The following is a 238,196-nucleotide window of genomic DNA, read 5'->3' on the forward strand; positions in this document are numbered from 1 at the left end:
ATTATCCATATAAAAGAGGATGTGTGACAAGGTGAGAGTAGGGATATTATCAATCTTGTCAATCAAGTGATAGCCAATTATGTAGCTCGGACCAGAAGCTGTTGGACACGGGGCAATAGAAGAAGGTGTTCCAGATTCTCATCAGCCACCTCACAAAATACACAAAATTTCAATCTCTTTCTAAGAAAGTCAGCGACTGGATATATCTTATAAATTATTTTAAAGTGAGTCTCTTTGACTTTTGAGAGCACCAGAGTCTTTATGGTACTTTATCCCCAAAAACATACTACAATATTACAAGATTGCCGTTAAAACTATCCAAATTTTATCAACAAGCTCTTTTGGCCTGGAAGCTGTGCAGCATCTCATAACGTTTCTCCACACAAGTCTGTCTTATAGAATAATGTATGCATCACTGAAGGGAACAAGTCACTCTTTTAGCAAAAATGGATGGATAGAGATATTATCTTCTTTGGGTAGTGGGAGGCGAGAGGACCAAGAGCGGCCTGCATCTTCCACCAATTAGAGCCTACATGGACGACATGACCATCATGACAACAACAAAACCATGCACTAGACGCTTGCTTCAGAAACTCCAGGAAAACATCCAGTGGGCAAGAATGGAGATTAAGCCAAGCAAGTCACGCAGCATTTCCATCGTCAAAGGCCAACTAACAGGCGAGCGGTTCTATGTCAGTGATGAACCAATTCCAACAGTACTAGAGAAGCCCATCAAGAGCCTTGGTCGATGGTATAATGCAGACCTCAAAGACACCCAGCGACTTGAGCAACTCCGGCAGGATACGATTAACAGCCTTAAGCAAATCAACAACACTGCACTACCAGGAAAACTGAAGCTCTGGTGTTACCAGTTTGGACTGCTACCCAGACTCTTGTGGCCATTAACCATGTACGAGGTCTCGCTCAGCCATGCCAATCGACTGGAAAGGCTAGTGAACTCTCACGTGAGGAAGTGGCTCAGACTTCCCAAGTGTCTCAGCAGTGTTGGACTCTACAGCGACGGAGCCTTGACACTGCCAATTTCTAGCTTGGTTGAGGACTTCAAATGTGCCAAGGTGAGGCTGGACATGTCCCTCACTGACTCCCGGGACCCTGTGGTGAGAGGCGCCGCTCCTACCCTAGCAACAGGGAGGAAGTGGACCCCAGCCACAGCTGTGGTAAAGGCCAAAGCCGCCCTCCTCCATCGTGACGTGGTGGGCCATGTCCAACAAGGCAGAGGAGGCTTTGGCCTTGGAGCTGTAACACCTCTCTGGCAAAAGGCATCTGCAACCGAACGTCGAAGCATGGTGGTAGAGGAGGTGCGCCGACAGGAGGAAGCAGCCAGATGCTCCAAAGCTGTAGCACAAGCCAAACAGGGTTGCTGGACGACGTGGGAGGGTGTCGAGAAGAGAAAACTCACATGGAGCAAACTCTGGAGCATGGAATCCAACAGGCTGAGCTTTATCGTCCGAGCTACGTATGATGTACGGCCCTCTTCCATAAATCTGCAGCTATGGTTTGGAAACCATAGGACCCATCCTGCCCCCTGTGTACAACCCCTGCAACACTCAAGCACATCCTGGCTGGCTGTAGGACCAGCCTCACTCAAGCCAGATACACGTGGAGACACAACCAGGTCCTCAGGTGTCTAGCCGACAAACTTGAGTGCAAGAGGGTATTCATCAACACCCAACCCTTCAACAACCAGGAGGTGCGCCGACGGCCACCATCGTTCGTTCGGGAGGGGGACAAGCTGAGGGCTAGCCCCTCAAACCCTGATGTGACCCCACTGAATGCAGGCAGGGACTGGCAGATGCGAGTCGATCTGGACCAGAGGCTAATTTTTCCACCGGAGATTGCAACAACCACCCTGCGATCAGACCTCGTTCTCTGGTCTAACTCCTGCCAGCTGGCCTAAATCATAGAATTGACAGTTCCCTGGGAGGACGCCATCGAAGAAGCGTATGAGCGCAAGAAGCTGCGTTACTCCAACTTAGCAGCTGAGGCAGAGGACAGAAGCTGGAAGATTAGGGTGCGTCCGGTGGAGGTGGGGTGTAGGGGCTTTGTGGCCAGCACAACAGCGAAGCTCCTTAGGGAGGTCGGAATCAGGGGACAGGTTCACAGACAAGCCATTAAAGAGCTGGCCAACACCGCCAAGAGGACGAGCCATTGGCTGTGGCTGAAGAGGAGTGATACAACCTGGGCTGCAAAGGCGAACAGCTAATCGTGGGACACACACCCAGGATTGATCAACCTGTGGTGGGCCTGCCTCAGTAGAGAGTGTATTGTGATAATTGGCCGAAACACCCTGTGATGCTGTGGTACACAACTGACGATGTGTCCCGCTGCTTAAGCCTTATAGCAGCAATCCTTAAAAAACTCCCGAATCTGAAGTGGGGCAAATGCTAGGGATTCCAACATCTAGTCCTTTCAACGAACATAAAAGACCTTTTTGATTGTAATAGCCAATTTCTTAATTATGAATCCTTTCTCAGAGAGAAGGCCTTCCTGATAACGTTCAAAGAATATAACTCAGTTTTCAAATCTATACCTAATGCCATATTAGAATTAATGAAAAGTTATAAAAAAAATAAATTAAAAAAATGAAGTTCCTGGTCTTCATTTTACTCTTTATATAAATGGTATTGATATTTTGAGCAGCAAATGTACTAATAAGCACATTAGAAAATGCTTTCTAAATTTAAAGAAAATAACACCTCGTGGGAAATCTTTCTGGAATTCTCATTTTTCTGATATTAACTGATTAATAGGGCGTGGCTTGTTCCTTTTAGATATTGTATCACAAACGTTAGGGATTTGAAAATATTGCACAATATATATCCTACAAACCTGTTTGTCTCGAAATTCATGCCTGTTGATAACTATTGTAGTGTTTGTAAGACAGAACAAGAATGGTCGTTAACCCATCTTGTCCACGATGGTGGATGTTAGTGATATGAGGACGGATAAGGTATCTACATATCTGATGGACTGTGAAAAAATGTGGAAATGAAAATACATTTAGTCGGGACTCAATATCATCTCCCGACGTAAACTCTCTGTGAAGTAATACAGCTTTTTCATCAACGGGATCGTCGACAAAAGGACATGACATGTTTGAGTCAAAAACGTTTCATGCTTAATGCTTATTTCTTTGAACTGCTTTAATTTATCATTTTATTTCATCTATTAATTTTATTCTAAAGGTGAAATAAGGTTAGGGTTGCAAGATGTTTACAAAGTCAGTGAAAAGACCTTCCTTTCCACTCCATTTTGCTCTTTCAAGGATACTTTTGCCACCTGCCACCTGACCACGCCCACCTCACCTGTTGCCTATAAATTGATTGTGAAGCCTTTGGCTCATTCTTTGCGCTCTTTGCCGGCACTCCAATGCGTCCTGTGTGCGTCTTCATGAGTTAACGTCAGTCAATTTATCATTTTGACTGTGTTTTATGCCATGAGTTACTGTCACTTTGCTAACATGTGCACTGCTGACTGAATTCTTTCGTTTGCCAGACATGTGCCATGAGCCATGTCGAAATATTGTTTGTATTATGTTAAAGCCTGTGCAGTTGTGAGTGGTAACCTCTTATATCCTTTGTTCATTTGTATAATCGAAGCATTGAAGGAACTGTAGGGTGGTGATGGGAATGGTTCAGGTGGAGTGAGGGTTTGGGGAACAAACAGAGTCTCGGTCAGAGGACGTCAGGTGATATGGAGTGATGAATGAAGCAGGGAGAAGGCAGGGTTTGATGCAACACCAGTGTGTCTTTATTGTATCATTCAGGTTGAATTTGATTCATTGCATTGTCTGTGTGCTGCAGAAAGGGATAACAAAGACCTAATGTAATTGAAGTATGGGTTAATTGACCACTTTCACTAATTGTATTATGTCTTTGTTATCCCTTTCTAGTTAGAAAATTCCTGTGCAGTTGTTAATTAACTGATTCATTTTTGTATCGACAAATCATTGCAGCTCTACATGTTCTGTTTCACTCTGTGTACAATAATGCAACTATAAAAAATTAATTAAAAAAAATGGTGACATTGAGGAAAAATGAGATTTGACTTTGGGGCTTCTCAACTGATGATTCCAATCTTCTGGGGCAGCCCTACTAATTAGTTATTGATTAATGGTAATTGATCGCATATGGGTATTACAGTTGCAGTAGTCAAAAACTGAGATTATTTTTATATTGATTTATATGTAACTCCCTTTTTTTTGTACATGTGTTGTCTTCAGCCACTAGAACTTTCGGTGTGGGGGAAGCGAACAAGCCAGAGGGGGCATCTGAAGAAGAAATGAGGATGGCAGAACTGAAGGCCAGAAATGATGCTCTCCCTCCTCATCTGAAGAGCAGTTACGCTGTAGAGCCATATGTTGCTAAAGAGGGACACATGCACGCACACTGAACATGACAGACAGTCACACATACACATTAAAGATACCTAATTAGTAATCAAAACAGTGAATATAGAGGTATAATGCACAGGGGGTGTTGTGGCACCCCACCAAAAATATATACAAACCTTGACACACACGGACACACGCAGCCATTAGACATATTTCTATTGTTTGCTAGCAGATGGAGTAAAGAGGAGGAAACCTTCACACAATAGTCAACGATGATGTCATGTAATGTGGGTTCAGAGGAAGAGGAGCACAGGAAGGACCAAGACGAGCAGAGGTGCTAGAAGGCGGCTAGCAGAGCTGCTAACTTTGGGAAGATGTTCGATGATGACCCCTCCCCTGTGATGGACAACCCTGAAGACAGTCAGTACACATCAGTAGTATCAGAATGATCTTTTACAGGGTGTCCGCGGGGCACACTGAACATGACAGACAGTCACACATACACATTAAAGATACCTAAATACCAAAACAGTGACAAATATGGAGGTGTAATGCACAGGGGGTGTTGTGGCACCCCACTAAAAATATATACAAACATTGATTTAGACATTAATCACAACTGTAAATCTGACTTAAAACCATACGGTTGACTAGAGCATTAACTAGTAGTTGACCACTTGAGTAGGTGAGTAGTTTGAACATGGCAAATGGACTGCATTAATGTAGTGCTTTTATCTAAAGAACTTAATTTGTCACTTATTTACCACTATTACACACACACACACACCACACAAGGTCCTGTCCTAACAATCGTGTTCAGTATCTTGCCCGATGCTGAAATCGTATGACTCCAGCCTTAAAAGATGGTTTGACTGTTACAATTTGTTGCACTTTTCTGCACTTCATTCTCTTCCCACTAGTTTTCTGAAATCTCTCTGTCTGTTCTAGAATGGCTGTGGCCTTGTCACCCAGCCAGAGCTCCCCAAACATCACCTGAGGTTGGTTTGCATCAGTATGCTCCTCAATAGTTGTCACATCTTGTTCTGCTTAATGTTAGAGCCTGGCTGAAGCCCAGCTGATAAATGTTTTCATAGGCTTTTTTTCCAACTTTAATGTTTTCCTTTGATTTCTTTAATTCATATTTAGCATTTATAATGTAAGTTTTTTAAATGTACTATTACCATTGACATCTTTGACAATCAACTGTAAAGTATCCTGTCATAGTACATGTCTTTGTCACTACCCTAAATACCAAATTTGAGTGATCCTTGTTAAAAATCTTTGTTAATAGTACGTAAAGACTCGCGGCTGACAACACTTTTTAGCATCATTCTCCAATAATGGTGGTCAGGCATTTGTGTTGGTTGCTTATTTCATTATTTATTGGTAATCTGAAAGCTTACTCTTTACATGACCTGAAATTTAACTTTTCTTTGTCTTTTTACTTGTTTTTCCTTATCTCCATCTGACAGAAAAAGGTGAGGGCCAGCTGCCTGCCCCTGTCCACTCACTGTGTGTGTGTGTGTGTGTGTGTACACAAAGATTTTAACTGACACTGGGAAAGTCTGCTGGTTGAGCTCAAAACAAAAATGAAGTGAAATGTAACGCTCATGGATGGTCCAGGTAGTTCTGAAAGAGAGCTTCACCTAATGTTTATGGACAAGCTCAGATTATAAATCACTTGGTTCCACTAGTCAAACACTTGCCAAAACAATTTCAACAACTGATTTCTGAGAAATCATGTTAACCGTTTCCTTTTTAGTTTAACCTTTTAACAGGGAGATTTATACTGTGATAAAGGCTGATGTGAAAAAAATGCTGTGAAAAGTGTTAATCCAAAAATAATTCTGTCCAAAGACTAAAAAAACAATTTGGTTATAAATTGAAAAGTGAAGGCACAGTCTGATCCAAGAACATGCCAGTCCAGATGTATCAATAAGTCATACAGTTGTATAACCTTGGTTTATAGAACAGTGCAGTATGTTTTAACTTATACTGTGTACACCCATGCTCTTTCAGCACATGAAGAGGTCACTTGAGTTCTGGACTCGCAACTAAGTTCTAAGTTCTTCTTGCAGTGTCCAAAACCTTCAGAATAAAAACTAAATATTTGGAACTTTTGTTTTTGTTATTTTTTATACTCAGCAAAAAAAGAAACACCCCTCTTTTTTAGGACCCTGTAATTTAAAGATACTTTTGTAAAAATAACTTTAGAGATCTTCATTGTAAAGGGTTTAAACAATGTTTTCCATGCTTGTTCAATGAACCAAACAATTAGCGTGCACCTGTTGAACGGTTACAAGACAATAACTACGGTGGCCGACGGGCAAACGCCCTGCAACTTAAGAAAACGCATGCAAATAGACAAAACACAAGCAAATTAAGAAAACATCTTCATTAATTTGACAACACACGTGCAGCATTCAGCAAACGCTCTGCAAATGCACACAACACAACCAAATACATAAAGGCGCTGCAAATAAAAAACGATGCAAAAAGAAAAGCACACAAACCCCAAAAACAAATGCAACAAAAAATTGCTGCATCCAGATTACACAACGGAAGTTCTCCAGACCTCTAGAGGGAGCAGCTAAGTGGAACAGCTTGATTTTCGAGAGAGAGAGAGAGCCGGCGAGACTGTGGTCCCAGCTCTCTTCAGGTCATTGACCTAGTAGTTCTGGGCTGATCCCTCACCTTCCTCATGATCATTGACGCCCCACGAGGTGAGATCTTGCATGGAGCCCCAGACCGAGGGAGATTGACCGTCATCTTGAACTTCTTCCATTTTCTAATAATTGCACCAACAGTTGTTGCCTTCTCACCAAGCTGCTTGCCTATTGTCCTGTAGCCCATCCCAGCCTTGTGCAGGTCTAAAATGTTATCCCTGATGTCCTTACACAGCTCTCTGGTCTCTGGCCATTGTGGAGAGGTTGGAGTCTGTTTGATTGAGTGAGTGTGTGGACCGGTGTCTTTTATACAGGTAACAAGTTCAAACAGGTGCAGTTAATACAGGTAATGAGTGGAGAACAGGAGGGCTTCTTAAAGAAAAACTAACAGGTCTGTGAGAGCCGGAATTCTTACTGGTTGGTAGGTGATCAAATACTTATGTCATGCAATAAAATGCAAATTAATTATTTAAAAATCATACAATGAGATTTTCTGGATTTTTGTTTTAGATTCCGTCTCTCACAGTTGAAGTGTACCTATGATAAAAATGACAGACCTCTACATGCTTTGTAAGTGGGAAAACCTGCAAAATCGGCAGTGTATCAAAAAGTTGTTCTCCCCACTGTATGTATGTGTGTGTATATATATATATATATATATATATATATATATATATATATATATATATATATATATATATATATATATTTATTAATTTAATATACAGTCTATGGACGGGAGGCATGTGACGGGAGTTCTCCAGTAGTGATGGGTGGATCGATCCAAATATCGATAATATCGATACCAATGTTGGTATTGATATTGATCAATACCAGTGTAATGAGATCGATACTTTAGTTTTAGTTTCTCTCCAGTATGCACTGCGACCTGACTGTCTGTGTCTGTGTAAGTGCTGCTGCTTTCAAGTGCCACTCCTGTCACAGCGCAGAGCAGACACACTTTGCTCCTCCTCCCCCCTCTTGTGATTTGATGTTGTACCGTCAGGTGACTTAGCGGCGCCAGGCAAACAAGCAAGAAAGCACACACACACAAGCAGGATAGAGATGGAGCAGAAGACACGGGACGCAATACCCGCTCGCCCGGGTGAAAGTCCAACCTCCCTACACGGATTTTCGGCTTTTTATATTACTCCCTACCATTTTCGTGCTGTGGCCACGAAATATGCTTCCCATTGAAATACATTACTTCACATTTTCGTGCTGGCCACCACGTAAAAACCGACAAAAACGTCTCCGTGAACACGTATCAATAGATTAAAATAACACATTTTAGTCACATTTACACAAACTGCCGTGAGACCGGGCTGAAATAATACTATTAATAATATTTGAAATTCTGTACATCATTTCAAGTGGAAGCTAAATGTAATGACAATGTAGCAGTAATTAGTGTGCACAAACTATATGCACAATCCTGACCTAACCTGTTTCCGCACGCTGTCGGAAAAGACATGGTGTCTTAAAGTTGGCCAGATAGTATGATGTAACTTTAAATGTAGTGGGTCTACAACGGTAACATTAGTCACAACAATTTGGCTGACTTTGAGGGCCTACAGTTTAATTTTAAAATCCTATATAAGAATGCTCTGATATTACCTAGTGACAGTCTGGGATGTGTATACTATCACCCTGAAGTGAAATGAGTCTGGCTAAACAGGAGGTTTCGTTTTTAGAGCAGCCTGAAAAAGAGGTAAAATATAGCTTTAATTAGCAGCCAAAATATAGCTTTAATTGGAAATTTAAGCCTTTAATTTTAAAATCCTATATCAGAATGGTCCGATATTACCTTAATGTTACGGCCGAGGCTATGACCCAAAACAGAGTATCACAACAACGGACACAGAGAAAATATTTTAAATGTCTTTTAATGATGAGACAGGACAGCAGCGGGCGCAGGCAGAGTGTGGTGTGTCCAAAAACTCTCTCAGGAATCCGAGCTGGGAGGTGGCACGACAGAAAGGTGATGGCAGAAGCCTTTGATACAATTGACTTTGATATTTTATTGTACAAATTGCATCACTATGGTATCAGAGGTCTACCACTTAAATGGTTCTGAAGTTATTTATACGAGAGGAAATAGTATGTCCATGTCAGTGATCATAACTCTACTTGTCAGCCCATGATCTTTGGGGTCCCCCAGGGTTCCATTTTAGGGCCACTCTTATTCATTCTATATATAAAATATTTCATAAAATTATTTTTGCTGACAAATTTGTTTACATCACACAGGAAACCACTTATTCTACAAGATATAATAAACTCAGAGTTAACCAAAGTGGACTCCTGGTTTAAATGTAATAAACTGTCATTAAATGTCAGCAAAACAAATTTCATTTTATTCAAATCGAGCAGAAAATTTAAAAACACTGATCACTGCCTGATTAAAATTAATGGGCAGGAGATAAAAAGAGTGCATTCCATTAAATTCCTGGGGGTCCTCATTGACGACTCACTCAACTTTAAATGTCATATCGACTATCTTGTAAACAAACTGTCCAAGTATGTTGGCTTGTTCTATAAGATCAGACATTTCCTTCCTTTGTCTGCCCTTCTCACGTTGTATAAAACTCTCTTTGAACCACACCTTAACTATTGTAATGTGATATGGTGTAACACTTTCACCAGCCATCTTAAAAAAACTTATATCCTTGTAAAAGAAAGTCATACGGGCTCTGTCCTGGTCAGAGATAAATTCCCCCACCCACCCTCTATTCTACCACTTTGAGTTACTAAGACTGACTGAGTTAAATGAATACCATAATGCCTGCCTAATGTTTCAGATTGTCAACAGGCTGAACTATAGATTGAGTAGTCTTGTTCCCAAACGAGAATCAAACCACTTATATCAGGAAAATGTCGCCAACATGCGCGTGTGTGTGTGTATGTAATGTTATGTATGTACTGGTGCGCTTTTTGAGTGCATTTACTCATCATCATCTGGTTACAGGTGGTAACTGTGTATACCATCGTCTGTACCACTACCTATAAGCTTTCCTAGCTTCAGAAAAAATATGGCTTTAATTAGCAGCCAAAATATAGCTTTAATTTAAAGCCTTTAAATTTAAATCCTATATCAGAATGGTCCGATATTACCCAGTGATAGTCTGGGATGTGTATAGTATCACTCTGAGGTGATATTAGTCTGGCTAAACAGGAGATTTCGCTTTTAGAGCAGCCTGAAAAAGAGTTAAAATATGGCTTTAATTAGCAGCCCAAAAAAAAGTTAAACTATAGCTTTAATTGGACATTTAAGCCTTTAATTTTAAAATCCTGTGTCAAAATGGTCCGATATTACCTAGTGACAGTCTGGGATGTGTATACTATCACCCTGAGGTGAAATGATTCTGGCTAAACAGGAGGTTTTGTTTTTAGATCGGTGACTCATTCACCCGGCGCATACGTTTTTTTAATGCTGTTGCACACTGTCTTCCTGGAGCCAAGGTTGCAGACATACATGCCAAAGTTCTGGACCTGATACTCTCATTTCCTACATCCATCAAACTCATCGTGGTCCATTGTTGACACAATGACACATCGTACCACGAAAGTGAACGCACAAAGCAAGATTTTAACATTCTTATCGACACTTTAAAGAGCACTGGAAAGTCAGGTCACTCCCCTCTCTAGGTCACGGAAAAGACCTTTTTAGCAGACTACTCCAACTAAACACCTGACTCCAGTCTACATGCAGCAATCACAATATAGGTTTTATTGACAATTTTAATCTGTTTTGGGAGCATGGCTCGCTGTTTGGCAGGGATGGTATTCATCCCAGTGCACGGGGCAACCAAATGCTCTGTGGGAACCTGCAGCATTCCCTGCAAACAGACTCATGATTGACTGTTTACCACCGGTAGACATGTGCACACGCGCACTCCTACAAACCAGCTCCATCATTCCAGTCAGAATCAGTAACAGACAAAACAAATTGGTGAAGACACTATGTAAGAACGACGACTTCACTGCTAAGACAGTGAATTTAGTATCCATCCCTTGTCAGCCACAGTCTATCACAAAAAATGAGACAGCTAATACATTTAACAAACTGACACTTGCCCTACTAAACATCAGGTCCTTGGCAGGAAAATCCTTTTTAATCAATGATTTTATTATTAAGCACAACCTTGATTTTATGTTTTTAACTGAAACTTGGTTGGAAATAATAACGAATAACTGAATTTTAACTTTATGAGTGAGAATAGAGTTAATAAGAAAGGAGGTGGAGTCGCCATTTTGTTTAATGACTCATTTAAATGTACGAAATTATCTTATGGAAATTTTGCTAGTTATGAATATGTGGCTCTTCAGCTGAGGTCCTCTCCTCGAGCTATATTTCTTAATATCTACAGACCACCTAAATACTGTGCAGCCTTTTTCGAAGATTGTGCTGAACTGCTGTCTGCGATCTGTATAATTTTGACTGTGTGGTTATTGCTGGGGATTTTAACATTCATGTTGACAATCCCCAGGACAGAGGAATTAAAGAACTATGTTGTGTTTTTGAGAACTATGGACTGACTCAGCATGTGACACAGGCCACACACAATAAGGGACACACCTTAGACTTGATTATCTCCAAGGGTCTGAACATTTCCAATGTCGAAGTGACTGATGTTGCTCTATCTGATCATTCCTGTCTTTTCTTTAATGGCATTTTCTCTTTACAAAAAAGTGTTCAAACAAAGTTAATCAAAAAACGGTACATCACTGAGAACACCAGTGAATCATTCGTTGAGCTTTTCTCCTCCACACCTGCCCTTTCCGGAGTCTCAGTCACTGAGCTTGTAGATAATTTCAATTGTAAAATTACAAACATTATTGATGCAATTGCTCCCATTAAAGTCAAAACTGTATCTGATAAAAAAAAGATCTCTATGGAGAAATGCCACACTGGTAAGAACAGAAAAAAGGGAGTGTCGAAAAGCTGAACGTAGGTGGCGAAAAACTACTCTCCAAGTCCATTATGACTCCTATAAAGAGAGACTTCGCATTTATAACTTTGAACTAAGGAATGCAAGGGAGTCCTTCTTTTCTGACATTGTTGCCAGAAACAATACGTACTTTGTTTGCTACTATCGATAGACTAACAAACCCTCCAGTACCAGTAATATCGGAATTTTTATCCACTAAGGCCTGTAACGAATTTGCCATCTTCTTCACAGATAAAATTCAGAAAATTAGACAAACAGGTCCGTATCAAGTACAGGACCTGTATTGTCACAGCAAAATAAATTCCATTATGACACAATTTCAGGTGATCATCTACAACAACCTGGAGGAGATTATACAACAATTGAAAACCTCCTCCTGCTGCCTCGATATCCTACCAACAAACGTTTTCAAAAATGTTTTAAGTTGTTTGGCTTCAAATCTCCTACAAATTATAAACACATCTCTTCTTACAGGTATCTTCCCAGAGGCCCTAAAAACTGCAGTCATCAAGCCACTCTTAAAAAAGAACAATCTCAATACGTCACTAATGGACAACTATAGGCCAATATCAAACCTTCCATTCTTAAGTAAAATCATTGAAAAAGTTATTTTTCGACAACTCACCCTTTTCTTGTCTCTAAACAACAGTTTTGATGCCTTCCAGTCAGGTTTCCGACCACACCACAGCACTGAGACAGCTCTTGTTAAAGTCTTTAATGACATTCACTCTAACACAGATGGTGGCAAAACCTCAATCTTGGTGTTACTTGATCTTAGTGTGGAATTTGACACGGTCAACCATGAGATATTACTAGATCGATTGAAAAACTGGGTTGGCCTTTCTGGATCAGTCCTAAACTGGTTTGAATCCTATCTAAAAACTAGAGACTACTTTGTGTCTATAGGCGATTATGTATCTGAGCGTAAAATTATGACGTGTGGAGTTCCCCAAGGCTCAATTCTGGGACCTCTCCTGTTCTTCATGCTTCCATTGGCTCAGATTATGGAAAACAACAAGATAAGTCACCATAGCTATGCGGACGACACACAACTTTATATAACTTTAACGCCAGGAGACTATAGTCCAATACAAAAACTGACTAAGTGCATTGAACAAATCAATGACTGGATGTGTCAAAATTTTCTTAAGTTAAATGAAGACAAAACTGAGGTAGTTTTTGAGGCAAAAGAAGAGCAATTGAAAGTCAGCGCTCAGCTTCAAACGGCACTGTTAAAAACAACAGACAAAGCAAAAAATCTTGGTGTAGTGTTGGACTCAGACCTGAATTTCAACAGCCACATTAAGACAATAACAAAGTCAGCCTATTACCATCTTAAGAATATATCAAGGATTAGAGGACTTATGTCTCAGCAGGATTTGGAAAAACTTGTCCATGCTTTTATCTTTAGTAGACTTGACTATTGTAATGGCGTCCTTACAGGTCTCCCTAAAAAAAATCAATTAGACAGCTGCAGCTGAGTTCTCACTAGGACCAAAAAAGTGGATCACATCACTCCAGTTTTAAAGTCTTTACATTGGTTTCCTGTGCCTCAAAAAAATAATTTCAAAAAACTTAGGCTGGTTTATAAATCCCTAAATGGTTTAGGACCAAACTATATTTCAGATCTGTTGGTGAACCACCCAGACCTCTCAGGTCTTCTGGGTCAGGTCTGCTTGTGGTCCCCAGAGTCAGAACTAAACAAGGGGAAGCAGCATTCAGTTATTATGCTCCACATATCTGGAACAAACTACCAGAAAACTGCAGGTCCGCCCCAACTCTCAGCTCTTTTAAATCAAGGCTGAAGACCTTCCTTTTTGATGTTGCTTTTCCTTAATATTTTTTTTTTCTCTTTATACTGAACAGTGAATTTTATTCTTGTATTTTTTTTCGCTTTAAATTTTAATACGGAACTGTGAATTTTACTCTTTTTTTATCTTCGATGGTATTAAACTTGTATTCGATAATATTTTTAATTATGAATCACTATTTTGCTCTTTGCTTTTCAATGTTTAATGTTTTATGTAAAGCACTTTGAGTTGCTTTGTGCTGAAATGTGCTATATAAATAAAATTGCCTTGCCTTGCCTTTAGAGCAGGCTGAAAAAGTACGCTAATAGCGTAAGTTACGTAAAAAATCCCCGAGATCGCATCGTGTTTCTTTTCATTACGGCGATTGCCTGTTCAGAAGTCAGAGACGATGTAAGTTTGTACTGTTTCTATTTAGCCATTGTTGCAGCAGATTAAGCTATTCCTGAGTTGTTTCAGTCTGAAATGAGTACTGAATGTTTTCACCCTGTGATATGAAGCTGCTAGTTTATCTGTGTTTTGCTAGCTTGCTAACTTTCCACTACATAACACATTTTATTTCAGTATTTGTTAATAAGTGATTAATAACCATAGACAGTATATAAGAATGGACCAACAGATCCCGTTGCTCTGGACGGAGACCAGTGAAGGCCGTTAGAAGCACTTTTCCAGTGATGGCTGAGCGTTACAGCGCAGCCTCCAACTGAGAGAGACACGTAAATGTGCCGTGAGCAACCTGTCTGAAAGTTGGAAGTCTTCTGGTAGCTGTGCCAAGAGAAATCTCAATCATTGCCAATCTTGCAGAGACGGAGAGCGTAGGTATATGTAAGGAGATAACATAGGCACAGGCTAATTATTGCTAACTAAAATGCTAGTTAACATTAGTAATTACATTTAAACAGCTAAACTGCCTGCACGCTGCTCCTGTACCGTACGGTAATTTCTCTACTGTGTGACAGTAAGTCGCGTGGTTATGACACAATCATTAGCCTATTTTTATAAAAAGCCATAACGTGAGGTACAAGGTAATGGAGCCTTTTATACATTGTCGTGTTTCTTTAGAAATAAACAATGGACAAATAGAGTCTTTAAACGCTTCAGATGTAAAGTTATTCGCTGTCAAAGTGGCGCCAAAATGAATGGCAGTCAATGGAATGCTAACGGGAGGTGATGGCTTGTTAGCATCAAAATGGCGCCATAGGAGGTTTGCAGTCTGAGGAGAAGCTTACCCCCTTGTTAATAACCCACTGTTGTATCAGATAATAGTAGTTATAACAGCTGTGACATTAATGTACCTTTTTGGGTTTATTTCAGAAACTTCCTTCATATATCCAGCAATGTACAGCCAGAGTCGGCGTCAGAGCAGATCTATTGGAGGGGCATTGGGTCATCAGCAGGGGGGTACTGCCATTTCAGAAATATTTGAACGCAGTGGCGACATAGTGCAACACAGCAGAAATGTTGATCAAAAACGAAATAGGCTACGTTTTTCTTTATTATTATTATTATTAATTATGATTTCATTCACGAATTTCGTTATTCATTTCCATATCATGCCACCACAGATCTATCTAACTTTCCTTAGGCTACTCCACTTAATTGGGAACGCACCGCGCGCAGGAGATTGACAAAGAGAGTGTTAGATTTCAGCTGGCTTGTCATTGTGTATCTCCTTTTTAATATAAGAAACCTTTAAAAGGAAGTCGCTTTGGATAAAAGCGTCAGCTAAATGACACGTAATGTAATGTAAATCATGAAAGCAACAAAGACGAGGCTATAGGAGTTTGCGATTCTCCGGGTTCCACTACTGACCATTTTTAAACTTGGTGAGAGGGCTCTTTAGGCTGCAATCAGTGTGATTTGGAACATAGACAAGAATATAAAGACTAGTCTCCTACTTTGCCTTTGTAGAATGGAATCAGTAAGTCTTCAATAATTCGTTTTAAGCTACGTGAAGGCGAAGGGCCAGGTCGGCTCTCAGAGACCGTGGCTGTAGGCTACTGGTGGTGGTGGCCGGATTCTCAGAGTCTACTGCTGGAAGAGGCTGAAGAGGAGGAGGTATAAGCCATTTTCGTTAATCCATTTTTTGTCAATAATTAGGCTAACTGCCTATGAGGACGGACAGACTGTTAGTTTTATTCTTTTCGATTTCAACCAAGAACTTGAAATGGATTCTGGGCGGTGCAGCTCAACCAGTGTCGGCGCTATGGTGGAGCATTTCAGGGCCGCTGAGTAAACTTGAGCATTCACCAAGCCTAGTAACATGCTACGCTGTGCATGCACAACTAAAATGATGCGTTCTCTCCGTTAATTTCATTTTATTTAATTTAAGTTCCAGTTTGCACATTTAATATTAAAATAATAACTAAAAGGGATATTTTTTTCCACACCATGGCCTGTGGTAGGAGGGGCATCAATGACCGCTAGGGGGGGGCACGGCCCTCGAATGCCCCACCATAGCGCCGACACTGTGTACAGCTTGTGACTGCCTGTAATGCACCGTCTAAATACCAAGTAAAAAGTTGAACTCCAAAAATATGATATTCAAAATTTGACTGCTTTCTTTAATAACTACATAACACAATACTTACTAGTAATAGTACTTTTAGTACTTGAGTAGTAATTTTTTTTAAATAAACTACTTGCAATACTTAAGTACAAAAAAATGCTGAATACTTTAGTACTTCCACTTAAGTGTGGTGCTTAAAGAGCACTTCAACTTCTACTAAAGTCACTTTTTTGATAAAGCACTTGTACTTTTACTCAAGTCTGGGTCTCTAGTACTTTATACACCTCTGACCAAATCAATGGGGGAAGGAGGAGGTTTTAATCTGGATGACAAGCTTCTCACAATTCACAGCTAATAATCAGTCCATGTTATTACACCTGGTCAGAACGTCTCTTCCTAAAGAACACAATGAAGCTTTTACTGTAAGGAATCATCAAGGTATCAGGAGAGTTTCAACTTCCTGATAACAAATTCAAGACTTTTACAAGGTTTCACTTTACAGGTTTTCCAAATCAAATCCAGTTAAAATCTGCAGAGCTCCATCTCAGTGCTTCTTCTCTGGATGGAAAGTGTTGATTGATTAATCAGTTAAGGACAAACTAAATAATTACACTTATATACGGTAAAATATAAAATAAAGTGTTTAATTAGCATACAGATCAGCTATGAAGTTATAAATGTGCCCACACTATTGAGGTTTTTACATTTTTGATAAATATTGAAACATTGAGCAGTTCATTCAGAGTATTGAAGCTGTCTCCAGAGCTTTGACTTGAGCGGCGAAAACCAGAACTCTTTTCTCTTTTTTTCGTTCTGAAACCCAAAACTCAGAGTTTCCCATCTCAGGGTAAATCAACTCAGAGTTCAGGGTTAGACTCAGAGTTTGTTAAACCTCCTTCCTGAAACGGACCCCAGCTGAAATGATTAGACCATTAAACACACAACGGTTTGGATCCTTTGCACTTTCTAAAAGGTTTTAATACTTTAACTACATTTTTTCTGATGATACTTACAGACTTTTACTGAAGTAAAATTGTCAATGCAGGACTTTAACTGTAACAGAGTGTATTTACAGTGTGGCATTAGTACTTTTACTGCAGTACAGGATCTGAATACTTCTTCCAGCGCTGTTGACAACAATTAAAGCAGACATAGTGTTGACCATGGTAGATGATAGGGGCTGGCTGCCGTTCAGTAAACAGTTTACTATGAGTTGAAGATTATAGAATATGTGATTAATTCCTAGGAAACATATTATCTTCATTAATAAAATCTTCTGCCATATTATGAATCAGAAAAAAAAAGTCTGGAGAATGTCTCAGAGACACAAAGTCATCTTTGTGTTGACGGTAGTTAAACTTTTGACTAAAAGATACAAAAACATGCCCTCAACTGGATGCAAAAGTAACATTTTAACGATAGTAATAATAGTAATCATTAGACATGTTCCTGCAGCTGGGAGAGCCAACTTTGTTCATGTGTTTAGCTTGGTAAACTTCTCTTAAATACAAATGCATATTTAGCTTTGAAAAGGTCAATAATCTGAACTGGATTTAATGGAACTGGCAGTGTTTCCCTCTCCACTCTCCTGCATGATAATATTACAGTTCATTTACAAAACTCTGTTAAGAGTATATGCTCACGTCAAAGTGTCTCATCTTGTTTCATTGAATATTTCTGGCCTCTTTTTCCGTTTTATTTTTGTCTCCTTTTTGTCGCTTTGTTTTAGAACATGCTGTGACAGACCCTAACCCACTCTAACCCTAACCCAACATCTGGATGTCCAAGTGAACTCCAGTTTGCTCCAAACTCTGTTAAGAGTACTTTTAAAATAAACAACACATGTGACTTATTGTCGAGTGTCTCATTTTGTTTCACAGAAGATTTTGATCCCAGGATTCTTGTCAACTTGTGATTCCATTGAAACATTTTGGAGTTTGCATATGAGGAGACCTGGGCCCCATTTCAGGAAGGAGGTTTAACAAACTCTGAGTCTAACCCTGATCTCTGAGTTGATTTACCCTGAGATGGGAAACTCTGAGTTTTCGGTTCCAGATCAGCTGACATGAGTTGGTTCAATCAACTCAGAGTAGGTTCACGCTCGTGCACCACCACAATAAAAGGACAGCATGAATGGAGCCATGATACTACGATTCACCATGGTAACAACCACAAACAAAATGGTCGGCGGAAATACTAATGCGCACATACAGCGAGTTAAAAAAACAACACAGCGGCTGCTGCAAAAGAGAGAGAATTTGCATGGGAGAAAATTGCTGCTAGAGTAAATGCGTATATTCCAATTTAGTGTATATCATATTTAATCATAAGTATAATATTACTGGTGAAATGGTATTGAACCTATAATCTATTTCATTTAGGTGAAATACTGCGAGCGAAAAAGTCCTAGGCCTACTAATCCCATTCTGAGGCTGCAGCACCATCATTAACAGAATTCTAATTCATCATCTTTTATCTTAAAGGGTTTACCTCATTCACCTGCAATACTGTGGGACTCCTTTTTAATGTCTCTTACTGGTTTGTGGCCAGGGAACACTACAAAAACGTTTAAAAAACATTTCAGAGCGAGTCACACTCTTCTGACAGAGCTTTGCTATACAGTGGCTTTACTAAAATGCTCCGCTTTACCAATGTTGCAAAAAAACGTAATGCGACACAAATAATCTGCTGGGATGTAAGAGCATAAGATGGGTGATGTTAGTGATATGAGGACGGATAATGTTATGCAGCAGACTGGGAAGAAAAACCTCTCAAATAGGAAGTTATCTGGAAATTAAAATGTCAGGGCTTCAATATCATCTCCCGACATATAACAGCCTGCGAAGTAAAGCAGAAGTAATACAGCTTCTTCATCAACGGGATCGTCGACAAAAGGAAATACCATGTTTTTAGAAGAAAAATGTTTTATAATGTGCTTAACATAAACCAACACAATTTTTTTTATTCATGCCGATAACAAACTGCGCTAAAATGCACCTTATACAGACTAAATGAATGAATGAATGAGGAAATGAAAGAGCGCTGTGTCAGAGGGAGGAGACTGAGAGAAACTCTAGGTTTATTCAAGAAAACCTGCTCCCGACCAGGTTAGGTTCACAGACTCAGTTACCATAGTAACTGAGTCTGAGGTTAAGTCACCTCTCTTTCTGAAACAGAAAACCCAGAGTTTCCCTCATCTCAGGGTTAACAAACTCAGAGATTTCACTAACCCTGCTTTCTGAAATGGGGCCCTGAAGAGAGAACCTTCCTGCATTCAGTTAGCTTGAACATGACGGTGGGTTATCCTTGGTGAACAGTGACATCTAGTGGTTGCATCGCAGGAAAGCAGGTTCACTTTCTACAGCCTTTAAAAATAAGACTATTTTACAAGATAACGGACAGATTTCAATGATTCAACATCCCATTTTGATTCGGATTTGTAAAGCAGTTGTGCTGTTCCATCTCCAAAAGGCCTGTGCTCCTTAAAGGGGATGGTTTTCTTTTTCAACAGCCCCACAGTCCTCAGGTTTGGGCTGTAGAGGCTCCTGATTTGGTTTCAGGTGTCTCCTTTATGAAGTGTTAGTACTGGAAACATAGCAAGCAGTTAATTATTCTCATCGTGACAAACTTCTGCGTTGTGTTGGAGTTTCTTCTGCCTTTTTATTAGAGTCTGGTATGGCTGCAGCCTGGATAACTCCATAGACTGTATATTAAATTCATATTACAATAATAATATGAATTTAATATACAGTCTATGGAGTTATCCAGGCTAAAAAGGCAGAGCGCTCTCTCCCCGTGGGGTCGAAAATCAAGCTGTTCCACTAGCTGCTCCCTCTAGAGGTCTGGAGAACTTCCGTTGTGTAATCTGGATGCTGCGTTTTTTTATTTATTTGGTTGTGTTGTGTGTATTTGCAGTGCGTTTATGTATTTGGTTGTGTTGTGTGCGTTTGCTGAATGCTGCGCATGTGTTGTCAAATTAATGAAGTAGTTTTCTTAATTTGCTTGTGTTTTGTCTATTTGCGTGTGTTTTCTTAAGTTGCAGGGCGTTCAATAAATGAATAAATACATAAATTAATTAATAAATACATATATACATGAATAAATAAATAAATATGCCTTTGAAATACATCATGAAATAAATAAGTGAGGTAAGAAATACATAAATAAATGTAAATATTCATATACATATGAATCAATTAGTTAAATAAATGTATTAAAAGGTTTCACTTTTAATTATTTCATGGTACTTTTATTTCATACGTCCACATTTATTTATTTCAAGAGACTTTTATTTCATAAGTCCACATTTATTTATTTCCATGGACTTTTATTTCCTAATGCCACATTTATTTATTTCCCTCTCTATTTATTTCCAGTTCTTATATGCAAATCAGGGGGCGCAAATCGCTATCTCTCACATTCAGAACGGAGCACCACGACCGGCAGTTCGCAGTGCTCTGTACCCAGCCCACAGTCACCTATTCTGCAGTAACTGAACCGACTGCTCCAATTCACATTAAACTGAACATTTCCGTTGATAGTGAAGTGAGACAAGGTGAATGGGACTTATATGGGACTATTTATGTGGACATTGGTGGAGTGGGATCAAAAAAATCTACCGGGAAATTTCGTAGGGGGGTGGGGGGCAGGGTGGGTTTCGGATGGTCCGGTGTATGAATGAACACACAGCACAGCAAGCAACACGTTCCCTTTTTTCCTTTTGAGTCTGACCATCTCAGTGCCACCTTTCCCTTTAATTTTTTGGCTTTTCTTCATTAGACTCTCACTGATCCCCTATATTTCTGAAAATCCTAGACATGGTTGTGAACATGAATGGGAGATCATTAAATTGACGGAAATACCTCGATATACCTCAAATACCTTGATATCGATACCGCATCGATATTGTAGTGTTGACTATTGGTGCTTTAACTAAATATTTAAACAATGAGATTTTTGATAATCATCAGTAATGTGGATATAATGACTAAGTGAGTAAAGGCAAATAATAGAACAGTTACAACAGTCTGGTAAGTTCCAAAAATGACGTCACTTTACTGTAATGCAGCCTTTAAAACCTGGAAAAGACCACACTTATGCCATATTACGATATTACGATATCCAAAATCTAAGACGATATCTAGTCTCATATCACGATATTGATACATTATCGATATATTGCCCAGTTGCCTAGCAGCCGGTGATCTGTTGCGGTCTTGCTTGTTGCACCGCGAACTGCCGGTCGTGGTGCTCCGTTCTGAATGTGAGAGATAGCCACGCCCCCTGACTTGCATATAAGAACTGGAAATGTGGCATTAGGAAATAAAGGTCCACGGAAATAAATAAATGTGCACTTATGTAATCAAAGTCTATAAATAAATAAATGTGGACTTATGAAATAAAGGTCCACGGAAATAAATAAATGTGCACTTATGTAATCAAAGTCTCTATAAATAAATAAATGTGCACTTATGAAATAAAAGTCTCTTGAAATAAATGAATGTAAAAGTACGATGAAATAATTAAAAAAAACCTTTTAATATATTTATTTAACTAATTGATTAATTTGTATATTAATATTTAATTATGTATGTATTTATTGCCTCATTTATTTATTTCATGATGTATTTCAAAGGCATATTTATTTATTTATTCATGTATTTATGTAGTTATTCATTTATTTAATATTGAATAAAACGGCATTCCATACAATTTGCCAATACCAAAACCACTAAGCAAACCTGGGGCCAGATAGCAGCTTATGTCATGAAAGTCATATATTAGAATTATAAAATAAACGTTTAATCTTATCACTGCTAACTTTTTATACATGTATTTATTTGCCTCCACACAGTAAAGTCGAGTGCAAAAAGGTGTTTTGAAATATCTGTTGAACTGAGTCTGAAAAAAATGCTAAGAACGAGATGTTGCTGCAGCAATCTGTGCGACCCGCCCAAACATTGAAGCATGGGCGCGCTCACGTACTTTATCGTGAGCGTGCCTCGCCCACCACTGTACTTTTTTGCTGCGTTCATGTATATTTGAAAAAACTTATTTTGACGCACATTAGCAACGCCTTGTAACCACGAATGTGACCATAGACTTGTATACAATCTATGCATGTGCCAGACAAAAATAGGCTAATTTGAACCTCGTTCGAATTGTTTTTTACTTGATATGCAAAACACACATAGTTTTTTTAACGTTTTATGCATAAACCACATATCAAAATTTCAAGAAGGAGTAGCTCTGTATTTTTGTTCAGACCTTTTGGTTATATGTGGAGTTAAGACACATTGCTATTTTACACGTTATTTGTGTATGAGTGCGACCTCAATTTAATTTATTGGAGAAATCAAAGTAGGCCTATTTTGTTTAAAAACATTGCCCAGTTCTCACGCAACATATTCCCTGAGATTAACATTATTATTATTATTTTACAATTACATTTAGATTAGCTACAGTTCAGTATTTACACTTTTAATTTCGATGGTTAAACCACACTGGTGAAAGTTATATTAAAGTGGATTCCTACGACACGTGAACGCAGCAGCGGACTGGGGTGAGCTCAGCCCTCCTCGCTGTCTGTATCGATGAAGTTGTTTCAAAGATGGCGGATTTCCTGCCGTCCCGCTCCGTTTTATCTGTATGTTTCCCTAACTGTCTCCTCACAAGCGGCGAGGTAGAACAGTTGCGGAAATCTAAAGAGATAGATAAGTGTATTAATCGAGATAAGACGTATGTCAAAAGGTTAGTTAAGATCCTATTACTTGGGGCAGGCGAGAGCGGCAAGTCCACTTTCCTCAAGCAGATGCGCATTATCCATGGGCAGGACTTCGATCAGAAGGCCAAAGAAGAATTCAGAGCCACGATTTTTAGTAATGTTATAAAAGGTAAGGCTACACTGAGCACCCGTTGTATTTAATATGTTGAAGCGGGGCTGGTTTTGACCTCTGTATTGGCCGTTTACTTTTGGGTGTAGGGAGTAAAGAGTGGGAAGTTGGTGGCCATGCTAGCTGCAGCTGAACCGATCGGTGAGGCACTTTTCTGTGTTCGACAAAGCTAGTGTGGTTAGCTGGTTAGCGACCAAGAAACGCCCATGTTATTTGTGTTGGTCTACATGGTGGGACTGAAGGGGACGGTGGCGCGTGCAGTGGGGTCATTGTTTGTGTTTATTCAGAGCTTCCCAGATATATCTTTTTTGTAATGTTCAGTCACACACAACGTGCACAATGGTTTGACATCCAAGTGTTTGCCCCAATGGCTGCTGTTATCACCGAGACATATCGCTGTGGTGTATGGAGAGAACATGACACTGAAATCATTTGAAAAAAATGTCCCTGTTTACTGTAAACATGCCTATCATTTAAGACCATGGGCAGCCCTATCTAACTGAACTAACGTTGACTGAAACACTTGACCTTTTCTGTAGCCATGCTTCATCTTACAAGTCCTCTTACATATTATGACACTGTGTTTGCAGGTTGTTGGCTGTAACTGCTGCAATGTTAAATATCATCGCTTTTTTTCAAAAGATGTCTGGTTTCTGTAAACGGTTTAAATCCACCTATTTGTGCTGAGGTTATGAAAAGTGACTGTTGTGTTACAGTACAGATGGACAGGTTGGTCAGTAGTTTCAGCTGCCCTCTACACTATCCCTTCACTGAACTTGTAGCCTTGCTACAACTTTCTAGTCTACAGTAATACTTAGCTAGCAGTCTGCTGTGTGTGTTGTCTGCTAACTGACTTCATTAATGAGCCGGTAAAGTTGTGCACTGCTTTGAGATGTACCCACAACAATGTCCAGGTTGCATTTAGGGACAGTTGACTTTTGGTATTAACCTGGGGCATTGTGGTGGGAAATCCCATACAGACATGCTGCTGACTTAAAGTGAGTCAGAGTAACCAAAGTAGCAAACCTACTTGGTGAATCACACCACTACTCTGGTAATTTTTGAATTGGGTATTGTTTCAAAACATTTCGATACCAATACTGTGACTTCGATACTAGTTTCTGAACAATTACTCAACATTACAGCACAAATCTTTGTTTTTATTTTCCAGCTCCTACTACGTGAGCCGTCTCTGTGTAATGTCAAGTTTTTCCTGCTTGTCTCTACAACGTGTAACGTTAGACAGCCAATCACAGACATTATTAGATCTTGGTAGAAGGATGCTGCGTACTTATTGGCTCACTGACGCTGATGAGATTCACTCCTTAGGTATTGAAATTGGGTATTGAATGACGAGGCATTTTTAGATACACGATACAAAGGAGGCAATTTGGTTTGGTCCTTAAAAAGTATTGAATTCGGTACCCAGCCCTACTGTTCACAGACGGCTCCGTTGTCAGTGTGTTTGAGAGAGAGAGAGAGAGAGAGGGAAAGCGGGGCAAGGAGGGGCTGAGTGAATCCAGGCGCCGCTCTACAGTGAAACAAGTGTTTACCCATTTTAAATAGTCACAAATAAATCAGACATGAGTTGAGTCTCGCAACATTCGATGGGGAGAAAGGGGATCGTCAAGGGTTTGCCGAGTTCGACGAGATGTCACCGCAGCCCATTCGGAGGCGGGTCCGCCAAGTTTTGGACCCACTCCGAAAAGGTCCATCACGGGTGGGCTCAGTGCGCTAAAACTAGTAATAATTGAAATGCAAATCAGCACGGCATGGTCTGGCTCAGCGCAGCCAAAAGGGCCAGTAGAAAAACCCCATTAGGAACAGCTTCCTGTGGCTACTTGGCATAAATGGTAAGCTTCCATTACAGTGTTTCCCACAGGTTCAGAATTTACTTGTGGTGGTGGGCAGTGCAGGATGTAAGGGCGCGGCATGTGATGGCTGGGCTCAGTAATAAACTAGTCAAACAAAGGTTTATGAACTATTTATTGAAAAAAAAGACTACATAACAAGATAATTTAGAAAGAAATAGCCTAACTATTTACATTAGCCTGACGTCGTCATACTCAGATTCTAGTCAGAACATGAGTCTGATACTGCTCCATTGGGCTGTGATTATGGGGGCGTGTTTCAATCGAACCAGGAGCGAAAATGCCTCCGCACTTCTATTGGATAGACCTACAACCAATCAGAGCAACGGAGACAGACGTCACAGAAGCTGCAAGTCAAATGCAGGCTTCGACAGAGCAAAGGCAGAGGCGACAGTTTCCGTGTCGTGTGGCCAGGTGTGGCAATGTGTATACATATGTGATCACGGTTCTCTGTTCCTCTTTTAAAATTAATGCACTGTCGATATCTTCTATAACAGACGCAATGGCGGAATCTACACATCTCAAACGGATTCAACCCAAGCGCTCTTTGGTGACGTGGTTGATTACGTTACTGTTGATCATCTGTCCATCATCGTATGCAGCCCGCCCTGACAATTTGATTGGTCCGAACAGCTCTGGTTCGAGCATAGTTGCTCCACAACGGATCAAGTCCAGACCGAACTCCGAAAATGTTGTGGGCGGGGCTAAGTTCGGCTGGCATCCAGGCTATATTTACATATTGAACACCAGACTAGAAGGTGATACAGATGTGTAGCTGTGCTTTGTCAACTAAATCTGGTTGGTTTGTCAAATAAAATGTATGGTTCAGCAGAAGAAAAAAAGACTGATTAACATTACCCAGAGCTGAAATGTTGTGTTAACGACTTAACCTATGATCCATACAGAAAGTTACATGTTATTATAAAATCTCAGCCCTGTGTGCACCTCCTAACCCCTGTTAAATCATATTACACTAAGGCGATCCAAAGTTAATTCATGTTCATTTTGGTTGTTTTAATCAGTGTTTTGGTAATCCTAATAACTTTAAACACGCTGTTTTGTACTATACATGTCCGCGTTGAAATCGTTAAGATCTCATCGAGACAGATTTCTGTCATTCAAACAACTTTGAGTTGTTTTATTCGGGCTCGAGTGCATAAATAACGTTACTGTTAATGGGCAGGGGCGCGAAGAGAACGTTAATTGATGGCTCGGTTAGCTCCGGTCAACTCCAAATATAGATCAGCTCAAGCGAACACACTGCCGTGGAGAGGGTGAACAACCAGACTCTACACAGCGGTGTGGCCGTGGCGTTTCTACCGTTTATCAGTACAATTAATCCCATGGGAAGCCACAACACCACAAGCAGCACGCTACTACTAAAGCCTGATTTATGGTCCTGCGGAGGCTCCACGCACAGCTTTCTCCGTAGCCTATGTAAGTGGCCTGAAGTTTATACTTGTGCGTTGGTGTGTGCGTCGATCTCTTTAAAAAAATAGCAGGGCCAGCGTGTGTGTGTGTGTGTGTGTGTGTGGGGAGTAGGGGTGTCCCGATTCTCCAAATCCTTGATTCGATTAAAATTTTTCGTTTCTAACTTCACGGTTCGATTCTCGATTTTTACATTTCTTGTTTTTAAAGCACAGGTTGCTATGCCATTTTTAGACTAGACTTTTATGCAATATAATGTCTGACCTTTTGTTTGCAATGTACCACACTACAAATTACAAATAATGTAACAATTACTTGTATCTTCAGTCAATTGGAAACTTAAACAAAATAGCCTGCCATCTAGTTTCTCTTTTGTAACTGCAGTCTTCTTCACAGAAGATGACATTCAGGTTCACAACCAAACAAACAAAAAAACAACAAAACAGCCATGTCCATAGTCTTCTCGGAACAATCAAGTGTCTTAACAAATTATTTCCGAACAGTTGAACATAAACTACTCCCTGTGTCCTTCTCCATTTCTACATCAGAAGGGGCACAGAGGCAAGCCTGTCAGAATTGTAGCGAGCACTGCTTTTTGGTCCTACACGTCCTGCGTCACAGACACACCCCCAGTCCGCCTCCATAAGTACGCCGGCAATTGCAAACTAAAATTTGTTTAGGAGAAGGAGAACCAGGAAATGAGTCGGGGTGGTAGCTGACCCGGGGTGTGGGGTGCACGCGCGGAAGGAGGTGCAGACTCCTTATGGCCCTTGTGTTGTCTTCCCATCGACAATGCAACTTAAAATTTGTGACGTTTTTGTCACTTTTTTCGACTTTTTGGTCACTTTTTCCCAAAAAAAAGTGTTGTCACAAATTTCCGATGTTATTGTCGATGTTTTGGTAGATGTCTTTTTTTTTTTTTTTTTTGACGTTTTTGTGTTTTTTTCCCCCAACGTTTCTTTGTCACTTTTTTCCAACGTTCTTTGGTCATTTTTTTTTCAAACGCTATAAAATTGAATAAAACACCCAAATTCAATGAAAGTAGTGAACTGATCATTTATTTTACTTAGTAATGGTTGTATGGAACCATCCACGTTATGTTTTTTGACAATTTGGTTGAAAGAAACCCAAATTTCTGGTGTAGAAACTTTTTGAAAATGGGTCAAATTTGACCCGAGGACAACAGGAGGGATATTTATTGTACTGCAAATATTTTTATACAAAATTCTGCAGGTAACAATTCAACATTTTTAATTTAATGGTATAATGCAGTAAGGGAGGGGGGTCTTTCGCATTTGACAACAAAGTCCAGTTCATTTGATTAGTATGAACACAGCATAACCGTATGGGGCATGTTTTACTCCTCAGTTGAAAAATGTAGGAGTGACTTACTTATAAGGTAGGCTAACTGCTATTACTGTTGTAGCTAATGTGTACAATAATACAATAGTGTTAATGAATACACAACATTATGAAGTGTATTTTTTTTTCTATTTTGAAATATTGATAAATAAATTATCCGTGATGTAGAGTAACAAACTGCCCCTACGGTTCGGCAGGCATGTGAACCGCAGGTTGTTGCAAATGTAACCATCATAGTGTGAAATACAGTCTCTGCATATTCATGGAGTCGGGGCAATGCCGCTAAAGCACTCAAAACTGTGACTTTCATGCGTAGGCTACTCCCATATGGCTTGCATCAGGTGTTAAAATGAACTGTACCAAAACACGGAGAAAAGTAACGCGACATACGAGACATTTAGAGTTTTTACAGGTTATGAAATCGTCTCAATTTTAATACTGATCCGATAGCAGTCGGAGCTCCGGCGGACGGAGAGCTCTGCGTCCAACAGCAGCGGTTTCTCGCTCCGCTGCCGGTCCCTAGAGCAGCATGGTCACCGGTCACAGTCTGACTCTGCAAACGCTGGCAACTGAAAATCAGACGTTTTGGCAGTATAAACCCTGAATAAATACCGGTTAGAGCTGGGCGATATGGACAAAATCAAATATCACAATATTTTTGACCAAATACTACATTGTGAACAACAAATATGTATTGTGAATGTCATATCACTCTTCTCAACTTCCTGTTACTGTTTTGGTGTGGAGGGGTTTGAGTAGAGGGGGCAAGCCAAGCGTGGTTTACATGTGATCAGGAGAAAACCTCAGTCTTCCTGACCCACAGCCCGCGGCTCTGAAGCCCGGCGTCACCACCGACCAGCGCACGGTACCATCTTCCATGAGTTCAACCCGTAACTCCCAGACAGCAAGTATGTTGAGTTAGTCTGTTTCTCTCTGCCGTTGTTGTCTTTCACATAGAACCGGGCTGGTTAAAGTTAGTTTAAACAGAGACGTTTAGAACCGAGACGGCCCAACTCAGAGTAGTTTCCTGTCTCTGTGTCACATGGGTTTTTCCACGGCCACGCCTCTTTAGGAGACTAGCGGCAGGTCCTGAGTGTGTTGATTCCGACAGGAGAAGTGAACATGAACACAGATTATGAGCGATTCTTTTGCCCCGTAGCTAGGGTTGGGTACCGAACTCTGTACTTTTTTGGGTAACGACCGAATTACGTCGGTATTACAGAGGACCGATTCACTTTAAATCAAACAGTACCAAATTTTGGTACCTGAGAGCAAGTAAGCACAAGCTTATCTGTCTTCTCTGGATAGGTGCGGACGGAGTAAACTCGAGCAAACTACGTCACCTCTAAAGTTTTGTTGAAGTCACAGCGAGTCACGGAAATGCCGGTAAAGCGGTTGCAAGTGTGGTTACAGTTTTTCTAAACTTCAAGCAGAAACCATTCACTGATATTAAAGTGGCCATATTATGCTCATTTTCAGGTTCATAATTGTATTTTGAGGTTGTACCAGAATAGGTTTACATGGTTTAATTTTCAAAAAACACCATATTTTTGTTGTACTGCGCATTGCTGCAGCTCCTCTTTTCACCCTGTGTTCTGGTCTCTGTTTTAGCTACAGAGTGAGACCTCTCGCTGCTGTAACATCTTTGTTGGCAGTCGCACATGCGCAGTAGCTTGGTAAGGATCACATCAGCTAGCTAGCTGTTTAAACAACTTCGGTCAGTTACAAGGCAGGATTAGCCGGGAGACTTCTTCTAAACGAGGGCGCACTTCCAACTTTGCGTGGAATACCTGCAGACGAGGGACATGTAAGTTGTTCTTTTGTCGATTATGGTGAACTAGTGTGTGTTATAACAGTGTTTTGCCATTGAGAACAAGCTAGCATGCTACTGTTAGCCCCTTCGTTTCGTCTAGTGACGTAGATAGCCGTGCCGATTTTGACTGACTGAGGTCGTAAGGCAAAGCAGCTTTATTTCTACAGCACCTTTCAGCAACAAGGCAATTCAAAGTGCTTTACATGAAACATTAAAGAGCAGTTAAAAACGGTCATGATGAAAATAAAACAGGCTAAAAAAGAATAATATACAAATACAAGAATAAAAGTTACAGTGAGTAAGAAATTAATAATTATTCAATTTAATAGGTTGTAGGGATGGCTTTGGGAGGAGAGAGGGAGGGGTTTTATTTTTATTTTTGTTTTAATTTCTTTTAGAGTGTAATTTATTCTAAATAAATAACAATGTTCTAAGTAAATAGGAACAATAGCTTTGGAATTATTTTTACAACTGAAATAATTTGTACCGAAAAAAGTACTGTTGGGTACTGGAACCGAATTTCAGGTACCCAGGGTAGTGGCAAGTGTCTTTTGTCAGTGTTTTTGACAAGGGCCCGGCGGTGGCCAGTCACAGACTGATGGCAGCATTAATGTAGAGCCCAATACTTTCAGTGATAACCGAATCATAGACGGAATCGCAAAATTGAGAATTTAAAAAAGCTATAAGACAGATTCCATAGGGCTCTACATTAAGTCAGCGCTCAAAGCTAACTGGAGATTAAAAAATAAGACTACGTCTAAGTTTCCAACCAAGTTGCCCACTCTAACTAGTTTTAAAAAAATAGTTGTTAATAGTGTAGTTAAAAATACATTGAAATAATTTCCACCAGTGGCTCAAGCCTGGTGGGGAACAACTTAGGCCTGGTGGGCCGCCAGGCTTGCAATACACTGGGGGAAGCCCTGTATGTGGTCTGCATTTCCGAATACAGCCAGTGTGATTGGCTTCCATGACGTCGCAGGGGTTGTAGGGGGCAGTTAAATGTTAACTCCCTTTTCAAGTGCAAACAGGGAAGTGGGAGAGGCTCGCTCAGCCTCAGTCAGGGGGAAGTGACTGACGCATGACGTGGTTGAACTGAAAAGGAAACCGTTAGTGTCTGTGTCATTTCAGAATTAAAATTAAATCAGCCAGGGTTCGGGGGAGTTTTGTAGTAGAGTCTCTCTTTGACGTTTTTTTTTTTTTTTTTTTTATAAATTAGTGTGTAATGATTTAGCTTGCCTGGATTATTACCTCTTCTGGCTTGTATCTCTCAACATTGGGTCAAATCAGTAATTGTGTAGTCTTGTAGTTATTTTGTAAACGTGTGCCAATTGACAATAATGATAAGAGGTAATCACCAATATCTGATGCCCTGCCAATGTTAAGATAATAAAAATAAAAAAAATACTTTATTTATTCTTCTGGACATTGAGTCAAAACGTATCTCTGAACTGTATACAAATTCCAATCTGTCTGTCGGGGCGTGGCGCTCTCAGCCTCCTGTCGGAGCCCCGACTGCAGGTCGAAGGCGCCAGTGCGTCTGGGTCTGTCCGTGTTGGGCTGCGCTGCTGTCTTATATAGTGGCATCAGTGTTTAATGGAGACAGTTTCATAACCGGTTTAAAAGTCCTCATAGTTGGGTAAAATACAAGTCCACTTCACGTGTTTTGGTACAGTTGATTTTCACACCTGATGTGAACCGCACCGAAGTACACATGAACTGTAATAAAGACCATGGAGAGAGAGAGAGGGGTGGGGGGGGATAGAGAGAGGCAGCAGGCGGAGAAGGGTGAAGCCGCTGCTGCTTGGGAGTTTGCTGGTGATCCTGTGGGTGCTGTGCACGATGCTGTGCCCAAAGAGGGAGAATGCCTTTTGTTGTCAGGAATGGGACCTGTCGCTGCCTGATATCGGTGGTCTCGATGTGTCCACTACACAACGCTGTGTCACCACGTCGGAGGATTTCCCCCCCCTCTAAACAACATTTTTATGTGACATGAGCTTCTTTTTTTATTTTCTAAAAGATCCACATATCTACCATGTATGCAAGTGTAGCCTGTATTGGAAAAATGGACAATCTTGACTACGATACATTTCCGACATGTTTCCCTCCGGCTTCAGGTATTCGAGTGTTGGTGGATGCTCGAGAGAAGCTACACATCCCATGGGGCAACCTGTCCAACCAGCGGCACGGAGACATCATGATGGCGTTTGACACCCGGTCGGTAATGGCCAACGGTCACGGCATGGTGGAGCACAAAGTTTTTCAGCACTACCTGCCGTCCATTCGGGCCCTGTGGGCCGACCAGGGCATCCAGAACGCCTACGACCGCCGCAGAGAATTCCAGCTGGTGAGTAAGCACGTTGACCAGCGCCAACATTGCGAGGTGTTGATGTATCAGTCTGGAACCGAATGTCCTTATTGCATTTCTGGCGCAGTGCTTTGAGGCTATAGACACGTCTAAAGGGTTGAGGGCAGAGGTGGGTCACATAGAATTTGGTTCTGGTGTATTGATTTAGCCATATCTCCGACCCAGGGTTCAACAATAAGGGTTGCCCAATGGTCCCGGGCAAGTAAAACTCCACGTCGGGCAATATAACAACCCCACTTTCCCATTCTGGCGTCATCCTATCATAAATGACGTCATTGTTCTCTTGTCCCTGTCGTAGAATGCTTGTCGACGATTTGAATGTGCCGCTTTTAACTTTTTTACATTTTTGACACCTTTGTAAAGGTTCCATTTTCGACATTTGATGCTTTTTGGTGGCGCTTTTTTCAATGCTTTTGGCGTTTTTTTAAAGCTGTTTTTTTTCCTTCGGAGTTTGCATCGAACAGACAAGTGAAAAAAAACAACCTTAAAGGCCCCATATTGTAAAAATTGAGATTTTCATGTCTTTTTTTTTTGCAATGCACACAGCTCCTGTTCAGAAACTGTGCCTTTAAACGAGCCGTCAGGACTTCCGGTACAGTTGTGATCACAACAACTATATGATATTTTGGTAGAAAGTGCCGCTACAATGACGTTACAGTTATTTCCCAGCTGCAGTAACGGCGCAGAGACTCAGAGAGCACAGACCCGGAAACACTGACCAATCAGAGCAGACTGGGCAGTTTCGGGAGGGAGGCTTAAAGAGATAGGCACTAAAAATTTTCAGACAAAAGGTGAATACAGGTATATTCAGACACAGTATGAGAAAAATGAAAAAAAAATTTTTTTTACATTAAAGCATGTAAAAATGTACTAGCAAAAGCACAAAATACAAGTTTTGAGTGTACAGACGAGCATTGACAGCAACAGAATAAAGACTCGTCCTCACGGGATGGAGCAGGCCTGCAGCTGCTGAGCGCACACAGACGGACACAGACAAGCTAATGAAGGGTTGCTTCTCTCTCTTCTCTCTGTCCCTCCGCCTCCCTACGCCCTTCCTTCCTCCATCTCTCCCTCACTGCTCTCCACAAGTTTACATTGTGGGCTCACAGGATAATGATCTTTAACTGTCCTGCAGGGAGTCTAGCTAGCCAAGCATCTGTTTGGAGCAGCGGAGATTTAAAGAGCAGTTAGCTCACTGTGCCTTGGTGTTTCTAATGTTACCCTGTTGGTGCACGTATTATCATTTTGTTACGCCTCTACATGCTTCAACTACTGATTTCCTGTTTCCTACAACAACTTATCCTTTAAAACAATAATGTGATGGTCTGTAGAAGGAATGCTACTAAAGACACAGCCTAACTTAGCTTACCGGTAATGTTAGTATGCAACTAAAGACACAGTCTAACTTAGCTTACTGGTAATGTTATAAAGACATAGCCTAACTGGTAATGTTAGCATGCAACTAAAGACACAGTCTAACTTAGCTTACTGGTAATGTTATAAAGACATAGCCTAACTGGTAATGTTAGCATGCAACTAAAGACACAGTCTAACTTAGCTTACTAGTAATGTTAGCATGCAGCTAAAGACACAGCCTAACTTAGCTTACTGGTAATGTTAGCATGCAGCTAAAGGCACAGCCTAACTTAGCTTACCGGTAATGTTAGCATGCAGCTAAAGACACAGCCTAACTTGGCTTACTGGTAATGTTAGCATGCAACTAAAGACACAACCTAACTTAGCTTACCGGTAATGTTAGCATGCAGCTAAAGGCACAGCCTAACGTTGCTTACTGGTAACGTTAGCATCCAGCTAAAGACACAGCCTAGCTTAGCTTTCTGGTAACGTTATATATATATATATATATATATACTATTAATCAAGTATTCTACCAACTGTTCCATAATAATAGATAAGAAATACTTTTGCTTTAGAGAAAATAGCAATAGTAAATATACAGACGTTTGTATTGCATAAATACAATACAATAACAAGGATAGACACTAATATTTTTAAGCACTGGCCACATGGGCCACCAAGCCCCTAAATTTGGCGACCAGTACATTTTGGGTGGCCCAAATGTAAAACTATCTAACTACTAGGGCTGGGACATAATGCTTTTGTCCCGATTCAATTATTTCCCGATACATGAGTGCCGATTAGATTTGTATTGCGATTTTCATTTGTTGTGATTCTAGAAATATTGTGATTTGATAGTATTTATTTTATTTTTTATTTTAAGATTTTGGACATTTCCATCTTTAATGATAGGAAAGCAATGAAAGGGGGGAGAGAGGGGGAAGACATGCAGGAAATCGTCCCAGGTCGGACTCGAACCCTGGACCTTCTGTTTCGAGGCATAACCTCTGTATATGTGCGCCTGCTCTATCGACTGAGTCATCCTGGCCACAGTGATTTAATAGTATTGAGTATTGCGATTGTCTTTTCCTTCCTTAACAAAAACAAAAGTTGAATATTACACTTCTAGAGACAATATATCATGATACATTTCTAAAAACTGTTTTCTAAGAAGAATGCACATCACATGTCAGTCAGTCAGTCTGACATTTATTTACTTTGTAAAGAACTAAACATGGATTTCAGGTTTAAGGTTTCATGGATCAGCTTTTTCAGTTTTGCTGGAAACTGATATGATGTAGTCGCCGTCGGCAGTACCGTAGAAACCGAAAATATTTAGGGGAATTCTTAGGCAAAAAATGATACATACGCTAAATCGATTTTTTTCCCCACCCCTACTAATTAAGTCTATCCTTTTCGCCCCCTTCATGCCTCTGGCTCTTTACTGTTCACTAATCAATATGTACTCATGTAATCAATACATGGGCCGGTATGAGATTCTAACGGTGTGATAACCTTCAGGAAAAATATCACGATTTCACGGTATTGCGGTTTTGCAATTACAGCTTTAAAATGTTTTTTTTTTCTTAAATGTCTGTGTAAAAAAACAACACTGTGCCAGTCAAACAACACAATGTATTTTATTTTTAACACACTGGCAGGAAGACAGATTTCTAAACTGCACTTTCTGTCCTTGAAGACTCATAAATACCTAATAATAAAATACCTAAAGTTTAGTGGTTTTGAAAACGGGACTTTTTCAAACCGCGGTATACCCTGAAACTGGTAACCGGCTCACGCCTAATATCAATATGGAAGAGAGTGCTATGTGAAATTAGTGCTGGGAGCCGTAATCCAGTTAAAAATTAGAACGGAATCCAAAATGCCAAGAACCAGGTATCCGTCAAACAACATGTATTTTGGTTCTGCTCATATTTGTGTTAATACATTATCTGGGTCACATGACAGTGATATATAAGCAAAAGATGTCTCCTGGAATTCATTTAAAAATGTAATTTGTTTATAAAGTAATACATAAATAAATATTTTTAAATTTGACTAAAAGGGACAATAAGGGCTGCACAATTAATCGCAATTTAATCGAAATCGCAATATGGACTAGTGCAATATCCAAATCGCAGGGGGGGTGCAATGTTTGTTGAAGAACCAATATGTGTCAAACCATTCTGAATGAAGTATCGTGGTGCTGCAGAGACGTCCCGGGCCTACACATCGTCTCCTACAGACTAAAGAAAACATCTTTGTTTGGTACAGAGCCTCGTGAAAATCACACTATAATCATTTAAAAAGAACTGTAATTTTAATATTTTTCAATGAAAATGAGAATAATGATGAACAAAAATGATCATTCCCTACAATATCGTGAATCATATCGCTATATCAGTCAAAAATAATCGCAATTAGATATTTTCCTCATATCGTGCAGCGCTAGTGACAATTATATTGTTAATTGCAATGAATTGTTACAGCTCTACATCCTGCCTGTGTCAGGCTCTGTGCAGCGTGCTGAGAGACACGGGCAGAGTGGAGAGAAGTCTCAGAGAAAAGAGCACTGGCCCGATCGGGCAGCTGGCTGATTGGATATGGCCTGACGTACAGTGTGTTGGACACTGTGTCATTTCAGTCGGGTACAGTAACAGTACAGTGAAAAAAGAATTGAATCTTTGTTTAATACCAGCAACCAAATTCAACTGTATGAAATCAATTTACGGGTTTCATAAACTGTATGAAGTGAATATGAAAATGAATGAATATGAGTTGTGTAAACTTTTTTTTTATTTTTTGTTTTTTTTTGTGTGTGAAATAAGCATGTGATCTGTTTTCACCCCTCAACGAATCGGAATCAAGAATGGTTAAACGGAATCGAGCGGAATCACAATCGTTAAAATCCAAACAATACCTAACCTTATGTGAAATATGACATGGGCTATGTCCAATATTCCATACTAATATGCTATTTAGTAGATAAAACAATATGTGAGATTTTCAGTGTGTCCAAAACCTTAGTATGAAACCAATAGTATGTGAATTGCATACCATTTCTGGTAAAATACTACAGTATGCAATACTGGACACTACGCCGCCATAAATATCCCACAATGCAACGTCTTCAACGGCAAGGAGGCTCTCAGGAAGTGATGTTAAAAATTACAGCTTAGTGCGTCCGAAAAGATGCACACTACTGTTTATTTACACAAAAGTATGTTGAACAATAGTATACGTATTGAGTGTGTAGGGCAGAGTATGAGATTTAGGTCGTGACAATTAAGTCAGAATTTTGAGGGAAAAAAGCCACTAAAAAGTCTTTCTCTCTCTCTTTCATTCAGGGTGAGTCAGTCAAGTATTTCCTGGACAATTTGGAAAAGCTCGGACAGACGGTAAGTCCCACCCATTCTTCAGAAGCTCCTCTAATCACAGATCCCCAGCAGGCAGGGCGGCTGATGCAGCAGATTGGTGGCTAGTTTGTTGAAAAGAGAAGTGAAAGCGGTGTCTTCCTGTCCTCGGTCATGTCTCCACACGGGGCTGTTCCTCCATGTAGCCGCCTGCTAGCACAGCTCACTGACACCGCACGCTGACACGCTGAGGTCAACACTGTAGGTACTGCTACGAAAGACAAACACTGTGACAACATTTGTCAGTAAAACAGCAATTTTGGCATTGGTTTGGCCAATCCAGGATGTATACACACTGTGTATCTTTTGTCCTTTTTATTGTAATATCTACCTGATGAATGGACTACAGATGGAAATTAGCCCTTGGGCTACGATCTGGCACTTTTACGTGTACCTCTGTACATGTTCATCAAATGTGCATTGTCCTGAAATAATAAATAAATTAAAAAAAATAATTCAAAAGCCTGCTGAAATCAGCCAACAGAAGAAGGAACAGGAAATGATACATAGCCAGACTGCTAATAGTTTCACCCATCCATTTAGCCAATTACAAATGACTCAAAGTCAATCCCTATAACACTATTCATCTGTTGGGGAATATTCAGTGCTTTCTGGCACAGTCTTTAATGACTTGGGTTGGCTAAAACTAAAAGTTTGTTTGGCATTGTAAGGAGGACATTAAATCACTCACAGCTACAAAAAATGAGTCCATGTGACCATGCATTCTACCAACAAACCACTAAAATATATCTCCCTCCATATAGATATTATTGTTCATAAATACGGTATATGAATGAGTTTATATTCAATTATAAAAACTGTAATGTAACTATAATGATGGGCTTGTGCTTCAAAGTGTCTAGGAAACAATTGTACCTTCTTTTGAAATTGTGGTGGGGCTGATTTCTTTATGTGACATCGGAACTTAATTCATTTCTGACACCAGAGAATGTAAAGTAACGAGTATCCGTGTGGCAGGGTTTCCGCGGGGTCTTAAAAGGTCTTAATAAGGCTAAAAGTTCAAAATGTTGGGCCTTAAAATGTCTTAAATTCACTGAAGTATTGTGTTCTAGGTCTTAAATAATTTTAAACAGGTCTTAATTTTTCCTCCGTCCATGTAACGCTACCTCTAATGCTATTTTCTATTTAAGTTCTGTGGTGTTGTAGTTCTTTCTTCCGCTAGTCCAAATATAATTTCGCTGTATTAGGACTACAAATGAGACCAACATGCTACTTATATTGCAGCCAATCAGCTTTCGTGTTATTGGCGCGAGTCTCTTCCGGATTGTACCACAGACATGAAACAGGTTTTATTCTTCAGCTTTGGGGAAGTGGAAGTTTAGTGATACTTGGCTTGAAAAAACTGAATTGAAGGCTCAGTTGATGTTGTGAAAAATGTCTTAAATTGAACTCATAATGGTCTTAAAAAGGTCTCAAAGTTGACTTGGTGAAACCTGCAGAACCCCTGGTGTTGGTTTTATCTCCCTGCAAGCACTAGTGAGCAGCACCGGCTCCAGTCTGGCGGGCATGGGTTCCCCTGATCACACCTAACCTGTGTGGTGCAGTTCAAACAAACTCTGCCGCGCTTTGGTTCCGTTTGTTTAGGCTGGTGTGTTTTCGGCCGCCCATTTTCAGCTTCATTTTTGGCTCTTCACAAACCTGTCGTCAAGGAGACTGTCCATATTTTATAGAGTCTATGGTTTCCCCCCTATATCCTCCATGCTAAAATCAAATGTAAATCCAGATTTTTAAGCTAACACACAGTACCAGTCAAAGGGTTGGACACACTTTTCCATTTACTTGATTGAGAAAGTGTGTCCAAACCTTTGACTGGTACATGCCCCTTCCTTTGGTAGTTGTAGCCTACAACTGGAGCCTTCATGAGCAACCACCCAAGCTGTTGAAGTCGCTGTGCATGAACACCTTTCTGATGAACTTGAACACGAAAGATCTGTAATTTGTTTGTGTTTTTCCTAGACCTTTTAAGCCGTATCCGTTATTCGTGAGCGCGTTTGTGTACGTGCGCGCTAGCATGGTCTGTGTCACCGTTAAGCGACGATGAGTCAGCACCTCTGGAATGTTATGAATTTGTATCTGGTGTAGCCAGAGCCTAGTCACACGCACACACAATGTGATTTTACATAATGTTACATCATATTTGCACAAAGACGGACTCTCTCCTTGAAGCCCCACATGTGTTTATGCACTCTGGTATTTCAGGAATGCGGTGTTAAATAGGGATGTCCCCAAAGCAGCAGCATGAGAATGGGTTTGCACTGTTTCAATCTGCAACACAAAGATCACAGTTTTTAGATAGATTCAAACACTTCTTGCAGTTTTCCTCCCAATATCTGTCAAAATAATATAATACAATCTTGATAATGTGCTTGCAGGACTACCTCCCCAGCCAACAGGACATCCTCCTGGCCAGAAAGCCCACCAAGGGCATCCACGAGTACAACTTTGAGATAAAGAACGTGCCCTTCAAGATGGTGGACGTGGGCGGCCAGCGCTCGGAAAGGCGGCGCTGGTTCGAATGCTTTGACTCGGTCACGTCCATCCTCTTTCTCGTCTCGTCCTCTGAATACGACCAGGTGAGTCAGCTGGAAGCCACACAAACCCTGGGCGTACAACTCCTGAATGTTTTAGAATTGACGTAGCCATGCATTCCACTCAAATAGGCCCACAGTTAATTCAAGGGCAGGACATCACACATCCAGAAAAAAATTCCACATCATAACTCTTCTGGATGAAATGGCTCACATTACAGTGAGAAGAGCTGCAGGTACCAGAACTTGTTTTCAGGTACCAGACGTTTTCTCCTAATAATGACCTCAGCGTTCCTCAACATACCAGCGATGTATAGTCACGATACCAGACACACACCATCACGGTCACCTTTAACCTCAGCACATAAATCTCATTCTCAACCCCCCCCCCCCCCACCCCCAGGTGCTGATGGAGGACCGGCAGACCAACCGGCTGAGCGAGTCGCTCAACATCTTCGAGACTATCGTCAACAACCGCGTGTTCAGCAACGTCTCCATCATCCTGTTCCTGAACAAGACGGACCTGCTGGAGGAGAAGGTGAAGCAGGTGTCCATCAGAGACTACTTCCCCGAGTTTTCGGGCGAGCCCGCCAGCCTGGCCGACGTCCAGCGCTTCCTGGTGGAGTGCTTTCGCAAAAAGCGCCGCGAGCAGCAGCAGAAGCCGCTGTACCACCACTTCACCACGGCCATCAACACGGAGAACATCCGGCTGGTGTTTCGCGACGTCAAGGACACCATCCTGCACGACAACCTCAAGCAGCTGATGCTGCAGTGAGAGGACTGCCGGGGAGACGGAGGTGGGATGGGTCGAGGCAGGCGCACCGCCTTTTTCCCCTCAACCGTAAGGGGGAGCCGGCGGTGTCCCTCTACCCATTCGGCCTCCCTCCTTGACTTTGACTGGCTCCTCACTTTTGAACTTGGACTGTGTGTTAAAGCCACCACTACTACCGCCATCCCCCCCCCACCCACGCTTGTTCTCTGCCTTACTGAGCGTGTTCACTATGACTTATGAAAGCCCCTGTTGGCTAAGAGCCCCAACCACCCTTCAAACCACTGTAAACCACTGTAAATGACCCCCCCCCCCCGCCCATATTTCCTCACTGTGTTGCTCTAATTCACATCCACACACCTTTTTTTTCCTATGCTGCTCTGACCATTGTTGCTAGTGAAGGAGAGGTGGGAGGGGCTTGTTTTAAACTGGTGTTACTGAGTAACCGTCTCCAGCGACTGTTGCCAGGTGTTGCCTTCCTCTTCCGAGCTCCTTTTGTTTTGTCTCTGGTTTTACATCGGCTCTCCACTGGCGCTTGGTAATGACATCACTGTGGGCATTTCCTCTGAGGGCAGTGGAACCAAAAGCTTTAAAAGCACACCGCCGCCGCAGCCGCCACGCGTCATACGACGGGCCGTCCCTAGCACCAAACAGGTAGCGTTACGCTGCAGCGCGGCAACACTTTTCATTACTACTTTGACCATTTCTTCCACCTCCGCCTTTAGCTGAAAATCATTAAGCTTGAACCCATAACTTAAACTTGGCTCCTGCCAGACATTTTTTTTTTTTTTTTTTTTTTTTTTCTCTGCTGTTGTCTCCATAATGACGGGATTGCGGGTTGTGAGGCTCAGGATATGCCTCGACCTCAACGACTATCTCTCCTCGTCCGTTCTTTGCCAGCGGCAGCAAGAGGTGAGGAGAGGAAGTCCAGCTGCCATGGGAGCCGGGATGTACAAGCGTGGGCAAGAAATATGTTTTTTTTTTTTTTTTTTTTATTAGGGGCGGCGAGGCTGGAAATAGGACAGTGGTGTGAAGTGTTGCGGGGCGCCCACGAGTTCTGACGCGTGCCTATCTGCTGCTGGTGTGGGGGTTGTACATTGAAAATAATGGGCGGCTGTTTTGATATGCGGCGTTGAGCGGCGGTGTGTTTTGGCCTGAACACAGATATATATATATATATATATATATATATATAGCATCATCTCCTGTTCCAAAGTCCGCCTAATTCTAGTTTTCTAATAATTTTGTTTCTTTTTCTAATATATGAACATACTGTATGTAGCTATGCATTTTTCTTTAACTTATATTTTACACTTTGTTGATTTGCCGATGGACTCTGTTACACTTAACTGGATACATGACCACTTGTAAAATGAAACGCCGCGCTATGAGGGTAGCTACTGCCGGGTTAATCTAGCGACCTGTTGTATTTTGCTGTTTCTCAGGGCACACTGTGAACCCCTACTCCTCTGTGATCTGAAAATTAAGGTCAAATTAAGATTTCATGGTGTCTTTTCTATGTCTGCGTCAGCAGAGAAGACTCCTCGCGCTTTGAAAAAAGCAGAACTGCGGCCCATCTTCAACCAGGGCCGACGAGCCGAACAAAATGATGACCCCCCTCCATCCACCTGGTACTAACATATGATCTGTATCTACGTCTGGATAACTACATCTGCATTTGACTTGTTCCAAATGCGCACTGAAAGAAGAAAAAAAAAAAGCCCCTGTTGGCTCGGATGCTCGATGTAGTCCCACGTCCTCGGACAGACAATTAATTTGTCCCTATCTAAATGAAATAATCTAGATACCACATGTTGATACCAAACTGGATGTTGTGGTCCTGGTTGAAAATGGACAAATTTATACTGAAGCCCTGTGGAACTTCCACATCCCGGTCTGACGGTTTCTTCTCACCAGAGATCGAGGAAGAAGGGAAAACTGTTTTTCTTTCTTCTTCCTCCCAGTAGGAAGACCACCTTAAGTGTTTGTGACATTTTTTATTTTTTATTTTTATTTTCTAAAAGGTACCCGTTACTGCTTTCTGTCTGTCTCTCCCATCCATGCATCCTATGTTCAAAACAAAAAGGGATATAGCCAGCCTGTATGTCACTAAGGAGCAGTTGGTGTCTGCTGTCTACTGGTTCTGTACAGTTCACATGGTCCTCTATCACACCTCCTCTCATGTCTAATGTGTCAGTATGTAACTCTCACAACCAAGCGCACTCTCATTTCTAACAGCTGATGTAACCTCCCGCCCAGATTTGTATGTATGTATGACATTGACCATGAGTGTTTTTTTTTTATTTTAACTTTTTTCGACGGTGTTCATTTCAAAACGGAAGCAGGCGTCTGGTGGCCTGGTTTAAGTCCCATCACTCAGCTTCCTCCAGATGAGTTGAGACCATAAACACCAAAGTCCCTCCACGCGCCCCAGCAGATAACTGGCTCCACTGGTTCATTAAACCAGATTCACAGGAACAGTTTTTATTGTTTTCAGTCTTAACAAAAAGGGCAGAGTCTTTTGTTTGTGTGGGGGAACACATTCTAAATACATCAGCATAGATATATTACGTTACATTTTTACCTGGGTCTTTTATAGTTGTGTTGTAATCGCTAATGGCAGCTCATTACTTCAAAAGACTGAATTAACACCCTGCTTTAGCTCGAACATGGCCCGCCCGGTGTCCCTCTGTCTTACCTGTTGTCCACACTGGATGCGTTTTTAAGCCTCGCTTTTTGGTCTTCTGTCCCAGTTTTTAATCAGCTGTCTACACAGGCGCTGCAACAGCTTGAGTTTTACTCACACGCAGCCTACGTAGCCTCTAAGGAAACCCAGGTGAAAACTACAAACTATCTGGTGACCATCAGAACCTGGGGGAAGAGAGGATCTCAGTAACGACCCCACTACTGTCCGTCCCACGTGCATCGATCACTTTTCAAATGACTGAACAAGAGTTAAGGTGCTGACACACTAGGCAGGCGGCAAAAGGCCGACTTCGACGTCGCCCCTTACGCGACGTTACGATGTCTTGTACGAAAAAGTCGCACTTGGAACACACCGCAAAGAGAACAATGGGCCAACTAGCATGTCCGTTCTGTACCTGCGTGAGAGGAAATGACTCCACGCCGAGGCCTTCTGCGCGCGCCCTCTTGACTCTAATCGTTTGCTTGCTTTCTTTTCTTCTGTTTTTTTGTCTCGTGCCCTAATTGGCTTAAACTGAACAGCCAATCGGAGTGATTTCTCTCACCGACAGCTCCGGCGCTGATTCAACATGTCGGAACGGCCCGGAGAAAAAAAAGCTGAGGGTGTTCGACTAGCACCGACGATCATCTGTTCCAAATTTAACGCAACTAAGTTTTGGTTTCCGTAGCGACCACCGTACGTCCAGGCGCTTGCGGCGCTCTGAAGTCTGGCTTTAATTTTACGTCGAAAAAAAGCGGTAAAACTGTAAATCACAATTGAATCAAAACGTTCCTCTCATCTATTAAATAAGCATGTGACCCGTTTCAACTCCACCCCTTAAAGAATCGGAATCGAAAGGAAGATTCCGATTTGTTAAAATCCAAACGATGCCCACCCTAGCGACTCTCGCTCATTGTTGGCCCAACTTTAACCGACGGCCGTCCGTCTCTGGTGTGTCAGCACCTTTAGAAATGTAACTATGGTTCTATAAATTCTGGATGGCCATTTTTCAGACGTCCATTGGTTTCCATCGATTTCTGTATATGAAATAATGATCTGGCGGACTCTTAAAACTTGCTTGTTGTGTAATTCAACAGTTATTTATAGTCATTGTTCACATTACGTGCCATTTGAAAAGTCTGCATTGCATGGCCTCGTAACTAAAGTGTTACTTTGAAAAAAAAAAAAAAAAAAAAGAGTGCAGATGCCATGGTCACCTTAATGGATTACACAATTAAAGGCATTTTTCAAATGTCTGTTAATGCATTTTCATATTGTGGGAAATTGAATGGAAGCCAATGGAAGGAAAAAAAAAAGCATGCGTGTTTCCAAAACACACGGATGTTTTGCACAATGGTAAGATAATTTTTCTACAGCTCTTCACGTAGGCATCAAGGAACATAGTCATACTTGAGAGACAAATGGGAGCACCTGTGTCCCCCGAGCTGCATCGGTGTAGTCCTTCCTGTCCGCCAAACTCACAAGTAGCCAATCGGAGACGGTTTAGACCCGAGACGCCCCAACTCGGAGTAGTTTCCTGTATCTGTGTATCGTGGGCTCCGCCACGGCCACGCCTCTTTAGGAGACTAGCAGCAGGTCCTGAGTGTGTTGATTCCAACGGGAGAAGTGAACGTGAACACAGATTATGAGCGATTCTTTCGCCCCGTAGTCACCAAAGTAAATATTGGAGCCATTTCTCACAAGCCACATATCCTCCAGAACATTCTGACACTAACATGGCATTTTTCAGATGGACACATCAGGAGAAAATGAACTTTTTTTGAGACCAGTTTCTGTCTCAGGACCAAACTCTCACCAGATCTGGCAACACAGAGAAGCTAACGTCAGCTAACGTCCGTGAACGCCCTAGCAAAACTCATCTCTGTGATGCTAAATATGTCTTTTAGCTGTGTAAATATCTAACGTTAGCAAAAGCAAATATGACTAAATTATTCAAATATAGTTTTTCATCCATCCACACGACGTTCACTACACGTTCAAACCAGGCCACGCCCCTTTAGGAGACAGGAAGTGTGGACCGTTTCATACCATTGGTACCATCTTTAGTGTAGAGGATCTTTAGCCTACTGTCACTCAGTGTGCGTTAGCATGGAGCTGCGAAGTCACATGGCTAGTTTTGTTGTGTGCACGTTCAACTCTCAAAGAGGAAGTTGACCGACGACTCTGTCAAAAGCTTGGTGATTTCTTCACACGGTGTGTTTTTTTTTTTCTTTTTTTTTCGGCCTCTTCCAGACCCTTGTGTCATGTAATGACTTCAGGCCAGAAGAAAAAGCCTGTTGTTCCACAAACAAACGCGCGCCATGAAGTCATAGCAGAAACAGGCCCGGACCCTGACATGGCCTTTGCAAACTGAACAAACATGGTTTGGATTGTTCAGCGCACAGACAGTATACTGTCACACAGGAGCGTGAGCAGATGGGTGAGCGACGATGTCCCACATGCTGTTGGGACTGTCGCAGCTCTTTAATGGAGACTCTGTGATGTCACATTTCCCATGTCATTAAAGATCAGGGCTCCACAGTCTCGCAGGCTTTCAGAGTTTTGAGTTGTAGCCTGCCGCAAAAAGGAGCCACATCCTTCCAAAAGCACTTGGCTTAACTGTTTTTATTTTAATGTAGCCCAAACTGTCTTGCAAAGACAGACCAGTGGTGGCTCTGCTGGCTTCGGCTGTCCACTGCTACTTTTTAACTCCTAAAGTGTTCCTTCCCCATTGGAAGGCAGGGTGAGAAGCCTGTCTCCATAGCCTTCTCCAGACTCAATCACACTAACCTTCGCCCGCTCTCTCCAAGAACCCTCTCTCTTTTCCATGTCTTTACAGTCTTGAAACCATGAATCATAGAATTGGGGCGGTAGGAATGAAAAAAAGAGACCCGGGAGCCCTGGTTAGCTTCACGCTTCCACACACACCTGACCAATTACTAAGTCAAATGGACTTAATAGTCCTTTTTTTTTTTTTTTTTTTGGAAAGTTACAAATCGCTTAGCCTCTCATTGCCAGACCTTCCTCCACAGCGCTGCTGTATGTCATGTGAATCTGACATTACTGTCACTAATGTGTTTTTCTGGTGGAAAATTGAGAAAACGAAATGCCTTTTTCTTACGTGTCGGTTGTAAATACCTGTGCGAGTACACCAGTGTCACCTTTACATAGTCCAAACTATGCAATAGCACTGCTCCACAGCCATGATGTGGTATTATTGTTAAAAAAAAAAAAAAAAAAAATCATGATCTGACTGACTGATTCTCTTAATGCCAGTGTCTTATAGAAATGTTTGTGTAATCGTGTCAGGAATAATTCTGCAATTTGTCTGCCAAATATACTGATGTTTAGTGCCTCCTTTTTCCAAGATCTGCCTCTACTGTCCAATCATGTTAACAAAGGTTTTATACTGTGTTTTTAAACAATGCCACACAAGCAGTTTGATGTCCTCATATCAAGTAATTCAGATCCCAGTTTGCTATTTTCAGATAGACAAGCTTTCAATGTACAGTCTAACTTATGCTGTCTTACCCTTCTACTCTCCTGAATAAATCAAACAAACAGTTAAAAAAAAAAACCGTCTGGCTGTCTGTCAGTGTCGCTGCTGTTATTGGATTTTCGAAGAAGACATGGCTATTTTGTACAAACTTGTTGAACATCTGTTTTTGATATATGATGCTAATTCGCTTAGCAAATTAGCTTTAGAGCTGCAACGAGTAGTGGGTAAATCAACGAGTCGATCGGCATTCTATTTTGCAAAACTTTTGATAATTAATACTTTAAAGTGCTCATATTATACTCATTTTCAGGTTGATAATTGTATTTAGAGGTTGTACCAGAATAGGTTTACACGGTTTAATTTTCAAAAAAACATATTTTTGTTGTACTGCACATTGCTGCAGCTGCTCTTTTCACCCTGTGAAAGATATATAACATAATAAAGGAAAGGGAAAAAAACAAAAAGCATAATATGAGCACTTGAACTCTGTTTTTTTTAAGCCAAAAATAAACAGCTGGCAAATTTTAGCCAGACAAAACAAGAACATTGATGATGTCACCTTTGACTCATGGGGAAAAAAATTGACATTTTTCTCTTTTGTTTTTAGAGACCAATAGGCGGCTGCATATATGAAGAAAAAAAAATTCTAACAAAAGGTTTCTCAGCTGGTTTTTGTAGTATTAGGTGTCCTTAATAACATACTAAAAGTTTACCAAAGTTTGACCACTAGAAAGGTGTAATTTTCAAGATGCCGTCCAAGATGGGCAGGACACCCTTAAAAAATCCTAAATCCTTCAATATTTGACCTAGCCAAGTAATCTTGGTGTCTAACCCCATGTTGTCTGGGTCTATGAATCCATTGGACTTGTCTAATTTGCGCTGACATGATTACATACTTATGGAATACATGATTTTGTGAGATTACTGTAAGGTTGTTTGGGTTGAACCAGAGATGTAAACGGTTTAGCCTATGTCATGTAACTCCTACTCAGTAGACTATGTGTTTTTGGACATACCCTTTTTTTGCTTAAAAACAGACTTGACATTAAATGTAAAAGTTATTTAACCAGTACTGAGCAGGCCTTAGCTCTGACCTTGTCATCGAGCAGACATTGATGCGATCCTTGAAAAGCAGTGGAGGCTTGACCCATGGAAGTGGAATGACTGAAGAAATGCGAGCATTGTGGACCATGTCTACACCCATCACATCTGAATACAACAACGCCATGCAGGAATTCAATGACCTCACCTACTATCTAGAAAAGATCAAGGAAAAGCTTAGCATTTGCACACCATTCTCTCCAGACCCATCTCTGAGAAACATTGTAAATGGTGTTGCCAAAGAGGAGGTGAATGTGCGTGAGTTTGAGACTGTTGGCAATGAGATCATTGAAAAGATGATTGGAAAACCCGTTTTGGAATATCCTTCAAACGGAAAGACCGGGCAAAAACCCTTGCAGATGACCACCATCAAAGTTGCCCAAGATCGAACCATTGATCCTGCTTTGTTGTTCCAACGGTTCCTGATCATGTCGAAAACTGGACAGTTTTCCCTGGAAGATGTAATGAGCTATGAAGGAAATCTTCTGTAAAGCCAACAAGCCCCAACTAGCACAGGCAGTCACTAAGTTCTTAAGCAAGAAATCTAACAAAACCATCCTGGACTGGAAGAGGTAATGAGCTATGAGCTCTGCTCATTTCCTGCAGCCCAGTTCGTAGGCAAGGAAATCTTCTGTAAAGCCAACAAGCCCCAACTAGCACAGACAGTCATTGAGTTCTCAAGCAAGAAATCTAACAAAACTGTCCTGGATTCCATCCCACCAACTGAGTATTATGTTCTTGACGGTGGCTCCCTGGTTCACCGCTTGGCATGGAAAAAGGGTGACAGTTACGGTGTCATATGCAGACTTTACCATACGCCATTATGGTAAAGCAACAGTGGTTTTTGATGGTTATAGCCAGTGGTGGAATGTAACGAAGTACAAATACTTTGTACCTAAGTACATTTTTCAGGTATCTGTACTTAAGTAGAATAGTGCATACATTTTGCAGCAATTATCTATACTTTCTACTCCACTACATTTCTACAACGTTCCGTTACATTTTCTGATCAGTTTTTCCACCTGCCAAAACGTCTTCCTGACCGTCACACGTTTGTCTCACCAGTGAAGTTTGGTTGCTATAGATATATATATGGAGCACCGCCGATCCTTCATCAGCTTCCAAGCCGGTTTCGGTGCTCCAGAGCCCGGGCGCAGCGCTGCTGACCCTCGGTAATGGTAAAATGTTTGTTTTTTATTATTCACGTTTTTAAATCATAGGTGCCATCTATTTCTCTCCACAGCGTCGTTTACTCCTCCGCCAGGCAGCGTAATCATATCTTATTTATTTGGCTGGACCTCTTCACATCTCCTCCCCATGTTCGCTGCTTCACACACTTTATTTGCTTACGCTCCCATGGTTGTAGAAAATAAAACTGTCTTAAAATACACCCGTGAATAAAACCAACCGCATTTAGATTCTAACAACATATTTCCGTTTTATGCTGGTTAGGATAAGGACTTTTTTTAAAAGCCAGGCCTTGTTTGTGGTAGTGGACAGTATGGATACTGTCGAAGCTCAGCATCAAAGTAACTGAACCAGCCCTTTGTAAGTCACGGGTCGCTAGACACAGCGCCCTCACTGACCAAGGTACAAACTGTCTCTGGTTATTTGTACTTTTACTTAAGTACTGAGATTCAGTACTCCCTCCACCACTGGTTATAGCGAAGGTCCTTCCATCAAAGACAATACGCATCAGAGACGTGGTGAAAACACTCACCCCGTCGTTAACTTCAATGCAGAGACTGAGTTTGTGGGAAGAAAGGATGATTTCCTTTCCAGATCTTGCAACAAACAAGGACTTATCAATCTTATGACCGCATCAGGTGATGCAGACGTGGACATTGTCAAAGCTGCAGTCAAGGCCTCAGAACATCAGCCCAAAACCTTGATAGGGGAGGGTACAGACTTACTCATTCTTCTCCTCTACTGTGCTGGGACGAACAATAGAGGCCTCTGTTTTCGTTCAAAGCTACTAAGCTACTAAAGTGTACAACATCAGTGAGATGAAACAAGTCCTGGGTAGTGACTTGTGTTCCCAGTTGCTGTTTATTCATGCCTTCACAGGATGTGATACAACTTCTAGTGTTGGCAAACAGACAGCATTCCAGAAACTTGTGAATGGTGAATCAACCATCCAGTCCTGTGCAGATGTGTTTCTGCTCCCACATCAAGCAAGGGATGTGATAGAGGACCATGGGACCAAGGCAATGGCAGTGTTGTTTGGCGGAAAGAGTACCGATTCACTTGCCTCTTTGCGCTACAACCTTTTTAGCAAGAAAATTGTTACCGCCAAATCATTTGTTACCCCATAACGTCTGCCTCCAATTGAGTCCTCAACCAAATACCACTGACTGCCAAAGAGTTTACTTCCAGATCATGGTGTGGATTGGAAAGGAAGGTGACATGAACACAGTGGATTGGGGATGGAAACTGGTGGACAACCGGTTCCTGCCAGTTATGACCAGTAAGACTGCTGCCCCAGAAAGCCTCATGCAGATGATCCACTGTAATTGCACAACTGCCTGCCGAACACAACAGCAGTTGCAGGGCATATGGACTAGAGCTGAAGATCTCTGAGCGAACCCGACGGGAACCGACGGGTTCGGTCGGGTTTGGTCTTAATTTCTATCATTTTACACAAGCTTGGGCCGGGCTCGGGCTTGCGCCGCAGTCACTTTTTTCTTTCTCTCCCCTTTCTGCCGAGTGGCATGCGTGCCCGCTCGCTGTGTGAAGCGCGTGTCCGCGCTATTCTCCGACATGTAGCCTACTCTAATCACTGCTGATAGACGGCCTTTTGTTCAGTCGGGCTGTAAACGGGTTCGAGCTTTTAAAAAGCTGTCAATCAAAATGTACTTGTCAGGCTCGGGCCGAATTCTGTCGGGCTCGGTCCTTTTCGGGCCAAACTTTTAAGGCCCGATTACAGCTCTAATATGGACTACCATGCATGCCTGCTTGTGGACCATGTCAAGTTGGGAATTGTGAGAATCACTATAATCAACCTCTATGGGAGGAAGAGTGTGACGACTAATGGTAAATCTAGTGAAGGTCACAGTGCAAAAAAGTATAAAAAATAAACCAGAATAAGAGGAAACAACTGAAGAAAATAGAAAAAGATATGTATAAATAAGAAAAGTATTTAAAAAGTATAAAAAACAAAAGGCAAAAAAAAAAACCGCATTATTAAAAAATATTTAAAAATCTGTAAAAAAAATAAAACACAAAAAATAAAAGGGCTTAGCGGTACTGAGCCTTCACGTGGAAGCCCTGTTTTGACTAATTTTACAGTACCACACAGTTCTAAGGAATTTATTCAAACGATATGAGGAGGAGGAGAAATATGGGATGGTATATTATAAGGGAAATTGTATTATTAAATTGTATGTAATTGTATTCACCCTTATTTTTCACATACATATGTTTGTAACCAATTGCTTTAATATAAAATTGTACTTTTAATCACTTATCTATCATGCAAATATGCTAATTAGAATATTAGATGGCCAAAACATGTAATAGGCACCAGTATTCATGGTCTAGGAGGAATACAAAGGAGTAATGGTCATTTTAAGGACCTGACATCCACCATTTTGAAAATGGGGCCTTTCTTGGAGTCAAACTTTGGTAAACTTTTAGTATGTTTTTAAGTACATCTGATACTACTGTAAACCACTGAGAAATATTTTGTTAGAATTTTTTTGTCAAGCCATATTTGCAGCTGACTACAAAGATAAATCAAAAAAGTAATTGCAGATTATTTGGTAATGATATAGTTTCAGTTTTTTTGTGTGTGTATAGAGCCACAGGGCAGATATATTGTTATGCTGATCCATTAGACTGCACTGCACTACACAGAATCTGCTTAGTGTCCATTTCTGGGATAATGCTGTTTTCTGGGCAGATGGAGTGTACTACAGGCATTAATCATGCCATCCAAATACTCTTATCAATCTACTGTACATTCAGTAATGCTGCTCGCAGGGCAGGAAGTGGGCACTGGAGGCGGGGCTTATCTAAGCATCTGACAAAAAGCAGAGCACACAGCAAAAGTATGCTGTCCTGCTGCGCGCAATCTCCACTTCTTTTACAATCCTCTTGTCAAAAATGTTTTTCTGCCACAAACACAACCGTTGCCACGGTTGAATGTGGTCTGAGGCCCCACTTTGCCCTGGTATTAAAATCCGATCTGACACCCCGTTTTCACCTGGTGGTTAAGATCTGACCTGAGTGATCGGATCACAAGTGGACAGCTCTAAGTACAGGTGAAAACGCTCTCACATTTGGAGGTGGTCTGGGCCGCATGTGGCCACATTCTTACAGCAGTGTGTACGGGAGTGTGTCCTGGTCCACATTAAGGACCACCTACTCAACTGTGAGCAGAACTACGTAATCATTCAAAGTATTTCTCATGTCACAGAAACCACCGAGTGAATCGTCAGTTTTGGATGTTATCATCATACTGTCGATGATGTGTCAGTGTTTTTGTTCCGGTGATGCCTGCTCTTAAATCCCCGGCTGTCGAAGCAGAGAGGAAAAAGTGTCACCCGGTTAAATGGCGCTGGCACTACAGGATCCAGCCTCAGCAAAAGGACACCCAGCTCACCTTCTGATGCCTGGAAGTGAAGTATATATATATATATATATATATATATATATATATATATATGTACAAGTTACGTATTTACTTTTGGCCTAGGTGGCTTCTCATAGAGACAGGCCTACTACTCAGTTCAGTTCAGCTAAGATAAGCTTTACATTGTTAAATATCTTTTCGGGAATTCTGACGTTCTGATGCTAAAACATGACTTATTGAGGTATAATGTCAACTTTTGACTTACTGAAGTAGGATTAGAAGAGCTTGCGAATGTGTTTGATGTGTTTATTATTACACTTTATTGCCAAAAGTAAGTAGACTCTCCTGTCTTCAGTACTTCTGGTAATAGGCCCATGGTTTTGGATTCACAAATTATGGTGTCAACATACTTTGAGCCAATATATCCCTTTTTGATCATTGTTTTAGATACCGAACATTATTCAGACGAATGTGCTTGTGAATATATGAACATAATATGTGTTGCTGATAGAGAGACTGGCCCTGTGTGTCAGAGACACGTTCAGCCAGCAGAGAACGCTGTTCCACTACTTTTAATGGCATTGAGTGAACGGCTGGGATAGCTTCCATTTACTCAGCAGGGGCCTCATTACAGAAAACCAGCGGTGGAAGAAGTATTCCGATCCTTTACTTGAGTAAAAGTACTAATACCACACTGTAAAAATACTCTGCTACAAGTAAAAGTCCTGCATTGAAAATGTTACTTAAGTAAAAGTATGTAAGTATCTTCAGGGAAATGTTATTAGTATTAAAGATCCAAACAGTTGTGTGTTTAATGGTCTAATCATTTCAGCTGGACTTGTAGGCCGTTATATTGTTGGCTAGTTTCATTTATGATAAAACATCAGATTTTATAAACTACATGTGTTTTGTGTGCAGAAATCTTAATGTGTAAAGTAACTAGTAACTAAAGCTGTCAGATGAATGTAGTGGAGTAAAAAGTTTGTACTTTTTACATTTCTCTCTGAAATGTAGCGGAGTAGAAGTAGAAAGTGGCATGAAAAGAAAAGACAAGTAGGTACAAGTACCCCAACATTTGGACTTAATTACAGTACTGGAGTAAATGTACTTAGTTACATTCCACCACTGGTCAGCATGCATGACCAATAATACTCTTCACACTCAGGTTATGCATTATCATCACCATCAGCAGTTCTGAGTAAGTAAGTACAGTACTGGAGTAATGTACTTAGTTACATTCCACCACTGCAGAAAACTATCCTAACTGCTTAAGTCTTAAGTAATCGTAAATCTTTATGTTAAAGGTCCAATATGTAATATATTTACTGTAATAAATCCCAAAATGACACCAATGCGTCATCAGACATTAAGGAAACATGCTAAGTTGAAATACTATTTTTTTCTGACAACAATGCTAATGCCAGTATTTTCTCCTTTTGAAATTCCCGTTCCATAACGGAACTTCTGTTTGTGTTTTGGCCTGTGTGTTGGTATCAACTGCCCAGTTTGACAGCCAGGCCGGGTTGCCAGATATACCTGTAAAAACGTAGACCCAGCGCGCTACAGCTGTAACATTAGTACAGCCATGAAAGCAGCAAACAAACAGGATTAACGGAGATAGATTCTACCGGACCTAAAAAAAAACGGCATGTTTCTCACAGTTGCGTGACCAGAGACGTAACAACCTGGGTAAATATTGAAGATGTATTTGAAAGATGGAGACAGCTTAGAGCCCAAAAGGACGCCGAATTGGCTAATTACCTCCTGAACAGGTAAGCATTAGCTTCAGGCTAATTGATCACGGCTACAAGGGACGGGCATTTGATGTCATTTCAACATTCGTGTACTCACATTGAATTATATAGTATAGTGAGTACCCGAGTTGGTTACTCGCAAAAACAATTGATACACAGCCAGTAAAGTGAGCCTGACTGGTCCTGGCTAACGCCAGCAAAGTATCCCTTAAAGTGTGTTTTGTCAGTAATGCTACTGTAAATACATTGGGTACAAATCATTTTGACAGTGTGTCAGCTAAGTAGTAGTCAAATGTATTCAAGGTAAATTGGTGTGTGGAAGCAACACACCGTTCATCTGCACACACTGCCCACTTTAAACACTACACCAGACACACAAAAAAATATTTCAGTTTGGAGATTTTATTTAAAAAAAAAAAAAAAAAATACATAATGAAAGCAGTACAGAACAGACAGGGGCCCGCCTGGCACTCAGTTCAATAAAAAAAACTGAGGTTATATCAAAAAAAGTTGCATCATATTTTCATTATCAGTTTAAATAAAGGTTATGCAGTGATCAAGCAAAGGTTTGTGAAGTAAACTTCAAGTTGTGTTGTGGGTGTGGAGACGATCTGAGGCTGCAGGGGGGGTAGTTTCTCTCCTGTTAAATCTGTCCTTCACACCTTTGCATACACACATACTTCGAGGCAACTGGTCATATGGGTCAAGTGGCAGCAGAAAAAAGTGTGGTTGAAGTAGTACTGATAATTTAGAAATGAATATAATTCTGAATTAATGCATGACATAAAAAAATCTGTGGTTGCTGCTGGTATGTACATAAGTTTAAAAATGGTGGTAAAAGTGTTTGGCTCGAGAGGCCACTATGTGGGGATAGCCCCACGCTCACAGTGTCATGTGCCCAGAGTGCAGGAAAACAGAATTACACACACAAAGCCTTTGGCAATGAAAGTGGATCAGCACAGATGTAACGCCAAGTGAGACTGATTGCCCGTTGCCCCGCTGCAATTTAATTGGCTATTTGCCAAGTACTGTTGTGGTCATTTGTTTGTAGTTGGCAGAAGTCGGTATTTCTTTTAAAGATAGAAATTGCGGCCACCTTGAACGGTGTGGATTAGCTTCTACAGCATACATTTGATAGTCTACCTTTTGAAGAAACCCTTGGGATTGAGCACCTCGGCGCCCAGCAGCAGTGATATTGTCATAAACCAAACCACTGGTAAAAAAAATAATCAAACGTAACGTGGAGTGATTCTCTAGGAAAAAAATGGCTAACTGGTAGCTTGTCAGAGAAGATGTTTTTTGGCTTCCCAGTGTGTGTTCGTCGGAGGGGGTGGTACCTGGTCAGGACCAGGCTTTCAGGATCTCAAGCATCTTTCTGAGAGGATTACAGAACATGAAAGCAGCAGGACACACTGGTAAAATTGGGCTTGCTCTGCAGAGAAAACACCGGTACTACATGTTGTAGTCAGTTTCATATTACAGAGGCGTTGTCCTGATCCACAGCATGTCTGACCGGACTGTACTCCAGGGCCAAGTCCACCTCCAAAAAGTCAGCCTGGCCGCTGTCCTGAGACATTTTCTCCTCTTCCTCTTCGCTCCTGCCTGTCTCTTTGTTTCTGCTCTGTCTTTGGCACATGCCAGACTTGGCGGGGCCGACCAGAGCCAGGCAAACGGCGCTGAGGCCCATGCCCGCCGCACAGGAGTAGAAGGCAGCACCGTAGTTCTTGGTGACGTCCACCAACACACCTGGAAGATCAAGACAGCTGTTAGGAAGGTACCACAGAGAGGCTCAAGGATGAGTGCAATCAGAGAGAAGGCAAACCGTAAAAGTAGCAGATAGGGAGGAGGAAATGAGATTTGTGATAACGTTGAATATCCCGAGATAACGATATTACAACTAACACAAATAATCTCTGCCTTTTCAATGTGTCTCAGCCTTCTGCGATGTGTTTATATCTGATCAGTTGATATCTGATGACGATTAAAAAAAAAAAAAAAAAAAAAAGATCTATTGTGCAGCCCTAGTAGCAGAGATATTTTACCTCCAAGGGGTGGCCCTGCCAGCCCAGCAAAGCTCTGGATGAAGACATACACTCCCACAGATGAAGCCATCTTCTGGATGCCCACCACGTCCTCCTCCGCCAGCATGGGGATGTGAGTGGAGCCTACGGTGCCCATGAAGTAGCCATAGAGGGCGCAGCAGACCACCAGGCCCCAGAACTCCCACACTAGAGTGAAGGCCACCAGCACCAGGCACAGCAGAACCACACAGCCCAGCAGCACCGAGATCTTCCTGCACTGGACTCTGTTCAACACCAGCCCGATGGACAAGCGGCCGAAGATCTCGGCCACAGCCATCACAGAGAGCATGTAGGAGGCCATGCTGGGCTCCACGCCCCGGCTCTTGCTCAGCTCGATGATGTAGAGCTGCGGGGCGAAGAAGCCCAGTGTGGCAAACAAGCCGAACAGGGAGTAACAGATAAAGGCCCTGTCTTTAAGCACAGAGAAGTCCAGAAGTTTGGTTCTGGAAGGATGGAGAGGACCTGCCTCATCCATCTCCTTGCCTGGGGTGGGAGGTGTGGACAGAGACGGCTCCCTGCCCTCTTTGTCCTGCACCTCCCACTCCTTCAGAGCCTTGCTTTCAGCTCCTGCAGTCCTTAGATCTCCGTCTGAGGTAGAGAGGGAGGTGACACCCGAGTCCCCTGAACCCTGGGAGACCCCTGAACTGATGGAGGTCCTGGTTTGCTCGTTCTCCAGCTCGTAAGCAGTCTGCAGCTGCTTCAGAGAGAGAGACTCTTTGTCTGATTCACTGTCCTCCTGTGCAGGCTCTGGCTCAATAATGATTGGACGGAGGAGAAGCCCACAGCCAATCACAGAAGCCTGTACGGTGCCGAGGATGACCAGACAGTAGCGCCAGCCAATGTGTTCCTTCAGTATAGTGAAAGCTGTGGACAGAGGACAGCATGGGTTATTATTGTACTACATACTCAAGGTCCACTTACTACTTTGCTCTGGAGTTTTTAACCGCATCTCACTGTTGTCCTCAGTAGATGGGGTTGCTCAGTTGTCATCATGCTACATGACTAGTCAAGCAGTCCGCTAAACCACTACTGGGCGCTGTGGACAGTAGTCCACTACTCTACAGTAGTTAATGTGTACCCTAACACCAAAGCCTGTATATGATGCATTCAACCAGGTGTGGCATCATTATATGTCTGTATTTACTGTGGTTAGGTATCTCTCGCTCTCTGTCTCTCTCTCTCTCTTACTTTCTTATGCAACTTGCCGGTTCAAAGTTAGGACTTACAAGTTAATTTACGGTTAAGAAATAGATTGTATAGCCTATTTACATTTGTATCATGCAAAAGACGTTTTTTTTTTAAAACTTTATACAAAAAAAATTTAAAAACGCAGTGTCCGTCATCGAATCACAAAATGTTTTCATTATCGTTAATTTATCGTTATCGAGGTAAAACGTGCAATTAATCGCGATTTTGCTATTAGGTCATATCGTGCAGCCCTACCAGAGCACGTTTTGTGCGTACGTATGTTGCGTGGACTAGCCAGACCTTCCTCCGCAGCGCTGAAGCTGAACACTCACCTGGAGCAAATGCGAATACGGCGAAGGATTCCCCCGAGGAAGCGACAGAGGTAACGAGGGCCCGGCGTCTGGAGAAGTACTGGGCGAGGATGGTGACGGTGGGAAGGAAGCTGAAGCAGTAGCCGAGGCCTGTTAACAAAGGAGAGAAAGAGGGGACATGACAGCCACTGGCCCAAAGGGTAGGAACACTGCAGTGGCCAGTGGTCTGGGTCAAAGGTCAAGGTGTCAGGTCCCTCCTGTGTCAGAGGTGGCAGGCTGCGTGAGATGACTCAGCTTTGCTACAGTTGCTGCTGAAAGACAAAAGGCCTGTATAGACAAAATAAGAGAGAGGGGAAGGGGGTTCTCCAGTTAGCCGTGGTCCATGTTAGAGGCACACATGATAATCACAGTAGGAGAGCTACTGTAACTAAAACGCATTTCATCATCAGCCTCATCCATCATCTATTACTTTCATTCAGTCCATTTATTCCTTCCTCCCCAGTCATTTCCAGTTTCGTCAATCCTCATCTGAAATGGAAGTTTTAGTGGTTTTTTTTGGGGGGGGACTATTTGAATGCACCAGTTTTTCCTGCTCTGCTCTGGGCTTTTCACGCCTTAGAGAATAAAGACAGCGGAGTAGACCCCACTGCATGGTGTTTAGAAGAGGCTGATCACCTCTCAGTCATTGGACAGTTCTGGAAGAAACAGATTGATTCAGATTTTGTTGTTGAGTCCCTTCAGTTCATTCACTACAGGCTGTTGAACAAGACAAACACGTGTGCAACAGCAATACAGTCATTCTGCATGTCACAATGATACACACAGACAGACAGACAGACAGACAGACAGAGAGACAGACAGACAATTTAATTTATTTAGTGGTTTGTGTGATGTTGCCTAATAACTTTTAGTTTTTTGTTCCCTATACAAATAGATTTATATACTGTTCTTAATATGAATCCATCCTAATATTGTGTTAATGTTCATATTGTATATGTTTATTGTGTTGTGTCTGAATATTCAGGCAAATTATAGGTTAATGCTTTGGCAACATTGTTATTGAAAAAGACAAACAAACACAGATGGATAGATAGATGGATGAATGGATAGATGGATGGATGGATTGATGGATAGACAGACAGACAGACAAGAAGACAGACAAAGATGGATAGACAGACAGACAGATACACCGTCAATCCTCATCTGAAATGGAAGTTTTGTGTTTCTTGGGGGACTATTTGAATGCACCAGTTATGGTGTTTAGAAGAGGCTGATCACCTCTCAGTCATTGGACAGTTCTGGAAGAAACAGATTGATTCCGATTTTGTTGTTGACACTGGAGTCCCCTTAGTTCATTCACTACAGGCTGTTGAACAAGACAAACAGCAACAGCAATACAGTCATTCTGCATGTCACAATGATACAAACAGACAGACAGACAGATAGATGGATAGATGTGAAGTAGGTGAGCTTATGGTGGTCTGACTGTGGTAAGTACCTGAGACAACACCGATGGTGATGTACATCTCGTTGATGGAGTTGGTGAAGGCGGAGCTGATGGTTCCCAGGCTGATGAGGAAGCCTCCCATCATCACCACGCGCCGGCAGCCGAAGCGGTTGCTCAGCATCGTGGACAGGGGGGCTGGGGTGGGGGTGAGAGACGCGACAGTCATCAGTCATAACAATCCTTTCAGGACAGAATGATTAGTGTTATTACTGTGCAGACTGGCTGCAGACTGTACATGGATGGTGTACAGTTAGTAAAACACTTTATTCCTAATTAAGTTAAGGATTATTAGTCCAGTCTTAGCTGGAACTACTGTAGACCTCACTATGTTTATGTGCACAAAATAAACCTGGTTACTCAAAGAACTCAGGTTACAAAGGTTAGTCTATATCCACGACATTCCACTTCCAGGATTGGAAATTCCTCTGGATGTCACTTTTTTCGGATGTCCCATTACCTTCCCTTTTTTTTGCGTTTCTTTGTGTGCGATTTCTGAGGACTATGGTTAACTGCTCCTCAGATCTCTGCAGGGTAAATCCAGACAGCTAGCTAGACTATCTGTCCAATCTGAGTTTTCTGTTACACGACTAAAACTACTTTGAATTGAATTAGCTTGTCGGTTAGGGGGATAAATAACGCTCCAGAGATAGGCTACATTTTTGGCTATTTTTTATTCTTTATTGTGTGTTCATTTTAAATAAAAAGTACATTAATGTAACTGCTTTGGGGTCAGTTCTTAATGTAAACACTGATACTTTTAAGAATGCGAGTTGTTACATTTTTTAAGAGGCTACGGCGTAGGGTCCGTGTCTCCACGTACATGCTTACGTAGCCACGGCGTCGATTTAACACAGATGCATAAATGATCCTTCACATTCTCCGTTTGAAGTCATTGTCGTGCACGTCTGGCACTTTGTAAAAGCCGTACAAAACAAGGAAACACACATGAGTAAAGCTTAAGTGACTTACCAGTGAAGGTAAAGATGAAGACACAGATGGAAATAACCCAGGACACTCGGCTGTTGCTCTCCCCAAACTCTTCCATCAGATCCTGGAGGAAGACCCCCAGGCTCTTGAGGGTCCCATAGGTGCAGACCTCCACGAAGAAGAAGGCCGTGGCCACAGCCCAGCCCCAGCCGCCATCGGGCACCTCTGGGTAAACTTTTGGACCCAAACAACGCTGGGAATGGGGCATCGTCATGGCTACAGCAGGCCACCTGGAGGAAGACACAGAGTTGACATGAGGTGAAGTCCTACTTGATGTTGAATTTGTTGAAGAAGCCCCTATCTAGGGGTGTAGATCGAAACATTGGTTTAATCTTCAACAATCCAATATTATATTAATATATAATATAATATAATACAAAGTGAAAATATCGATTCATGTCGTCATTTTAAGGATGCTCCTTTATTTTGAAATTCCCACTTTATATCTATTTTTTTTATCAAAAAGAGTAGTTTGTTAGTAGTTGTCTGGCTGCTCATCTCAATGATGCGATCGCTGGCAAAGGAGGTTCAATGCATCTTCAAATAGTTTGCTAGACAGTGTTTACTGTTCCTGCTTCAGCTTCCAGACCATTTCTGGAGACTCACAGGGGACTTTGTTTACTGACAACCACCTGACAACTTTACTGCTCCAATCGCCAACACCTATCTGCTCTTGACCACACACTCACTGTGCACTGAACCCTAACCCAATGCTACTCTAATAACAGCATGTTTCCATCCAATCAGTTTTGTGAAAATTATATAAGTAGAAAAACTAAATGGAAGCCACGACTGCAGCGGAACTTTCCCCAGAGCCTATAATATAACCTATAATGAAAATAACTATTAGCTGCAGACCGACACAATCTACTATAATCTGTGTTCACGTTCACTTCTCCCGTTGGAATCAACACACTCAGGACCTGCTGCTAGTCTCCTAAAGAGGCGTGGCCGTGGCGGAGCCCACGATACACAGATACAGGAAACTACTCTGAGTTGGGGCGTCTCGGTTCTAAACCGTCTCTGTTAGAGTAATGGCCAGTTTCCCTGTTTGTAGTGTATTGGGATCTCCACCAGGTGGCAGTGTAACCGGCTATATAATGGTGTCACTCTATTTTAGGCCTATGGATAAGAATCAGAAGTCAGTCTTGTTTCTTATACCCTTTTCCCACCAAAAATGTGTGCATAAATGCAAGTTTTTGAAGAGGAAAATCTGCTAATGATAGATGGACTCCTTTCCCATTTCAAGTAGACGAGTATGCGTTTGATTTAGTTTTTCTGGTGTGTTACGTTGGACGTGACAAACACGCAGGAGAACGGGTGTTAACTTTTCCTGCTACAGCTTACAGTGCACAAAACTGCTAACTCTGCTGTACCGTTCTTATTATACATCCATGTGCTGTATATTCACTTGATATCTAACTCTCCTCTGCTCCAACCGCTCGCCCTGCAAGAAACCAAGCGGGACTCACAAAAACGCGTCTGCTCCCGGATTTCAAAACAGACCATAATGGCGCATAATTTATCCTGAACAGTACAGCGCACTGGCGACTTTGAAAGTCTTGTAGTGGGAACTTAGCTTTAAAGGCTGAGAGACAGTCACCAGCTGGGACCAGGAAGAACAACAATGTGAGCTGATAACTCACACGCAAACACACAAGCTATCTCCACACACACACACACACACACACACACCTGTTTGTACCCAAACACAACACCTCAAACTCTTATCTAAAACCGGATAGGTACCCTCCTTCACCTCAGGCTATCTCCTCCATTATGAAACGATTATGTTATATCCCCCAGACAAAAGGTATAGGCGTATGGCTATAAAATACTGAACTCCGATTTCAGATAGTGATACGATATGTTTACGTCATCCTATGTAAGGAAGAGGCAAAAAAAAAAAGCATTAAAGCTGCAGTGGGTAGAAAGCAAAAAAAAATGGCAGGATTTGAAGTAGAGTGAGAAGTTCTCCCTCTCCCTTCTTTGTCACACAGGCAATGCATGCGCAGAGCAGCCATTAGGAACGCTCTCCCTCTATGAAATGACCTGGGACTATCCCAAGTCTCCCATGACGGCTAGACTTTCTAAAGCCTCTCTATGTATATAATGTATATGACATATTAAGTAACATGTATGTATTGTTTTATTTCATTTGATTCTATTCTAGTTTAAATATTTGTATGTATGTTCTTGAAGGGGCTACTACTTGCGTGTCATTGTGAAACCCTGCGTTGTAAAATGAATGACCCTTGTCACCGTTTCCTCCTAAAATGGATTAGCGCTAATGGCCACTGGCTGAGGGCCCTAAAAGTCAATAGCGCTATAAAGATCTTTCTGCCAATTTCCTTGTATGTGTACACGTACTTGGCCAATGAAGCTGATTCTGACAAGAACAGCACTAATACCAGCTTTTATGATTACATTATTTTCTTTTCTTTTTAGATATGCACCATATAGGCCTATACCACAATTACAATTACATTATTTAAAATAGATTTAGAAGATTTAAATGTTTATATAGCTTTTTTTATACAGTATATGGAAAGGTCACGGAGGAAGGAGTGGGCGTGGCTTAGCCCCTCTTCCTTTTGAAGAATGACAGGAAAGGGGAAACACAACAAAGGTCCGCAGTCGGAATCGACCGCTGCCAATGTTGATACTGTTTTTCACAGCTAGGCATATTTTCCACGGTAGTGTCACATCATCAGAAACGGTGGTGTTTAATAAACATATATGTTTATTCAGCACGTTTGTTTTGTCCATATGTTCTCGTGCTGTGTTCCCCAAGTGGTAGGCCAGGTCTCAGCTGCTACAATGAGTTTTTTATTACATTGTTTTGCCTGGCTAGAATGTCAAACTCCGCCTATGGTCTTAACATGATCTTATCTCTGTAGTAGGAGACTTTTCTTGGCATCAAATGAGTCACTGTACAGCTGAGAATTACAAACGAACAAATGAATATTTTGAACGCACTTCCTTTGCGGTTGTCTGTGTTTGAATACATGTTCTCAGCAAGTGACTTGTTTTAAGAACATTTTAGACCGCAGTGCAGTGGAGGAGGGATGATGTCATGATGGGGAACACGTAGGCAGCAAGTAGGCTGCAGCTCGGGCGCCTTTGTAGCTCACCGGTTAGAGCACGCGCCCATATAGGTCTACAGAGGCGCAGTCCTCGACGCAGCGGCCGCAGGTTCGATCCCACCGGCGGCCCTTTGCTGCATGTCATTCGTCCTCTCTCTTCCCTTTCGTGTCTAAGCTGTCTTGTCACAAATAAAGGCCTAAACATAAAAAAAAAAACCTAAACTAACACTGAACTCTTAAATTAAAAAAAAGAGTAGGCTAGGCTAACTTTGCAGCTCCACACACGGCTGGATGAACACATGAAAAGTAGCTACATTTACATAGCCCATTTGGTTGTTTTCAGGTGAAATTGTCTACGTGTCTGTCTGGCGGTAGGCTAATAGCTTACAATTGGTTGACTGATGTGTCACCGCTCGTTATTCTCAAACACCAGAAAACGACATAGCGTGGTTTTCATCTTTTCATCCGGAGTGCCGTTTCTAATAAAGAGGAACAGCTTTGGCTGCTGCCGCGGTGCTCCACGGTGAGCGGAGCGGAGCGGAGGCTCGGCAGCATCACACAGCTCGAGTTGCCAGGTTGACGTAATTACTTACCGGCAGTTGACTAGAGAGGTTGGAAAAGCAGCCTTCTCGTGTAACAAAGCCAGGTTTTTTTTTTTTTTTTTTATCTCCTCGTCATGTCATTGTCTCTCTATGATGTGACGTTATATTGCCAAGCAATACTTTACGTAGATATTCTTTCTTTTAAAAATGGTAGCCTAATATGTAAGCTAGCCTACTCCTCCTGCTAGGCTAAATAAAATAGTCAAATAGTAAAGCCGAAATTGCTTTATCTATCACGACTGCAGCAGCCGCATCTTTTGTCTGTAGTGAATCAGTTCCTGTCTGTTTTGGCAGGTCTTTACTGGCTCGAGCCGGTATTCAAACGCGGCTGCGCAACTCCCATGAACGCGCAGGGCGTCCGAACAGACTGTAAACTGTAGACTGTGACGCACACACACACACACACACACACACACACACACACACACACACACACACACACACACACACACACACACACACACAAGTGCGTTTCACTATCTTTGTGGGGACCCGTCATTGACATAATGCATTCCCTAGCCCCTTACCCTAACCTTAACCATCCCAACTAAATGCCTAACCTTAACCCTTACCCTCACCCTAACCATAACCTAATTCTAACCCTAATCCTAAAACCAAGTCTTAACCCTCAAACAGACCTTTAAACTTGTGGGGTCCAGCATTTTGGCCCCAGAAAGCTGTCCTGACCCCACAAGTATACTGGACTCCCGGTTTTTGGACCCCGCGAATATAGTTAAACAAGAACACACACACACACACACACACACACACACACACACACACACACACACACACACACAACTGGAATAAACCTGTTCATCCTCGCGCCCGGTATACACGTGCGCTTTGTAGCACTCTAAACACATTAACCACTGTGATATGCAGTAGCCTATATTAACTGTGGTAACAATATAGCATGTGATGGGAATAATATATCATGAACAACATTTTCGCATGGGAAGGCTACCTTTACGCATTTTGTTTTCGGACATGGAATGCAGCTTCAGCTGGTGCGTGCCCTTATTTTTATTTTTTTTAGAGTTCATGCGCGTGCTACAAAGTGCACGTGTATACCGGGCGCGGGGATCAACAGGTTCATTCCAGTTGAGACTTTATTCCCTGTGTGTGTGTGTGTGTGTGTTGACTTCCTCTTGTACTAGAACATAGTACAGTATGTGAAAATGTGGAAGGACTGAAGAGGGACACAGAAGAGGGAGATATTTTTTTCTCTTCATGCGTGTCAGAATTTACATGTAAGTTTAAAGGAAGTTTTGGGCCAAGACTAGTTGGGCTACCTTTGCCAAACGTTTTGACAACATGGTTGCCCTGTAAGTCACACCATTAATTAAAGGGAAATTTGAACACAACATAAGCTAAAATCACCTTTTCATAGACACACACAATAGAGCTCCCTGGTTAAGCTTTGTCCACAAACAGCTAACGTGCAGATGGGATAACTAAATGAAATGAAATGGAATTTGACCAAACGGGTGTGAGAATCTCATTCTAAAACGTCCTGACCTTTTCATTTCAATACAATCTTTCCTAAGCACATTTTTAGGAGTGTTGATAAATGTCATGACAAATTTAGCCTGCACTTATTTCTGTATAATTTATAAATGACTCACCTGTTTCTCAGCTGTGTCTGATCCTCTGCTTTATGTTGAGTGTTCAGAAGTGCCCTGACCTTAAATACTTTTCAGTTTGTGACAAGGCCAGGGGTGTGTCTAAAGGGTGGCCAGACAAGTTCCTGCCCTGAAATCTGATTGGACCACCCAGGTGCCGCCTCAAAATCAAGTGTCATTATTAGTTAAGAAGCGGTTGGCCTGCATCTTCTCCATCAGTCCTGGAGACTGACACAGCTATGAAAAAATTCATTTCAGCCTTTAAATTTCATTTCCAAATGGGTCTCTACTAATGTGAGCATTTTGCGATTTCAATTCAAAATGTAACAGTGTTTCATGTACCATTCCAACACTGACATGCTGATGTTAAAACAAATATTTTGTCATAATCTGGCTGTTTAATGTGTGATGATCATTGTAGAGAGGTGTTAAAGCTCCACGTCCTTTTCCTATGTATTCTTGATAAGGGCAGGATGTCAACTTTCATTGGTTGTTGCTGAAAGAGTAAAACGTTTAAAATAATTTCTCGTGATCTGCAGTGTGTGGACTAGAGGGTGAGTCCAGTACTGGAGTCAATTTCACTGTTGGTAACGTGATAGGGAAGGAATAAAGCATAGAAAACAACGGGAGCGGGCGGGAGCGGGACGGAGAACTGTGTGTTTTGAGTGTGAGAAGATCTCAGTTAGGAACTAGAAAATGCATTTCCTGCGGAAAATGCGTGGGAATGCTGAGTAGCTGAATTGCTAAAGCTAAACTGAGGAGAGAGGAGAGAAAGAGAGGAGAGGAAAAAGAGAGAGCCAAAATAAAACATGAATAGCTGAATTGTTGAAAAGCTAAACTGGTTGAATAGCTTAAATCAGTAAGAAGAAGTTGAAGTAGTGAGAATAGTTGAAAAAGTGGAAATCGTTTTAATATGAATTTCATTAAAAAGTTAAAAGCTTATGCTAAACTGAACTGTTGGCTTCAAAAGTTGAATAATGACAAAAGACGTAGAACATTGTGAGGTCTGAGTATATTTTCTAACCGATAATCACTCACAAATGCAGAAATATGAAACAAATAGTACGAAAAATCTTAAAGCTCAAATGCACTACACTGCTAAAAAATCAGGAAAATTGTTAGAGTTGGAAGCTAAACTGCATTACCCAAGTGAAGAGCTAAAATACATTGTTAGAAAAGCTTGAAGCTGAACTGTAATACTGTCAAAGATGAAAGTTGAAATGAATTACCTAAAACGGCGGAAAGAAGAAATACTTTGTATTATTATCAGACACTGCATAGAACGAAAAAGCATCAATCTAGCTGATATAAGATGTGAAATATATTAGGTAAAAAGAATGGGGCTGAACAAAAGGAAAGAGAGGACAGAGAGAAGGAGAGAAGAGAGGAGAGGAAAAAGAGAGAGCCAAAATAAAACATAAATAGCTGAATTGTTGAAAAGCTAAACTGGTTGAATAGCTTAAATCCGTAAGAATAAGTTGAAGTAGTGAGAATAGTTGAAAAAGTAAAGCTTTTTCACAAAAACTGTAAAAGATATCAAACTGAAAAGCCAAAGCCTAATACCTGAATATTTTGTGAACATTTTAAAGTTTGTTTGGCGTCTGTAGGTGAAAGTATGGAGGGGCTGAAAATTTTGGGAGCGGAAGAAGATTTGAAGGATTTGAAGCATGCTCTCATTGACTTCAATGTTAAAAAAAGTCATAAAAAGCTTAATATTTTAAAAAGTATAAATAGTAGAAAAAAAGTTGAAGAAGTCCCATCATTAGCTGAAAGAGCTGAACATTTTAAAAGTTGAATGGTTTTAATAGCTGAATGTATGCAGAAGTTACAGAGAGCCAAAAAACGTACGGAAGAGGGAATAAGAATAAAGAAAGAACAGAATAACAATAGTTGGAATGCTGGAGAAACAGAAACAGACAGACAGAGACAGGGAGAAACAGAGACAGAGACAGACAGAGAGAGACAGAGAGAGAGACAGACAGAGAGAGACAGAGACAGACAGACAGAGACAGACAGAGAGAGACAGAGAGAGAGAGAGAGAGAGACAGAGACAGACAGACAGAGAGAGAGACAGACAGAGAGAGAGAGACAGACAGAGAGAGACAGAGAGAGAGACAGACAGACAGAGAGACAGACAGAGAGAGACAGAGACAGACAAAGAGAGACAGAGACAGTCAGACAGAAGTGGAACACTAAAGATATAGACTAATGTTCATATTACTGCCTGTAGTATTCAATTCAACTGTCTGTGAAAGGGTTGTCATGGTAACGTATGACCAGTGAAAACACCCTTTGAAGTCTGTGATGAGATCTCTTTGATCTTTAATCAGGTTAACGACCGTGTCACCTGCTGAAACTGTCAGCTGTGCCCCACTGGAGCTATTCAAAGACACAGAGCAAGCTCTCAAATAAAGCCTCACACTGCTAAAACGATAAGGGCTATCGGTGAAATGATGTAATCGTGACCACCACAAGGCCTTTGTGAACGTATTCATGTAAAATTTATGTTGATAAACTTAAAAATGTGGGCATATCAGCGATTTAAAAAAAGTGGTTCGCTCTGCGTTTCGCTGGGAAATGTGGAGGACATTTAACATGGCCGTGAATGGAGGGAGATGTGGAACTCTTGTCATTTGGAAGCTCATCGAGCCAAAAGTATAAGGCATATCGCATAAGTGAGCACATTGGCTGAAACTAGACAAAAATACCTACGTTTTGATATATAAATTGTGTATGACAAGTAGATATTGTGGGCGTGAGAGCAATTTATAGAGAGGGGACAAAGATATTTTTTCTAAGGTGCTGCACTCTAGCGATGACATCATCCACTCTGACAGACGCCACACACACTCACTAGAAACGCAGAAAAATCCTGAAATGATCACTAAACTTAAACAGCTTTTTCACAAAAACTGTAAAAGATATCAAACTGAAAAGATATAGCCTAATACCTGAATATTTTGTGAACATTTTAAAGTTTGTTTGGCGTCTGTAGGAGAAAGTATGAAGGAGCTGAACATTTTGGGAGCAGAAGAAGATTTGAAGGATTTGAAGCATGCTCTCATTGACTTCAATGTTAAAAAAAAGTCATAAAAAGCTTAATATTTTAAAAAGTATAAATAGTAGAAAAAAGTCGAAGAAGTCCCATCATTAGCTGAAAGAGCTGAACATTTTAAAAGTTGAATGGTTTTAATAGCTGAAAGTATGCAGAAGTTACGGAGAGCCAAAAAACGTACGGAATAAGAATACATACAGATATGGAACGCACACAAAATAAAGAACAGAATAACAATAGTTGGAATGCTGCTGAACAGCATTCCCACTAATTACGTAATGAAATCGCCTAAGCCTGCAGGTAATGCATGTATAGTGTAGCCTAAATTTCCGAGGCAACCTCAGTGATTTGACCGCGATTAACCAAACGCACACACACGCGATATCAACTGGCTAGTTATCCTCCAGACAGCGACGGACAACGTCTCTTTTTCTTTCTCTCTTTTCCACCGGGTGGCGCGCTAGCCTGCTCGCGGTGTGAAGCGCGTGTCCGCGACAGAGTCTGATAACTTTAGACAACATAGGGAACGAAACGGGAGCGGGACGAGATTCGGGAGTCTTTCTCTCGGGATTATGCAGGACAGGATTTTTTTTTGGGGGGGGGGCAGTCACGTGATCGGGATGTGATGGGAGTATTTTCGTGGGCTCGGGATGGGAGCGACAATTGATTCCCGTGTCACCCTCTAGTGTGGACCCACCTTTCTTACTTTTTACTTCGTTTTTTTTTTTTCTCCTGTTCATACACTTTAATTTCAGTCCGTCCAGTTTTTTTTCACGCGAGAATCTGAAGTATCAAGACTCCTCTAACTGAAGGCCAAACCAAGTTTGTTATTTCTTGTATTGAGGTCATTGGGAGGCTTTGCCTTCCTATTTAAGATAACTATGTGTACTCTAACTATCAACTTCACAATGACATTTTGACTATCTCCTCATACTTCTTAAATTTGAAACCTCCTTAGCTCACAATATCTTTGACTTTGTGTTGAACTTGTTTCCGTGCCCATAGTGCCTTGTTTTTTGTCAGCCTTTACTTTTCAGATTCCAATAAAATAAAAAATTAAAAACTGTTTTGTCCCACAAATGACATTTCACTATATTATATGAGATTTGTCTCAGCGATCACATTTAAGTCCTTGGAGTGGCGTGTGAAAAAAATAATCAAACAACAATGTTGGACAAAATTGAAACTATCGGAGACTTGCCCAACGCCCCAGAGACCGGGGTTTCATTCTTCTACTATTTACTTTGAACTTAAGATTGTTTTCTTGTTCTCTTCTCCTCTCCACCCCTGGGATCTTTTGTCTTTGTCTTCTCTCGGCAGTACGCTGTCCCTCAGGGTGTGAGGTTCCAGCTGGTTGTTGTGTTTTCTTTCATACTCATGAGTTATGTAATAGGCAACCACAATGCTGTGCCGATAAAGGAAATACAAAGTGAGGAGGCTAGCTACAGAACAATAACCTGCGATATTTGCTGTACACCCTCTTTTGTTTTCAGGGCTAATTGAAGTAGTTTGAAGTCTGCAAAAAGCAGAAATGAAAACATGTAGGGCTGCAGTCGAATAGTAAAGTCACCTTTTATGTCTTTTCCTAACCACCTTTCCTTAACCCCAATGTAAAACGTCATGAGGTCAAAGAAAGATGTGAAAATAATGAGAAACTTTAAAATATTGACTTCGTATCTCAAAATAATGAGAATGTACAGTATCTCACAAAAGTGAGTACACCCCTCACATTTTAGTAAATATTTCATTATATCTTTTAATGGAACAACACTGAAGAAATTACACTTTGCTACAATGTAAAGTATTAAGTGTACAGCTTGTATAACAGTGTAAATGTGCTGCCCCCTCAAAATAACAACACACAGCCATTAATGTCTAAACTGCTGGCAACAAAAGTCAGTACACCCCTATGTTAAATTCCCATAGAGGCAGGCAGATTTTTATTTTTAAAGGCCATTTGTTTTTAGATTTTTATTTTTAAATCATCTCTTAATGCGAATCAAACCAGCTATTAGACTAACTGACATAAAACCATGCCAATCTCTAGGGAAATGAGAGGGGTAAACGGCAGAGCATGGGGAAAGAGAGGGGGAAACACCAGAGCAGGGGGAATGAGAGGGGGAAACGTCAGAGCAAGGGGAATGAGAGGGGGAAACGTAGCAGAATATATTAGTTTTTAAACCAAAACGTAGCAATGTAAATGTAGCCTAAGAGTAGTCTTCAAAGTTGACTCTTTTGTCTTTTACCCTAAACGAGTCAAGTGGCACGACTTTTGCTGGAGTAGAATACTGTAGCGTTGGTTTAGCCACATAACCAGGTTGGCCATTTTTGGGTTTAAATGTTATAAAAGCCACAACAAAAGCCCAGTGTGCTGTGATGTTGTAATTAGTCTGAGCCTAGAATGGTCAGAACATTGAATAGATCACTGTATCCTGACAGCAACACACACTTATGCAAAAACGCCTGTGGTTAGCGGCTGTAAATGTTGTGAAATGTTTGACTTGGGACTGACCAAACTTACATAACCATAAACACCCATCAACATGTACATCAGTCATCCAAATCTAATCTATAAGCTCCTTTATCAATCCAAAAATGAATGACATAAAATAAAAATAAAACAAGACAAATTCTTTGCTTTGCATAGGTTCATTCTTACTCCAAGTGTTCATTTCTTTGTTTCTTTCACTTGTTTTGGTCTTGTGCAATTAGTAAAATACTTTACTCTTTTACAAATGATAATAGGCACAAACATACATACAGTACATACACACCTTCTGAAATGTATCCAGGAGGCATACACAGAGACATCTAATACATGTCAATGCAGTTAAATATAATACAGAATTAAAATGAAAACAATTCAATATTTTTTATCATGGACGTGAACTAAAAATATTATTAATGACAAAAATAAACATGTTGCTACAATAATGCAACTTACTAAAAATATTTGTCAAGTAAAAAAAAGCTATGAACATTGTGGTTATAGTTCTGCTCCAGCATGCAGCTCATACTTTCATAAAACACTCCTTGAAGACAATCCTCCCTGATTCATTTTTGAAGTAGTCAACAGCATCTAGACGTTAAGAAATGTCCTTTCAGTTCACCGTTGGATGTTTGGAAACTCAACAGCAAGCTGGAAGGAAGTTCAGAGGTACTAATGTTGCTGTGACAAAATTAGAAGTGTCTTTTTAACACAATCATTATGTAACACGAGGACCAGATCGTGGCTCTCTCTAAAGGACTACATCTACTTCTTTTTCAGTGTTTAGTTTTTCCCACGTCAACTTAAATGTTAATCAATATTATTTTCTCTCTAATGGAAAAAAAAAAAAGAACTTGGCACCCTGAAAGACTTTTTTTTTTTTTATTATTATTATTTTTTAATGCTGGTTCATCCCACTTGCCAGCGCCTGTCTGTCTGTTTGGCCATCTGTCCTTCTACCCATTCACGAGCGCCTGGCCTGGCCACCTCCAGTCCCGTCTCGGCACCAATTAATCTACCAAAACACATCAACACACCAGTTAGTTTCGTCTACAGGATTTGTCAAATGCAGCTCATGTCCCAGTTCCTAGATTAGGGGAAATTCCGGTACAACAGATCAAAAACAATCCAAACCTTTCAGGACATTTGTGTAATATGTGTTTACGTCTGCTCAAGGGCGTAACTTTGGGTTCAACATTGGGGGGGGGGGTTGTTTCATCGTTGGGGGAATAAATTCTAACTGGGGGTTCTTGGGTATTCTTCTGCAACAATTTGTGCCTTTTCTGCATCAACTCATATAGTGAAAATGCCTTCGGTTATGTATAAATATTATTATTATTAATAATTAATTCATCTCTTATATTGTTCAACACTTTCTGCATAATTAAAACATCCCGCATATTTTTTAAACCGTTATATTTTTCATTCATCAGTATGATAAGATACTGTATTTGGGGGGGTTGCACTAAAGCTGAAGATCTTTGCCCAAACTTGGAAAACTTTTGACCATGTGCATAATGAGAATAATGAGCCAGTGTATAAATGACTCATTCTTGACAAAAGGCAAAAGAGCTGTGTGCGTGCACACATTTGAATAATGTCGGGATGTGAACGGGTTCAGGCAGGCTAAGGTCCGATTACAGCTCTAGGTTGCACTGGCCAGTTAAGATTAACATAAATTATGTGAAACTATGAACAATACATGTTTTGTTATTACTGCAGGGAAATATTTTGGTTAGCCGGCAACTTAATCCAAACGCAGTTAAATACAATTAGCAGTTAGCTAATAAAGGGGCTAATTTCAATATGTTTACCTCAGTTGGACTCAGAGACAAGGGGATATTTATGCACAATTTAAGTCCATTTGGAAAGCTTGTGCTACTTTTCCTGATACACTTTACTTTTTGCAGGATTCAAGGAGACGGCAAATGTAAAGTTAGCATGAGTCATAGAGAGTCCGTATCAGTGTCTCTGTGTCCCAACTGGCAGCAGCAGATGGCCGCCCACCAAGAGTCCGGGTCTGTCCGAGCCAGTTTCTGCCAAAAAACAAGTTTTTCCTCGCCACTAAATGCTTGCTCTTGGGAAATTGTTGGGTCTTTGTAAATGAGAGTGTAGTCTAGACCTCTATCTGTAAAGTGTCCTGAGATAACTCCTGTTGTGATTTGACACTATAAATAAAATGTAATATAATTGAAATTGAATTGAAAGGATGATACAAAGGTATAAGAGTGTTTTCTGTTCTGAATCTGGCTTCTTGAACCTATTTTGCTGGTAAAGCTTTAATTTTGGTGAACGCGAGGGATGCTTGCCTCCTTCTCTCACAGTGAATTCCCAAATGTATGAAGATTCCACTGCCTATTGTTAATGTACAGTGGTGTACAAGTATAGAATGAAAACATGTTACGTTTTTTTTTTTACTTAATTCCTATTTGCTTACATGTATGTTGCTGTACATTCATGTATTCATCAACGACCTTTAAAACTGACCAGGGTGCTTATTGAGACATGAGACCAACAAGTTGAATTGCCATCAGATTAACATAAAGAGGTGCATGTCTGAAAGGATGAGGAGTTGACCTTTTTTTCCGTTGTTGTGGCTTTTTCGACTATTTCTACCTATTTGGAATTGTGAGTTTCACAAGTTTAGTGTCGTTGTTCATGCCAACTCCTTAAACAGAAGACTAAATATTAGAAAACCTTTTAGTATAGCCTACAAAATTACCATACAGTGGAATAAACCCCTGTCTAAACACAAACTGAACATTAAAATCTGCATGAAGGTACAGTCGGATTTATTGCCGGACTGTTGAATTAGACTGCATTAGTTGTTTTTTTTTAGCTCGGTGTACGCTCATAAACCGGACACTGAGTTAGCAATTTATTGCTAATCTGGATTATGTTAAAACTATTTTGTCAATGTCGTCAGTTGAGTTACGTCCAATGTTTCTGACTCTGCTCTCATTTGCAGAGCGTCTTGCTGGTATTTCATAGTTTAACCATAACCTATGCCAGAGAGTCAGTTAGCCTGCAATCTCGGGTTGCATCCGAAATTCCATACTAACATGCTATTTAGTAGGCTAACGCTTTGGCCTACGTTGAATGCGTAACGTATGCGGACCGTTAGCCAAGCGCATGTACCGTGCAATGTATGTTTTAACTTGCTACGCCAGCTGCGCACACACGGCGTAGGATTGCGTGAGTCATAGGCGAGACGGAGAGCTTTTGCTTTGGGATAGTTGTCGTTTCTTTAGTTTTTTGGAGCCGGCACAGAGCTGTGAAAACGTCAATTTACTGTCAGCTGTTATCAGAGGACGCAGGGGAGGGGAACAAGAAATAAAAACAGAGACTCTCAAAATTAAACTGCCAATACGCTCACTGACAAGTCATTAAGTTGTTTCCTATATATGGGTAGTTTAATTCAAGAGAAATAAAGACACTTTATGATCCATGTCTGTGTGAAAGGGACGCACACACCTCCCATAAAAAATATAAATAGAAGACTGTCCTATTTTGACGCTTGTAGAGCGGATCTCCGCGGAGCATACGCACCACTACGTGCTGCTCTCGTGTTCGATGTCGCCAGTTTCATAGATTATATTGAAAGCGTAGTGTTGGAACGTCCGCTCCGCGTATGTTACGCGTGAAATGTAGCCATCCCGTAAAACAGTATGTGAGATTTGTTAGTATGTCCGAAATCTTAGTATGAAGCCAATAGTACATGAATTGCACACAAATATTACAGTGTGCAAACAGTGGACACTACGCCAGCATAAGTATCCCACAATGCAATGTAGTAACGACAACATTCGAAACAGACAGAAACCAAGGCAGCTCTGTAATGTCAAAAAACGCTAATTTACATTTCTACAAATACAAATCTGTGATTTTGTCATTTGCGACTGTCAGTCTAGTAACCAGAAAAGATTACTGAAAAAGGAAAGCAACTACAGCCTACTTGCTTTCCTTTTTCAGTAATTTAAGCATTATCTGGCGATGCCGGCGTGCAGGGGTTACCACGATTACGCGTCTCCAACGGCAAGGAGGCTCTCAGGAAGTGACGTTGAAAATTACAGCTCAGTGCGTCCGAAACGATGCACACTACTGTTCATATACACAAAAGTATGTTGGACGATAGTATACATATTGAGTATGTAGTGCATAGTATGCGATTTAGGATGCAACCTTGGTCTTTCTGTGTGCCTGAATGCTTTGGCAGTTGGCCTGTAAAGGAGGAGAGCTAGCAATAGCTTGACATTTAGCACTTCTGGATGCTCACAGGAGGAAACTCGTTCTCGTCGTCCAGACACACAGGGCCTGCAGCGAACTCGTGTTCTGGAATGACTTCGCCTTTCTTTGCCCCGCCATCTTCAGAGTAGCCTAGATAGAAACAGGTGAAGGAGGCAGACAAATCATGAGAGCAGCTTGATCTTTACTTGACACAGCATACTTAAAGTGGCCATATTATGCTCATTTTCAGGTTCATAATTGTATTTTGAGGTTGTACCAGAATAGGTTTACATGTTTTAATTATCAAAAAACACCATATTTTTGTTGTACTGCACATTGCTGCAGCTCCTCTTTTCATCCTGTGTTCAGGTCTCTATTTTAGCTACGGAGTGAGACATCCTACTTCTGTACCATCTTTGTTGGGATTCGCACATGCGCAGTAGCTAGGTAAGGCTCACAATTGCTAGCTAGCTGTTTCTCTAACTGCAGTCAGTACGAGGCAGGATTAGCCGGGAGACTTCTTCTAAACGAGGGCGTACTTCCAACTTTGCGTGGAATACCTGCAGAAGAGGGACATGTAAGTAGTTATTTTGTAGATTATGGTGAACTTGTGTGTGTTGTAGTAGTGTTTTGCCATTGAGAACGAGGGAGCTAACTGCTAGCATGCTAGCGCTAGCATGATTGAGCCCCCTCGTTTCGGCTAGTGATGTAGAAAACCCTGCAGATTTTGAACGTGTGGAAGCACCAGAGACACAAAATAACACCCCAAATCCCAGAAAAAGTGATTTTTTCATAATATGGGCACTTTAAGCCTTGATGCTACATGAGGTCTGCCTATGTATGCAACAAGCACTTAGCACTGAGGCCACATTTTAACAAGTTGAAGGCGGTGAATGGGCATTGGAAATGTGCTAGTATATGCCTCTTACTAACATCAATACATTGATTTGCAGGTACTGTACATCTTGAGAGATAAACACTACCGTTACCGTTACAATACTGTTGCCAAACAAGAACACCAGCCAACATTGGCAGCCTAAATGGGTGTGTTTTACATTCAGATTTGGTGGGAAATTGACTGGACTGCTTCATGGAACAAACAGGAAGAGGGTGCTGTACTGGTGTACACAGTGCTAAGGCTTTCAGAGCTTCATTTGACATAGAACAGTGAACCGATCTGAAAGGGGCCCAAACAATCCTGCATACAACATGCATTAGGCCTTGGTTTGGGAACCTATAGTTTAGTACTAGTAAGAGCAGCAGCGGTGGAAGACGTATTCAGATCCTTTACTTCAGTAAAAGTACTACTGCCACACTATAAAAATACTCTGTTACAAGAAAAAGTCCTGCATTGAAAATGTTACTTAAGTAAAAGTATGTAAGTATTATCAGGAAAATGTTAAAAGTATTAAAGGTAAAAGTACTAAATGCTGAACTCTCCTCCCATTGTAGAAAGTGTAAAGGATCCAAACAGTTGTGTGTTTAATGGTCTAATCATTTCAGCTGGACTTGTAGGCCGTTATATTGATGGCTAGTTTCATTTATAATAAAAAATCAGATTTTATAAACTACATGTGTTTTGTGTGCAGACATCTTAATGAGTAAAGTAACTAGTAACTAAAGCTGTCAGATGAATGTAGTGGAGTACTTCAACATTTGGACTTCAACATTTGGACTGAAGTACAGTACTGGAGTATATGTACTTAGTTACATTCCACCACCGAGTAAGAGTGCTAACTCTCACTGCTTCTTTCTTCAAAAAAGATATCCACCACAAACAGAGTGAAGCCGAACCCTTCCTGTTTCACATAAATGGAGAAATGTCTGTGACTACTAACCAGTGAGGGTTGCAGTGACGGGACCAGAGGCTGGTAAGGCAGCGGTCGCAGCGTAGGATGGACAAGCCTGCGCTGTCCCTGTGACCTCTGACCCTTCCGACTCTGTTCCCTCGCCCTGGTCTTCATCAATACCAAAAAGCCTGAGAGGGGACAAGAAGGAAGGAAGAACACAGGAGTAAAAGCAATTTTACATCAGACATATCAAGATTTTTTTTTTTTGGAGTCTTTTAGACTTCCAGACCCATTTAGCACTAGGGGTGTAACGATACATCGATCTACTGTAGATCGAAACATCGGTTCAATCCTCAACGATCCAATATTATCGATACAAAGTGAAAATATCGATACGTCGTCATCTTTAGGACGCGCCTTTATTTGGCATTTCCCATTTTATGTTTATTCCTTTTATTAAAAATAGTAGTTTGTTTTACAATTTCTGGAAGAGCTTAGTAATGAAATTGTCATATCATATTTTAATTGCTTTTTGTAAATATACATAAATGTAACTGATTGTGTTAAAGCAAATGTGCAGAAATAGTAGTTTCTGTCGCCCCCATGAGGAATTCAAAGTGACAACAACACTGTCGGCGCGTCCACATGATACAGGCCTTCCGAGATCGCGCACCCCACCCACACTCTTCAGAAGAGATCATTATTTTCACTCAAGTTTCTGCGCACAAAGGTCGCCGGACGCCAAAATCTTCTGAACATAGCCATACTGAGAAATACAGAGAGAGTTGTGTGGAGCTGATAGTCTTAATTAGCTTTGTAGCAACTCATTTGGCAATGGCTTGAATGTAACGGACATTCATTAATATCAAAAAGTTCCGCACTAAAGCTTTAAATGGGCTTATGGATCGTCTCGATCGCAGGCCTCTGAATTGAATCAAATCGAAATTGTATCGTGGCAGACTTTATGATATCAGTAAATACCATTGTCCAAAGAATCAATATAATATCCTATCGTGATAAAACGAGTGACTTACACTGTGAACAATGAAGCAAAGCATTGTGTTTTTAAACCTTCCAGTATCCTCCAATCACATCACACTATGCAGCTGCCAGCTACAAGTGTACTATGCAGAGGTAACAGCCTTCCAGAGAATCTGTATTGCACATTGCAGCTTTTGGATTCAGGGACTTCAAAACCCACAGGCTAAATAGTAGCCCTCTTCTACCTGGTAATGACTCTGATCGCAGGCTTTTGCATTTACACCTGGCATCAGTAAGTGATCTGGTTATTTTTAGCACTGTGATCGGATCTCAATATGAAAATTGGGTAGGCGAAGCTGGCAGACATACTGTATCAACAAACAGTGTGTCCCTGGCTGCTGTATGGCAGAGATGCTCACAAGTCTCAAGTTAAGTCTCAAGTCTTTGAGCTAGAGTCAGTCATGTCTCAAGTTTGTGAGCTAGAGTCCAATTTAAGTCTCAAGTCTCGGAGCTGGAGTCCAAGTCAAGTCTCAAACATTTATCCCGCCCTTGTGAAATATGTTGTAGCCTCACCTGTGTTTGTGGGCTAACATGCACTCTCCTCCATCCAGTGGATCCACGTTGTAGATGAACAGCTGGCCGTCAGCTGTGGCCACCAGGACCCGCGGAAGCTTTTGGATCCTGGAACATCACATTAAATATCGGTTTCAGTTGTTTTGTAACAATTATAGCATTCACTTACGTCCAACCCAACAGTGAGAAGAACAAGCAACTGAATCATTTACACTTTGTCACCCTAAAAATAGTCTGCAGACAGCTATTTCTCCACCAGTCATAGCTGGATCAGGAATGAGGACAACTAGATATACATCTTAACTCAGATAGGCTTTTTTAGGAGGTAAGGTCAAATCTCTACTCTCTTAAAGTTACATTGTGTAAGAATTTCTCCTATCTAGCGGTGAAATTGTATATGACAACCAACTGAATATTACTTTCTAGCCCTTCCTCCTACGGTGGCCGAACCCGAAATTAGTTCTTAGTATCTCCATCGTTTACACGCAGCTGTTCTAGCCACTCCAATATTAACTTTGGTCTTGTTGCTTTGCCTGTCGTGTTGTCGTTTTAATTCTCTTTTTCGCTTCCCTGGCGAGTAATCTCCCCCTTGCATTCGTCACAGTGCCAATAGGTGTAAGAGGGCGAAAGACGGAGGTATGTCCCTCTTTGGCTAATGTATTTTAAAGATGGAGGCGCTACATGGCGGCCGTCTTTCGAGCGAGTTGCTCGTATGTATTCTGAATGATTCTGAATGTCAGATTCTACGCTTACAAGAATACTTTGATTAATTGGTGGAAGTAATTACACATGAATGAGTACATATGTGTGAAAGAACAAAGGGGTTTTTGCTAAGAATCAACTCAAAAAATTACACAATGTAGGTTTAAGGTCTAAATCCCAACTTGTTCTTTAAAGTCGCCCTCCACCAGACGGCCATCCCGCCGCCTCCTGTCTGAACCCGGTGTGAGGCTCATACATGTAGACCAGAGGTGCCCAAATTCTTTCATATGAAGGGCCAAAATGTATCTGGACGGAATGTCACGGGCCAAAAATAAATGCTGATGTTGAATAAAACCGTAATTCTTGCAATTCTTCGTAGATAAAACTTATATATTTAATTAAATATGGAAGTTTACCAGCACTGTGCTTTACATAGCCATAAAACTGAGATTAAGTACTTTTTAGCTGCACAAAATGTACGTTTCGTAGTCATTACGGTTAGGAATTTTCAGCAATTTCAAAATAAGAGCCCCAAATTAACCAAAGACCATGGCTAAATCCCTCCACTGTTTCTAGCGATCTTGATGCACACTGCTCTTTCACCGGCTAACCAGATTATAGAATGTAGTCACCACATGAGCCTCAAACATAGCGCGAGCATGAGCAGCGGTGGTGGGCGGGGCCAGTCCAGATGCATAATTTCTCAATGAGGGAGAAAGAGTCGATGTGCTTCCTGCCCCCTTTTTTTTTTTTACTTTTTATGTAGAAAACCCATGTTAAACAAAATATTAATCATACCAGTAGTTTTATATACTGTCCTTGAAATGTTTATGGGTCTGGGACTTTAAAGAACATACACATAACCATAGAGTGAGCGAGTGTGATTCCACAGAGAAGCTCACATAGCTAGGGTGCAGACGTTCCTCTGGCCCGATGTGACGAGGTGAACGGTGGCAAACGCCCGGTCCTGGCTCATCATGCCAGACACCTGAGCAGGGAGGTAGCTGCTGGCTGCGGAGAACATCTTCCCCATGTAGGCTGTCCAGGTGGCAGCCTCATCCCCTCCACTGCACATAGGGTAGAACAAGTTCATCCTACAACTTCATTTAGACTTCGGTGAGTACATTATCAAAACTGATAGAACTAGTGGTCAGAGCTATAAAAAATACAAGTTGTGATAAAACATACAGTAGCTCTCCCTAAATATAGCACCCAACATGTTTAAATGAACTTGTTGTGTTTACTGTGTGTGTGTGTGTGTGTGTGTGTGTGTGTGTGTGTGTGTGTGTACCTTAGTCCCAGTTGCTCTAGTTTAAAGATATGCACAGTCTCTGTGTTGCTGGACGCACAGAGGAACTGGCCATCAGGGCTGAAGGATAAAGAGCTTATATTGACATACCTACACACACACACACACACACACACACACACACACACACACACACACACACACCCCAAGTGCAAAAAAATGAGGATTAATTAATAGTTTTAGGGAGATTATCACTTTGACCATTAGTAAGCTATTTATTAAAACCTCTGACTCAATCAGTTTACTCCGCTCCTGAGGATCTAACTCAGTCTCCAGGCATAAGCGCATGCATGCCAATGTAGCACTGTAAGAAGAATATATTATATTATATAATAATAATATACACAGAAGAATATGTGTTTGGAATCATGATCTAGTTCTTTGAGTCAGGTTTAGCGGTGTCTTTAGCTGTGCTCATACATTGGACAGTGTGTTTCTTTAAAGAAGTGCAGATGTTATATGATGTGTTTGAACTCTCACCTCTTCATGCCCCGGCGGAACTCAAACAAACGCAGGCCCTCGGGGATGGAGAAGACCCGGATGACGGTGCCCTGTAAATACAGACAGACAATGAGGGGTTATCTTTACGTTGGTTTACAAGAGCTACATATTTTCTAGAAAAAAATTGAGTTTTCTGTTAGGAACTTGGTACAGAACCTGGCAGCTGCTCTTCCCTTATGCAGAGCTTCAGTGTCCCAATTATAATCTGATATGTAACTAGAGGTGACGGGTCATTTGAGGCAAAGCCTTAGAGTTTAATATAATTCTGGATCAATGCATGACATAAACAGTTTAGGTCAGTGGCTGGATATAGTTTTAAAATGCTGTTTTAATTGCGCATGGCCCTACGCTCAAAGTCATGTGCCCAGAGTGTGGGAAAATATCAAGAACCATGCCCAAAGCCTTTGCCGATGAAAGAGGATCAGCACAGATTTAATGCCAAGTGAGACTGATTGCCTGTTGCGTCGCTGCTATTTAATTGTCTATTTGCCAAGTACTGTTGTGGTCATTTGCTATGGCGTTAGGTTTTTGTCATATCTTGCAAGCGCTATAAAACATGCTCATGAGCAAATTATATAATTTCACACGTGCAGACATTACTCTTTGCGCACCTATTCAACAATGGAGAGTTGTACAGGCAGCTGCGAGCGTGAAACAAAACATAGGGAGAGGCAAAGAATGGCACCTGCGGGTATTAAACACAGGCACAGAGCAGCCACCACACGCCACAGAGTGTCTGCGGTGCGAGCGCTGGAGGGCATACACGCTCTCGCAGGTAAACTCTGCTCTCCAAGATGATTTCTGCTCGCCAGAATGAAACTGACTTTTGACATTTTGGGAGGCACTGGTCTTAGTTTAGTGTTAGATTGGTGTAAAAATTTGCATTTTAAAATTATTTTCAAAACTAAAATAATAAATATTTTGACTTTTCCACTCTTACTGGGCCCCCTAGTGGCAGATGGTCCCTAAGCAGGTGCCTATGATGCCTAGATTTTAGCTAGCCTAGGTCTTTGGAGCTAATGTACAGTGTGTGCCTATCTCAGGGCTCTGAGCCTTCGGTCTATTTTACCCTCTCTGAGGCACTGGCAAGTTTGGTGGCCGAGGCGTTGAAGGTGAGAGCTGCCAGAGGACTGTCATGAGCCGGGATCATGGTCACTGTGTTCTGAAACAGAAAGAGAAAGAGTTATTCCACACTGATATAATGTTACTGTCACTCAGCTGCGTTTGCATCACGCTGCAGTATGTTAAGTGCCATTTAGAGGCATCCAATTAAAATAGTAAAATCCAGAAATTTTAATTCTCCCAACATTGAAATGAATTACACTCTCTTTCAAATAAACTGTTTGCTGATGAAGCAAGTATGTCAATGATGAAATGTTATCATACATATACGTATGTATATATGCTAAGTATTAATATGTAGTACGTTTATTCTATATTAGATTAATCATACTTACATTACAACATTTCATTTAATGCTCATTATGCAGGCTTCCCCAACACACAGTACTAGACTTGTATAACTTTGTGCTGTTGTTATAGTTATTATTGATACTAATTAAATTTCCACTGAAAAGTTAGGATGATATCTTACTTCAACTGTAAAATTGTTATCCTTGTCAAAATGTCTATTTATCATTATTTGTTTAGGATAAAAAAAAGCTCTCTCAACATGGCATTGGCTTCAGAAATCCGGTATCCATCGGACTCTAATTTAAAATGTAATTTTCTATTTTATATGTTGTCTCTGCATACATGTCTGTACGTATTATTGTCTTAGCAGTACCATGACGCAATGTTAAAAACAAATGGCCAGATGTGTTTTGATCCTGTTGGCCCAAACTTGCTCTGCTGTATGAAGCAACACAAAGTGTTTTCTGTCTGGCTGAGTTCAGCGAACAGCCAGCGTGTCGCAGAGATCAGTTTACATATTTCCAGGTAAAAAAGGAAGCTGAGCTATCTGAATCTGGGCAAAGTTCAAACATTTCATGTTTCACCACAGTGGAGGAACAATAAGAACTGGTTGCTGTGAGCAAACAACAAATACTGAGAAACTTTCAACTCGCGTGTAGAAAGTGATAAGAAAAACAGATTATTAAAAAGAATATATTGGATTGGAACTGTCGGTCCAAAGAAATCCCTTGCTACCTGAGTCATATCAGTAGCTCAGAGATAGCCTCCATGGTGTGTGTTCAATAGTGCCCCCAAATTCCAAATGTTCTGTCCAGCTCACTGATACGGTATATTTAAGGTCACACCGAAACTAAAGCATCAATTCAAAAAATATTAAATAAGTCTAGGGTGTCGTACAGACAAGGTGGCATCAGAGAACACATTGTCAGACAAACAAGTATCAGAACACTGAGAGAGGAAGAGATGACCTAAAAAAACACTTCAGAGAAAATGCAATCAGAAAAAACAGTGTGCCCAGTATCGTCCCCTGAGTCAACTCGTGTTCTGGAAATATATTCAGTTTCAGGTGTGTGACATTCAAGTAAAAAGTACATACAATGTTGAAAGAGTTGTGACCCACTGTGGTTTATTTTTAAAGGATGAGTCTCATTTATTACAGCTCAGGTCTTTTTTTAAAAAAAATGTATATCCACACATTAAATAACTAGATCTCTAGAACAGCTCCATTTTTCGTGACAGCATACTTCTATACTATATGTAAATTATATGTAAAACTGAAATATATGTAAACCTTAAAGGTACTCTAAGCAATGTCACACATTTTTTAGGCTACAACATGTTTTGTCACATACAGCAAACATCTCCTCACTATCCGCGAGCTGCCGGTCCCCTAAACACACTGTAAAAAAACGCGGTCTCTGTAGACAGCCTAGGGTCCACACACGGCAACAAAAACAAAGTGCAACCATGCAAACATACACAGACCGTGTTCCAGTGTTCAGCCAATAACAGACAAGAAGGATTGGGGGGGGGGGGTGTCAGTGCGCTGAAGCACAGAAGGGAGGGAACGGGATGAGGAGGAGGGAGGAGCGAGCTAGTCTTCATTTTGTTTGAAAATACTTTGAACGTCAACAAGAAGTAACGTCACCCAACATCGCTTAGAGCACCTTTAAATATGAAATGTAATCTTTAGAACCTTGAATTGAAGCTATAGCTCTCATAAAAATATCTTGTCATATTTTCTCAAACTGTCACTACATATATCCTGACAGGAGCTTCTGTTACTGCGTTGCTAAGATTTCTTTAGTTGATGAGTCATTTTGTATGCTTTTTCATGCTGAATGATTTATTTCCAAGAAACCGATCAGCACATCTCTGATAAACACACGATTTAAAGTGGAACTTTTGCATGATTATTTGTGGAGAAACTCAGTTTTACAGATCTGTGGATAAAACGATTAGTTAGACCAGTGGTTCCCAACCTTTTTTCCTTGGCGCCCCCCCTACTTATGTCTAAGAAAAGCTGAGCCCCCCCTCCGAAACCGAAGTTGAGGTAACTCTTAAGATAGAGCCTTACTTTCTTTTTTGATACAGAGGAGTTATCAGCACTTTTACGTTTCTCCGCCATGTTTCATTCATAAAATAGTGATGCTGTGGCGGGATGATAGCAGCTAGCAGCTGACCTGATGACAGCAGGGGTCCCAGGTTAAGAGGTCCCGGAGGTTTGACCTACTAAGTAGCCTGTCTACAATTTTAAGCGAGAACAAAAATACATAGTTTTTATACAGACTTTTGTATACATTATATATTCTAGTGTATTATCATAATTTGTTTAACATGTGCAAATATTTTTTTTTTACCTCAACCTCAAACCAGATAAAGACTTGCGCACCCCCTGTGGGGTCTTTGCCGCCCCCCTGAGGGGTCCCCGGACCCCAGGTTGGGAACCACTGAGTTAGACGATTAGTCGGCAAAATCGTAAGAGTGTTTGTCGACTAAGGAATTTTAATCAAGTACAGCCCTACTCGCCTCAAAATATGTCAGAAACATTTTAGTGTACTAATTCTTAAAAATGAGAACACTGACTGGCTGGGCCGACACTTGGTTTTGGCTAGACTTGGTCACTAGACTTGGTCACTAGACATGTTACAGCTAAACAGTACACTAAAATATGTGAGGCAAAAAATAGGCAATGCAGTCGTTGACACTGTGTTAGAGACTCCTCAGCTCTGATTGGTTGTTTATCTTCGGACGCTGTGGAAACTTGCAAATGCCATTAGGATCACCAGAGGGAGGAGAAACTCAAACTTACTGTATATATCTTCACATCAATTGCTGGTCTGATTTTGTTTTTGCTTTGTAAATATGCCCTGTACCTTTTATGAACGCTTGTTATATTGTAGTATTAGTATATTGTGGTGACCTTGAGTGCTTTGAAAGGCGCCTATAAATAAAATGTATTATTATTATTATTGTTATTTGCTTCAAGGACTCATGGCGCCACCCATCTGGCCCATTATGAGGGCCACCTGAACTGGACCGAGTACAAAAATGGACTCAGCCGGCAATGTGGGTGTATGTGCCAGTGCTTTTCCCCCCCTCAACCGTTATTGTGCGGCCGTTCAGTTTTATTCACAGTTCATTAATATCCAACGCTGTCCAAACTGCTCCAAATTCCAAACGCCAATTTCATTGGGTACCCAGGAAGCCAAGTGAGAAGTAGATTGGATTAACGGTTCTCGAGATATTTGAAAGACAACGGACACACAAAGCCCACATTCATACATGTGTATCTGTATTTACAGATTGTAGCATATCATTTGAGATGTTCTGTGATGACATGTTTCTTACCAAATTGTTGGCATCATACACTATGATCTCCCCAATGGTGGCACTGCCGGGGTACGCCAGGTAGGAGTTGGAATGGTTGATAGAAAGAGCGCAGAGACCTGCGACAAGGGAGAAAGAATCCTTTTGAACCAGACATAGGCACATATATGTTTTACATATGTTTTATGTTTTAACAGTGGCTTAGGGATTTAAATCTATATGATTACCAAGTAACATTCACCACTCTGCCTGTTATGTCACGCTTTACTATTGATAATAAGACCCACGTTTAAAGTGGAATTATCCTTGAAAGCCTCTGTAAACCCACACAGTTGTTTTCAGTTATTCTGGCTGATTAGACCTCTGCTCAGGCTGAAGGTGGGCCGGAGCTTTGATGGGAACTTATTACGTCACAAATTTCCAATAAGGATGATAAAGGTGTCATTTGTCCTGCCCTCACAGATGCAACAAAGCTAACAGGAGGCTCAGAAAGATGTCAATCAATCAGTCTTTACACACCCAAGCAGTCCTGGGAGCAAAACATTTTTTTTGCAGAATGGTAGGGGAAGACTCATGAATATTCATTAGGGAACTCATCCCTGAATGGTTAGTACTCGTTGCCTGCTGTGGTTGGGTTGGTTAGGTTTAGGCAAGAGGAGGGTTATGTTTAGGCAAGAGGAGTGGGATTGGTTATGGTTAGGGTAAGGATGTGAGGGCGAGCCTATCAGGGATGAGTCTTCCCCTACCATCCTGCAAAAAAAAAATTTGCGTCCTGGAAAGACTTCCGATCAGCCAGAATAACTAAAACACCTGTGTGGGTGTCCAGGGCCTTTCAAAAGTTGTTTTCAGCCAACAAACCCAGCTACCACAGCACCATAGAAAGTGTGCGTTTGTGTGTGTGTGAACCACATACTTGCAGTTGCTGTCGCTTGGTATTCATGTCTTACTGTACCTGAGGGGTTGGACGGAGTGTTGAGCAGAGTCTTGAGGAGCTTCATGTCTTTGATGTTGTGGATATAAATGGACTCTTCAAGGCACACCACAAGCCTCTGCAAGACACAGCACACCTCAGGTCATTACACTCCAGTGTAATGCGCTCAGAGTGTATGGAGGATATTTTTATTCATAATTCAAATTAAAAGTCCAAAGAGAAAATGAAAAGAGATCAAATTAAAAATATTATTTTACTACGCTACTAGAAATAATTAGGCCATAATTGAATAAAAAAAAAAGCAAAGCTGAATTGTAAAATGATTATTTGAAAATGTAAAGTGCAATAAAATAAAGAAAAAATTAAAATGCAAAGCTTAAATATATATTGAAAGATGACATTGAAAAGGGCAATGGAAATAAGAAACTTGAGTGACTTTTTACATTGTCTCTTTACATTTTGAAATTATCATTTTACATTTAAACTTTGCTTTTTCAATTTCTTTTTTTCTTTTTAAATTCAATTATGGCCTGATTATTCATAGTGAAATAATATATTCAATGTGATCTCTTTTTGATTTCTCTTTGGACTTTCAATTTGAATTATGAATAAAAAATATCCTCCATAAGGGTGGGCTTCTATTGCTCACATCGCTGAAATCCCACTCGTTATTATTTAATTGTTTCAGTCTGGTGTAATTAAAGACTTAAAGGATTTTGTGGAAAAAATATTATCATCACACCATTTTTTAAATAAATTTCGAATTCTTAGTCCAACTCTTAATCCAACTAGGTTACTTACAGAAGCTTTACTCTTGGTTAACAGTTCTTTACTAGATATGATCAATATGTCTTTATTAACAGGTTATGTACCACAGCCATTTAAAGTTGCTGTGATAAAACCTCTTCTTCAAAAAACGACTCTCGATCCTGAGGTCTTAGCCAACTATAGACCTATATCTTCACTTTATCTCCAAGATTCTTAAGAAGGTAGTCCCTAATCAGTTATGTGACTTTCTACATAGCAATAGTTTATTTGAGGACTTTCAGTCAGGATTTAGAATGCATCATAGCACAGAGACGGCACTGGTGAAAATTACAAATGACCTTCTAACTGCTTCAGACAAAGGACTTGTCTCCGTGCTTGCCTTACTAGATGTTAGTGCTGCATTCAACACTATTGGCCATAGCATCTTGTTACAGAGACTGGAGCATTTAATTGGCATTCAAGTAATCACACTAAGCTGGTTTAAGTTATATTTATCAGATCAACCTCAGTTTGTTAATGTTAATGATGAATCCTCCATGCATGCTAAAGTTAGCCATGGTGTTCCACAAGGCTCTGTGCTTGGACCAATTATATTCACCTTAAGCTTCCTCTAGACAAAACTATTAGACAACACTCCATAAACTTTACTGTTATGCTGATGATACCCGATTATATATATCGATCAAGACAAGAGTGTGTACATAACTTCCAAAATGTAATGAATTCTATGGATACACTAATATTTGAGGATTGTGGGTATGGAATGGGGAAGCTCACCTGTCTGTTGAGCTTAACAGCCAAGATGTTGTTGGGATAACTGTAGTTACAGATCTCTGTCCCCTTCTTGAAGTGGTAGATGTTCATTCGCTGCGGCATGGTGGTGCTTACCACGACTACCAGACTGCTGGAGAACAAACGCTCCACGATGTAGACATCTGGAGTCTCTGCTGGGGGAGAACAGGAAACAGACAGACAGGCAGGGACAGGGACGCTGCTTTAATGTTGACTTCTCCAAACTTTCTCCTAGACCAAAGAGGCAGAGATTAAACTACACAAACCTGGTTCAGTGGTGTTTAATCCCAACATCACAAACTATGAAGTGCAAGCCATGTCCCTATGTACTTTGTTGGCCAGGGGCATCATTTTGCAACAGTGGAAATGAGAGACCAGCCCCCCTTTTCAGCAATGGCTTAGAGAGTTAGGCAATGTACTACACATAGAAAGACTCTGCTATATGATGTCTAACAAAGAAAGAATTTTCCAAAAAATATGGGATCCTCTGCTGGTCAAATGGACAGAAGCGTGTGAGACAAATAACGGCCAGGGTGACACCCCTAGCATTTGAGTGTGCGGTTTTTCTCTTTCTTTTTACTGAATTTGTCTTGTGCACTATTGTTTTTTCTTTGAGGGGTGGGGGTGGCATAGGCTTTGCAGGGTTTGTTGTTTTGTTGCTGAAATTTACAGAAAACCCCGAGGGAAAACTCTTGTATTGTTATCCTGTATAACCCCTGTATAAACGATTCCTTCAATAAATATATTTAAAAAAAAAAAATACACAAACCTTCCCTCAAGAGAAAGGCAGCCACTTTAACAACTTGAACCCTGATTCTTTCCTCTTTAATTTCAGGACAGAAGAAATCAATTCTTAAATACAGATATATCAACATAATCTAATATCAGTTTGACTCCAATTTGTCCTATAATAATAACATAATAAATAAAAATATAATCCTCTTAAGTATTGAAGCATGCCCTGATACAAAGTCCCCTGAGGCAATTTTGTGATTCATGATATTGGGCTAGACAAATAAAATTGACTTTTACACAAATGATCAACAATGTTAAGCTCTCACAGATCATTTCCCCAGCATGTCAGGTTGACATAAAGCAGACTATGTCTTTCAGAACATCAGACTGGACCTGACACTACAGCGCAAACACACCAGTTCTGCCATGGGAGGCTGCTGATTAAAATGTCATGAGCATTGTGTAATTACAGCAAGGTCGGCCATGTCTGAGCAACCAGCCACTAAAACCCCAAAACAACCCAGTGAGCGCTTTAATGTGGAGATGCAGACTTCTTAGGCATCTCCTTTTTGAGATAATCACCACTTTTGTTTGGAGAATTCCCTTCCTCGCCCAGTTATTCCTGTAGTCTGGTTGTGTACATACTTCATCATCATAATTATGTTAAGCTCATATTCTGATGAGATCATACTCTGATTTAGCAGAAACCTGGTTAATGTCAAGTTTCCTTCTACATGAAACTGGTGACTGTAGCTGTGTTTCCATCAAAATGTTATGGAATGGAGTGTTAAAGGTCCCATATTCTGCTCATTTTCAAGTTTATACTTGTATTTTGTGTTTCTACTAGAACATGGCTACATGCTTTAATGTTCACAAAACACATAATTAATCTCATACTCTCTGTCTGAATATACCTGTATTCCCCCTCCCTCTGAAACGCTCTGTTGTAGCGCCTGTCATGTTAAGCCCCCCTGCAGAAGAAAAAGCCTAGTCTGCTCCGATTGGTCAGCGTTTCCGGGACTTTCGCATCTGCACTCACGGCGTCTCTGCACTGTCACTGCATCCGGGGAATGACTGTAACGGCACTGTGGCGAAACTTACTAACTAATTATATAGTATAGTTTGGACATCACAACCGTACAGAAGTTCCGATGGCTCGTTTAAAGGCACAGTTTCTGAATACGGGCTGTGTGCATTTCTTTGTGGATTGAGCGTTTTGATACATTCACAGTATTTATACTGGTGTCTCTCAATCAAAACAATGGATGGTAATCACGGACTTTTGATGACGTTGTGAAGTTGCATGGAATTATGGGAGTTGTAGTTTTAATTGTTAAACACAATCGCCGAATAGAATGCATCTGATCAAGGACATTTAGTAACGTTTATTCATGTCATGTCAGCTACCCGGAATTATCTCCCCTTAATTTTTTTTGTAATCCTAACTACTGGTTTTGGTGCCTAACCCCCCTTTTGTCGGGTTAATTTAGCTAACTGTAAAGACAGCTAAACGAAGGGGGGAGAAATTCCGCAGGGAGGAGATTTTTGGCACAAACACCGGTAACGTTAACGGAGACCTATCATTACAATGGCCGCTGTTCTGACTCGGGTGCCTGGGTCTGATGTGATCTGTTTCCTGACGGTTCATTAAACTGCTGTTAGCGTCGTTAGCACCCGGGTTTAGATTGCTGTAATGATAGTGGCTGGCTGCTAGCTGGCTGGGGGCTAACGTTAACTATAAGTCCCGGGGCTGTTGTCAGCTCTCATCCCGACTAAAGTCTCTTAGCGCCGCGGGAGTGAGGCAAAAAGACCGGGGCGTGCTAGCTGGCTATATTAGCATTAGATTAGCCGTCTATCTATACAGCTAACATTACTGATGAACTTATTCATGGATTAGCCCAGTGCTGTTAACCGTGGTCAAAACAATCATACTAAAAATAACTTGAGCGTGTTTGAGCGATGTCGTAACCTTATAATGTTACCCACCAGGCACTAGCATTCGCTACTCAACCAGCAGTTTTTTTTTTTTTTTTTTATGCAGAAATGTTACATATTGTACCTTTAAATATGTGGTCAGAGAGAGACCCCCACTGGGAAAAGAAGAAACATTTTGCTGGAGAGTGTGGAAAAACATGAGGGATCGTTTTGTCAAAGCTAAAAAACGGCTTCATGGACAGAATGTTCTTAACAGTGTTAGAGGCAGGCAGACAAGTCAATTTGGAGATAAACAACAGTGTTCCTTTTAGGGAAACCTGAGTCTGGGACAGATCAGTTTACACAATGCATAGTTTTGCAAATGCAAATGCACAATTCTTTTTCCTGTTTAACACGGACGCTGTAATGAATGAAACTCAATGATCCACCAGGGATACATGGATAATTCTGATGTTCATGTTTTTTATCATCTAATGGCTAAGCTGACAAATAGGACAGGTTCAAAGATAAACTCAGCAAATTCTCAATGTAACAGTTTCCAGCTTTGAATGGGCTGTGTTATATAATTAGCCAGTTTGTCAAAGAAATCAACGCACAGCTTGTGTTTAGTAACTTTACACTGAAATGTAGATCTTAACTAAATGTGGATGGATTGTTTAGCCCACATGGATGCAAAGTGCAGAGTCAGAGCTCCATACTCACCACTCTCATGGATACAGTCCAGTTTTTCCACCATGGTCAGAGAAAACAGCTTGTAGCCGGTCTCTGTTCCCAAAGCCAGTGACCTGCAACACACACACACACACACACACACACACACACACACACACACACACACACACACACACACACACACACACACACACACACACACACACACACACACACACACACACACACACACACACACCATCAGTAAAACTAGATTGCATCTACAGTGTAAAGCCCTAATTTCTTTTTATATTTTAATTACAGCCATTCTTAGCAGGGATAGAATTGACCTATGTCTAATTTAGTTGATTTGGGGTGCATTCACTTCCTCATCATCACACATCTCCCCTGGTCTTTACTATAGAGAGCCACCTAATGGTGACATTGCAATTAATCAAATCTTGCGCTTGATTTTGGCTCCTAACGATCCTAAAACAATGTAGCCGAGAAAAACATTTATTTTGCACATTACGTCTTCCATTCAATTTTATTTTGTCTTATGTTTTAAAGGGGAAATTCACAGTTTAATGAGTTTTCACTGTTGATTTGTTTAACTATTTCACTTCAAGGCAGTCAGCCATATTGAATTTATTGTGCCATTGTTTACCTTTTATTTACCAATTCATTGTTTTCACTGTTTCTTTAAGTTTAGTAAATGCAATTTTTTTTTCTAAAAGTCAATGAGTGTTTAATAATCATGATTTCAGTATTGACCCAAATAATTGTGATTATGATTTTTTCCATAGTCGAGAAACCCAAGGTGAAATGTGTAATGTACTGTATACGAGAGTGAGCTCTTCTGGGAACAAGGGGGTCAAGCTGAAGTGAACCCTCACAACAAATAAACGTGATTTGACAAAAAAGATCAACTTGGTCCACTTACTATTTTTTTCTGGAGCTTTTTAACCCTATCTGACAGTCTTCCTCAGTTGTCATGGAGATGCAGTAGTTCAGTTGTTATTAAGTGACCTACCTAAGTATGGAATTTCAGTCATGTGATAACTAGTCACGCATTGCCAGACCTACATTTGCCTATCTCCACAGTGCTGTGGAAAAAAAGCACTTTGAGTCGTTTGCATTGCATTAAACCAATCACAGTGGTCTTGGGCAGGGCTAAGCTCCGGATGCAGCGTCCGTGGCTCTGCAAAATAGTCTCGGGAAGTAGGGCTGGGCAATATGTTGATATTAAATCGACATCAATATATGAGAGAGGTTTGCTGGTCCAAGTCCCCTTACGGACCAAAGTACGGAGTGTGGACTGGTAGCCGGAGAGATGCCAAATAACCTCCTGGGCTCTGCCAAGGTGCTCTTGAGCAAGCCACCGAACCAGGCCTGTGTGTAGTGTGTTCTAACAAACAGTGTGTTAATTGTAATTTCCCCCACTGGGGATCAATTAAAAAGTATACATGACAATTGACTTAGCAGACTGTTCTAGCTGTTTTATTATTTGCCTTTACCCACTTAAATTAGTCATTGTATCCACATTATTGGTGATTATTTATCAAAACTCTCATTGTGTAAATGTTTTGTGAAAGCACCAATCGTCAACACTGCAATATCGCTCAACATCGATGTATTTGGTCAAACATTTCGTGATATTAGATTTTTCTTAATTTGGCCCCCTACGCCCCCTTTTGGGAAGGAAGCGTAGATTCTTTGACCGAGCGCAGCCGTCGAGGCTTCAGTGGCCGTGGTTTCATTTAAAGTGGGTTTGAAAAACAATAGACGCCACGGCTACTGTCCCTTCGTGCCAACGGTTACGCTCCACCCTCAAAACACATCATCACACAAAAAAAAAAAAAAAAAAGATCTATAGGTTAACATTTTCTTCTGAGGACAGAAAGTAGTTTATTTCTCACAGAATGCCCTTCTTGTCAAACAAGCGTAGCAACTCTTTCCGTCTTTTACCTGCTCGTACATGACATCTATCATTATAGATGTTATGGCGGCTCGACCCCTGGAGTCAAAACAGACAGTTCAAATGGTTTAAGACATCAGTTCGTTTTTACACCTGTCATTTTCCTAATGTCCACCTGTGCCTTCATTCCTCACCTGTACATTCCTAAACTGTCTCATCCTGTTTCTGAGCAAGAGGAAACCTGCAGAACTCTGCACAGAATACAGCACATTTTTACTGCCTGTGCAGAATAAAGTGACTGTGTGACATGTGCATCTTTTTCTCTCATAACCTCCCTTTTTTTTGTAAAGTAAAGAGTTGGTTGATATTTGGGAATTGAATGAGTTATTATATACTGGAGACAAAGCGTAAAAATAGAGTATGCATTCCTCCACTGTGTGAAAACTGTTACTGCCACATGGACTGGAGATGAATAATTAGGTGAGTGCAGTACACACCCAGACAGACAGAATACATCTGAATACACACAACACTTTAACTAATTATTCTGTGATTTGATTTCTTTGACAATATCCCCCTATCGTCTTTGGCATTGGCGAAATTTAGTTTTTGTTAATTTTCAATGTTTTTGCTGTTTTTTCCAACGTTTCTGTTGCCTTTATTCCAGGTTTTTTTTGGGGGGCAATTTTTTCAACGTTTTTGTCGCCTTTTTTAAGTTTTTTTGGATACTTTTTTAAATGTTTTTGTCACCTTTTTAATTTTTTTTTTCCATTAATAGTCTTTGCCGCTTGATTCGAAGTTTTTGTCACATTTGTCACCTTTTGCCGTTTTTGTCACTTTTTTCGACAATTTCTTCCGAGTTTTTTTTCTTCACTTTTTGTCCCAGGACCTACCTAGATAGTTGGAGATCTCAACCCACCCCCAATTTTGAACCCAAAGTTATGCCCTTGGTCTTTGGATTACTCAGCACTTTAACTAAATGAACATGTCAATGGTACTCTGGAAATCCAGAGTTCTCGCGAGACCACAATTTGAATTTGCTCAGCGAGTCACTCTGGCATTGAGTAATGATGCTCATTAACTATGCCCTTGTAGCCGAGCTGCACCAATCACATCGGTGTATTTGATATAGGCGGGCCAGAGGCGAGCTAAACAGATGACGACTGGTAGTTAAGCGTATGGGGCTCTGGATACGCCACCCCATGTATTGTTGTAGTTGCAGTGAGATTTTCAAATGCATGCTCCCCTGGAGTTGGGCCATTTTCATTACTCAATGCCAGACCCTTAATCTTTCGGATTTGGGTCTGGATTTCCAGGCTAGGTCAAAGGCAGGCCTGAATGGAAATCCTGTTTAATGCTCAATGAGTGGAGCTTACTAAACATATAGCAACTTTCTGTAATTGTATGTTTATACTATCGTTTAAGAAGAAGGCTTGTGACTTGTCGTTTGAATCCTCAACAACCTTTTGAGGAAGACTAGCACTTGGCATTTGCTTACAGTGTGATATTCTATGCAATATGAGTTACACCCTTAAATTAGAGCAACTGTTTGGCAGGCACTGCCCTTGAGCAAGGCACTGGGAAAGCCCTACTGATCCAGTAGAGCTATTACAGCCATCAACAGAACATAATGTGGTTACACTGGGCAGCATCTTATTATGGAATTAAAGTTAACGTGGTTAAAACTAGGGGAGTTGTGAGAGACCGATTTATATAATATATATATAATATAATAAGGGGCTGCACAATTTATCACAATCTTATCCAAATCGCAATATGGACTAGTGCAATATCCAAATCTTGTTAAAGGCAAAATATGTGTCAAACCATTCTGAATGAAGTGTTGTGGTGCTGCAGAGACGTCCCTGCCTACCACCAGAATAAATCCTCGCACAATCGCACTATAATCATTTGGATTTTAATGTTTCAATGAAAATGAGAATAATGATACAAAAATGATCATTCCCTCCAATATCATATATCACAATTTAAGTCAAAATAATTACAAGGCTGTAAACATGTTTATTTCTGCTGTAAAGTTGGGTTTTTATTTTTGGAGACAGCCTCAAGTGGCCACTCGAGGAACTGCAGTTTTTGGCCCTTAACATCTTGGCTTCATTCTTCAGCAATCATCCACCCACCATCCCATGCATAGGTTTGCGCTGTCTGTTGTTCTCCAAGCCCAACCCAATATGACATCATCACGGTTGTCTTCTCAAACTTTGCATCGCTTCTCCAGAGCCAGACGACATTATACAAATAGCAAATGTTTTACAGGTCGTATATGGTAGTCAACATGATAAGTAGGCTAAACTGAGCTTGATAGGCCTGTGTAAAATTGGTGGAGTGTCCCTTTAATTGTATGAAAGTAGGTAAGGGTGTATCAACTGCACAGCTCTGTTTTAAGTGATTAAAATGAATATTTCGATTTATATTGCCTATATGTGTTTAATTTCAGGGCGAAATCAAGCAGGATGGGTCTTTCATTGACTCACCCGCTTCTTGTCTGTAAATGAATTGCCTGATTGCTTACGTGGAGTCTTGGTTGAAAGAGGCGCAGCCAAACTGGAGCCCCGGTCCGTCCGGCCCGCCAGGTCCGTCCGGGCCGTCCGGCCCGCCAGGCCCGCCGGCACCCTCTCCGCTCTCCATCCCGATTCCCAGCGACCTCCTTCCCTCCCTCCGCCCTGGATTGGAGGCCTGGGATCGGCTGCACCTCTTCGCTCGATGTCGGCGGAAGACGGCTCCAATTTGGGAGAAATGTGGACCGTGGTGATGTGTAAGGGCGCTCTCGAGGCAGAGCTGGCGCGTTTCTCCGCTAGAAACGAATACAATTTCAGTTTCACTGCGTTTATTTTTTCCGGTCGGTTATCCAGACCCCGGAGGAAAAGAAGGGGAAAAAAAGAGAAGCAAAACAAGAACAGCTGACGGCACCACGTCACATCTCCGCTTCTTACCATGGGCTGGTGGTGAAACCATGTTGTCGCAGGCTTCTATTTTTGATTGGTCAGGCGTGCAACAACGTGTCATGATTGGCTGATAGCGCGGAGTGTTCTTTGTTTGTGTCCGCCCATTCATGTTAAGCGCTTCTGTGGAGAACAAAATACTTTTTAAATTTGTTTCCGTTATCGTCAAGATACAGAAAATCCCTCCTAAAACGTGATTGAATTTTGTAGTTTACAATCAGTAAGTTGCATTTTATTTAAATTCATACAGGTGTGTCAATACATTTGAACAGGCCTACATGTTAATTAACAGAATTGAATCGCTGGTTACTGATCATTTTGCCCCAAATAGACCGGGGAGGAGCATGCAAGTTTAATTTCCAACTTAGTGAATGAATGAAATTACCAAATATATCAGAAGATCCTATTGATCCCAGAAGTCTTTCGTCATGTTATTCATAACATTGTGTAAGCTATGTTATTAATAATAGTATTACAATTAGAGTAGTGGTATAATTGGTGTTTTATTTTACATTAGGCTACATTATATCATATAACAGTACACATTTATCGAGTTGCCTCAAAATGCTTTTGAGTGAATTTAGAATAAGTATGGGCTGATGTTTACTTTTGTTTGAGATCAATGGCATTTATTCAATATTTAATGAATAAATAAATGTGTGTAGAGATACATCCTAAAATAAATATATAGGCCTAAATAAATGTAAATATAAATATATAAATGAGTCAATATAGTTCAATAAATAAATAAATAGGTTTTTATTTAAAAGGTGAAGGTTTTTTTAAACGACTTGTCATAATGTCACTTTTATTTATTTCACTCTCTCTATCTAGTTTGAAGTATTCTTCAATACAGCATGATGTTCATTTAGTAATTACATAATATTTTAAAATAGAGGATAAAGCAGGAGATGCTTTAGGACCTGTCAATCAGGACAGAGGCTTAGCAATGCTAAGCATGCTAACACTGTGGACATTAAAATCATTGACATATATATAATGGACCAACAGATCCCGTTGCTCGGGACGGAGACCAGTGATGGCTGAGCATTACTGCGCAGCCTCCAACTGAGAGAGACGACGTAAATGTGCCGTGAGCAACCTGTCTGAAAGTTGGAAGTCTTCTGGTAGCTGTGCCAAGAGAAATCTCAATCATTCCCAATCTTGCAGAGCCGGAGAGCGTAGGTATATTTAAGGAGATAACATAGGCACAGGCTAATTATTGCTAACTAAAATGCTAGTTAACATTAGTAATTACACTTAAACAGCTAATGTGAGACAAAACTGCCTGCGAGCTTCTCCTGTACTATACGGTAATTCCTCTACTATGCGACAGTAAGTCGTGTGGTTATGACACAATCGCCTATTTTTACAAAAACGTCTGCTACGGAGCCATAACGTGAGGTACAAGGTAATGGAGCCTTTTATACATTGTTGTGTTTCTTTAGAAATAAACAATGGACAAACAGAGTCTTTAAACGCTTCAGATGTAAAGTTATGTGGCGCCAAAATGAATGGCAGTCAATGGAATGCTAACGGGAGGTGATGGCATAGCATCAAATTGGCGCCATAGCAGCTACGCGGTCCGAGGAGAAGCTTACCCCCTTGATTAAAATAGACCTCAACGTGTTTTTGGCTGTTGTCCGTGTTTTCATCTTAAACTTTGACCCTCTTACTGTGTGTTTTCACTTCAGCAAAGTTAACTGGAACATTTTGGTCGCCTAAAAAATGTCTTGTTCTGCCAACCAAGCTAGCTAGCTACAGCTAGCGTTAGCTGGTAACGAGAAAGTCTGAAAGTTCTGCCGTACATATGCTGATGAATGGTGGCAGTACCCAGAGGTCCGTGTTTACCTGCCGGTAAATCTTCACTGACTTGCTATAGAAGGGTTGAAAATCTGCGACTTTCCCTCTTTAGCTTAGTGCAGCGCCATTGCAATCATAAACAACACTGGCTCTTAGTGCGTTTTTAATCGGAAGTCGGATTTTCCGAGGTCAAAGTTGGAAACACGCCCCCTGACCTCGGATTTCCGAGTTTGGAACTCGAACAACCACTGTGTACCCCGAGCTAAAAATCCAACATGGCTGCTCCATGCATCAACAGCAGTGAAAGCTGTAGTAACATACAGTTATTAGCACTTCTGTCTTATTTGTGTCTCACTAAATCAGTAGTACACACAGCGCTGTCCATCTTCTATCTGTCTTGTTGTATGCACAAAAAAACAGCGTAATGCATTATTATAAACTGGTATTACTAACAGTGGCTAACCTGGCTAGAGCTAATGAAAACAATGAAAATAAGACTTGTAAATGGAACGCATTCAACTCGGGTGTGACGTTATTTCCAGTTCCGAGGTAAATGGAACGCTATAATGGCCCTGTCATCCTCCCCAGCGCCACCCTCTCGTCAAAAATCGTCACATCCGATTGCAAAAAAACAAGATGGTGACTCCCGTATCGCCAAACCGAGGCTTCAAAACGGCAGTCCACAAACCAAAGGTACAGTCTATGATTCAGACCAAAGCAACTAGCACTAGCACGGCTAGTTCCTTCCTGCTTCCCTCAGTCTCTCCCTACCAAAGTTGCCAACTGGATGACTTTCTCGCTACATTTAACGACTTTTCAGACCCTCTTAGCGACAATATTTCTAAAAAAGTGCTTGCGACAAATTCTGCAACTTCATTTTTGGGTGATTTTGGGCTATATGAAATAAACTTGACTCAAATGTCAGACTTTTTAATGATGTTTTAGACATTTTTTGTCTATCAAGGGATTGAATTTACGTAAAAACATTTCACAATAAAATGACTGCTATGGCCAGTTTAATCAAATCCATATGATTTGTTTTGTCCCGTTTTGAAGAAGTCAAGTAAACTCAAGCCCTGCTCACATCACTAACACTATTGAGCCTTTCCCCTCACCGTTGTTCTCACAAGAATCCAGAAGAGGGCAGTGGGGAGAAGTGTAGGCTAGTCTTGCATTGCCAGACCTTCCTCTACAGCGCTGCACAGGAAGGTCTGGCTAGTCCACACAGTATTCCTGGATGCAAGTTTTTTTTTTGCAGGATGGTAGGGGAAGACTCATGAATATTCATTAGGGAACTCATCCCTGATTGGCTAACCCTATCATTCTTACCCTAACCATAACCAATCCCACTCCTCTTGCCTAAACATAACCAATCCCACCAGAGCAGGCAATGAGTACTAGCCATTCAGAGGGAGAGTAGGGCGGGTTCTTCCCCTACCATCCTGCAAAAAAAAATTTGCTTCCTGTGAGTTGGATGGGAGAAAAACGTGCTCTGGTTTATTGGCATTTCTTTAAACCAATCGTCATGGGCGGCGCTAAGCGCTGGACTGAGCCACGGTGCCTCTGCAAAACAACCTCGGGAAGGAACTTGTTTTGGTGGAACATGTGTACGTTCAAAAGTAGTTTTAGTCGTGCAACATAAAACTCAGATTGGACAGATAGTCTAGCTAGCTGTCTGGATTTACCCTGCAGAGATCTGAGGAGCACTTAACCATAGTCCTCAGAAATCCACCGGAGTTTAGAACGCCAACACAAAAAAAGAGGAAGGTGACGGACATCTGGATGAAAATGAGGGACATCCAGCGGCACTGGTACTATCCCGTAAATTAAACATTGTCAATATAGACTAGGATAAGTGTGAACAGAACTTAAATCCCCAGAAGCTTATGACACCAGAGTACTGCAGTGAGACATTCCAAGGGTCAAGATTGATTTTGACAACCCTCCTATGACCCACCGTAATGGTTTTTGTACAGACTCAGTGTACTATGGAAAATTTTTAAGGCGATCTGTATTGGGGTTTTTCTGTAGTAATTGAATGCATTTAAGCATATTAAGCTTTGTATTGTTATATTAAAACATGTAAAACTGTACACATTCAAAATATTTCACAAAGGACGCTTTCTGTTCTATAAGACTAAGCTGAGACCACCCTGATCATCAGAGGTATTTTCTTAGACTTTGGAGAACTCCCTCTAAAGCCACAGACGACATAGTGTACAACAGTTTTTAATAGGCTGAGTACTCTTGATGACAAGTAATTATGATACTGATGGGCAAGGGCGTTGGTTTTGTTCAAAATTGGGGGGGGGTCTGGGTGTCCTCCACCAGAAAGTTTTGAGTGTCAAACACTTCCTTACCTGCATGTTGGTGATTTTTTTGCAACAATTTGTGCAAATGTCTTTATATAGTAAAGGAAATTATTCTCCTGTATTGTGTTTGTACATCTCAACAACAAATCTGTAATAGAATGACACCTTGTTAAAGCCAGAAGCTCCACATATCATACATATCCCCTGCATGAGTGAATTTATTGGTTGCAATTTGAAGCAGGAAGTTTTACATCCAATCACAGTAATTATGTTAACACATAAATCAGACGATACACAGGAAGTTTAGATATATGTGGTCTTGACCGGTCTTGAAGTAAAATCCCGAGTCCTCTTCATCCGAGACAAGACCGAGTACAAATGTGGTCGATTCCGAGACGAGCCCCAGACCTTCAAAAAGTGGTCTCAAGACCGGTTTTAAGGACTACAACACTGCTGAATACACAACATAAACGTGAATGTGAAGAACAAGTCATTACAGTGCACCCTCTGGCCTGTAAATATCCTCTTTATTTATTCAAATTATTTTTTTAATGACAAATATCACAAAGCACATGGGCTCACATTGGTTTCCAGTTACTCAAAAGCACATCAGTAGTTCCGTAGGTTTAGCTGGTGGCAGGGTGTGTTGGTCACTTCAGCCTCTGACACCTCAAGGACTCAATGCTGCACAATAAGAGTACAAACATGTTAGAATTGATGATACATAGTTGTATTTATATGGTATTTTGAAGGCAGATAGCAGTAGATTATGTAGCAATATGTTTGCGTTGCAGCCAAGGGTGTAACTTTTGGTTCAACATGGGGGGGGGGGGGATCTCCACTTTTGAACAATATTGAATTTTTGAGCGTCAAACACTTCATTTTCAGTATTCTGGTGAATTTGTTGTGCCTTTTCTGCATCAATTTATGGTGCAAATGGTGCAAATGTTTTTATTTATGTAAAGTAAATTATAATAGGTTTTTGGGGTGGGTTGCACTGGCCAGTTTTAATTATTGGGGGGGGGGGGTTGTAACCCCCCCATCCCCCCTGTAAATTATGTCTATGGTTGCAGCTGGTAGGCATGCAATACTGAACATTTAATCCGTGCTTCCTTCAGAATGTTAGCAGCATGAAAACGCCTCTGTAAAACAGTTTGTCTATCATGAGCTCTTGAATTACATTATTCAGGAAACACATTTCCAACCATCACTCAAAAATCGTGGGTCCAATGGAATTTTGTGTATGTAAAATCTGACTGAAGTGCTACTTCATTGATTATGTTACAGTGCACCCAAGTCACTGAATTTCCTCCAACCTCATTGTTGATGTTTTGGGGATATGGAAATCAGATAAATCAGTGTGCTCCTATAATAATTTGTTATGATTGAACTGGCACAACCATAACTATGATAAGAATGACATGACTACATTAGAGGTATAATATAGTATGTGTCAGGGAAGGTGAAATGTGTCAAAACATACTTTCTATCAGTGAGTGGGAAGCTTTATTCTTGACATAGGTGTTGACCAGTGTTTAATAACCATATGTTTCCACCTACTAGTTTTTTTTAGTTTTTTTTTTTTTTAGCTTTGAACTACATCTCATGGTCTGTATGAACAAATGGATTTTGTTCAGTTGTCAGAGTTGAGTCAATACATTTTGTTAAACTTTCCATTATATTTCCAAATTGACTCATTTCCATCAAAGGAATCAGATAACTTTATGTATGTGAATATCTGCAGAATATACACCTTCAATCACAATAAATAACTTCTAATCAAAATGCCTTAAAGGGTTAATGTTTACTCACAGTCAAGTTACTAAATCACAGTTTCACGTTTGCATGGTAAACAGAGTTTGACGTGTACCTTAAAATCCCAGATCACAATGGCTCCGTCCAGACCCACACTGCTGTACTTCTCCACTTTGGCTTTCTTCCCAGATACAACACACAGCTGCCTGCAGGACACAACGCATGCACACAAGGCTCACAAAAGCTGAACTGTAGAGGTTCTACATTGTTGTTGCAGTTTTTCTCAATCGCTTTGGCACATTTACTAAAACAAACTTACAATTGTCAAAACTCTACAATCCTCACACCACGTGGTACATTCAGCACATCACTCTATGTGACCTGAAAAAAGGTGATTACTCAATCAAAATAATTAACTCCAACGTAACTTCAAATGTAAATAAATCCAATAATGAATAAATCATTGCCACCAAAACAAATTATTCCTTTATCATTGCTTAGACCAAGACAGTCCAAATGTAAAGACATCTTGTCAAATGACAGTGGACTCTAAAAGTGTGATTGTTACCCTCTGTAATATTGTCCAGTTGCTAACATTGTATATTTAGGCAGCTGAATAGTATTCATGTCAGCCATGGCACACACTATACTTGCTCAATGTATGTACACACCAGCCAACTGTAAATACATAAAGGAAGCTTGTACAGAAAAGAAGAAAAAAAAACATTTTCAGGAACTGTTGTGCAAGATGTGCAAGAAAAAAAGAAAATATGCTGCAAATGTATCAACCTCATGGGTCATTTAACCTCTCCTCTCTGTCTGGCCACAACATTTTATCGACATCACACCTGACATCCTTCCTTGCAATGCAACGAGGGAAAAACGTTTGGCATGACGCAGTCAAACCCCCCCCCCTCCCGGCTGCCCCGTGCATCAACAGCAGTGAAAGCTGTAGTAACATACAGTTATTAGCACTTCTGTCTTATTTGTGTCTCACTAAATCAGTCGTACACACAGTCCTGTCCATCTTCTATCTGTGGACATGTTGTTATGCTGTTTGTATGCACAAAAACAGTGTAATGTAACAATGGCTAACCTGGCTAGAGCTAATGAAAACAATGTAAATCAGACTTGTAAATGGAACGCATTCAACTCGGGTGTGACAGCCTTCCCAGCTCCGGCTTCCGAATTCCGAGGTAAATAGAAGTCCATAACCTCCTTGGTATACTAGTAGAGGTATTAATGCTATTTTAAAGGGAAGCTGCAGTGGGCCTTACGTGATGCTGTTCTGGTGCAGGTTGCCCATCTCATTGCTCTCCTCATCAGTGGCTTTCTTGTCCAGGTTGCGGAAGTGTTGCATGGCTGACATGCTGGCCTTAGAGGTCTGCTTGGGGATGTCCAGCTTCTTCACAAACTCCAGAGCACCTGGACCCTTATAGGTAAACTGGTACGGGCAACAGTCATGGCCCTGACAAAACAGTTCAGTACAAAGAATCATATCAATATTCAACTGAATTATGACTGTACATGGGTCCTTGAAGCTGCATTAAACAATTTGACAACCCCAAATAATGTTAGAGTTAAACTTCGAGGCATTCATTATCTTTAAATTAAAAATATATCAGTAAAATGGTAAGAAATGATCATGCACAACAAAACAAACGTTTTGTCATTATTGTCAAATAATTCAGCAGAGGCAGGGATATGTAGACCAGAAAGGGGGAAATGCATCCCCCCCGGCAAATCGCACAGTGGATATAAACCTACACTGCATTTACTACCACTTAACAAGTAAACTGCCAATTTATTCTGTGCTCTGATTGCTGACAGCTGTCTGCTCTGAGTAAATTCACCATCACTCTCTTGCTTAACCACTAAAAGCTGCTTTCGCACTAGATCCGGACCGAGACTACCTCTTTTGGTCGGATCAAATTCCAGCTGTCTGGTCTGGGCCGTGGTCCAGGGGGAGTTTTCACACCTGTAATTAAGGTTCTTAAAAGTCTGGTAATGCAGACCAAACAAGGTAGGCATGAAAGGCCCTTAAACCTAGATTAAATCTAGAAGGAAGAAATAGAAATGACTCAAATGTGACTAAAACTAATAAGGATTTCTGCCGTATGCACAGGCTCAGGTCCCAAGTGTGAAGTAGATCAGTTGAAAGTTAAGGACACACACACACACACACACACACACACACACACACACACATACACACAGATTCCATGCTTTATAGTTATATAGATAGAAATATTCATTATTGCAGCTTTAAAATATGTATATTAAGTACAGAAGTTGATCATGTCTTCATCTTAAGAACTCATGCATGGAGTTGCTGGACATGCACACACACACACACACACACACACACACACACACACACACACACACACACACACACAGAAGGTGATAGTTACCGCAGCAACAAGCTCAGTGGGGCTGACATAGAGCACACTCAGAAGTGGCAGATGGTCGGTGGTCAGCTGGGTGACCCTGGATGGACAGAGGTTAGAAAGGTGCATGATATAATGTCCAAAGATGTCCATGACATTGAATTACTTACAGGATCACATATAAAAAAACAATAGTGTAAAACTTAAAAAGTTGTTCAGGAATTGGAGCCATGAAGGGGTCTCCATAGAGGTCTTTCAATCGACTTTTTGATTACATGGTGAAGTTGCGTGCGATCACGGATGAGCAATTATATTAAGTTTTATTCATGTTGTATAAGTTATGTTTATTCATGTAATTCTAATCCAATATCTGCAGTGTTTCCCACATAATTAGTGAGATTGAATTTGTGGTGGCATCTCACTGGTTAGCGAGCAAGCAAGCTAACATTAGCTAGCTAATTGATTTACAATTGCTCTCTAACCTATCATCTGGCTTTTCGGACGTTTCCCATGTTTTGTCTGAAGTTATAGTAGCTAGAGGGATTACAAGTGATATGATGCAGGAGAGTTATAGTCTTTTTTTCAACATTTTTATGAGAAAATATTACATATTATATGTTTAGTTCAGAGATACTTTGTCTCTTGCTGAATATTAATATCTACCTATAGTCTCGCTTTGCCAGGTCTGGCTAGTCCACACAGCATTCCCGGGATGGGAGAAAAACGTGCTCTGGTTTCTTGGCATTTCTTTAAACCAATCACAATCGTCTTGGGCGGAGCTAAGCGCCGGACGGAGCCACGGTGCTGCTGCAAAATAGCCTCCGGAAGGAACTTGTTTTGGTGGAACGTGTACGTTCAAAAGTAGTTTTAGTCGAGCAACAGTAAAGATTGGACAGATAGTCTAGCTAGCTGTCTGGATTTACTCTGCAGAGATCTGAGGAGCAGTTAACCATAGTCCTCAGAAATCCACCGGACTTAAGAATGTCAACACAAAGAAAGAGGAAGGTAATGGACACCCGGCGGAATTTCCGACAGCACCGGAACAATCCCTGAAGTGGAACATAGTGAATATTAGACTTATATTGATCATACTGATTGCATTAGTGTCTTGGCAGATGTACTCACTCCTTCCCCTGGGCGGCATCTACCACGGTGATGCTGCTGTTGTGGGCCACACAGGCCAGCTGGTCTCCCCCAGGGGAGAAGGAGACACTGTGCACCCAGCCTCCACAGTCCTTATGCTCCAGCAGCACCTCCCCAAAAGGCATTTTGGCCCCCCAGGCAGTGGGTCCGGGCTTGTCCTCGATGTCCTTAATGTAGGCTGAGAAAACCCTGATAAGCATAGAATTGATTTCTGTTATAGTTGGGAATCAATGTTGGGTTGCCTAATGTACATTTGGACTTGCTGCTTATGTATATTGATATTGTTTTAAGACCTGGGCGCTGGGGTCTGATCCTGGAGTGCTCCGACTCCAGTCAGGCTGTACCGCTTTACTGGACTCTCCCTATGGTTTTAACTATTTAAGCTCAGTTTTAACGTCCTGAGTCAGGCTGTCCAGCCGCCGCCTCCTCCCGGGTCTCCACGTAGCTAGTGGAGCAGTAGGTTGACTGCCTCCCCTCTCCCAACCACACACCCATGGGCATCATTTATGGTAGAATAGGGACGGTGGGGATATATCCCTACCCCTTTTCTGATTACCTTAAATTGCCCCCACCACTAATTGATATTAACTGCATATCTGCGCCTCCAGTTATTCTCACTTGTACAAAAGCAGGGGGGCCCCATCGTGTTGCCAGACAGGCTTAACACCTCTATTTTGATCTCCTCAAAGAGCCAGTTGCCAAGTCTACCCTGTCTCCAAAGGACCAGCCACAAAATCCCACAAAAAGACCAAAACCAACAATGTGTGTCTCAATACACATTATTACATACACCTTTTAAAAACATCTCATAAATATATTGTTTCATAAAATAAGAAAAGGCTTAGTAATTTCCTATACAGCGGGACAAGCTAGTTTTGTTATGTTGCAGATTAAACCATATTTGGTGCTTTAGTGAGTATTTGGGGCAGCAGGATGATGTGTGTGGGATTCATTCAACATAAACCAGTCCCTCCAGAAAAACGTGATTATGCAATCGCATAATTCAATGCATAATCAGCCAAAGTCTGCATATTTATGCGGGGGCCGCATTTTTTCAAATACACCGCACTTTCGCCGCATAAATTGCCGATTTCCGCGCAAAATATGCGGGGCTTGCATGATTTCATAATCCCCGCATTTTCGTTGTAAAAAAAGTCACATATATCTTAACAACATCTCAACATAACATATCTTAATCTGAACATCATCGAAAAGCTGCAAACCCCGCGATGAAGCCGTGATGAAACCGCCGTTTTTGCAAGTTCCCGCAATTTCATATTGTATAAATATCCCGCATATTCCAATAGCATTTTTTAAGAAAACGTGCCGCATAATCAAGGATTGTTGCCCGCATTTTTCTGGAAGGACTGATAAACTGCAGTGGGTTTGTTCATGTTAATGAAGGAACATGTCACCCAGTGCAACAGTGGGGTTCAGTGGTGCATTTTTAATAAACATGATTAGTGTGCTACTCAGAGCTCAGGCTACAAGTGTGGTTCTTCAAGTATCTGTGTGTAGAACTATGACACCAGTCTGCTTCCGTGCCTTTACATTGCAGTTTTGGCAGTTGTGTCACCTGCAGTGGAAGTCTGCAGACCCAGCCGCCAGAAGGATGTTGTTTGGATGCCAATCCAGACTCAGGACTGTGGAGCAAATGGGTTTCTTGATGTGCTTACTCAGCCACCTGAAAGGGAAGAAGAAGAACAAGAACAAGAACAAGAACAAGAAGACATACTTTTAATGATACCCAATGGGAAATTGCGTTTTTATATTACACACAGGCACGCATGCACAAACAGGACCTATACATGCACAAATGGAGAGATGTCAGTGCCCAGGAGGTAATGACAAGTCCCTACGGACTAAGCTACAGCTGCCCCAATGGAATGAGAATGGTAAAAACCTGCAATTGAATGTGCTTGGCAGATATCATGGTCATTTTAATTTCAGGTAAGAGGTAAGAGTCAAATTGTGTGAAAATTAGTTTGTGTTTTTTGTAGGCCTATTTGCAGTTCATGTTTTTAGGTTGTGTTTTCTGTATTTGCAGCACGTTTCTGTATGCTCCTGCATGTTCCTGCATGTTACTGTAGTTTGACTTTTTAATCTCTTTGTCTGTTGACTAATTGACAGACATCACCATTCTTAGGTGACACTATTGAGTTTCAATTATCTCGCTCTTTAAAACCAATATCAAGTTAATTGTTATGTACCGTACAGGAATAGTTTTGATTTGATCACGTAATGCTCACCAGTCGTTCTCCTTCTCAAAGTAGCAGACAGAGATGAGGCGAGCTCCGCTGCCCAGGGCAAACTTGTTCTCCAGTGGTGACCACTTCACACAGGTGGCTGCCCGGTTGATGCGCACCAGCACCAGGGTGGGCTTCCAAACGCCATCCTTCAGAGTCCACACGTAGGCATTGCGGTCAGAGGCACATGTTACAATGCGGTTGGACTCTGGGGCCCAGTCAATGCCTGTGGACACAATTATGAAGCTCTATTCAAGTGTCAAAGGATGGATGAATGATGCAATGCTTTCTATTTTTGCTTTCAAATCATATATTTTACTTGAGATGTCAAAAACACTTCCATTAATTCAGACCTCCTTAAAACAGAAAGTGTGAACTAAATTGTGGATATTAATAACACCATGTGACCAAATAATTAAATTTGAGCTCAAAAGTATCATTACTAAGTGCTTTGTGGTGGGACAATCTTTAACTGGGATTACCCAAACTCTGAGGGAAAAATTCAACCATGGTGTTTTAACAGTATAAATACACTACCGGTCAAAAGTTTGGGGTCACTTAGAAATTTCCCTTCCACTCCATTACAGACAGAATGCCAGCTGAGATCAGTTGCATTGTTTTTTTAACCAGGGCAGCAGTTTTCAGATTACATTATGTGTTTACATAATTGCAAAAGGGTTCTCTAATGTTTACTAGATTGAGATTGAGATTTAGATATGTTATTTTACAGATTCTGTCTTTGGGGTAGATCTTATTCCATTTGTGTATGGGATCTCTGATTGTAAAGGTTAATGTTTCCATGTCCACTGATTTTATTTTTTCTTGTAGGTTAATACCCAAGTTATTTTTTGGGAGGGGTGAGTGCCCGTTCAGCGCTGCTTGCAGCTTAATTAGTGTTTGTTCTCTAGTGCCAAATAGTGGACAAAGGAAGTATTTTGCAATATGTAATTTCCAGTGCCTGTGTGTGGGCCCATGACAACTGAGAAAACTCTCACTGATGAAGACTGAGATGTGACTAAAAGCTCTGCAACAGGCTTCCAGGTGGACCTTTAGTTAAGCCTATTTTTTATCAAATCACTATTTCCAAGATCAAGAATGAACTTTCAGTAACAAATTATCAATTAATTCAATTACAACAACAAAAAAACAGACACAGTGAACTTGGGGCTTTCCAGGCTCCAAAGGATCAATCCTGTCAATGCATCCCTGGGGCAGTGGCCCCATTGTTTATATATCTCTTTTTGTTCTTACTCAAATGGATGTCAAAAGTCACATACCATCTATCCTTCAGTCATTGTTGGCTGATATAAGTTACAGTACCTGTGATTCGTCCACTGTGCTCAGTCAGCTCGTGGATCTTGACCCATTCTTTGCCGTTCTTTTCATAGATGTTTACCACATTGTTGTTAGGACTCACTGCAATCTCTGGAAAGAAATGTGTGTGCACAAATGTTAGGCATTGTAACCAAAAGTAATCAATATGACATGGTCTTCATCCGATGAGTTTGAATGGGAAATTGTCATGGTTGTTACAGTTTGTGTGATGAAAAGGTACAGGGTCACATAATGAATAGGGTTTATCTTTTCAATATACAGAAAAATGCCATGACAATCTCGCCATTAGTTACCATGTTTGCAAAGTTATTTGTGGAAAGATCATGTAAAGAGGTCAAAGAGATCCTCTGAGGAACATGAATGTTCGTTTAGTAAATTCCATAGTGATATACCCAGTTACATTTGATGTTATGTTGTGTGCAATTAGAAATACGGTCTGCGGGTGGCGATAGAGGAAAGGCTAGTGGGTCACCACATTTAAGTTCTTTCTCTCTCTCTCTTATCAGCAGGACAGCACTCAATACCCGCATAAGCATATTGGAGTTCAGTGTTTTCATTTGTGACCATTCAAACAACATGCTAAAATTGGAAAATTAATGTTCTCTGCAAATTAGCAGAAGTACTGCACATTAGATTTTGATATTTACTGTGTACAAGTGGAACGTTTGTCCAAATAATAATTCTAATTCTAAATTCAGGGGTCACCAAAATCCTTAGTATGAGGACCATGAATATCCATAACAGATTTAGACTAGCAGTGTGGTTGGCAATGGATGGCAATGTCTGTCAGTTGGTTGGTCCACCTCCGACTGAAATATCTCAGCAGCAATTAGATGGTTTGCCATGAAATTTTGGTTCAGATATTTATTGTCCCCAGAGGAAGAACTTCTGTGATCCTCTGACTTTCCATCTTTATCCTCATCATCAGGTCAACAAATTTGGTTCATGACCAAACTTGAAAACCAAAAACTAAAAACCTTCCCATCAACCTCAACTGTACTTTTGTGTAATGCTAATTACTTAGCAAAAAATGTCATGCTAACATACTAAACTAAGATGGCAAACATGGAAAATGTACCTGCATGTTAACATTGTCATTGGGGCCATGTTAGCATGCTGTCACGGGCATTTAACAATGCAATCCTGTGCTCAAAGTTCGGATCTTTTGAAGTGGGGTTGTATGAGGTACTTATCCAAGGTCAGTGTATTAGCTACAGTAGATGGCAGTTGGCATGCCCCAGACAGGAGTCCCGACACAGAAGCTAAGCAATGTACTGCCAGAGACTGTTTAGAACCATGGATGTATGATATTAACCATAGACTGTAAAAATAGTGGACGTAGCATCCGTGACGTCACCCATTGGTTTGTGGAATGCCTTTTTGAAGCCTCGAGTGTGGCGATACGGCCATCGCCATTATTTTTTGAAACCAGGGAAGATGACGACACAACAGTAAATGGGTATTATATTGGATTGCATGGTGGATAGTGGATGGTGGATAGTCTTGCATTGCCAGACCTTCCTCCACAGCGCTGCATAGGAGGGGCTGGCTAGCCCATCTTGGGCCTTGTCATGGATCAAAGTCCACCAACTAACTAACTGATTGACACTAAAAATAAAATTGCTTTTTGTTATCACACTGGAGTTTCAAAAAAAGTATTTATTGGCAACAGAAGCGGTAACCCTGGGGCCATTCCTGCTTGAAATGTAGAAAAGCTTGACGTAAAGTGTGTAGAACAAACCCACTGCACCGCAGCGTTTAACAATAACTGTAATGCTAAGTACAAAAACAGCAGTAGACATCCTATAACTGAAGTACAGTCAGATCCATGCAGTAAAGCTCTTTGAGTCCATTTGCTGCATTGATAATCAGATTCCCCGTGGTTCTCCAGGCAACATTGATGCAATAAGAGAAGGGAGAAAATGTATGTACATTCTGCATTGAGAATGTGGTCCCACCCTGTATTGATCCCATAAATTATGGAGAAAGAATACGGAATACTGCACATAGGTGTAAATACGTTTGTGCTACTAAATGTTTGCCTGTTTCACTTACGGGTCCTGTCTTTGTTCCAGGTGTGGCAGGAGAGTGGCTCCAGGCCAAAACTGTAGAGCGACATGTCCAAACAGAGGCAGGAGAGGCTGCTGGAATGTTGCTGCTGTGAGGGCTGATCTGTGTTGCTGCAGGTCCAGGATCAGATCAGGAAGGACAGGAAGACATGTTGTAAAGAAACTTGATTTTTTTTTAAGAGAAAGCACAGCTAGTTTCTTGTATTTGGGTTTACATAAGCGGTGACTTATAAAGTTTGTGGTATGAGAGTTTCATCCTCCGATTTAGTCAATAATCCTAACACCAGATTGGTGTTACTACTGTGATGCATACTTGGAATTTAGGTCCTAAGAAAGTGGGTACATCCACTTTAAGGACAAACTTACAGTACTATCTACTCTCCTCCTTACAACTGTTCCTTTAAGTCACTGTAAGCTAGGCGAGTAATGACTGTGAGATAAGAGTACACCTTTATCAGGTGTGGTGCACACTGTACAAACACAATTTAATTGTTACGTCTGTATTTTTCTCTGCCCTCTAACAATAACCTGATCCTGAGCGGAAGAAACAAACCTTGGTTTTTTTGAATACAGAGATGTCAGTTTGTTACAGTTAGTTCCTCACAGTTTGAAAAGCTTTGAGCCTAAGAAGATACTACCTCAGACTGGTACATACAGTAGAAGTACATTGCAAATGTTTCTTTTGGTGTCGCATTTTTCTTTGCCCAGCCTTATCAAACTAACAGACAGATTAGAATGGACCGGATGGAAATCGTAAACCAGTTTTACAAGTGATCAAAAACTGAACAAGCTGACTAGATGTGATAAAAAACAAAGAGATTAAAGCCATTACTTACCTTTTGCTGTGTATATGTGGCCAGGTGGAATTCTTGTTGGTAGCTAGAGGTGCAGGGCTGTGTTCGTGGACTCTGGGCAGTCGACACGAATGGAGCTGTGCAGTCTGACTGGGTGAAGGAAGTGACTGCTCATGGGAGTGAAAGAAAGGTGGGTGTGTCTGCTAATAGCTGTTGAGCAAGCATCTTGTCTAGAGCAAGTTTATTGTACCACCAAACACCAATGCCCAATATACGCTACTGTTCCAGACCCTATGGTAATGTCTTCAAATAGCTTTTTTCCAAAACCCAAAGATATTCAACTTAAAATAATATAAAGTTGGTTAGTTACTTTTATTTTATTTCTGTGTCATGCCAAACATTTGGCCCCATGCCATATGGGATTACTAGACACCCCTATTTAACAGACATGTCAGGTCTCGCATATACAAATCATGTGGAGAAATACATAACTAACAGACAAACAAAAATAAAGGAATGTAAAATAAAAAAATAAATAACAAAAAAGCCACAGTACATACAAACAAATATCTACAAATCATCCCGGTAAAGAGATTTTTTTCTCTTCTCCCAGGCTTTATCAAGATAACTGGCAAATTTATATGTTTCACGTGTGAACAGCCATCTCCGTCTTTGAGCATCATCCATATTTACAAAGTCAATATCTGTTTGTTATCTTACTAAACAAGGCATCACACTGTAAATAAAAGGGACAATAGAAAATAAAATATATAAAATTGAGAGAAGCTGAAAATCCTCACATTTGAGAAGCTGGAAACAGATGTTTGGTATTTTGGTAAATTATTAAAGGGATCAATTAATTATCAAAGTAGCTGACAATTAATTGTCTGTCAGTTGACTAATCAATACCCTGACTGATTTTTCAGCTCTAAAAAAGACACAAAAAAGCTAAAGCTTAACACAAAAAGTTGTAAACTTAAGTAGAAAACCTATTTTTCCCATGCAATGAGATTGTTTGCAGTTTCAATATACTATGACCAAATGTATGTACATACTAGTTTTTGAGGGGGAAATTTTATTGTGAAAAAATCCAGTTGGAAGCGGTGGTTGTCTGCTGTCAAGAAGACAAACAACCAGGACACACGTCATTTCATATTTGGTGAGGGTTTTCGTGAGAATAGTTAGTTGTCACACTTTTATGGATGCATTTACAGTATTCAAAGCTTGTTTCTTATGTTTATCTGATAGGGTGTGTTTTCCCATTGTTTTTATACTGGACTGCGGGTGCTAACAGTACTTTAAGTGGTAACATTAGGTATTCAAGATGGCTAACGTTTATTATGAGAAATCCTCAGGTGTAATAATAGCACATTTTTATTATTATTGCATTGACTAACATTTCATTTACTCAGTGAAGTACTACAGTACCATGTAATGTCAGAGGTAATGTTACTTGCTCTTTAGCTGGTTGGGTAACTAACTACTTAATTCTGTCATTTATCCAGGGTTGCCAGGTCTGTATGACAAAACCAGCCCAACGGCCAATCAATACCAGCCCTCAAAATATGTCCCTTCCAAATACATTTAAATATGTAGACTGTAGGGACCAGGGATTGAACCATCCACCTTCCGAATGGTAGACGACTGCTCTACCACCTGATCCACAGCCGCCAAGCTGTCAGGGCGTTTGAGACTGTGATCAGTATGTCCAGAAACACAACATCCATAAACAAGGATTGCATCATTCAACTGTGCATGGCCCAGTCGGTTATTGTCACTGGAGTAGTTAGTCACCTTTTACCTGTATGTTAATTCACCAGCTAATGTAATCAGTCTGACTGGCATAATATCATCTGCAATTTTAAATGATTGATCATCATTGGCATTATAGACAAGCATTAACATTAGTAGACAAATGCAGCAATCATAGGTAGTGTGTTGTCAACTTTAAGTGTGTGTGTGTGTGTGTGTGTGTGTGTGTGTGTGTGTGTGTGCGTGCGTGCGTGCGTGCGTGCGTGCGTGCGTGCGTGAGTGCGTGAGTGAGTGTGTGAGTGACCTCCTTTCTCAGTCAAGACAACCTGTAGCACTGTGTAGGTAGCCATATGGTTCATGATCCATTAGCTACTGCACATACTGGTATGTACTATGTGTCTGTAAGAAGGTGATGGAAGGAGGTGTGGTCAGTGTAATGGGTGTAATGGCCTTGAGTATGAAAATAGGAAAATTGAAATAACACAAATACAGTAGTAGTTGGGGAACAGGATTTGCAAAGTACAATTAAGCAATGTTGATCACATTTGTATTTCCCTATTCACATAAAAATCACAACATTCTTCTATCCAATAACATGCCAGTCAGACAGAAACCATACCACGGTTCAGCTGCAAAACACCAGGAAATTAAAAAAACATGTTTAGGAAATGTTGGCAAATCAAATCATTTCACCTTCTCGTCAAGGTATGCTGCTGCAGCATGACTCACAGGCAGACAACTTGAGACAAAGTTCAACAGGCAAGGGTCAAAACCAGGCAGTTTTGGAGAATTGGCTTAATTTCCGGTTTTGGTACATTTCTCCAAGCATTTGTGAAACTCAAGCACAGCGGAGCTTTCTGCTACGGTCTGAAATAACACTGCTGAGGAGCACTGACGATACCGCCAAACACGGACATGTATGTCGTGTACATGGATGTGTAAAAAATAGCATTGATGTAGTAAACTCCTGCCATGTTGAAGAAGAAGAACACATTTCAGTGGCGGTGGGAGGGGGGGAGGGACTGCTCATTTCTCCGACGCTCCATTTTTCCGACCTCTCAATAACCCGAAAAATTCCCTTTGGTCCTACAGCCCACTAGTCCGACGTCCCTTTGCTGGCGAAATTACGAATCCCACTATGGCCACGCCAAGACCCGCCTTACGAAGCAGCTTGATTGGTTGGGGTTAGGCATTTGACCTCGAAAGGTTAAGGTTAGAATAGCAGAATGGTCTGGGGATAGTAGTGGGCTGTAGGACCAAAGGGAATTTTTCAGGTTATTGAGAGGTCGGAACAATGGAGCTTCAGAGAAATGACATGGCACCGGGAGGGGGAATAGCACACTGGAATGGCGCACGTGTTTGTTTACTACAAGGTTCATGTTTTTTTAGGGGTGACAAGACAACATAAGGCAAAGTTAGTTTCAAAGAAAGCTAAATCTGTGATACCAATATGGCAACATTTTGGATTTAAAGCAGACCAAAGAGGTGAGCAGAAAAAGACGAGGCAAAGTGTAAACAGCAGTGCAAAAGAGGTGCATTACCGCCACCAAGTATATGGAGTCGCTACACTCTCCTAGTGAGTTCCATTTACCTCGGAATTCAGAAGCCGGAACTGGGAATGATGTCACACCCGAGTTGAATGTGTTCCATTTACAAGTCAGATTTTCATTGTTTTCATTAGCTCTAGCCAGGTTAGCCATTGTTAGCAATACCATTTATAACAGATGTGTACTCACTCTGTCGTTCTCTGGGACATGATTTCATGCTAATCGAATGTGTTTGTAGCTTGAAACAAGCTAGCGCGGACCGCTGATTAGCTTACAACGCTAGTATTCGCGGCACAGGGAAAGTAAAAACAAATCGCTATTTATACCACTAAAAAGGCTCAAAATATCACCACACTTGTCCATAAATGTTAACCGAAGCATTGAGAACATTGTAAGTGTACAGACAGTTTATTAAAAAGATAGATTATAAAGACAGTTTCGTTCTCGTATACAGGCGGCCGCCGTCTTGGGAGCTATTGTCTTTCCCTGTGCCCCGAATACTAGCGTTGTAAGCTAGTCAGCGGTCCGCTGATTAGCATGAAAACATGTCCCAGAGAACAACAGACTGGGTACACATCTGTTATTAACCCCTAGGTTCGTTTTGCGCCGGAATTGTCCTTTAAGATCAAAGGAACATATGTTTATGTATTATCACAGTTTTTGACCCAGGTAGACCATGAAAGTAGTGATCATCAATTTTTATTTTAGTGTTGCATGTTATTTTTGAGGCAATTTGATTGAAAGAAACCCATATTTCTGATATAAAAACGTCGAAAAAGGGGTCAAATTTGACCCGAGGACAACGTGAGGGTTAAAAAAATAACATCCAATTTGGATTAATTGCACAGTCCTAACTTCTGTGGAGTCAGACAGGCTGAGGAGCGGTGGAGTGGACAGTCGGTGTGTATCCATGCATGTGTTTGCAGACGGGCAGATGTGTTTACACGTGGACATGCGTGCGTACGTGCCTCAGCCATGTGGTAAATCACGACATGGCCAGATCCTGTGTCACAGTGGAAAGTTGTGGCTGGGAAGTGGAACAGTGACCCACGCAGTTCTGGTCAACATGAAAACTACAGTATTTTCGTCACTGTTAACCCCCAAGCTGTTGTTCATGTTTTCTGATACTTTGATGTGAATTAACTTACTCCAGACTGTGAAAAACAGAAGAAATTACTGAAAATAATTCATAATTCATTCAGTTTGTGTTTTTTTTTCATTAAAAACCACAGTGACTTTATGTAAATAAACTGGAATTGAATGGGTTCAATTTCTAAAAATGATTGATTTTTTTGTTAGTTATAATCAGGACTGATGTGGGTTAAAAGATTTAACTCAGTGAAAGTGGAAAATAATATTAATGTTTAATATTTTATAGCAGTTTTTTAGCAATGGGGACATGCTTGTCCCCTAAGGTATCAATAGGGAGTTTTTTTTTTTTTTTTTAAATCTGACAAAGTGCAAAAAATCAATATGCACAAAAATCTATGTTTTTGCTAATCTTTTACTTACCCCAGACTGTGAAAAACAGAAAAATCAATTACTGAAAATAATTTATAGTTTGTGTTCTTTTCATTAAAAACCACAGTGACTTTATGTAAATAAACTGGAATTTAAAGGGTTAAATAAAAAAATAAATAAAAAAATGTTAGTTATGAACAGGACTGATGTGGGTTAAAAGATTTAACTCAGTAAATGTGGAAAATAATATTAATATACATTTAAAGAAAATTTCACATTTGGACATTTTTGTCTTCTAATGACACCAGAGGAAATTAAAATTAATTAAAATGAGCATCTTAAAGTAGAAAATATACTGGCTGTCACATCACATAAATTATGAACAGGTAAGTGAGTGGTCTTGAGGAGGATTCTCTTTTTTCTGTCTTGGTATTGACTGTCTCTCATATGGACTCGGTCTTGACTTGGACTCAAACTTTTGTGGACTCGGTCTTGACTTGGACTTGAACCTCTTTGGACTCGGTCTCGACTAGTCCTGGTCTCGGACATGTGGACTTAACAAAGGTGGACTTGACTACAGCCCTGATAGACAGTGAGGATGCCTGATCTTAAAAACAGGAGTTGAGAAGACTGATTTCTATGCACACATTAAATGATTGATGATTGGAGTTCCCTGTTAAAAATGTATTTTTGAATACCCTGGTTTATCACATGCTAAAACCATGATGTCATGTTTACCCATGTCCCCACATCAAACCTCCTCTTTCCCTGACCTAATCTGCCCCCCCCCCCATGTTGTCCCTCTCCCACTCTAGTCCAAAGTCCAAACCTGAGGACCTGATGATCTGTCTGAATATAAAAGAGACCCTGAGTGTGACTAGCAGCACACACACACACACACACACACACACACACACACACTGAGTCATGACCCTTCCACCCATCACAGGCACAGACACAAATTCAACAAACACAGATTTTTGCAAATACTTTTAACAAATAGCCTACTACATCATATTGAAACTCTTAATGAGCAGATACACACAAGCAATACATGTACACAACATTCAAGGACATCTCAAGTCATGGGGCATCTCAGCAGACACTTTTGAGACCACTTCAATTATTAAGGACTCACTCACACATCCACACATCCACACACATACACACACACACACACACACACACACACACACACACCACTGGCTGCACTGATAAAGCTGCTGTTTATAGCTGCACCAGAGGACCGACTTGCTGTTCCCACATCCAAACTGCATTTGGCACGAAGAAGATGCACTAACTGAGATCGCATCACAAAATTCTGTAAGTATGATTATGTCTACTTACATATGTATGCTAGGTAATATTGGCATTTTACTGTGCTCATTGGATTGCTTTATCAGGGCACTGTTGCTCTGTCAGTAGCTTAACTGTGGTTTAAGGCAGGGTTCTTCAACGTTTTTTAAGCCAAGGACCCCTGAACTGAAAGAGAGATGGATTAGGGACCCCCTACTATACAGTATATATTGTATAAAAAGAAGTTGCATAATAAACTGGGTCTACAATAAAGTGTAGGGCGGCCTAAAGCCTTAATACATGCCTTTTTAGTGCATAGAATACTAAGCTATTAAAAAAAGAATGTTGGTATGTTTTTATAAATCATGTTTTAATGTCAAACATATATGTGGCACAGTGAATCCTCAGGATGAACTGTATCTGTGGATGGCTACCAGTGATTTCCTTGCCTATAGGCCAGTAATAAGCCTATTATCAATGTGTTTTTTTCACAAATACGCTGATTTATATTTGCTAATAATTTGTTTAAATACATTTTTACTTCCAAAATTTGAGAAGAAACTCCCTTTACTCATTTTGCCCGATGATGGTCTAGTACCGAAACGTTGCCTGCTTATTATACAATACATTTTTTGCAAGTTAGACAGACTGCGGGAGTTTCTTTGCAACTTTTGACTTACTTTTCCCCCTCCGACGCACCTGTCTCATGTTATAGATGTGCAAAGTATCCCCCCCAAAACCATTTACCATGTTGATGTTTTGTACAGCTATTGCCAGTTTAACAGGATTTTGTAACACTGCACACATATTTGTTACAATGTAGATGACCAGCAGATATCAACCTTCACAACTAGACACATTCCAACTTTTTTGGTGTTGACAGGAAGGTTAACACCAGATATTGTAGTGTACCGCTTCCCTGTTGCTGAGAAACATAAGATGGATATGGCAACTTACTTGCATCCGATAGTTGGTGTTAAGCCATGGTCCAGCTGAGTCTGTGCTCGTTTTGACACGGCAGCAAGTCCAGCTCACAGCTGTGTTTTAAACCGTGGCAACCTGCAGCTAAGCTAGTCAGATGCTAAGAGACACAGCAACAGCCCCTTGCACTCTGTTCTACACATGCACACATCACTTGAGGACAAACACACAATGACCTTGCTTTCTGTTTTAGAGGAATAAGTGAACACACACACACACACACACACACACACACACACACACACACACGGATAGTAGCACCTTTTTCCCCTCCTCTTGTTTTGCAGTGGTAATGGACGTGCTCCACAGCTCCGGTTTGAGCAGCACATACTACCTGCAGACCCACTTCAGCCACAGCCAGGGCTACTTCCTTTCAGTCTCCAAGGCAACAGACCTACGCAACACCTTCTTCCTGTTGTTTCCCATATGGTTTTATGTACGGAAAGCTGACGCCATCAGACTGGTGTGGGTGGCAGTGGTGGGAGACTGGCTCAACCTGATGCTGAAATGGTGAGTGGTGATGATGGTGATGTGATGGTGGTGATGGTGATGGTGATGATGATGGTGATGATGATGTGATGGTGATGGTGATGATGATGGTGATGATGGTGGTGGTGATGATGGTGATGATGATGATGATGATGATGATGATGATGGTGATGGTGGTGATGATGATGATGATAATGGTGGTGGTGGTGATGATGATGATGATGATGGTGATGGTGGTGATGATGATGATGATGATAATGGTGGTGGTGGTGATGATGATGATGATAATGGTGGTGGTGATGGTGATGGTGATGGTGATGGTGGTGGTGGTGGTGGTGGTGGTGGTGATGATGATAGTGATGGTGATGGTGATGGTGATGGTGGTGGTGGTGGTGATGATGATAGTGATGGTGATGGTGGTGGTGGTGGTGGTGATGATGATAGTGATGGTGATGGTGATGGTGATAGTGATAGTGATGGTGATGGTGATGGTGATGGTGATGGTGGTGGTGATGATGATGGTGATGGTGATGATGATGGTGATGATGATGGTGATGATGATGGTGATGGTGGTGATGATGATGGTGATGGTGATGATGATGATGATGATGATGATGATGGTGATGATGATGGTGGTGGTGGTGATGATGATGGTGATGGTGATGATGATGGTGATGATGATGGTGATGGTGGTGATGATGATGGTGATGGTGATGATGATGATGATGATGATGATGGTGGTGGTGGTGATGATGATGGTGATGGTGATGATGATGGTGATGATGATGGTGATGGTGGTGATGATGATGATGATGATAATGGTGGTGGTGGTGATGATGATGATGATAATGGTGGTGGTGATGGTGATGGTGATGGTGATGGTGGTGATGATGATGATGGTGGTGATGATGATGATGATGATAATGGTGGTGGTGATGGTGCTGATGATGATGATGATGATGATGATGTGATGGTGATGATGGTGTTGGTGATGGTGGTGGTGGTGGTGGTGATGATGATGATGATGATGATGATGATGATGATGATGGTGATGGTGATGGTGGTGATGATGATAGTGATGGTGATGGTGATGATGATGATGATGATGATGGTGATGATGATGATGGTGGTGGTGGTGATGATGATGGTGATGGTGATGATGATGGTGATGATGATGATGATGATGATGATGATGATGATGATGATGATGATGATGATGATGATGATGATGATGATGATGATGGTGGTGGTGATGATGATAATGTTGATGCAGGTTGCATTATATTTACAAAGTGATTCCATGATGATATTTTTATTAAGGCTTCTGTTTGGAGAGCGTCCCTATTGGTGGGTTCAGGAGACGGGTTACTATGGCAACACCTCCCAGCCAATGATAGAGCAGTTCCCCATGACCTGTGAGACTGGGCCAGGTAGGACCACACCTTAGGGCTATGTGTGAGTTCATTCAGTGTCAACTTTGGTCTGTCTCTTAAAAAGCTGATTTCCTCCCCCGACAGGAAGTCCGTCGGGTCATGCCATGGGGGCTGCAGCGGTCTACTACACCATGATGTCATCACTCCTCGCCACAGTGCTGAAGAAAGAAGGACATCAAATCAGGAAATGGTAAGATCAACCTCACCTGTATTCACTGTAGAGTCGCTCTGTGCAACGTCCACAGTCAGAGCAGCAACATGTGTTTCTGTCCTCCAGGTGTGTGCGTGTCTCACTGTGGACACTGTTCTGGTGCGTGCAGCTGTGCGTGTGCCTCTCCAGGGTCTTCGTCGCGGCTCACTTCCCACATCAGGTCATCACAGGTGTTTTCATAGGTACGGACAGAGCACATGCTGCGTTCAAGTCATAGTGAAAAAAACGTAAATCTTAAATTAAAATAAATCTCAAATAGATGATTAACTGCCATTGCTATTAACTCTAACTAACTGTTTGCCTCCAGCAAACATGTCAGAGCCTGCCAACATTATCACTTGTCCTGCTACGAAGCTGGAAGCTGTTTTTTTCCCCCAAAAAAGCCGCTTGTAAATCTTACAGTAAATGACGGGAATGCAGAACAAGTATTACTTTGTACATTTCTGTATCTACTAACGCTAACCTGCCCCACAATGAGAATGCTGACATGCATCATCTTAGTTTAGCATGATAACGTTTGCTAATCAGCACTACAAACAATGTACCAAACCAAACATAACATAAACCAAAGTACTGGACACGTTACAAATTGGACCTGTAATTACAATTTAAAAACTACCACAAATGTAAATGATGACATATTTAGTCAGAATTATGATAATAGTCAAAATGTTGATTTCCCAAATCAAACTTATGAGATACTAAATCTTAATTCTGATTTATGATGAGATGCTAATTACTAATGATCAGATTCTATGCTTACTTTTTAAGTCAAAATAATGGTATTGTAAGCTTCTAAGATCTACAATTATCAGATGCTAAGTCATACAATAATGTGAGATGAGATATTTAAGCAAATATGACTTCTAAAATCCAAATGAGATAAGTCAAAATGATGAGCTAATATTGACATGAGAAATAAAAATGATGGTATAGTAAATCAAAATCATGAGATACAAATTTAAAAATAGCAATCATTATTTTTTTTGTCATGGTGGCAGTATGCTATATCATGGTTTTTACTGAAATAGTCATACATTTTGACACATTTTTTTCCTGGCAGAAATGGGCTTCCATATTAAATCCTGTCTCCCCTCTCGGATTGGCTTTTAAATAAGAATTAGCCTTATTGAGTGACCATTGTTAAGCAGTGTCATCAAAACAGGTTGTACAAGGTTTAAAATTAAAGTGTAATTATGGTTACTGCACCGTAAATTACATAAAAAAAGACAAAAAGTTAAAGTTCAAAGATTGAAATAAAAAAAGGTTTTCCTCTCAGGTATCCTGGTGGCAGAAGCTCTCAGCCGGACCCAGCAGATCTACAAGGCCGGCCTGTGTTCTTACCTCCTCACTTCCCTGCTCCTCCTCTCCCTGGCTCTCCTCCTTTACCTGTGCCTCCAGCTGGTAGGCGTCGACCTCCTCTGGAGTGTGGAGAAAGCGCGGTGCTGGTGCCACCGAGCGGAGTGGGTCAGCGTGGACACCAGCCCCTTGGCCAGCTTGTTCAGAAACACTGGGACTCTGTTGGGCCTGGGCCTGGGGCTCCACTCCCCTCTGCATGCAGTGGTGGGCAGGGGGTCTGAGGGCGCCATCTACAGATCCATCTGTTTGAGTACAACGCTGGTGCTGCTGCAGTTATTTGACTCTGCTTTTAGGCTCCCTGTCCACAGTGGAGCTCTATTCTACCTGCTGTCGTTCTGTAAAAGTGCCACGGTGCCTCTGGCTACTGTGGCTGTCGTTCCCTACTGTGTCACTGCAGCCTTGGGATACAAAGGGAAGAAGCTGCTTTGAGTCGGGTGGCCTTACATAACATGTACTGTTGGCCAGTGGTTGAACGTAACTACATTTACTCAAGTACTGTACTTCAGTACAAATGTTGAGGTACTTGTACTTTACTTGAGTCTTTTCTTTTCATGCCACTTTCTACTTCTACTCCGCTACATTTCAGAGAGAAATATTGTACTTTTTACTCCACTACATTCATCTGACAGCTTTAGTTACTAGTTACTTTGCACATTAAAATATTAACACACAAAACACATGTAGTTTATAAAATCTGATGTTTTATTATAAATGAAACTAGCCAACAATATAACAAGTCCAGCTGAAATGATTAGACCATTAAACACTAAGTGGATTGATACCACTGTTTTGAATGTTTCCAGTTTCTAAAATATGAGGATTTTTCTGCATTGAGTACTTTTACTTGTAATGCTTTGTTACAGGTTTTCACTCCCATCTCGTAAAGTACGGACGCTTGTCTTTGTCGTTCTTATTGACGCTAAAAGACTCCTTTAGCGCTTTAACTAAACGTGCTTGGTCGGGACTATTGGCGTCCCTTTTGACGGTTAAGTTTAGGAAAAGGTCGTGGGTGGGCTTACCTTTTCGTGAAACGCGGGAAGAACGGGAGGGTTGGGTTTAGGAAAAGGTCGTAGGTGGGCTTACCCTTCCCTGACACGCGGGAATAACGACACGGTTAAAGAAGATAGCGACTTTAGGAAACATGACAAGCGGGACACGAACCGCCCTGCGTGGAAATTCCCCCCTTACATACTACTCGCTAAACCCCGTGTAGCTGCTGCTCTGCCCAGTACGTTATACAAACACGCTGAAGGACACCTTTTTTGTCTCTTCAGACGCTGACAGCCACTGTCCAAACGTCCGTATTTTATGAGTTCAGCATGAGAATGGGTTGTACTTTAAAGTGATGGTTCGGAGTAATTTCACCCTAGGCTGCTTTGCACATTGACCTCGAGCCAAACAACCCCCCATAAGCTTTTTTCCCTTGTTATAACGTTGGTTGAGTTAGCGTTATCAGCTGGTTAGCTTAGTGCAGGCGCTGATGGATCCACATTTGTATCTCGTAAATTACCCCACTAATAATGCTCGGAATGATACCAAACTTCTACAGTAGTACAAATAGGTTCTGTACTAATAAAACGAGGCAATAGAAAGTTTTGTAACTACACCAGAAGTATATCTAAATATCACTTGCCTGATGGATACTCCTCTCGGCTGCTACCGCGCTATTGGCGCTATCTTACAGCAGTACTTACATACTACTACTACATACTTCTGGTGTAGTTACAAACTTTCTAATGCCTCGTTTTATAAGTACAGAAACTATTTGTACTACCGTAGAAGTTTGGTATCATTCCGGGCATTATTAGTGGGGTAATTTACGAGATACAAACATGGATCCATTAGCGCCTGCACTAAGCTAACCAGCTGATAACGCTAACTTGACCAACGTTATAACAAGGGAAAAAAGCTTATGGGAGGTTGTTTGGCTCGAGGTCAAGGTGCAAAGCAGCCTAGGGTGAAATTACTCCGAACCATCGCTTTAAGTACATTTCCCTGATGATACTTACATACTTTTACTTAAGTAACATTTTCAACGCAGCAGACTTTTACTTGTAACAGAGTATTTTTACAGTGTGGTATTAGTACTTTAAAGATCTGAATACTTCTTCCACCACTGCACCTGCCCATTGCACATACTATACTGTATATTTTTTTGCACATTCTGTACTCAATCCATTCAGCCTTTATTCTTATGTTAAACAGCTATTTTGTATGTATTTGTTTCTGTATTTATTGTTTATTTCAAATAATGAATGATGTTTGTTTACAGTATACATGCACCAACCACCAGGGCAAATTCCTTGTAAGTGGTACTTATACAGTACTTGGCAATAAACCCTTTTCTGATTCAGATTTCTGATTCTCTTAAGTAGATATGCTTTGCATGGACTCATAGTAACAACATGGAAGACAGGGTAAGGGACTATCTAGGAAGGATCGAAGCCATTTGAATCCAAAAGGTGTAGCCTACACTTGAGAGCATCCCCACATTGTGCAGCATCAGTACCACCTGGTTAGAGATTTGGTGTATTGAGATATTTTTCTTGATGTTAGGTAAAATCTTCTTTTCTAATTCAGTAATTGGTTATAATGGTCTTGATAAATTATAATACTTGTGTTATTGTCTTGTGTCTGAGTAGAAAAGCAGTGACCAATGGCAGCTTCAGCTGAAGCTCTGACGTCCTTCTCAGCGCTGCACCCGCCCCCATGGCTGCACAAGCGGAAGTGTGTCGATCTTTGTTCCGGGACACATGGTGCAGGGTGGGCGTTCCCAGGACGCTGATGTAAACACAAAATACGCCTCATCCCCCGTCGGATGAGTGACAGTGGAGCGAGATTAACCCAAATAGCCGTCGTTGTTCGGGGAAAACGCTCCGTGTCCGTCGTGTGTAATATGCGTTGAAGCGCAGACAGGCGACGCCATGGACTTCTACATCAATCTGAAGGTGAATTTCAGAGGAAATTCCAAAAATTTCCTGCTGTCGGGATCCGAGACCAAGAGCTGGGAGTCGATGGAGGCCATGGTAAGCGAGGAGAGCATCACCCCGGCGGGCCCGTTCGCAAACACACCGAGCACCGCACAGCCTGCTGCCGCCTCTGCCCCGCTCTCATACACCCATTTACAGTCGCGACTGATTGGGAGCGATGATTTCATTGCTGTGCCACATCGCGGTGTTGTGTTAACCCTTGAGACGGGAAAAGCCTCACCCTAGCGAGCTCATACCAGCTCCAGATATATATGCTATTAGAGAGAAGCTATTGACATACTATAACGTTAGCTAGCATTAGCAATAGCATCATGCAGCGGGGGTCAGGGCTGAAACATTAAAGCTGTGGAAACCTCCCATCACACTGACAGCACGCACGCACACACACACACACGCACGCGCGCGCACACACACACACACACACACACACACACACACACACAGACACACAGAATAATTTTTCATCGTTTTATTGCCACTTATGTGGAATTTGGCTTGGTGAAAGGTACATACACGGACAAACATATTAAACATTAATATGAAATGAACAATACATACAGAAAACACATATATACTGACAATATAACTGTTGCATAAGAGAAAAGAGGCTGAATGGGTTGAGTGCAGAATTTGCAAACAATATACACACAGGGAGAGTACACTGCAGTGCTTACGTCATTATTGTAGTGGTTGTTGTCATGGAAACACTGTTTACTAGCTTAACAGAACTAGTGAGCAGTTTGAACCCCACATCCACCATCTGCTGGGCAGGGAAATAGAAGTCAGAGTTACTGTGATATCAGCTGTTCATTACACAGCAGCATCATAGACCTTTTTCAGGCAGACATGTTGCCATGTCAGTGGTGTATTCCAAACCATTAATGATGGCTGCATTCCACTTAGGAGAGGCCCTGGTATTGCACATGCTGACTCACTGAACTAGCTTACTGGGACACTTGATGGAATTGAGCCATCGTTAAGGTTATCAATTTCAGCTGTGCTTTTCCTACTATGACACGTCAAAATGTCTGCTGTGAAAAAGGTCCATTGCAAAGAGCTTTGCTACACATTGAACAAGCAGGGACTACATTACAAACGGTTATAATTGTTGTAGGTAGGCCTATCCCATAATGCTTTGCTCTATTTATTTAGGCTTTTATTTCATATATCTCATCACGTTTCCTGTTTTCTGACCTCTTTCTGTTTTAGTTTTCTATTGATGCACCTAAGCACTCCCTCCATGTTTACCTGGGGCACGTTCAATCTCAAAACGGCGTGCACTGTTTTGCTACAGTTTGATGGTTGAAGGACATGTTTCCTCAGAACGGTGTGCGATGGCTTTGAGATATGTTTTCTATCGCTTTGCTCGTTTATTGGCTGTGTCACAGGTGATAACCAATCAGCAGAGACGTGCCTGTAAACTCGTGGTTGCTTGCGCATACAACAGGGTGTATAAAGCCACTATAATGTACACTTTCAAAGCATTAATCCATCAGTACAGTAACAGAGTAGTGCTGTAGTGGTGTCTCTTAAACAAAAGTAAAAGTATAGTACACCAAACACACCAAAAAATACTAAAAGTCCTGCACTGAAAATGATTAACATGAATATTCATATTGATGAATGCCTTGGGGGGGGGGGGCTCTGGAACTACACAGAGATGCAAAGTGAGCAGTTTGGGTGTCTCGCTCCTTATTGGATTGTAGTTTCTGATGCATTAACTTCCAAGCTTAGTTTGACTGTTGTAGCGGGTCAAGGAGAAGCTCTTAACTGCGTTACTGTGGACTAGAGTAATTTGTAACAATGCATCACATAAGATGATTATGTCAAATCCTAATCTGAAAAGTAACTGGTAACTAAAGTTGGTGAATAAATGTAGTAAAACGTGGAAAACGCAAGTTAAGGACACCAAAACTGTGCTTTAGTACAGTACTTGACAAAATGTACTTAGTAGTAATTTCCATGGCGTTTTACAGATTGCACCTGTTGGGGGTAACAATGGTCTGATCATTAGTCAGCAGTGGTGGAATGTAACTACATTACATTTACTCCGGGTACTGTACTTAAGTCCAAATGTTGAGGTACTTGTACTTTACTTGAGTCTTTTCCTTTCATGCCACTTTCTACTTCTACTCCGCTACATTTCAGAGAGAAATATTGTACTTTTTACTACTACTACTACTACTACTACTACTACTACTACTAATAATAATAATAATACATTTTATTTAAAGTGCCTTTCATGACACCCAAGGTCACTACACTGTGTTCCAAATTATTATGCAAATTATATTTTACACTGATTTTCCTAAATAGTCAATGCAAATTATATTATATTATGTATATATATATAATATAATATAATTTATACCATATAATTTGACCAGCATGTGGTGGTAATCTATTCGTCATTCTCAAAGGAAAACCGGATACAAATATTGCTATGGTACCCACGACAAACGGCGTTTGCTCGAATCAACAGCGGCAGAACCAAACAGAGCCTGTGGTCCCTCTGCTTCACTATCTGCCGGAAAGACAGCGTATACCACGAGATGGCTAACCAGAGATGTCCCTCTCCCTGGCTGTAATCCGATCTCTCCGCAAAGAATTCTCCCTATGATGGGAGCACAGCAGAGGGGCCGTAGGGCCGTTGGATAATGTTAGTTAGCTAACAGCAGAGTTAACGTTAGCTTGCTAATTCCACCCACCTAACATGCTTTCATGCTACACAAAAAAATGAGTCGAACAAAGTTTGTCACTCTTGCGATAGCAATGTGCTTTCCTACAGTGTGACAAGAGGGAGTGAATGAAACATGAAGTTGTTACATTTTACTAATTTAGAGGCCGGCCGGCTAGTTAGCATGGTTCGTCTAGCACCAACCACGGTCCAGAGAGAGGTCTAACGTTACGGTCTTTATATTAAATTTCACGGTAGAACATTGGTTTATGTTTCGGTATATGTCGATCTTTTAAAAGACATGTTTATGTTGAAATAAATATACCTACACAAGTAGTTATGTATCTCGTACATTTGCCATCTTATGGACATAATGTGCAAAAAAAGATATTCCAATCATTCGGCCCAATCCAACTGGAACCGACGGCCGGCGGTCGCCTTGGGGTGTCAGGGCCTTAAGTAATTTATTTCCATGAACCCTTCCCTAAAGTAGACCTGTGTCATTGACTTCCCGTTACTGCAGTGGAAAGGGGCTTATAGTGTACCAGTGAGCTGGAATGAGCCTGGAGCCCCTAACAACTCTGTTTTTTAATCAATGGTATTGTAAACAGCCAGTGTCGAGAAAGAAGGTGAAATATGGGCTGGTAGCCCCGCACCTCTGGATTTATGGTCCCTATCTAAGGCCTGGGAGAGTTCATTAGTCTGAGTGCTGCCGAGTCACAGATGTCACACTTCACTTTGAGTTGTTGTTTTACAGATTCATTCAACGTGAATTGCGGAGTAAAACATGCAACATGAGCTTTTATTGGTTTGGGTCGAAGCATAACAAGCAATGTCCACTGGATGCGGAACGTCTGCGGAACGTCGACGGAGTCATTAGGTTTCCATTAAAGTCAATGTGTGTATTACTGCGTCCCAGTTCCGTCAGTCCGCAGCCGTCCGGAGCAGATACGCAGAGCTTCTATTTTTGACGGACGACGGAGAGCTCCGCAGCAATTCAGCACAATTCAGATTGTGCGGGACAGGAAGTCGAGCACAGAAACAAAATAAAACATCCGGTTACTTTTCAAAATAAAATACACCGTGCTCACGGCGGGTCATATTTCCCTGCACTACACCTTGAAAACACAGCACAGAGTTGTTTCCCCTCTACTCCTCTGGATGGAAACAAACTGTTGTTGGTTTTGTGGTTCTGTTTATAGAAACTACATCCTGTTATATCGCACGAACATACGTGAATTCGCGAGATCTCGTGGTCGGCTGGCTGCAGCCGTTACGCAACAAATCCGGACCTGGTGGGTATTGACGGACGGCGGAGCACGCAGCCGTTCCGCAGTGGAGCCGGTCCACAGACGCTCCGCATCCTGTGGAAATCCACGGTAAGAGCGGTAATTCCATAACATTGCGATAACGGTATGGATTTGATTAATCCTTGAGTCCTAGCGACAACACATCTCCGTCTGAGTCACTGAGTTCATCCTAATTGAAACTGAAGTAGGGATCACTTTATTTCTCCAATTGTCCATTTGTTTAAGCCTTAACACTTTCTGTCTCTCAGCCACCATCCTCTGTCCTTATCAGAAATCTGTGTGTGTGTGTGTGTGTGTGTGTGTGTGTGTGTGTGTGTGCGTGTGCAGGTGAAGCGTTCATTTGGCCTGAGCAGTCTTCAGCTGACCTATTTCGATGAGGAGAACGAGGAGGTGAGAGACTTGTTGGTTGTCACTCTGTCTTTGTCTTGTTTTCAGTTGTGACACTGTACAGTAAGGCTGGTCAATATCACCTCAAATCAATATCACCATTTATTGTCACATTTACCCCGATAACGATGATGATAATTGATATTAGGGATCGACCAATTATCGGCCTGGCCAATTATCGTGGCCGATATTTGGCAGTTTGCAGATTATCTGTATCTGTGTTTTGGTTGAACGATAAAGTTAATTTATTAAAAAGTGCGCTACTTTGGCTCGGCTACAGTCTGCAACACCTGCAAACAAACTGTTTGCATGTTAACACTTCAGCTATTCAGCTATTTGCTGGAAGCATTTAAACAAACTTTCGTGTTGGGAGTTTGTAACGTTCCAAAAATGATAATTTTGACTAAAAGATTTTAATTTTTGCTGAACAGCAAATGCATATCGGTTCCAAATATCGGTTTCATTAACTACTAATAATCTGTATCGGTATTAGCTTTGAAAAACCAGTATCGCTCGACCCCTAATTGATATCATAACACACTTGTGTTATTTCTTTCCAGCAGCGGGATGTTTTAGGGTATGGAGTGACATTATTTTACCAAACAGGTTGTGTAACAGACGGCTGTGTCAGAAACTACCTGCCCTATTCTCGACTTGTTTACAGCCCCCGGGCTGGAGTTGTAGCGAGCTACAGGGTGAACCTCCGTCACTATAATCAGCTGCTGGTAACTGTGAACTTGAAAAGTGAACTTAGTCTATATCCACGACATTTCATTTTCGAGATTGCTCAGGTGCCACCGGAAATTCCGCCTGAAGTCCCTCATTTTCGGCCGGATGTCCGTCCCCTTCCTCTTTCTTTGTGTTGGCGTTCTAAACTCCGGTGGATGAGGACTATGGTTAACTGCTCCTCAGATCTCTGCAGGGTAAATCCAGACAGCTAGCTAGACTATCTGTCCAATCTGAGTTTTCCATTGCACGACTAAAACAACTTTTGAACGTACACATGTTCCACCAAAACAAGGTCCTTCCAGAGGCTAATTTGCAGAGGCACTGTGGCTCCGCTCGGCGCCTAGTGTCGCCCAAGACGATTGTGATTGGTTTAAAGAAATGCCAATAAACCAGACCCAATGTGACTACAATTAGGTCGGTTATAGAATCATAATGTTGGCTCTGGTTACTTTTTGATTCATTGTCCAGCCCTACTTAAAGGTACTTGCTTTTCTGTCATTTTAAAGGGGTACTTCAGCAATTTAGTATTGCACATCCCGCAGGTTTGGGGACTTTTAAGAGACAGATTATAAAAAAAAAAAAGAATTGGTGCAACAGAGACCAAGATAACTGAGCCAAAATGCTGTATCCTACATTTCCCCTGATGCAACTCTGGAGCGTCTTTCTTTAAATCCTCCACGCCTTTAAATGCCCACGTCTTTCAAACTCCACTCATTTTACCGACTGTTAAAGATATTGCAGTAAAAACCCAGGCTAAGTTAACCTTGATGTCATCACAATGACATCATAAGGGTACTTTCTCAGACTTTACAAAGCCCCTCCAGAGCTGCAGAAGACATGACACAACTGCAGTACTTTCCCTGATGAGTAAACTCAGCTTCAAATTCCTGATGTTGGTGGAGTGCCCCTTTTAATTCCTGAAACCGCAATGACAAACTGGCAGCACTGTGGAAATGCTCACAAAGAATCTTCCCTTTTCTTCATCCAGGTGTCCATTAACAGCCAAGGTAAGCAAACAAACAGTCATAAGATACCTAAGTATGCTAAACAAAACCAAACACATCTATGAGATTCTGAGAGTTGGTATATTAATGTCATGTTAATGAACGTCTCTGCTTTTATTCCAGTGGAATACGAAGAGGCATTGAAGGTAAATTGATTGAATTGCTGTTCACATTTCTGTACTTATCTGGGAAACAAAGAAGTCGTGTATTGTACATTTTAGCTCTGCACACGTTGCCTGTATAAAATATGACGATGGTAATGTAATGACAGCGGCAACTTTGAGACTTTACTATATGCAAGAACTACATTACACAGAGGTGAAACCAGTGTCGCCAACCTAGCGACTTTGTTGCTAGATTTAGAGACTTTTCAGACCCCCTTAGCAACTTTTTTTCACAAAAGCGACTAGCGACAAATCTGGGGACTTTCTGTAGAATAGACTCCAGTACTGTCCGGCGAACATGCAACGTATTTCAGGATTTCTATTTCTTTCTATCTGCCTTGCTGACACAACCTCTAAGCTTTGTGCAAATGATTGCGTAGTTCCGTCACACATATGCAAATGAGCATATGACATCATCTAACTGACGTTGAATGTGACACACCAGGAAAACGGACAGGAATACCCGTCTACTGGCAATGGGAAAGGAGTCTATCGGCAATTTTTCGCAGGTTTACCGGTGTTCCTCCACTGAGGCTGGTGTCTCCTCTCTAGCGAAGCATTTTTTGTTGTTATCAGAAGAGAGACACAGCTGCGTTGAGAATTTGATCTAAAATATATCCAAAAAATGGCAGCGGGTGACACTAACCCATTGACTTGTTTCCCAGAGTGCAGCGAGGCAGGGGAACCGACTACACATGAATGTGTACGAGACTCGGGGCCAGCCGGCGAGGGTCTCCACCACCAAGGCCAGCGGAACAGAGCCCAAGAGGGGCTTCAGACCCCCCCAGCACTGCCCCACTCTGGCCCAGGTGGTCAGCCGCAAAATCCAGGCTGCAGTGCCAGAACAGGGCATGGTAAGACCCCAACACACAGCGGTTCATATTGGACCATGGTACCTCAGCTGCCACTGATCACAACTAGTGGTGTAACGGACCATAGTTGATCCACGGATCAATTGCAAAGTTTAACCATAACAATAGTGTGAAGTACTCTAAATGTTTACTCTTGGTGTTACTTAAAGTAGGCTGATAAATCTCTATGGAGGGTTGCCGTGAAAAGATACAGCTAGTAGCTGGATTAAATATGGTTAAAATGTTGACAGCTAAACGGTGTAAAAGTGCGACTGTATTTCACTGTAGAGGATTCCAACAGCGGGACGTACAACTGTCTGCCGCTAAAGCTATGAGCTAACAGACACAAACTAGCACTGGTCACTGCTGTTGTCTGAAAAACAACACCGACGAGACTAAATGGTGCGTTCACTTGAAACTGGTAAACCTCGTGCATTTAAAGTTACTGTAAAATACAATTTTCTCATTTGTTTTTGTCATTTAACAGCAATCTACTGGTAAAAGACGTTATTATTGTTAAAAGTTATTGGGCCTCATTCACCAACCATTCTTACGAAGAAATGTGTTCTTAAACCCCACTTACGCACTTTTTAACGAAGAGTCTGACATTCACTAATGTTTTCTTATCTTGGATTGGTTCTTAGCTAAGAACAAAATCTATGCACACTCAAGAGCACTCTTACGCACATTTGAGTGATGACCGTTTGCTCTAAATAATTGGTTACTGCATTTTATCTAATTCTACAGTCCTTTACAGTGATAGTATTTTACTGTAATGTATTTCTGATCATTTGTTGAAAAAAAAAAAAAAATCATAGTATGCAAAGAAATACTAACACTGCAATTTACATCAGCAATTAAGCTGATTAAATCCAGCGTTATTTGGTGATTGATCAGCATATGTCTCTTATGTTTGGCAATGGATTTTTTGGTCTCAGATTTTAAGTCAAACCATTTCTTTTTTACATCTTCAATTGAGCGACGTTGTCCCGAAATCTTCTAGAAATAGAAGTAGAAGTTCTTTTTTCGTTTGGTGATCGGTGGACCACCACCGTCTGTGCGTCTTTTGGACATTCTCCAACTTTTCTTGCACACGGCCCTGAAGTGTCATGTCCTTATATGGGAATTTGCGGGGCGTTGTCTTATGCTAATTAGGAACAACTGGCAAGCGCTTTCAATTACGAAGATGTGGGATTCATCAATCCTAAGAACACAGGTGCGAACAATTTTTTAAGAACATGTCATGAATCTGACGTAGACTTTTCTTAGGAAGTTTATTAAGAACAAAGAATAATAGGAAGATATTGGTGAATGAGGCCCAATGTTATTACATTTTTCATAATCATTTAAATTCCCCCATTTTTGTGCTGATCCGCAAATGTATCCGATCCGATCTGTGACTTTAAACTGTGATCCGATCCATACCGTGAGTTTTGTGATCCGTTACACCCCTAATCAGAACTTTGGACAAACTTTGGAAATTATGCATCTCACTAATGTATCTCAGATTACTTAATATTTATTTTTTGTTGGATAGAAGATGTAAAGGTTATTATTTCTGAAAGTCGACAACTTATACAGCTGTGTGATCTGACCCAGGCTTGTGTCTCTATGACCATTATCTTTATTATTTTTCATGAGGTAGTGCTAGCTAGCTAGCTATATAGGTAGATGAAGTTCCAATTTTTAATCCTGCATACCAAAGTGTGATTGGTCAACGGTTTTTCTAGCCAGTTGAAATAGCCATCAGTTGTAGAATAAATAATCAATCAAATCCTCAGAACTGCACAGACGATTGTAAATTGCTCGTTTCAGCATTATAAAAACCAGCTGTTCATCAGGTGCACGTTCTGGAGATTTGATCATGAGCATAGTCAACGCCTCTAAATTGTCATATATGGCAAACTCAGGGCTGTCAAACTCCACTTCCCTAAGGGCCAGGAATCACATCAAGGGCCAGACATATAGAGTTTATTGTCATGCTTTTGTTTAAGAGAAAAAGTCAAATATTTTTGACTGTATTATTGTCTCAAATAGCTTCCTCACTTACAGTGTGGTCCTCATAAAGCCCCCAAAACGTTGGCCAAAAAGTTCCTTAGCCTTCATAAAAAAAAAAACAGCAAAAACGTTATAAAAAAAGCAAGAAAAAGCGACAAAAACGTAAAAAAAAACACCTTCAAACTACTTTATTTATCCCAAAAAGGGCTATTCAGTTTTTAACAGTCTACAGACCCCCCCGCAATAAAACCATTTACACACAAACAACAGACAGGAGAATGTCAGAGATAATACACAAGGGCTGGGCAATGAGTGTACACAGGTCAATAGGCCTTTTTGTGAAAAATTATTTAATTTACGCATTGAAGATAATCTTACTATAGGTAAGGTAGCCACTATGATAGCCACATAGTTAAGCTTAAGGATTTACTGTGCTTCCCACATGTACGTTTAACATTAAAACACGATGTATAAACAATATCCATTTATTTTCATCCATTCGGCCTAGTTTAATATGCAACTCAGTTGCAGACAGTATATGTAGGAGGGGGTCCCTCCTCAGTCTCTCTTTCAGCTAAAGGGTCCCTGGCCTAAAAAAACGTTGAAGACCCCTGGTATAAAAGCATTGACTTGATTTGAAAAGCCATAGTAAGTCATGCTGTTGAGGAAAACGGCATATGACCGGCCTCGGTTAGCACAGAAGACTAGTTCTTGTTCAACATCAATATTAGGGCTTGACATTGTTGGCCACCGTTGGGTTCTGACCATAATGAAAGCTGTGTGGTCATTTACATTGACAGTAATGTAATAAAGATGTTGATATGCATGCCTTATCTAATGAATATATCCTGTTGATCAGGTGATCATGAAAGATGTGAAGGGGACCAAAGAAGAAGACAAGACTCCTCCAGCCTGGTTCACCTCTTACATGGAGAAGGTAAGAACAACCCAGTGGAGGTGACAGACGCTGCAGCTCACTTCCCTTAAATTGCATCAACGTTTCCTACGCTTCCTCGCGTCTTAGTCCCTCCCACCGAGGAAGCATGGGAGAGACGTGCGAGGAAGTCATGCGAGGAGAGAGGAAACAAGGACATGTTTGTAGAGAGGGATGAGACGTCCTCTCCTCTAAAGCGTCACGTGACTTGGTCAGCTGTGTGGGCGGAGTTAGCGACGGCTTTCAGCTGCACGGCTTCCCGGAAGGCTGGAACTTCTGTTTTTGCCGCTGACAGACTCAGATTATTATTCTAAGTGTCTGACAACATTATGGAAAGGATCCCTACAGAGATAGACCTTTAAAACCTATTTAAGACCTTTCTGTTTAACCAGAAACAGCTCTGAGGTCGCTAGCGCTAAACCCCCCGGACTCCATTTGAAAAAACAATACTTTTAGCGTGTATAGAGCCAGCATATTTTCACATGTAAATCGGTAAACTATGTGTTTATTTCAAACAAAACTAAAGTTGTGATGGTTGGAAAAGTGGAAAGACGACCCAAAACGGCTTTTCATAGTTTTATTTTTTTTCTGTCGACCGTGAATGAAGTGTATTTTACGATCTAAAATTACTGATTATTTACATGGAGTCTGGTGGCTTTAGCGAGCGCTATTTCGCGGATGTTTGTATTTTAAAAAAGAGGATCTTACTCTTTAACAGAAAGGTCGACCTCCTTAGTAATCCTTTCCATAATGTCGTCAGACACTTAGAACATTAATCTGAGCCTGTCAGTGGCTGTTAGTACTTTTACTGAAGTGAAGGATCTGAATACTTCCACCACTGGAATAGAGAGACAATATTACGTTATCCAATATTTAAGACCATATCTAGCCTCATATGTCAATGTCGATATAATATTGACATATTGCCTAGCCCTACTGAGCACTCTCCTCCCATATCTCCCACTGCGCCCCCCCCCCTTCTCCCTGCAGTTTAAGGACCAGGTTGTGCGTGAGGCGGTAGAGAAGATCTGCCGGGAGTTCTCTGGACAGTGCTGCATTCACAAGCCCCTCGGAGGAGGAGGAGGAGGAGCAGGAGCAGGAGGTGGGGGAGGTAGAGGGGACGCAGTAGGAGGAGCAGAGGCCCAGCAGGTCCCTGAGGTGTCCTCCTCCACCCTGCCTGGAGCTCCATCCTCCTCCACCCCCCCCTGCTCCTCCTGCCGGGGGCAGACCACCGGAGGAGGCTACCAGTGCAGGTATGTGCCGGCGACAGCTAACTGGCTGCAGTAGGGCTGCACCATATGAGGAACACTTGGGATGTGCACTAACTTTGTTAAATATCGCGATAACAATATTACGTTGCGATAAATAAAGAGATATTAAAGTGTACTCAGGTTTGCATTTCTGCTGCTTTCAGTATTCTGCAGTGTTGTAGTCAAGACCACCTAAACAGAGACCAAGTCATCACTAAGACCAGAGTGTATGGAGACTGAGACCACACCAAACAACTGAAACATACAGTATATACACAACTAGCTAATATGTATAGCTACTATTCACTAAATCCCTTTGGGTGAGGGGTGAAGAGATTTCTGGAGAGTTTTGGTACAGAGGCAGTAGCGTTCTCGTATACAGGCGGCCGCCGTCTTGGGAGCTACTGTCTTTCTAAACTATCTTTTTAATAAAATATCTGTACTCTTACAAAGTTCTCAATGCTTCGGTTAACATTTAGGGACCCTCATTATGCTACCGTTGAAGTGTGGTGATATTTTGAACCTTTTTAGTGGTATAAAATAGTGATTTGTTTTTATTTTCCAAGTGCCCCGAATACAAGCGATGCAAGCTAATCACGCTAAAGCTAGCTGAAGCTAGATACACATTCGGTTACTACGAAAACGTGTCCCAGGGAACGCTCGACACGGTAAACATATGTTATTAACCCCCAGGTTCATTTTGCGCCGGAATTGTTCTTTAACCACTCCACTATCACTGCTCAGGAGACAGTCAATGTTTACAGTCATCAGTAAATACCACACATACTGTAGCAACATCTGCTGCAGAAAGTAATGCCTTTTTAAAATGTCTAAAAAGGTTGAAAAGTGTTTGTATATGTATAATGTATATGTTATAATAATATATAACATATACTATATTGATATCTTCATTTTGCAGCGTTTAATAGAAGAAATAGCCGCGGTTTAATACAAGCATGTTTCTGTCTCTTTGTACGTGCACACGATGCTCTTCTGTTTCTCTTAAAGAGTTAGTGTTTCCTCCTACACAGTCCGTAGGCATTACACGATATAGTGTTTTTTACCTTGTCATAAAGACATTATGAATTCACAAAAATACATACAGCAAGTTATTTTAACTAAGCGTGCTGATATGATAAAATTGACTAGAAAAACAGAAGAGTTTTCAGTGCGCTACAATGGCCTAAGCTAATTTGCAATGCCAGTCCCAAGATGGGCCTTTAAAATACATAAAAGACAGAACACAAACTCAACAGAGATAGATATACATACATTAGACGCATGGCTCAACAAGAAAATACAGACTAGTACAGAATGAAAAGAAAGGGCAGAGAGGAGAGCCATTCTTTCCTTAAAATCTGAAACTTAAAAATGGGATTGGGTTTCTGTTCCAGCTGCTTTGCTTTCTCTTTCCATGTGTTTCAGCCTCATAGAAATATGTTGACTTGCACAGAAACAACCAGTCCTCAGCTTGTCTCTCCCTTTCTTTTCCATTGTGTCTCTGTCTGTGTGCGTGTGCAGTGTGTGTACGTCCTGTACTCTGTGCGAGCCCTGCAGTTTCTCCCATGATCCCAGTCACAACCTGGTGAGAGCCCGGACTCCTCTGTCCATCCCCGAGCACGGCTCCCCAGCCCCGGACCACAGCAGGTAGGACTCCGCAGGCTTGTTACCAGCAGTGGAAGAAGTATTCGATCCAGCGCAGACATCAAGGGCCAGACACGTATAGTTTGACATGCTTTTATTTCATCGAAAAAGTCAAATATCATTGACTGTATTATTGCACGTCATATAGTCTTCTCACTTAAACTTGGTCGACATAAAGCCCTGAAAAAGTCAGCAAAGAAGTTCCAAAGCCATCATAGAATTTAGGAAATCAAGCAAAACGATTACATTTTTAAAAGCAGGCTACCACACAGCTGAGTCACAACAACCGGTTTCACAGCATGAATATGCAAACTCTCCGGTACTGTGGGAATTTCTGAGTCTCAAAATCGGCAAATCTGCCAAAATTCTGCTTTGAGCGTCACGTAAAACACAGTTCCCCATCTTTTTGGTTTGGCGCACAACTAAGGAGGGCCAAAATGTATTGTGAACCTCAGTTGATTTGCCGGCCGGATCAGGGGATGCGAGGGGCCGGATTTGGCCCGTGGGCCTTGAGTTTAACACGTATAGTAGGGGGTCCCTACTCTGTATCTCTTTCATAAGGGGTCCCTGCCCTAAAAAAAACATTACAGACCCGTGTTAAAGGAATCATTGTTCTAATGGCTCAAACCGCGGTGTCCCTTTCAGATTTTACAGGCGAGGTGACCGCAGTTTCCGAAAGGCGGAGAAGCAGCGGCTGAAAGCGGAGAAGCGCCTGCTGAAGGCCGAGGTCAAAGAGATCCGGAAACAGCTGAGAATGGAGAGGCGGGGCATCCAGTGGAGCTCCTCCCACCAAGATGGAAGCTCCTCCCCTGTCCTCCTGCAGCCGCGAGCCACCCAGCACAGCAGCCCCGAGTAGGTCCCTAAACACCAACACTCACACGCTCCCAACTAGATTGGTTGGAGTACACCCTGGAGACTAAAGTAAATGAGGAGAATGATTCAATAAAAGGCCAGTGTATTTTGGGCCCTATTTTAAAGCGCAACTCTCGCCAAAATGCAACCTAGGGTCTTTTTGTGAATGTACCCGAGTCAAACTTCAGTTTAAAAGCATATTTAGGAAGGAATCACCACTTTTAAGATTTACTGTATTTCCGTTTTTCGGTCAAATGGCCTTTTGAATGGGAGTGCAAGGGGCACTTTTATGCTAGCCTCAAAATAGCTATTTTTAAAACACTAAGAAGGCTCGACACAACATGAAACTTTGCTGGAAGTATCACCAGGGTCTCTACACCTTAACGAAAGCATTGAGAACATTGTTTGTGTACCCAGTTTACTAAAAAGAAAGGTTTTGAGCAACTCACTGTAGCTGTTGTTCTTCAACAAAATAAGACAATCAGCTATAGTGTGATATGGGAGACAAGTGCTGCTCTCATGTGAATGCACAGAGCAGGGGTGTTAAAAGAGCAGCTTCGGTTACACTGAGTAGTTGGCGAATTGTGGCGTTAGCTTCACAGCAGCAAACAGCGAAACTAACAGCGGAGCTAACGGCAGAGCTAACGGCGGAGCTAAAAGTGGAGCTAACAGCGGAGCAAACAGCGGAGCAAACAGCGAAGCTAACGGCGGAGCTAACAGCTAACAGCGAAGCTAAAAGCGGAGCTAACAGCGGAGCAAACAGCTAACAGCGAAGCTAACGGCGGAGCTAACAGCTAACAGCGGAGCAAACAGCGGAGCAAACAGCGAAGCAAATGGGCCTGGAAGCCATTTGTGGTCGAGGCAAGAAGGGATACAGCTACAGTACATCCGTGTTTGGTTGTATATGGAAGGGACTAGTTTGCTTCGTGTGGACCAGAGTGATAGAGAAAGACATAGCTCTGGTCTGGACTCACTGGACCGATTTGACATGTAGGCGGAACTTGGGAGCTTCAGAGCTAAGGCGGGGCTACAGATTAGGTGTCTCTAAGAAATGCGTATGTAACAGTAGTTCCACATTACATTAAAAAATTTGCACGCAAGTTTTATTTATTTTTATACCGTGTATTCTCCGTGTAAATTCATGTACCGAACCGAGACGCCCGTACCGTTTCGGTTCAATACGAATACATGTACGTTCCACCCCTAGAGGAGAGTAAAGATGGAAGCTCCTAAAGCTTAGTTCCATATAAATGCACGGATAATTTGTTGTTTTGTCGTTAGTGAAAAACAATATTGACCTTGTAGTTGAAAAAGGAGCCTCATATAAGAATGACATTTCCTCCTATGGAGTCCGTTCATTCGCATTTGGAGATCGCCTGATTTTGACTGGGAAAATGGCGGATAGCGTAAACAACAGCTACAGTGAGTTGCTCAAAACCTTTCTTTTTAGTAAACTCTGTGTACACAAACAATGTTGTCAATGCTTTCGTTAAGGTGTAGAGTCCCTGGTGATACTTCAAGTAAAGTTTCATGTTGTGTCGAGCCTTCTTAGTGTTTTAAAAATAGCTATTTTGAGGCTAGCATAAAAGTGCCCCTAGCACTCCCATTCAAAAGGCCATTTGACCGAAAAATGAAAATACGGTAAATCTTAAAAGTGGCGAGATAGCAAGATAGCAATAAGCCCAGAATGCACCTGAACACACCTCACTGTAAGACCAGCACGCCCATGGGTGCACAGATGGGCGCAGCTGCATTTGCTATTTAAACGACGCAGGCGCTGGACGGGAAACTGACAACTGCGTCGGTCTTAAACTAGCAAAGACACTTGCGTCGGGCTTTGCGTTGCAAGATAGGGCCCTTTGTATTAGTGGAAGATTATGGAGTAGCTCAGGAAATGTGAAACAAATATGAATTTTAATAAAAATACAGTATATCTTTGTTTTGAATCAGCAATAAGTGTGTGAAAGCAAGTGAGCAAGCACGCACAGAAGTAGAAACTGTACAGAATATGGATAATGGTTAAAATAGAAATGTTTAAAGCTTAATGAAATGGATAAACATCAAAAGTAGTTATCTTAAACTATTGGATAAATAGCTCAACATAATGGATAAATAGTTTCAATAACTAGCTAAAAGTAATATGGATAAATGGGTGAAATACATAGTGGTGGGGTACTCGAGTTGACAACCAGCTTAAGAGCTTAACACCACACTGCGAAAACACTCTGTTACAAGTGAAAGTCCTGCGTTGAAAATGTTACCTAAGTAATATTATGTAAGTATCATCAGGAAAATGTAGTATTAAAGTATTGAAAGTAAAAATACTCAATGCACAACTCTCCGCCCATTGTAGAAAGTGTAAAGGATCCAAACAGTTGTGTGTTTAATGGTCTAATCATTTCAGCTGGACTTGTAGGCCGTTATATTGTTGGCTAGTTTCATTTATGATAAAACATCAGATTTTATAAACTACATGTGTTTTGTGTGCAGACATCTTCATGTGTAAAGTAACTAGTAACTAAAGCTGTCAGATGAAAGTAGTGGAGTAAAAAGTACAATAATTCTTTCTGAAATGTAGCGGAGTAGAAGTAGAAAGTGGCATTAAAATAAAGAAAAGACTCAAGTAAAGTACAAGTACCTCAACATTTGGACTTAGGTACATTACTGGAGTAAATGTACTTAGTTACATTCCATCACTGTTGACAACTGACAAAAAAGATTGGGAACCAGTGTTAAGTTTCACACATAGATTCATTTAAATCTGCTGAAATGTGCAACAAACGATCAACCCTGGTCTGAACTTTGGTAAACACATCTTTAAAGGAACACGGCGACTTATTGTGACTTTAGCTTATTCACCGTATCCCCCAGAGTTAGATAAGTCCATACATACCCTTCTCGCTAGCCTGGTTAGCACAAGTGATAAAATAACGCCAATATTTTCCTATTTACATGTTGTGATTTGTATAGTCAAAGTGTGTACAAAATAACAAGGTCACATGAGACATAGCCGTCTTCTAACCGTATACAAACTGGGAACTATATTCTCAGAAGGCGAAGCACTGCTACTTGGGCTGAGTGATTAGCACAACACCTGAAAAGCACCGTAGTTACTCTCTGCTCCTCACCACGGCGCTTCTCAGGTGCTACGAGCAAATCCCTCCGCCCAAGTAGCAGAAGTAGCCGTGCTTCGCCTTCTGAGAATATAGTTCCCAGTTTGTTTACGGTTAGAAGACGGCTGTGTCTCATGTGACCTTGTTATTTGTACACGCTGTGACTATACAAATCACAACATGTAAATAGGAAAATGTTGGCGTTATTTTGTCCCTTATTGGGAGCAGTAGGCTAGATGGAGCCGGTTACCTCCAGGATCTGTGCTAAACGAGGCTAGCGGTGGGCACGTCAGACAGAGTTACAACACGCACAGAGATGAGAAGGGTATGTATGGACTTATCTAACTCTGGGGGTTACTGTGAATAAGCTAAAGTCCCAATAAGTCGGCGTGTTCCTTTAAGAACAACTGGAGATGGATGCAGAGCAAAATGGCTGTATTTCTTGCCCAGGCGTCCAAAGCGTCCCTGTCCCCTGGTGGTTCCAGCCATGACGGCCGCATTTCTGGACGAGAACCTTCCTGATGGAACCCGACTGCGTCCCGGGACCAAGTTTATCAAGTACTGGAAGATGAGGAACACTGGAACAATCTGCTGGAGTGCTGATACTAAGGTAAAGAACTCAGCTGTTGTCCACTCCGCCCCTTCTCTCATTGCGTCATCCATCTATAAATCAAGGCATCTCTGTGAGTGTGTCCCCACGCGTGCGCAGTACAGCAGCGGAGGCAGGGAGTTGCTACATCGCTACAAGGCTCATTGATTGCGGTTCCCCGGCTACCGGTGTCATGCCAAAAACTAATCACCCAAAAACGGATTGCTGTCTTACCTACATGCACAAATGGGGAACACAAACACGTGTTAGATAAATGCCCAGGCCATCAGCCTCTCCAGCACGTTGTTTTGTCGCCAGCGGTGCGTGCTACAGCGATCGTTTCGGCGTCTCCGAGAGCTGTGTCAAGTCACGATGTGGAAGGCCACGGCACAGCCGGATACTTTTAAAAACAAATTTCAAAATAAAATACCCAGGTGTATAGTGATTTTGGCTGTCACACAGACACACACACACACACACACACACACACACACACACACACACACACACATACGTTTGTTTCACTATCTTTGTGGGAACCGTCATTGACATATTGCATTCCCTAGCCCCTTACCCTAGCCCCTCACCCTAACCATAACCTAATTCTAACCCTAATCCTAAAACCAAGTCTTAACCCTCAAACAGCCCTTTAACCTTGTGGGGTCCAGCATTTTGGCCCCACAAGGCTGTGCAGACCCCACAAGTATACTGCATTCCCCGGTTTTTGAACCCCACGAATATAGTAAAACAAGCACACACACACACACACACACACACACACACACACACACACACACACACACACACACACAGGGGAGAGAGCTGTCCTGTAGAGTGTAGCAGTGACCAGTGCGGAGAAATGCGCGTCTGGTATGAACAGCCTGGCTCGTGATCGGGCACGTGATCGGACACAAATCTACGCTTCACGGCGCTTCGCCGGCGGTGGCTCTCCAGCACGTTGTTTTGCTACCGGCGGTTGTGCACGTTTCTCCGGCCGTTTAGGGGTCACGTTGACTCTCTACACTGCCCTAACCCTAACCCTTACCCTAACCCTGATTGAACCGCACTGCAACATGTGGGTTTGAGTTTAAAAAACACATATTCACTACTAGGCGCTTTACCTATGCCGTACGGTAAAACCGCCTGTGGACACAGATTACAAGTTCTGCTGCAAATGTTTAGTTAAAGTAAAAGGAGAGGCATTATCAGCACAGTTGAGGCTACTTCAAGGTGGTCATTCTTTCAACTGTATTAAAGGCATAATGCTGGATAGTTTCAGAAAAAAAATATGCATCATATTTTATATGTGATATTTTGTGAGTAGAATCTGAATCTGCAACATTCTGTCAGGTTCAGGTTACTTTATTGGTACCCGTAGGTAAACTAGGTTTACAGTCTAAGAGGCAGGACATCCTTAAAACTTTGTAGACCACCACATAACATGCAACACACAAAACATGAAAACATATTAAACAGACAGTAGAACATGGATAAAAAAACAGTACATGACCACATTGACTTGTGCAGTTATATGCAGAAATTGTACAGCTAGTACATGACCAAAGTGCTTGTGCGTTGTGTGCAAGTCATTCTACAGTTTGTTTAACAGAGTAATTGCCACTGGGACAAAACTGTCAAGAAAATGTAGTAGTACAATGTTTTCCTCTGAATTACACAGTACACAGTAAGTCAAGACTATGCAGGTAGTTGCATATTAAGTGCTTTGGGGTCCCTCTTTAATTATTAAGTTATTTCGGGGTACAATGGTTCTGGAGAATGCTACAAGCAGCAATACAGGAGGCCAAGCAATCGGCCCGTTCTAAACAGGTATGTTTTGAAGGAACACTGCACTAGTTTAAAGGACAGTTCCGGTGCAAAATGAACCTAGGGGTTAATAACATATGTGTACCGCGTCGAACGTTCTCTGGGACATGTTTTCATGCAGTGTTAATACAGTTGATAAGTGAGCGTGATGTTTTGCCTTGTTTTGCTCCCTGCAGCTGAAGTTCATGTGGGGGAACCTGGCGGTGGGTTCAGGGGACCGTTGGAGGGAAGTGTCTGTTCCCTTCCTGCAGCCAGGACAGGTGAGAGGGCAGTTTACGTTTTCACTTAGCTTCGGAAAAGTACCCTGAACTTGTCAGCTAGTTCATCCTTCTTGTTTTCTCTTCTGACTAGGGATGTTCTTTATTAACCGTTTAACTGACAATGAGGATTCTGACCGATTAATGCTAAAAGATAAACCGTTAAAAAACAATATTATTAAAACCAAAATAAAAAAGTAATTAAAAAAGATTTGCTGGGATCCTAGGGAGAACTGTTTTGGTGTTGAGAGAAAAGACTCACTTGCTGCACTTTAAGTTAAATGTATTAAGCTTAAGACATATTTTAGTTACTTTGTTTACTTAGTTATTTTTGTAAACAAAAAAAAAACAGGAGTGCAGCTCCATTATCTGAGCAAGTATTGGATGGGGACTTGGATGGTGTCTGCAGACACATGTTCCACCAAAACAAGTTCCTTCCCAAGGTTATTTTGCAGAGGCACCTGTATTGCATCCGGCGCTTATCGCCACCCATGGCGATCGTGATTGGTTTAAAGAAATGCCAATAAACCAGAGCACGTTTTTCTCCCATCCGGGAATGCTGTGTGGACTAACCAGACCTTCTTTTGCAGCGCTGTGGAGGAAGGTCTGGCAATGCGAGACTAATAATCGGTTAGTGAGCGTCAGGTTTCGGTCAGGAAAAAAAAATAATAATCTAAATTAGCATCCCTCCTTTGTACCACTGAATCACATGGATGTGGTGTATTGTAGTTCACTGCTTTGTTCTCTGTGTGTGTCCAGGTTGGTATAGTGAGCGTAGCGCTGTGTGCTCCCACTGTGGACGGCTCCTACACCTCCCACTGGCGCCTGGCCCACGCCGGAGAGCAGTTTGGACCCAGGGTCTGGTGCAGCATCGTGGTTGATCCTCTGGCCCCAGCGCCCATGATGGCTGATGGGATACTGGTGTCACCCTGTGTCACACCGCAGGTAGAACCAATGGGTGGATGGTTGGAAACAGAAATATCATGATTGTAGCAGCCAAAAGTAGCAGTTTTTGTTTCTATTTAAAGAACAATAGTTATTATTTTAAGACTTCCCATATTTTGGTTGTAGTTCGGACCCACTGATTTTGATTGACAGCTAGGCTACTGATTGGCAAATCGGCCGCACCATAGTAATTATGGGTGTGTTATAATTTATAAAGGGAAGTTGGAAACCCGAGTGCAAAGTTTTTGGAGTTCTAGCTTTAGTCGAGACCAAACAGTTTATTTTAACCATCTAATCATCTTGTTTCATCTTATTTGATATTATTCCAGAGACCGTCAGTAATATTTATTTTCCCTGATTCACACACATACTACATTAGCTTACAACGTTTTGGTAGGATCATAAAGATTTATTTCTATAGGTGGGATATTTTAATTTAATTGTTATTTTCAAACAACAAACGCATGTTGCCTGGACAACAAAGGCACAAAGGTGCCTTAAAACCACCCTTCTATTGCCGGGGCAGTGGCTATCATTTTGAAACAGAATAGCCACTTCAATGAAGGAACATAGACAGTGTGAAAAAAATGAATGAATGAATGTGTGGATATGAATAAATAAACAGAAATACACCCTATAAATACACACACACACACACACACACACACACACACACACACACACACAGATGTGCTGTAGATATTGTCACTCCCATATTGTGTACAATATGGGAGTGAAAATATGTGACTTTGTCTGCAGGGTAAGAACCCAGTGGCAAAGGATGGGAAAGCCTGCGCAGCGAGGGAGCAGCCATTAATGTCAGTGGACCAAGAAGAGTACTACATCCCCTCTGTGGATCTGCTTACTGCACAGGTAACATCATCTGGCGTCAGCACACTGCCGTTGACTCTGCACTGAGCCTGACTACAAGGGAAGATGATCACACAGCAGCATGTGACAATGAAATGCAGTGTTCATTAGGTTTCTGAAATGAATTCCTTAAAATTCTTCAACCTCATAACCACAGACACACAATAACATTATTGTCTAATATTTAAACACACACACACAAACTGTATTCCTTAATCGTCACTTACACACAGTACAATGTAGTGAAAATCTGTTACTGCTTTTAACCCATCCTTAGTTGGGGTTCAGTGTCTTGCCACATTCTACCATTCTACCGCCGAGCCACAAGCCACCACACACACACACACACACACACACACACACACACACACACACACACACACACACACACACACACACACACACACACACACACACACACACAGATCCTTAATTACAAGTAGCAATAGCAGTGTAGAAATACTCCTTTGCAAGTTTAAGTCCTCCATTCCAAATGTTACTCAGGTAAAAGTACTCATAATGCAGAATGGCCCATTTTAGAACAATATATATTATTGGATTATAATTATTGACGCATTAAGGATCACTTTAATGTTGCAGCTGGAAAAGATGGAGCTAATTTTAACTACCTAACGTACAGATTAGGTAGATTCATCTATAATTAATTTTTTGAGTAGATTTTGCTAGACTATAGCAGCACTTTCTACAGTCAAAAAACATTATAAAATTGTAGATATTACAGAAAATACGGAAAAAGCATAATATGTCACCTTTAAGCTTTGTTAAACATAAAACAACATAAAGCATAATTTTATTATAAGATGTACTTTAACACTTGGCAAGTGGCAAATACAGCATCAGCGGTACGCTAACATGCAAATTAACGGAACATTTTGAGTTTTTTGTATCAAAATCCCTCTTCAGTTTTCAGACGTCTTCAAATGTCTTTTTTTGTCTATTCAACATTTCAAATCCCAAATATGTATGTATATGATAAAATAAAAACAGAAAAGCAGTAAATCCTCACATTGATTTACAGGTGTAATCCAGTTATTCAGTGTGCACTTTGGTAAAGACACGGATGAAAAACAGATTGGTCAAAAGCTGAGATATCCTGACTTTTAATCCCTAAACACTACCTCCTACATTTCCCATAATGCAGCTCAAAAGCATTTAAATTAGCTATCTGTTGTTGCTGATCTCTCAGGATCTTCTGTCTTTTGAGCTGTTGGACATCAACATCGTCCAAGAGTTGGAGAGTGTCCCAAACAACACCCCTGCTGGTAAGAAGTGTTCTCGTTGTTTCCATATGATATTATTGTAGCAGAGTTAAAAACAGAAGCAACAATAAAATGCTCAACTGACGCATGTTGGTTTTTTTTGGTCGCAGCTCCTATTAGGGGTGTCACAATTTTAAAATCAATCGAAATGAGCTTTTGATCTCGAAATCAAAGCACGATCGGCGATTCGCCCAGTATTTTTTCTTTCTCCACCCCCGCCTATTTGCGCATGTCCAAAGAAAAAAACAAACACAGCATAGCTTACAGGCTGGTAGCATGCAGCCAAAGACACAGAGTAACATTAGCTTATCGGCTGGTAGCATGCAGCTAAAGACACATGGTAACGTTAGCTTACTAGCATGTAGCATGCAGCTAAAGACAAAGGGTAACGTTAGCTTACCGGCTGGTAGCATGCAGCTAAAGACACAGGGTGACATTAGTTTACTGGCTGGTAGCATACAGCCAAAGACACGGTAACATTAGCTTACCGGCTGGTAGCATGCAGCTAAAGACACATGGTAACGTTAGCTTATCAGCAGGTAGCATGCAGCTAAAGACACAGGGTAACGTTAGCTAACCGGCTGGTAGCATGCAGCTAAAGACACAGGGTGATGTTAGCTAACTGGCTGGTAGCATGCAGCTAAAGACACAGGGTACGTTAGCTTTCCGGCTAGTACTATGCAGCTAAAGACACAGGATAACGTTAGCTTAGCAGCTGGTAGCATGCAGCTAAAGACACAGGGTAACATTAGCTTACTGGCTGGTAGCATGCAGCTAAAGACACAGGGTAATGTTAGCTTACCGGCTTGTAGCCTGCAGCTTAAGACACAGGGTAACGTAAGCTTACCAGTAGCATGCAGCTAAAGACACAGGGTAACGTTAGCTTACCAGTAGCCAGCAGCTTGACTTTCCCAGACACCATGGCAGCTGTCGGAGATGACGGAGAAACAACAGAACTGGAAAACCTTCCTGCTTCTCTGAAGTCACCGTGTGGCAATATTTTGCCTTCCCCGTGAGAGAGTTATGGAAACAAAAAAGTATTTGTAAAGTACCCTTTTGCCATTTCGTGACTCTTATTGTGGCATCGCCGTCCCTGCTGAAAAAGAAATGTTTAAATTGAGAACTGAATCAAATCGTGATCTTAAAATCGAAAGTCAACTCAAACAAACTAATTTGGAGAACTGTGACATCCCTAGCTCCTATTGACATTACAAATCATTAAACCTGTATCAGTGTATGGACATGACTGATAAACTGACCTGAGTTCAGTCTCTGACGTTATTTCCTCATCCAGACATGACTCCATGCATGTCCCCTCTGCCTCAACATGGACCCCTGCAGGACAAGAGCAGTCCCTCTTTGGGTCTGATCCAGGAAGAGACTGAAGTCATCAATAGCATCATGGGTAAAGCAGCTTTCTCTTCATATTTGTTTAAGGTTCTTAAGGTTTTAAGGTTCCAAAATGGAGCCTGTGAACAGGAACTGTCCGTATAAATATGAAAGTCAGTATTTATTAAATATACTGTACGTACTTAACTTAATGCAAAGAACAATGATAAATGTCAGCTGCTCGACAAGCTCGTCCACGAACAGACTTATTTATTTACATATATGGTCAACACTTCCCTATGAAAGTCCAGAACCCTTAAAGTAGGGTTAGTTGTAGGACTTTCTGTCCTCAAGACAGAAACATGCTTTATTTTGATATAAGACATCTGATTTACTGTATAGGAATGAATGGTACTGGCACATAACACTTAATTGTTAAAGCACAGAGTACCAATGTATGTCATCTCATCATCTCTGATACGGAGCCCCAGGTGTTCAGTGATGCAGAGAAACCAGGAGAAATGAAGGCATTATAATAGAATAGAATAGAATACACTTTATTGTCCCTGAGGGGCAATTTGTCTTGAGCATTGTGCTACAATCTGTTGCTTTACAACCCGAAAATGACATAAAGGAAGGACACATATGACTGTACAGACAATACGAAATCTTAAAAAGTGCCTAATAATTATATAGATAGTGGTTGGGATAAACAATAACTTAAGTGTGCTTGTTTTACATCTCGGCACACGGAATCTTCTCCCTGATGGCAGAAGTTCACATTCAGGAAAGAGAGGGGGTTGAGAGTCTGCAGTGATTTTTTTTTTCCCACTTGTTTTCATTAGGGCATGATTACACTCTGAAATAAATAGTGTACTTGTTTTCCAAATGCAAGCTGAAATGCACCTCTTCGTAATCTATCAATTATGATTCCATGTTTGACAGTGGAGTCTGTATTAAGCAATCAGTTCACGAGGTCCGCAGTGGTTTCTAAATGAACACACAGAAACATAATGATAACTGAGCTCCCTGCTCTGTTTAACAGACATTTAACATGACATCTGTCCACCTGTTACTGGTCCTCAGATGTCCCTCATGGGGCGGGATCGGGAGCAGAGGGGGGCGGAGTCCCAGCTCAGGAGGAAGGAGAAGATGACATCAGCGGGACTCAGTTTGTTTGTGAGACTGTAATTCGCTCACTGACCCTGGAGGAGCCGCTAGACCACACCCCTCTGAGAGGGCCCCGCCCCGGGAAAGGGACAGGTCAGTCAGCAGAGGTTACAGGTCTGAAAGCCTCAAATCTGATCCCAGGCTTTGATTGCTTGAAAAAGTAAGAGCAGAGAAACATAAAAGTGAAGAAATCCATCTGGCATTGTGGCAAGAAATATTTTTTCCTCCAAACATTGACAGTTTTGGAACGTGAAACAGTCCTGATAGAAGCTGTACAGTCAGTCACTCAGCAGCTCATGATATCTGTTATGAAAAAATATGTGGAAAATATGAACTCACTGGTTGGAAGGCAATCTTCTTACGCTCTCACACAGAATATGCCTTTAGCCAATCACTGCAAGAAAGTGTGTTTTAATACACATTAATGTGAGTATTCTGATTCTGAGTATCTGATGTGCTGCCTTGTCCTGCATTGTAGACTTTTAGTTTGAATACTTTTGAAGAAAGATTTAAAAAAAAATTTTGAGCTTTCTAAATGCTTGTTAATCAAGCACAGTTTAATGGAATTACAGTCTACCCATTCACATATCGTGGATTATTATTGACGGGCTGATACTGATATATGCTCACTGGCAGGGACATGGGAGGGAATATTTTTGGTATTTTGATCTTTCTTTTATTGTGTTTTGATATATGTGGCATAAGTTGCTTTTTTTTATTCCTTTCATATAACCAGTCTATAACAAATGTATGACTTTGCACTTTGTTAAACTGAAAATTACATAAAAAGATTTTGATTTAAAAAAAAATGTTTACAGTAGTGAGTAGGGTTGGGCATCGAGAACCGGTTCCTACCTGCAATCGTTCCTTAATTGGAAACGTTTGGAAAATTTGAATCCGTTATGGAATTTTTGGTTTTTCGTAGCTGCCGCCGTACTTCCAGGCGCTTGTTGTGTTGCAGCCAGGGAGCACAGTAAGCAGGCTTTATTTGACTTTGAAAAGCCTGGTAAAACTGTAAACCCTCATTAAATCTGAGGGGTCATCCACATGGAAATGCTTTTTGGTGCAAACGCACATGTCTGAAGACGCACTTTTTTGAAACCTGGTCCCAGGTTGAAAAAATTCGAAAACGCCGCCCTTGCGACTTCGTTTGGACGGCATACTTGCGTATCGATGATGTCATCGCCACACCCCTCGACCTCCAGCCTTCGACCTCTTATCCCGCGACGACGTCTCATAACAACAAATATGGCGGACTACATGCTTGTGTTCCTGCTGGAGAAGATATTGAGCCTATTAGGGTTACCAGGGCAAAATATACTGTTTATATACAGCGCGCAAGCTTTATGCGCATGCTCCGCCTCTTCTCTGTTTTTTGGTGAATTTCTGTAGCAGAAACAGCGGCACCTATAGGCCTGAAATATGAAGTAGCGTGTTGAGTCATTTAGAAATGGATCCGTTCGGACGCTAATATTCTTGAAACGATGCCGGGGAAGACGGGGAAAGAGATTGTTTTGGTAGCCTAAATACAATGTTCCTCTTATCTGTGATAATCTGTGAAATAAGCATGTGCCACGTTTCAACTCCACGCCTCAAAGAATCGGAAATGGAGAATCGATGAGAGCCCGAACCAAAAGGAGGAATCAGAATTCGATTCAGAATTGTTAAGATCAAGACGATGCCCAACCCTAGTAGTGAGGTCACCGCAGTGATGCAGCAGGGGGCCGACAAACAAAGATGCAGAGGTAGAGCAGCACTTATCCAGCACCATCTTTGAATTTACCTGCTTTGTAAAACGAAGGTTATTGGCTGCAATCTGCCGTCTCTCCAGGACCCTGAGGCGGGTGGGGAAGATTGTAGCCGACCCCTCTCACCCCAGACACAAACTGTCTGAACCCCTCCCCTCTGGCAGGAGGCTGCCGTCCATCAGGACCAAAACCTCACCACAAGTGTTACCCCAAAGTTTTTTTTTTCTTTTTTTTTGTATCCACCTTAAACATCTCTTAATACATTGCCTACCATCTTGTGAGTTTTGTATTTTCAACATTCTCGCCATAAGGAGTTTAATGAATGCCTGAGTGACTGACATATCCGGTTCAATCTACTATCCAGTACCATGGGCTGGTTAAAAAAACTCATTGTTCATTGAGTGGTCATACATTTGGGCAAGTATAGTCCAGGACTAGGGGTGTAACGGATCACAAAACTCACGGATCGGATCACAGTTTTGAGTCACACATCAATTTTCAATTTTTGGATCAGCACAAAAAAAGGGGGAATTTAAATGATTTATTAAAAATGTAATAACCTTAACTTTCAACAATAATTACTTCTCTCCCCAGTAAGTTGCGGTTAAACGACAAAAAACGATGAGAAAAGGGTATTTTACAGTAACTTTGAGTGCACCACGAGGTTGACAACAGCAGTGACCAATGCTAGTTTGTGTCTGTTAGCTCATAGCTTTAGCGGCAGAATGTTGTAGGTCCCGCTGTTGGAATCCTCTACAGTGAAATACAGACACACTTTATACCGTTTAGCTGTCAGCGTTTTAACTGTGTTTAATCCAGCTACTAGCTAACGGTAGGCAAGTGTAACGTTAGTGTTCACTAGCGTGACATGCAGCGATGCTTCTGTTGCCTGTAACATCTGTTTCGGATCATCAGAGAGCATCGAAGACATTTAAGTGGCACCGAAATGAGGCTCCGAAATCCGCGTTAGATACCGCTCGTTAAGGAACCGGTGCCATATAAGCACATTTAACAATTTTGTTGCCTGATTCTTTTCACGACAACCCTTAATAGAGATTTATCAGCCTACTTTAAAGATGCAGTAGGTAAGACTTATAAAACTAACTTTCTGTCATATTTGCTGAAACTGACCCCATGTTCCAGTAGAACTACATGAAGCAGGTCATTAAAAGAAATCCAGCTTCTCTGGTACCACCTACAGCCTGTAGTGCGATTTGCAAAAATCCACAGCTCCCTGTTCAGATGCACCAATCATGGCCGGGGGGGGGGGGGGGCTGTCTAACTGCGTGTTAATCACTGCTACTGCACACACATTCATTCTCCCTTGTGGGGGGAGGGGCTTAGGAGACTGGGACTGAGAAGTTGTTGATGTTCAAATTCTTTGGCTAAATCCTGGATCTTCACAATCCTACCTACAGCACCTTTAAGTAACAGCGGCAGTAAAAATGCATTTCACACACACTATTGGTATACACACTATGGTTAAACTTTGCAACGGTTCACATGTAGTCCGAACCTTGAGTGTTGCGCTGTCCGGACCACGCATCAACTATGGTCCGTTACACCACTATCCAGGACATATGGCTTTTTTAAATAATGAAATGTTCTCCCAATGAGTAGGGCTGTTACAAATCCATGTTGAGGCAATCAACTGAAAAACTGATAAGATAAGATAAACCTTTATTGTCCTTGCACAGAGACCCATACAATGAAATTGTGAGTGCCACAACTGAAGGTGCATTAGAGATAAAAATAAGATCGACAGCTGCGTGTGTTTGCATGTGATTGAAAGAGCCCAGCATCAGAGTTACAGTATCTAACAGTGGACTTCCTGTTTGTGCTCAGTGGTGCGTCCAGCTGCTCAGGGCGGCTCCTCCTCCTCCTCCTCCTCCTCCTGTGTGAAGAGTAAAACGGTGAAAGCAGAGGAGAGCCCAGACAGCAGCCCCAGCACCTCTGAAAACCCCCTGAAAGCGCCAGCTACGCTGCAAGTTTCCCTCCCTCCCCCGCTGAAATCCTCCCTGCCTACCCCCCTGTCTGTGACCCCGGCACCCGGCCCCAGCTCAGCACCGACCCCGCTCCTCGCTCCGCCCAGCTCCACACAGCAGGAGCACACAACCACAGGTGACAGCAGAAAACCGAGCGTAACAAATGTTCTTGATTAAAAACATTTTTTTTAATGTGAGAATGAGCAGCGTTTAGCTAAACACGTGTAAGTAAGCACATCATTTAAATTTGACAGTTTATTGCAGAGGTGTGTGATCGACTTGAGTCATGAATCTGATGACATGGCTCAACTCGATTTGTCTCAGGACATGCACTGGTGGTAACAGGAAGTATGGTTTAATGCAACAGTAGTCTCGCATTGCCAGACCTTCCAGAGTGATCAAGTGGGTACACATCTGATATTAACCCCTAGCTTGACTTTGCGCCGGAATTGTCCTTTGAGTGCTGTGCCCTGTATAGTAGGCATGGGCTGGTATGAGATTCTGACGGTATGATAACCTCCAGCAAAAATATCACGGTTTCACGGTATTACGGTATTACAAGTACAGCTTTAAAATGTATTATTTTTGAAATGTCTGGGTAAAAAACAACTTTTTTTTCCCATTGAAACACACTGCACACTGGCAGGGAGATGGATTTCTAAACTGCACTTACCGCAGGAATGGTATGACGGAAAATGTTAGTAGTTTTAAAACCATAACTTTTTTCAAACCGCAGTATACCTTGAAACCGGTAACCGGCCCATGCCTACTGTGTAGTCTGTGAAGCATATCCGTTTTTTGTTGATCCCAACTTAGTTGAAGGTGAGGAGTCCCCCATGGAGAACATGTGTGCGGAGTCCAGGGTGGAGGAGAGAGAGACGGGGCCCGAGGAGGAGAAGGAGAAAGAGGGAGAGGAGAAGAGAGAACGGACGAGGAGTCGCTCCTCCTCCACCTCCTCAGAGGATTACATCATCATCCTCCCTGACTGCTTTGACACCAGTCGGCCACTGGGGGAGTCCATGTACAGGTACGGGACTGTCGTCTGGGCAGAACAGCACCCGGCGCCGCTCACGTTCAGTTCAGACAATGGAAATCTGTGGTGACTGCAAACAATGGTTACATGTACAATAAACAGGCAACAATAAATGATACAAAAACATCAATGATTAGACGTATTTTTAAGAATAGGGCTGTATTCGACACTGCCTACTGCACTCAATTTCCATTTAGTTACGGCCAGCATTTCAATTTATGTTCACAATAGATTGTGGCCCTGCCTAGTTGTGCGCCATTACGCGACACTCAAAGCAGAATTTGGCAGCTTTACCCACTGTGAGACTCAGAAATTCCCCCAGAAGCAGAGTTTTCATGTTCAAGGAACTTTTTTTTTTGCTGACTTTTTTAGGACTTTTTGGCGACACAAATGTCAAAAAGCGACAAAAACGTCTGAGAAAGCAATAAAAAAAATGTCAGAAATGGATGTCAAAGAAAGCGACATGCAGTAATACAGTCAAAGATATTTTCCTTTTTCAATGAAATAAAAAGCATGTCAATAACCTGTCTGGCCTGGATGTGATTCTCTTTTTTCCAGTGTGGCCCTTAGTGAAACTGAGTCATATGGAGCATTTAAACTCTGTAAAGGCGGATAACCACCAAGGTTCCCGTTATTTAAGCAAACGGTTCATCAACGGGTAAAATAAAGCCTCGGGACGTGTCTCCTGAGAGAGCTCCAGCTCACAGCGGGGCCTTTGAGTCGGACGCTAGCTAGCGACTTGGGCAGCCACTAGCTGGTGTCGCGTCTGCTTGTGCTGAGCTTCTCAACTCTGAAATGTTTGTGGTACGCCATACATTTTCATAAAACTGTCCATATTCAAAATCCATACATTGATTTCTCGCTTAAAAAAAATCTCAGAAGTGAATTCAATGTTGAAACAGCAGACGAAAATAGTAAAAAAGTTTCCAGTTGTTGGTTACAGTTGTTCCAGCGCATTTGCATTGTGGGATACAGTAAGCGAGGTAGTCTGGTCCGATGCATGCTGGAGATTTTATTCTGAATCAGTACGACATCCGGGTATTTTTGGTATATTTTTGCTTTTGTTTACATACTGCATACTACATGCTACATTTTGGCCAAATCAGTACGTACCGCTAGTATAGTAGGCTGTTTCCAAAACGGCCTAGGTAAAAAACCTCTAAGACCTTTTCACAGATGTAAACATAAACATTCTAAATGGACCCACGTTGATTTCCTGTTGCAGTATATGTGAATGGCATCAACTGACAGGAAGTTAACAAGGGGCCAGGTTGTTGCCTAGCAATGGAATTCCATTGAAAAGGTCTATAGCAACAGTTGTCACATTCCCTTTAACTCCCAATTCCTTGTCCCATTGCAGCTCTGCTTTGTCCCAGCCCGGGGACATCCCAGCCAAGACCCCCACAGACCCAGAAACCCCATCTCCCGACCACCCGGGCACTTCCCCCTCAGAGGGGGAGCTGGGTGAGGCAGATGAAGCCACGGCGGCTTCGGGGATGGGGGTGTCGGGCGCCAGCAGCGCCAACGACATGCTTTGTACGTCTCAGACGCTGGACGATGAGCCGTTGACTCCTGAAGTGGTGGCACCGCCCACCGTCACACCAAGGTCAGTGTGGAGGATGGGATACAAGCACAGCAGCAATGTACTGCAGGCCTTTATGTCAAACAGGCTAACACTGAAGACCATGCCGTTACTTCTAATTCCCTCTTATTTCATAAGTATGTATCCATCCTATTATAATAACAAGCCTCCTTGTTCTCTGATCCGCTCCCATTTTAATTTGCTGTTAAGCAAACACATTACTACTTCCGTTTTTACCTGTTGTCTTGATAAATTAAGTACATATGTACATGTCCACAGCACTCATTTGATCAGTATGACAACAGAGTCATGTCATATTAGCTTTGGACCCAATCACACTCAGAAAGTTCCTTTGATAATCACGAAATTTGGTTGCAGCATTGCTCTCATCTTGAGGAATGGTGCCTCTGCAAAATAGACTCTGCAAGGAAGTAGTTTTGGTGGAACATTTGCACATTGCAACAGAAAACTCCACATACACTATTAAATGAAGTTAACTGTTGACACAATACAATAACGTGAGCTATTTAAATTAGCTGGATACATAGTTAAACCTCATTGGCTCATACCAGTGTATGGCCGTGAGTACTTTGGTCAGAGCAATCCCACCAGTCGGTCCCAGTTAGAGAGGAAAAACCGTAAACATATACTTTGTAAATCTTTACAATCATTCTCCGAAAGATCCAAGCAGGCTGGCCTTGTTGCACCATCCAAATTTTCTTCAAAAAAAACAAAAACATTTTTTTTAGCGTGTAGCTCGCTAGCTCGAAGTTTGCGGTTGTTTCCAAAACGAACGGAGTTTGAGAACAGCAACACACAGAGAGAGGAAGGGGAGGGGCTTTATCCTGGGAAGGTACTTCCGTTGATCCACACTAGGGGTGCACAGTGTTTGTCCAACTGGTTGTAAATGCTTGAAACATGCCTTGCTCTTGATGTCGTGCAGTCCAGGGAGCAGTGGAGAACCAGATGTTGACCCTGATGCTGCCGAGGAGGGAGCAGAGGGCTCTGAGCTGTACCAAACTGAGGATGGTAAGCACATCGATGTATCACTGCCAGTGAAATAACAAGACTAGGGCCCTTTCACACCTACCTCCTTTTATCCGGACTTTCTGACTTTTCAGTTTGATCTGAACCCAAATTACAGGTGTGAGACCTCCCCCGGACCAAACAGCCGAACCTTTGTCTGACGATAAGAGGTGGTCTTGGTCAAGATCAAATTGAACCATGCTTAGGGTCGTCGTAGTGTGTAGATCTTCTTTAGGGTAGTTTGGACTTTCGGACCAACTACAGGAAGTTCTGCCATCGTCAGAACCGTAAAAAGAAGAAAAAAAAACAACGCAATAAAAACAAAATGAGGAGCACAAGGGGAGAGGAGACCAAATGTTTAATAGAAATTTTGGCCCGATGACTTAATAAAGAGTCCGTTGGAAAGAAATTCACAAAGATTTTACACTTTTCAGTTCTTTTCCGAGAGGACGGGGGAGCAGTGCTACCTGAAGACCAAGACACTGCTGCAGAAGCAGCAGTACACAAAAATGCTACTGGTAGTAATGCCATAATAGTATTGTTAAATGGGCAACTAAATTAATCTGTCCATTAATTTTTCTCCCTATATTCAAACGGTGATAGAAGGCTACCCGCCAAGTTGACAACACGCCAACATCAGACGCACGCACGTCTACAAACCAAACAATGGCAAGTATAGGCAAACGCACGTAGGTGATGGCGACAGGACGTAGGTATGTCATGTATAGTTATTTATTGCGCTCGCATCATTGCAATGTGAAACCAAAACTAACCGGATCAAATGTATAAAATCTAGCAAAAACTCTCGAACACTTCTTCCTATACATGCTGATACTGACTGCATGTGTCATAGATGTTGAGACATACAGATGTGAATGAATGTATGTTTTATTTTTGAAACTGGATAGATGTATGATGGAGTCGGAGATAATGCGATGTGATGCTATATAACCCATTCTGCCTCCTTTTTCTTGTACTAAACAACTATTTGTATATTTTGTATTTATTTGTTTCTGTTACTGTATTTGTTGTTTATTCCTTATTTTGTTTGTGTGTGTATGCACCAATCACCAAGGCAAATTCCACATATATGCAACTTACTGTGGCAATAAACTCCTTTCTGATTCTGATGTTGTGTTGTCCCTCAGCCTCCGGTCCTGAACAAACTCAGACAGATGATACTGAAGCTACTGAAGACACAGAGGATGACAACCCGGAGGACCCCAGGTCTAACACACTCATTCAAAGTCAAACCAGCATATATAGAAGAGTATCAGCAGTTTATATAAAGGACACATAATGTTCTGCTGGCTGCATCAAGCCCCCTAGCTTACTAAAACCTGTCTCAAGTAAAACGTGTGCTGCATAAAGACCTGCTCATTCCAGAAAATGGTACGGCACGAGATTTAGTTCCAAAAGCTTGATGGTGGTTACTATTGTAGCTGGTGAGCTAACCACTAACTGCTAGCTAGCTAGCTAGCTAGCTGGAAAACGCTAGTGCTAGTCTGTCACAAAAGCTCCAGAGCTTCTGACTGTTACTGTTACACACACACACACACACACACACACACACACACACACACACACACACACACCACACACCACACACACCCCCCTTGGCATTTCTCCGTTTTGTACATCATTTGATTCAAGATTTTTATCTGAGCTGGCACGCTTGCTAACTGCTTGCCAACTGTCAGTTAGCAAGCTCATTAGCACTGTTGCTAATGAGACATTCACACAATTTTTTTATGTAAATTTTTTAAGTATTTGTAACATTGACTCTTTTCTCTCAGCTGTCTGCAAATCATTCTTCTTCTGAGGAGCATTAGTTCATAGGAGGTTACTAAAAAGAGGAAGCTAACACAGCTAATCATCTGTGTTAGCTTAAAAGGTCTGCACTGTCAGGGTGTCATTAAATGGTGTAAATGCACGTGTCAAAGTTCAACCAAAGTTAAGCTTGATGCCAAAACATTTGCAGAAATTCAGCTTTTATAATTCAATACATCGTTATTTCTGTAGTATCATAAATGACGTTATTGTTCTCTTGTCCCCGTCGGAGAACGCTTGTTGATGATTTGAATGTGCCGTTGGCCAATCAAGAATTGAGTTGGTGCTTGATGCTTTTGACTTTTTTTTTTTTTTTTTTACATTTGACGGGTTTTTTTAATGGCTTTTTCAGAAGGGTTTTCACAGTTCTTTTCGACGCTTTTGACGATTTAAAAAAAAAAAAAATGTTGACTTACTTTGATATTTTTGTAAAGATTTTTGATGCTTTTTGACCATTTTTTCCCTCCTGACGCTTTTGATGTTTTTTTCCGGGGAAAAAAACAACAATTTGTATAGGGTTCCAGTAAAAATGGCCTTGGGGCAAGAAGAAGTTTTTTCACTTCACCCGACCGTATGTAAAAAACCTTAACGTTGAACCCTGAAGTGTAACTTATTTTTTGTCCCTTCTCAGGCACCCAGGCATCACCAGCGGCCTGGTGAAAGGAGCTCTGTCAGTAGCTGCTTCCGCCTACAAGGCTCTGTTCACAGGACAAGGCCCCACACAGGTCAGCTAGCACTTTATATCTACATCTTACGTCATTCCTCATGCTGTTAAGTAGTTCACGCTCCTCTTAAAGTACTAAAACTAGGGCTGTCCTAATCAAGTTTTTTTTTGTTCCAAAATCCTTTAATATTCGATATCTGCCATTACCAAGGCCAATCCAATTTTCCCTATACAATATTTTCCTCCTTCTGTAAATTATGGATAACTGTGCTCATGGCATCTAACAAAAATGTCTCCAGGGTGACATTTACATATTTTTGGAGCACTTTGGTGCACATAACTCTGTCTCGAAAACGAGTGGCTGGGCTTGCTGGAGTATAAACTTTCCCACATTCAATAGAGCAGGACAGAGCTGCCTAATGTCTGATAAAATAGCATACAGGACGGGCTTTCGGCACTACACAGTTAGGGTTGGGTGTCGTTTTGATTTTAACAGTTCTGATTCCAATCCTGATTCTTTCTTTCCATTTCCGGTTCTTTTCGCTTCTTGATTCCGATTCATCGATGGGTGGAGTTGAAACGAGTCACATGCTTATTTCACAGATAAGAGGAACATTTATTTTTTTGGATTCAATTGTGATTTACAGTTTTACCGCTTGTTCAATGTAAAATAAAGCCACGCGTCAGAGCGCCGCTTACTGTGCTCCACGGCTGCAACACAACAAGCACCTGGAAGTACCATTGTCATTATGGAAACCCAAACTTGCGCGTGTTACATTTGGAACCTATGATCGGATTTGATACCAAAAGTTCCAAACGATTCCCAAACAATTCCAATTAAAAAAAGGATTCCATTGGGATCGTAATGTTTGAAACGATTCCCAGTTGGAACTGCTTCTCGATGCCCAATCCTATACACTACACTACACAGTGGATATGTTAGTGGTAAACAGGGTTTCTTTCGCATAACCTTTTATATTTGTGGTTTAGAAGAGGTTAAAAGAACAGACCACCATCTTCGTATACATAGTATCTCTGTAACTACAGCCACACAGCTCCAACGTGTGGAGAAATCCATAGCCAGGCCTGCCTGATTGGACAGGCGCTGTTCAGGGGAGGGGTTTAGCGAATGGTCATTTGTTAACTTGGTCTGGTCAAATGTTGCCGGGACATTTGGTTTTATAAAATCAGTAGCAGGTATCATGGACTGATTAGATGTCGTTTCTATGCAGCCTCCAGTGGACGCGTCCACTCAGGACACCATGATGGCCGTGCTGGTGGAGATGGGTTTTGGGGATCGGCCGCTGAACCAGCGGCTGCTGAAGAAATACAACTACAACCTGCTGGACGTGGTCAACGAGCTGGTTCAGATGACTGACAATGACTGGTACTCCACACGCTACTGATGAGAGAGAAAGACAGAGAGAGAGAGAGAGAGGAAGACGAGCAGGAAGCGGAGAAAAGAAGAGAGAAGGAGATGAAACAAGAAATCATGGATGAAGAGAGGAGGAAAGACCGGAGGAGAGAAATTCTTTTCTGCTCATCTACCATTCGGCCATCTCTCCTCTGATTTGTCCAGTTGGTTGGAGATCAATCTTCTATATGACCATATAAGGAGACATTCCAGCAAATTCTTTGGGTAATTGTACTAGAGCATCCAACACCCACTGTCTGTAGTATTATCAGCTTAGGTCTTGATAGTGGCAGGGCAGCTGCTTTGCATAGGAATTTAAGAGAGATGAAGAAAGAGACATGTTCTTAAAATCTCTAAGGAGCTATGTGTAGCATTTCCCAAAATTAGGACTACATCAAAATAATCATGGTTTTGATTTTTTTGCCATAGAAATGCTACACATAGCACATTCCTGCTTTGCCCCTTTACTTGAGACATGGATGACGGTCGACCTTTCTCTTAAAGAGTAAGATCCTTTTTTTTTTTAAACATAAAAACCTGCGCGAAATTGCGTTCGCTAAAGCCACCAGACTCCATGTAAATAAACAGTAATTTTATAACTATAAAAACTATGAAAAGCCGTTTTGGGTCGTCTTTCCACTTTTCCAACCATCACAACTCTAGTTTGGTTTGAAATGAACACATAGTTTACCGATTTACATGTGAAAATACGTTGGTTCTATACACGCTAAAAGTATTGTTTTTTTAAATGGAGTCTGGTGGGTTTAGCGCTAGTGACTTCAGAGCTGTTTCTGGTTAAACAAAAAGTTCTCAAAGAGCTTTCAAAAAGGTCTATCTCTGTAGGGATCCTTTCTATAATGTTGTCAGACACTTAGAATATTAATCTGTCTGTCAGCGGCAAAATGAGCACTTTTAGTGGACCAAATTGACGATGCACATTTGCCCCATAGGGTTACATTGCAGCCCGGTCTGTGGCTGCCAGTTACAGCGTTTGTGCTTAATTCTGGACCCGTTTCAAAGATTGTTGTTCCTATCAGTCACTTACACACAAACACATAGGACAAATAGGGTCCAGGTTTAAATAACTGTAGTTAGCCTTGAAGAACCTTATTTCTACTGATAGATACACGTGCTGACGCCAACACGAACATACTGCGCAGGCGTCATCACTTGGGCTTCAACACCAGTCAACAGACGTTACTGCAGTGTTTATGTTTTACATGCACTCTCGGTTGCCGATGTTAATAATTTCTCCCCAGTTTTGGATCATATTGCATCTGGAACATGTCCAGTTGTGTAGTTTGTGGATTAGAGTCCTTTATTGGCGATTTATCACGGTATAAAGTCTTCGGCTGCAATGAGGGACGGGAAGCCCAAGTGTTGACGCCTGCGCTCGTGTGCTGACGTGTATCGTGTGTGTGATCTACTGCAGCATCTCTACCGTTTGTCATCATTTAAATGGGTCCAGTGCTGGTGATGCAGGATGACATCACCAGAACTGTCCAATGAATGAGTTACGTGTCAGTCCAAATTACTTCATGTTGGTTCATTTGTAACAACGGACCACAAATAAAACACAACAATGTTGTTGTTGTTTTTGTTGTTGGGTCCGAACTAAATATACCAAATTACAGGTATTAAAGAAACCTTAGATGATCCACTTAACAATTTATTTGAAGGGTACTGAGGTTAAAGATGTTGAAAATGCAGACTTTCCTGATATTTTGTTCACTGTAATTCTCTTCCTTTAACATCAGAGAGACAAATGACTGCTTAAAGTGACTGTACGTAGTCGAGTCAGATGGGGGTACGTTTAATGACTTCAAATAGGATTCAGTTAAGTTGAATCCCCTCAGCAAAGATTACATGTATGTGTTCATATCATTTTGCGTCATCTGTGCTTCTTCAAAGTGGTCGGGCGCGAGGGCTGATACTCCTCAAGGATGTGGACTTCTTTCACAGCGCATAAAGAGTATGTACAGTAACGGTAAGGTCTTTCCAAACTTAAACTGGAATCAAAAAAGTGTGTAACAATGTGAAAACGTGTTTGTTTTTTTCCCCTTCACAAATGTATGACTATATATATATATATATGCGGAACCTCCTAGTTGGAAGCAATGACTATCAGTTGACTTCATTAGTTTAAGTTAAGATTGTTTAAGCTGCTTTTGCTTTGAATGCTTGAAGACTTTGGTGATGATGTTGTATTTTTAGGCTTATTGTGTGGTGGTTGAATTTGCTCTGCTGTGTGTGTGTGTGTGTGTGTGTGTGTGTGTGTGTGTGTGTTAGTGTTTCCTTTTGTAAAAAAAACAAAACAAATGTTACCAGGTTTATCGGTTTAATTGTCTTTATTTTATTTTATTTTTTACCAATGAGTGGACTTGAAGGATTTGGGGTTGGAGTTGAAAACATAATTTAATAAAACAGCACTTCTTGTAGGATTATGATTAGCTTTGTGTATGTAATATAGGGGCGTGCAAAAAAATCGATTCACATTCGATTTCATTATTTATTTTTTTATTGTATGTCTACTGCAATCACATGGGAAAAGTAACTACATTTACATACTGTGAATCGTTTGTTTTTGTTTTTTTAAATCGAGAATCGTTTTTGAAGCGAAAATCGATTTTGAATCGAATCTTGAGCCTGAAAATCGATATCGAATCGTGACATTTTCTGAATCGTGCACCCCTAATGTAATACATACAGTAAATCAGTAGTCCAACAAAACCTTCAGTACAGATATGCGAATTCTGCGTTTGTTATTTTGGCCGGGTCAAATAAGTCAAATAAAAATCACAGTCTTTAGTAATCCATAGAAACAAATTCTAAAATTAAGTTAAAAGGGATAGTTTTAGAAAAATGCTCATTCACTTTCCTGGCCAAAGTTAGATGAGAAGAAGGGACAATGAATTGCCCCCAAAATTATGATAAATAGTATATAAAAAAAAAATGTTCTTGTGACTGAAACATATTATGGGCTGGTTTTTTTTGTTTGGTTGTTTTGGAGATGTCCCTATGAGTTCATCTCCTGCTGCCTATACACAGTTCCTGAGCTAAACTCCTATCTGCCAGGGTTAACCTAAGCGTCACATCATGTATCCCAGAGTTTCTTGTACATTTTGCATCATATTCACTCACCTAAATTGCGCCACCGTCCCTTTAAAAGACATCCAGTGTTCTCCCATAGGTAGTTATTGAAACCCCGCTACACATGTCTAATGCAAACTCCTGCGTGGTGAAATGTAACCGGGCTGAAATGTGCACTCGATGAAGGTGAAGAGTTTCACATACTGTACCGTATGTCATTTGGCTTTATATTAACGTGAATGTGTTCCACGAGGGACGGTCAGGTGTAATATTTTCATATTGGGGTGTGAATACAAGTGATGTATTTATGGCGGAAGAGAAAAGCTGGAGAGTTTGAGTTTTTTTTTTTCTGTGTTGCACTTTATGAACATGGTTATGATGTACAAATGTGTCTCCAATTAAAGTCATCACACTAATGAGGGATTTCTGGTTCGTTATTTACCAGCCGTGTGTGTGTGTGTGTGTGTGTGCGTGTGGAGTCACAAACCTTTACAGGTGTGTAGTTGAGATCAAAATAAAGGCAGAGGGTCTAAATACTAGCACCATGGAGAACAGTGAACACACAACAGGCGACACCGTCGCACAACCCTGCATCTGATCAACTCTGGGTCTGTGAATGCCGCCTAACCAGGGCTCGACTGGTGTAAAATATCAGCCCTGGACTTTTGAGACCCAGACTAGCCCACCACAATCAGCCAGACACCACCCGTCCTTCCACTCCCCTTTAACACATGTACGTACATACCAGCCCCTAATACACACACTTGATAGTGATCCATGCCTGAGCCTAACAGCCCAGGACCCTAACATGGGGAGGGCTCTTAAGAAGCCTGGAATTAAAAGTTTGTTTTTGTCTGCAGTTTTTAAAATTAATCTTATTAGTGTCGGTGAATGAGTGGTATAAACAGTTCATTACTGATTATTCCAATAACCACTAAAGATGCGTGTGTTTATTTGTTGATGTAGACATTTTTGAGAATGGATGTATTAAAAGTGGAAAGGGGCCACTCAGATTTGTATACACAGGGCCCAGAAATTGATGCTACGCCTCTGGGAGCACTGCTGTCATCTCACCACTTGTATGGGTTGTGGTCTAGTTAAAAAAAAAAAAAAAAAAAAAAAAAAAATGCTGAATAACAGCTGAGCTAAACTTCCAAAAATAGCAGTGATGTTACCGGAAATAAGATGAGGATTTGTATTTCGAAATAAAAGTGGAAGGACATATTGTAATGTCCTGTTACCACAGCCTGTAAGACTTAAACATGGGCTCAAAGATTTTTATTTTGATCAAGCAAATCTATCAAAGAAAAGATCAACAAAAAGTCAGCTGAAAATAGGCACTTCTTGTTCCTTCACTGAGCCAAAACAGACACAAGTGCCAATATATTTTAATAGATTTATAAAGATCAAGCAGAAAATCCAGAGGGATATTTTAAGGGCAGAATGAAACCTAAACAAACATCAGCTGGCACCTGCTGCAGAATAATGCTATTGAAGATGTATGAGATGTATTAAAATAAGTTTCAGCAGTACTAGAGGAATTATTCAAATCCTTTACTTAAAAAGTAAAAGTCCTGCGATGATAATGCAATGGTATAATATGGAAAATGTACTTAAAGTATAAAAAGCAGTACTCAATGCAGAAAAATGTCTAAAGTCAATATTCTGACATTTTTTCTCAGAAGTCTGAGTTTTTTTTTTTTTTGTTTTGTTTTTTAAGTAAAACAATTCTCAGAATTCTGACTTTCTCTCAGAATTCAAATACATTTTGTGTCCCTAATCCTCTTGCGTACTCAACGGCGGTGGAAGAAACAAGGAAACGTTTTTGCATGAAAAATTATCAAAACAGTGGCCAATAAATTCTTTTGTCAATCGGCTGATTAATTAACTAATCATTTTAGCTGTACTTGTACTGTTGGTTAGTTTAAAACATCATATTTTATAAGCTCTTAACTTTTAACTAGTAACTAAAGCTGTCAAATGAATGTAGTGAAGTAAAAAGTCCGATATTTCCATTTGAAATGTAGAGTAAAAGTAGAAAGTGGCATGAAAAGAAAATATTTAAGTACAACCTGAACATTTGTGTATGATGGTAATTTAATACAGTGCTTACGTGCAGTTTAGTGTCACAAATTATTTTTCAAAAACTGAGTGTCCCAAATGATGAAGGTCTTATTTGAGACAGGTTAGGGTTAAGGTTAGGGTTAGGGGTAGGGTTAGGGTAGCACAGGTGGTTTAGCAGGTACATAATTAATTAAGGACATTGTGTGGGAAATTTGGGACACTAAACTGCACGTATACCTTAATACAGAATTGTACATAATTAAATCAGACCATATCAAAATACACTACTCACTGTATCGCTAAAGTAAGCTAGTTAAACCTGGGTAAAATGGTCTTCTGCATAAAAAACGATATCAAAGAGATTTACTTTGAAAGTTTCGACAGGACGTGTTTGTGTGTTGTGTTCCGGTGTGGAGAGACGGAGGAGAGTAGGAGGCGTGTGACAATAAACGGCCACCTGCGCCACCAAATATTAGCAAACAAGAAGACATCGTTGATTCCCAGCAGACACGACTGAAACTAAGGACGCTGTCAACATTTTTAAAAAACCGAAGCTCAGCGGCTAGGTAAGCGTTCAGCACACAGTGACACTATCCAACTACTGAGGGACATCTGGAGAGAGGCGGAAATGAAAGTACGACATAAGAGCTTGTTGCGACTGTAGACTAACGTTACACTGCAGAAACTAACCATAACAAGAACCGACAAGAATAACATGACGTCTAAAAGGGGGACGTTATTTCTTCTGTGCGCAGTTGACAACAAATACACAAGTAACCATGTTTTGATAACTCATATAACTCGTTAAGTGAGACTTAAAGAACGCCACTTTACAACATATTTACCCATTCAAAACGTGCATGTTACAAACGGGCCGAACACTTTAGCATTATTTTAAAGTTGAAAGCTCCACCTTAAGCAGACGGTAAGTAACTTTACATGTAGCTAGCTAGCTAAAGACATTGGTTGGGCTGATATAATGCCGCTCTTTTCACTCGAAGTAAACGTGAATGCAGGACCTGTACTGTGCGGTGTAAATAGTTTTGCTGTTAATAGTTAGCCTAAATAAATACTTAAAAGACTTGGTTGAATAGGGCTGGGCAATATATCGATATTATATTGATATCGTGATACGAGACTAGATATCGTCTTAGATTTTGGATATTGTAATATGGTAAATGGCATAAGTGTTGTCTTTTACTGGTTTTAAAGGCTGCATTTCAGTAAAGTGACGTACTTTTCTGTGTTACCAGACACTTCTAGCTCTTCTATTATTTTTACCTTTACCCACTTAGTCATTATATCTACATTACTGAAGATTATTTATCAAAAATCTTATTGTGAAGATATTTTTGTTAAAGCACCAATTGTATATAACCCTATATCGCCACAATATCGCCATCGAGGTATTAGGACAAGAATATTGCGATATCTGATTTTCTCCATATCGCCCAAGCCCGATGGTTGAATAAAGCTTTATTTCAGATCTCACCTAGGTATTAGAAATTCTACCACATAGTCCAATACCCTTATCATATATTAAGCCATAATTGCAGTTTCATTCAAATAATTAAATTTCCATTTCTGTCTCTAACATACACTCACACCTACCGCTCTGTTACATGCAAATGCACTGATAATAGCAATATTATGCTTTTTATTTACAAATATTGGCACAAGGTGGTGTTTCTCTCTTTTCTACATTGTGGTGACATCACAGGTTTTTAAATTGCTTTTCTTGGCTAGGGGGAAGTCTTTCAAATATAAAAAAGTCCATGGATTAAAAATTCAGAATATGTAATCCTTTTTTTGGCTGCAGGAGGATTTTTCGTAGCAGTGGCCTATGGACAAAATTGGCTGCAAGGCTAAGTGCTCTTCCTGAGTGCCTGGATAGCTTTTAGATCCTAATGTCCTCTTTCTTTCATTCGGTGTAGTCAACTATTTTCTGACCAGAAATATGCAAATATACATGCAGATGCACATAGTTCAACCTTTTGTTTAATATTAGTTGTAGTAGACCTTTTACACACTGCATCGGTAAAAGTTTGTGGACACCAGAACATTCCACCCATATGTAATTGCTGATTGTGTCAATTCAAAGGACAGGTTACATTCTTCCAGTCTGTCCACAAACAATAGTCAGGTGATCATGTAAAGATTTTTCCTCCTGTCCATACTGGAAAATACGAGATCCCTTCTAAAAGTGACTCCAATGTAAGTGATAGGGGACAAAAGCCACAGTCCTCATTCCATGCAAGCATACATTCCAAAGTTCAGACGAAGCTAACGTCTAGCCCACACTTAGGGATTTGTCAAATCTTAAAGGAACACGCCGACTTATTGGGACTTTAGCTTATTCACCGTATCCCCCAGAGTTAGATAAGTCCATACATACCCTTCTCATCTCCGTGCGTGTTGTAACTCTGTCTGACGCGCCCACCGCTAGCCTGGTTAGCACAGATCCTGGAGGTAACCGGCTCCAACTAGCCTCCCGCTCCCAATAAGTGACAAAATAACACCAGCATTTTCCTATTTACATGTTGTGATTTGTATAGTCACAGCGTGTACACATAACAAGGTCACATGAGACACAGCCGTCTTCTAACCGTATACATACTGGGAACTATATTCTCAGAAGGCGAAGCACTGCTACTTTGGCGGAGTGATTAGCGCCTGAAAACACCTGAAAAGCACCGTTGTTACTCTCTGCTCCTCACCACGGCGCTTCTCAGGTGCTGCGAGCAAATCCCTCCGCCCAAGTAGCAGAAGTAGCAGTGCTTCCCCGCTGTGTTGCTTTTTTTAACGAAATATATTTTCAGACTCGCTGTATGTGCGCATGAGTATTTCCGTTTGTGGTTGTTGCCATGGTGAATCGTAGTATCATTCCTCCATTCATGCTGCCTTTTTGTAGGTGGTGCAGGCGCTTAACTCTGAGTGAACCTACTCAAATCAGCTGTTCTGGAACCGAAAACTCAGTTTCCCATCTCAGGGTAAATCAACTCAGACATCAGGGTTAGACTCAACGGCCAATTTAAAGTCCTTTTTAGATTTTATGGCTGCAAGCGTTCTCAGATTTGTTGAACAGTGTTGGTCCGATGTTGGTAGCGATTTGCACGCCATAGCACTGAATCTGCTCTAAACAACGAAACAAACAACCTTTTACTTACAGTATCAAACAGCTGGTGTGCTGGCTTAGGAACTGTCAGCTATGAGCTGAGATAATAGCCGAGCTTGACTCCGTGACCTGCCGGAACTTACGCTTATGCTTCATGTCTCACCGGGGTCTTTTTTTGTAGTTTTTTTTTTTTTGCTTGACTAGTAACTGAAATGGTTTTTTTGTGTCTCTTCAGCTATGGGGGGAGTTCCCAGCAGGTGTGATGGTGGCAGCGGGGGGGCGGGGTCACAGCACAGTGGGAGTGGCCAGGACAATGACAGCCAGCCTATAATTGAGAAGGATGACAGCAGGAGACAGAGCTCTGGAGAGACGGCGCACTGTCCCACCTGCCAGGGTACTGGACGTATACCCAGAGGTAACACACACACACACACACACACACACACACACACACACACACTCACTAATAACGGGGAATATTCAATTCAATTCAATTGTATTTATAGTATCAAATCATAACAAGAGTTATCTCGAGACACTTTACAAAGCCCCAACAATTCCAATAGTTCCCCCAAGAGCAAGCATTAGCAGTGGCTATTGCGACAGTGGCGAGGAAAAACTCCCTTTTAGGAAGAAACCTCGGCAGACCCAGACTCTTGGTGGGCGGTGTCTGACGGTTGGGGTTATAGCGTGGTGTAGCGTGGCACAGCAGAGCATGGGTGGACGCGGCAGGACGCAGCAGGACGTAGTCGGACATTGCAGGGAATCGCAGAGCGTAGCAGGGTGTAGCAGGTCCATAGTGACAGCTGCACCCAAGACCCAGATCTTGGTGTCACCCTAATCCGAATAATCCGAATAAGGACGTTTTTCTCTGGCAGGGTGCTGGGGAGTGCTTTATCTTCAACCCTGGAATTCCAGCTCTGCCATGTGTCACACCACACCGGGAGCGTCTCAGGGGCGGAGCGATTTGCTTGCCCGATTCGCAGATTTCATTGTTTTGTTTTTTTAAATTAAACTTCCACTTCCTGCCTGAGCCTGTTAAACGCCTTGCGGCTCTTTCAAAAATAAACCGAAAAATAAAGCGTATTTTTAGCTGAGCTGAGTGGAGAGACGCTTCTGGGACGCTCTTCGTCGACGCCTGGTGGAATCACAAGCATTGTCATGATTGGCCGCCACCGAGCCGCCGTCAGCAACTGCGGCCTTGGTGGTGAAATCTAGGGGTAAGAAGATCAAGAACACTCTATCCTAGAGCACCAGCACCAACGATTATTTCTTTTAAAAACTCATTTCCAAAAAGCTATTAAATCTATTGATCATTTTTTTCTTTTAATCATTTTAACGTGCGAATCACGAACGCTGTGTTTGAGCTATATGTTACTGGTTACTGGTTGCACGCCGTTCGTCGTTCGACTGCTCATGACTGTTATCCAAGATGGCGCCCGCATGTAAACACGAACGCTACTGTCTTTATAATCTGTCTTTGTAATAAACTGTCTGCACACTTACAAAGTTCTCAATGCTTCGGTTAACATGTAGGGACCCTCATTATGCTACCGTTGAAGTGTGGGGATATTTTGAGCCTTGTTAGCGGTGTAGAAATAGTGATTTACCATCTGCCCCGAAAGCTAGCGTTAGCAGCTAACCACTGGTTTGCGGTAGCTTGTTTAAAGCTAGAGACGCATTCGATTAGCATGAAATCATATCCCGAAGAACTTTCGACTCGGTACACGTGCGTTATTAACCCCTAGGTTAATTTTGCGCCAGAATTGTCGTTTTAAATAGAGCTCGACTGATAAATTGATAGCATATCTGAGTTTTTTTCAGCCTCAAAATCGCTCAGGCTCCAGCGCTTACACAAAATGAAATACTGATGCTGTTTTTAAGAACTAACGCAGGATATCGTGGTTATTGTTGTGGCTTGGCACTGACACTAGCATTTCACTTTGGCAGTTGAACACAAACATAAAAGGGTCCAACTTCTCACAATATCAAACCTGCTCCTACATCATCCTTGATGTGAAACCATGTTCCATGTGTGTTACAGGTCAGGAGTGCAAGCTGGTGGCTGTCATCTCCTGTAATGACCAGAGGCTGAGACCCAGACACACGTAAGAAATAAATACTCTGCACCTTAATCACGCTGTACATCTACGGAGAGATTCAGACAGCAGACGTGCTTTTAAAGCACGCTGGGACCCATTCGTGTCAGACTAGTGGACACTGGTCAAACCCAGGAAGTGACCTTAGCAGAGGGGACAATATGGTTTTAATGTCATTCTTTGGTCACGCATGCAGACTCCTCTCTGTTTCCGTCTCTCCTCTACGCTCCGTGTGGGGGCGTCCTCACATACATACAGAGTGGACAGCAGAGCAGAGAGGCTGCAGAGGAGACAACGGGCCTCATTCACCAATCGTTCTTAAGAACAAATTTGTCCTTAAACCCCACTTACGCAGTTTTCACGAAGAGTCGGGCATTCACCAATGTAGTGTTAATTTCGTCAGACGAGACGAGACTAAATATGTTCGTCAACGACTTTTTTTTTTCCCATGACTATGACGAGACGATGACGAGACTGCGCCAATGTCCAAAAACGCTGACTGAAATGGTTATCAGAAATAATCTCAGAAATAATTTATTTAAAAAAAGACTAAAATGTTTTGACTAAAACTTGACCAAGATACCTTGAGTTCTCTTTTGACTAAAACTCGACTAAAATGACGAGACTTTTAGTCGACTAAAACTCGACTACCAAAAAAAGATATGTGAATGACTAAAACTAACAAGGACATTTGGCACAAGACTAAGACTAAATTAAAAATAGGTGACAAAATGAACACTACAATGTTTTCTTATTTGGGATTCTGTTCTTAGGTAAGAACAGAATCTACGCTAGGCCTGCACGATTTGGGGAAAAATATGAATCACATTTTTTTTAGCTTAGAATTGATATGACGATTCTCTGCCACGATTTTTTTTCTCACGAAGTGTAATGAGTATTGCACACATGAACCATGACAAAACAAAACAAATTGGCAGTACCAAACAGATTTTTTTTGGCACCTACAGCACAAAGCGCATCACCACAAGCCTGTAAACACAGAGGCTTCAATGAAGAGAAGGGAGAGCCTTGCAGCGCTTGGGAGCGCTTTAAAACCTTTTTTATACAGTCTATGTTTAAAACTCACAGAAGAAAGTAGTAGCGTTTGTGATGCAGTCGGCTCGTAAAATTAAATGAGAATCGAAGTCATAAAAAAATATATACAGTGCTGCTCATAAGTATTCATACCCATGCTAAAGTTGACTAAAAAAAGGAATAAAAAAAATCATCTTTTGGAAATTGATCTTAATGCCTTAATTAAAAAAAATGAGGAAAAATCCGACCTTTTAAGGACACCAATTTGTTTTGTGAATGAATAATGTATTGTAAATAAATAAATGTTCTTCCTTAAAATACAGGGGCCATAATTATACATACCCCTATGTTAAATTCCCATAGAGGAAGGCAGATTTTAATTTTTAAAGGCCAGTTATTTCATGGATACAGGATACTATGCATCCTGATAAAGTTCCCTTGGCCTTTGGAATTAAAATAGCCCCACATCATCACATACCCTTCACCATACCTAGAGATTGGCATGGTTTTATTTCAGTTAGCCTAATAGCTAACTGAGATAAGATCCATATCAATGCAAATCAAACCAGCTTTTTTTATTCCTCTTTTTAGTCAACTTGACCATTAATAGTATGAATACTTATGAGCAGCACTGTATATATAAAATAAAAAATCGAATTTATTTAAAAATGTAATCGTGAACAGGGTGAATCGAGATCGCGATTTTCTAACGATGAATCGTGCAGGCCTAATCTATGCACACTCAAGAGCACTCTTGAACAATTGCACAATTGAGAGCTGACATGTTTGCCCCAAATAAGTAGTTATACCGTTTTCATCCGTTCTAATTTAAAATATAAATATTTCGTTATTATTTTGTAACTAATTATTTTCATTATTTTACACATAACCTTATGTTTGTTTTAATAAATACACACTACACTTACTGCTACTACTCATTCGTAGAGCACTTTGAATTGCCATTGTGTATGAATTGTGCTAAGCCTATCTACAGTACTTCATCAGTTCTGCGCCCTTCTCCGGACACAGTGTTCACTGCATGAGTAAATGCCACAGACTGGTAACGGTCTACGGTAATTGCATTCCATGCGTCGGTTTTATTTGCTGCTCTGTATCCACTGTTGACGCTACTTAATATGATGTCTCGTTTTTCCGCTAACTTCCTGCAGCAGTACCTCCACTTCAGAATGACTAAAAGTTTTTCTTTCTTTTGGAGTCGAGGCCTCCACCGTCTTTGCTGCGTCTTTTTCGACATTTCTCTAAGTGTGCACACGGCCCTGCCATCCTGTGCCTTTTTATGGGAATTAACGGGGCGTACAAGCTTTCAAACTTACGATTACATTGGGGTTCATCAGTCTAAGAACACACCTGTGAACAATTCTGCTGTTTAAGAACACGTCATGAATCAGACGTGGACTTTTCCTAGGAATTTTCTTAAGAACAAATTTAAGGAAAAAACTTGAGAAGATATTGGTGAATGAGGCCCAGTGACATCTGGTGAAGTGATGAAGCTATTATTTAAGTTAACGCCAACTTCGCTTGTTACTTTGCGTGATGTTGCAGCCAGATGTTGCAGTGTATGATGGAGACAGACATAACAAAGGGTTGTTCACGACCCAAATACAGTCTGCCACCTAACGCTACATTAAATACCTCATCACATACAAAGTTGTCTCTAGCTGTTTAACAGGCAAGTTCTAGCAGTTCCACGTATAAAGTATGTTTTTGATACTGAAACATTTTTCCTTCGGTTTATGAGAATTAACACTTTGCAAAGCAGTGTTGTGTAACAGTTTTAATCTTAGCTTAACCTCCAGACGCCCAGAGCAAAGTCTCCCAACGTAAAGCCTGCCAAAGGCCTAGCATGAAAAGCATAAGAAGCATATTTCTGCTGCAAAAGCCATGGAGGAGGGTAGGCTGACGCATGTTGAACCATAAAGATAGACCACCAACACGGGTTTAACCTGCGCCACTGTGTCGGTCTGACTGGGTTCTACGTTATAACATGAGCAGGCTGGTCTGAGTTTGTTTCATTGGACTGAAATGGACTGATGATGTTTTGTAGGGCTGGGACGTAATGCATTCGGTTTGCGATTCGATAGTATTGAGTATTGCGATTATCTTTTCCTTCCTTAACAAAAACAAAAGTTGAATAATACACTTCTAGAGACAATATATCATGAGACATTTCTTAAAACTGTTTTCTAAGAAGAATGCACATCACTTGTCAGTCAGTCAGCCTGACATTTATTTACATTGTAAAGAAGAACGTAACATTTTCTGCTTTCGCTCTGTTTTGCTGGAAACAGATATGATGTAGTCGCGGTACCGTAGACACAGGAAATATTTAGGTCAGTCATTGGTAAAAAATAAATAAATATCTATTCTAGGGAAAAGAATCGATTTAAAACATCGTCGTAACAAACAAAATCACGATACATACAGTACATTCATTGATTTTTTTTTTCCCACCCCTAATGTTTTGATGATCTGTTTCCTCCTCTCTCAGGAAGCTTTACGTTGCCGTGTCTGTTGGCGTGTGCCTCCTGGTCAGCTCCTTGGTGTTGTTCTTCCTGTTTCCTCGCTCTGTCCTCCTTTCTCCGGTAGCCGTCAAGTCGTCCTTCGTTTACTTCACCGACGACTACGTCCAAATTAACATCACGGTGGGTAGAGAGAGAGGGAAAGAGGAGTGAAAGCTGGGATGGATGAGGAAAGAGAAGTGAAAGGTGTGAATGGACCAGGGGCAGTTGTGTAAACTGTACAAGTGAAGCCAAAAAAAAATCTGGATCGCCCCCTGGTGGCTGGCTGCAGTGTAGGTCATAAACCCCGCCCCCTCCACGTTAGTGGATGGGACATTTTTTCCAAAGATGGTTTCTGTCATTTTAGGTAGTTCTGATCGCGCCGATGTTTGTTCAAGTGTTAATTTTTCTGATCAGTTTGGTATATTACTTATTTGATGCTATAAAAACTGGGTGAAACGTCATGATTGACAGCTGGGATTGACTGCCGATTGGTCAGGCGGGTGTGTGGGTGCGGGACTTTGATACCGCGGCTCCACCACCCGATCATTACTGCGCAGATTCTGGCTGCAAAATTACACGATGGCAGCTCCGGTATCCGGGACAATTTGGCTTCACTTTTGCACAGTGGGAGGACGTGGGAGACGCGTCCTCCATCTTGTCTATGGGACGGAAGGATTGATCGAACGAGTCGTCATTTCTTTAATTGTTAGTTCTTGTAGTAACAATGTAACCTTTTCTCATTTTAGGGCGATGAATTATGTGTCCTAAAATCCCAAATGTGTTTTCTTGTAGAATATCCTGAACATCACCAACCACAACTTTGCGACGGTGCATGCCTACAATCTGACGGTACAGGCCCTGAACTTCGAAATGGTGGTGGGAACCGTTTCCATTAAGAACGTCACCTCTCTCAAACCTCTATCCATCATAATGGTGAGAAATCCTCCCAACCTCACAGGAACACATACGTAGTATCATCTAGGGATGGACCACTATACACTATACTCTATCTTAAAACATAAGCAAGGCACTAAACCCCCAACTGGGCAGCTTCCAGGTGTGGATGTGGAACTATGTTTTTTTTTATTCAACCTTTGTTTAACCAGGTAAGCCGATTGAGAACAAATTCTCATTTGCAACGACGACCTGGCCAAGACGAAGCATAAACGGTGCAAGGCAACATAAACTTACTAGAGATGGCCCGATACCATTTTTTGCTTCCCGATTCCGATACCTGAACTACTATCCCTGTATGGATGTGATATTATTTCTATCTTTGTTGTCAGTCTGGCTCAGGTTAAACTCTTTGTGAAACATGAACAAACACAAACAATGAACGCCACAGAACTTTCTTTTATTATCCAGTTTGACAGTCAGTTATAACGGAAAAAGAACATAAATAAACTACTTTAACGTAGATTTTCTTTAGGGCTTTATTACGTGGTATCGGATCGGTGCATAAACTCCAGTACTTCCCGATACCAGCGTTTTAGGCCGTATCGGAGCCGATACCGATACTGGTATCGGTATCGGAACATCTCTAAAATTTACACATTAAATACGCAAAATATAAACATAACAAAATACAGTGAAGAATCTACCAAAAATACAGGTCTAATATAAAGTCAATAAACAGTTAGTGCAATGTGATGTCTAAGTAGTATGGCATTACAATAGTCCATGTAAAAATACTGAGTGTAGTACAGAGTCTATATACGATTTGTGCAAATGGAATAATGCAAAAGAGCACTAAACAAATATTAAACAAATATGACAAGAGTGAGAATGTGCCTCTATGCAATGGAGCATAACACGAGTGTGAACAGGGAACTCCTGAAAGAGAGAGCCTGGCTTTCAGCAAAGTCTCCCTGGTTCAATTGGGGATAACCAGTAGGCGATATGGGGGGGAGGGGAGGGGGGTCTGCCTGACACAATGGTCCTTTATTTGACTGAGGGGGTGTGTAACCCTGGATCTCATCTATGTTGAGTTGGAACATCTCCAAGGTCTTGCACAAATCACACATTCCTTCATGTCTAATACAAATCTACCACAGAGATGGACTGACATATTATTGGTTTGGGTCTTGTCATAGGATTTGTTGACAATAAGAATAATATAGACTCTCACCAGCATTAGCCTTTAACATACACTTTACACGGTAAAGGGTGGCGCATTATTTTGTCTGTAGAGACAGGAAAATATACGTAGAACGCAGAAAACTTCTGATTTTGAAGTAATTGTAAAAAGTAACAACAGTAAAAGTTGTTGCTTAACATGTCTGATGTAATGAAATAATAACAGTGGAACGTTGTTCATTACATTGTAGCAGTTGGATTCTTTCACGTGATTTCACATACACTTTGCCATATTGTGATGTGGGTTGATATCAGAAAAATCCTCTTATTCATATTGTGCTATTTAATGAATGTGACTTGTTGGAAGTGTAAATACTTGTGGGGTGAGGCATGGGAATGATTTGCTTTTGCCTCTTTCCTTCCTTCCAGTACTCCTTTGTGATCCCCATCAGGCTGAAAGACCCTGACCTGAGGTGAGCTGCCATTCTTACTCACTGTATCTTCTCCCTGATTGTAAAATTCTCTCAGGCACATCTTTCGAAATAACAGCAAACTGTGGCGCCGGGCCTGTTTTGACCTGGTAATTAAAACACCTAATCTGAGTGGTCGGATCACAAGTGCACAGCTCCAAGGACAGGTGTGAATGCACCCAGGACGCATTGAGATCTGATTACTCAGACCACATTCGGAGGTGGTCTGGGCCGCATGTGGCCACATACTTACAGCAGTGTGTACGGGAGTGTGTCCTGGTAATTAAGGACCGCCTACTCAACTGTGAGCAGAACGACGTACTCATTCAAAGTATTTCTCATGTCACAGAAACCACAGAGTGAATCATGTCTCAGACAGACTGCCGCCAGCGCTTTTTCAGAGGAACAGCTGACCTTTATACTGTACACATTGGCACAACCAGCCTATATGCAAGATAAAATGTTGAGGGTTTTTTGCATATAGAGCAGGGAAGTGAGATCTGATAACAAGTGGTCGCTCATGGCACATGTGGAGACGGCCAGGTGTGAACCAACGTTCTTACAGCTGTCTACTTGTGATCTGATCACTCAGGACAGATGTTAAAACCAGGTCAAAACAGGCCCTTTGTTTAAACAACGAAAATGTTAGATGGTTGGCTGTGAAGAGAATCACTTGGCCTAACCCCTGTAAGTGTCTTTGGTCTGAAAAGAGAAAGGGAGTTTTGAAGAGTTCATTATTTTTGTCAACCTTTATTTCAAAGGTAAAAAAAACTAAATTAAATGTTGATTTAAATTTTATAAAAGTTGTAAAAAAGTACTGCTCATCCAAGTGTATTCCAGCTCTGTTTACTAGATCAGATGGAGTTGTTGGTTTTGAATTACACATGTATGCTGCACACTGGTAGATGACGGGTGGGACAAAATATCGGCAATATATATCTTTGTCCTTTTTCTTGCGATATGAGAATAGATATGATGGTGCCAAATATGGATTTTTTTTGGGGATTATTTCAAAATAGCTGTATCATTATCGGTATGGTGAGCCATGTATCGTATCGTGAGGTACCGTGTGATTCCCACTAGAGGATAGATACCTAAACCGAGCCCGTCGGGACCCGGTGGTACCCGCCGTGCTGGGTTCGGACAGATATTTAGAAATGATGTTTGGGTTCGGGTCGGGCTCGGTCACATCAGCGCGATAAGGCGTTGAACGTTTTAAATTTTTTAAAAGCTTATTATGTAGGTACGTGCCTGTGTTAACGTGCGCTTGTTTCCCTGTGTGTGCTGATGCGCTCATCTGTTGACATTTCTGAATGCCTTCCTAGAAAACGTACATGTGTCATTAGTATGAGAAAAAAAAATGAGATTTTAGCTGTGTCAGGTTCGGGTCGGGCTCAGACATAAATATCTTAATACCTGTCGGACGCGGGCCGGGCTTGGACAGAAAAATGCGGCCTGATACGCACTCTAATTCCTTCCCCTACAAGTAGAACCTGTTACAGTAGCTTACCCAGTGGCAGTATTAGAGTTAGCTTTGTCCTCCTGGCATATAATGAGTTTCTGTTTTAGCTTAGTGTCTGTTTGGGTGTTTACCATCTCCTTAATCAGTTCAAAACATGAATTATTCTAGTAATAGTGTATAGACTCTATATAAAGATGGAGGCGTCTCCACTTCATCCCAATGTACAAAAGTGAAGCCAAATTATCCCGGATACGGGCACTGACATCTTATAATTTTGGAGCCAGAGTCTACGCAGTAGTGATCAGGTGGTGGAGCCACGATATCAAAGTCCTGCCCATACACCCGCCCGACCAATCGCGCGTCAATCACAGTTTTATAGCATCAAATAACTAATAAAAACCAAAGTTATCAGAAGAATGAATACTTGAACGAAGATCCTCTATAATAAAGATAGCACATTTCAAGCAGCGCCAATGGTATGAAATGGTCCACACTTCCTGTCTCCTAAAGGCCTCGTTAGAACGTGTAGTGAACTTTGTGTGGATGGATGAAAAGTTATATTTGAATAATTTATTAATTATTAGTTAGATATTTACACAGCTAAAAGACATATTTAGCATCACGGAGATTAGTTTTGTTAGGGCGTTCACGAACGTTAGCTGACGTTAGCTTCTCTGTGTTGCCAGATCTGGCGAGCGTTTGGTCCTGAGACAGAAACAGGTCTGGTCCATGTTAGTGTCAGAATGTTCTGGAGGATATGTGGCTTGTGAAAAATTGTACTAATGTTTACTTTGGCGACTACGGAGAGAAAGAATCGCTCATAATCTGTGTTCACGTTCACTTCTCCTGTTGGAATCAACACACTCAGGACCTGCTGCTAGTCTCCTAAAGAGGCGTGGCCGTGGCGGAGCCCACGATACACAGATACAGGAAACTACTCTGAGTTGGGGCGTCTCGGTTCTAAACCGTCTCTGACTTGAACAAACAGCGTGATCAGAACTACCTTAAATGACAGAAATCATCTTTGGGAAAAAATGTATTTGACGTGTGCTTAGATTTTTTTTTTTGTTCCATGTCTCATCCACTAACATTGGGGGGGGGGGTTATGACCTATACTGCAGCCAGCCACCAGGGGGCGATCCAGGTGTTTTGGCTTCGCAAATACAGTCTATGCATCAACCCCTGGAATAGTGTGATTATTGCGTTGTATAAATACTGTACGTTGCCATTTGTTTTGGCACCACCACTCATTGGCTGTTTTTACCACTCTTTTTCTCTGCAGGAACTACTGTAGGAAAGCTTCCTTGCCGGTCCACATTCTGTATCTGCACTTACAGTAAGTATCGTCATGTGTTCAGTAATGTGTCGGGGTACCGGCGGTGTTGTGTTAACACAGAGCCATCTGAGAAGCCATCATTAGAAACTGGGCCGGCACTTTCAAAGAAATACCTGGCAGGTGATTGGATGAACCATCTGTCTATCACGTCTGCCATTGTTGTTTTCAACGAACAGTCGCAGCTGTCACACACACACACACACACACACGTAAACCACGGCCATAGCTGCCAGTAGCTCCGCAACGCTACCAAGCCTACGCGACGTGTAGTTACATTTTTTGAGAGGTGCACGTCAGGCTACGTCATAGGTCCGTGTCTCCACATACCTACGTACGTAGCCACGGCGTTGATTTAAAGCAGAAGCATAAATCGCGCTTAAGGAGGAGCCAGACCCAATATCAGCATTCTACTGGCCGCTACTTTGGCCGACAGTGCACACAGCCTCCAGAGCCACCAAGCAAAATACACATCGGAGCTGTGGCTCAGGTCGTAAGAGCGGTCGCCTAAAAATCAGAAGATTGGCGGTTCGGTCCCTGGCCCTGCAGTTCCATGTCAAAGTGTCCTTGGGCAAGACACTGAACCCCAAATTGCTCCTGATGCTGCACCATCGGTGTGTAAAGATGTGTTCCTCTGCGTGAATGGTTCCTGTACTATGTAAAAGCGCTTTGAGTAGTTAAGACTAGAAAAGCGCTATCTACATCGGAGCTGCTCCACCTGCTTTGGAGGCCGAGGCCTGTGTTCAAGTGGCAAAAGTGGCGAAAAAGTGGCGAAAAGACCAAAGACACCCAGTATGTGCATCACAAGATGTATTTGAGAACTAAAATTATAAAGAAATACTAAAATTATAAAGAAATACTAAAGATTTAAACCAGCTTTAAACTTTAAACAGTCTTTAAACAGTCTTTAAAAGGACCTCCTGTAAGAACTGTCCAAAAAACGAGTTTGTGCAACTCTTAAACAATATGAATATTCTCCATGTTTCCACTTCTGTTTACTTTGCTGCTTGAATCTTTAAACAGAAGTGATTCAGGATCATTCTAAAGGCTAGTTAAGTTTCACTGTTAGCAGTGCTGAGACTGCTGCCAGAGAACAGAGGAATTACTTCTACCCCAGTTTGTGCTGTGAAGCCAAAGCTCATGTGACTCTTAGTGAACGGATAAAACAATCCTCCACAGAGCTTCAGTCACGTACTTCAGACTGGCTGGGAAAGGAAAAACATCAGTGTTTGCCTTTTATTTGATTATACTTCAAATACCAACTGTGTGACTCCCATCATCCATTCAGGAACAGTTTGAAAGCTGTTGTACATTTCACTACTTTGAACTTTGAACACTGCTGCTGCTTCTTTGATTCGTAAGGAAAGAGAGCAGTGTTAACAACATACAGGGTTTGTAAGTGCAACTATTTGCTTAGTACTGTACTGTGTGTATACTGTGTATACACACACACACACTTTCTGTGTAAGTCTTATTTACATGCCTTGTTAAAGGATAAAGTAAACCAGCAATGTGTTCTCTCAATACTTTCTGTCGCTTTTAGCTCCAAGCCCATTGGATCCTGCTGAAGACATGAGTCTTTAAAAACACATCACACATACTGTATATAGTTAAATTTTTTGAAAAAGGTTCAGTAATTCCCTAAAGCAGCTTGTCACTGTAGTTTTTTAGGAGGAAATAGTGCATTGGTTCGGGGCTATTTTCAGCGGCGGATGAATCTACATTTGGTACTCTAGTGAATATTTGTGGCGGTGGAGAGATTGTATCTCCACCCTGGCCTGGGAACGCCTCGAGGCCCCCCAGTCAGAGCTGGCTAATGTGACTCGGGAAAGGGAAGTTTGGGGTCCCCTGCTGGAGCTGCTGCAACCAAGACATATACACAGAACAATGGTACCACTAGCAAACTCGTGATATGCATTCATACTAAAAGTTGAGTTGCACCTTTGCGATCACCCTCCAAGACATGTCTCAGTCCTTTCCCCTTCTGGGGTTCACCACCTGCCTCAGTCCTAGGTACCCTGTCCCGCACGTTCCCTCTGTAGAAGCTCCACCCTTCACGAATTGCTCCACAAAATACTTGACCATTGATTGTTCTTTCAAGAAAACATTTGATCATTTCCAGGTTTTATTTGGATTCAGTAAATTGCTCACGTGCGCTCCTGTAATCAGTATGATTCTGCCATGTTTTGTCTTCCTTTCCCTGCAGGATGTCTATGACAGTGTACTACCTGGCCCACTATGAGCAGCTCTCCCTGGAGACGTACGAGTACATCGACTGTGGAGCAAACAGCACCGTACCACACAGTGTGCAGCCTCTACCACCCTGATGGATGGATGATGGATGATGGAGGATGGATGGATGGATGGATGGAAAGGAAAGATGAATGTGAGTGACTAAATGAAGAATGGACTATTTATACCCCCATCCTATTGTGAGGGAAGGATAAGTACAAGTGCACCACTCTCACCATCTCTACCTTACTCTACCTTGTACAGTTTAACTAAAAGGTTAAAGTGCCCATATTGTGAAAAAATCACTTTTTCTGGGATTTGGGGTGTTATTTTGTGTCTCTGGTGCTTCCACACACATACAAACTTTGAAAAAAATCCATCCATGCTGTTTAGAGTGAGATACAGTTTCTGAATGTGTCCTGCCTTCAGTCTCTGGGTGAGCTGTTCAAAATCGGCACGGCTTGTGACGTCACAAGCCGAAACGAGCAGGCTAACCGCAACCATTAGCTAACGCTAATGCTAACGCTAGCATGCTACCTCGTTCTCAATAGCAAAGCACTGCTACAACACACACAAGTTCACCATAATCTACAAAAGAACTACTTACATGTGCGCCCTCATTTAGAAGTCTCCCAGCTAATCCTGCCTTGTAACTGCCTGAAGTTGTAGAAACAGCCTTTCTTTTACTGTCTATGGAGCTAGCTAGCTGACATGATCTACATCTGAGCTACTGCACATGTGCAGTGCAATCAAAGATAGTACAGAAGAAGAAGAAAAGAGGTCTCACTCTGTAGCTAAAACAGAGACCAGGTGAAAAGAGGATCTGCAGCAGTGAGAGAGAGCACTGCAGTACAACACAAATATGGTGTTTTTTGAAAATTAAACCATGTAAACCTATTCTGGTACAACCTTAAAATACAATTATGAACCTGAAAATGAGCATAATATGGCTGCTTTAAAGCAGTGAGGATACTGTGACCGTATGAAAGTTGGATCAGAAATGCCCCCCCACCCCTCCTGAGGACCTGAAAATATTCTGATTTCAGTCCCGAGCTTTTGTTATTGAAGTTATCGGTTATGTGAAAAGGTTGTGGTTGTTTGTGTTAAACTGTCTGAAAAGCCATATTTAATAACTGCAAGAGCATCTAATATTGCTTAACTATGTTTTGTAATTGTTACATGAGCAGAAAAAGTAAGGTACTTTACAGGTATCGACCAATTATCGGCCTGGCCGATTATCAGGGCCGACATTTGGCAATTAGCAGATTATCTGTATTAGTGTTTTATTTTAGTTAATTCATTAAAAAGGGAGCTACTTTGGCTCCGCTACAGCTCTGTAAGCAGACACCTGCAAACACACTGTTACCATGTTAAGACTTCAGGAAGCTATTTTTGTTTTTATTTACTCGTTTTTTTGGTTGGTTTTTTTTGACTGTGTATTATGTTTAAAGTTTTATTAAATAATTGCTTAAAGCATTTAAAGGTCCAATGTGTAGGAATTTCTCCCATCTAGCGTTGAGATCATATATCGCAATCAACTCTCTCGCACCACGCAGTTCAAAGTACGTATTACAGCTACGGTAGCCTTCACACTTCAAAAAGCTGGTCTCTTGCTCTTTTCAATATCCTTTTTCTTTTTCTGGAGCGAAGAAGAAGACTCCTGTTCCTGAAATTTGGATTCTGAATACGTTTGGTCCTCCACGTTTCCTTCTTCAAACTTGCCGGGGACGTGAAGCTACGATACCCATTAGCAGCATTAGCAACACCCTGTGAGTTTATCATGTGACAGCGAAAACTCGAAAGGCGGAGCAGTATGTCCTGTATGTCCCTTACCGGCTAACGTAGTTCAAGATGGCGCATGAATATGGAGCGTCTCGTTATGGAGATTTTCAGACCTTTCCAGTGATGCGGTTTAGGACTCAATATACAAACACAGAAGCACAGAGAACACAGAGATGGTTAAAGTGATATATTGCAAAAGTTTATGTAATTAATTACAGGGAAGTTACAGAGTGTCAAGGTCTCACCAGATCAGTTTTCCCCAACAACTCCCACAGAGAAGTTTGTGCACATTGATTTTATACTGTCACAGAACAAAAGAAATCCTTTCTGATTGGAACACAGCCAAAAACAAATGTCTCCCTATCCTATGGGAAATAGTCTTTCTACAACACTCTATTATCATTGGACAAAAATCCTCAAGCAACGCTCCTCTCTGTCCTATAAGAAAACAGCATTTTCCCCCACTGGTGACCTTTGACATATACATCAGTTCACATTCAGTCCACATACATGGTGTTTCCGTCCGGTCTACGAAATGCCTAGTTCCTGTCACCGGAGCTAATAAAACGACATGGGCCTCTGACTACATTTCCATATCACAGCTCAGTGAGCAGTGTGAGCATTTTTGAACATGATGCATACATAAAAATGTTCAAATGATTAACAAAACTCAAAGAATCATAATTCCTTTAACAGTCTACCCCAGTTCATGCGAATGCAAATGTAAAATTTCAAGCCAAAAGGAATACTTGGAATTGATGGTGGTGGTAAATATTCATGAAAAAAGGACATTTTGATAATGAACAACTAAACACGTTACACACTGGGCCTTTAAACAAATTTCCAAAATGTTAATTTTGACTAAAAGATTTAAATTTTCACTGTAAATGCATATCTGTTGCAAATATCGGTTATCGGTTTCATTAACTACTAATAATCGGTATCGGCCTTGAAAACCCAGTATCAGTATGGTGTCGCCGTGTTAAAAATACAAATCAAACTATTTCTTAAACCGCAGAAGGTGGCATTTAACTGGCCAATAAAATGCTAAAAAAAATAATTTTAAAGCTGCACTAATCGATACTTTAATATTAACAATGGATGAAATGACGTGTGATGTGAAAGGAGTTGCTGGCAGTGACAAATCAACAATGATTTCTCACCAACTCTCCAGTTCCTTTCAGCTCTACAGCTTTTAGCTCGTTGTTTGGTTTGCCACCCACAGCGCTGATGAACCCACTGTACACTACAGACAGGGAAGGAGTTTGAAGAATACAGGGAAATAGTATCTTTCAAGTCAGCATGTGTGGTGCTTTGCCTTGGCAGGAAGAAGGTAAGGAGAAGGTTAAGGTTGTGACAGTTCTTGGCTCTGGGATCTTTAAACCAATTTGTGACTTCCACTCTTTCACTCGGCAGTATTCGGTGAGCAGGGCCTCACCCCACAGTGTCAGCCAGCGTCTGACTACCTGATGATGTCTAGCCTGCCCGCGTTGATTGAACATTATTTCGGAAAATGTGCTCAAGCTATTGCGAATCAATGAACTTAATGGCCTGTTGGTTCATCAGTCCTTCTTTTTGTGAATATCTGCTGAATATGTGTCAGTTTGTACAGACAAGACTAAGAATTTACTAGAAACTACACCGATCACTGTCTCCACTGTTGGTAAATGTGAATAGAACAAAAGCCACACAGCTAAATTGACAAGTTACATTTTCCAGATGACTGTGAGCTCAGTTGTGCTTGGAGAAGAGACATGTTCTAAGTTACATTTATCCCATTAACCTAATATAGAGCCATTTGTTCTATTGTTGCTTCTGTATTTGATTCTATAGTATTTCATTCATTCCTTATTTTTTTATTTGTTAGTTGCTTTCAGAAGCTAGGCACAAAATAATTTCACAGACGTGTGTGTGATAGTTGTAGAGATGTGATTTGAGAATCTCACACTGATTCACTGATGCAGTTTGGACAAATCCAAACGCAGAGATTGCTGTTCAGAGATCCAAACGTGGTCCAGTGAAGTTGTCAGAGAATGTTCCTCATCTTCCTCACCACTGCTGGCTGTACTGTGAAGACTGTAAGATAAACAGGCATTATTCCCTAGTGTAAATACACAAAATGTGCTCTGACTTTACAAGCAAGTTCTATCCTGAGATGGGTGCCAAATAAATAAATACTTTTATTTATGGCATATTAAATCGGAGAACCAATTGTTTTTTAAAGGACATACAAATCTGAATGCCATCAGGTCTGTTAGAACACTGAGGGTGATCTAACATAACGTTAAAGCCGGGCTCAGAGTATCTTGCACGTCAGCTGGATTCTCGCAATGTCACAAGGTCACGCGAGAATCGCGGTATCACATATCACGAAAAAAATCCATCTTGTCAGGCTTCGTGTAATAGGCTCGTTGGAGATGAGCTGCACCTCGCCTGTAAAGTGGACGAGAGCAGGCGGCAGCAGCAGCGGGCGGTGACATAAAGACGCGGTCAAGTCGGACAGTTTCAGAGATGGTTTTGTAGCCGTTTCCAGCCGCCTTCAGGCTGAACAGGAAGTCACCGAAACACTCACATCCTGTTAGGTCCGACTCCGATTTAATAAAATGTTAGACCCATATTTCAAGTCTCCAGTTGTTATTATTATGACAGAGTAGCTGTCAAAATGCTCTACATGCGATCTGTTGCTGATGTTAATAACAGACTGTAGATGATACGTACTCTGAACAGATTTAGTCTTCTAAACTTCTAAATGTCACTATCAGCCACGTGTGTTCTGTACAGAATAAGCATTTCAATCAGACAAATAGCAAAATCCCTACGATTCAAAAACAATAAAAAGTTGATGTAAAACGTCATCATGTTGAGTCGATTCTGAACCAATCAGCTGTTAGATCAGCTGAGAGCCAGGCGTTTCCCAGCATGCCCCTGGGTATGCCTGGGTCTTCCAGTCGGTGGAAAGCAACTGCGGCGCCTGGCTCTCAAACCTGCGGCCGCCTTGATCTCGTGAGGTTATCGTTGCCTACGTGTGCATGACGTCAGAGCGGGTCAGGATCAACTCGGACACAAATCTACCCAGCATGCATTGGGCGTCGATCTCCAACAAGCCCTATGTGTTTGTGTCCGATCAGCAGCTGACAGAACCAATCAGCGTCCGGCGAGGAGCTGCTGGCAGCTACAGGCGTGGTTTAGGTGTGTGCGAGAGTCGCGACTGTTTGTTCAAAACAACAATGGCGGTCGTGATAGACAGATGGTTCATCCAATCACCAATGACGATTTCTAAAGTGGATCTGTGTATGATCTGGCTCATCATGTTGTCAGACTACAGGAGTTTCTGGACGCTTTATCTCCAATTCCTCCTAATAATCGGCAGAGAAATCTGGTCCTGGACCAGATTTTATTATCATATTACTAGTATCGCATGTCCAGACCTTCCTCCACAGCGCTGCAGAGGAGGGTCTGGCTAGTCAACACAGCATTCCTGGATGGGTGAAAAACGTGCTCTGGTTAATTGGCATTTCTTTAAACCAATCACAATCATTTTGGGCTAAATGCCACACGGAGCCACGGTGCCTCTGCAAAATAGCCTCGGGAAGGAACTTGTTTTGGTGGAACGTGTACGTTCAAAAGTAGTTTTAGTCGTGCAACAGAAAACTCAGATTGGACAGATAGTCTAGCTAGCTGTCTGGATTTACCCTGCAGAGATCTGAGGAGCAGTTAACCATAGTCCTCAGAAATCCACCGGAGTTTAGAGCTACATGACCACGGTGTAAACCACGTCATGTTCTGCCTGTTGCTAGCAGCGCCACCCCTCGTCTAAACCAAACGGAGTATTTCCAGTAAGTGAGAACGCGTCTGACACAGACAATCTCCTGTTGTGTGCTACATGTGTGAAAGGCAATCTTCGGACAATCTGGACACGGCTTCTGAATCCTCTCGGATGTCATGGAGAGGAAGATAAAAGACGGTGAAAGTGCAGATACTCAGGGGCGTAGCACAACATTCTGGGCCCTGTAGAAAGGAATTTTCTATGGGCCCCTCCCCACATCCACAGCTATTCATTCTAGCATCGTTTTGGGTCCTCCTCATATGAGGGCCCTGGGTACTCAGTCCCTTTCCCCCCCCCCAGTCTGACGCCCCTTCAGATACTTACTGAGTATCTGTTGGAGATCTTAGCACTGTAATGGACAGGTTTCTTCAGGTTGCCCTTACAGTGGGGACAATGGTCTCCAGCTAGAAACATGGAAACAACACATGAAAAACTGAATGCATGCTTACCAACTGACAAACAATCAACAGACATACAGAAGAAAACATGCCATCAGAAACAATAAAATCAATGAACAGGGTCAGGTATTAAAACAAAATAAAGACAATATGATAAAAGTCTCTTAATGTTGTGTCATGTGATCTAAATTTATTTGCGTGTGTTTTCTTAAGTTGCAGTGCAGTGGCCCCTTAGGGCCACCGTACATTTACACCTGTGAGATGCAGCTAAGATGCAGCCTGCCAGTGCAGACAGATTAACACATTAAAATTAGAGTTTAGCTACCTGAAATTTACTGTGTAAGACTAGCATCAGACACACTTGCGGTCAAGTCTTTAGAAATTATGTTAAAGCCGAGCTCAGCAGCAAACAGCAGACAGGCACAACTAACTGGTGAACATAGTGGAGCATTTAGCATCTAAAGAGACAGATATTGTTCTCAGGAGTTTGTGGAGACTACACCAGAGCTAAAATGAGAGAGAATATTGGACTCAGGGTGTTTTCACACCTGGCTCATTTGGAGCGTTTCCCCCAAAGATCGGTTTAACTGGGCATATATAGTCTCGCATAGCCAGACCTTCCTCCACAGCGCTGCGAAGGAAGGTCTGGCTAGTCCACACAGCATTCCGGGATAGGAGAACAACATGCTCTGGTTTATTGGCATTTCTTTAAACCAATCACAATCGTCTTGGGCGGTGCTAAGCGCCGGATGGAGCCACGGTGCCTCTGCAAAACAGCCTCTGGAAGGAACTTGTTTTGGTGGAACGTGTGTACATTCAAAAGTTGTTTTAGTCGTGCAACAGAAAACTCTGATTGGACAGATAGTCTAGCTAGCTGTCAGGATTTACCCTACATCACCAAAAATGTGGCGGTTATATCCCATGTAGTCTATCTTTTGAAATAAGAATTAGAAAATAGAAATGAAATTAGTTAGGGCATAAAACCAATGATCTGTTGATCTTTACGAATCAAGACTCCTTAGTCTATGGCATAGCAGTCAGTGCTGAAAAAAAAAGTTTAAATCGAAAGTCAATTTGAATCGTGGATTTGGAGAATTGTGATACTGCTAGTTCTAAATATATCCATGTTAAGAATAATGATACCTGTTTGTTCTTGTGTTGTGGTTGATCCGGTTGCATTGCAGCTGGTCTCAGAACTCTTCTGCAACAGCTGTAAAGGAGAGGGTAAACTAAACACTCCAAATACAGCGAAAGCAGCGGAAAAGAACACAGTTAAAGGTAAAATATGTGCCGTATTTTACTAAAAAACAATGTGTAGACTAATACAAAAGAAATCCCTCTCAATCATCACTTATTATGAACCACTAGAAGTGTATGGTGGTATTTGTATCTGCAGAGACCCTGCCTTCTGCCTGGAGTCTCTCTCTTCTTAACATTTCGCTGTGTGCGGGACGTTTCTGGGCGTCAGCAAAGAGCCTTTGGGCCCCTGGTGGGTGTGTAACCCCCAGCCAATAACAGCGTGCAAGTTGTGCTTTGATTTTAGCTACCTGTTTTATAACTTTTTCTTGTTATGTTATTATCACATCAGAAGCTAACCGGTCACAATCTCCACAAAACAGAACACATATTTTAAAGGTCCCATGGCATGAAAATTTCACTTTATGAGGTTTTTTAACATTAATATGCATTCCCCCAGCCTGCCTATGGTCCCCTAGTGGCTAGAAATGGCTATAGGTGTAAACCAAACCCTGGGTATCCTGCTCTGCCTTTAAAAAAATGAAAGCTCAGATGGGCCAATCTGGAATCTCCTCCTTATGACATCATAAGGAGAAAGGTTACCTCCCCTTTCTCTGCTTTGCCCGCCCAGAGAATTTGGCCTGCCCGTGAGAAAGAGAGAGACATCATGGCTTGAAAACAAGCAAAATGGCAGTTGGTCAAAGCCACACCCCCACCCTCCACCTTGCACCCCCTCTCTTCTCCTCAATAGCATTTAAAGCTACAGACACAGAAATGGCACATCCTAAGGAAAGCTCATTGTGGGACTGGCTCTAGTGGCTGTAATTCTGCACCAAGGCTGAATTTCAGGAAAGACACTTCAGGTACAGTATTAGGGGACCACTAAGGTCTATATAAAAGAGACTTCAGATACAGTATTAGGGGACCACTAAGACCTATATAAAAGAGACTTCAGATACAGTATTAGGGGACCACTAAGGTCTATATAAAAGAGACTTCAGATACAGTATTAGGGGACCACTAAGACCTATATAAAAGAGACTTCAGATACAGTATTAGGGGACCACTAAGGTCTATATAAAAGCATCCAAAAAGCAGCATGTCATGGGACCTTTAAACGCCAACTCATAAGTTTTATCTAGTGCAAAATGGCACACAATCTCTCAAACAGTAACCTCAAAAGGATTTTTTTTCTGTTTAATACCGTATTGGCCAGAATATAAAACTAGTCTAGACTTTTGAACGTCAACATACTGTACATTCACAACAGCAGATGGCACCAAATAGCGAGCCACCTGGCAGTGAGGATGACGTTCTGTGGGAGGAGCCAGTTGGAACCGGAGCATGATGGGAGTGACGGCAGAGTGAACTGGCGGCTCGGGCCACACCTGAATGTGACATGCATTCTGTTTTAATATCCGATTCCGAACCCAACCTAAGCCCGACGCAGTTAATGTAAAGTGAAGCACTGAGTTTGTGTTACGCTGTCTAGAATGCGGCTCAGGACGCATCGGCTATTTTTTTCCATTTGTCTGTCCGGGGACGCTGCTGAAACTGATGTGGCTGGCACAAATCTAGAGACACAATATCCCCGGGGACTGGCTGAAGGTAAGTAGTAAGTAAGTAAGTAACATTTATTTATAGAGCACTTATAACAGAAAAAAATCACAAAGTGCTTTGCGTAAATAAGAAGCCGTGGCTGTCGGGTATGGAGCTCTCAGCCTCCTGCCGGAACTCCGACTGCAGGTCGAAGGTGGGAGCGAAGCCGGATCTGGGCCTGTCCCACAGACAAAAAAAAGATAAAGGACGCAACTCCACTTTCTTCCACTGTGCAAAAGTGAAGCCAAAATATCTCGGATATGGGAGCTGCCATCTTGTAATTTTGGAGCCAGAGTCTGCGCAGTAGTGATCGGGCGCTGGAGCCGCTTTATAAAGTCCCGCCCATACACCTGCCCAACCCCACGTGGGTTCGGGAACAGTTTGATTTTCCAGTTCGCTCCATTAGTGGTGAAGGAGTTGGCTAAGGCTAACGCTAGCGTTGCTAATGCTAAATATAAGCCGATAGTTGTCAGTCTCCCCTCTTGTTGTGACATACGTCACGACCAAACGTTAGCGATTGGTTATGGCAGATCCAGAGTGGCTCTGGGCAGATCCAATAGTTTTAAACTTCAACAGAGTACCTGCCTTCAAGGAAGTTAACACTTGTCAGTGGACAGTGGCCAGACTCTCTGTACAAATGAAATGTACCAGAGTCTGGTAGGACCAGACTACCCCAGAAGGCCCATTAGGAGGGAAATTATTTTATTAAAAAGGGGTCCAAAACAACAGCCTACCTTGCGGTTTTTTAAATAATTATTTTCAAATGAAATTATTTTTGTTTGAAAGTATTATTGTTTTCAAAAAGTCTTTTTGATCCTTCAGATATCTTCCCACCCTAAAGAACCCTATCAGAGCAACATTCCACTCAGGATATCAGAGCTGTGCATTTGTGCATTTGACCTGAGGGGTGTCTTATGTTGAAATAAGTCTCGACTTATTTATTGTTTCTTAACTCAGAAAAAAGGTAACCATTAAATCCAACTGGAAAAACAAACATATGTTGTGTCTAAACCATAGACATCCATTTTATTTTCGATTCTGAACACATCCTGGAAATCAACAACCGGATACAAGCTGTCAGATTCACACAGGAAACGAGTTTGACCCCACGCTGGGGTGTCAAATGTCCCTTCTCAGTTTCCAATCAGCCCTGCTGTTGTTCAATAATAAAGTAGACAGACTGCTGCTGGATCACCATCAGCAGAACCGTCTATATGACTAGTTTTGGAAGAAATGTCTTAAGAACATCCACCGTAGAAGTTCCGTTTTTAACTGTTACGTCAGGAACATCATTGCGTTGCAATTCCACCATTTGGCTGTTATGTCCAATTTGCTTCAAAGCCCGGTGTACTTCCTGGGGGTCTGGCACTAACATGCACGCCCGGCCCAGCTACCAAACCAAAGAATAGAGAAGCTCGGATTACAACACACACAGAGGGAGCGTGACTTCATTCTCTGCTCAGGACGCCATTACTCCACTATATCTTTACAAAGCACGTATTTGTTAGTTTCTACATTAATGTTCTGAATGTTGCGTTATAGTTGTTAATAGCTAATTACAACACTATTTACCTGCTGTTTGTCTCTGGCCATCCTGCGGTCCAGAGCACTCTGACGGCGCCTGGCCTCCCAGTGCATGGCCGACATCCTGATGCACAGCAGCAGCTACAGGAGACAGTCACAGCTCAATGTTCACTATGGAATGATCTGACTTTGTTCATTTTGTAGGGAACAAAAACTGTGGTTTGCTCATGCATTAGGTCAAATTAATCTCACATTGCCAGACCATCCTCCACGGCGCTGCGGAGGAGGGTCTGGTTAGTCCACGCAGAATTCCAGGATGGGAGAAAAACGTGCTCTGGTTTATTGGCATTTGTTTAAACCAATCACAATCGTCTTGGGCGGCGCTAAGCCCCGGACACAATGACAGTGCCTCTGCAAAATAGCCTCAGGTAGGAACTTTTGGTGGAACATATGTACGTTCAAAAGTAGTTTTAGTCGTGCAACGGAAAACTCAGATTGGACAGATAGTCTAGCTAGCTGTCTGGATTTACCCTGCAGAGATCTCAGGAGCAGTTAACCATAGTCCTCAGAAATCCACCGGAGTTGAGAACACCAACACAAAGAAAGAGAAAGGGGACGGACATCCGGCCGAAATGAGGGACATCCGGCGGAATTTCCAGCAGCACCTGAACAATCCCTTAAATGAAACGTTGTCGATATAGACTAGGTTACATTGATAATAATATATACAATAGGCTATATAAAACACAACGGCAAGACAAATGTTAAGTGTTAATGGAATATTTAAACCTGCAATAACAGATTGTGTGGTCATTTGGGGGCAGTGGAGACCAGGTGTAAACACAACATTGACTTATCACCTTTTCAGTTGATAAGGCTAATGTGATAGCAAACAGTTGCCTATTTACTTTTCCAGCAGACACAGAGCAACATTAGCATAGCATTAGCACATAAAATATCTGGCTCTCTACCTGCTAAATGCTGCCTGGTAGAGCTCCACGGAGCTGTTGGTAATAACACCTTTCACACAGATGTAGTCATGCGGTCCGCATTGGTAATATAAAATATTGACTATATTAAGTGTAGGTGGTAGGGATGAGAAGATCTGTTCACCCTTCATGTGGAGTCCTACTCAGCTTGTGAAAATAGTTGTAATCAAGTCAAGTATTTCCCAGGGAAGGTCTTGCGGAAGATGCTATTGAGTTGCGTCATGTGAAATGTAGTGTTTGGGGCTGTATCGATTTTAACCAGCGGTGGAAGTGTTCAGATCTTTTACTTCAGTAAAATTACTAACACCATACTGTAAAAATACTCTGTTACAGTAAATAGTCCTGTATTGAAAATGCGTGTAAGTATCATCAGAAAAATGTAGTTAAAGTATTAAAAGTGAAGAATTCTCCTCCCATTGTAGAAAGTGTAAAGGATCCAAACAGTTGTGTGTTTAATGGTCTAATCATTTCAGCTGGACTTGTAGGCCGTTATATTGCTGGCTAGTTTCATTTATTTATTAATAAAACATCAGATTTTATAAACTATATGTGTTTTGTGTGCAGAAATCTTAATGTGTAAAGTAACTAGTAACTAAAGCTGTAACAGATGAATGTAGTGGAGTAAAAAGTACAATATTTCTCTCTGAAATGTAGCGGAGTAGAAGTAGAAAGTGGCATGAAAAGAAAAGACTCAAGTAAAGTACAAGTACCTCAACATTTGGACTTAAGTACATTACTGGAGTAACTGTACTTACCACTGATTTTAACCATTATGTTTTTTATGTCTATGCTAACTGGCGGCTGTTTGCTGCGACCTTATGTCGAACAGACAGACACGAGAGTGGTATCAATCTTCACAATGAATCTACTGTAAATCAGCTGATAAAACAGCAACAGGTATGCTTAAACTTCAACTTTTCAGGTGTCAAAAGTTAGCAGGTAGCTTAAGCAATATATATATATATATATATATATTATACAATACGATATTTTGTTCTGATACCACGATCATGTTCAGAGGTACACCTGTTTCCTCTCTGTCTAACTGCATTGTATGTAGAGTTTTTGATCTGACATCAGAGTAACCTGATACACTTTAACGCCCAACCACTGCCATCAGCTCCTCTGATTACTGATCTCTTCCTGTATTACCGGCTCGCAGTGCAACACACTGACTATCCTATCACAGCTAATCGCTAGTTTGACCATTTTGTTAATAAGATGGTTATTACATTTTATCACGGTGTCATGCATTTAAATATGCCCAGCGTGCATGGACTTACACTACCGGTCAAAAGTTTGGGGTCACTTAGAAATGTCCATTCCACTCCATTCCAGACAGAATACCACTTGAGATCAGTTGCATTGTTTGTTTTTTTAATCAGGGCAGCAGTTTTCAGATTACATTATGTGCTTACATAATTGCAAAAGGGTTCTCCAATGTTTTCTCATTTAGCCTTTTAAAATGATATCAGAACAGAATGTGCCTTTGGAACATTGGATGAATGGTTGCTGATAATGGGCAATGTAGATATTGCATTAAAGATCAGCAACAGTCGAGAACCCTTCTGCAATTATGTAAACACATAATGTAATCTGAAAACTGCTGCCCTGATTAAAAAACAATGCAACTGATCTCAGCTGGTATTCTGTCTGGAATGAAGTGGAATGGACATTTCTAAGTGACCCCAAACTTTTGACCGGTAGTGTACATTAAATATAAACCAGATACAGAATGGGGCACATGCATTTAAAAGTGATTCTATAAAAAGGCCAAAATGTAAACGTTATAATTTCATGTGACAGCAGGCAATACAGTTCAGCACAGTGATGTCTGAGAAATGTTTACTGACCTGACCCGTGTCCTGGAGAGAAAGCAGCTGTATTGTCAATGGAGGACTGGTAGAGGCTGAGGTGTCAGGCTCTCTTTACCTCTGTCCTATCTCTGACCTTGTTAAGTGGAGTTTCCAGGCAACATAATGCTCTCCTTTGGTAAGAGAGAAGCAGAAAGGTAGGGTGGATAAATCATTGTTTGCCACCTCCTGCAGCGTGTGTGTGTGTGTGTGTGTGTGTGTGTGTGTGTGTGTGTGTGTGTGTTCTTGTTTAACTATATTTGTGGGGTCTCAAAACCAGGAGTCCAGTATACTTGTGGGGTCCCGAAAGCTTTGTGGGGCCTAAATGCTGGACCCAACAACTTTAAAGGGCTGTTTGGGTGTTAAGACTTGGTTGTAGGATTAGGGTTAGAATTAGGTTATGGTTAGGGTGAGGGTTAAGGTTAAGGTTAGGCATTTAGTTGTGATGGTTAAGGTTAGGGTAAGGGGCTAGGGAATGCATTATGTCAACGACGGGTCCCCACAAAGACAGTGAAACGCACCCTGTGTGTGTGTGTGTGTGTGTGTGTGTGTGTGTGTGTGTGCATGCGCATGTGTGTGTATTTACTTCCTAATATACTAGAACACATGAATAATGATGCAAAAATGTGGAAGGACTGAAGAGAGACAAAAGAGAAGAAAGCAGAAACAAAGGATGAAGAACACGTCTGCCTGACTGACCTTGCAGTCTGGCAGAAACAGGTTATGTTACAGAAAACACAGTCATATTTTATGAAAACAAAAATGTGTATTCAATTTTTAGGGAATACTGATAAATATTAGCAATTTTAAACAGTATATCATAATGTATGATTTAACTATTCATCAGGCAAAGAAATTATCAAAATATCAAAAAGCAAAAAAATTCAATCAAAAACATACTGCACATACTCTTCCCTGCTCCTCAGCTTCTGGTTTGAATCTTTCAAAACACATACATAAAGTGGAGATATGTGTAAATATTACAGGTCACACCACGCGTTTTCCCTTTACAGTGATCTTGGTCCGGTTTGATGGTCCATCAGGGCTGCCATTCCTCCTGCGGACAGCAGAGGGCGCTGCCACCCTGTGCCATGAGGAATGGGTGCCAGTGTGGCTGACGGAGCTGGGATCAGTTTAGCTAATTCACCACTTCTGGATAAGGAAGAAGAGGCCCCTCTCATTTGACCTACAAAGGTTGTTAATTCAGGATGATCTACTTTCCAAACTAAGACTTAAGACAATAGTGAGAGAAGATGGCTTCAGTCTGGGTGACCAACAGAAGAGTGTCTGGAGCGTTATTCTGAAACAATTTAACAACTCCTGGCTCTAACCTGAATGTAAATGCTTAACTAGTGCTGGGTAATGATTCTACAGCAGCTCTCTATTTTTGTGTAATTTGGGATTATAAACCTCCTGATTTTACAGCAGCGATCTTCAACAGGAGGTCCGGAACCACTAGGGGGTCCTCAGAGTCAATGCAGTGGGGGGAGGGGTGGGCTTCTTCTTCTGGCTTTCCGGCAGACTAGAAGCCTTGCGGCAAATTGCTGCCTCTCACAGGACAGTTTATTACATATACTGTACTATACTATATACATATACATTCAAATGTATGATCAATGTCAGTGGAGTAGCCCTGTTGCAAAAATAAAATCCATGACTGCTTCCACTATCTCAAATTGATGCTCAGGGGGATTTAGTAAGTGTATTCCCATGTGACATTGTGTGGCGCAGTGAACAACTGTTCTCTTTCATTTTTGTATTGAAAACAGTCAAAAAGTACATGTTGAACAGTTAGTTGCTGTTTGCAGGTTCCACAAAGTCCATCCTCATGTTTGCCCATCGCTAGATCCCATGCAAGTCAACAATGCCCGAGTCTCTCATGCACTGTATAAAGGCTTTAGGACGCCCTACATGTTATTGTAGGCCCAGTTTAATATGCAACTTCATTTTAAACAATATATGTAGTAGGGGGTCCCTGCTCCGTCTCTCTTTCAGTTCAGGGGTCCTTGGCTTAAAAAACATTGAAGACCCCTGCCTTACAGATACAGCTCCATATCTTCAACATCACTACTACAGCAGCTAAAATAAACAGCAACATTTTGAACTAAATAATCCCAAAACTCACAACTCAGTGACAAAAACCTCTTCCACCACTGGTCAGCGTAATACAGCATAGGCCACTAAGGCACATTACTGTAATAATTGTTTGATACTGGTGCCAAAATACCAAAGTTACAGTAACAATACCGAAACAATATGTTATACTACCTTACTTGGAGAAATACAATGATGTTTTTTTTCTACAAAACCATACATCTATTTTAAAAATACGTGTGTAAATAAGTGTTTAGTTGTGGTGTGACATAAAGCAGCTGTAAAGACATTTGCCTTAATAAGATATTAGCTAAATTAGGATTTAAAGAAAGAAATGTATCAAAACCAAGAATAACTACAGAATCTGACCGAGCATTTGATGCCCGCTTTCGATACTCGAAAAGCATTCGTTTATTTCAATTGCAGTGCTCCAAATTTATTGAGACACAAAACCCATCCTTGTGGTGCTGAACCGAGAGAGAGAGAGAGAGAGAGAGAGAGAGAAAGTTGAGATTAGGCTTGTGATGCTTGCTGAAGTGACTACACAGTTTTTCCAATCTGCACACCCCCCCTCCCCATTAGATGACACACACACACACACACACCAGCATCTGATCTTCCATGTTGCTGATATAATCAATTTTACATCAGAATCTACAAATGATCTGACAGCAGCGACATCCCATTAAAATCATGAACATTGTGGCTGCTACTGGTCTGAGTGCAGCAGGATCACACTGCACCACCAAAATGATTCAATACAATTGTGTCTGTTGTGAATATTTGTTGGTGTCCTCCCAAAACACTTCTATGCATGTCAGATTTCACCGTGCTCAACAAGCAGTCAGTCAGCCTGGCTCCAGTCAGTCAGTCAATAGGTCAATTGTTCAGCACACACACACACACACACACACACACAAACCCACGTCGTTATCATAATGAGTGTTGAGTATCAGGAAAGAACATAGACCATTATCATGCAAATCAGCGGACCCATTATGTCATAGATGGCTCATTCTGACCCATAATGACCTGTCGGCACTAGATACAACTCTTTCAGTGGCCATTGTAGCGCCTTTCATTTGGACACGTCTGGCTCTGAGGTGAAAAGGCAATGTTGCTTGCATAATTATTCATTTTTGCTTGTTGTACAGCTGCTGTTGATGCAGTTTCTTCTTAGCAGCGGAGGAAGAAGTATTCAGGTCCTTTACTTCAGTAAAAGTACTAATACCACACTGTAAAAATACTCTGTTGCAAATTAAAGTCCTGCATTGAAAACGTTAGTAAAAGTGTGTAAGTATCATCAGGAAAATGCACTTAAAGTATTAAAAGTGAAGAACTCGCCTCCCATTTTAGAAAGTGTAAAGGATCCAAACAGTTGTGTGTTTAATGGTCTAATCATTTCAGCTGGACTTGTAGGCTGTTACATTGTTGGCTAGTTTCATTTATAATAAAACATCAGATTTTATAAACTACATGTGTTTTGTGTGCAGAAATCTTAATGTGTAAAGTAACTAGTAACTAAAGCTGTCAGATGAATGTAGTGGAGTAAAAAGTACAATATTTCTCTCTGAAATGTAGCGGAGTAGAAGTAGAAAGTGGCATGAAAAGAAAAAACTCAAGTAAAGTACAAGTTCCTCAACATTTGTAGGCTACTTAAGTACAGTACTTGAGTAAATGTACTTAGTTACATTCCACCACTGCTTCTTAGGGACTGTACAAAATGTATAGAGTCATGACATCACGTCCGGGCTAGCCTCTGTTCCACTAGCTGCGATCTGTACTGTACAGCAGTTGCTATTACAAGTTTCAATCTTTGGGATTTTACTGTAATAAAGAGTACTTTGCGAGCAGCACAGGTACTTACATCATCGAAAATGGGTTTTGTCCATATCCATACAATTCCCCAACACTCTCTTCTAAAGTTATCTTTTATTAACTTGTACAGCCTTTTGTCCTCTTTGTCTGCTATTAAAGGGTAACTTTTTTTCAACCTGGACCCTATTTTCCTATGTGTTTGTATGTAAGTGACTGAGAGGAACAACAATCTTTGAAATTGGTCCAGTATTAAGTGTGAACACTGTAACCGGCAGCCACAGACCGGGCTGCAATGTAACTCTATGGGATAAATGTGCATCGTCAATTTGGTCCACTAAAAGTGCTCATTTTGCCGCTGACAGACTCAGATTAATATTCTAAGTGTCTGACAACATTATGGAAATGATCCCTACAGAGAGAGACCTTTTTAATACCTCTTTGAGAACTTTCTGTTTAACCAGAAACAGCTCTGAGGTCACTAGTGCTAAATCCACCAGACTCCATTTGAAAAAACTATACTTTTAGCGTGTATAGAGCCAGAATATTTTCACATGTATATCGGTAAACTATGTGTTTATTTCAAACAAAACTAGAGTTGTGATGGTTGGAAAAGTGGAAAGACGACCCAAAACGGCTTTTCATAGTTTTATTTTGTTTCTGTCGACTTTGAATGAAGTGTGTTTTACGATGCTCAAATCACTGTTTATTTACATGGAGTCTGGTGGCTTTAGCAAACGCAATTTAGCGGATGTTTTTATGTTTAAAAAAAGGATCTTACTCCTTAACAGTAAGGTTGACCGCCTTAGAAATTCTTTCCATAATGCTGTCAGACACTTAGAGCCTGTCAGTGGCTAACCGAGCACTTTTGTGAACGGAGATGCAAGATGGACAACTGCCCTATTAACTTACATTGTAGCTTGTTTCGCAGCTGCCGACTGCAGCGATCTCTCTTAATACTGGACCAATGTCAAAGATTGTTGTTCCCATCAGTCACTTAGACACAAAAACATAGGAACATAGGGTCCTGGTTGAAAAAAACTGTAGTTACCTTTTAAGACGTGTCTGAACTCGCCACAGCCCCTCAACCATGAATGTTTTATGAAATCACTCTTCTGTAAAGCTGTGACATGCAGCCTGAAGGTCTAGGGCTTCTGGGAAATTGTGCTCATTAAAGGCCGGTCAAAACTCAAATATTGAATATTAAAATCTTTCTTTATTGTCGTCATAATGATGGGTGAGGACATATTCCAAAATTGCATTATTACAAACATCACTGGGATTTTGAATGAGATTTTCTCACAACAGAACAAAAACCTGGAAGTTTCAGTTTCACTCCGGCTTGGCAAGGGGAGAAGGGCTGAACATTTGGTTTCACCTTTTTTTTTTAAAGTAAGGCCCTCTTCAGCATCATTAATTAACAGAAAAACTGAAACACTCTCTCCTCAATATCTTAAAGGAACACGGCGACTTATTGGGACTTTAGCTTATTCACCGTATCCCCCAGAGTTAGATAAGTCCATACATACCCTTCTCATCTCTGTGCGTGTTGTAACTCTGTCTGACGCCCTCAGCGCTAGCTAAGCCTAGCACAGATCCTGGAGGTAACCGGTTCCAACTAGCCTACTGCTCCCAATAAGTGACAAAATAACGCCAACAGGTTCCTGTTTACATGTTGTGATTTGTATAGTCACAGCGTGTACAAATAACAAGGTCACTATGCTTTTACTAACTAATTGTTGACTCTATTACTCCAACTCTGAGCGAACTCCAGGCAAACTCTCTGCTCCTCACCACAGGGCTTCAGGTGCTGCTAGCAAATCACTCCGCCCAAGTAGCAGTGCTTCGCCTTTCTGAATATAGTTCCCAGTTTGTTTACGGTTAGAAGACAGCTGTGTCTCATATGACCTTGTGATTTGTACACAACATGTATAGGAACATGTTGGCGTTATTTTGTCACTTATTCGGAGTAGTAGGCTAGTTGGAACCGGTTACCTCCAGGATCTGTGCTAGGCTTAGCTAGCGCTGGGGGCGTCAGACAGAGTTACAACACGCACAGAGATGAGAAGGGTATGTATGTATCGACATGTCTAACTCTGGGGGATACGGTGAATAAGCTAAAGTCCCAATAAGTCGCCGTGTTCCTTTAAAGCAACACTATAGCCAAGTAAATTGGTACAATTCACTTGGCTAGTGTTATATTGCTAGTGTTATTGGCTAGTGTCATTGTAGCATATAAACAGTATGTAAAAAAGTTTAAATGTCTTCCTTTTTAATTTGATAGGCTACTCTTAACTTACTTGTAATTGAGTATTTTTTTTTATTATGGCATTGTTAGTTTTCCTCAAAAGGTATGAATAGGCTTACTTCTTCCACCGCAGCATAAACATAGCTATGAACCCACAGTCACAGGGAAAGTAGCCTACTGTAATACTACAGACTAGGGATGTGTCTTCCATTGCCCCAGTCCTCTCTCTCCGCCCCGCCCACCGTGGTCCAGCCTGCTGCTGTTACGTCAGCAGTGGGGGTTGCTAGTGCTTTTCCCAGCGCTGCACCTCTCTCCTGTTGCCAGTCTTCGTCGGACGGACCAACGTAGTAGTTACACGACCCGGGCTTTGGAAACGGTTATCGGGGTTAATTGGGCGTTAAAACTTGGATACTGTTCGCAAATTCGTCGTACTGCAACAATGTTCACAAGTTTAGGGAGCTTGGAAGTTTCGAGAGGTGAGATATATATAACATTTTTTACACCAACGTCTAATAACCCTAACGTTGCGTGTGTTGACTTTGTTGGTGAGCGATTGACAAGCGACAACATTCCTTTGAGTCCTTCCGCCGCGAAGCACACTGTAAAGAGAAGGATAATATAGCTACTTTTTTTTTTTTTAAATGTTTTTATGAATTTTAACTTCGTAACTAAATTGTAACTTGTAACAATTGTCTCTTTATCCGATTTCCTTTTGCTCGTGTTTGAGGCTGTGTTTTTAACCGAATTACAAGCATTAATGTTATCTAACGTTACCTAGCATTAGCATTAGTTGACGCTACCAAAAGCCAGAACAGGCACCGCAGGATTTCTCTGGCTGGATGCTGTTCTTCCAGTTCTGTGCAGGGGAAGCTAGAAACAGAAACACCGCAGCTCCTGACAATGCCTTCTGCTTTGCAAACAAATACAATGGCTCACCAATTCACTGTGCAGTCTGTCAGAACAAAAGCTTTCTAAAAAAAGTTTAACCTGCTGTTTTTACACAAAACCAAGTCTATTGTTTAATAGAAACAATTGTTGAACGGAATTTATATTACTGGTTAACTCTGCAGGCTATACAAAACCTACATGCATGTCTTTCTAAAGTTGAAAGAAACGCAGCTTAAATCTCAGCTAACGTTAGTCTAATTACTGTCAGCCCAGTGCCCTTGTTAAAATAGCTGACTCATGTTTTCCTCGCCCTCTTTTTTTTTTTTTTCCTCCAGTGCCCTCAGTGACTACAGCCGCACCAGCCTTTGAAGTGAGGCCAGGAGTGTGAACTGCTCTCCAGCCAAACCGGCTCCTCCTCCTCGGCTCCTGACACACTTTTTTTGTGAGATAGTGGGAGTTCAACGGAACCAAACCAAAGGACCCCGCCAAAGGACATCATTTAGTCCTTTAAATCTTTAGAAGGAATACCCACTTAACAGGACCTAAACATGGGGAACCAGTTAACAGAAATTGCCCCTAGCTTCCAGTCTCTCCACGTCGTGGTAATTGGTTTGGACTCTGCAGGGAAAACCTCCCTCCTCTACAGGCTCAAGCTACGGGAGTTTGTCGAGACGATCCCCACCAAAGGCTTCAATATGGAGCGGATTAAAGTGCCCATGGGCAACTCGAAAACCAACAGCACCACGTTCCAGGTGTGGGATGTCGGCGGCCAGGACAAACTTCGGCCCCTCTGGAAGTCGTACACCCGGAGGACCGACGGGCTGGTGTTCGTGGTGGACGCAGCCGAGGCAGAGCGCATGGAGGAGGCCAAGGTGGAGCTCCATCGGATCAGCCGCTCGGCGGAGAACCAGGGGGTGCCCTTGCTGGTTCTGGCAAACAAACAGGACCTGGATGGAGCCATGTCACCTTCAGAGGTAATTATTGTTACACGAATGGTTGGTGGTGTTGCGTCGAGCTGATTTCTCAGGTAAAATAACGAATCGGTTGAAAGAAAAGAAAAAAAAATATTGGCAACAATTTTGTTAGTTGATTGACCATTCACGTTAAAAAGCCTAATCTGCCCTTCTAGCTTCTCCAATCAAAGGGATTGCTGCTTATATTATATCACTGTGAATTGAATGTTTTGGGGTTTTCAACTGTATTGTGGACAAAACAAGATATTTAAAGATGTCACTATTAGGGATCGACCAATACTGTTTTTTCAAGGCTGATACAGATTATTAGTAGTTAATGAAACCGATGACCGATATGAGTGGAATGTTTGGAATGTTACACACCCAAACACAAAACTTTATAACATGATACCCAGTGAGAGAGAGTCATTGGGGGGGGGTGGGGGGGTTAAGTCAGACTCAGTGCTGAGTGAAACTGAAGCAGATGGACAGACACAGAGCTGTAGCTGAGCCAAAGTAGACCACTTTTTAATTCATTAACTTTATCGGTTATCAGGCAAATAAAATGCTGACAAAGATCATCTGCAAAACTGCCAAAACAACGCCCCGATAATCAGCCAGGGCCGATAATCTCTCTCTATTCCTAGTCACTATACTGGAGATGACATCTAGATGTTTTCTAGACAAAGTATTGCTTTAGTCTACAAAAGGTAGGTAGACCCACCCACCAGTTGCAGAATTTCAAGAAAATGGATTCATGGTTTTACGTCACGGTGTTAATGGCTTTTACCGAGATAACAACAAATGGCTAGTCAGATAGATATATTATCCATAGCTGATTTTACACATGGAACTAGGCACAGTACTGGGTTGGATTTCCTGGGGAAAACTCAAATGGTACTTTTCTGAATCGTCCTGACTCGGATGCTGTTGTGTGCCCATGTCTCAAACCGCCATGACCGCTTGATTTATATTCCAGGACGAATTTATAAAGAATACTGTAGCTTTATTGAACAAAACCAATAACGGACCAAACTAATTTCCATCATAATCTTTTATTACCTGTAAGTTTCAGTTTTAATGATAACAAGATGTATTTAATTTTTTTAAATTGTCATTTTCATTGTCATTTTTGTAATAATCAAAATAAACAGAACAAGCTTGTACATTAGCCCACCGCGTGGTCACTTTTATGTCAACGCCACACGAAGCAGATTAATATTTTTTCCCGCGGTGACAGCAGAGGTCCCTTTAAACACTGCTGCCACTGTGTCTAAACAGTGCGCTATTATCATTATTAGTTGCTTATCCTTCAGACACTCGACTGCCATGACATTTTTCAATGGTATGAACGTGCACTGCTGCTGCCAAATTATGAACGCTGCAGCTAAACTTCACACCATCATTAATATCCTCTGCTCTCATGTTTCACCCTAAAAAATATAAAAGGAAGACTGGCCTAGTTTTACGCTTGTAGAGCAGACCTCCATGGCGCATACGGACCACTATTGCGCTGCCCTCACACCTGGTGTAGCCAGTGTTGTTGCTCCCCAAACGGCATAGCATACATGTTCAGTGTTGCCTGTCTGTAGCCTCTCCGCACACATGCACGAAGCAGAGAGTGAAGTTGTTGGTACCGGTTACAAACGTGCTAAATTATTAAAGTATGGTAGATCACCCTCAGTGTTCTAATCCGTCAAAATGACCGATGGCCTTCAGATTGTTCCCCCAATGAGGGGAAATATTCAGTGAATGGGACCTCTGGTTGTGACTGACGTCCTTGTCTTGTGCCTCCTGTGTTTCAGGTGGAGAAGGTTCTGGCTCTCCATGAGCTGAGCTCGTCCACGCTGCGCCACACACAGGGCTGCTCGGCGCTGGATGGTCAGGGCCTGCAGCCCGGCCTGGAGAAACTCTACGACATGATCCTGAAGAGGAAGAAGACGCTCCGACACAGCAAGAAGAAGCGATGAGGCGGCAAGATCGCTGCGGTGCTTGGGGACAGATGTTACTTTTTGAACCACTACTTGTCTGAGGACCTCCTCAGCAGCCACGTCTGAGACACTTCAGTGGGTGAAACCAGAGGGAAGCTGTCGGTCCTCCAGACAAGTTGCAAACTTTGGCTCTCAAGTCTGTTCCAAATGGTAACACCTTCCTTCACCGTATAGACATTTGGACATCTGCTTCCTTTGGGATTGTGTCTGCTCTTGAGCACTCCTCCTTCGCCCCATGTCCCATCTTTGAAGCAGCACGGCAGAGAGACTAAATGCCCCAGAGGGGGCAACAGAAGAAAACCTGTGCAATATATGAATGAACACTCACTGATGCATGAACACTCACTGATGCACTAACATCAATATTGAAGGATATTTTGAACCAGTACTGTGGTGCCAACAGAACCCTGCAGGCCTGGCCTGAGCAAAGTTCCTGTTCCTATCAACTTTCAATGTCACACTTTACTCCAAATCTTTATGTTGCATGATGTTCACCCAAATACCTCTTTGGGGATATTAAGACAACACTTTTGTTGATCAAAAGATATGTTAAGATTATTCTAGGTTAGAAACTGCCCAACGTTCAGTTGGCACAGCAATTAACACGTGCCACCGATGTGACATTTGCACACTTACAGTATGCACTGAGGCTGCACAATCCAACAATACAAGTTTAGATTTAGTTTTTCACTCCTTACCAAAGTTGTTTGCTTGTCACAGTTAGGTGTATTCCAGGTTTGGCTGGATGTTTGGTTGGTTAGTTGAAACATTAAATAGTTTTTTATATCGAGTACATTGTGTTTTGTAGAATGTCAACATGAATAAATTATTGAGCATCTTTGGCATTATTTGCTTGAAACATGTCTGTTATTTTATGTGCCTTATTCCTTACACATTGACTTGAGACAGCTGAGAATTTGACTAACCTGAGTTGTAGATGATTCAAAGTAGGGCTGAACGATTAATTGCATTTTCGATAATATCGCGATATGTTAAAACGCGATTTCCTAATCGCAAAGGCTGCGATTTGATCACATGACTCACGAGAGCAATCAGTCTGCACTCCGTAGAGAAAGCATCAACTAGCATGCTAACGCTACACTGTACTTTAGCTGATTTCTGTCATTCAAACAACTCTGAGTTGTAGTTTAAAACTTTTACAGCCATTTTAATAAAATGAAGGGTTTTATTCGGGCTTGAGTCTATACATGCAGTTAATGGATACAGGCACACAGAACTCAAGGCTCTGAACTCAAGCTGCCACTGAGAGGGGTAACAACCAGACTGTTAAATGACGTTCGGGGAGCTTTCACAGCAGCGTGGCCGTGGTGTTTCAACAGTTTTATTAGTCCAGTTAATCCCACGGCAAGAACACCAGCAACTAGCTAACGTAACGATAACCTCTCTGAACAAGTGCACACGGCAGCACGCAACTTCACGATGGGGAGGGGCTGGAGGCAGCTCCTCTCTGTGCACTGTAAAAAAATTACGTGTGTGTGTACTATATTTTTACTTATTTAAATGTCTAGTGTGTAATTGTGTGTTCATACTATACATTATTATATTATTCTTTGTTGAATAATACAGAAGACAAAGAGCTTAAAAAAATAATCGAATATAAATCGCAATATTTGGGGAAAAAAATCGCAATTAGATTATTTTCAAAAATCGTTCAGCCCTAATTCAAAGTCACGGTGCATTAGGGGGAATGGGAGAAGGTGATGTCTGACAGGTTCATACTAATGATCCATCCAGTGTTGTCAGAACAGGCCTTTAAACACATCAGCAGTGCTCCCACAGCATACACAGCTGCTGTTATCTGGAAATGATGAACTGGTGAATGATTGATACTGCAGGGCGTTACACATAACATACTCTATACAGCTGTACAAAATAAGTGAAAATACATTCCCTGCCCAATAAGTTGAAATCTAGTGGCCATCAAATACATCCTGTCTTTGTGAAGCTTCTAATGTTGGGACTGTGTGGAAGGTGTTCAATCAACTCTTTGGTAAATTTGAGCTTCTCAAAAATGTCTTTGATTACAACATGCAAGTTTATTTTTAGTTTTATCCCCACCACTGTCTGAGCACATTACAATCTAATACAATCAGTGCTTGAATTGGGCAAGTACTCACAGGTACAGATTTGCTACTTAGAGTAATGACCAACTGAGTACTGTTTCTGATGTTACTCTAAATATTTCTTATTAACAACTCCCATTTAAAAAAAAAAAAAAAAAAAAAAAGTGGCTCTGAGCTTCAAGCCCATTGGTTTGCACTTGGTTCCATCTGTATATATATATATAAATTAAAAAAAAATGTATATAAATAAAAAATAAATTTATAAAATTATTTATTATAAAAATAAATAAAGTTCATTCATGACTGTTGAAAATGTAGTTGTGACAAAAAATAGGGACTCAAAGCCCACTTGTTGGCCTTTTCAAGAGCTTTTGACTCCTTCAGCTGGTTGAAAGTTCTGAAAAATTGTGTGGAGTTAGGATAATATTTGTTATAAGTGCATAGAGTAGCATGAGTCAAATATGAGAGGTTTGGTCTTTCATGAATATTTGAAGGAGAAATGAAAGCAAGGTAGACTTCAAACGAATATACTGTACACACACACAGGCAGGCAGGCGCGCACACTCAAACACACAATAGAAATCAATAATAGTGGCACACTATACACTGAGAGAGAGCCATAGTAAACCAGTAAGCCAAAAAAGGTATCCAACTTATTTTACAATATCCATTTAAGAAACCTCCTGTGACCTTAAAGATGTATTAGGCATCCCTATGTTGGGTCAAGACACCAACGCCTAACGTCTAAAATGTAAATGTTATTCTGCAGTAATCATACAAAATATGGATTTTAGTTCACAATGGCAGGTAACTGACACTTAACTGCTGGAACTGGAACTTGTATTGTTGTTAATATAAGGCTTGTTGATATAATGTTATAATGGTGACCCTCTGGAATCCAGCCAGTGGAGATCACAAAGGAATGTTACAGCCCAGCCCCCCACCCACATGACTTGTCTGTTCTCTGTTCTCTGATACCTATTCTCGCTTTACCAGACCTTCCCCCAAAGCACGCTGGAGGAGAGTCTGGCTACTCCACATAGCATTCAGGGATGGGAGGAAAACGTGCTCTGGTTTATTGGCATTTCTTTAAACAAATCACAATAGTCTTTGGCGGTGCTGAGCACCGGAGAAAAACCGCAGTGCCGCTGCAAAATAGGCTCGGAGGGAACTTGTTTTGGTGGAACCTGTACGTTTTAAAGTTGTTTTAGCAAATATGTGATCTTGGTACCCCTTTCTCACCGAGGGCTCAACCAGGGTTGACTGTGTTTTTGAAAAGGTTGATCGACTCGTTGTGAAGACAAGACCAATTATGTCATTTGTTGCAAATTGGGGTGTCTCTTTTAGTGTCATATTTAGACGCAATTGGTCGGAACTGTTGGCGTCACTATTTGACGCTCTGGGTCTGGACCCTAGGCGTCACTATTTGACGCCCTCGGGACTCAGGTCTAGGCTTTTGGCGTCACTTTTTGACGCTCTGGGTCGGGACGTACGTTTAACTCACATGCGACACAAGAACGGGACAGCTAGGTCTGGGAAAAGATGGTGGGTGGGGTTACAAAATGTACGTTTCAGTGACACGGTCTCCTGGGTGAAAGTCCTGTGATGTTTGATCCATCCACCACCCCAACCAACTTCCTTACACGGCTTTTGGTCTTTCATGTTACTCGCTACCGTTGTCTCTCTTAATACTACGTCATCTTACAGCGCCGTGGTCGAGCTGCTGCTCTTCCCGGTGCGTTCTGTACAAACGCTAAAAGGGGATATTTGCGTCGGTATCTGATGCTGAAAGACACTGACCAAGCATTGGTATTATACGACTTGGGAGTGAGAACGGGCTGTCAATTCATTCGCTATGAGAACAGCGGTATTTATGAAGTTTGCACAGTGGCGAAAGTGCCTGGATGTTCAGCGGAGTTGCAGTTGGAAAAAGCTGCCCGCTCGCCCGCGACAGACGCATTCAGCCGATACTGGACCCTTAACACATTGTTGGTTTTGGTCTTTTCATGGGATTTGTTTTCAATAAAGCTACATCTAACACTACTACGTTTCGGCAAAAACAAATATTTAGTTTTGCCTGGTGTCCACACTCCTCCCAGCCTCAGAGCTGGAGGTACTGAAGGTCAGATCGCCGCCCAACCCCCACCAGTCACTTCTACCAGTTGCCATATGCTAAAACCTGCAGTCTAATCCCCACATCCAATTTATACCAAAGCCATATGCATGCTTTTATGCTAAATATGACACTAGTCAAGCTACATCTGGCATTTTACATGCAACATCTGTTTGTTTCATCCAAATCTAAAATTTATGCTTTTTTATTTTTGCATGGGTTGAGTTCATACACAACAATTTCAAATGTATACATTGTTTATATGAAACATTATTTGAAGATACTTTATTTAATTTCATGTTCATTTATTCTGCTTGTTAATTTTCTTTTATCCTAGCAAGTTTTTAGTAGATGTGTACAATTGTTTGACGAAATGACCACATTACCTTATGACCTCTGATTCCAACACTCGTGTGAAGCCTTCAGTTAGAGGTAACATTTATCAAATTAGACCATAGACTGTAAAAAAAAGAATGGACGTAGCATCAGTGACATCACTCGTTGGTTTGTGGACTGCTCTGTCCCATCTCCCTAGAGTCTTTCAGTCACTGGTCTAACCCTCCTGGGCCCACTTAGTCTACTGTGCAGTCAATCCAATTATCCCTTATTGGAGGCTCCCTCCTGCTGCGACTCAGCTGTTGGAGCAATGAGTAAGTAGCAGGATTATTGAGTCAGCAGAATGGACAGGAAAACCCTCCCCATGAAAAGTCTTTAGCCAGCGAGAGCCCACTTCAATTTACTCAGGCTTGATTAAATTACCATCATTTCATTAAATCCTTCACTTTCTTAGGTGATCTGTTTTTTTTTGGGTCTAGTTTGCAGTAGTCTCACATTGCTAGACTTATCTCCACATAAAGTCTGGCTACACCACAGATACATTCTTAACAGTAAACCAATCACAATCGTCTGAGCTCCGGACACAGTGCCAGTGGCTCTGCAAAATAGTCTCGGGAAGGAACTTGTTTTGGTGGAACATTTGCACCCCGCAAATGAAAACACCACACACAATATTAAATGAAGTTAACTGTTGACACAGTACAGTAACGTGAGCTTTTTAAATTAGCTGGATACATGGTCAAACATCATTTGCTCTTCGTCCCAGTTAGAGAGGAAATACCGTAAACCAGGGGTCTTCAACAGGGGGTCCGGGACCCCTAGGGGGTCCTCAGAGTCAAGGCAGGGGGGCCTCCAAATTATTGTTAATTTTTGGAAAGCTTTTTCAAATAATAAAAAGTCTTAACATGAATCCAACAAATTATTAGCAAATATAAATCCCCACTGATGATAGGCTGACTGGCCTATAGGTAAGGTAGTCACTAATGTAGCCATCCACAGATACAGTTCATCTTGAGGATTTACTGTGTATGTATGTTTAACACTAAAACATGATTTATGAAATCATGCGAACAATTATAGGCTATTTTAAAAACTTGTATAAAAAGTATGTATAAAGGCTTTAGGACGCCCTACATGTAATTGTAGGCCCAGTTTAATATGCAACTTCATTTTAGACAACCTATGTAGTAGGGGGTTCCTGCTCCGTTTCTCTTTTAGTTCAGGGGTCCTTGGCTTAAAAAAATGTTGAAGACCCCTGCCGTAAACATCGTAACATACTCTTTGTTGCACGGTCCAACTGTTTATCTAAACTTGACATTTTAAGAGTGTAGCTTGCTAGCTCGTGGTTGTTCTTGTAAACTACTTCCTAGTTACTTCCAAAACTAGGTGGTTATCAGTCGGTTGGACGCAAATAGTTTTATAAATGAAGTAAATAGTCCCTTAGAGCTGAACACTAAAACTTAAATGTAACTTTACAGTAATTGTTTAATGTGACATTGCAGGCTGGTTGGCGGATGCCGGTTGTGCCGTTGTCACTCAATACTGGACCAATTTTCAAAGATTTTTGTTCACATTAATCACTTAGACTTCAATGCATGGGAATTACCCTTTAACATAGTTTCAGTCCAGCACACAAGTCAGGGCAGCAGTGGCCAGCTGTCTCCCATTAGCTGTGGTTGCGGCTACATCTCTCTCTGGAGTTACCCTGGTACAGATGTCAGCAGGCCTCACCACACACAGGATCAGGACCAAACCCAACCAGATGTCTAGCTCTGGCTCTGCTTCACTTTTTATTTTCACTCTCCATCTGCCTTTGTGCCTCCGTTCTTCTTTCTGCCTCTGCTCAAGCTCCCTGTGCAGAAGAATCATACATTTAGAAACATTCTTCTGCATGTAACAGTTTTACTGCCTCCTAACTCTTTATCAATTGGCACAATTAATGCAATCAGTCACCATTTCTACATTACGACAAACATCTTGTCACTACATTTGATTACTCTCATATCCACATACAGAGATTAGTTGACTTGCTTCCCTTTTCTTCTCCGTCTCTCCTCTGTGTGTATGCCATGTTTCCCTTCTTACAGCAGCACAGTAATTGCAGAAAGCTCTGTGGTTTTTGATTAGTATCTACATGTCTGTCCGTCCACCCAAGCCGGGCCAGTTAAATGGAGGCTCTGGCTTAACGCACCATTTCAAATGAGACATGCCTTCCAAAATAGAACTGAGTGCATCCAAAACCCAATGTTACCACAATCTGCTAAAGCATTAAAAGAAAACCTCCACTCTCCACAGTCCCAGGCTTATAACTGCTCTTGAATGCATCCTGAATTGGTTACATTGTGTAGAATAATTGATACAATGTTTTTTTTGGTAAAATGTCACTTTCTCATTTCTTCATAAAACATAAAGTTAGTAACTGCTATATGGCATCTGTCCATGTTAACCAAGAGATATCCTCTGAACTCATTTGCATGCAGGGAGGATTATAAGAGTTTGTCAGAACAGAGGACTAGTCATTCAAGAAGTCACTGAAAAAATACAACTTCACAATAGTTTTGGAGCACAACGATGGAAAGCGGTGAATGGCAGTATATATATGACACAATCACACCCATCCCCATCCCCTGCTCTCATACTACGTCTACATTAAGCTGGCCTTTGCATTGGCAGCATAAAAGGATACTTTGCTGTTTTTAAATCCAGCTCTGTGTCATGGCAGTGTGGCCATAAAAAAGTATTGTTGTATCAATTCTCCTACACAATGCAACCAATTCAATATGCATTTAAGAGCAGTTACAAGCCTGGGGCAGTTTGCCTTAGTGGAGAATGGAGGTTTTCTTCTAATGGTTTAAGAGATTACGGTACTAATCGCAGATCATGACTCTGGAGGAACCAGTGTGTTTTAATCGGAGGGTGTAACGTAACGGCAAACACAGCCCCTCCCTGTGTAGTCTTTTTGCTCAGCCCTGTCACTGGAGCACCAGATGGGAGAGTTTTCCAGCTTTCATGTCCTGACAGATCTGACACTACAATGGAGCAAGTAAAGTGAACACAACACGGGACTTCTTAGTTCACTCAGATTTATGTTGTAAAAGCTTTAAAAAGTGCTTACTCAAATAGTTAACTTCACCATCGTTTAGTACAAAGTATTGTTTGCGCCATTGTTTGGACAATCCTTTTCTGTGTCTGTGCACGTGTAGACCAAACACAACGTTAGAAAGCAAGCCCTGACATTAAAACGCCTCCTAAAGCTGAACGATGTAACAGACACCGCCTTGTCTCTGGTAATGATGATGACACTGAAGTGTTGAAGTCACTTCTCCTGCAGGGTTGAGTTAGCATAAACCAAGATTCTATTAAAACAAAAAGAAGGCTGCTTCTTTATTGCATGGATTGTGCTACCTTCCAGTATATGTCAGAAATTAGTCAGACATGATGCAGTATGCTTCAATGGGAATTTTTTTTTGTTGCCAATTTTGCAAGGCCTATTTTCTCTATTCCCGACGGGGGAGTCCATTAAATACCTGATACCTGAAAGGCCACTGACCCACTTATACCACGGCCAATTGCCAAAGTACATTTTTTAAGACCATTCATTTATAGTTTCATGTGTTATCAAGTCTTTTGCAAACAACAACTCGGTTTCCCTGGTAACACCTGAGGGTTTGACTAACTAAACCTGGAACAGTCATTCCCATCCCATAAGGTTTTTTTTTTTCTTTCAATTTATTTATTGAAAATTTTCAGAACAATAACAAGAACAACAACAAACCCCAACAGCAATGTAATGGAGTCATCATAATTTAACATCAAACCCCTCCCACCCCCCCACCCCAAATGACTGTGGCGTACACAGATAAAACGAGGAAAAAAAAAAAAGGTGAGACAAATAAGTTAAATCAGGATCGCAGTTATTACAAAAATGCTACATTCACAGTTGTGACACGAGTACCACGTGTAAAAAAAATAAAAAGAAAAAAAATAAAATAAAAATAAATAAATAAAAAGAAAAGATAAAAAGCACTGAAGTTTATAGGTACAAGAGATAGACGTACTAACAGGAGCAGGCTTGGATGAAACTCTATCATTGTCTTATATAGCATTGTGTTACACTCAACCTTCCAGCAGTTTGCTCGCACTTTAGGTGGAATATAGAGCCACACGAAAGCCCCAAACACCCACTAGTGCCAGCAACTCCCTAAAAGGACACTACAGCACAGTTTTCAAGTTTAACCCTGGGCATCACAATTAGGAGATATTCCATTACGTAGAAAGGTTACAAATCCTCCCCAACATTTATCGAAGAGTGACAGCTTTTTCTTAAGATTAAACATGATCTTCTCTGACGTTAAGTATGATGAGAGCTCTTTAAGCCACAAAGAAACCCCAGGGGGTTCCTCATTTTTCCAGTGAATGGCTATACATTTATTAGCTGCGATCAGGGCTAGTCTGATGAAGCGAGTATTGCCTCTCGCATTGATTGGTAAAACTGACAGATCCCCCAGTAGTGTCAGTCGTGGGTTGGTTGGGATTTCCACCCCCACAATTGTTTTAACTATGTCCAAGATGGATCTCCAGTACTGCTCCAGATTTCTACATGTCCAGAACATATGTAGAAGAGTACCTGCTTCAGTCTTACATCTGGGACAGTATTCCGAGTAACTACTATTCATCCTATGAAGGCGCTGAGGTGTCAGATAAAACCTGTGAATAAGATTAAACTGCAAGAGTTTGTGTCTACTGTTGTAGGAGAATGATTGAGAGCTCTTACAAATCTCCTCCCATTCAAAGTCCTCAAAAGCACAGTCAATGTCCATTTCCCACTTAACTTTCACATTAAGGGTTTTGTTTTCTGCCAGGCTCATGAGTTTGTTATAGGCATAGGATAAAAAGCCTTTAGGATTATGCTTGTCTTGTATCATACTCTCTATTTGAAAATCCTCTAAAGAGGTTAGTTTCCCACCCTGCTGCACTCTAATATAGTCTCTAACTTGTAGATATTTAAAAAAGTGTGCAGAGGGGAGCCCAAAAGAGGTTCTCAGTTGTTCAAAGGATTTCAGATTATCGAGCTCATATAGATGTCCAAATGTACATATGCCTCTGTTATACCAGTCTCTGGTAATGCCATCTCTCAGTGCCCCAGGTAGAACAGGATTAAAATGGAATGGAGTAGACCTATATATTGCGCAGACACTTTGGAACTTTACTCTGATTTAATGCCATATTTTAGATGTGTGTTTTATCATTGGGTTTTGAGTTATCTTTTTTTGACTGTGATAAGAGTGAATAAATGGAATGCTTGACAATATTTCTGCTGTATGAGATTGTTCGATCTGTTTCCAGGCTGGAGGATGCTCTAAATTTTTAATCCAAGTCCAAACGGCTCTGGATTGAGCAGCCAAATAATATAATTGAAAGTCAGGCAGTTTTAGACCTCCTTGTTCGGTGGGGCGGCAGAGGGTTTTGAGTTTTACTCTGGGAACTTTACTGTTCCACAAGAATCTAGAAATCAGTCTGTCCAGATTTTTAAAAAAGGTTTTGGGGATTGGAGTTGGAAGCGCTTGGAATAGGTAAAGGAATTTAGGTAAAACATTCATTTTCATACAGTTTATTCGTCCAATTAGGGATATAGGTAGGGACTTCCACCTTTCCAAATCTGCTTCCGTTTTTTTAAGCAGGGGTTCATAGTTGAGAAAGTAAATCTGATGTAATTGATTGGGTATCTGTACACCAAGGTAACAGAGCTTATAGGGTTCCCAATGAAAAGAAATGTTTCCCCTTGATAATCCTTGGGCAGCTGGGTTTAGAGGCATTACCACACTTTTATGTTTGTTTATTTTGTACCCAGAAATGCAACTATATTCGTCTAACAGGGTACAGAGGGCAGGGAGAGATGACGTCACATTAGTCAAGTACAGTATAATATCATCAGCATATAGCGAAATGATATGTTTTTCATTTTCAACCATAATGCCCTCTATGGCAGGGTGTGCTCTAATAGCAATTGCGAGCGGTTCGACCGCCAGCGCGAAGAGGAGCGGGGACAGGGGACAGCCCTGGCGCGTGCCACGTGAGAGAGGGAAGAGAGATGAGATGTCAGTATTTGTTCGTATCATCGCCGATGGATTGAGATATAACATCTGTATCATTCGTATCAAATTTGGGCCAAAGTTCATCTTTTGTAAAACTGCGAAAAGAAAGGGCCATTCTAAACGATCAAACGCCTTTTCGGCGTCTAAAGAAAGGGCAATGACAGGCATGTTAATTTGTCCGGCACAGTGAATAATATCAAGAAACCTACGAATGTTATCAGAGGAAAAGCGGTTTTGAATGAAGCTAGTCTGGTCTTTATTTATAAGACTAGGGATCACTTTCTCCAGTCTGGTAGCTATAACCTTGGTAAATATCTTGTATTCTGACGACAAGAGGGCTATGGGCCTATAGGAGCCACAGAGTTTCGGGTCTTTGCCTGGTTTTAGCAGAACAGTAATCAAAGCCTGTTCTAAAGTTTTAGGTAATTGGTGAATTTCAATTGCATGCTTAAACATTTCCATCAACGGTGAGATTAGGCTAGATGTAAAGGTTTTATAAAAGTCCATAGGAAATCCATCTGGCCCTGGCGATTTTCCTGCTGAAAGCTTCCCAATTGCATCTAAAACTTCCTGCTTAGTAATATCTGCCTCCAGACTGTCCCGTGTCTCCGCCGCCATCCCCGGAACGGCCAGACCCCCCAAGAAGTTATTCATTTTGTAAGTATCTACACCCTGAGAGGAGTATAAATCTAGATAGAAATCCTTAAAGGTTTCATTAATAAGTCTGGGATTATGGATTATCGTGGGATCCTCTTTAGTTTTAACTGAGGGAATGCATCTTGAGCTTTCCTCTTTTCGGATCTGGCAGGCTAATAATTTACCACTTTTATCCCCATGTTCATAATACTGTTGTTTAGTCCTGGCCATGGCATTTTCAACCACCCGAGTGGTTAGCGTGTTGTATTCGGTCCTTTTGTTATTTAGCAGGTAAGAAGTCATTTCATTTTGAGTCTGAAAATGTTCCTTTTCAAGTTTCCTAATTTCTGATTCAAGTGTATTGGTTTTCAGCATATATTGTTTTTTTTTCCATGATGCATAACTTATGGTTTCACCTCTCAAATAGGCTTTTAAGGATTCCCATACAATGGTGGGTGAGGCGGTTCCTTTATTAATGCTAAGAAAACTGTCTATCTTATTTCTAATAAGTGTAATATAATCTGCGTCAATAAGCAGGTGTGTGGGGAATCGCCATAGTCTGCTATTACAAGTGGTGGTCTTTTGAGCCATCAGGAGCATGAGAGGAGCGTGGTCCGAGTGAGTCATGGCCAAATATTCACATGAGGATATAAGATAGATTCTGTCAGCATGAGTAAGAAAGATATCAATTCTAGAATAGCTTTTATGAGCATGCGAGTAGAAAGAATACTCGCGCAGTAATTTATGTCTTTCTCTCCATATATCTACAAGTTTGAAATCTACCATTTCTTTTTTGAGTGTCTTAGCTGCCTGAGAACGAGTTTTGGAGTTTGAGGATGACCTATCTTTGGTTGGATCCAAAACTAAATTCATATCCCCACCTATAATGAGTTCACTAGCAGGGCAAATAAATGCGAAAAAACAAACTCTGGAAGAATTGAGGGCAGTCATAATTTGGGCCATAAACGTTAACTAGTGTGATAGATTCACCCGCTATGGAGCCTTTAAGTATCAGGTATCTTCCCTGTTTGTCTCTCTCAACACTATCCACCTGTAGAGGAACATTTTTACCAATTAATGTGGCCACACCTCGAGATTGGGATGTGAAGGAGGAATAAAAGATCTGCCCCTGCCATTGACGTATCAGTTTGGCATGCTCTGCATCCGTTAGGTGGGTCTCCTGTAGTAGAGCTATGTCTATTCTGTGGTTTCTCAGAAAATTAAGTACCTTCTTGCGTTTTGTCAAATCATTAATGCCATTGATATTCCAAGTCAAGTATCTAAGAACTGCAGCTGTCATTACCTTTATCTATTTCCCCTATGAAGCAACATAAGGTCGGGTGTAATCAGTTAGAGCAGCTGGCCGCTGTCTCATCTAGGATATACACTCCCATCTCTTGAAAAGAAAGAAATAAATGTGAATAAAGTCAAACTAAACCCTATAGTCCCCCCTCTTGTCCCTCTTCCTCCCCAACTGAGGAAGTACCAAACCCCTATTCTTCCTGACGCTTTCTTAATGCAGCTATAACCTATCTTGCTGCATTATAAAACGGAGCCAATACTCCTTTAAAGTTAAATAATCTGCTAGCCATTTAACCCTATTCATAACAGAAATTCGCAAAGTGAGAACACAATTTAACTGTAGTATGTGAAACGAAATCTCACGATAACACCAACTAGTATTAGCAATTTAACCAACTATTCTCTGTTCTGCACAAATATGTATAGTAAGATTAAAGAAAGTAATACTTATATGTATATTTGTGCAGACAGGCATATATAAACACAACAGTTTTCATCCCATAAGGTTTCTATGCAATGCAAACGTCCACTGCTCCAGTACATTGGACAGATCTTAGATATGACTGACAACAGGAGATGTTTATACTCCGCTCAGCTCGTAGAACCTTTTGGCTCAGTTACGAGATGTTAGCTTGCTAGGGTTATGCTAGCAAGATTCAGAGTCAATAACATTGCGTGCAGTTGACAGTCAGTGAATATAATTAGACAGTATGCTTAACAACAAGACAAGCCAGCTAACCAGCTGTGTCATTGTCCCCAAACAAGATTTTCACGAACAAACGATACGCCAAGCGTAACACTACTGTCGGCCGCAGCCTGAAGTAGTGAGTGGAACATCTAACGGGATGTCGCTAAATGTGATATTCAGATTATTATTATTTAAGGGCATAGCTATCCACAATAACATTCATACTAGTAAATATTTTTTTCAAGATAACTACAACTTTGATTGCACTAGTCAAAACTAAATTTGAGATCATTAAATCCTTATGTATAAGTGGCTGTTTTAACCATTTCATAGCTAGACTGGATATTTATTGCAGATATGTGTAATTCAACTCTTTTCATATATCAATGACATTCTTCCTAGAACATGTGACGCTCTTCTTGCCATTCATGTGTAGCCTATTGGGCTTTGAATTTCAGATTCTAAATATCTGCAATGGAACTCTAACTAGGAAGAATTCCGTTGTCAGATATCTAAGGCTACATCTACATTGCTACGTTTTATTTTTTTAAGCTGAGTTTTGAGCCAAAAGTGATCTCTCTGCACCAAGTGTATTTATCTCCAGTAGAAGAACTAATCTCTGTTTAAACTAACACACCCAAACCTCATATCTCATCAACATTCTGGTAAACTGGGCATAAACAGGAGGCAGCATGTAGACTCCGCCCGCTGCTGGTAGTTGCCATGGTAACGCTAGTAGCTTTAAGTCTCAGAGAACGAGACGTCGTGACCGATAAGACCCAATCAGGAGGAGAAACATTGGCGTCAGTGTTGGTGTTGCCAAAAGTCTCCGTTTGGGGCCGTTGAGACTGCAACACAACCCCGCAGATTCCAAACCAAAATGGGTCAGAAATATCTCCAGTTTAGGGGCTCAGAAACACCAGAGCAGGGGGAATGAGAGGGGGAAACACCAGAGCAAGGGGAATGAGAGGGGGAAACACCAGAGCAAGGGGAATGAGAGGGGGAAACACCAGAGCAGGGGGAATGAGAGGGGGAAACGCCAGAGCAGGGGGAATGAGAGGGGGAAATGCCAGAGCAGGGGGAATGAGAGGGGGAAACACCAGAGCAGGGGGAATGAGAGGGGGAAACGCCAGAGCAGGGGGAATGAGAGGGGCAAACGTAGGAAAAGATATTCCTTTTTTAAACCAAAACTTAATTGTTACTAGTCATAATTGTAATTTTAGATTAATCCAGTCTAGCTATTAAATGTTAAAATGGCCTGCCATACTCCCAGTGTTTTATGTCCTAATTAAGAGTACATGCATTTTTGTTTTTTGATTTCTTTTAAGATTTTTCATCATTTTTTTTAGATTATTTTGGTGCTATTTGGCCTTTATTTGACAGGACAGCTTAACCCTCCTGTTGTCCTCGGGTCAAATTAGACCCATTTTCAAAAAGTTTCTATATAAGAACATTTGGTTTTCTTTCAACCAAATTGTCAAAAAAAGAATGTGGATGGTTCCATGCAACGCTCTTCACAAGTAAAATAAATCAGTTCAGTACTTGGGTGTTTTATTCAAATTTATAGCATTTGAAAAAAAATTGATAAAATAACGTTGAAAAAAGTGACAAAAAACATCAAGAAAAGCTACAAAAGTGTCGAAAAAGACTACCAAGACGTTGAAAAAAAAGTTTTCATTTGAAATTTTGACCCAGAAAAACAAAAAGTTGCATGGTTGACAGGAAGACAACACAAGGGTTAAGACAGGAAAGGAGGAGAGGGAGAGAGGGAATGACATGCAGCACAGGGCCGCGGGTCAGACTCAAACCTGGGCCGCTGTGGTAAGAACGGAGCCTTAGTACGTGTAGTGCACTCTCAACCACGTCAGGTGAGCTACCATGCCCCTGGTTTTACATCTGGGAGTTTTTTGTAGACCTGAGATTACCCTAGCTGTGTTTGAAACCGTTCCCTATCACGGAAACAGTGCACTATATAGTGTGTTCGCCATTTTGTAGTGGTGTTCAAATTCTCCGCGGTTAATTTCATTCACTATATAGTCCACTATAAAATACCCACAATGCACTACACATGATGTACCCTACATTTTACTCCCGTATACCACAATGCAACGCAGCCGTGTTTTCCCGGAGGAGAAGAAGAAGTAGAATGACCCGCACCGAAACTGAAAAGGAAAAATGGAGCGGGCTTTAGTTTCTAAACAGTGGAAATGTAACACGCAACATATATAATACACAACCTTTTACTTTCCTCCTGGGTGCTCAGTTTATTTCAGGGACATATTAGAAGTATTTTTGTATCGGTTTGTTGATGCTGGGTGCGCACAAATACTGACGCTACGATGTTTTCAGTGATTGTGTCTGAAATCTGGTTTGGTCGTTCCCTATATACTTCATTATTTAATAAACACTATATATAGGGAATAGTGAGGGAGTGACCCTGACTGAGCGTCCAGATCCGTTCTTAAAGGAACAGTTAGATAAAAACACTGATACCACAGTCATGCATGTATGGTGAACATTAAGCTACAGCCAGCAGCTCATTAGCAAAGGGAACAAAATCCTCCGTTTCACACTTCGGCCTCTGTACCGATTAAACAAACAGGATATAATGGAATGTGCCGGTAGATGAATTCTTCGAATAGGCGTTCCCTACAATGTTGAAATATTGCTTCAACTGACATGATATGATGACATGATAATGCAGTTTGGATGATTTTGACATAACTTTGTGATGACTCCTTCTGTTCTTAATATCTGTCAGGGAGAGGCAAAGGTCAATGGCATGTTGACATTTTTGGGTCTCAATCAGTTAAAGGAGACTTTCAAAAAGAGAAATCAACATTTGGAAAAAAAATCTTTGTCTAAATAAACGTTGGATAATACTATCTCTTTATTACATTTTTAACAAGCCTGGGTCGCACTTTATTTTCCGGTACATTAAAAAGACGTAATATGCTGTACTTTGTATCAAATTAGACCATAACTATAAATATCTATCTCTTATTTATGTACTAATTGAAGGATAATTTGGGCATTTGGCCTTTATTTAGGGTATAACTGTTTGTTTTCTGTCTAAAAAACAACATTATTTCTAGTTATGGTCTAATTTGATACACAGTAGGTCATATTACGTCTTTTTTTTTTTAGAGGGGGAATGACATGCAGCAAAGGGCCGCAGGTCGGAGCCGAACCCACGTTCACTGCGTCGAGGAGCAAACCCCTACACATGTGCGCCTGCTCCACCAACTGAGCTAACCCGGCCACATATTACGTCTTTTTAATGTACCAGAAAATAAAGTGCGACCCAAGCCTGTATATGTACCTGAGGCAGAATATCCAGTTGATTTAAGTTTCTCAGGTGAGGATGGTATGACAGCTCTGCCCCCCCTCTGAGGCTCACCTTGTTCCCTATTGTCATCCACTCCATGGCTGTACACAGTCAGGAGGAGCCCTGCAGGCGCAGCTGGACTGACGTCAAAGGGTTGCTCCACTATTCCACTCCTGTGGCTCCACACCCACCCAAACTACATGCAGGTGTTGAAAACAGACCTGTCTGGATATACAGCAGCAGCATCCCTCCAGGCGTCAAATGCTGCACATCAGTGCTGTTTTAGTATCAGCTGAAATGCAGGTTGGACTGGTTGAACTGCTGATGGTGACAGTACATTTACTCCAGTCCTGTAATTAAGTCCAAATGTTGAGGTACTTGTACCTTACTTGAGTCTTTTCTTTTCATGCCACTTAAATCTACTTCTACTCCACTACATTTCAGAGAGAAATATTGTACTTTTTACTCCACTACGTTCATCTGACAGCTTTAGTTACTAGTTACTTTACACATTAAGATTTCTGCACACAAAACACATGTAGTTTATAAAATCTGACGTTTTATTATAAATGAAACTAGCCAACAATATAACGGCCTACAAGTCCAGCTGAAATGATTAGACCATTAAACACACAACTGTTTGGCTCCTTTACACTTTCTGAAATGGGCGGAGAGTTTTACTTTTACTTTCAATACTTTAAAGGGTAACTACCATTTGTTTCAACCTGGACCCTATTTTCCCTAGTTAATAGGGCAAATGTGCAGCTTGTATTTACCTTCACAAAAGTGATCGTTTAGCTACTGAATACTTAGAATAATAATCTGCCTGTCAGTGACAAAACATCACTTTTGTAAATGGCAGCGTAACGCTACATTTACAGTGCTACGTTTTGACTGATCTTTTGCTAAGTTTACGCCTTGGAACCAGTGCTGCCCCTGTTTTGGTTTGAAAACTTGAAGTAACTCCCAGTCTGTGTTTTCTGCCGCCTTTGTTGCCTATTAGTCACATGTTACTTTTAGTAACTGTTGTGTACACGGAGATCTTTTTTTGGCTTAAAACGCTGATTATATACCAAAACGTAGCAGTAGAAATGTAGCCAGATAGGTAACGTAACGGACGCAGCTCAGGGTTATTGGCCATATCCTCGACGTTCCACTTCCAGGATTGCTCCGACGGAAATTCCGCAGGATTTCACTCATTTAGGCCGGATATCCGTTGACTTGGGCTTCCTTTGTGTTGGCATTTTAAACTCCTGTGGATTTATGAGGACTATGGTTAACTGCTCCTAATATCTCTGCAGGGTAAATCCAGACAGCTAGCTAGACTATCTGTCCAATCTGAGTTTTCTGTTGCACGACTAAAACAACTTTTGAACGTACACGTTCCACCAAAACAAGTTCCTTCCCGTGGCTATTTTGCAGCAGAACCGTGGCTCCGTCTGGCGCTTAGCTCCGCCCAAGATGATTGTGATTGGTTTAAAGAAGTACAAATAAACCAGAGCACGTTTTTCTCCCATCCCAGAATGCTGTGTGGACTAGCCAGACCTTCCTCCACAGCACTATGAGATCCTTGGGCGGAGGTTACTTCTTACTGCTTTCTCTGTAACTGGCAGAATTTCCAGCGGCACTGGAGCAATCCCAGAAGTGAAACTTTGTATATATAGACTACATAGTACGTAACCCAGGCATGTGTGTTGCAGACAATTTCAGTTTCAACCTCAACACCAGGGCCCTCCTCTAAAAGCCCCAGCTCAAATGCACTACAACTGGGAAGACTCCAGACTTGCGGTTTGCTTTTGTTGGAAAATTAGTTTTTCTCAAAAGAGCAGTTGCAAGGTTGCTTGCTATTAAAGTGTTTTCACTAACACGTGAATAGGCATTTTGGGTCATTAACACTGGCTCCATTTTTTTTAAAAGCTGCCTCAGTGGTAGAATAATAATTAATAATTTAATAATTTATACTTTTTATTGATCCCCAGTGGGGAAATTACAATTACTAATTGAAGTCACACAGCACATTTCTCAACATTGACATTCTAAAAGTTCTTTTAATTTACAAAAACTTAAATGTCTATATTATTGATTGCTTTGATGCAGCAGTCAACTCAAACTCCACATTTTCAAAACAGTTAACACACAGGCCTAAACAGTGGCACTCATGGTCTAAATGACACATTTTGTTTGCAAAAGGCTCTAACCGTGCCAAAACATTTAAAATATGCAACAAAAGCAAATTTTGCCTTTGAACAACACAACTTGCAAACAAGTGTATGAGCTCTTCCAATCAACCATTACACAGTGGACAACAAAATACAGCACTCAGTGCGAATCAGTGCACCATTGCTTGTCACTGTAGTCTATTACTGTACGTAGCTTTCATGCCAGTGACATTTGTTGTCAAATTTGCCTTCTTGCAAAGAATTGGATCCAGAATCAGAAATGTTTTGATGGAAATTTTATTTATTTTGAAACTGTGGCTGAAAACTGAAATACTGTCAATATTACACATAATACATGTAAACCAAAATAAAATCTCTTAGAGTATAAGAAATTAAGAAAATAAAAATAAAATCTATTACAGTAAAGTATAAACATCTATTACTGTAGAGTATAGGAAATAGCTACTATTGATACTCAGTCTCTTCTGTCTTGACGATGGGGCCACATGGCCTAACCCTGCAGACTGATTGCTTATTGAAAATTTGTGTGAAGGAGTGTCAAACATGTGCTTCAGTGATGTCATACTGATGTAGGTAGTTTCTAATAGTTAGGAGCAGATGTTTTTTGTTTGGTTACCATAGCTAAAACAATGGAGTTTGGACTGCTTGAATGACATCCGTGTTAACTGTTCTGCAAAAGGGTGGGGAAAATGTGTCAATCCAATGAGAAAGATTTAACACATTTGCAAGAGGTGTCTTCTGCTCTGCTGAGACAGTGATGATGAAAACGAGTGGATCCCAGTTTCTTCAAGCAGGTCAAAGCAATCTGTAAGAAAGAAAAACTGTAGTAGAATTAGAACGGGAATGCTCTGTATTTCTGTGAGCAAAAGTATTCCTGGGAACTGTGCTCTAAATCAAAACTGCCACATCTCTGTGGATAGTCAGAACTACACACACACACACACACACACACACACACACACACACACACACGCACACACACATGCACACACACACACACACACACACACACACACACACACACATGCACACACACACACACACACACACACACACACACACACACACACACACACACACACACACACACACACACACACACACACACACACACACACACACACACACTGTCTGTTTCTCATGTGGTGAACAGCTGTTGTAGCCTCTAGTTAATGATGTAATGACACAAACTGTTAAGAAATTAAAGATGAACTTTTATATGTGTGGCAATGTGTGTGTGATTGTTTTGCCAGGTAGACTGGTGATTTGTTTTACTGCTGTTAGCCCTGTGGCAGTCTGTGAAATCTATTTGTGTGTGTGTGTGTGTGTGTGTGTGTGTGTGTGTGTGTGTGTGTGTGTGTGTGTGTGTGTGTGTGTGTGTGTGTGTGTTTATGCCATGGTGGTAAGACAGCAGGTCTGTTGTTTGGGGAAAAAATGAGTCAGACAGACTGAGCAGAACAAAACAAAGTGCTCCAACCTTGGAGGGAGAAAACAGATATAAAACCACAGTGTGTGTCCGTTTCTTGCTCAGATGAATAAGCTCCATAATACATGTAGAAACAAGAGTGTCAGCTGAAGTGTTTTGGACGAGCAGGTATGAAATTACAAATATAAAGCGTATGTGAGTCAGCTGTTGGTGTAGCAAAGGACAATCCACTGGTTCAGTTTAGTCTCTTTACACCCCCTTTTTTTCACTTACAGATGCAGCAATCTAAATAGTTGGCTGGCCCAGGCGGATCTCTGCTGGGTTCCTGTTCGGTCTTTGGTTGGTTTGTAATCTCCCCAACGTAGTGAATTCAGCACCGCCTCATTACGCGGTGCGCTTGCCCATTGCCGTACATTTAATGTGTACTGTGGAGTGTCCTTCCCACACAGAGCCTACGTTTTAATAAAGATGGTAAAGATCACAATATTATGCTAAACCTTTTTTGTAAAACACTAAAACATAGTTTTTTTGCATTAACTAACAAAAAATAGGTTATCATTTTAATTTAGAGAGCATGCAGGCGGAAGGCTCAAAGAGACGTGCCTCCAGTTGTAGATGCTAATTATGCCTTCAATTCTGTGCCATGAACGTGCAAAGAGATGGCATTATTTATTTACATTTTTTTAAAGATAACTTTAAGAGGGCTTTTTATGGCCTTTAATTGATAGGATAGCTTGAAGGCAAGAAAGGGGATAGAGAGGGGGGATGACATGCAGCAAAGGGTCAGATTCAAGGACTTAATGGCCTAACTCAAGGCCTAAATTGGGAGCACACTCTACTGGGTGAGCTAGAGGTAGCCTCTAGAGACGGCGTTATTGAGCAGAACTGCAGGACAAACTGACAATGTTTTTCACACAAAGAAAGACTCTGCTCTGATTGGTCAGTGTTTCCAGTCTTCCCTATCTGCTCTGCTGGTGTCATTGTAGTGTCATTGCAACAGGGAATCACTGTAACTAAACAAAAACGACACAATCCCTCTTCTGGTTTGGCGATGTGAGAAGAGTAAGCAGGAAGGAGGGTCCCCCTGATTTAGCTTTACATTTACACTTGTACACCACAAACTTCTAGCAATTCCGCTGACCTACTTGACATTTAAGCTTCGGCGATTTTACAACAGCTAAATGAGCACGGAGCATTTAGCCGCAGCCGCGACAGGCACACGACGGAGGCCTAAACACAACAGAGCTGAAGCTAGCCAGAAAAATGTATCCATTCCCCAGGAGCCAACTGGAATCTCTTCTCGACAGACAACATGATAACTACAAAAAAGACATGTCTACCCTAATACAGCAGTCAACCCAGTCTCTAAAGGCATCAGTTGAATCATTGGGAACACAGATGGTGTCATTCACTAGAAGCCTAGTCAAGACAGAATCTGTAGTCACCACCACGGTAGTCTAAATCGACGACATCCCACTTCCGGGATTGCTCCGATGCCGCCGGAAATTCCGCCGAATGCCCCTCTTTTTATGCCGAATGTCCGTCCCCTTCCTCTTTCTTTGTGTTGGCGTTCTAAACTCCGGTGGATTTCTGAGGACTATGGTTAACTGCTCCTCAGATCTCTGCAGGGTAAATCCAGACAGCTAGCTAGACTATCTGTCCAATCTGAGTTTTCTGCTGCACGACTAAAACTACTTTTGAATGCACACATGTTCCACCAAAACAAGTTCCTTCCCGAGGCTATTTAGCAGAGGCGCCGTCATTGTGTTTGGGGGCTAGCGCCACCCAAGACGATTGTGATCGATTCAAAGGAGTGCCAATAAACCAGAGCACGTTTTTCTTCGAATGCTGTGTGGACTAGCCAGACTTTCCTCCGCAGCACTGTGGAGGAATGCGAGACTACCGCCAACGAAGCCACTGTGAAGTCCTTACAGTCCAAGGACAATGTACTAATGCAGTGGCTGCCGGATTATGAAAACAGATCCAGGTGATCCAATCTGATCAATCATACTAAACGTACCCGAGGGAAATAAAAACGGGTTAGACCCAGTGAAAGTTGTTTTAGACCTGTTGGTGGAAGTCATAGGCCCGAGTGTTTTCACCAGCCCTCCAGAATTGAAGTGCACCCACCTCTCCCTCTGCCTCAAACCAAGAGAGGGGAGTTCAGCAGGGCCGAGAGCATTTGTGATCTGTTTCCATCATTTCCAGGAGGAGGAGGCTTTGAGTTGGGCCCAACAACATGAGTGCAAGTGCTGCGGATCTTCTCTGCAAGACAACAAAAATGTAAATACTGATACTGACAGAGGCAAGTGAAGCTTTCAAAACCTAATATCCCAACACATGCATACACACAGCAGTACATAGCTTTGCAAAGTCAGCCCGAAAAAATTCACTTTGTTCCAAGGCCCAAATTCCTTGGCTAGGGACAAGCATTATTCTAAGCAGTCTGTACTGTAAAGCCTGTTTTTTACAGGTGTAGAAAGAGGTGGAGGGAGTGTATCTGGTATTCAAGGAATGTAGCCCGCCTGGTGTTTGTCTACATACCTCACAGCGCTTCAACCCTCCCTCACACACTCTGGGTATCTGTTTATGACCTATTCTGATCTATACTGAAAACCAGGGGTGAATGAAGTATTCAGATACTTTATTTAAGTAAAAGTACTAATACCACACTGTAAAAAAGACTCTGTTACAAGTAAAAGTCCTGCATTGAAAATGTTACTTAAGTAAAAGTATGGAAGTATCATCAGGAAAATGTACTTAAAGTATTAAAAGTAAAAGTACTCAATGTAGAAAAATTCTCACATTTCAGAAACTGGAAACGATCCAAACAAAAAGTTGTGTCAGTCAAGTGTTTAATCGTCTATTTCAGATGGACTTGTAGGCCGTTATATTGTTGGGGAGTTTAATTTATAATAAAAACATTGTATTTTATAAACTACATGTGTTTTGTGCGCAGAAATCTTAATGTGTAAAGTAACTAGTAACTAAAGCTGTCAGATGAATGTAGTAGAGGGAAAAGTACAATATTTCTCTCTGAAATGTAGCGGAGTAGAAGTAGAAAGTGGCATGAAAAGAAAAAGACTCAAGTAAAGTACCTCAAATTTGGACTTAAATACAGTACTGGAGTAAATGTACTTAGTTACATTCCACCACTGCTGAAAACACACAGGAATGTGTGTATACATACTGTAAGTATTCACACATTTAAAATCATCTCTCTTGGTTTGTATTTCTATGTGTTATCAGTAAGAATGTACAGTACACTTTCTTTCAGCTGTCCTTCTCATTTTAGGGAGCTTTTTGTACAACCTTGAGACAAATTCTTGTAATATGGAATGTCACACACTGAAACACCAAGCTGGCGTTAAGATTTATACACTCCAGAGGAACAAGGCAGTTTTAATCTGACACACACACACACACACACACACACACACACACACACACACATACACACACACACACACACACACACACACACACACACACACACACACACACACACACACACACACACACACACACACATATATACTTGTCAGTTTAGTAGACAAACTGTTTTTGGTTTTAGAAGAACAGGACTGTCTGTCCATTGAAGAGACTTGTACAGACATTCTACTATCAGCTGTGTGTGTGTGTGTGTGTGTGTGTGTGTGTGCACACGCTATTTACCTTTAACAAAGGCTGATGTAATACATGTACATGTACATCTCTGTACACAGGAGATGACATAGTTGTGTGTTTATGTAAAATGTATGTAAATAAATGAGCTCACACACAGTGTGAGAACAAAAACTGAACAAATATTAATGTGCAGGTATTTTTTAACAGGGAAAACTAAGTGTTTGGCTTGTAACTTCAGAGCGTGCCTCGTTATCTCCTTTGTGAGGCGTCACAAAAGACAAGGCTAAAATAGTGCTGGTTCTAACTGCTAACAGGACTTTTCAAATGTCTACACATACATGTACAGTTACTCTTAGGGATGCCCGGGTTGATCGACCGCCGATCATTATCGATCGATATTTACTAGAAACGCGTGATCGGCATTAATCTCTTCTAGCCGACGATAATCTACTACACACATATAGTTAAACACTCTGCGGAGAACAACAACTGCGCGCCTGTGCCCGATTGCCTGTTCATGTGAAGTGTAGCCATCCTGCGGCCGCCTACCACCCACCTCATTGGCCAGGAGTTGCACACAATAGTTGAAGAGTTGTCACCCAGCGGAGCAAATAAACTCTAGTCCTCTTGAAAGCAAACAGAGATCCCCGTTTTCAGGCAGTTGTTTGGTCGACTTTCAAACCAGACCATCGGAACGAAACGCTCCAGGGTTCGGTTACAGTAAAACGTTAAAAAGCTCAGGTGTGAAAGTAAACCGATGTGTGAAAGAGGCTTAAATCTGTGAGATTAACGGTTGTGCAGAGCTGAAGAGAACTGTCTGAACTGTTGTTTTTAAAAAAAGAAAAAGAACTCAGTAAAGACAAATGTAAGTTACCAAATGGGAAACCGAGCTGTGCTGGGACCAAACTGCAGTACAAAGCATTTTATGTGACAGTGGGAGGGGGCAGGATTTGGGGTCCCCATGGTCACAGTGGGGGGTGGAGAGACCTCCAGCATTGGACCTCTAAGCTAATTACATTTTCTCCGTACTGAACCATAATCTATATGTCAGCCTAATGTCTGGGTAATGCACACACACACACACACACACACACACACACACACACACACACACACTCACACACACACACACACACAAATCTGCATATACACGCTAATTTGGGTGTAAAAAGGGTAATAGAAACACAGATGGAAGGACGGATGGACAGACAGACAGATGATTTGAAAAACTCAAATTTGAAAAGCTGTGCTGGCTGAGCGGACCCCCCCCCCCCCCCCCAGCCGTGTTTATGCTCTCCAGCACACACTGTTGTCTGTTTCTGCCGTTTAGTGAGACATCCTGTCTCCTGTGGAAGTAATTATTGTTGGTTTCCTCACAGACAACAGTGTCCACAAACAAACACAGCAGACAAAAGGTTCGCTTGCTGGCTTGATCCTCTTTGAGAGGTCCCTGTGACCTCAGATAAACCCTAAATCACACACACACCGGCCTCGTCTTGAAATGGCAAAAAAAGTCACATAAATCCCTCTCCTGTGACAGCCGTGCACACCGGCCTGCCCCCTTGAAATCCCACAGGTCGTAAGAGAGGGACCCCGGTGCCACAGTTTTATGGCCACTCACTGAGAGGTAACACCTTGTATTCTCTCTCTGCTGATCTCTGCTCTTTGTCCCCGACCTCTGTTGCTGTTGCAATTAGAGCATCCAACATTTAACGGGCCGGCTCATAAACATTGCATTGTGTAAGGGTTTGTTTAGCCTTCATTTAGTCAGGGGAAATTCTGCCCTTCAGAGATATCAGAAGGGAAGGAAGAGAGGAAGGAAAGGAGAAGGGAATGATGGAGGGAAGACGATTGAATGCCTTTTCTATAAAGAGAACACTGAGTATGTTTACATGCTAACTAAGGCTACATTTACATTGCTCTGTTTTGGTTTAAAAAAGGAATATCTTTTGCTACGTTTGCACCTCTCATTCCCCCCTGCTCTGGTGTCCCCCCCTCTCATTCCCCCCTGCTCTGGTGTTCCCCCCTCTCATTCCCCCTGCTCTGGCGTTTCCCCCCTCTCATTACCCCTGCTCTGGTGTTTTCCCCTTCTCATTCCCCCTGCTCTGGTGTTTTCCCCTCTCATTCCTCCTGCTCTGGCGTTTCCCCCTCTCATTCCCCCTGCTCTGGTGTTTTCCCCCTCTCATTCCCCCTGCTCTGGTGTTTTCCCCCTCTCATTCCCCCTGCTCTGGTGTTTCTGAGCCCCTAAACTGGAAATATTTGGAAACACTTCTGACCCATTTTGGTTTGGAATCTGCGGGGTTGTGTTGCAGTCTCAACGGCCGCACACGGGGACCTTTGGCAACACCAACACTGACGCCAACTTTTCTCCTCCTGATTGGGTCTTATCGGTCACGATGTCTCGTTCTCTAAGCTCTTTAAGCTTCTAACGTTACCATGACAACTACCAGCAGTGGGCGGAGTCTACATGCTGCCTCCTGTTTATGCCCAGTATACCAGAATGTTGATGAGATATGAGGTTTGGGCGTGTTAGTTTAAACAGAGATAAGTTATTCTACTGGAGATAAACACACTCGGTGCACGGAGATCACTTTTGGCTCCAAACTCAGCTTAAAAACCAAAACGTAGCAATGTAGATGTAGCCTAATATTCCACTATTATTCCGAATTTGATACGGGTGATGTAAACAGCATATTCTGTTTAGATATTCAAAATTAGGCCTTTTTCTAAATATAGCATTTTCCGGTTAAGACATGTGAGATACTCTGTATTATTTAGGTTTTTAGAAGCATTCTATGGACATGTATAGCCTGGGAAAACCCTGATGAACTTCTGGCAAATTTGAGATTTGCTCTGCAAGTCAGTCTGGCCAAGAGCCCATTCAAGCCCATTTCCAATTTTTCCAAATCGAGGCACCAATCACAACTGCTGAGGCGGGCTTTACACGATGACGATAACGCAGCGACGGCAAGCAGCTTCTTGTTTACATTCAACATGACGGCCACCGAAGCGCAGCAACCCGTTGATGCCGCTGTAGCTGCTACCTCACCTGGATCGTTGGTCTGATTGGTTGAAGGACTATCCAATTGCGCCCAGAGGCATTTGAGCGGCGTCCGCTGGTGACGCTCCTTTGGAAATGGGCTGTGAATGAATCTTCCCCAGACCCACTCTCAGTTACAACTGAGAAGGGTCTGGTGTCAACCAGGCTAGGACATGTGTACAGCGCATTCGGAATATGCGACTCACTCAGGGTTTCACCGCAGTTTGTGACAGTTTACGGTCAGCTCCGTGCGTTGCTATGGTTGTTGTACACGAACCAAGCAGCCAACAGTTTGCAGGGCTGCGCTAGAGATGCACGGCCAAAAGAAAAGCCCACATCTCTGGTTGGAAGGAGAAACACAGCTACTTTTAAACATTATCAAAGACTTGGATATCAACAGGGTTTTTAGTTTGAGCCGACCTTTTCAAGAAGCTGGTTGAAGGAATGAAAGAGGGACGCTGTGTTTGCACGGTCAAACAAGTCTGCCACCGCTGGAAAACTTAGAAAATATCCGATTCTTCATGTAAACGGGAATATTAGTGGAATATTTATTTTCATTAGCAGCTTAGTCGGGATATTGTCTTTTTCAGAATAAACACAAAAAAACAGAATATTATGTGCATGTAAAAGTATGTCATTGTTTTTCACAGCCAGATGCCTGTTTTGTTTGTGTTTTACACACTTCAATACTACCCCACCCCCATCTTAATTTAATCTCCTCCAGTAATTGCAGTCTCAGCAGGAGGAGCCCACCAAAGTCGGGGTGTTGACGGGGGTGTAGACGGGGGTGGGGAGGGGGGGGAGATGTAGACTGAGGCTTTGTGGGAGGAGGAGGAGGATGAGGAAGAGGCACAAAGGATAGAAGATGACGAGGGGTGCAGAATGAGCAGGAACCGGTACAGTGGGAGATAGGCAACAATTATTACATCATTGTCTAATTGCAATTTTTTGTTTAATCGCAATACATTTAATTTGGGGGGGTTTGGTAACGATTAGTGTTTTGTTGGATAAGGATACATGTTCTGTTCTTAATTTTATGTTCGTTTAAGCAAAAAAATACAATACTTTATGATAATAAAGAGGCATGGTTTACTTCATAGGCTGTGTGTTATTAGGTGGATCACATGGTAGTGATATATAACTAAAAGATGTCTCCTGGGATTCATTCAAAATCTTCATTTTGTTTGAAAAAGTAATACATATTTTTTTTTAAATTTGAGAGAGATAAGAGACAATTATATAGTTAATCGCAATTATTTCTGAATCAATTAATTGTACAGCAACATTTGGAATTGTTACAGCTCTAGTGGGAGAAACACTTTATTCAAAATACTACATATTGCTGTTGAGATTTATCTGTTTCGATATTAACTACAGTTATGTTAATCCAGCCAGAGATACGCACTGAACCAAATCTTTCTTCTTTTTCACCTTTCGCTGGTTACAGAAATATATAACACTAGCCAAACCATTTAGCTGGATTCTAGTCTTGCATTGCCAGACCTTCCTCCACAATTTTCTGTCTAGTCCACACAGCATTTGGGAATGGGAGAAAAAGATGCTCTGGTTTATTGGCATTTCGGTGCTTCTGCAAAATAACCTCGGGAAGGAACTTATTTTGGTGGAACATGTGTACATTCAAAAGTAGTTTTAGTCGTGCGACAGAAAACTCAGATTGGACAGATAGTCTAGCTAGCTGTCTGGATTTACCCTGCAGAGATTAGAGTTTAGAACACCAACACAAAGAAAGAGGAAGGTAACAGACATCCGGCCGAAAATGAGGGACATCCGGCAGAAAGAGCAATCCCGGAAGTGGGATGTCATCGATTTAGACTACCGTGGCGGCGACTACAGATTCTGTCTTGGCTAGGCAGCTATTGAATGACACCATCTGTGTTCCCAATGATTCAACTGATGCCTTTAGAGACTGGGTTGACTGCTGTATTAGGGTAGACATGTCTTTTTTGTAGTTATCATGTTGTCTGTTGAGAAGAGATTCCAGTTGGCTCCTGGGCATTGGATCCGTTTTTCTGGCTAGCTTCAGCTCTGTTGTGTTTAGGCCTCCGGCGGATCGTCCAGTGGCACCGGAGCATCCCCTAAAAAAATCATCGTCGATATAGACCAGCTCGATCATGAACTGGTTCCAAGTTGAAAAATGTACCTTTTTTATAAGTTCATTTTGGGATGGAAGGAGAAACAAAGAGGAACACATCCTGTTTAAAAGAAGTCAAAGAAAGGCACTGGAGTAGGGCTGCACAATATATCGTTTTCTTTATCGTCATCGCAATATCAATGGGCGCAATTAACCCAACACGAAAGGCTGCGACATATCGCGAAAGACACTTCGAGATTTTATGTGTTGGTTTAAAGAAAATATCAGCAGAAAACGGCACTTTAAAATGTAACTGTCATTCTTTTCTAGTATATTCACTTCAATGTTCAATTTGTTCAATAAAAGAAAGTTGGAAATGATTTCCTTTCATTTGTTTTAAATTCAACAAGCAGTTTGGGGTATTTTAGCAGAATACTGAAAGCAGCAGAAATGCAAACGTGAGAACACTTACTAACATTACTAACATTTGTTCATTTATCGCAAGTAAGTAATAATAAGTAATATCGTTATCGCGATATTCAACAACGTTATCGCATTGTGCGTATTTTCCTCATATCATGCAGCCCTAGCCTGACAAGCCAGACCCACATCAAGATGTTGGGTCTGGGAACTCACCATTAGCAGGGCTCAATCCGAGGGGCGGGATAAACGGTTGTCTTTCAAATTCCTTCTGCACTCATAGCCAACCAGAGCAACACTAGTTGATAGATTAAACTTTTGCCGTATCCGGTCGGCAAAACTCCGAACACATCTTCCTTTTTTAAGAATGACTTCAGTGCTTAACTCCAAGTCTTCCAGAGTTGCAACCAAAGCCGATTCGAAAGACCGCTGTTCACCAGCAGCAGCTGCCATCTTCTTTGTTTTCAAGTAGCAGGGAATTCACGCGGAACTGTCGGAACTCTGCCATCTTTATGTTAAGCCCGCCCACCGACTCTATACACGATGTGATTGGCCTGACCAGAATTTGGTTTTTCCAGCTCGCAAGCCAACGGAGAGTTGCTAGACTGACCCTGGCTGCAAATTACATTTGCTGCTGCTAGGGTGCGTCTAGATTTCTAGGCTAGTGCAGCCCTACACTGGAGACTAAATGAACAGTCACATGGCACTTTAATACCTCAGCTATCACTTCCCCAAAGAGTTTCCAATTCAACAAGCAGTTCATCCACAAAGTCCTGGCTTCACTGACCTCTGGAACACCACCCTCATTTTCTCTGTTTCTCTTCCAGAGTTTAAAGTAGCAGCGTGTTGAGGCCACAAAAAACTTGTTTATCCTTTTCAAAGACTCCATTGTGCTTTGTGATTTCAAATGTCATCATATTTCAGCGTGTAACTACTGGTTGTCTCAGTACAGAGAGTCTACAAAATGAAAGAGTAGAGCAGCGTGACACATTGGCATAGTCACACTTTGGTCCGAGTCCAGCAGAAACCCTGCAGCGGTTACATTTTAGAGGATCTGGTTTATTTGTTTCCTTCTGAATCATCAGCAGGTTCATATGTTTACAGGAAACACGTCCGAAAACTAAAAGGAAAAATAATAATAATAAAGACAAAGCTGAACAACGTCCAACAATATGTATTAACAACACAGTTCACTCCCAGCGTTACAAAAAACGACGCTTGGTCAAGGGGCCCTTTGGCGTTAGTTACTGACGCAAAAAGTCTCCTTTAGTGTCTTTTTTCAACATGCAGGTTAAAACCACTTAGTTAGGGTTAGGGTAGTCTCGCATTGCCAGACCTTCCTCCACAGCGCTGCGGAGGAAGGTCTGGCTAGTCCACATAGCATTCCAGGATGGGAGAAAAACGTGCTCTGGTTTAATGTCATATCTTTAAACCAATCACAATCGTCTTGGGCGGCGCTAAGCCCCGGACACAATCACGGTGCCTCTGCAAAATAGCCTCGGGAAGGAACCGTTTGGGTGGAACATCTGTACGTTCAAAAGTTGTTTAGTCGTGCAACAGAAACCTCAGATTGGACAGATAGTCTAGCTAGCTGTCTGGATTTACCCTGCAGAGATCTGAGGAGCAGTTAACCATGGTCCTCAGAAATCCAGAGTTTCGAACGCCAACACAAAGAAAAGGCAGCGGATATCCGGCCTAAATGAATGAAATCCGACGGAATTTCCGTCAGTAACGGAGCAATCCCGGAAGTGAAATGTCGTGGATATAGACTAGGGTTAGGATAAGATCGTGGGTGAGGTTACAAAATGTACGTTTAAGTGAAACGCGGGACAAGAACGGGACAGAAACCCTGGTCTCCTAGGTAAAAGTCCTGTGTTGTTTGCTACCGTTCTACTTCATACTACATCATCTTACGGCGCTGCAGTCGAGCTGCTGCTCTGCTCGGTACGTTCCATACAGACGCTAAAGGCTGTCTTGTGCGTCGGTATTTGACGCTGAGTCACTGACCAAGCCTCAATATTTGACGAGTTAGGAGTGAGAACGGGTTGGTATACACGTTTGCCTGTTCTTTTGTCATTCCTCCAAATACCTACTGTAACATGATAGCAGTCCACATGAAAGTGACTTTGCAGCACAATGC

General features: G+C 41.4%; 9 protein-coding genes and 2 long non-coding RNA genes across 22 annotated transcripts; 6 read left to right on the plus strand and 5 right to left on the minus strand.

Moving 5' to 3' along the window:
• The first annotated feature begins 22,867 nt into the window (after window positions 1–22,867).
• On the plus strand, window positions 22,868–46,389 carry gna13b (guanine nucleotide binding protein (G protein), alpha 13b). Its single transcript, XM_031292616.2, has 5 exons — window positions 22,868–23,182; window positions 31,771–32,000; window positions 36,728–36,778; window positions 39,187–39,387; window positions 39,746–46,389. The coding sequence occupies exons 1-5, from the start codon at window positions 22,900–22,902 to the stop codon at window positions 40,115–40,117; spliced, it is 1,137 nt and encodes a 378-aa protein (XP_031148476.1). The 5' UTR covers window positions 22,868–22,899; the 3' UTR covers window positions 40,118–46,389.
• An 8,634-nt stretch (window positions 46,390–55,023) lies between these two features.
• slc16a6b (solute carrier family 16 member 6b) lies at window positions 55,024–65,205 on the minus strand. 2 transcript variants are annotated; one of them, XM_031292613.2, is made up of 6 exons: window positions 65,112–65,205; window positions 59,778–60,025; window positions 58,800–58,943; window positions 57,323–57,451; window positions 55,764–56,666; window positions 55,024–55,467 (listed from the first exon to the last, which is right to left on the minus strand). In XM_031292613.2, exons 2-6 carry the CDS (start codon window positions 60,007–60,009, stop codon window positions 55,193–55,195), a joined length of 1,683 nt encoding a protein of 560 aa, XP_031148473.1. In that variant the 5' UTR covers window positions 60,010–60,025; window positions 65,112–65,205; the 3' UTR covers window positions 55,024–55,192. The 2 variants fall into 2 exon arrangements, with proteins under 2 accessions (XP_031148473.1, XP_031148472.1); XM_031292612.2 differs by lacking the exon at window positions 65,112–65,205 and adding an exon at window positions 63,475–63,785.
• Window positions 65,206–70,796: 5,591 nt separating this feature from the next.
• wipi1 (WD repeat domain, phosphoinositide interacting 1) lies at window positions 70,797–96,120 on the minus strand. Of its 2 annotated transcripts, none has more exons than XM_031292615.2 (13): window positions 95,741–96,120; window positions 91,341–91,423; window positions 87,954–88,120; window positions 86,430–86,526; window positions 85,499–85,596; window positions 81,804–81,896; window positions 80,714–80,784; window positions 80,216–80,323; window positions 79,827–79,991; window positions 78,223–78,330; window positions 76,717–76,856; window positions 74,928–75,028; window positions 70,797–71,666 (listed from the first exon to the last, which is right to left on the minus strand). In XM_031292615.2, the coding sequence occupies exons 1-13, from the start codon at window positions 95,854–95,856 to the stop codon at window positions 71,616–71,618; spliced, it is 1,398 nt and encodes a 465-aa protein (XP_031148475.2). In that variant the 5' UTR covers window positions 95,857–96,120; the 3' UTR covers window positions 70,797–71,615. The 2 variants fall into 2 exon arrangements, with proteins under 2 accessions (XP_031148475.2, XP_031148474.2); XM_031292614.2 differs by having other exon boundaries at window positions 87,954–88,123.
• Window positions 96,121–100,791: 4,671 nt separating this feature from the next.
• On the minus strand, window positions 100,792–112,213 carry zgc:86896 (uncharacterized protein LOC415190 homolog). Of its 3 annotated transcripts, none has more exons than XM_035995034.1 (10): window positions 112,060–112,213; window positions 111,210–111,312; window positions 109,140–109,244; window positions 107,823–108,045; window positions 107,150–107,257; window positions 105,556–105,762; window positions 104,455–104,530; window positions 103,318–103,508; window positions 102,156–102,246; window positions 100,792–100,969 (listed from the first exon to the last, which is right to left on the minus strand). In XM_035995034.1, exons 2-10 carry the CDS (start codon window positions 111,271–111,273, stop codon window positions 100,964–100,966), a joined length of 1,071 nt encoding a protein of 356 aa, XP_035850927.1. In that variant the 5' UTR covers window positions 111,274–111,312; window positions 112,060–112,213; the 3' UTR covers window positions 100,792–100,963. The 3 variants fall into 3 exon arrangements, with proteins under 3 accessions (XP_035850927.1, XP_031148463.1, XP_031148462.1); XM_031292603.2 differs by having other exon boundaries at window positions 111,210–111,334; window positions 112,060–112,187; XM_031292602.2 differs by having other exon boundaries at window positions 111,210–111,321; window positions 112,060–112,164.
• On the plus strand, window positions 112,102–123,108 carry LOC116045090 (glucose-6-phosphatase-like). The gene is made up of 7 exons (XM_031292604.2): window positions 112,102–112,207; window positions 117,593–118,100; window positions 119,342–119,564; window positions 120,864–120,973; window positions 121,061–121,166; window positions 121,254–121,369; window positions 122,467–123,108. Exons 3-7 carry the CDS (start codon window positions 119,347–119,349, stop codon window positions 122,973–122,975), a joined length of 1,059 nt encoding a protein of 352 aa, XP_031148464.1. The 5' UTR covers window positions 112,102–112,207; window positions 117,593–118,100; window positions 119,342–119,346; the 3' UTR covers window positions 122,976–123,108.
• A 2,204-nt stretch (window positions 123,109–125,312) lies between these two features.
• Window positions 125,313–162,082, plus strand: nbr1b (NBR1 autophagy cargo receptor b). Of its 5 annotated transcripts, none has more exons than XR_004895822.1 (23): window positions 125,313–125,572; window positions 129,851–129,913; window positions 131,628–131,646; window positions 131,767–131,789; window positions 132,473–132,661; window positions 135,516–135,593; window positions 136,581–136,843; window positions 138,362–138,487; window positions 139,130–139,336; window positions 142,900–143,059; window positions 145,039–145,122; window positions 145,879–146,064; window positions 146,824–146,937; window positions 148,142–148,217; window positions 149,509–149,619; window positions 150,630–150,806; window positions 154,307–154,582; window positions 155,263–155,473; window positions 156,840–157,085; window positions 158,005–158,090; window positions 158,691–158,756; window positions 159,236–159,314; window positions 160,549–160,570. XR_004895822.1 is itself a non-coding variant. In XM_035995037.1 (23 exons), exons 1-23 carry the CDS (start codon window positions 125,471–125,473, stop codon window positions 161,985–161,987), a joined length of 3,144 nt encoding a protein of 1,047 aa, XP_035850930.1. In that variant the 5' UTR covers window positions 125,313–125,470; the 3' UTR covers window positions 161,988–162,082. The 5 variants fall into 5 exon arrangements, 3 of the variants coding, with proteins under 3 accessions (XP_035850930.1, XP_035850933.1, XP_035850949.1); XM_035995037.1 differs by lacking the exon at window positions 158,691–158,756 and adding an exon at window positions 161,814–162,082 and having other exon boundaries at window positions 160,549–160,642; XR_004895823.1 differs by lacking the exons at window positions 158,005–158,090; window positions 158,691–158,756 and adding an exon at window positions 161,814–161,976 and having other exon boundaries at window positions 160,549–160,642.
• LOC118493805 lies at window positions 131,878–150,973 on the minus strand. Its single transcript, XR_004895825.1, has 3 exons — window positions 150,963–150,973; window positions 146,198–146,200; window positions 131,878–132,061 (listed from the first exon to the last, which is right to left on the minus strand). It is a non-coding gene; the product is annotated as an uncharacterized LOC118493805 (long non-coding RNA).
• LOC116045087 lies at window positions 148,224–149,010 on the plus strand. The gene is made up of 3 exons (XR_004103849.1): window positions 148,224–148,644; window positions 148,911–148,956; window positions 149,001–149,010. It is a non-coding gene; the product is annotated as an uncharacterized LOC116045087 (long non-coding RNA).
• Window positions 162,083–167,545: 5,463 nt separating the features above from the next.
• LOC116045070 (transmembrane protein 106A-like) lies at window positions 167,546–183,795 on the plus strand. 2 transcript variants are annotated; one of them, XM_031292591.2, is made up of 8 exons: window positions 167,546–167,715; window positions 170,469–170,679; window positions 172,309–172,372; window positions 175,908–176,061; window positions 176,713–176,853; window positions 178,426–178,469; window positions 181,211–181,264; window positions 183,468–183,795. In XM_031292591.2, exons 2-8 carry the CDS (start codon window positions 170,502–170,504, stop codon window positions 183,586–183,588), a joined length of 756 nt encoding a protein of 251 aa, XP_031148451.1. In that variant the 5' UTR covers window positions 167,546–167,715; window positions 170,469–170,501; the 3' UTR covers window positions 183,589–183,795. The 2 variants fall into 2 exon arrangements, with proteins under 2 accessions (XP_031148451.1, XP_031148450.1); XM_031292590.2 differs by having other exon boundaries at window positions 167,547–167,715; window positions 170,500–170,679; window positions 183,468–183,794.
• A 3,379-nt stretch (window positions 183,796–187,174) lies between these two features.
• On the minus strand, window positions 187,175–196,825 carry LOC116045071 (coiled-coil domain-containing protein 200). Its single transcript, XM_031292592.2, has 5 exons — window positions 196,701–196,825; window positions 193,907–193,999; window positions 190,643–190,709; window positions 189,426–189,505; window positions 187,175–187,351 (listed from the first exon to the last, which is right to left on the minus strand). Exons 2-5 carry the CDS (start codon window positions 193,979–193,981, stop codon window positions 187,325–187,327), a joined length of 249 nt encoding a protein of 82 aa, XP_031148452.1. The 5' UTR covers window positions 193,982–193,999; window positions 196,701–196,825; the 3' UTR covers window positions 187,175–187,324.
• A 6,314-nt stretch (window positions 196,826–203,139) lies between these two features.
• On the plus strand, window positions 203,140–207,537 carry LOC116045088 (ADP-ribosylation factor-like protein 4D). Of its 3 annotated transcripts, XM_035995072.1 has the most exons (4): window positions 203,159–203,333; window positions 204,081–204,223; window positions 204,261–204,719; window positions 206,504–207,537. In XM_035995072.1, exons 3-4 carry the CDS (start codon window positions 204,294–204,296, stop codon window positions 206,666–206,668), a joined length of 591 nt encoding a protein of 196 aa, XP_035850965.1. In that variant the 5' UTR covers window positions 203,159–203,333; window positions 204,081–204,223; window positions 204,261–204,293; the 3' UTR covers window positions 206,669–207,537. The 3 variants fall into 3 exon arrangements, with proteins under 3 accessions (XP_035850967.1, XP_035850965.1, XP_031148461.1); XM_035995074.1 differs by having other exon boundaries at window positions 203,140–203,333; window positions 204,090–204,719; XM_031292601.2 differs by having other exon boundaries at window positions 203,160–203,333; window positions 204,081–204,719.
• The last annotated feature ends 30,659 nt before the right edge of the window (window positions 207,538–238,196 follow it).

Source organism: Sander lucioperca, chromosome 2, assembly GCF_008315115.2.
Source record: "Sander lucioperca isolate FBNREF2018 chromosome 2, SLUC_FBN_1.2, whole genome shotgun sequence".
Lineage (NCBI taxonomy): Eukaryota > Metazoa > Chordata > Actinopteri > Perciformes > Percidae > Sander > Sander lucioperca.

What these genes read in the sequence shown, in the direction of transcription:
- LOC116045090 (XM_031292604.2), top strand. Translation starts at nt 119,347, where the DNA reads ATGGACGTGCTCCACAGCTCCGGTTTGAGCAGCACATACTACCTGCAG. An exon ending in GGACATCAAATCAGGAAATG is followed by an intron (nt 121,167 to 121,253) that starts GTAAGATCAACC and finishes TCTGTCCTCCAG; the next exon opens with GTGTGTGCGTGTCTCACTGT. An exon ending in CATCACAGGTGTTTTCATAG is followed by an intron (nt 121,370 to 122,466) that starts GTACGGACAGAG and finishes TTTTCCTCTCAG; the next exon opens with GTATCCTGGTGGCAGAAGCT.
- wipi1 (XM_031292614.2), bottom strand. Translation starts at nt 95,856, where the DNA reads ATGGAGAGCGGAGAGGGTGCCGGCGGGCCTGGCGGGCCGGACGGCCCG. An exon ending in TTGCCAGTGCCTCAGAGAGG is followed by an intron (nt 80,785 to 81,803) that starts GTAAAATAGACC and finishes CTGTATTTACAG; the next exon opens with GGCACCGTCATCCGGGTCTT. An exon ending in TTCCGCCGGGGCATGAAGAG is followed by an intron (nt 80,324 to 80,713) that starts GTGAGAGTTCAA and finishes GTGTGTGTGTAG; the next exon opens with GTATGTCAATATAAGCTCTT.
- nbr1b (XM_035995037.1), top strand. Translation starts at nt 125,471, where the DNA reads ATGGACTTCTACATCAATCTGAAGGTGAATTTCAGAGGAAATTCCAAA. An exon ending in AATACGAAGAGGCATTGAAG is followed by an intron (nt 131,790 to 132,472) that starts GTAAATTGATTG and finishes CTTGTTTCCCAG; the next exon opens with AGTGCAGCGAGGCAGGGGAA. An exon ending in CCGCCCCGGGAAAGGGACAG is followed by an intron (nt 150,807 to 154,306) that starts GTCAGTCAGCAG and finishes GTTTGTGCTCAG; the next exon opens with TGGTGCGTCCAGCTGCTCAG.
- LOC116045071 (XM_031292592.2), bottom strand. Translation starts at nt 193,981, where the DNA reads ATGTCGGCCATGCACTGGGAGGCCAGGCGCCGTCAGAGTGCTCTGGAC. An exon ending in TGGCCAGAGACAAACAGCAG is followed by an intron (nt 190,710 to 193,906) that starts GTAAATAGTGTT and finishes TCTCCTTTACAG; the next exon opens with CTGTTGCAGAAGAGTTCTGA. An exon ending in AGATCTCCAACAGATACTCA is followed by an intron (nt 187,352 to 189,425) that starts GTAAGTATCTGA and finishes TTTATCTTACAG; the next exon opens with TCTTCACAGTACAGCCAGCA.
- gna13b (XM_031292616.2), top strand. Translation starts at nt 22,900, where the DNA reads ATGGCGGATTTCCTGCCGTCCCGCTCCGTTTTATCTGTATGTTTCCCT. An exon ending in TTTTAGTAATGTTATAAAAG is followed by an intron (nt 23,183 to 31,770) that starts GTAAGGCTACAC and finishes CTCCGGCTTCAG; the next exon opens with GTATTCGAGTGTTGGTGGAT. An exon ending in CGTCCTCTGAATACGACCAG is followed by an intron (nt 39,388 to 39,745) that starts GTGAGTCAGCTG and finishes CCCCACCCCCAG; the next exon opens with GTGCTGATGGAGGACCGGCA.
- zgc:86896 (XM_035995034.1), bottom strand. Translation starts at nt 111,273, where the DNA reads ATGTCGCTCTACAGTTTTGGCCTGGAGCCACTCTCCTGCCACACCTGG. An exon ending in CTGGAACAAAGACAGGACCC is followed by an intron (nt 109,245 to 111,209) that starts GTAAGTGAAACA and finishes ATTTCTTTCCAG; the next exon opens with AGATTGCAGTGAGTCCTAAC. An exon ending in CTGCACCAGAACAGCATCAC is followed by an intron (nt 102,247 to 103,317) that starts GTAAGGCCCACT and finishes TGTGTCCTGCAG; the next exon opens with GCAGCTGTGTGTTGTATCTG.
- LOC116045088 (XM_035995074.1), top strand. Translation starts at nt 204,294, where the DNA reads ATGGGGAACCAGTTAACAGAAATTGCCCCTAGCTTCCAGTCTCTCCAC. An exon ending in GAGCCATGTCACCTTCAGAG is followed by an intron (nt 204,720 to 206,503) that starts GTAATTATTGTT and finishes CCTGTGTTTCAG; the next exon opens with GTGGAGAAGGTTCTGGCTCT.
- slc16a6b (XM_031292613.2), bottom strand. Translation starts at nt 60,009, where the DNA reads ATGACGATGCCCCATTCCCAGCGTTGTTTGGGTCCAAAAGTTTACCCA. An exon ending in CGTATTCGCATTTGCTCCAG is followed by an intron (nt 56,667 to 57,322) that starts GTGAGTGTTCAG and finishes CTCTGTCCACAG; the next exon opens with CTTTCACTATACTGAAGGAA. An exon ending in GGCAGGGCCACCCCTTGGAG is followed by an intron (nt 55,468 to 55,763) that starts GTAAAATATCTC and finishes TTGATCTTCCAG; the next exon opens with GTGTGTTGGTGGACGTCACC.
- LOC116045070 (XM_031292591.2), top strand. Translation starts at nt 170,502, where the DNA reads ATGGGGGGAGTTCCCAGCAGGTGTGATGGTGGCAGCGGGGGGGCGGGG. An exon ending in TACTGGACGTATACCCAGAG is followed by an intron (nt 170,680 to 172,308) that starts GTAACACACACA and finishes TGTGTGTTACAG; the next exon opens with GTCAGGAGTGCAAGCTGGTG. An exon ending in AACCTCTATCCATCATAATG is followed by an intron (nt 176,854 to 178,425) that starts GTGAGAAATCCT and finishes CCTTCCTTCCAG; the next exon opens with TACTCCTTTGTGATCCCCAT.